The sequence below is a fragment of the Lycorma delicatula genome, chromosome 2, assembly GCF_047948215.1.
Source record: "Lycorma delicatula isolate Av1 chromosome 2, ASM4794821v1, whole genome shotgun sequence".
Lineage (NCBI taxonomy): Eukaryota > Metazoa > Arthropoda > Insecta > Hemiptera > Fulgoridae > Lycorma > Lycorma delicatula.
Genome location: NC_134456.1, coordinates 25,564,429 through 25,783,110, shown reverse-complemented (window position 1 = coordinate 25,783,110; position 218,682 = coordinate 25,564,429). Strand labels below are relative to the sequence as shown.

The 218,682-nt window shown below is 29.2% G+C and overlaps 2 protein-coding genes across 5 annotated transcripts; one reads left to right on the top strand and one right to left on the bottom strand.

Moving 5' to 3' along the window:
• Window positions 1-11,587: 11,587 nt before the first annotated feature.
• On the bottom strand, window positions 11,588-37,532 carry LOC142320576 (E3 ubiquitin-protein ligase MARCHF3-like). 3 transcript variants are annotated; one of them, XM_075358519.1, is made up of 5 exons: window positions 37,481-37,532; window positions 31,955-32,090; window positions 25,043-25,212; window positions 20,973-21,220; window positions 11,588-15,612 (listed from the first exon to the last, which is right to left on the bottom strand). In XM_075358519.1, the coding sequence occupies exons 2-5, from the start codon at window positions 32,088-32,090 to the stop codon at window positions 15,495-15,497; spliced, it is 672 nt and encodes a 223-aa protein (XP_075214634.1). In that variant the 5' UTR covers window positions 37,481-37,532; the 3' UTR covers window positions 11,588-15,494. The 3 variants fall into 3 exon arrangements, with proteins under 3 accessions (XP_075214634.1, XP_075214633.1, XP_075214635.1); XM_075358518.1 differs by lacking the exon at window positions 37,481-37,532 and adding an exon at window positions 36,893-37,350; XM_075358520.1 differs by lacking the exon at window positions 37,481-37,532 and adding an exon at window positions 36,893-37,350 and having other exon boundaries at window positions 25,043-25,209.
• LOC142320575 (uncharacterized) lies at window positions 37,518-204,810 on the top strand. 2 transcript variants are annotated; one of them, XM_075358516.1, is made up of 12 exons: window positions 37,518-37,710; window positions 39,874-40,045; window positions 50,796-50,926; window positions 156,377-156,849; window positions 158,862-159,076; window positions 172,442-172,699; window positions 175,757-176,046; window positions 177,536-178,164; window positions 179,535-179,764; window positions 182,768-183,004; window positions 195,047-195,275; window positions 204,269-204,810. In XM_075358516.1, the coding sequence occupies exons 1-12, from the start codon at window positions 37,652-37,654 to the stop codon at window positions 204,787-204,789; spliced, it is 3,444 nt and encodes a 1,147-aa protein (XP_075214631.1). In that variant the 5' UTR covers window positions 37,518-37,651; the 3' UTR covers window positions 204,790-204,810. The 2 variants fall into 2 exon arrangements, with proteins under 2 accessions (XP_075214631.1, XP_075214632.1); XM_075358517.1 differs by lacking the exons at window positions 37,518-37,710; window positions 39,874-40,045; window positions 50,796-50,926 and adding an exon at window positions 71,100-71,304.
• The last annotated feature ends 13,872 nt before the right edge of the window (window positions 204,811-218,682 follow it).

Below are 218,682 nucleotides of genomic sequence, written 5' to 3'. Positions count from 1 at the left end.
TTCATGCAAAAATGATTTAATTGCCTCCTTTTAGTCCGGTCTGGGTGTTTACAAATTTTGAGTTTATTTGATAAAGTACATTGACTTTGAGATCATGACATGTATCTGCAGAATTCTACCCATCTTATGCCATTCTTGTTTATCCTTTTTTTTTGCTGACAATTTCCCTATGATGTCTCTACATCTTTTTTCTCTTCCTAATAGGCATTAAAGTCTCCAAGTGAAATTTTGGTGTGGTTTTATTTATATTTGTTGCTGTCTAAGTTTCCAAAATTTATCTACTTCTTTTCTGTCTTTCTTTTTATTGCTAGTGGGGGTGTAAACATTTATTATAGTGTATATTTTATTTGCAGTTCTTATAGTTAGCGTGGAAAGTCTGGGAAATTGTGATTTGAATTTTATTAGTTTAAGTTTAACTTTAAATCCCATTCTGAATTTGGACACTGTATCATCACCCTCTTCCTCACTATTCCCTTGTAGATTCTGTATCCCAGTGATTCCATTGGTTATTGATTAGTGTTTCTCATTTCTTGAAATTCAGTTATCAGAATTCCTTGTTGATCAATTTTATCTGTTACAAATTTTTGAGTTTCCCTAGTTGGGTGATGGAATTCACATTGTATGTAACTATTTTGTTTATTTGTTTTGTCCTGAGTCTAAATTTTTATTTTCCATCAGTTTTGGGTATATCCAGATGTTCTGATTCATTGTTATCTTAAGGTGAATGCTCACTGTATTTGATTGCAGTCTTCCCCGGATCTTGCCAGGCAGTGGATTTTTCCTTAAAAGACCTTCCATTTTTTGACTTTCAATGGTAGTTGACCTTGACTGGATTAAATTCCGAGGTACAACTTTAGATGTTATCTGAAGAGGTGATAGTGATGTATGAATTGTTGATAAGGTGAAATTGTGAGCGATTCCCATTTAGTTCACCAGTTAGAAATCTCCAATTTTCTAAAAGATTATCCAAACAGACCAACGTGGAGGCACGAACCGAATCTTTGAATTTTTCTTCACTTAAGATCATAAGTTTTGGAGAAGTTTAAGATTTGGTTCCAGATATTACCCAAGAGATTATTTTTGATAGCCATTCTAGAAAGAGAACTAGAGGCATCCAAACTGAAAAGTAACAGTAGTAACAGTTTCTCTACAATTAGCTACCTGTAAGTGATTTCACAACAATTTTTAATTTGTTGTGATAACACTCAAAAAGTTTTTGGGTGAAATATGAAAAGAAGGTACGATTATTTCTCATTTAAATTGACAGTTTCTATTTATTACTTTTATTTAAGGGATTTTTTAATAACAAGGAGAAAACCACTCTTAATTTTTTAAACCTTAAAGAGTAATTAAAAATGCTTCTCTTTACAATTTCTCAAAGTATCCTTTGAACAGGGGTGGCTTGTAGCTAAAATAAGTGGCGGTGCTGCTCCAGAAAAATTTTTTTCTGGTTCTTTTCAAAGCCATGGTTAAAGTTTTCTGTAAAATAAAAGAACCGAAAAAAAATGAATCAAATATAATAGATAAAAGTAGGATAATAACCTAATTCTACACTTTATCACATCCAAGAATATGGTGCATGGTTTTTAAACACATTGTGCTTAAAAACTGTATTTTCTTTAACTGAATAAATAATAAAATGTCAATACAGATAATATTTTTTAATATTATTAGATAATAACTTAATAAAATCTCTGGTTAAAAACACTGTAGTCCAATGGGGCTTAATTTAAATTCCCATGTACACAGAAACAAATCATAATTAGTTTTTAGTAATTGCCTTCTTTTTCGTCTTTCCAGTTTGGCTATCAGAGTGCCCTTACTTTCTGCCATCTTCTGAAAAAACAACTAAACCACTTTCATATTCCTTTGACTGACTAAACTAGAAAAGGGAACAAACAAGGGACGTTCCATACACACACAGAGTAAAAAAACTACCTTCCACCAACACGCCACGGTTAGAACTACAAGAGTGACAGTGCTATCTCTCCCTCACAGCCTTGCGTGCAGGTTTCTATGTGAGCATGCGCACAACAGCCAAACATAACACCACACCACTGGAACTGTGATGTACACAATTCTATATAAAGACTTTTGTATCTTTTTCATAAACTGAAGGATGGTATCTGACATTAAGCTTAAGGATTATATATTGTGCCAGTATAAAGAAAGAATTAAAGAAAAAAGAACTCATTATATTAAATTTTATCGATAATATCAAGTGGAAATAGAGGGTGCTGTAGTTCCACACTGCCTATATGTGAGCCACTTCTGCCTTTGGGTAATAAATATCTTGAATTTCTACACTCAACTGACTCAATAATGTAAAAAGAAAAATTAAACTTTTTTTGTGTTTCAACTATTTTAAGTTTCTTTGATTCAGAACTCAAAATCCTGACAACTGAATAATAATTAGGGTTAAAATTTTAAGAAATTACCCAAAACTTAAGAGTACTGTGCAAATAAATATAAAACTTTTAGGAGAATAAGTTAAGATACTTGTGAAGAACAATTTATATTTTTTTTTGTATTTAAATGATGTTAATAAATGAGCCCATTCTAGTATCATAATTAAACAAACATTACACATCAGTTAATTGGCATCTTTGATCCTCAGGTTGTCAAGTAATCTAGAGTTTTAATTATAATCTAACTATATTAAATACATATATAAAATTAATATAATATTGTTTTTAATATTTGTGTACTAATATTAAGGTAAGTGTTAATAATGAAAAAAAATTTCTTGAAATTTTTAAATACTCATGAAATGGTGGAAGGCAATTTTCAACACAACTTACCATCAATGTATGATGCGGCCTTCTGCACATTCACCTGTTTGGACCATTCATATTACCCGGCCACTTAAATTCTGAGGTCTACTTGCACTTTCTTCAAGATGAATAAATTGCTGCAGCTGCTTGAAGATGTTCCTCTAGTGCTGAAATGCAAAGTACGAGTATACTTCCAGCACGATGGTGTGCCTCCCACTTCTCTTGTGCTGTTTTGACTCATTTCCCTGAAAAATGGATTGGTCATGAAGGTTCACATTCCTAGCCACCAAGATCCCCTGATCTAACACCTTTAGATTTTTGCATCTGCAAATGGATGAAAAATATTTCATACAAAACATTCTCGTGAGCAATTAATCGTCCACATTATAGATGCGGCTGAACAACTTTAAGAACAGCCTTGAACTAAAAGGGGCAAGAAAAGCCTGCCAATAAATGTGTTAAAAGTGGCGAGCTCATTTTTGAATATTTAAAATATTTAATATAAACTGGTACATATAATGAACTTTGATCTGGTGTATTAAATAAAATTAGAATTTTTCTAACTATTCTGTTTTATTCAACTTATCTTACAATTTTGTTCAGAATTAAATTCTTTACAAGTTTATTACCCATAATAACCTTTACAGGTTTATTACCCATTTAACAGTTACTGTACATCAAACATAAAAAAAATGGTTTTTTGGCCCAATTTATTGGTTTTCACTCAAGATTTCTCAAAAAGTACTGCAGATATGTTTTTTGAACCTAATTTATTCACTTTTTCAGATCAAAAACCATCAAAAATCACTAATTCCATCCCTAAATTAACATCCTAAAAACTTCATTACGACCTCATTTCACCAGGGTAGCTGAAATTTCAGCAAAATCTTACTAGTCGTAACTTGGAAACTAAGCATTTTAGAACATACGTTTAAATGAACTTTTACCATTATTTTCATGAGAATCATAAGTTATGAAAGTCCTAGGAGCACTTCTTGATATACTTGTACATACATTATATATATATAATATATAAAAAAATCAAGACCATTGATGTGGTCACTGAAGAATTTTTGAAGAACTGGTTAAATATCATTATTTCTTTAAACATCTACTCTGATCTTTGCAGCTTTATGTGGCTTCACAAACACAAAGAAAGTTTAATTTTGTATGGGAGCCATTTTTGAAATATAAAACAAATAGTGTAGTAATTTTAAGTAATACCTGATGGTGATTCCTGGATGCTAAACAAAAAAAAAGAAAAGGTATCCAATCTATGCTGTCACTGTAAGATGTATAGAAAATCTAAATGAAGAATGAAGAATTTGGGGAACAAGGTAATGATGAAAGTAGGTTACTTAAAAAAAAAAATAAATAAATAAATAAAAATAAAGGACAAAAAAAGATTTATTCAATTTATTCTATTTCATACAATTTATTACTAATTGATATATAATATAAATTTATACACTATAAATGTATATATCACATAATATATATAGTATTAGGCACAAAAAAGGCAAATCCATTTATTTGCTAAAAGGCATTATCATATGACTTATGAAATTTTAAACTATAAAATACTTCTACTGTTAAATTACATTTGACTTAATAAGTAGTATATGATAGACAAGAAATTATCTTGTAAATGAGGACGTAACTTAAAATGTAAATAATTATTAATATATGTATAATAATTTTTACATACCTATTTAATATATACACTATACTTCAATAATTTTGACAATAAAAAATTAAAAACTAATAACAGTATATGTACAATTAATTACTTTCATAGTACAATAAAGACAAGTAATTTTTACTTTTCAAAAATAACATCTATTATTATTAACAGTTGGACAACATGAAGAGTTAACTTAATAATCAATTTGTAGAATATGCATCAAAGTTGCGTGTAAAATAAGTTTATTGTTAACAAATTAAAAATAAAATGCAGTATATATTTATTAACTATGTTAACCTAAATTGATACTAATATACAAACAAAGGAATTTCAGTGGAGCATATATAGTTTTCAATTAGGGAAATTTTATTTTTTAAGTGGGAAAATTAATTTTATTATTTTAATACGTAATAAGGTTTCATAGCTCTCTCTCTTTTTATAACATGCACATTAAAGAAGAATGAATTTCTTGACTGGTGCTTTTCCTTCTTACAGTTTTTAATAGATTTTATTTTTCAACTACAATATAATAAAACATGTTCAACTTTAGAGATTTTAAAATAGTAAATAAAAAAAAAAAAAAAACAAATTTCACACAAAACGTAAGTATACCTTTAAATATTTTCTAGTAATTATTAAGTAATAGCAACTTGAATGGTGATACTCATGAAGTGATGTTTTTTTTCAAATTAACATGTAAAAGTTTTTTTTTTCTAAGATAATTCAATTTTTTTTTAATTTTGTTAAAAATCAAAAACCTAGCTCAGTTTCATAAAAATAAAGCTGGATATCAAATCATAAACGTTTAATATATTAAAACTTCTTAGTTTTGTATAACTGCAATGAATAGGACCTAACAACATGCATTAACTAAAATTATAAATAATTCAAAACTAGAGCTGTTTCAAATTAAAATATTGCTTTTAGTTGCTTTTAAACAATAAATTTGGATTCAAAATATTCTTAAGTATTAAAAATGTAATAATTTATCATTAATGTTTGTAACTTGAAAATTAAAATAAAATAAATACTCGAAAAGAGTAAAAGAAATTAGACATCATGAAAGTCTTTGAAAAAAAATTTCAATTCAAAAAACATTTATTAGACTTGAATCTAGTACTGACTCGAAAATCAAAAGATTGCAAGCGTGTCACTCATTCATGAGGTCACAATTATCACAATTAAGAGTTCATTTTTAGAATTTCCTAAAAGAATAAAATGCTTTCAAGGAAGTATTTATTATTATTATTATTATTATTATAACAATTATTTGAAAATATTCAGTATTCAAAAAATAAAGAAACATATTCTCTTAGAACATGTTGTAAAATTATTTAGTAAGAATATTTACTTATATACATCTTTTAGGCAATCTCCAGCAGTGGTTATATGGTGAATGTACATGTTGCTTTTAAATAAAATATAGTGTTGATAAAATATTAAAAAATTGTTCTTTTTCATTCAATGTTATTATCAACCTTATATATTTACACCATTAAAAACTTGTTAAAAGTACTTAAGAAAATTTTCAGAAATATTTTTTTGAACTATTTTCTTTTTATGATTTTAAGACAATTATAATTTTTTAAATGCATTTTGACCAGAAAAGTGATTGGAAGATAAAATGACAGGCAAAAAAATGCCACATCATTGTTAGGAATCAAATCCACGACCAACTGATTTAGAAGCCAGCAATTGACTACATGACTACATTAAACGGCAGGCCGGTTTTATCTTCTTTGATTTTATTTTCAATAAATAAAAATGAAGAAATAAAACTGAACTTTGACTAAATTCATTTTATTAAAGTTAATAAAACGGTTAAAAACTAATAGGAACACAAAAAGATTATATTCTAAATGAGAAAGTTCAGGTACATTTATTGAAAATTATAAAATTTCAATGTTATAAAAGAGAGAAAATGGATGTATATAATGATAAAAAAAAAATCAATTCAATTCTGCTATTTCTTAAGTAAACATTTCCTAATGTTAATTTTATCACCTAACAATTCAGGTTAGCAAATTTTATATAAGATCACAACCAAAAATTTGAAAAAATGATATATGAATATTCTGCTTTTCACTACTTGGTATCTGGCCTCCTACTACTAAACACTGACAGACAAATTTTATAATTTCTCTTCAATAAATACAGCACATAAAAAAGTTCCTCTTCACAGAGAACATTTTATAAGTGGCTATGTTTTAATAATAATTCTAATATTTGTTTAGATAAAAAATGTTTTTTTTTTTTTAAACATTTGGATTTTTATTAAACTGCATAATTAAGTAAGCCTAAAAATAATGCATTTAAATTAAACTTGCTATGTTTAATCTAAAAAAAAACCAATAATTACATAAAATGCACTGACTTTCAACCAATTAGAAAGTGGAAACTATAACAATTATTTGTTCTCAATATTTCTGATGTTTACTTGTATGAAATTAAACAATATTTATCATCATCCTTCAAAATATGTTATAGAAAAACCTAAATAATTCTTACCACTTAAGAGGGAGTAAATAGTACACTACATAGTTAAGGTTAATACGTACAAACACAATTGGATGTAACTTACATTACATCTTTACAACTATCAACAACCTAAATCTATTAGATGTCTGTCTTAATAAAAATCTAATTTTTACTTTGAAAAACACTAAGCATAAACATATATTATTTTACTAAAATTAATCTTTTTGAGATTCATAGGTGGTTTATATTAACAGAATTTCAAATATATATATATATATTACACACACATGCACACACTAACACACACACACATACACACAAAACTGGCTAACGAAAGTAGTTAATTAACTAACATTTTACCAAAAAATATGTACCACCCTAATATAATTTTAAGTCTTCTGAAGTTAGATTCTTTAAACAAATATTAGTTTTCTTTACTACATTCAATATTTACTTTCCAGTTAACTATAAGTTCATGAAAAATTAAAAAAAAAAAAAAAATATATATATATATCAAATAAAACCAAGCACAAAATTTTTTAAGAGTATTGAAATTCTTAATTTAATTATTCACCTTTTTTGAATAGTCTTCTTTTACACACAAGAATAAACTATACTATTACTGTATCAGTATTCAGTATAAATATATGAAATTAGTACATTTAATGGCAATATATGACATTAGTTTTCGTAGGTGAAATCGAGGTGATTTTTGCGACTTCTGCCAACTGCAAGGTATGAAGTTTCATTTGTTTTTTATCAAGCAAAAGGAATATTTGCAGCTGAGATCCAACATCTGCTGTGTGTAATTTACGATAATAATGTTTTGAGTGATAGTTCTGTGGGAGAATGATAAGTTCAAAAAGGGCAAACCTGATGAGCACGATGAGGAAGAAAAAACGCAATATTTCAAACACTATATTTGATAAATGCTGATATACAATTACTGAAAATTTTCCTCAAATTTCAAGATCCACTCTATGGAACTGTTACAGACAGATTGGGTTTTTACAAGTACTGTGCACAATGAGTATTGAAACAACTTACAGATACCCACAAAATGAAAAGAATGGGAGTGGCACTAACTTCTCTTCAGCAATATCACGTTAAAGGAAATGAATTTTTTTGAAAGTACTGTTACTGGGGATGATTTCTGTTCATCAATATTGAGATAAAAGAACACTCTACAGTAGATGCACGATACACACACGTGTCTGTGAATATACAAACATACTAACTGAACAAAAGAGTTCTGGTTACTGTGTTTTGAAACTGTAGAGGAATTTGGTTGACAATTTATAAGCCGGGTAGAACAATAAACGTAGATGTTTATTGTGAAATGTTGACAAGCTCAGGAGAATGATAAGAATAAAGGGAGAGGGATGCCACTGAAGGGAATTGATTTTTTGCATGACAATGTATGGCCTTGCACCACCATGAGCACTAAGAGTATAAACAAATTTAAGTGACGAAAGTTAAAGTAACAGATTTTGACTATCCCTCTTACATTACTGATTTGGCATTGTCTAATTTTCATCTGTTCACAAAATTGAAGAACTGGATGGCTACTCAACACTTCAAAATTTATTACTTGATTGGGGGTTAATTTATAAAGAGTCGTCGAATTATTTTCAACCTGAGTTATCTCCAAACAGAAGGGAAATTTAGAATGTTTTCCAAAAACTCTATAAAATTTGAATGTTTTTAGTGAATACTAAAAATTAATATATTTTATTTAAGACTGAAATAAGGTCAACAAATTACTACTCATAACGATATTTTGCAAATGATAAAAAAAAAATATCTACAATGATGATTGCACAATTTAAGTAATTTTGTACGCATATGTTTGGTATTTATTAATATTACAAATAACTGCAGAAGGTAAATCTTTTAAATATGATCCTCTCATTCTAACTCTAAAAATTCTCAATGGCAAACATGTTTAAAATCAGTTTAAATGCATTTTTTTTTTGGCATAAAGTGAAATAACTGCTTCAGAGATTATAGAAGCAAAATTATGACCTATTTATTTAAGTAATTTTTTTAAGGCTGTGGCAAATATATATTCATTGTTAAATACTCAAAGAAAACTCTACACTACTTCCATTAGCTAATAAAAAATTATCCTATAAAACCAAGGTGTACATTTGCTCCTTTTCTAGCAGTAAATCCATACTGTAATTAATCAGTATTTCTCATAAGCATTTCTTATTGCAATAGAAGAGCAATAAATACCCTATGTTAATTGCAATTTTTAAAGATTGATATTAAATTCACTAAACATACTGAGGTAATATACATGTAAACTTTTATGAAGTTATGGTTTTAACGTTTTAGTTGCTATAAAGTTATCATTTGGTTAGTTTTTGGTAACTTTTAAGTACACGAAATCTGCATTAATCTTTAAAGGATGATCATGTTTTTGAGGGAACTGTAAGAGAAATAATACAGTAAACAGCACCAGATTCAAATAAGTAAACTCTGGGACCTGATTCAAAATAACACATGAAGCAGTGCTGTATCATCTATTGGAGTATAAAATTATTTTTTATTATAAGGGGAACATCCTTATTGTATGAACGTTTTTTTATCCTAATTTTCTAATAGGTAGGCTTATATCTGGCTACTGCACCACAACCTTAAAGAACTGAGTATCACCTTATTTAAATTTGCATGTTCAGTAACAAATGATTCTTAATTCATCTAATATAACACGGAGTCTTAAAAATTTTACAACATTTTCCAAAAAATAAATATGAAGACAAGATTGTAAAAAATGACATAAAACAAAAATTAGTAGAAAGTAAAATTTTTATAAATTAAATTTTTTTATCTTATAAAACGGAAAAATATCACTTCGTAGAAAAATTAGATTGTTTTAAAAAAAAAACTTTCTTAAAAACTAAAAAAAATTAACTTTAATTCATAATGTGCTACACGAGGTCTTTTCAAAAAAAAACCGAACATTTTTAATTACGTACCAATGGAGATATTTAGTCACGTGCAGTTGGCAGCATTGTGTTCTGCACAACCCCCTCTGTAACCACATGTTCTTGGATTGTTGATATCTCATTTAGTTTTCGTGATATTCCTACTCGAGTGCAACATATTTAAGTGTTAGTAGCGATTTTTGTAATGTGTGATTTTTTGATGATCGAACTTTTGTCTCAACGTTGTAGCTGTAAACCCATCTTTTGTCTCCTGTTACGATCCTTTGCATAAATGTTTCATTGTCATCGGCTTGTTCAAGGAGTTGCCAGCAATTGTCCACTCAATGTTCTTTCTGCTGTTCAGTCATCATACAAGCAACAAACTTTGCTGCACCTCGATACATGTTCAATTTTTCAGTCAAAATGTCATGACATGATCCAATTGAGATGCTAACCCTTTCTGCAAGTTCTCTGACAGTCAACTGGCAGTTTGCATGCACCAGATTATTGATTTTCTGACGTGTGAATCATCAGTTTAAGTCAAGGACTTCTTGGTTTGAGGGTCATCTTCAATTGATTGACGACCACTTTTAATTTGTGAAAACCATTTGCAGCATTATTTATGACCCAGAGCATTATCTCTGTAAGCTTGTTTCAAAACTTGAAAAGTTTTTTTAAAATTTTCCAGTTTCATGCAAAATTTTACTTTTTATTGTTGCTCCCAAAAAACAGACATTACAAAAATCGCTACTAACACTTAAACACATTGCACTCAAATAATAATATCATGAAAACTAAATGAGATATCAACAATCCAAGAACATGTGGTTACAGAGGAGATTATGTGGAACACAATGCTGCCAACTGTATGTCACTAAATATTTCCGTTGGTGCATAATTAAAAAGGTACGGTTATTTTTTTGAACAGAACTCGTATACGTATACACATATAAAAATAAAGAATTTTTTTCACAGTTCATATTTAAAAAAACAATATCTATAAAACTGTATGTATTCTTTTTATTTTCATAAGTTACATTGCCTACTATATTATTTTCTACAGAAATTACATTAAAAAAAAATAATATATGTATATGTATATACATATATTATTATTTTCTACAGAAATTACATTAAAAAAAAATAATATATGTATATGTATATACACGGACAAAAACTAGCTTTCAGTTGAAAATACAGAATAAAGAATAATTAAAAATTTAACTCTTAAACATATTAATATTATTAGTATGTAATTACATTCACTTATTAATAGCTTAGTAATAATAATATAAGTGAGCAAAAAACTCTATAAAGTTTAACTTTTTATTCATGATAGAGAATAAGTAATTCTACAAAATAAGCTGGTATGAAGTAAAAATTCATGTTTTATGTAATGTAGAATGAAACCTCATTAAACACACAGACAATAGAACAACCTAGATAAAACAACCCGAGTATAAAACAAAGCATGCTACCTTATAATTTTCTTTTGTAATATAATAATAAAACTGTCCAGTGTTACAATAAATTATTTTTGCTACAACAATACTTTTTCAATTTAAAATCAAAATAAAGAAAATGTTCTTGTGACTGTTAACTAAAGAAATAAAGTAGAAATAACATTTACGTTTTTAATAAGTAGAAACACATAAAAAAAAGTTTAACCAAAATATTCAGATTTTACAACTTATTTTAAGTATTAAATTTAAAATAAGTGGTTGAAAAACAAAAAAAAAATAATAATTTTAACAACAACAATCTGAATATATACACTATTACTGTCTTGCTGTAATCAATGGAATCTGAAAATCTTAATCTCTATAGCTACAATAAACAGTTTCTTGAATTTATAAACGACATTTTAATACTCTAACAAATCTTCTTTAACTGTATTTGCCAAATGTTTAATAAGGAATACAGAAGCAGATTCTGATATACTGAACATAATGAAATGTTTCAGTAAGTATTAACAACACAGGCATTAGGATAAATAGATGTAAAAAAGCTATATGGGCTTATTACATGAATAAAGGACAGCTGCCTTTAAGTCCAAAGTCAAGAATGCTGCACAAGAAACTAGAGAATTTCAGTATATCATACAAATTAATCAGTTAATAACAATCGTATTCTTGCATTAAATATATTATTACTGCGATACTTGTAATGCATTTTTAAAACATTTTATTACACATTCTGTTGGATGGGTTGTATAATATATTTACAATATTATTATTTATTTTTATTCATTAATTAGAGTATTCACATCGTGAGATGGTTTTAACACAAATTCAATATAAATTAACTCATAGTGATCAAAATATTTCATCTTGAGCTGCTAAACACCAGATATTCAAATTGAATCATAGGGTATACTTCTCAGAAGATTCATATGACATTTAAAGAATTAAATTACAAAATAAAAATACCACTTAAAAATAAAATGCACCACTATAAAATGTCTGAATGATTATTAGTTAATATACATGGAGGTAAATTATTTTTGATATGTCCATGGATTATTGGCCTGCAATTATCATTTTCAAATAATCAATACATCAATGAAAGAAAGAAACCTGGACGTTATCTCACATTTCAAGACTTACTGTACAGTTCCAGTGCTACCTTATGTAAGCACAACTCTTACATAATAAAAGCCTAAAGGCTAGTAATAGTACGTACATATGAGCATACAAATTATTTAATACTGATTATGAAGGCACAATGAACAGTTTAAAATAAGGTAATAATACTAAACAGTTTACAAAAACAAATAAAAAATTACGGTTTGCATTAACTAGATATTATAAAGTAAAATAAAACATAAAATGAATTAAACTAAAAAGTTAGAAATTACAAAAACTTTATTTATAAAAAAGAAAAAAAGTCATACACTAATAAAATAGGAATGTAACAACCTTCTTTAATTTTCACAGCCGTAATTTTCTACATAATATATACAACAAATCATTATTATTATTTTATAACAACTAAATGCAAATAATTCATAAATATAAATTTTAACTATAGTTAGCTGCACATTTAGGGGTAAAGTTTTAACACTTAGAAGAAAGTACAATTTTAATTTTTGTGATAACATTCTACAAACTGGTCCCAATGCACATACTTCATAATAATTATAAATTCTTTAAACAGATTTTCCTCCTAGGAGAGAGTTGATTTTCCTCAAAAATGAAACAGCTGAACAACTTGATCTAGAAAAAAAACCACTTTCCTATCTGGGAAAAATGACTGAATTCCTGTATTTGTAGCAAAGGTTTTTTGATAATGATCATGACACAATCATAAGGCAATTAATAATCTGTATGCAAGTCATGTCAGAAGCTCAGATTAATAAAATAAAACAGTAAATATATATAAATTATTTTTATTTTGAGATTAATCTCTGTTACAACATGCTGTTAGCCCAATTTCAGTTTGGTATTTAATATTTTCCAGTCTAAACCTAATAATCACAATGCATTGGTAACTAAAGCATTCAAATCTAATTAAAAGTAACTATACCATTAATTGAAGTTTAAGCTCCACGGACATCAAAGAACAAGATGATGTTAGCTAACCATTATCCCGAACGATGGGTTGAGTAACTGAAACCTTACTGAATGCAGTATGCTCAAAAAACCTTAATAATTGTAATCTGTTAATATATTTTACCCTAAAACAGCAAAAATTGAAGTAGACATCTCCAGTCAACAAAATTAGCATCAGTGCTTTCTTATAAAATATAAGAGACTTACTATAAAAAAAACTACAACAATGACATACAATGTGATATATTGGATTAATTTCTTCATAAATAATAATAATTTTTTTTAACCAGACAGCTACATTTCAAACAATTTTTTTTTTATAAAAAAAATTGTCTAGCTTTCTACAGAAATCGATAATATAATTTTCTTGATCAAATCACATTTTTATTGTTTAAATGATCAACCAAACAGAACTCTACAAAATTCTCAATCACTTATAGAAATTTAACTTACTGCAAGTATTTAAATTTCTCTTTCATAATTTACAATCAATTCTAAAAATCTACAAATAATTCTCAAGAGAATTTTTAGAGTAAATTTATATAAAAATAATTCTCAATTTTGTTTTTTAAAGAAGTTTAACTAACTTATTTAATATAAAATCTACCGTGCTTTACATATGATGTCACTAAAATTTACTGAACTTCTATGGAAAGTGTAATAAAATTGTTGATTTTTCTATTCATTACACTACAAATGTACATTTCGATTTCTACCTTGTTTCTAGCAGGTTCAATTAACTTAATCTCTTCAGCCCTTAATTCATAAAACTGGTTTATAAACCACAGAAAACTTACTTACACCATAGAGTTGATAACTTTTTAACTTCATGCTATAATGCATAACTCTAAATGCTTATAGACAGTAAACCAATTTTTACGTATCTGGAGTTGAACTAATCATGACCTAATCATTTAATTCTATATTAATGGCTATTTTGTATTGAAAATTACCACCTTGCCTAGATTTAGATATGTATTTGCAATGGGAAGGAAATTAAAAATATTATTTAGAATTAACTATCATTTATTATTAATTATTTTATAGAATTTGTAATAAAATACTTTTTAATAAAATAAAACCGAAAAGATGTTTTGGGTTAAGGACTAAAAATAAATCTTTGGTTTAATTTTTTGATTTAAGAAATATTTTTTAAATGTAATTATGTAATTACATTAATAATAACAACTTGTTCTATACTCATACCCAAAACTGTACAAACAGAAAATTGTTTCAGGAAATAACAAAGAAACTATTAAAAGAAGTATATATGTTTATTTAGAATCTAAATGCCGGTAATTAGCTTTATAAATCTGTTTTACGTCCTACTCATCATCATAAAAATAGAAATTGGACACTTTCAGTATATAAAATTAAATTTGATAGTAAAACTAATTAGTTCACAAATTTATACAATATCATCAGTTTTAAACTTAATACCCTTAACCTAAACCCTTTTTTTATTTTTCAGTCTTGAGTATTTTTAACAGAAAAAGGATCAATGTAATGGCTGTGAAGAAATATTTTTGAATAAAGATCCTACCACAAAAATTCTTATTTATAAATCACTAAACAGTAAATTTTTAAGCTCAAATGTACTAAACAAAATACTATAATAAATATTTTGATTAAAATATTTCTGAATCCAAGTTTAATAAATAATTGATCATTTAAAGTATTTGTAAACAGAATTACCTAAAATTCCTTATTTGCTTCTAACTACAATCAACGATAGATTAAAACTTAATAAAATGATGTACATGAAATAATTAAAAGAAGGCCTTTAAAAGTAAGCCATAATTAATATTTTTAAGTTATTAATTAACATACAAAGCACAACACCTCAGAATAATTATTATATATCATAATGTGTTGAAATAATGAAAAACAGATTAATAAATAAATCACTGTGAATAACAGCACAACTAAAGAAATAATGGTAACATAATCACAAAATGGGTGATGAACATTAAAGTATTGGAACTACTTTATTTTAACAATGAAATAAAACACACTGTTAATATACATGTTCATAGAATTGAGATTTTAAAAATTTGTAATAACTGCATTAAAATTATTTCAAAGATGTTACAGTTTCTGAAATAATTTTTTTCTGTTTCACTTTCTTCGGCTTTATAAGACGAACTAATTGATTGCTATTTTTCCATCTTCTAATATTCCTTGTATAAAATCTAAAAAAAAAAATTGATAATAATTAAAAAAATAAATTAAAAAATTTGTAGCATATACTACCCAAATGGATGCATTTCCAGTTATACAAACGAGTAAAAAAAAGAAGACTATCAAGCTGATAATTGGTGACTAGCTGGCTTCTACTTCAGCTAGTCTTCTGTGCAATTTCCAGCAGTAGTCACTTTCCCACATTACTTTATTTATCTCAACTTTCTCACTAGAAAGTAGATTCTCCTCAACTAAAATTTGGGTTTATCGGAAAATGACTACTTTAAATTTAGATTTAGTTAATCAATTTGAAACAAATTAATAGTTTATTATTAAACAATGGATACAAAACAAAAACTTCTATAAAAATACTTTTACAAAATTCTTGTTTAATATTATGTTAATCTGTTACGTATTTTTATCTTGAACATACTTCTTTGAGATAGCAAACATGAATAAGTGACTGTATTTTATTTCAAGCAGACAAAATTCGGTTAGGATAATAACAGAAATCAACCAATTATATAATTATGAAATATGCCGAATATGAACAATTAAATACATTATTATTTTTAGTTCATCCAACAAGGAAAAAATCTGCTTTCAGAAAAAATTTCATATTTTTTATCACCAATTTCAACTAACAGTTTCAATGCTTACGTGATATTGCTGCAAAATGTAAATAAAAATAAAAGAAAACAATAGAAAAAATTTTAAGTTTATTATGCATCCAATATATAGTACTAATGTAACAATATGTATGAGTATAATAGTACTAGCAAAATAAAAAACTGAGATAAGTATATAAAAAAAAAATCCAATTACAACTATTATTTTACTAATACACAGTGAGCAAGACAAAAACCAAATCCATTACATAACTACTGTAGAATCAGTAGGTTATGTTGGAATGAAATTTTAAGAATGATACAGATAAATTAAATAAGAAAAACAAAATGTAATTTAAATATTGCATTTATTTACATTATTGTTATAATGATGTTAAAAATTACCACTCTGGACATCAATGCACTTTTGTGCTTGACTGATCATATTGAGAGTCACTGATGCAAAACTTTGTTGTCAATTGCGTTGATTTCTCGTTGAATGTTCACCTTCAGTTCATCAACATTGTGGGGAATAGATGCATAAACTCTCTTCCTTAACTAGCCACAAAGGAAAAAATCACAAGTAGACAACTCTATCTGTCCACCAACAATGTTTTCATGAAGCCAGTTTCAATAATCAAGTCACTTCGGTTTGTCTGTCTCCTTCAGCTGTTGCACAGTTGTAATGTGGTATGGCTTCAATTCATGAAGAATTTTATGACAAGATGTGTATTTAACACCAGATTGTTGGGATAACTTGCATAGTGATTTTTTTGGACTGGCAGTAATTTCCCTTACAATAGCAGCAATGGTCTGTGGAGTCCTAACAGACATTACCAATTTTGTTTTGCATTTGAAACCAAAACACCTGTTGTAAGCCACTTTTCAACTAAATCATGTATGCTACTCTTCGCTGGGATACAGGCATTCAGAAATTTTTCTACGAATACTTGATGTGATTCTTCAAACGATCAAGAACAAATCTAAGTCTCAACTGTAGCTATCCTTTCTTAGACTGAATAATGCATTTTACACAAACACAACTACACTCACAATACTGCAACTAAATGTGTACTGCACTGACACATAACCATCTGACAAATGGCAGCAACAATAAGTAGTAACATATACATCCACTAGTCACACTAGTTGTGTGAGTCTCATACATAGTGTTGATGGGTTCATTATGGGTTCGGTTTTATTTTGCTGACCCTGTATAATTTATGTAATTATCATAATTCAACAGCAGCTTGGCTGGATGGTAATAGTGGTAGGAATTATTAAGCATAATTTGATTAGATAAGTTCAGTTTAGTTAATAACTTGGACAATCAATGAGTTATAAAAAATACACTATAAGTGTAAATCTGAGTCTGAGTTAGGTCAGGTAAACTTTTTAACACTTGAAAATCTGATTTATCCATTTTAACTGGAATATTCTAGGAAATACTTTTTGTAAATATTAACAGACAAGCAATAGCATATGGATGGAACATAAATAACTTAAGAGAGGTTTAACACATCAGTTCTCTCAGATCACTGATGTTTATTTTCTACTGGACAACTGAGATTCAAAGGCATTTTAATGTTACATTTTTAAAGGGTTGTAAATTCCTTACAACCCTTTTTCCACTCTGCTGTTATTGAAATTATGAACAATACATATACTATTAATGCTGTCAAAATATACAGTTTAGGAGAAGAAAATTTTCTCTTTTAAATGGGAGCCACAGAAATAATGTACTTTTTAAATAACCAATATAATGAAATTGAACCTTTGAATGATTTTTTGATATATTTTAATAAAATCATAAGCTGTGTCTGAACCTTTTTAATACTAATCTTTTATAAAATGGATTACTACTTTATATGGTTGGGATACAAAAGTTCCAAGAAAAGATTTCAATATCCAAAAATTACAAAAAATATTTTTTCCCGAAACAACATTAGTTTCAAAATAAATAATTCCAGTCATAAAGTAGTACCCCAATATGTTTATAAAAATTCTCAAAAAATGTAAATTGTAATTGACGTTTTTTCAAATATCTAAGTATGTCATCTTTATCAACAAAAACTTGAAAATTAGAAACTATGTTGAATATTCTGTCTTCAATAATTTGATAACAAGACTCCCTAGATTTTTTGGCTAAGTTGCTTTACCACAGCTTCCGTATTCCCTATGTCTTTTTGTATCTCAAATAAAAATGCATATATTCTCAAAAAATTTATCACTTACAAAAATCACATAAATTAAATAATATACAATTATTGTAAATAATATAATCTTAGAAAAATAATTATGTTGAAAAATTAATAATTTTGGAAATTTTACATTGGACTTTTGATCCCATATCTTTTATATATTAAATTGCAAGTAAGTTTTCTATTCTCTCCATTTTAGTGGCCAACTTAAACTCTTTAAAAATTGAAAATCCTGTTTGTAATTGTTTAGAATTATTTCAAAATTTATGAAGCCTTTTACTGACAAAGTAAGCTTACCATTCTTAGTGGTCATTAACCTTACATTTTGATAAACATCATAGTAATAATTACACTGATCAACAATGATTTTGTTAAATGAGAGTGATTCTTATAGTATTTTTCAAGCTAATTTCAAATATGAAATCAGAATTCTTCTATCAGGCTTAGCTTTTTTGTAACTACCATTTTTATTTTCAGGTAGCATCATGCATGATTGCCATAAGCAAAGAATTTTGTGAACGTAAATATGTTCACAAATATTCCCTCTGCCAAGCGGCCAGTGCCACATAGCCAAGAGCTTCCAATTCCAATACCACCAGATACATGGAACTTAGATGAATATGAAAATGCCAAATTTTGTGCTGATATATCAGACGATGAAGAAAGAAATCAAATATAAAAAAAAAAAATTGATATACTGAACCCCATTTAATTAATCAGTCAGAATTAATTGATCTAGTTCATGATCTAAATTTAACAAAGAATCAAGCAGAAATACTGGCATCAAGACTCAAAGGAAGGCATATTTTACAACCAAACACTAAAATAAGTGCTTTCTGTGACAGACGGTCAGAATTTTGATATCTCTTCTCTCAGTATGAAAACTTAGTATACTATAATGATGTGGACTCTTTACTGGAAGCTTTGGGACATATTCACCATCCTGATGAATGGACTTTTTATTGACTCATTAAAGCTTAGTTGAAAGCTGTTCTACTTCACATTGGAAATAAATACCCCTAGCATACGCTGTACACATGAAGGAGTCTTATGAAACTTGTATTAAGCAAGATTCAGTATGAGAAATATTTATAACATATTTGTGGAGATCTGAAAGTAATAGCGCTTTTACTTGACTGAAACTTGGATACACTAATTTCTGTTGCTTTTTGTGCGAGTGGAGCAGCAGGGATAAGAAAAACTGTTACATAAAAGAGCAGTGGCCAAAGAGATAGGTACTGACTATAGGAGAGAAGAATGTTGTTGGTCAGGCATTAGTAAAACCAGAAAATGTTTATCTTCTGCCACTACACATTAAGCTAAGTTATTCAAAAATTTTGTTAAAGCAATGGATCATAATGGTGAATGATTTAAGTTTCTAAAAAACTAATTACTTAATACAAGTGAGGCTAAAATAAAGGAAGGTATATTTGTTGGAACACAAATAAGAAAACTAATGAGTGATCTGGCTCCAAGTCATTCAAATATTCATTTGAATGACTTGGAGGTGCATGGAAATCATTTCAAAATGTGGTAAACAACTTCCTTGGAAACCATAAGGGCAGTACTACAGAGAACTTGTGAGTGAACGCCATCAAAACTACAAAGAACTTGGGTGTAACATGTCACTCAAAATCCATTTCTTACATTCACATTTGGATTTTTCCCTAACAATTTCGGTGCTATCAGTGATGAACATGGAGATCACTTTCACCAGGAGATATCTACAATAGAAACACAGTACAAGGGAAAATGAATTCATAAATGTTAGCTGATTACTGTTGGAATCTAAAGAGGTATCTACCTACAGAAAATTACAACAAAAAATCCAAAAGAAATAGATTTTAGGCGAGTACAAAATTGATGTAATGTATTGTCATATTAAATTCACCATAAATTTTTTTGTTTCAAAAGAAATTTAAATTACAAAAAACTGAGCTCAATAGAAAAAATGTATTAAAATATATGAAATCAGCATAAAAAATACTTTAAGAATCAGCCATTCACTCTCATTTAACTAACAAAAAATTTAATTTTGCTGATCAGTGTTATCACTTATGTACATCATTATTTTTGTTCTTCAGTAAAACCTCATTTTAGCTACTAGAACCATAAATAAAAATGGAACATGACATGGTCATATACATAGAGCACTTATTGATGAAAGATAAGGATGTTGGTGAAGATCTCATAACATTTGTTGAAGTTAAATACTTAACTTACTTATATCAGAAATAAATTATTTTAAAGCCTATAGAGAATAGCATCTACTGTGAAAAATTATGCTAAGTAACAATAAAATGAGCATATGTGACAGTGAACCTCCTATCAGGAAAACAGATAAGAGATTTTTATGCCAAGTTTTCTGTAACTCCTAGGTTTTCTTCAAAGAAATTGCAAACTCACATAAATACTGCAGAAAAGAACAAGCATGGTATAAAACTTAAGTAATTTGTAAGAAATAATTCTTCATAGAGATAAACTTTTTCTTAATAAATAAATAATTATTATAATATTTATTAAATAACTTATTGTTTACTTATTACTAAAAAAAATACTTACCTAATAATAGAATAACTCCATGAAAGGTAAGTGATTAGAATAAGAAAGCTCAGCATCGCAAGACCAGGCCCCTCCCATAGACCTTTTTGCATGTACGCGATAGAGCCAATATAAGATAAATACACCGAAATTAAAAAAAGTGGTGTAAGAACCAAGAGACAAACTGCATCAATCATGAATGCATCTAAAACTGTTCCATTTATATTTAGACCAAATGGTCCAACAAATACCATTCGTGTCTGAAACCACTGAATGAAAAAAAATATATATATTATCAATAATATCTACAATTCATACACAAAAAACATAAGAATAATTAGTTATGCAAACCAGTTATGAAATGTAACATTGTAATGGAATAACACAAAATATATTAAAACACAATTAAAAATAAAAAAGAATATATGTTCACATATCATAAGTACTTACTTGATCTGGATTACAATCAGAATGTGATTTATAAAGTTAAACATTAGACTGCAGCCTCACTATTTCAAGAGGCCATAAAAAATTATGTATAAAAATACCAGATCAATAAATTAAAACCAATTAGAAAACTTTTTAAAGTTTTTAATACAGAACAACTAAAACTGACACAATATTTTATAATTAACTAGGATTATCAAAATTAATCTGAGTGTTATTTTCTGCCCTTCATAGTATTGTCAATCTGACATTTGTAGCTGCTGTGTTTCAAAGTACCTCCATTCTCAAAACTACTTTCACCACTCTTATTTTTAGTTTTGAGAATGGAGGTACGCTGAAATGTGTCAACTACAAATGCTACGAAAGTCATAAAAAAACACACTCAAATTAATTAATTTGAACAACTAATTTAAATTAATTTATCAATGTATTCTGATCAGGTCTAAATTTAAGGAGACTGAAAAACACTATACTTAGGTCATCCATCAGGTCTTGAGATCCAGTTTGACATAGATTCCACTTGAGGGGGGCAAGTTTTTTAGCTATTTATTTTTATCTGATCATGTCAATAATCTTAAGATAACTATTAATAGTTTTAAGATAACTATTATCTCACGGGTGTATAGCAGATTTACATCAACCAATTTCCTTCCTTATTATTTCATATGTGTGCATCTTCACTTGGAATTCTTTGAGTTACCTCATATTTTTTTTTTTAGGATTACACATGTAGTGCATAATTTATGGTGTACAGTATATGTATGTTTCATAGAATAAATTTTTCCATATTGTAAAAACAAAAAGTCAAGGAATGTGTTATTATTTTTATTAAATAGAAATATTTTGAAAATAATTGTGATAATAGTTGAAAGAAAATTTTCAAGGACCGTAGAGAGGTCTAAAAATATAAATAAGGGTGCTGTAAATCAGAACATACATTGTTTTGTTTGCTAGGTGCAATAACTGTTATGATTGCAAAAGGTCAGTCTCAAGAATAATGAGTTCCCATTTAGTCAATTAAGGAAAGTACGAAGTGAACAGGTTTGCCACTGCCTTCTTAAACAAACTGAATTTCTTGTTGCACATCAGCATTCAAGATCACCAAAATATTGTTGACATTTAGCATTCATTACAAATAACACCTTCACTATGTTACTACAGTAACTGGTTACATAATGAGCATTATTACTCTTAGAGAAAGTAACCCTGATAATACAAGTATATATTATATATCTGATTCCCGCAGTGATCTCTGATTCATCAATGCATCATTATGTGTACTTCCTTCGCAAGTGCCAGGTTGAGTGAAATGCATTTCCCAGAAAATTAATTAATTTGTTTTTGACAGTTTCTCTGATTATAAGTATTATAAAATATTGCTGCATCATATATTTATAAATACTTACGATTACAATGCTTATACAGCTACAAAACATTTTTTGGGGCTATGTACATTTTGGAAAAAAGTAAAGTACAAAAATTATTTTTTGTTCCATAATATTTTGTATACTGAGATCTGAATTTAAGAGAGCATTAAAAGATTTGAATGGCAGAAAGCCTCCTGGAATAAACGGAATACCTGTAGAATTACTGAGCAGTGCAGGTAAGGAAGCGATTGATAGATTACACAAAACTGGTGTGTAATATTTATGAAAAAGGGGAAATTCCATCAGACTTCAAAAAGAGTGTTACAGTCATGATACAAAGAAAGCAGAGCAGATAAATGTGAAGAATACAGAACAATTAGCTTAACTAGCCATGCATAAAAATTCTTAAATTCTGTACAGAAGAATTGAGAAGAGAGTGGAAGAAGTGTTAGGAGAAGACCAATTTGGTTTCAGGAAAGATATAGGGACAAGGGAAACAATTGCAGCAGCTCAGATTAATAGCAGAAGGAAGATTAAAGAAAAACAAACCAATATACTTGGCATTTATAGACATATAAGGCATTTGATAATGTAGACTGGAATAAAATGTTCAGCATTTTAAAAAAATTAGGGTTCAAATACAGAGATAGAAAAACAATTGCTAACATTTACAGAAACCAAACAGCAACAGTAATAATTGAAGAACGTAGGAAAGAAGCCATAATAAGAAAGGGAGTCTGACAAGGATGTTTCCTATCCCCGTTACTTTTTAATCTTTACGCAGAACTAGCAGTTAATGATGTTAAAAAATAATTTAGATCTAGAGTAACAGTACAAGGTAAAAAGATAAAGAAGCTAGGATTTGCTGATGATATAGTAATTCTAGCTGAGAGTAAAAAGAATTTAGAAGGAACAATGAACGGCATGGATGAAGTCCTACGCAAGAACTACCGCATGAAAATAAACACGAAAAAAACGAAAGTAATGAAATGTAGTAGAAATAATGAAGATGGACCACTGAATGTAAAAATAGGAAGAGAAAACATTATGGAGATAGAAGAATTTTGTTACTTGGGAAGCAGAATTACTAAAGCTGGACGAAGCAGGAGCGAAATAAAATGCCAAATAACACATGCGAAATGAGTCTTCAGTCAGAAATATAATTTGTTTACATCAAAAATTAATTTAAACGTCTGGAAAACATTTTTGAAAGTATATGTTTGGAGCGTAGCTTTATATGGAAGTGAAACTTGGACGATCAGAGTACCTGAGAAGAAAAGATTAGAAGCTTTTGAAATGTGGTGCTATAGGAGAATGTTAAAAATCAGATTGATGGATGAAGTGACAAATGGAGACGTGTTGTGGCAAATCAATGAAGAAAGAAGCATTTGGAAAAATATAGTTAAAAGAAGAGACAGACTTAAAGGTCACATATTAAGGCATCCTGGAATAGTCACTTTAATATTGGAGGGACAGGTGGAAGGAAAAAGTTGTGCAGGCTGGCAACGTTTGAAATATGTAACACAAATTATTAGGGATGTAGGATGTAGGGGGTATACCGAAATGAAACAACTACCACTAGATAGGGAATCTTGGAGAGCTGCATCAAATCAGTCAAATGACTGAAGACAAAAAAAAAAAAAAAATTTATATAAAATTTACTTACGTAGTTGTTGGGAATACTTGATTTATTATTTATGAAAATTTAAAAGTAGTCCAGTAAATAAATTAAATTTAATTTGATTCTATGATATTCTGGAAGTCTCTAGATATGTAGTGGTGCTATCTTAACTTGGGATCTATGTGCAACTAATGAAGTGGACAAGTTAAGAGTTTTATAATACAATGGTTCAGAAATGGTGTTCATAATGTCCCCTAAAATGTAAAAAAAAAATGACAAAGATATTTTTTTATTTTTATATGCTGCAATCAATGAAAATAAAAAAAATTTCATTTAATTTAAAATATAATCAACACAGGCTGTCATTTGTAAATTTTATAAGTAATCAGCAATCACTGATTACATTGATATTAATAGCTACAGTAAAAAAGGTTTTTCATAACACTTTCACTTTAATAAAACAGTGTTCATAAACACATGATACATAAAGAAGAAGAAAAAGGTTAAATATCACAAACATAATTCTGTGAAATAAAAATGGACAGAAAATGTTAAAAAGTAAAAAGTATTAGTTATAAATATTGTAGTGAGATTTATTTCAGTATCTTCCAGCATCTCCATGACAGCCTACCCCAATAATATAACTCATAACTAACCTCCATGACGGAACGACTATGCCGCCTTGTGCTGAATCGGAATTTGCATATTTCACAAGTATCGCTACTAGAAGTTGAAAGCCACTTTTCTAAGCAAGATATATGGACGTACTTCATTGTTCCTGTGCAGTCACATGGTGATGCTAACTCTTCTTCATTATTATTTCCTACTTAGCATAAAAAATTTATTAATTTAAAAAAAAATTATAATGAATAAAATTATTCATAAAGATATGGTCACAATAAACTAAATTTATAGCTATAAAAGAAGAAGAAACATTATAATTTAAAAGAACTGTAAAACAAAAATCTCAACAAAAAAAAATACATAAATAACTATGTGGTGATCACCTCAATACCAAAGATGGATTATAAATCATGTGTATATAGCACATTATTGTACAGGCTGGAATGGCAATGGCATGTTTTACGCTGCTAGTTCAGTGAAGTTAATTCCAGCCAAGATAAATTAATGACTGCTACTTACACCATCATGCAGCCTAGTTTCACAAAACAAGTATTTAAAAAAACATGTTAACAAAAATTATGGAAGGTGGCAAGAAAAATAATGTTCTGAACATCAAATTTTACATGTATTTTATTAATAGTACTTAAGAAAATGTCCATTCTACTGAAGAATAAGTTTACGAGTCAGAATACTTCCTACTAATATCAGACTTTATCTAATTAAGTTAAACTTGATAAGGCAACTATTAATTTTTTAACTGTTTCACATTTATAAAAAACAAAAAAAAAAAATAATTTGTTGTATTGGTTCTTGTAACATGTAAGAATTATCTATATAGCTTAAATAGATTTCAATATCTTCCTCTAGACATTATCTCAGTGAGTGAGGAACCTTCTTGACTGTCTCTGAAATGCAGATAACCATATCATAGGTGCTACCGCAACAGGTGGGTTTTATAAAGAGACTAGACTAAGGAATGATCCTGCTGAAAGGAGTCTTCAGATCTTTCTAAAATTGTTTAAGGGCATCGCTGATTAACAGTTGATACAGTGATACAGTATGATTACAGAAACTCAAATCTTTGCATGTGCTATATTTTAAGTACTGTATGACTTAAAGTAAAGAAAATCTACATGTTTAGTTTTTAAGGAAATGCTTTCTTTCTTCTTCTTAAATATGATATTATCCTCTTTGATAAAATTGCACAAGTAGATCAATGGGTAGGGACTATAAAGATGAGTGATCCAAAATAAATGATCTATGACATCCTAGACTTGGTAAGCGGAATTTCAGAATTAAGTGTAGTAGATTATATAATTTAAAAAGGAAAATGAATAAAAGGTTAATTTTAAATGGTGTATTAATCTGTGAGGGAAGAGAGAAAAATGAGCATGATTTTTGCTCAGAGAATTATACAATTAATATAGAAATAGACAATGAAACGCAAGAGAAGGAAGTGAATACATCAATTATGCTATTATAAAGAACATGGAGAATTATTCAGTTAGGATAGGTTCAATATCCAAGCCAATTAACAATACTGCAGATTTATATGCTTATCTCTTCAACAGACAATGTTGAAGTGTAACAAAAATATATATTACAAAATAGATGAATTAATCAAATACATATCTGGAGACGAAAACTTAATAATTACAAGAGGCTTGGATGGATATAATATTGTGTAAAATGGAAGGTAAAATGGTTAGTATGTTTAAGCTTGTTACAAAAATGAAAAAGAATTTATGTTTTTAAAATTTTGTGTAAGATATTAATCAGTAAATGTTTTAAAAATAATAAAAGAATATTCAAGTAATTGAGATTAGGAGGTACAAGATGGTATCAGATAGATTACATAATCAATGGGCAGTGATTTTAAAATCAGATTTTAAAATCTGGAAGTGAATATTAATACTGAGAGTAAACGAGATGTAATAAAGGAAGAATAAATTTTAAGAAATTGATGAAAAGAGATGGAAATAAAAAAATAAAACAAAAACTGTTACTCATACATTAGAAAACAAATGGACAAATTTAAAAAAAGGATATTATTAAAGCAAGAAAAGACAAATTAGGTAAAAAGAACACAGATGATTGAACTAACAAAAGATTTATTTTACTGATGAATGAACATAGAAAATATTGAAGTACAAAGACAACAAGCAAAAAAATATATACCTTTTGAAAAATAAAATAAATAAACTGTATAAAGGAAAAACTAATAATGTTTAGAAAAGAAATGTTATGAAAGCCATTTTACAATAAATATATAAACAAAAACAATCATTTTTCACTGAGAAAACTATTTCAGTGTTGGTAGATACAGTGTACAGAAAAAGTAAGTGAGCATTTTAGATAAATGAAACCTAAAAATATTAGTATCAATGGTACAAGTGAAACACAGACACATACAAAAATAAGTATTAGAAAGTATGGAAAATTGGATAAATAACTAGAATATCTACAGAGAGAAACTTAACTAGTGGTGATAGTGTAATGGAAGAAGAAGAAGACAAAGAAACTGATAATTAATCTTTACTAAGATCAGTATTTAATTAAAAGCAACTTAAATAAGAAAAAGGTAATATAGTATATGGCATACAGTCAAAACTGATATGCTTCTTAGGTGACGTAGGACTTTTATTGAGAGTTGTACAAGTTAGTGCATAAAATTTACGAAACTGTATCAATGACCACATTTTCCAATAAAATATAATTGCAATCCTTTCCTCATAAAAAATAATATAAGAACAGATAACAAGGACTACTGCAACATCAGTCTAACATCTCATGGATCTAAAATGGACTGTTATGTAAAAAAAAAGGATATTTTTAATTTGTGTAAAATCAAACTGCTGTAATTTGGCAAAAGATTTTCTAATAATGAAACTAAAGTATTCAAGAATCTAAAATTAAAAATTTGTTTAAACAAGAAATACTTAATACCTGGGTTTATTGATAAGAGTGAACCTGATTTGAAAACAGAAATTAAAAAAGATAATAAGAAAGGGTGAATTATTTAATAAAATTTTTTAGCAATTTGTCTGATAAAAAAAATTCAACTTTTGTAAGAAAAATCTTTTGCTAAAGTGCCCTAATAAAGATTTGAAATTTTATGGCCAAAACACCCCCATCCCTTATACCAAAATTTAATATATTCTTTCTCCCTGAAGGTAGTACCTGTTTATCAAGTTTGAAGAAAATTCGTGAACAAGTCTATTCTTTTTTTCCTGTGCGCAAAACGAAGTGTCATCATTAGAGCCTGAACATATTTATATAATGAAAAATTAAATTTAAAAGATTAACCTAAATATGTGGATTAGGTATAACCTAATCTGAACAGGTCAATAGTTATAAGACCAAATACAGACCAACATATTATATACAAACACAAAAACGTTAGTCTGAAAAAAATTGATTTTGGCTTAAGAGCACTGGAACAAAAATCTTTTCTTGCAGATTATTTAATATTTATTTAAATCTTTTTTTATAATGTCCCTTTAAGGCACAAAACTTTAAAAAGACCGATTTGTTAGATTTTTTATTGATCTATATACTTCCTCATTATAGCTATAAGTATTAAAGCAGCATATATCAATCGCATAGCCAGGAAAGTAAATATTTATAAAAATATTTCTTCAACTGCCACTTCTACTTTTGATCACTGACTGAGAATAGTAGAGTTTTGTTTCAGATTTAGGTCTGGAATATAAAATAAATAACATTCCTGTCAAATCATAATGTTTAACTGAACAAGAACACTGTTGTCATATTTACATGTCATGCTAGAGAAAAATAGTTCAATAAAAAATTGTCATTTTTACTACATGAGTATAATAAGATTAGACTAAATTACAGACTATCAGAAGTATTATAAGAAATAAAATGCTTATTCATCATATAAAATTGCTTTACAAGCTATATTCACATGTTATTTTTCATTAGATAAACTGATTATTAATAATAACATACTAATATATTATTTCATAACAGTAACAGAGCACATTATGTAAATTAGAATAATTTTAAAACAGTACTGTTAAAAATGTTCAACATTAACAAAAGTGAATAAAATTATATGCAATACAGCGTTTTTATTTAGAACAACAACTGTATAATAAATAATTGAATTAGAAATGATGGAAGAATATAGAAAGACATCATGTACAAATCTTAGTAGTTTATTTATCACAAGTTATAAACAGCACTGTCAGATTTATATAAAAAGTTTACTGGACCAAACTGCTAGTTTGCTACTTGGCTTTGCTATCTTGAAATTTCTATAAGTACTGAACTAACTTAAATAATTTACAGGAATCCCTTGATTTATCCTGTTAATTCATCCCTGAAAATTTTCATGTAAATTAAAACTGTGAAATCAAAACTGTTTTGTCAAAAAATATATACAGTACAGTATATGTATTACTGTACGGTATAGTATCTGCATGTGAACACATTTAGTAGGCTAAATTCATAATTCTTTTCACAGGTAGAAGAAACAGAATTTTTAGATAATTTGGCTAAAATGCTTTAATTAATAGAATATAGATTGAATCCAGTACAGTAAATATGATTACAAACAGTACAGTATTGTAGAAACAAAATAAAAAATATAAGAATAATAAAGTACAAAAGAAAAATTATAATACAGTACAGTAGGTATTATTAAAAAATAAGTTTCCTTAAAATAAATATATAGACGCCTAAATATAATAAGCATATTAAAAAAAAAACTTGTGTCTCAGTTCAGTTTTGGTTTCTTAAAATAACTGTGCAGTTTACTCTGCATAACTGATATTTGAAACTGATCTAGCACCATCTTGTATCACCTAACAGTCCATTTACAACTTTTGTAATTCATTCTCGCTCGATCAGGATCATTTTCAGTTACATATTCACAAAAATTTTTTGAAGTATCCTAATTCCTCCTGTAATCCTTTTACTGTCAATTGTGGCTGAAAAATGGAGGAGCTCAAAGGTTCACCACTGTCAATTTTTAATGAACCTGATTTAAATGTGTCACTGCTACTCAAACTGTCATCTAGCTGCTCATTTGGCAACTCGGCTAATCTTACAAAGTTTTCATTTTTCTAAAAGTTGTTTATCTCCTTCCACAAGTTCATTTATATCTTCAGCATCAACTTCAAGCCCTACTCTGCTGGCCAGCTGAACAACTTCATTTTTAATAATACTGGTAATTCCTTGCCCACTATCATCGAATGCAGTTTGATTTTGATCATCATCTTGATACAGCTTGTACCATACTTCACAAAGCATACTTTCTTTGATTTCTTTCCAAGCTTTGCCAACATTGCATACAGCATGAAGAAGGATGTTATATTTTTTCCAGAATGTTCACAAATCACAAATCTCATTGCTTGAACTGGAATCTTTGTTACAGGCTAAAACAATTCTTAAAAAAGTCTGAAAAAATGTACCTCGTTATCCATGCTTTTTGGTTGGATGTCATTGAATAACACAGGAAGAGATTGTTTGTTAATTCCTTTACAAAGCATGGGGAGTTTCTGAGTGATGTACAAGCAATGGTTTTAATTTACAGTTCCCCTTTGTGTTTCCTCCAAGTAAAAGTGTGACTCAACCTTTAAATTCTTTAAAAACAGTCATATGGCATTCTTATTTTGAGATAAAGGTACGTTTAGGCTCTTTCACGAATAATAATAATAATAGCTGTCACGGGAATATGACGTTGAGTACAATCTTCTATGAAAATGTTTAACAGTTTTTCAGGTTCAACCATTTAAGGAGATCGTAAATAAGACATCTGTGAAGCCTGAAGAGGAACAGCATTTTTTCCAGCAATCATATCCTTATTTTTAATTATTGAACATACTGTTGATTCAACAAGGACAATATGATTCACGATATCAATTTTAAGTAAACCATTATCATATGTTTTTATCACCTCCAACTTTGTCTCAAGAGTGATAGTTTTTCTTTTCTTTTCCATATGTTTAAAGACAGACATAGTTAAAAACATGAAAAATATAAAAGAAAAAGATAATATGTACATAATTCACAATAAAATCCTAAATTATCTCACACAATAAATTACAAATATTGTTTGTACTGTAGCCTTTGTATCACGCCTTGAACACAAACCGATCAAAATTATATACTGCACAGTAATATAACGTACGACAGAATAACACAACACAACATATTCTCTAAAAGCTAATGGTTGACTACTGTGATCATTAAAATGTTTATAAACCAAACACTTCAGTATTACCAACCTAATACACTTCAGTATAATATTATTGAAAGCAAAAATCTGTTTCAATGTTTACTGAAAAACTTTTTTAAGAATTCTTTCATGAATATTATTTTATACCTTATATGCAGTAATTCTAACCGTGTTAATTTGAAACCAGACACATGCTAAGTCAAGGGTCAGTGCTATAAAATCAACCGTGCAAATTCAAAATCACGTAAATCAAATGCATTAAACCAAGGGATTACTATACTCTGTTTAAATACTATTTGATTATTCATTATTTTATATTTAGATTGACTTTGCTTGAATTATTTCAATATTTTTATATAAACTGATTTCTTTTATTTGAAAATTAAATAGATTTTCCATACAGCTAATTATAAGTTGTAAATGTTGATGTCACAAAGAAAAACCATTCTTAAATATATTTCTTGCACATGTCCATGTTAAGCTGAAAAATTGAATATCAATGAAAAAAGAAAATGTAGTTCCTGAGCAACTATTTCACATAACTTATACTGTAGGATAAATTATTTCTCAGTCAAATGTAACCAATGTGTAAAAATCTGATATTAAAAACTTGTAGGAAAGTTAAGAAACAAATGTTCTCACACTAATTAACTGGTTAACAGGATTGTACGTTACATTACTGTGCAACATGCAGTTCTACACAAAATACTTTTTATATTATACTATACTTTTTATTTACCTTCATGGCAAATTCTGCAAACAGGGGTGGTAGAAGGAGTACTTGTATAGCAAATTTCATGAGGTTTGGTAGGCGTTGTAGGCATGGCAGCTGATTTAACTATGACCACATTCTGCAAATCACCTTCTTCTTCCATCTGATGAAATAAGATAATTTAAGCTTTAATAAATATTATTACACTGCTTATGACATACCGAATAATGTCAAAATCTAAAAATAAATAATCCAGTCAAAACCTCGGAAGAGGTCTATTCTAATTCAAAATTATGCAGTTCAGTTATATTCAGAGTTTGATAAGCAGTAAGCATTTACCTGGGTAGAAAATGGTTTTCTTAATACTTAAAATGTTATAACAACTTTTTTATTTATCAGTATTAATATTGCTGATGATATAATATGTACTGTCATAAAATGGGCAAATCAAATGACCAGATCTGGTTTCAATTAACTTACAAATGCTTATTAACAAAATATATGAATAAAATTTAATGAAAAAAACAATTACAAGAGGGGGTAAAATTTTATACAATAATATGACTGAAAATTCAAGGAAACAATTTGGTAGCAAAAAAATAGTTAAAGACAGTGGTTAGTGAAAGTGTGTGTAATTATAAGACAAGGATTTATTAGAGATCTCAACAATTTTAATAAAACATTATATTATGAATAACAAAAATTATATAATTTTCAGAATTTATTCTTAAAATGATAGAAAATATGAAGTATTGGTTAAAAGTAAAGATTTATTAAATCATCAACAGTATGTGGAAAAAATAATTAATTTTTGTTATAAAATCTGTGAAAAATAAATTATAAACAGATTGAGAAAGGCTTTGGTAAAATCTAAAGCACAGCAATCACCAGGCGTGGGATGTATTTTTAATTGTATCTTTGTGTTGTAAGGAATCTTACAAAGCCTGAATCATGAAAAATAGAATAAATAAGTGAATGTATTCTTACATACATTGTTCGATCATTATTTTCTTCATTTTAGTATTGATCTGTTCCAATCGTGAAACAACCCTTTGATAAAAATATATAAATAAAAATAAAAGATTAAGTTGAGTGACATAAAATATAATTACCAAATTAAATACACTGACACTATAAAAAGATATATAAAAATGAAATATATTCACAGTGATATATTCTTTTCATAAAGAACATCTTAATACAAAAATCAGTCTTACAGATCTTACTCTTTAAAATCAAATATTTACCTACATTATTAATTGGTTAATAATAAATCATAAATTATTGAGTTTTCTTACTGAATCTGAGTGATGTATATACTGCAGAATTTCTCAATAAAAGGGTTACATTAAAATATTGCTTTATACAAAACTGTCCCATCATTTTTACAGATGACACAATTAAAGTAGCTAAGGTTCAAGAGAGAGTAATCAGAATAGCTTTCTCCAAGAGCAATGTTGAAACAGTAAACTATTTCAGTTTCACTTTCCTGGTATGGGACACTTATTGGCCAGTTTCTACAGTGACTTAACCTCATGTTGGAATGCCTAAGTTTTTTTTAGTTATGGTGCATCTAAAATACATACATCTGTACAAATGCCTTGCTGATTAACAGATTCATTGTAACTGACAAAGTAATATAGTTTTACTTTATAGCAGTGATTCTCAATCTTTTTAGCCCCACAGCCAAGTAAAAAAAAATATATATAATGAATATTCCTTCACCCCCCCCCCCCCTCCGCACGACCAAACTCAATGAAACCTAGTTGAAACTATTCAGCTGCGTCGATAGTGATGAGTATGAATGTGTATGTGTGAAGTGTACAAACATGAGCAATTAACAGGTTCCAAATTGATGTGTATGTGCTCCTTCTAATTTGGTCTGGATCCATAATATTCGCCGTGAGGTGGTCATGTTTAAATATGCATATGATATGTTTGAACAGGTCATGCTCTCAGCTAGAGGCGTAAGGGAGGCGTAAGGGATTGCAGAATGTCACTTTATTTTAGAATGTGAAGCGTGCATCTGGTTCATTTATTTAAGTTTTTAAACTCATAGTTTTATTGAAAATAATAATAACCGAGATTTCAGTTTTTCAATGTGCAAATGTGTAACTTTTTTCCAGTTAGATTCTTATGTAAAATGGTTAAATTTGTGAAAAAACAGTGTGGAATCTACATCCAGTCAATCAATTGGTAAAAGGGCAAGATTGTACAATGGCAATTATTTAAATTATGGTTTTACCTCATTGGATGAAAAGCCACAGTGTGCTGTTCACTTTTAAGTCATCCCCAATGAAAGCATGAAGTATCAAAATTAATTTGACACTTGGAAACTAAACATTTGGATCATAAAAGCAAACACTTGGAAATTTTCGAAAGAAAATGACATATTTTGAGAAATCAACAAGCATCTATTTGTAAATCAAGAAATACTGATAGAATTACACTTGAAGCATCTTATCTCATAGTATTATGAGGAGCTAAGAATTCCAAACCCTATAAAATAGCAGAAAACATATTGCATGCTGCAATAGATAATTAATAGTCTGTGTTTTAATGGGTGTGGAAGAAGCAAAAAAAAATACTGCTTTTAAAGGCACAGTATCAAGGCAAATCGCAAATGTAAGACATGGTTGCTGATGTTCATGATCAGCTAATTCAGCAAGTGAGTACACGTGAATTTTTTAGCATTCAATTTGATGAATCAACAGATATGGCAAACATTTTGTTTACCATACATTTTGTGAGATATGAAGCTGATAGGGACAGATCAATCAAAGAAAATATGTTGTTTTGCAAATCAATACCTGGACATGTAACAGGTCAATGTCTTTTTGATGTTTTTTTTATAAAGCTAATAAAAACTATAACACAAAGTGGACAAAATGTAATGCAGTTTGTAGTGATGGTGCAAAGGCAATAACAGGAAAGGGCAGTGGATTTCTGAAAAAAATTGAAAGATCGTCTTATACCAAAGGCAGAATGGATACACTGACTGCTTCCTTCACAGACATATTCCTACCACAAAAAATATGCCGGAAAATCTCCAAAAAATTCTTTGTAAAGCTGTAAAAATGGTTAATTTTATTAAAAGTCGACCACTACAGAATATGCTGTTTGCTAAATTATGCGATGAAATGGATGAAAATAAAAAATCTCTTCTTTTCTATACAGAAGTCAGATGATTGTCGTAGAGGAAAGTGTTAACCAACTGGAATTACAGGATAAATTAACACTTTTCCAGGATAAACAAACACCATTCTCAATGTTTTTACAGAATAATGAATATATGTTGCTGCTGGTGTACTTAGTTGATATATCTTCTCGTTTAAACAACTTGAATGTGAACTTACAAGGCCATGATAAAAACATTTTATTAATGACAGGTAAAGTTCATGCTTTCATTAAGAAGTTTGATATCTGGATTATTCACCTTCAAAGCAAAAATTTTTATATGTTTCTACTCACTTCCAATTATACTGAGAAAAATTTGGATAAAGAAGACACTATATTCACCACAGTTTGCAGAGGGTGAAGATGCAATGCATTTGCATGGGCTAAACATTCAGTTGGAGTATTTCCTGGAAGATACAATGATTTCTTGAAGTGATGGGTACTGAATCCATTTAGTGAAAACATTATTGCAGCTGCTAAGTTACCAGTTAAGATTAACAACTAGCTCACTCAAATGTCTGCTGATAAAACATTAAAACTACAATTCACATATGAACATTTGTATACGTTTTGGCTTGCTTGTCAAAGTGAATATGGAAATAGTCATAGAAGTAAGGAAATATTAATCCCTTTTGCCACATCTTACATATGTGAAAAGAGGTTTTCATCTATGGTTGTGCTAAAAACTAAATATACGATTCATCTTTTATCAACTGAAAACAATTTGCTTTTGTGTAAAATATTTCTAACATAGACCATGTATGGAGAGGTTTATAAGTGGAAAAACAAACACAACCATCTCGTTAATTAATTTCCTTTACATGCATACTTATAAGTGTAAGTAAAATATTTATAATAAATGATCTTTTTTTCTCATAAAATGCTTCTACTATTGTTAATATATAAAGTTGTAGGCTAATTTCATGACCCTGCTTTCATATCACAAAAAAATCCTGTTTTCAAATCACAGGGGTCACGACCCCAGGTTGAGAAATGCTGCTCCAGATGACTATAGTGTAGAGGAACTTGCTTATTCACTTCATTAGCCTCATTTGCCAGGGCAAGTGAAGTAAACTAACAGTCTGTATAAAATATGTTGACTAAGAATTTTAATAAACAAGATGAGAGTACAATTTTTTCTACTAAAACTATTGGTGGTTTGTTAATATGTAATACTTTAATAATAAATAATTTATTAGGGATTTTTTTTAGTGATACATATAAAGTTTTTCATCTTAAATATCCATAATCAGATATTATTTATAAAAATAATAACTATTACAACAAAATTTACTTGTAATGGAGTAATGAACAACTTAAGTCATGTTTGTATTTTAATTAATTAAAAAGTAGGTCTACATATACTTTTCTGTCATGTTGCTATTCTCAGCTGCTGATAATACATTACTTCATGTAATCTAGTTAGTAAATTACATGACCAAGTAGAATCTTCCAGGATAAATGGTACAAACTTTATTTAGTCAAGAGCCTATTAGCTGTAACCTTTGTTCAGGAAGTAGTGTTAATTTAACACACCAGGACCAGAACGCACCAATGGTGTTCTCAAGAGTGAATTGAGGACTAAAAAATTACAGTAAAACTCAATAAGAATGGTTATAATAATTGTAGTGAACTGCATCAAACTACTAGAGAATAACTAGTCAACCGAATAAAAATCGAACTCTAATTTGCAAAATAAAGACAAGTTACATTGCATAGCTATTATTCTTAAATGATTTGAAATAAAAAATAGAAAAAAAAAGTGGTAAACTAATACTGATATATCACCTTTATTATTATAATTTAAGAAGTCACAGGTTCAGCAACACCACACAATCACTCGTTTTCTCATCGAAATTTAAATTCGGTTTCTATATCAAACGATATGCTATAAATCTCTTATCCGACATACGGCCAATCGCTTCAGCGAATTTCTCATGTTCATAAACTTACTATTAAAAGTTGTACTGATGGTATTCGCATTTATATTTCTTAAACGTTAACACAAATAGGCCAGATCGTCTTATTGTAAACGTAATGAAATATCAACAGTAACAAAGAATAAACGCAGTGAATATGTTCAGATTCTTTAGTCAAACAAAAAAGTTTGCATGATAAAGCACAACACCAAAGAAAAAGAGATATCAATTTATATAAACACCTGTTCTAAGTTCTGCTTCTGCAAGTTACTTCATTAATTTGCACAGCTGATTAGATCCGTACCTTAACCTACAAAAGCTTATAGCTTTAGTTGATTTATTATTAACCTAGTTCTTTGGTAACACTTGAATGAGAAATTTTATTGTTGTCGAGCAAAATGAAAATTATTTTATTGTAAACTAATTACAGCATTGATCTAGTTCTCTTGATACCTACATTTAATCAATGAAATGCTTGACTACAGTAGTCCATCAGAAACGAACATTTTACACGTCAGTTTTCGAGGGATGGTTACTACTGTTTTGAGTGGGATTAGAGTTTGCAGCTAAAAGATGATCAGTAGTGTTTTCATTAGGTACTTTTTCCGAGATTGTAATAACGGTTAATATGAATTCGAAATTGTGTTATGTGTATTGGACATTGCTGTTTATTTCAGTTATTTCAAGGTAAGTTGTGGAGTAGGAGGCGATTTTGAAGGTTAGATTATTAAAGTGCAATGAGGAGTTTTATACATTGTGAATTATTTTTCCAAAAATTTTAAAATACTCTATGAGATTGTAACGAATTGTTTGATATGCACATTTAATATTATGAATATGTACACGGATTAGTGTTTTTATTTCCCAGTGTGTCAAAAATGTAACATTTTATTTTGTTCTAATTTAATTCAGGGTACTGTGTTACACTGCGTATTGCTTATTAAGTAGACAAATAATAGTTATTATCAGCATTTACAGAATTAAGAGGGAGTTATTTTCACAATTAAATTTGCATTAACAGAAAATCATTTCCAAAATAATAGAGCTATTTTGTTTAGTGGCCAGCTGTGAAAATTTGTTTTATTCTATAATACTTGTAGCCGATTATACACTAACATACCAAATTAATGCCCTTAAAAACTTGCTTAATTCACTAGGTACTATTTTTATGAAAAGTTTCCCAACAAACAATCAGTGGATGAGCGTTTTGTTCAGGGGAACTTAGAAACCTAGCCATCTGTTTGTTTTGTAGTATTAATTTGCCAGCTACGAACTTTAAAAACATTTTATTTAGCTATTGGAGGTAAATTACTGATGTTTCAAATTTCCTTCTAGTAAGTGCTGTATACATTATACTCATTTTATAGTTTCTTGGAAGATTAGATTCACTGTATAATTTGATTTGAAATTTTTGTACTAGTTTATGAATCACTTAGTTAAGTATTAACAGGCAGTAAGGCTACCTGTTATATAGACATTATTCAGTACTGTTCGATTAATTAACTATTCTAATTCTAGTTTGTATTTTATTCTTTAATCGTAATCATTTATATTGATTTTTTTTAGTATTTAATATTGTAATGTGAATAGTTGGTGATGTTTATGTATATCACAGTTGACTGTGGAGCTGTCAGAAGTTTTATATTGCATCTAGAGTCTCATTGAAAACATCATGAACTCAGCCAGATATGACTTATGTGGTGTCTTGCTATACCTCAGTGCTTCACTTTTTTGCATTCCCCACAATCTTTCAATGGTTTGTGTTTGTACACTTTGTCTGAATCCACAAAACTGTATCTGTGATTAACTTTGAAGTATTGAAAACAGCTTCTAGAGACTTGGTGCAGTACAAATGCCTGAATCACTGTAATTGGTAGTTCCCTCCTCGATGTTTATTTTTAATAGCATTTATAATAGTAGTTGGGCACCAACAGAAGAAAGGAGGGCCTTGTTTCACAGCACAGTCCGCTAAATAACCATTGTTGGGAATTACATATTGTATGTTAATTTTGTTTTTACTAATCATGCTTTTGTTTACTTCTACTATTAGTCTTTCACTACCAATTTTAACTGAATTTGTTTGGCTAACATTTCAACACATAATTCTCTGATATAAATTTTTCATTCTACTATACGTCTGTGGGACATACCTAAATTAAGTAGAATAGTGAACACTGTTACAATGTTGCTGTATTAAAGTAGAAAAATGTGATAAAGGTGGCTTGTTAATGATGAAGTACCCATTCATACTTCTTCTTTTTATGAGTCTGGATTTTTAAAGTAATAATGCCGTTATTAAATTTATTTGTTCATTTAATATTATATATCTTTTTTATTGTTAAGAGGTACACAGTATTCTTTACAGTGAGAATTATACAGTTACAATTCTTATTTAAGTTGTAGATTTTGCCAGTATACTGAAGTAGAATCTTACTACTTATTACTGATTGGTGGGAAAAAAGAAAAAAAAAAAAATATATATGTATAATTGTTCAAAATGGACTATGCAATCAGTGTGGTAGATGCAGTATTTGTACGATGGTGATCTACTCTTTATATGTTTGTGTGATTTGTAGTCTTGATGGTCTGAATTAGGTAACCTATTATAATATCAAAATGTTTACTATTGTACTACCTGTATGTACACACCATAATGACTGAGTATTTTTGTTAACTAACCTTGAAAAGTTGGAAAATTTTTATTAGTTCTGGTATAAAAATCAAAATCTGTTTTTTAATTATATTTTTGGTTTCATAATCTAAATTTATACATCAGGATTTAAGGATAAAATATTGCATTTAACATTTTGATGTGCCTATAAACGTTTGTTATTTTTGATTATTTTGCAGTGGTATTTTGTTCCTAATTGTTGCTGCAGAAAATGGTGTGACATTAGGTACAAAGAGCCAGATTGATACCAAAAATACTGATGAAAAAGAAGTTTTTAAGGATAATAGACTAGAAGATAAGCCTGTGCAGCCAAATATTTTAGAAGATGTTAATCTTGATACTTTACAACAGGTTAGTATTAGTATGTAAGCACTATTATAAGATAGTAAATATGATATATTTATTGTTTCAATAACTAAAGTCCTATGTTCAGTTAAGCTATCCTTTCTTTTTTATTATAAGAAATGAATATTGTAGCGTATGAAAAAATGCCAAACCTTAGCAGGAAAAAATGCATAGCAGAATATATATGCATTCTCAGATATATTTTATTTTATTATTTATCTACTTTGTTTAAAAGTTAATTTATGTAGGGAAGACATTCATCTAATACAAATTTGACTAAATTGGTGATTTTTAAATTTTGGTGTAAGTTACAATCGAATGTTGAATAAAAATACACCTTTCAGATAGAATATTGATCTTTCCATGCAGGTGTAAAATGAAAGTACCAAAAACTGAAAAGCGTCTGAAAAAATGTTTTTTTAAAAAGTTGTTGAATAAAGAAATTAATGTTTATGTACTGTTGCAGATAATATTTTAACTCTGTTTAAATGATTTTTTTTTTCCATAAAGTATACATTATCAGTTACTGAATAATGTCATTCTGTTTTAATTTTTATTATTTACTTATAGAATGTACTTAAGCAGGTTTTTTCTTGTTGATAAATTAGTTTGCAGAATTGTTTATCAATTATTAGGAAAATTAAGATAAATTATAAAATCTAGTATTATTGTAATTTAGTGTTTAATTTAAAAATGTAATATGGTGTTTGTTAGTTTATTATTAATCTATTAGTTCATTAGAACAAAAACCACAATAACCTAAGCTAAAATTTGAATTGCTATGTATTAAAGTCTTATGACTGAGTGAAGTGAGATTCAATTACAACAATCCTTTTAGTATTTTGTATGTTTGTGACATAGTTATGTTCAAATGAGTTTTTCCATGTTTTATGAAATTTTGCAATAAGGTCTATTTCTCACAGATGAACGGCAGATGTCTAACAATTTTTCATAAAATTTTCCATTGCAAAATAGCGGCTGGGGGCAGCGGTAAGGTGTGTTAGAGGTATTCATTACAAAACAATGTTTGCTGACAGAATAAACAAATGGTCTCATTTCTACTTCTGAGACGACCTCAGCTTCTGTGAATCCTTCTTTGGGCAGTGTTGATAGTATGGACAATGTTCAGTGCTTCCACAGGAGTTAAAGAGATGTATTTTCTAGCATTGATTAGAATGATGTAATGTTGGAAACGTTAGCATACTAGCTCAATCATCCAAAATTCTTTACAATTGATTACTCTGTTTTGTATTTTATTTTAACTTTCTTATCATCAATTTAGTTTCATTTACAGTTTGATTTGTTAAATTGAGTATTAAATGAGTAAGATTTATTGTTTTCAGAAGTACTGAAAACCTGCTCTTTAAAACTGTATATTATTATAAATATTAATGAAAAATTGAACTGAATTTAAATTTAATGGGTATGCTAGGTTTTTAGCTATCATGAACTATGAAATAATTATTACCTCTAAAACTTAAAAGTGTGATTTGTCATCTTTTTATATTTATTTCTTAGAACACAAACTAGAGTACAATTTTTTTTTGTCTTCAGTCATTTGATTGGTTTGATGCAGCTCTTCAAGATTCCCTATCTAGTGTTAGTCGTTTCATTTGGGTATACCCCCTACATCCTACATCCCTAACAATTTGTTTTATGTATTCCAAATGTTGCCTCCCGGCACAATATTTTCCTTCTACCTGTCCCTCCAATATTAAAGTGACTATTCCAGGATGCCTTAATATGTGGCCTATAAGGCTGTCTCTCTTTTAACTATATTTTTCCAAATGCTTCTTTCTTCATTGATTTGCCACAACACGTCTCCATTTCTCACTTCATCCACCAATCTGATTTTTAACATTCTCCTATAGCACCACATTTCAAAAGCTTCTAATCTTTTCTTCTCAGGTACTCTCGTCCAAGTTTCACTTCCATATAAAGCTACGCTCCAAACATATACTTTCAAAAATGTTTTCCTGACGTTTAAATTAATTTTTGATGTAAACAAATTATATTTCTTACTGAAGGCTCGTTTAGCTTGTGCTATTCGGCATTTTATATCGCTCCTGCTTCGTCCATCTTTAGTAATTCTACTTCCCAAATAACAAAATTCTTCTATCTCCATAATGTTTTCTCTTCCTATTTTTACATTCAGTGGTCCATCTTCATTATTTCTACTGCATTTTATTACTTTCATTTTGTTCGTGTTTATTTTCATGCGGTAGTTCTTACATAGGACTTTATCCATGCCGTTAATTGTTCCTTCTAAATCCTTTTTACTCTCAGCTAGAATTACTATATCATCAGTAAATCCTAGCATCTTTATCTTTTCACCTTGTACTGTTACTCCAGATCTAAATTGTTTTTTAGCATCATTAATTGTAAGTCTTCCTCTATGAATCATGAGACCTTGCCGTTGGTGAGGGGGCTTGAGTGCTCAGGGATACAGAGTAGCTGGACCGAAGGTGCAACCATATCGGAGAGGTATCTGTTGAGAGCCAGACTAAGGAATGATTCCTGAAAGAGGGCAGCAGCTCTTTCAGTAGTTGTTAGGGGCGTGAGTCAGGACGACTTAAACGGCCGTATCAACATCACTCAGTCCTCTGAGTACTGCGCAGCTGAAAGCAATGGAAAACTACAGCTGCTTTTTTTTCCAAGAAAATGTGGCTCTCTGCATTTTCACATAGCAATAATGGAGGCGCCTTCCTTGGTAAAATATTCCAGAGGTAAAATAGTCCCCCGTTCGGATCTCCGGGTGGGGACTACTAAGGAAGGGGTCACCAGAAAATTAAAAAATAACATTCTACGAGTCGGAGCGTGGAATGTTAGAAGCTTGAAAAAGGTTGGTAGGCTAGAAAATTTAAAAAGGGAAATGGGTAGGACAAATGTGGATATAGTAGGAATTAGTGAGGTTCGATGGGAAGAGGAAGGCGACTTTTGGTCAGGTGATTTTAGAGTAATTAACTCAGCGTCAAATAATGGGCAGGCAGGAGTAGGTTTCGTGATGAACAAGAAGATAGGGAGGAGAGTGGAGTATTTCAAAACGCATAGCGATAGAATCATTGTAATAAGGATAAAATCAAAACCTAAACCGACAACGATTGTTAACGTCTATATGCCTACAAGCGCCCATGATGATGATGAGGTAGAGTGTGTATACGAAGAGATTGATGAAGCAATTAAACACGTAAAAGGAGATGAAAATTTAATAATAGTTGGAGATTGGAATGCAAGCATTGGAAAAGGCAAGGAAGGAAATATAGTGGGTGAATACGGGCTGGGCAAAAGGAATGAAAGAGGGGACCGACTTATAGAATTTTGCACAAAGTATAATTTAGTAATTGCCAATACCCAATTTAAAAATCATAATAGAAGAATATACACTTGGAAAAAGCCAGGCGATACTGCAAGGTATCAGATAGATTATATCATGGTTAAGCAATGATTTAGAAATCAACTCGTTGACTGCAAAACTTACCCTGGAGCAGACATTGATAGCGACCATAATTTGGTGATAATGAAATGTAGATTGGGGTTTAAAAACCTGAAGAAAAGGTGTCAGATGAATCGGTGGAATTTAGAGAAGCTTGAGGAAGAGGAGGTAAAGAAGATTTTTGAGGAGGACATCGCAAGAGGTCTGAGTAAAAAAGATAAGGTAGAAAATGTAGAAGAAGAATGGGAGAATGTTAAAAAGGAAATTCTTAAATCAGCAGAAGCAAACTTAGGCGGAATAAAGAGAACCGGTAGAAAACCTTGGGTTTCAGACGATATATTGCAGCTGATGGATGAACGTAGAAAATATAAGAATGCTAATGATGAAGAAAGTAAAAGGAACTATCGGCAATTAAGAAATGCTATAAATAGGAAGTGCAAACTGGCGAAAGAAGAGTGGATTAAAGAAAAGTGTTCAGAAGTGGAAAGAGAAATGAAGATTGGTAAAATTGACGGAGCATACAGGAAAGTTAAGGAAAATTTTGGGGTACATAAATTAAAATCTAATAATGTGTTAAACAAAGATGGTACACCAATATATAATACGAAAGGTAAAGTCGATAGATGGGTGGAATATATTGAAGAGTTATACGGAGGAAATGAATTAGAAAATGGTGTTATAGAGGGAGGAAGAAGAGGAAGTTGAGGAGGATGAAATGGGAGAAACAATACTGAGATCTGAATTTAAGAGAGCATTAAAAGATTTAAATGGCAGAAAGGCTCCTGGAATAGACGGAATACCTGTAGAATTACTGCACAGTGCAGGTGAGGAAGCGATTGATAGATTATACAAACTGGTGTGTAATATTTATGAAAATGGGGAATTTCCATCAGACTTCAAAAAAAGTGTTATAGTTATGATACCAAAGAAAGCAGGGGCAGATAAATGTGAAGAATACAGAACAATTAGTTTAACTAGTCATGCATCAAAAATCTTAACTAGAATTTTATACAGAAGAATTGAGAGGAGAGTGGAAGAAGTGTTAGGAGAAGACCAATTTGGTTTCAGGAAAAGTATAGGGACAAGGGAAGCAATTTTAGGCCTCAGATTAATAGTAGAAGGAAGATTAAAGAAAAACAAACCAACATACTTGGCGTTTATAGACCTAGAAAAGGCATTCGATAACGTAGACTGGAATAAAATGATCAGCATTTTAAAAAAATTAGGGTTCAAATACAGAGATAGAAGAACAATTGCTAACATGTACAGGAACCAAACAGCAACAATAACAATTGAAGAACATAAGAAAGAAGCCCTTATAAGAAAGGGAGTCCGATAAGGATGTTCCCTATCTCCGTTACTTTTTAATCTTTACATGGAACTAGCAGTTAATGATGTTAAAGAACAATTTAGATTCGGAGTAACAGTACAAGGTGAAAAGATAAAGATGCTACGATTTGCTGATATAGTAATTCTAGCCAAGAGTAAAAAGGATTTAGAAGAAACAATGAACGGCATAGATGAAGTCCTACGCAAGAACTATCGCATGAAAATAAACAAGAACAAATCAAAAGTAATGAAATGTAGTAGAAATAACAAAGATGGACCGCTGAATTTGAAAATAGGAGGAGAAAAGATTATGGAGGTAGAAGAATTTTGTTATTTGGGAAGTAAAATTACTAAAGATGGACGAAGTAGGAGCGATATAAAATGCCGAATAGCACAAGCTAAACGAGCCTTCAGTAAGAAATATAATTTGTTCACATCAAAAATTAATTTAAATGTCAGGAAAAGACTTTTGGAAGTGTATGTTTGGAGTGTCGCTTTATATGGAAGTGAAACTTGGACAATCGGAGTATCTGAGAAGAAAAGATTAGAAGCTTTTGAAATGTGGTGCTATAGGAGAATGTTAAAAATCAGATGGGTGGATAAAGTGACAAATGAAGAGGTATTGCGCCAAATAGATGAAGAAAGAAGCATTTGGAAAAATATAGTTAAAAGAAGAGACAGACTTATAGGCCACATACTAAGGCATCCTGGAATAGTCGCTTTAATATTGGAAGGACAGGTAGAAGGGAAAAATTGTGTAGGCAGGCCACGTTTGGAGTATGTAAAACAAATTGTTGGGGATGTAGGATGTAGAGGGTATACTGAAATGAAACGACTAGCACTAGATAGGGAGTCTTGGAGAGCTGCATCAAACCAGTCAAATGACTGAAGACAAAAAAAAAAAAAATAATTGTAAGTTTTATGTAAAGATTAAAAAGTTAACGGGGATAGGGAACATCGTTGTCAGATTCCCTTTCTTATGTTCTTCAATTATTACTGTTGCTGTTTGGTTCCTGTAAATGTTAGCAATCTTTCTTCTATCTCTGTATTTGAACCCTAATTTTTTTTAAATTCTGAACATTTTATTCCAGTCTATGTTATCGAATGCCTTTTCTAAGTTTATAAATGCCAAGTATGTTGGTTTGTTTTTCTTTAATCCTCTTTCTACTATTAATCTGAGCCCTAAAATTGCTTCCCTTGTCCTTATATGTTTTCTGAAACGAAATTGGACTTCTCCTAACACTTCTTCCACTCTCCTCTCAATTGTTCTGTATTCTTCACATTTATCTGCTCCTGCTTTCTTTGTATCATGACTGTAACACTCTTTTTGAAGTCTGACAGGACTTCCCCTTTTTCATAAATATTACACACCAGTTTTGTGTAATCTATAAATTGCATCCTCACCTGCACTGCTCAGTAATTCTACAGGTATTCCGTCTATTCCAGGAGCCTTGCTACCATCAAATCTTTTAATGCTCTTAAATTCAGATCTCAGTATTGTTTTTCTCCTTTCATCCTTTTCAACTTCCTCTTCATCCTCTGTAACTCCATTTTCTAATTCGTTTCCTCCAAAACTCTTCAATATATTCCACCCACCTATTGGCATTACCTTTCATATTATAAAACGGTGTACCATTTTTGTTTAACACATTAGATTTTAATTTATGCAACCCAAAATTTTCTTTAACTTTCCTGTATGCTCTGTCTATTTTACCAATGTTCGTTTCTCTTTCCACTTCTGAACACTTTTCTTTAATCTACTCTTTCGCTAGTTTGCACTTCTTGTTTATAATATTTCTTAATTGTCGATAGTTCCTGTTACTTTCTTCATCATTAGCATTCTTATATTTTCTACGTTCATCCATCAGATGCAATATATCGTCTGAAATCCAAGGTTTTCTGCCAGTTCTCTTTGTTCCGCCTAAGTTCGCTTCTGCTGATTTAAGAATTTCCTTTTTAACATTCTTCCATTCATCTTCTACATTTTCTACCTTATCGTTTTTACTCATACCTCTTGCGATGTCCTCCTCAAAAATCTTCTTTACTTCCTCTTCCTCAAGCTTCTCTAAATTCCACCGATTCATCTGACACCTTTTCTTCAAGTTTTTAAACCCCAATCTACATATCATTATCACTAAATTATGGTTGCTATCAATGTCTACTCCAGGGTAAGTTTTGCAGTCGACGAATTGATTTCTAAATTTTTGCTTAACCATGATATAATCTATCTGGTACCTTGCAGTATCATCTGGCTTTTTCCATGTTTATATTATTCTATTATGATTTTTAAACCGGGTGTTGGCAATTACTAAATTATACTTCATGCAAAACTCTGTAAGTCGGTCCCGTCTTTCATTCCTTTTGCCTAGTCCGTATTCACCCACTGTATTTCCTTCCTTGCCTTTTCCAATGTTTGCATTCCAATCTCCAACTATTATTAAATTTTCATCCCCTTTTATATGTTTAATTGCTTTGTCAGTTTGTATACACACTCTACCCCATCATCATCATGGGTACTTGTAGGCATATAGACGTTAACAATCATTGTCGGTTTAGGTTTCGATTTTATCCTTATTACAATGATTTTATCGCTATGAAATACTCTACTCTCTTCCTATCTTCTTGTCCATTATTTGAAGCTGAGTTAATTATTTTAAAATCACCTAACCAAATGTCGTTATCCTCTTCCCACCGAACCACGCTATTTCCTACTACGTCTACATTTATCCTATCCATTTCCCTCTTTAAATTTTCTAACTCACTAACCTTTTTTAGATTTTTAACATTCCATGCTCCGACTCGTAGAATGTTATTTTTTTATTTTCTGGTGACCCCTTCCTTAGTAGCCTATAAGCGTCATTGCATATTTTATTTTCATGCATGGAATGATAATATAGAATTCAGTTTACATCATTTTAAAACGATTATTCACAAAAAAGACTAGGAGACATTGTCTGTCTGACTACAAGAAAGACTAGAAAAAAATTGTGTGTGTTATCTTGTTAATAGCAATAACAAGATAATAATAGAAGAGTCATCCAATTCACTTTCTGCAAGTATTATTACTTTTAATGTTTACAATAGAACTATCCTACACACTTAATGAATGAGTAGAATAGTCACCTTTACTACTGTTTACCAATAACTCACTGAACAACTTCCTGCATTTACTCACTGACCACAAAGGATACTCATGAGATACTCTTCACTCATTACCGTTTACTGATATCGCCATCAACGTGCAACCATGTTGAACTGGAGCTTATGAAACTACTCTGTTATTGCTTATCATGACTTTGGTGAACACAGCCTCACAAAACTATTCGTGGAACTATCTGCTGGTTCCTGGCAGTATTTATATCCCCTGGCCTACAGATCCAGTACCTGCCTCATCCCTTTAACTTTTGAAGCTTAATAATTTTCATCATTCATGTGCTTACGTTTGTAAATTTTTATTCCAGTCCAGTAACCTTCTGGTCGAACAACAGCTTTTGCAGGTGTCATTATCTGCATTACAAAAAAACAGATTAAAAAGAAAAGAATCCCTTTTAGTTCCTCTTGGATTCTTCTTTTCATTATTATTTTTTTCTTTCTTCTTAATTGGAAGAAATCTGTTACCCGGTGTGTTATACTGCTCCTGTTATGTTATATGTATATATATTTTTTTTTTTAAATCAATTCTTTTAAAAATCATACTCCTCTGTACTATATACAAATATATTTATTTTATTATATCAACCAAAGTACATAATAGATAAAGTAGGATGACTTACCTTATTCCACTATATATGCAGGAGTTGTTATTTTCATTAATGAAAATAATCTATATATAACTTCAGTATACAAGAAACCCACATCTAACAAAATTACTATACATAGATCTTCAAATCACCTGTGGTCTCACAAATTTAGTACTTACACAAACATGGTAAATAGAGCAACTAATTATACAAAGTATAATGAAAATAAAAGTAAATTAAACAAAGAAATATGTATTATAAAACAAATTGCCTTATATAATGGTTGTGATAATTCTTTAGTAGATAATATATATAATAAACAAATGCCAAAAATTAAAAAGAATACTCATTTAATAACATTAAATAGTACTCAAAAAGTTGACAATGTATATTTAAAATATGTATATACCGATAAAATAGTTGAGCATATTACAAAGGTTTATGATAATAAGAAATTTAAACCCGCATACCAGACAATAACCACATAATAAAACACCTAATAAGTAATAAACATAATGATTCATCTGATTTATGTAATTTGAGTGGTATTTATAAAATTGAATGTAATAATTGTGACCATATTTATATAGGAAAGACCACTAGATCATTTAAGTCTAGATTCTTGGATTTCAGAAATTATAAAAAAGTTAAACTGGGTTTCTCTAATGTATCTGATCATCTGATTAAGAATAAACATACAATATCTGATATTAGGACAAATTTAAAAATACTGGAAGTTAAAAAATGTAATATAAATACAAATAGTAAGGGATTTGACATTTTAGAACGATACTTTATATATAATATATATATATATATATAAACATAAAACTAATTTAATGTGATTAACCTTCTAACAGTTATGAGGATGACAGTATTTTGAAAGCTGCAGTAGATGGCACCACCATCTATTTTGATAGTGATGTATAATTTAATATATTTCAATCAGTATAATAAAGTAAGTTCAGTTAATTGGACAACATGATAATTGTTTTACTTAAAATTATTTTGATTTGATTTTAATTTTATTTTATGCTTTGACGTCATATTTTTACATAAGTAAAAATTTTTGCATAATTTTTAATGTTAATTTTAATTAATTTTTCTTATTTTTAAATTTTGCTTTATTTTTAATTTAACTGAATAAAAGTCTAAAATAAAAAGATTAAAGGTTTTAAATTTTGAATAAAATAAATAGATGCATGATATGTCCACAAAGTGTATTCCACTTTCTTTATTCTGTACTTTGGTTGATCTAATAAAATAAATAAATATATATGTATAATCACAGTATTGTATAAAGAGAAGTCTTTTTCGTTTGTTCCTTTTACTTTTCCTTTACCTGTTTAGCCTCCAGTAACTACCGTTTAGATAATTCTTCAGAGGATGAATGAGGATGATATGTATGAGTGTAAATGAAGTGTAGTCTTGTACATTCTCAGTTCGACCATTCCTGAGATGTGTGGTTAATTGAAACACAACCACCAAAGAACACCGGTATCCACGATCTAGTATTCAAATCCATGTAAAAATAACTGGCTTTACTAGGACTTGAACACTGTAACTCTCGACTTCCAAATCAGCTGATTTGGGAAGACGAGTTAACCACTAGACCAACCCGGTGGGTTGTTTGTTTGTTCCTGATAACCGCAAAACCTACTGAAACCATCTTTACAAAATTTTAACTGAAGGTGTGTGTGTGTGTGTGTGTGTGTGTGTGTGTGTGTGTGTGTGTGTGTGTGTGTGTGTGTGTGTGTGTGTGCACACATGTGCATGTGCGCATGCACGCTTATGTGTGTTTTGTAGTAAACTTATTTATAGCACTTGGTTAAATCCTGTCTCTTGACTCCAGTTTTTCCAAGCACAGAAGTTTGAATAATTTTTTTAAGTTAAACAGATCTCATAAGTTGTGATAAATTTGTAATGTAATAAATGAAGAAATCTTATACTTACATATAGATACTTGTTTCAAAGCATTTCTGTAATGAAAAAAATAGCATTGTTCTTAAACAGATTACAATTCAAATTTAGTGTTATTAATGACACAAGTAAAAATTTTCTGTATTGCAGAAAGAGGATTGTTTTGCTAACACATATATTTTCTACTAAACTAGTGAATACTTGGGAAATTTAGCCTTGAAGTCAAGATATTATTGATTAGATTTTTCATGGGTCTTGTAATTGTTAATTTTATATTTTTTTCTTACTGCTCAGTTTTGATAACTAAATAATTTTATCCTTTTTTTTCTTTTAGGAGGATATGAAAGTAGAAGAAATTCATTCAAGTTTTGAAGATGTTTCTGTTGATAATGTTATATCTGACAAACACCAGAGACAGAATTCTGATTCTTCTACTGGATTTAATCATGCCAGTGTTGGAGAAGAGTAAGTTTAATAATATTTATCTTTTAAACTTATTTATTCTGTTAATGATATTTTTCACATCTTTGATGTTGCCTTTCCTTCTCAATCTGCATGTTAATGCACTTGTTGGTTAACCTTTTTTTATTGGTTTACGAGGCTTTAGAAAATTGGCTTATTATGTTGTTATTTTATTATTATATCCTTTCCTTAATTGTGATATTGGTTGCGTTTAGTAGTTCTGGTTGTTATAGGACATTTATTATAAAAATGGAGTACATTGCGTTCCTATAATAGGAATAATAGGTTAAAAAAGAGCTTTTCATTTGTTTTATAAATCTTCTTCAGATTTCTTAACTTTTGAAAGTATGGTCTATGTAATTCTAGTTTTAAGCTGTTTATGTTTAGAGTGATTGATTATATTAATTAAAAAACAATCTTATTGATTAGGTTGTGGACAGAGAAGAGGGCTGCTGAATCTCAAAAGGTTGGACTTTATGAAAAGTGTTATTGTGTGTCTTAGATTATTGAAAATAATAGCAGTAAAGCCTATTGTATAAAAGTACAAAAGGCTCTCTCTAGAAAACTATTTTTGTCAATTTCTTTCATGAAAATATTAAGTGGAAGCATTTGTAGGATGATAGTCCTTTCCTGTAAAGGAAGGTGTGTGGGTGATTATTACTCCATTTTGTGTGTTTCTATTTATTTTTTAAGTTTCATTTTTAGTTTTTTATGGTTCATACATTTTTTGCTGTTACAGGTTTTAAAGTTTTTCTCTTAGCATGCGTAATTTATATAATATAGTTGAATCAATCATATACGCTGAAACATTTCTTAATGTACAATGTTGTTTTGTAAACATTTCTGTTGTGGAAGCATTTGAATGTACTGTACAACTTGACTGGGGAGCTAATACTGGAATGTCTGAAATGATGATTAAAAAAAAAAATATATATATATATATATATATATATACTCCAGAAAAAAGTTTTCAAACAACTCAAAAATTGTCAAAATCAGCTCTGTAGAAATGTAAGAATTAGCATCTTTTATAAAAAGCATAGTCATTTATAAATAAAATTATTTCAGAAATACAATTTTTAAGCTTATCACCCTCCATTTCTAAATATTTAACTTTTCTATATTTAACATTATTACCTGTTAATCTTTTTTTTTATACTTTTTATTTGGGGTAAGGACACAATTAGTAGTTTTTTAGAGTATATAAATTTTTGTAACTTTTGCTCTGTCTTGAAATATTATTATTTTATTTTATTTTTAACTGAGATATTATCAGTCTCAGAGTATTAACACATTTGTGGATTAGGTAGCTTAGATAATGGGTATGGTACTGATGAATGAGAGTCTAGATAATCTGGGCGTGTCATATATCCTATTGAAATTACAGTAAATATTAGATAACTTTACATTTTATACAGAAATGTATTATAAAATTGTTTTTAATATATATATTTATATATTAATAATAAATTAAAACTATACTTATAATATGATCAATTTTGACTGGTGGTATAAATATGCAAATCTAAATTTCTGATTTAAAAAATTAATAAATTTAATTCATTAAACTTTGTCTGTTTCATAATATTGTACCATCTTGACATTAAAATATTAGACCAAAGTTATATAGCAAATGGGGTTCGTACTTTTTATAAAAAATTAATAATGTATGTAAAATGTTCTGATACTGTATTGATCCAGATAATGTATGGATTTTATTGTAATCTGGGTATAAAATAATAGAATTTATCTCATTTTGTTTTTCCAGAACTTCATAGTTTATTTATGCTAATAACTACTGCATATAAAACAATACCATATCATTGCCACAATACATGTATTTATAATCTCAGTATTATGTAAAGAGATTTTTTTTTCATTTGTTCCTGATAAATGCAAAACCTACTGAAACAAGTTTTACAAAATTTTTACTGAAGGTTTCTTATGACCCTGGAATGTTTACCATAGTTCGAACCTTACCAATTTCACTACTGTATTTATCATCAAAAAAAAAAAAATACTCTATTATTTCTTTTATTAAATTTAATGTCATTGTCTATGTCGATAGATACATCTGTAACAGATTGTCATTGTTTATTGATCATTGCCTATATCAGTATAAATTTCTTTAGACGGTTATTATGTGATTTACTAAATTTATGTTATTGCCTAAAAAGATCAGTTTGTATTATTATCATAATATATCTTAAAAGAAATTAGTTTAATAATACATATATACATATTTAACAAAGTTTTGATGGTTTGAGGAATATTGAATTTTGATATCATACTGACTAGCAACAGCAGAAATTGAATTTATTCCTTGAGTCCCTATAATCCCTACAGATCTACCATTTCAATTTAAATCCCCTGTTGGGTTTTTTTTTGCTGTTATTAAGCAGTCGCAAGGCCAAACTTTCAATCACATTAGAGTGGATCTCTGTTCAGAGTATTTTTTACACAGCCAATTATATGTAGGATTATCTAGAACTGAAAAGCCCAACAACTAAATAATCTTGATAGCACTGGTTGGCAAAACAAGAAATATGATTTGCCCAGAAGTTTTATATTTCTTTTATTTGTTAATATTCTATTTTACTGAAAAGTTGTTATTTGTTCAAATTAATCTATTTTATTGATAAGTTGTGATTACCAATAACTCTGAAAACAACAGGCCACGCTTAATTACTAGAAAACTGTTTCCAGTTTTTGAAGTTCTATTCTGTGCTATTCTGTGCATCAAGCAGTTCTGAACTGGATGGCAGAGTTGGGGATTAATGTTCAATGTGTTAGAGAGGTGGAACTAGCTTCGTTAGCTCTAAAATATTGTAATCCAGTAATTCAAGTGTTTGAAATAAATTAAAAATCTGTTATTGCAACCAAATTTGTTATTATTTATTTGCATAAGTTTCAGTTATACTAGATAAACAAAAATAAGTTCAGATCAGAAAAACTGGGTGGTTGCTCAAACAGAACACTTTCTGGGCTATAGATTGCGTATGCCAATATTTCGTTAGGGTCTGTTAATTGTAGGAATTTCAAAAGTCAGTTTATTATAACAATTGGTAAATTGAAGTAATTTAAATGACTAGTTTATGTGAAAAAATGTTTAAACAATTCACATTCTCTGCAAACACAACTTTTTCTATTTTTCAATACGCAATATAATATATTAGATTATTTAATATCATAACAAAAGCTACATCACACAGTTGTATATATTTTAAATATTTAAAACAAAGTAAAACATAACCATTTATATCAAAATAAGGGGTTTTAATTTATTAAAAACCAAGTGCAATCACAGTAGTGTTTAAAAACCCAAAACAGATTCTGAGCTGGTGGGGATCGAGAGTGTAACATGGCAGTCGAGCTCACAAATAAACCGCCATGGCCAGCAGTGCTGGCCGTCTGATCTCATAGGACATTATCAACTGTTCAATCGATGATCTGACACAGAAATAGCACTGCTGGCCACACCTATTCCTTAAAAGTTACTTCCGAGGAGAAAGGGTTAATGTATCTATTTAAATACTAAATTTTAATAATTACTGGCCAATATTTTTGTATTAGTCTCTCAGTAAGAGAATCTTTTATACCTAAGTATAAAAATAATAATTAAACCTAAGTATACCTAAGTATACCATTGCTTATGTATAATTATACCTAAGGATAATTAAACCAGTCTGGTAGTAATAATGAGTGATTATGCTGTCATAACAAGTTGTAAGCATTAATAATTCAGAAATTGGTCTTGTAGGGTGTCATGCTCACCAATACTTTGCCATTAGTTGAACCTCAATAGCTAAAACATGCTAGTGATGTGCATATTCAGATCTGTTTGAAAGAAACCATACTTTTATCTTTAAGTCGACAAATCCATCTATTTGTATGAGCACTAGATAGTGAATTCACTAATGTCACTACTGTCATAGTGTTCTGTGTCAGGTGAATATAAAAATTACATTTTTTGATATTCTTCCTGTAACAAATTGCAATTTATAAGTTGTCATCGGGTGAATATAAAATGACCTATATTTGACATTTTTTGTTTAACAAATTACAATTTATAATTTGTCACATTCACCTATGTCAAATTCAGCTGATTAATGCCTACTGCAAAAGCACCAGTAAAAAAGAAAAAAAACAACTACAAACACTATTAATAATTCATATGAATTTTACTCATATATTTCAGTAATATTTATAAATAAGCAACATATATTAAAAATACATAAACAATTAAGACAAACATAAATTTTTATTGCATTTTTTTTTTTATAAATTGTTGTGCAGATAGCATAGCATTGAGCCATATCGTTTTGATTCTAGACATTGACATTGTTTCTCAAATTGTTTGGTAGGTTTCCAAAATACTATTCTGGAGCAATACCAACATTTTAAATGTAGCTCTTGTAAAATATATAGAACATTGTTTGTGTTAATGACATTACTTGTAAACATCTATGTTTTATAGTGTCAACAATTTTTTTACTTATTTAAAAAAATTTACTTGTTAAAAAAGTTTCAACTTCAATTTATTGGTTTATTTTCTGTAGTCATTATGCATTCATATATATGGTTCATCATAATAGTCAGTCCTTAGTTTATTGTATTGTTTCTTTATATTATTAGTTTTAATTAAAAACTGATTATTCATTTTGCTTTCTTATATTGTTTTATTTTGAAATGTTTTATTAGACAGTGTGAAGTAAAAATAACAGTAATAATAAGTAAAAAATTTGCATTGGTAATAAATATTATTTTGTATGTTAGGTATAGTGAGATAAAGTTACCATCAAGCCTACTAAAATGCAGGTACCATTCATTTCTATAAATAATACCATCATTCTTGTTACTAAAGAGATTGATTATGTAAAGAAAACAGCTGTCACTGATGCCCAGATATTCTACATGTGACTTAGCTGTTAGAAAAAATGGGAGAAACAGCATAAAACGATAAAATTAGCATACTCTTTGATGTGAAACAATACATTAATGTTTATCCTTATTTTTGATTGTAGGGCAATTAAATCGAATTTTTCAATTTTGAAGGCTTACAGAAGTTTATTCAGAATATTTACAGTATTAGTGAGTGTCTGTTGTAGCAAAATCATTTGTTGTGCATTTTGGTTTCATAAAAAAACAACTATAGTTCCCTATAATTTTTAATTTCAGTATAGTAATGGTTCTCCCAAAAGACTTAGAATTTATTCTTGGCAGAATTTCTAAAAATCAATTGTTCTATTTACATAAAACATCAGCAGGTTTCCATATGCTCTGATGCTGTTGTTGAACAGGTTGGGAGAGCTTTGTAAGTTCTTATAAATCAATGTGGTGCCCTTCTTGTGAAACAAACATTACATAAATGACTGTTTATTATATGTTAGAAAAACATTTGAACTTGAAACCATACAGATATATACTATGGAAGAAATTATTCAAGTTGATAAGGTAGCTTGTGAATTGTGCTTTGTGAAATTGAGTAGAAATTTTAAATTACATTAAGAGAAATTAAACATTCCATGAAAATCTCTAGATTTAGTGATGAGTTGACATTTCATGTCAACATTGTAGTGAACTTCTATAAAAGCTGAATGTGGGGCAGCGGAAATCTCTATTTTAATTATCTTTTTAATTTAATTAATCTCTTGGTTGGAGGCCAGTTATACTTTTTGTACTGAAACATGTTTGTAATAGCCAAAAGATGATTCTCTTTTATGCTCTTAGCCAAGCTGAAGTATACAACCTGTTCTTTTTCATTGAGAATATTATAAATGGTATATTGCTGGAAATGTTACATAAATTTCTTACTTCTCATTTGTACATGGATAGCCAATATGCATATTTACACTTCCAAGTAAACAGTGTACTACACTATCATATAGCATGTTGTGTGATTTCATTGATAACTTTTTCTTTCCAGTCTAGCGCTGTAGTTTTAGAAGGGAAAGTATTCTCCAATTTGGGTATGTATGGTTTTCACCGGATCTTTATGTTTTGACAGTTAAGGATGGAAATTTTGTGGATGTTCATATGTACGTGTGTGTGTTTGGTCTTACACTCCTTATATATCCAGAACTACTGGACTGATTTTGACCAAACTAGGTCATATTTCTTCTTTATATGGGGCATTGATGCCATTAAATTTTCAGCTTAAAAGGCCTAGGGGTGAGGCTGTAGAGCATGGTCACCTCAGTATCTCAAGATTTTGTCCAATTAAGGTGTGTTTCTTAGGCACATTTATTAATTTAAAAAATTTTTTTGTAAAATTGCACCCCCACCACAAAACTGTGTCAATAGTACCCCCTCTCACCACAAGTAGCGCTAGTGTAGCACTGATGTACAGCTTTTGTAGTCATCTGCTATGTTGTGCCGTCACAGGTGAGCAGTAGAATTGCCCGTGCAGATGAAATACGATATGCGCGCGCACTTATAAAAATATTATATTTAAATAAAATGGTAAATATTTTAAATTTAGCTTTGTGTGTATGTGTGTGAAGCCGTGCATCAAACAAAAGCTGTGTGACTGGAAAGACCTACAACTTTGTCAGCTTTTTTCTTATGAAGATTGATTTGATATTACTAACACATTCATGAAATTTGTTAATGTTTAATTATTTACTTATTTATTTTAATTTTTTTTTTTCATTTTATTTAATTCTTTTATAATAAATATATAAATGGGAGATTGAAAAAACCTCAATGATTTAAATTCTACTGCAATCATAAGAAGTAAGGATAACCAAGGCTACATTTACTTTTTTTATCAGTATAATGAAGTTATAATATCAGTATAAGATAATTCCTAAGTTTATTTAAGATTGTGTGTCTGTGTGTAGAGAGAATTAAGTGTGCACTATGACAATATAATTTGTTTTCTAATACTTATCAAAAGTCTTCAGCAAAGTTAGCTATTATTTTGAATAATTATGATTTTGCTTTTAGAAATTTAATAATGTTTCCTAAAAGATAAAAAAAAATTACTTCCATGAATCTATCACAATGAACTGTTTATTTTGTAAGTCCAAGTACTGTAACAAACGTTTTAATGAAATATTTTTTTATAATAAGTATCGTAATTAATTATTTAATATAATGTTGGCCTTATATTTATTTTTTTAATATCCACATTCATTCACATATCAACATATTACACATTTACACTTATATAAATAATTCAAATTACAATTAAAAAAAAAATAATGTAAAATTAATTTTGTTATTTTTATTTCTATTTTCTGTTATGAAACTAGAAAAAACAAACTGCTAAATACTGCAAACTAAAGTAATATTTTTTTTTTATAATTGCTGATATAAATTTTTTTTATTAATATGACTAAGTATTTAACTATGTATCATAAAATTAGAAATAAGTATTTTTTAAAAAAAGGGAAAAAAAATTCATAAATTTGGTTATTATAAAAAATTATTTTATTATAAAGATACAAATAGAGCTCAAAGATGAATTCCATAATTTGACCACATAGCCAGTTAGTTACTTTGATAACTCAAGTGCTTTCTTTTGATTTCTTCTCTCTTTTCAAATCTCTTTCTTTTAAGTGGAATTTTCAGCATAGGAAAGAGCCAAAAATCATAGGGAGCTGTGCCTGGTGAGTAAGGAGTCATGCCAAAGTTTGATACTGTGTTTTGCCAAGAGTATCTTGATAAGTTGTGATATATGGGTTGAAGAGGTATCATGATGATTTTTTCAATCACAATTTTCATGTTCACAATTTTTTAATCAAAGGATGTGGTCTCATGTGTCGAACAGCATCTTTTAGTAAACAATGAACAGTAATGTAGTATTTTTTATTGATAGTTTGTCCTGAAAGAGCATACTTGTGATGAAGCACACCTTGATAATCAAAAAGATTGTTTTTTGCTGTCGTAAAAATGCATCATGATAATATTTCATCCCATGCATCACAACTTATTCAGAGGTTCTTAGCAAAACAAAATTTGAGCAATGGAAACATTGATGGGATAAATGCATTACTTCAGAAGGGGAAAAAATTAACTTTGAAGGATCTTTTTGGGATAAGTCATTTAGTAAATAGGTTAAGTATTTTTGTTTTTATGAGCCAAGGTAGCATACTGTTTTATCACATCTCATGCATATAGATATGAGGTGTGTGTGTGTGTATGTATGTATGCGCAAGATGCATGCATGCATGCACAAGATGCATGCATCTTGCGCATCTCAGATGCATCAGGCATCATGTCCACAGACATTTCATGCCTGTGGAGTATTGACTACCCAGAGCCTTTTTCTTATTAATATTACTATGCGTACAATAGCAGATATGTAAGACTGTGTTATGTAGTCTATCTTAAGATTATTATTTTAAGGTTATCAATAAAAAAAATTCTAATTTTTAAAAGTAATCATTTTTTATATTTAATTCTTGAAAAAATGTTGATAATCAGAAAACCACTGATCCAAAAAAAAAACAGTTTAGACAAGGATAATAAGAGAAAGTTAGTGATTAGGCAATTAATACACCTTCAGAATTTGTTTTGAGTATTTTACAAAGTGTAAATATGAGGTAGTTCTTTGATGAAAAATTTCAGCTATGAAATAATATGTTTTAGAAAAAATGAATGGAACATAAAATAAGGTTATTCTAAATTTTTTACCATTATTATGAAGCAGGTTGTTTAGCATCAAATTGGTCAGAAAAGAAATGATTATTGTATCTTAAATAAGTAGCATATTCATTTATATGATATTCAACAAATATACACATTGCTTATAATAAACTTCTTGCAAATAAAAGTAAAATGTTTATGCAATGTTTAGTATTACATTGTGTTATTAACTTCATGTTTTAAGATGAGCCAAATTTGTCTAGAATGTATTGGTTTACTGTAAAATGTACATTTACTTAAAATATTTCTTTCTTGTTATAAAAATAAAAGAATCTTATAATTTTTTTTCTTTGTTAGTGGTTTACAATCAATTTAATATGCTGGTGTGTGATGCCTATGCTGTTGCTTTCAAGAACAATTAACCTTTTTCTCCATGTGTTGTGTAACTTTTATAAAGTTATTAGTTATGTTTTATCCGATATTAGTTAAAAATGAATGTTGCCATTATTAAGTATTCTGTATATACAAGGGTAAATCAATTATTATCCGCAATGTAGTTATAAATTTTATTGCAATACAAATAGGAAACTTAACATGTACATCATTTTTCAAGATAGTCCACTTGAATTTCAATGCACTTGGTCCATCGTTGCACAAGCTTCCTGATGCCCTTATAAAAGAAGGTTTTTGGTTGAGCTGCGAGCCAGGAATGCACCGTTTCTTTCACTGTTTCGTCCGAGGTAAATCGACGGCCCCTTAATGCCTCTTTGAGTGGACCAAACAAGTGGTAATCAGAAGGGGCAAGATCAGGACTATATGGAGGATGAGCCAGTACTTCAAAGTTGAGTTTCTGGAGTGTTTCAGCAGTGTGGGCAGTAGTACGTGAACGGGCATTGTTGTGCAACACAACACCTTTCGACAGCAGTCCTCAGCGTTTGCTTTGAATTGCAGGCTTCAGCTTGGCAGTAAACATCCCACTGTAACGCACACTGTTTATTGTCGTGCCCCTTTCCTCATAATGCTCCAGTACTGGGCCTTGTGAGTCCCAAAAAACCGTAAGCTTCAGTTTTCCTGCGGATGGTTGGGTCTTGAACTTTTTTTTGCAGGGTGAACTTGGGTGTTTCCATTCCATACTGTGTCATTTACTCTCCAGCTCGTAATGATGGATCCATGTTTCATCACCAGTGATGATTCTTTCTATGATGTCCTGTTCGTTACTGTAGTGATCCAAATGTTTTTGGCAGATGTCCAAGCGCGTTTGTTTATGCAACTGTGTGAGTTGTTTTGGGACCCATCTTGCACAGATTTTATGAAACCCAAGTCTATTATAGATGATTTCGTAGGCAGAACTGTGACTAATTTGCAGACAATGTGTCACTTCATCAATAGTTACTAGTCTGTTTAAGAAAACCATGTCACGTGCACGCTCAATGTTTTCCTCATTTGTGGCGGTAAACGATCGTCCAGCTCCGTTGTGCATAACACTTTTGCGACCATTTTTGAATTTTTCAATCCATCATTCCCGTACTGTACCGAAAGTCTTCAATGAATTTCAGCCTCTGATACACCTTCCGACTACAAAAAACGGATCACTGAACAGTGCTCTTCTTTGGTGGAAACAGAAAGCGGAGCAACCATGGTTAACGGCAGGGCAGCGATAATGGAACTAACCTAGCAGCATCAAACCTGCACAGACATAACAATTAAACCACACACGCGTCATCTATGCAACACAACAGTACTACAAAAATATAACTAAATTGTGGATAATAATTGACTTACCCTCACGTAAGTCAATAATACTTAATTTATTTAATTCTTGGGTTTTATTTATTAATTTTGTTTATAATTTATATTTGTATAGATTGGAGTAGTTATAAAAACTGCAATAATGTGCTAAAAATTTATGAGAATATTACTACAATAAAATTTTTTTGGAGTTATTTGTTTAAATAATTTCAGTATTAATCTTTACTCACTAATATTATTTCATCTCATGAATAATTTTTATATTTTTAACCTTACAAAATATACTATGTTGCGATAGATTCATACATCTTTATGTTATGAAATATTATGTTCCGTAAAACAAAATCTCATTTGTTTAAAACAGTAGTTTTACTCAGGAAAATAATTGTTACTCAGATTTGAAGTTTTTTAGTAGCACGTTTCAATGTGTGCAATCATGTCATTATCTAAAACTACATAGCATGCATTTTTTATTTTATTTCATTAAAGTTTTCCAAAAGCATGCATTCTAATCCAGATTATTTTTCAAACCCTTACATCTGAGTGGTTAGCAATTTTCTCATTAATACTTGATAAACTGTTGTTGTAGTATATTTATTGGTTATCTATTTAGGATTCAGTAAAAAAATAAACGAGTATAATATATGAAGAAGAAAATAAAGGGTTGGGGAGAAGTATCTTCATGTTTTAATTCTACACTAAACAAGATTTTATTATATTTCAAATGAAATTTATTAAAAAAAATATGCTCCTTTGACTCCATCCTCTTCCATTTTTGAGTTAAAAATCACAATCCCATCAATGTAAGAACTTTTGTGTTTTCTGGACAAAAACTGTGAAACTGTTTTTCACAGGATTCTTTTGAAACCAGATTTATACCATTAATAGAGTTCAGTAGAAATTGAAAGAAATGGTAATATGGTGGTGCAAGGTCAAGACCATACGGTGGCTGCATCAAAACTTCCCAGCCAAGCTCTCTCACTTTTCAACAGGTCACCAAAGATGTGTGGGGTTTAGGGTTTAGCACTACCATGATGGAAGGTGACACTTTCCTATTGATCAATTCTAGTTGCTTTTTTTTGGTAGCTTGGCCATTTGACCGGTTGTTTCCAGTTGTTGAATCAATAATTTGACCAGGTGACAGCAGCTCATAGTGAAGAAGCTCATTCTGATCCCATCACGATCACAGCATCACTTTTCTTGGTATCAGTCCTGGCTTTGCCACATTTGCGGAGATTCAATGTAGTTTCAATCATTATCTGTTCTGTATATTATTGTCTTACAGATCCATTTTTATTTCCTGTAACAAGCTGTTTCAAAAATTGTTTTATTTTTTCCCACTTAAGCAATGATTTGCAGATAGAAATTTGATCCATTAAATTTGTCATTGTTAAATCATGTAGCGCCCATACGTAGAGGTTTTTTTATCCAGGGCCTTCTTCATATGGTTTAAAATTGTTTTGTGGTTGATGTTTAGTTTACTACTGATCTCATAACTGCTAATGTGTTGGTTTTACTCAATTTTTTCCACGATTTCATCCACTTCTGTATTCATTGGCCAACTAGAGCGAGATGAATCATTGAAATCAAAATTTCCAAATTGAAAACACTTGAACTAGCTTTGTGCCACACTTACTGACACTGAATCATGTCTGTAAATGTAAAAAAAAAAAATTTAACAGCCTGAATTACATTCTTCTCTTTTTTGTAATAAAATTTCAAAATGCATCGAATTTCTTCTTTAGTTTTACCCATTTTCAAGACACAATATTTTTTAAATAAATAAACCAATATCATTATAACCTTTATAAAAATATTCAGTGACATGTTACTTTTTAAAAGCATGCAAGTATTGCTAGATTTGATTAACATTACCACAGAGCTTTGTAATCCTAAGCATCTTCCAGGAGAATATATAGAGATTATTTCTACAAATCCAGTAATTTGTATTTCTTATGTCAATTAAAGTGTTCAATTCTTCATGTATTATTAACAATATCATTATTATTATTTTTAATATTCGATAGCATTAAATAATTATTATATCATTTAATATAATAAATAAGGAAGTTAGATAAGAATGATAAATTGTTGCTGTTAAAACATGAGCTAAAACATAAGTGTTTGCATTTTATTTAATTATAGTACTTATTCTTTTAATAGACAAATACTGCACTTTTTTTCTTATTTTTTTGTATCTCTTTTTCCTTCTGAGTTCAAAGTAATATTTTATATCTACAGATCAATATGTAACTCGAATATTGAAATTAGATCTGTGAGAAGAATGCATGAATGACTAACATTAAGGATTTGTATTTGACATGGGGATTTGATGTAATATATAAAAAAAAAACTGAAAATATAGTCAGTTTTCCCAGTTTAAACCTTTTAAAGATAGCTTAAAGGAAATCCCATATAGGAATAGTTTTGATATACTTTTGCAGTTAACATAAGTACCAAATTTTATTTTTCTGTTTAACTTTTTAAAGATATTTATGGAAATCAGTGAAGCTATGGTTTTCAGTGTATAAATATAGTTCAAAATAGTATATATATATATATATATATATATATATGTGTGTGTGTGTGTGTGTGTGTGTGTGTGTGTGTGTGTGTGTGTGTGTGAATATATAAATATTTGTATATATGAATTAAATTTAAATTATTGGCCAATTTTTAACGAATCAACGTTAAAATATTTTTAGGATAAAAAGATTTATCATATTTTCTGTTTAGGTAAGTGTAAATGTACATACAGTTTTATGCGTAGCACATATAAAAGTAAGAACATAGGGTGGATATCAAGTAGCTCGTCAATATTCCAGGTATAAGGGACGTAAATACTATCGGGGCACGACATATCTTTATTATAAAATTCAAGCTTTCGGTAGTATTGTTCTTTTAGCGCTTTTGGTTACAGTACTTGGCAGTCGCCTTTTTCTGTTGCCCGCTTATTAAAGCCGGTCTCAATGTGTAAAACTGATGTATTTTCCCCCGCTCATAAAGCTGTTTCAGAGTAGGATGTACAAAAATGTTTAAATTATATTTTCCATTTTCTTATTATGATTCTAACTTTACGAGTAACTGCCGTTCTTTAATTTTTGTTTTAAAAAGTTTTATTTGGTTAAAAAATCTTTACGGCATTGTAACGGAGGATAGAAATATACATTTTTAAAGACCATAATACTATAGTGACTGAAACGACCCGAAATTTTATTATTACAGCGAATTAATAATCGAAATCCGTTTTTTAACGTTATGTAATATTTGTTATAAGAACCGGTGACTTTTTATTAAATTAGGTTTAAATAAAATAACATCGCGTAATGTGTGTTTTTGCTAAGGGTTATTATTAACGTTTCGTATTATTTGCTTCGCTTTTGTTTTTGCATTTTGTCGGCTTTGATTTCTTTGAACTGTTTTCAAATGTAATTTATCTTCTTTTGATGAGTCTATACAACCCGTCTTCGGTTTAATCAAAAGAACGATTCCATCGGTGAATCTTAACAATATTTTTCTTATTTGATTATTATTACACTCTAATAGTTATATTTTAATTGCTGTATTGAATTTTCCTTGATGCGATATAAAAACTTCGTAATTAGAGAAGATCCTTGTTTCAGGTATATGTTGTATTGTAGTTTGCATATCTTTAATTACTTTTATATTTTTTATCGTTAATATTGAAGGTTTATGTACCCTAAACTTATCCAGGTTCTCACGTATAGTAAGAGATTTAATATACGTACATTAAATGGAGTTTCACCGTGCTGTCGCCTAAAAATAACTACCCGTCTTAGTTATTTAAAGCAATAGCAATAGTACATTGAAGTATTATTGCAACCGGTTAAATGCAATTCTAAAGATGTAGAAGTATGTGTGTATGTACGTATATAGGTCCCTCGTGCACGTTAAAATATTCAATCTACTTGGTCTTCACACGTTTTACGAGGTTAATCTCCATTAACCTCAACATTATTCGTATCGGTTTTAACATATTACCTATACGCTTAAGTTTACGGGTAACTTATTTGTAACTTAGACTGAGGTCTCGTTATTCGTACGTATTGAATATTATGCAATTTCGCTTCAGGGAGGATATTACTCGTATTTTGGAAAATGTTATACTTAATGAAGGTGTCGTTAGCTTACAGAATAGAAATCATTCGACCTCTTAATTGCGGATAACATTTTGTGGATCCGGAAACCGGTGTTCATACGCAAAGAGTAGAACGGTTATGGGGCTACGGTAACTGGAGACATATAAGTCTCTACGGTTCTGCACTTACACAATAATATATTAACCGTATGTACTTATGTGCGGAGGGTAGGGTGAAAACATTGATGAAGAAGAAATGTGTTAGTATCCTTCACAGACAGTGAATGCTGACGCTTAACAGTAATGATTTATAATTGTAATAAACATACTGTTTCGATTGTTATTATACGGCTGATAATAAATAAGGTATACGAATTTAAGATAATAATTGACGTAAGTTGCAAATAAGAAATGCAATTAAATTTTTTATCGGATAAGTATTGTACACGATTTATAAAATATATATAAAGTGAACGAAAATAATATATTTTTAAAGAATTTTAAAGTAGTTATTTTGATAGCAGAAATCGTTTCGAGAAAAAAGAAGACTAAAATCAGTACTCTCGTTTTGAGCAAAATGAACGATCATTCATTCGAACATTTATCGTAATGCGTTTGATCCTGCGTTTAGTAAGGATATTAAAAACGATCGTATAATTAGTATTTTACAAATAAATCTCTATTATATATTCAAAGCTAAAATTTGGAAACACTGTTACCATTAACAACCCCTACATTTCTGGTTGAATTAATAGAAGTTGAAAAGAGTTGCCTGTACTAGAGAATCTGTAAAATTGAAATGCGGTAGGTTCATTTACATAAAGAAATGAACCACCGCTACGAACGATTCTAATTTTCATTCAATCCTTCAGAGGTGAATACGATCAAGGAAAAGCCTTGATTCATGTCAGGGAAACCTGACATGAATCTTCACGTTTTATCTCTTAACATCTTATTAACCAAATCTCGGGTTCTGGTTTGAACTCGTTAATTTCATTTGAATTACTCCTAAAAGGTTGAAAATGGATTAAATGGATGTGGTTCCGTTATTTAGCGATCCAGTTTTGAATTCGGTTCTAAAATTAAATACAGTATCGGTAAAATTAAATTTATATTTCGTATAAAATTAGCGGATAACGTAACATAAGGTTAACTTCGACCTAAATTCTACATTTCTAAAGAGTATACGAACGGTAAAAGTAAAACGAGGAGGGAATGGAGAGAATGGAGTAATGAGCAAAGGAGCGAAAATGTCACGAGAGTTCTCTGAAAAGTATCAAGGGGTTTCACCTTTTAACCAACCTTTTTAGGGAAAGAGATGATATTACCTGATATCATTAGGTTATTTGTGAGTGCTGACTGGTAAACGGTTTTCTTCACAAATGCAGCACAACTTTTATCGGATAAATCAGTTACATGATTAGCACGGTACGTTCACACTTTTAGCTGAATTACATAACTTGATTATTTTCTTAATGCAAGTGATGTTGCTTGACGTGACCCATATCAGTTAATTAAATCATTCAATTAATTTAGTTAATTGATTAGGAACGATATTGGTAATAAATCCATTAAAATTAGTTAGATTTCCGTGTTATTTATTTTCCTGTTAGGATTATTAAAAGATTATAATAATTTTTTTTAATGAATTTTACATTTTCCCTTTGAAAATCATGTTAAACTAGTTCAGGTTTCCTGAACTTTGTAATTATTCATGCCGACAGTACGGATATTTCCAAATAATTACAAAATATTCCGTGTGTACATTAGAGGAGAGGGAAAATTGTCACATGCGATATGAATGTGAAGCGTAAAGTGGTATAAAGATAACATGAATTTTGCTGTCTAATGACGTCTTAATTCTATTTGAAATTATTTTTTAGTTAATGATTTTATTCCTGAAATTTTTTGTATGATCCTATTCACGCGCGCACGCTTGTCTTAATATATGTTTCTAGTTATTAAACGGTTTAATGCAGTGAATGGTGCAGTTTTATTGTTTAAAGTTTTTTTAATCTAAAATTTATTCTTTAAATATTTTATACCTTTATACAATCAATTGTTCATAAAAATTTTGTGATTATAAGAAAATACAATAAGTGGTCATTTACATTAACACGCGCGCGCGCGCACACACACACACACACACACATATGTATATATATATTTATAGGCGTTTCACGAACTTCTCCTGGGACTTTCATAACCTATTCTACCTGTGAAAATAATGGAAAAAGTTCATATAAACATGACTTAAAATGTTTGGTTTGCGACTTACGGCTAGTGAATTCCAGCTACCCCGGTGAATTGAGGTCCTACTGACATTTTTTGGACGTTAATTAAGGGGCTGATTTAGAGATTTCTTATGGTTTTTGACCTGAAAAGTTGAATAAAGTAGGTTCCAGAACCGCCTGCAGTAGTTTTTTCAGAAATCTGGGGTATAATCCAATAAATTGAGGTAAAAAACCCTTTTCTAGGAATACGCCGATAGGGTATTCAATTTGAATGTTTGTAATGGTAATGCTACAGCTGCTGCAATAGAATGTGAAATACGTTTTCCGAATCGCAGAATTCCCGATCCCAAAACAATTAGCACGACTTTTCGCAATCTTCTGGAAGCAGGCTCATTACCTATTATTCGTACCAGCTGCAAACGATCTGTCCAACACGACGCTGTTATTGGTGAAGTTATTATCGATGCAATTCAACGCAGTCCAGGCGTTAGTAGATGACGTCTACTTTCTAAGTGGATCGGAGTTTCGCGTTCGATGGTTTAGAGGACTCAAAACAAGTTTTATTCTTATCATTAACAGCCATTTCAACATCTACACGCAGGAGATGGTCCGCTTCGCTTAGAGTTCTGCAACTGGTAGAATACGTACCGACAACTCTACAAGTATATTTTGTTTGTCGACGAAGCAAATTTCAGTCGAGATGGTGTCAACAATTTTTCACAATGAACATTCATGGGCAGAAGTAAATCCTCATGAGTCGGTGGAAGGCAGTTTCCAACACCGACTTAGCTCAATAAAAATAAATGCGTCAATAAATGTATGGTTCGGCCTTCTTCACAATCCGCTGTTTGGACCGTTCACATTACTTGGCCGCTTAGATGCTGAGGTTTACTAACACTTTCTTCAGGAAGAGTTGCCGCAACTGCTTGTAGAAATTTCTTTAGCGCCGAGATGCAAAGTATACGTGCAGCATGATGGTACGCCTCTCCACTTTTCTAGTGTCGTTTATACTCATTTAAATCATCATTTCCCTGAGAAATGGATCGTTCGTGTAGGTCCACGTTCATGGCCACCAAGATTGCCTGATCTAACACCTTTCGATTTTTGCGACTAGGGACGGATTAGAAATATTGTATACAAAAGAATACATTCTCGTGAGGAATTAATTATCCGTAATGTGGATTCGACTGAGCAGTTTAAGGCAGCCGCGTTCCGGGAAAGTCCTACAACTCAGCCTTGAAGAACTGAAAAGAGCGACAAATGAACGAAGAGTGACTAAAAAGAGCGAGAAATGTGTTGAAAATAACGGGCTCATTATTGAAAATTGATTAAAAACTGGTACGTATGGCACGATGGATATCTCTATTTTTACGACAGATATCTCTAAAGTAAAGACCGCTGGGAAACTTTTCTCCTTAAGGTTAAGGTCCTGTGTCTTTCATGGCCACGCTAGTATTGTATTGCATTGTTGTCTGTAAGTTGTCCTGTTATATTATCTTTGATTACATGTGAGTTATTACGTTATAAAATGAATAGGAAAATCGATGTTGCCGCCGACTGTGAAATCCGTTGACACATACGTTTCTAAACCATCAAAAAGTTAAACCGACTGAAATTCATAGGCAGTTGGTGCTGTATACGGTGTTAATGTAATGAATGAAAGAAACGTCCGAAAATGGTGTGAAAGGCTTTGAAATAACAGCATTATTGTGTATGATGAACGTTCGGGGAGGCCCTCGATAATTACCGAGGACTTGTTGAAACGCGTCGATGATGAAATCAGAAAAGATCGTCGCTCAACGTTTCCGACCTGATGTTTTTTCCCTGATGTTTCAAGTGCTGTTATTGGTCGCATTGTTAATGACTATTTAGGCTTCAGAAAGGTTTGTGCACGTCGGGTGCCGCACGTCTTAACGTAACGTCACAGAAAAATCCGAACGGGATCTGCTTTGGAATTTTTGATGCGCTACATAGAAAAAGGTGATGGGTTCCTTAATTCAGTTGTTACCGGCGATGAAACATGGATTTCGTATTACACGACAGAGAAAAAACGGCAGTCAAGCGAATGGCGCCATCCTCAATCACCAACCAGACCGACAAAGGTCAAGCCACAGCCATTTGGACGGAGACTGATGGCCACAGTCTTTTGGGATCGATTTGGCATACTGCTGATCGATTTCGTGCCACGTGGAACGACTATAAATGCAGAAGCTCACTGAAAAATTCTACGTAAGTTACGGCGCGCCATTCAAAATCCGCGACGTGGGCGGCCGACCGACGGCGTCGTCCTGCTGCACGATAATGCACGTCCACATGTTGCGGGTCCGACACGTGATTTACCGAGAACATTTGGATGGGAAATTTACGGTCGCCCACCACGTAGTCCGGACTTACCTGCTTCCGATTACCGTTTGTTAGGGAAATTGAAAGAATTTTTGAGTGGTAAGCGATTCACGGGTGACGATGAACTTAAAATGCAAGGTCATGTGTCACATGACCTTGCGGTATATCAGTGGCTAAATGGACTGGCGGCAGAAGAATCCGACGAGGGTGTATTAAAGCTGGTGTATCGCTACGATAATTGTCTTATGTGTGTGTCAATTATATAGAGAAGTAATATAAGGTGTGTAGTTTAAGAGAAATAAAAAAAATTTATAACGTTTTCAGAATAGTTTTTTTTTACAATGAAAACTGTGAAACGGTCTTTACTGTAGAGATAACCTCTCGTATTTATATTAACTTTTTCCGTTACTTTTACGAGTAGAATATGTTATGAAAGTTCCTGGATAACTTCGTAATAGATCTATAAATTAGTTTGTGTGCGTATGGAAAAAAAATAGAATGAACTGTTTCAACTTAGAATACTTAGGAGCTCAGTACTACCATTTTCGATCCGTACTGGTTACGTTATTAAAGTAACAATTTTTTTAAATTTATTCATATATTATCTCGAAGCTACTAGGTAAATAATTAACTGATTACTAATAATATGGTAAATGTTTTGCTCCCTAATAAAGGCAATTCATAAAAAAAATCTGTTAATTATTATTAAACTTGTTTTGTTGTAAACGTAAACTCTCTATGCAGGAAAGCTTTGCAATATAACTTGATTTTCTGGACAACATTGTTTCTATAAATAGTTTTTTTTAAGATTGGCTTTCACCCGCTCTATTGTGTTCGTTATTTTGGTAAATTAAATTCAGCCGTGTGTTAACCGGTATTCCTTCCTTTAAGAAGCAGTTTTTTTTCTATATTAATGTAATTATATAAAAAAAGCCAATCGTGCAGGATTTTACTGACTGCTGAATGGTTTTTTACGATTGCTAGTTTGTGTGTAGTTTCTGATCGGCTTATTCGCTTTGTGCGCGTGTGTCTATCGTTAGTACACGTGGTGTTAGTCGGTGTTGACATGTGTCACATGACCTTGCGACGTCATAATCTCTCATCCCCTCTATATTTCATGTTATCACCTTCAGCGGTCTTATACGGTCGGTTTATGTTCTCGCTACTAGCGCTCACTTGCCGGTTAGCGCTCGTCCATCCAGTGAGCTGGTATCAGTTTTTCGTCTGTGTGAAATGTGATTTGATTTATATAACGACTTAAAACGATATTACAGTAGTATCACGATGAAATTACTTGTTTTTGTTGTGATTTGTTTAATGATCGAACTGGTCGCAGATTCACCTGGAGTTGGCGTCACTATTGGGTGAGTTGAAAAAATGTTTTATCATTCTTTTAATTAGTGTAGCCAACGCTATGTTAGGGATTAAGTTTTTTATAGAAAAAAAAAAATCGTACTAATATATATTATCAGAATTTAGTATATCTAATAAAATTTTATGAAGTTAAACATTTGTCGAGGTACGTTCATAAATTTGTCGTTTTCTTTTTTTCATAATAGTTGACGTATTTTCACCTTAAGTATTTGATGTCTAATATTTTAATAATAACATAGTATTATAAATATCTGTGTCATGCTACTTCTTTTTGTCTTCTTAACTTTTTTATGGGTGATTTAAGTTGCATCTCCTAAATGATGCATTACTGAATAGTTTTATGCTATGTTTCGGATATATATGCTGATTTTAAGAAAGTTTTATATTTTAAGAGACATCGTGGTTGTCTCATATTTCACGATATTATGATACTCGTCTTTATCTTAAAATCAAATTTATAATGTTAAATACGATGTAATAATATTTTACTTCTTGTAGTAGTGTGCTTCGATTATCGTGTTTATGTACTTTTTTTTAAATTACGGCTCACCCAATGTTTACCAACTTTATACATACTTGTATTTTTATTCCTGAGAATAAAAATAGCTAGGCAACATTCCTCCTAATGCTTTTCAGTTCCTTAAAAATGGATAGGAGATTATTTTTTTGACAGTTTTATCTGATGCGTTTTATCACATATTAATTAAAACTTTCACAGTTTGTAACAAATCTTCGGTAAAGGTTTTTTTGAACTTTTTATTACGAGGTTTTTCCAAGACTAAAATAAATAAGCTAAAATTTTATATAATCGATGGATGAAGCCGTTACTTGATAAAAATCCATGTTAACAAAATAAAATAAGTAAATATATTGTTTTATTTAAAAAATAAAAAATAAATAAATAAAACAGCTGACTGAGTATTCAGCAGTTACAAAATACTACAGTATTATGTTAGTAACTCCTCAGGAAGGTTCTGTGTCCAGAGTCAGCTGTTGTGGTTTTTTAAAATAATTTTGTGGAGATTAAATAAAATATTTGTTTATTTTCTTCTGTTAAATTTTTTTATCGAAATTTTACTCTGTAATAATTGAGGCGATCGTCTATGAAAAGAAAATATATAAGATCCGACTACAATATCAGGCGGCGGAATATTACCAAAGAACGCACATTAAAATGTATTTATTCTCACAGAAAAATTTTAGTATTTTTAAATTATTGTTATATAATGTTTATGTATTAATGGATACGGATGATTTTTTGCTTTTACATCAGAGTTAATCGTATACAATTGCTTAAATAAGTTATCTGGCTAATTGAACAGTTTCATTTACGCGATTGGCCGGTGGCCGGCCAGAAGCTGATCGTGGAGATAGTGTTTTTTATTTATGAATTTTCTATGTATGTATAGAAAATTGGTAGTGAAGGTTTCATCGGGGAAGTGGTCGAAAGTCTGTTTATGAAGCGGAAAGGTAACGTCGGTTATATGCTTCTATAGTGGATATTTTGTGGATTTACAGACAAATCTCGAATCCTTAAAAGAATATAATTCCCTGTATGTCTCTCCAATTCAGTAAAAATACCTTTAAAACTAACATAAGGAGGGGGTCTGTCACTTATTTCGATTCATGGCGACCATATTGTTCCAGCGTACTTTAACAGCTGGGTTCTGACGTTTCAGTCAACTGTAGGCGTAACTCTGTGGATGTAGAAGTGGTGGTGTACGTTAGCAAAATATATTCTACTGCAGATATAGTTGCGTCAGATAAATATGGTAGCGTCTCTGCCTTTTCATCCGGAGGTCCCGATCAGGCATGGCATTTTCACACGCTGCTTGTCATTCGTCTCATCCTCTGAAGCAATACCTAACAGTGGTTTCGGAGGTTAAAATATATATATATATATATATATATATATATATACATACAGTTGCGGGTTATTAGTTTAGCGGAACAAAATGTCCCGATACTCTAAGGGTACATCGGTCGGGGTGTAGCTTGATCTGAATCCAAATGGTGCGAGTTACCATTTAGACTCTTAATTAGCAGAGAAGCATCTCATGCCGACAACGTATCTTAAACTACCCTTTTATTATAATAGTCGGTACTGTTAATGATTTCTGGTTTCCGTCAATGTGGGGATAATGGTAGTAATAGACTTAATTATACCTGCGCTGTAATTTATTTTTAAGATAAAAAATCATCGCAAAAATTTTGAAGATGTAAGCTTAAGTAATCAAATTATCGAAAAATGTCCTGTTTTACTTTATACCTTTATTTCAGTATAATTTGTCTAATGTTAATTTTAAACATAAGATCACTGAAAATAAAATGTTTGTAATACACTTCTAAAAAAACGAATGAGTGTAAGAATTTTTTTATAAACGGATGGCGAGTTTCGATTCGATTAATATATTTTTTTAATCAAATTATGTTGTTTGAACCAATTACGTTAAATTTATTTTTCTTTTACGTGTAAATATAATGATTTGTTTTAATTTTTAAAAAGAGTTTAAATCGCGTGAAAATACAAAATCTTAGTAGGTTTCCTTTTGAAAAATTTTGCAAGTCTAACAAACTACTACTACGCTGCTTACAAACTGCAAGTACAAGTAGCGTGTATTTTTCCTGAATTGTCGAATAATTCTTTTTCGAGGAGTAGAGAAAGATAGAAAGTGAGAGTGTGGGTAGTCCTTTTTGTGATTTAATTTTCACAATTGTAACGATCACCTGTAATACGAAGCCTGGGCAGTACTGGTACATCATATAATTAAGAATTATAGATTTGGTTAGTTATTTTTAAAATTATGCTTAACTGGATAATAAATTATGGCATTACCTGGAAATATATATATGAAAAAATGATTATACCTCTTGGAAGTGTTGAATTTATTGTCATTCAGAACAATTTATAAGCGTTAGGTTTAAATTATTGCAAAATCAACTATTTTGTTTATTTTCAGCTAATATATAATTTGAAAGGTGTTTTTGAACTCGTCTCTGTTTCTACCCGTTTCGTAAATTGTTTACTTTCTTCTTTTTGTTTTTGTGCCTCTACGCTCCTTTGTGGGCTATGGTCTCCTTAAAAATCGCCCACCAAGTTCCTCTTTCATTCACCAGCACTTTCCACTTCCTCACACATCAAAACCTTATATTTCATAACATCATCCATCCACCTCTTCTTTGGCCGACATTTCTTTAATGCAGTTTTTCTCTCCATATTATGTTGCCTATCCTAGTCACATTTTTTCAATGTGCTCCGGCCAATTTATTTTTTCCGTTTATAAATCGGAGAGTTTCCCTTCTCTCTATAAGGGCTTTCAGTTTCCACTTTCTCGCAGTTGTCTCCTTTAATTGGCTCAAAAGTCCGTAAAATGTTTTTTTCAAGCCTTTTTAGAACGTTTTTTTGCCTTCTGTTAAAGTTCATGTTTTTCAACTAAAAGTGACAACAGGATGCACCAAATTACATATAAATCTTCAATTTTGTTTACCTCTTAATTAATTTATTTTTAAACAACAAACATGTTGGCAAAATAGACTCGATTTGTTAATCGGATAAGTTGACCGATGTAGTTAGTTGCTCAGTAAATGTGCCCAGGTATTTAAAATCCCTAACTTCATCAAAGTTTTTTCATCAAAATAATTTGCGAGGCGCCCGATTCACATCATCAGTAGTCAGAATCATGTATTTTAATTTCATTCACTAGTTTCCTGTTCCGTTTTTCTATTCATATTCTTTATAGATGACAGGTTCTTTACAGTATTTTCAGCAAAACCGCAAATTTCTAGAGACAAAAATATGTTTCCTTTAAGATTTTTTTTTTGGAAACGATTCTGCAAAATTAAATAAAGCTAATGATAGACCATCCCCGTAATTTATACCCAATTGGTGCATATAAAGCCTCATAAATTTGGCCGTACATATCAGTTTTTCTTTGGTGTTATTACACATTGTCTTTTTCACAAAAAAAAATTCTTACGGTTCTATATTTGTTACTGATAAGTAAAAATATGCTATTTTCAGAATTTCAGCGGATTGTAATGCTAAGTAAACATTTTTCAACTAGATTAACGTTGAAAAAGAACATTATAGGACAAAGGTAATATAGAGATTTCGAAAAGTTGCAAGTTACGTCGAGTTTTTGCGTTTTTCACTAAGATATTTTGGAGCCTTAAAAAAAATAAAACCATCTTCAAAAAACAAAAAAAACGCACGAAAAATTCAAAATTAATACTTTTTCCATTTTTCTTGAGATTTTGACTTTAAGAAATCTTCGCTAAATTAAAATAAATTACTCAAAATTATCATAACGCCCGAATTCAGATAGCGAAATTTATTAAAAAAAAATAGAGTGAATAAGCTTCTTTTTAATTTAAGGTAGGTTCGGAAGTCGGTTGTATTTTATACTAAAAAAATTATATTATTCTTCTAATTGTTATGAGCCTGCAGCTCAAAGTCGCACTTGATAAAAGGCCTCGCATTGAAGGCGAAACGTTATGTTCTTGTTTTATATTTTGTTTTAAGTAATAATATCATAATCTTTAAAAAGGTTGTTTTTATCTGAAAGATTGTTTTATAGAATATTTGATCTAAATATTTTATCTGCGTGCTTAATTTATTTCTATTATTTGCGTAGTGACTGAACTGATTTAGGATCTGAATAGTTTGTGTTCCTTTAATATTATATATATATATATATATATATATATATATATATATATATATATATATACACACACATTATAGTTAAGATTTTTATGTAAAATTTGGATAGATGTACAAAAAATGCGCTTGGCTAAGCGCATTTTTGCACATTTTTTTTCCAAAGAAAAAATGTTTTTCCCAAGAATCACTAGTCGAGAGAAGCGACGTTATGATAAAAGAAAAGATGAAGAATTTAAAGAAACTTCTACCAAAAGTGAGCAATTTCAGCTGTTTAAAATGCAGGAATATATATTTTTTTCTTTTTATATTTGAATAGTCTCTTGATTTTTCGTGCGATAATACGAACCTTGATATATCGGATAAATACACCATTATACTACAACAGTCCAATACTAACCAATGTTAACGGCAAAGGAATTACAAAAAAAAAAAATTGCTCGAATCTCTACATAGTCGATTAATTTTTCGTTTAAAACAAATCCTCCGCTTAATTTGTCTGGAAAGATGTTACAACGGAGCTACTGGCTGTACTTTGAATAAATTAAAGGAATCGGAAGTCATCGGGATCAATCGATTTGGTGAAGTATGATTTGATTATATATAAAAAAAAATGTAAGAGGTCGCATTGAGAACCTTATTCTTTTTTATTTTGAAATCATTTTAAAAATGTAAATTTGGAGCAAAAGATTAATAATAGGAAGATTCTAATTCCTCTAAAAGAAGTAGTAGTAACGTGTAAAATGAACTTTAACCACTACACATTGTACACGTATTTGTGTACGACTGAAAAAGAACCCGGCTGATTGCGTTCCTCATGGGAATTTTACCCGACCAATTCCGTTCCTCGTGGACGGAATTGACCGAGCCCGATTTACCGTTGCATATTTGTCTATCGCTCCCTCCCCATGGCTGATTTAATAATTATAAAATCGTTCATAATTTCATCGTAAACTGTATTTTTTATTTGCGTAAGCGTTTCGCACCTTCATAATTATTTTTTTTTTTTACAAGAATTATGTATGTATGTGAATTCGGGTAGGTATATGTACAGTTTTAATTTCGTTTATTTTGCAAATTATATTTTAAGCCTCTTTTTTACACAAGTGCTCAAAAAGGAGTGTAGTGTATATAGGGTATGTGAATGTATGTTTACTTGTTCCACCGTAGCAGTTCAGCGGTTGAACTGATTTAAATGTATGACCCCGTGTTGCAATCCTTACGCGTATATATATATATATATATATATATATATATATATATATATATATATATATATGTTTAAATAAATTCTAAAGATTTGAAAACAAAATTATACTACGAGTATATACAAATATTATTTGCAAAATTGTGTCTTCCACACGCTCTAATTAACCTATATTAAAAAGAAGTGTCGTCAGAATTTTTTTTTTTTTGGCAGTCGTGTTTTTTTTAATATTATCAGTTTTAGAAAAGTGAATCGACTTAAACGGTAAACCTATGTGTAACAAATATTTTATGTGACGTGTAAGAATATTTAATATATTTTAAATTCTGCTCTAAAGTTATTCTTAAATTTTCTAGCGAATCGATGGGTATGAAAAGAAAAATACGTAGTGGATTAAAGATTATAATTGAAGGCTTCTTTTAGTCTTATGTTATTTCGATTGTTATCGCTGTAATGTACTTCTGCCAAAAATAAATATCAGTTAGCGAGCCCAATGAATTACAGGGAATATTCAACCCTGCAGACGTTGTCTCGACTCTTAACGTGTTTTCTTCCATTCTTACAATAACTAATATTAAACATTATAAATATTTTCTTAGTTTATTTTCTTTTATTATTATCACTAACCGTTTTATATTCTTTTTTTAAATAATTTTTACGTTATATGTTATTTTTATATATATAAACGTTTTATATTTTTTTATTATTTATTTTCCTTATTGGTTTAATCAATTAACAATAAAAGTTAATAAAAACTTAAGTATAATGATTGTTACAAACGGTATTTGTATCATTTAGTATACTATATATTATACAATTAAAATACGGCTTAGCTTTGATATGAGAAAATTTAATTTTCAAGGAATCATTTTATCTATTGTTTTTATTATTAATAAAAAGGAAGTATCATTAAATATTTTCGTTTCCGTTTTATTATTACTATTTAAAAAAATAAAAGGCTGTTTGTTCATTATTAAAATATGCATTATTCAAAATAAATTGTTTTCAATAATTTAAAGAGAATACTTCTCACAATTTTTTATTTATAAAATGAAATTAAAAATATTTAAAGGTATTATCGGCTCGGTAATGTCGTCATACCTCATAGTCAATGTAGCCTGATTTTTATTTAGTTTTTACGTGTTTAAAGTGCATAATTATTTTATAGTCGCATTCCGATATTATAATTACTGTTATTATAGATTGTTATCTCTTATCGTACGAACTAAATGTGTCACTATTGATGTAAATCATCATCGGGTAGAATATGACGTAATTTTATTATCAAACAGTTAACGGAATATTTAGCTTCAATCGGGCATCACTTGTGTACTACTAGAGCTACCTCGTAATAGCGATAAACAGAATCGTAAAACAAATTAAAAGACTAAATACTTTCAAAATATAATTCACATTCTTATGAAAATCTATAATGAAATTATCCCTGAATCCGAATATTTCGCTGCTTTTAATTTTATTATTTATTTGTATGTTATTAATTAAATTATCGCGACGTATGGGATAAGATTAGAATTGAACTGACAGACTCGTGCTAGTTTTAACCTTCGTAAACAGCTTTTTTTCTTTAGGTATTACTTCAGAGGATGAGATGAATGACAATTTTTGTAGCGTGTGAAAATGTAATGCCTGACCGGGATTGGAACCCGGGATCTGCGGATAAAAGGCTGAGACGCTACCACTCGCGCCACGGAGGCCGGCAAACAGCCCTTCGTAAGGGCCACAGAGGCCCTGCGTAAACAGCTAGAAGGAAGAAAGTGCGTTAATTAATTTCACTTATTACGTCGATTGCAGAATTTTAATCTGTTATTATTGCTGTATAATCCTTTGCAGGATATTATTATTTAACTGTCAATACTATACTGAAAGAGCTTTTCCTATTAAGCCTTAAAAGGGATAAACCCCAAACTGCAAGAGGCTTTTTACGTTTTATTATTCGTATGAGGAGGTCTGTAAATAAAGTAATGAGACCGGTTCAGAAAAAAAATTTATTTACATTCCATTTATACATGACTCTACACCTTCGAAATAGTTCCCCTGGGAAACCACACAACGTTTCAAACGGTTTTCTCACTCTTCATAGCAGTGTTGGAACTCAGAAACCGGAGTATCCTTCAGATGGTCGGTTACATTTTTTTAAAATGTTTTCTGCGGTTGCATAATTGTGTCCTTCGAGGTGTTTTTTTAAAGTCGGGAACAGGAAAAGGTCGCAGGGACTCAAGTCAGGTGAATAAGGTGGTTCAGGAACTACAGGGATGTTTTTCTTTGCCAAAAACTCATTAATTGACGGTGTGACAAGGTGCATTGTCACGATGCAGCATCCAGTTGTCTTTGATGGCTGGTCTCACACGGGCAACTCTTTCAAGAATTTCTCCGTAAACATATTGATTTACATCTGTCCTGTAGACAAAAACTCCAAAAGTCTCTGATTCGCTCAACATTGTCGTCACTTTTTGATGTTAACGGTCTTCCAGAGCGTGGAACGTCCGCATTTGATTGCCGACCATCTGAAAATGCTTTAAACCACCTAAAAGCTTGTGCTCGTGACAAGGCGTCGTCTCATAAAATATTTTAAAAATTCCGAAGACAAATCTTCCTAAGATACTCCTAAAGCGGACCAGATCAGTCATTTGATTTATGCTGTCTTAAGTGTTCAAGATCTTGGAAATGTAGCTCTATTCAGAACATTTTCATTTTCTTATTTTATTTTTGTAGTCTAAATTCAGTATGTTTTAAAAATTAGAAATTTTAAAACAAGATTACGATTTTTTTCTCCTCTGTATGATCTTCAAAGAGCAGAGGTGAAGATTTTCAAGAATGTTCAAAAAATGTTATTGATTTGAAATCAAGATTCAAACGTATTAATAAATTTCAATTTTTTTTTCCCGCGAATAGATCGTCAAGGACCACGCAGATGTCATTCATGTAGTTTCTTTCTATTTCTACTAGAAGTTCTTCATTCTTTCGGACTGTTTACCTATTTTTTCTTCAGTGCATTCTCCTCTGTTGAGTTTTTTCTTTTCACCTACTGGAAACTTTAATTCAAAATTTTTTTTTCCGTATTCTTTTCTTTCTAGACTGTCTTTTTCTGTTATATTAAACATTTGAACTCTTTTATCAACTGTTTAACATAGTCACCTTATCCTTTAATTCTAAGGTTTATTGAAAATCTGTTTGTAGCCTTGATTGGTTCATTCGGTCCATGTATCCGTAAAATGTTAGTCGTCGTTTTCATATTGTTACTTCCAGGTCGTGAATTTTATCGCGTATCCTCTTTTATTTGATCGTAGTCTATGACACTTCGTTTTTCTTGGACTATAAATCCTTCTTAAAATTCTTCTTTCTATCTTGAATAGAATTTCTATTTTATTTGTACTGTAGATTATGCCGTACTAGATGACTGATCCTACAACTATGCTATAACGCCTTAAATTTGCATTTAAGGTTCTGAATATTATACATAAAATATTTAAAATAATAAAATTTTCAAATCATATCTACATGGTTATTTGTAAAACTTATTTGAGGTCTTATTAACAGACTTTATAAAATAACCAAAATTTGGGGTAGTTACGACTAATCCCGGTTTTTTTTACATTTCTTCTAAAAGAAAAACGTAAAATTGGTATTTTTTTTATCAGTTTTATTCTGCATCTATAAATATTTAAGTAGCTCTGATGCAAACATATATATGTAAAAAAATTCTGTAAACACAAAAGTTTTAAGAAAGGACTTTTATTTAATATTTACCGAACCATAAAATGAAAAATTCTCAAAAACAATTTTTTTCGGCCTTTTTTGTGTAAATACCTCTTACTTTGTAGAAAAATACTGAACAGAATTCAAAGCTTTCTTCTCCTTTTATGTATTTTTGGCTTTTGTTACATATCTTATGTAATAAATTAAATTTATCTAATTATATGAAAAAGTTTATTTCTGTTCTTTTCCAATTTAGTAGATGATCACGTTGAAATTTTTAAGTCGATTAAAAACAGTTTTAAATTTCATCTAGAATTGTAAAAGGATATATTAAAAAAAAAATCGGCTTGTAATTAGTATGTTAGGTATTTGTTTTGTTAGTTATTTTTTCGAAGAAGTGTCGATATATAAAATATGTAAATTGTTTAGGTTTATTTTTTATACTTTGCTTTCAATACTGATGAGAAAACAGCAATCTTTCAAACATATGTGGCAAATCGGTCAAAAGACGTATTATTGTTATGTTTATATTCTTTTTTTTTTACGAGAAATTTTAGGTCAGTTGTAGTTTACACCTAGATTCATTTTAAATAAATTCTGCAAACCCTCAAAGCAAAGTAATCAGCAAACAAACAAAGAGACGATGTAAATGTTGAGGTAGTAACATATATCTTCTTTTTTCTTTTTTTTTAATTTTAAAAATAGTAGTAACGTCTTTCACCAAATAGGTTTAGAAAGATTATGTTTTGTTGTTAAATTAACTTTGAATGATTGATTTTTATAATTAGAATTTTTCTTTTAATTTGACGTGAATTTGCGATTGATTTACAATTAAATTTATGAAATTTAATTTTTAAAGCAGGCTATTTATTTTTAGATTAATTTATTTTACTCTTATATATTAAAAAAAAAACTTTCTCTGTTGATTTTTGCACGGAATAGAAACTAATATTGTAAAAAAGACAAGTGGATTTCCATCAGAGTATTGTCTCGATCTTCTTGACGTCTTTTAGTGGTAAATATCTGTACTGCTTTAATGTCAAAAACGCACTCATAGTTTCAGTTTATGTAATTACGATATTTTTATTGACATAGAAGCTTTAGTGGATTTCGTGTTCTTTTATCAGTTTTTGGTATTGTTTGTAATTTAACATTTGAGATTAGACAAATGCAACGAGATATGCCTCAGCCTGTGTAAAACTCAGTGACAAGGCTGTCGAAAGTTTACTGATACAAGTTATGCTACGTTGGTCTAAGTTCTAATTACAATCCCACCGGGTTTGTCTAGTGGTGAACTCCTCGTCTTCGCAAATTAGCTGATTTCGAAGTCGAGAGTTCCAACGTTCAAATCCTAGTAAAGGCAGTTACTTTTTATACGAATTTGAGTACTAGATCGTGGATACCGGTTTTCTTTGGTAGTTGGGTTTCAATTAACATCTCAGAAATGGTCGACCTGAGACTGTACAAGACTACACTTCACTTACACTCATACATATCATGCTCTGAAGTAATACCTTACTGTGATTCTCGGAGGCTAAACAGGGAAAAACAAAAAAAAAATTCTAATTACAACAACTTTTAGAAGGAACGTTTACTAGATCGCTCGCTATTCCAGTTTTTTTTTTCTTACATGTTTCATTTTGTAAATTTTTTTATACCTTGTGTTTATTTTTATCTATACAGTTTTATATTTTGCACTGATTTTTCCTTTTGATCTACTTATCAAGTTCTATGCATTATTTCTGTACGTTGTATACTAGGAAGATCTGGCCGATTGGAAACATCTAATGAATGATTGGATAAAATACTGTTGCGGATATTTTAATCAATTCCAGGGTTCGATGAAATTGTTCCTTTAGGAACCGTTTATTTGTTCTCGCGTGTGCGCTTTAATTTCTGAAGAAATAATTTTGCTACGCCATATACTCGTATTTTGCTCTGATCATCACAAAATCGTAGTTGTGTTCGTTGTTGTTTGTTCCTATCCTGTATAAAACTCTTGTTTTCTTGAGGAAGATCGAAAAGGAACTGCGTTACGGTTCTTCCAAAGGTGGAGCTTCCGAACTTACCATCCATCCATACGTTTTTCTTTTAGGCTCATTTCCTCATGTTTGGTTCTGTCTGTGTCGGTTTGACTGCTAGAATCTTAATGTTGAGGATGTCGCGAGCTATGCGATGAGGGGAGTCTGTTTGATCTATTGTTGTGGAAGGAGATCGATGTAGTCCCTTCCACAGAAGATTGGAAAACAAAAACTTCTTATTCAATAGATAGAGTACAGAATAAGGCAAAGGTTGAAGTGCATATTTGGTAAAATAGCTCTTAAAATTCTTAGTAAAGTTAGTGCAATATTATAACACATCCTAATTTTTTAGTTAAATGCAAATGAATTTCGAACTGAGTATCAGTAATTTCAATTACGTGCGTTTTATTAGATTTTTAGAATCAAACTTAAATTGATACAATATAAATTTTTTGGCACCATCTTTTCTTTTCGTCAGCTTTTATAAATTGTCCTTACATACATTTGTGTTTATTAAGTAGCGTATTTTTCTCAATAATAATTATTAAACTTTCGTATTTGTGTAGAACAATCTATTGATTGTTGGAACACAACCAGAAAAAATTCAACGCTATAGTAAACGTTATAACGTTATACGTTATAACGTTATACGTTATAACGTTACGTTATAACGTTATTACGTTATAACGTAATCACCTTTTTGTCATCAACACTACTGAGTTTTACACGGACACAGATGATTTAACTTTTTTATCATCATTGGCTAATGATTATATCTATGACATTGAAATAACGGGGAAGTAATTTTTATTACGGTAATGCTAGTTTTTTAATAGACTGGATTAAAAAAGGGATTCTCAATTTCACGCTTATGAAGGTTTATTTATGTACATTCAAATCCTGTGTTATACTATATACCCCGATTTCGATTGTCACTCGCTCATCATCCCGAAGTTTTTACTTACTGCATACGGTACAAAACAAACGCATAATAGCCGATTTTAAAGCCTCTTTGTTGAAAACCATAGTTCCTTCGGTTGCTAGCTAATCTAAAAATATTCTACAACACGCTTTTGTTTCTTTTGTCAGCTACATCATTTTATTGTAACCTGTGACAGTTACCGTTCCGTGAAAAAGTTAACTGGCGCGAACCATGTTACATTAACTTACCGGATAATCTCTTTTATTAAACTGAAGTGGTGTCCGTAGATAGACGTTTGTGTGTCATTTTTAAAACGATATCTTTCTATCTAACCTATTCGTTCTGAAAGTGGGCGATAACGCCCCCTTCTGACCACCGGGGGGCCTTCAGGAGGGGGCGGTAGAAGGTCCACAGAAAATTGGGCGCGTTCAGGCGGTCTAGGAAGGCGATGGTTGATTAGAAAAAAACAGGCAAATTTATGTTTTCCAGATATTTCAAACTAAAATTAAATACCTACTACAATACAAAAAATTAAAGGGAAAATTAAAGGGAAATTAAATAAAACCTACATTTTATGATAAAAAATGATTGATTTATTCAAAATTCATTAACTTTGCGACCAAGAGCCTTAGAGAGACGAAAAAAAATTAATGCTTGATTACTCTACTTTTTGACAGTATAGATTTCAAAAATCATCAAATTGAAAAAAATGTCAGCGGGAAGAAAGGTTTTAAAAATTTGAAAGTTTTTCTTCCTGTTTGGTCGAGCGCATTTGGGGAAACGAAATTTTTTCAGTAAACTGGATTAAAATCGTTTAAAAGCTTAAGACTTTAATTTTTTTTTTGCATGTACGATTTTTCTGAACCGAAATATTCCACTTTAAAAATAAAAGGTCACTTTTACCTTTTTAATGCTGCATATTTCCCGATCTAAGTAACGTATTGATACAAATAAATCTGAAAAGTAGATGGTTGTGATTTAGCTTTAATGACAAATTGTGAGATCTTTAATATAACCTTGCAGTTTTTGGCTTTTGTTCATTTTCTGTCTAGGTATTGAGAAATTTAGATTGAGACTACAACATATATCACCCGTTATCAGCTTAACCCAAGATCAATTGAATTTGCTATCACTATTGTTATATAAGTATATAGATACAATTGTAATTTTTTTGAAAGCAATTTTAATAAAAATACTTTCAAATATGATTAAATAGGCGTTTTAATTGCTCTCATTTAAAATGTCAGTTTCAACTCAGAAATAAATGTGCCACGTTTAAAAACAATAATTGCAATTTCTATTGTTAAGAGCGTATCTTAAAAACAGCAATTGCAATTATTATTTTTAACAGATGGAAAGTATAAAAATTTTGGGGGCGCTAGAAAATTTTTAATTTTTAGTATTATTTATTTATTTATCGGTGGGCGAAAAACTTTGAGAATCAATGATAATCTATCTATACGCCGTTTCACGAAGCGGTACAGCAGAAATAAATATGAATTCAGCACGAGTGAGTTATATTTCAGTAGTTTAGGCTGATTCATTATAACCCACCGGGTTGGTCTAGTGGTTAACGCGTCTTCCCAAATCAGCTGATTTAAAAGTCGAGAGTTACAGCGTTCAAGTCCTAGTAAAGCCAGTTATTTTTACATGGATTTGAATACTGGATCGTGGGTGGGTACCGGTGTTCTTTGGTGGTTGGGTTTCAATTAACCACACATCTCAGGAATGGTTGAACTGAGAATGTACAAGACTACATTTACACTCATACATCCTCATTCATCCTCTGAAGAATTATCAAAACGGTAGTTACCGGAGGCTAAACAGGAAAAAGAAAGGCTGAATCATTCTGTCATTCCCACGTACAAGTTCAGTTATTGTTTTATGCGTATAATATTGTAATGCAAGCTATCACTTGTCTTACACCGTGGCATACCGATTATAAGCGATTAAAAATTTTGTTTACTCTTTATTATTGATGTTTAATATTTGTAATGCTTCACATCATTATTCATTCGTTCAGTGAAAGAAAGTATTTCAGTCTGTGCGTTACCGTGTTACTCCATACGATACGATTTTTTCAGTTCATTTGTATAATAGTTTTATTCGTCGTACCATTCAATACACGTGACCCCAACCCACCGGTTTGGTTTAGCGGTGAACGCGTCTTCCCAAATCAGCTGATTTGGAAGTCGAGAGTTCCAGCGTTCAAGTCCTAGTAAAGACAGTTACTTTTATGCGGATTTGAGTACTAAATCGTAGATGCCGGTGTTCTTTGGTGGTTGAGTTTCAATTAACCGCACATCTCAGGAATGGTCGATCTAAGATTGTACAAGACTATACTTCATTTATACTCATACATATCCTCATTCATCCTCTGAATTAATACCTGAACGGTAATTCTTGGAGGCTAAACAGGAAAAAGAAAGAGCATATGCGACCCCCTCCGGATAGGGGGAGCGCATTGCTTTCTCCAAACACTAGAGCCTCGAAAGGCGTATTCCTGTTAGGCCGGAAGGCGCTAGCACCGAAAGAACTTCAGGGAACGGACTGAAGGGGAATCACGCCGGGAGAACGAAGCTCATATGCGCATAGTTTCCCACGATCAGCCCCGGTCAATAATTTCTCACCGGTCTAAAGGCCCTTACACATTTTCCGATCTCCAATATAGGAAAGGAGATCGCTATCCACAGTCTACAATTTCTTTCTTCCGATCTCGTCATTAGTCAATACTACTCAGATTCCCGACCTGATTACACCCTCGTAATAGCACCGATTTTTGTCAAAAAATTGGGGTTACTTATACAACACTGTTCATCCTCCAAAAACCCCCACCAGAAAGGAAATCTTGAGTTAAAAATTGGCGGAATGAAAGAAAGAAATTTACCCGTTCTATATTGTTGAAGCGATTGAACAGGGATGATTTCCGAATTTTTTTATGAGTGAATGAACAGTGGTGATTTATGGAATTTCTGAGAATAGTAAAGCCGTTCATAGAAAATGTGCCATTTTTTATTATCTAGGTTTTTAATAATTAAAAATTATTTTTTTGCAGTTACAGTGCTCTTTGAGTTTGAAAATTTCCAGCAATATATATGTTGTAGCATCATGTTAGCGCGTTGTTTGTGTTATAACAAATACTTTCATTTGAAGAAACCAAACTACTAATCGGAACCGGCGCCGGACTGCGCTACACACTATCCGATGTAGGAAGGAAAGTGGAGGGGATCTGTCCTAAGTCGACTACTCTGATCGGGAAGACCGTCCGACCTTCATAAATCGTATTCCATTTTTTTTGTTAGGACGATTAACGTACCCACCGAGTTGGTGTAGTGGTTAACGCGTCTTCACAAATTAGCTGATTTGGAAGTCGAGAGTTACAGCGTTCAAGTCCTAGTAAAGCCAGATATTTTTACATGGGTTTGAATACTAGATCGTGGATAACCGGTGTTCTTTGGTGGTTGGGTTTCAATTAACCACACATTTCAGGAATGGTCGAACTGAGAATGTACAAGACTACAGTACTTCATTTACACTCATACATATCATCCTCATTCATCCTCTGAAGAATTATCTAAACGGTAGTTACCGGAGGCTAAACAGGAAAAAGAAAGAGAAAGGACGATTAACGTACACATTACATAATTTTCCATTTTGATCCTACATTTAGGACGTCGGATCGGATTGGGTTGGAGGTGCCTTAAAGGATCGGAATGAAAATAACAGTTCAGTCCATAAGTAAAACAAAATATCTATAACCGCCACTAAATAAATAATGACCCGCCCGATAAACTAAAGACACAGCAGCAAGGGACATTTGTCCAGGTTTTGCGATTAGCAGGGAGATAAACTCTACTGCTGTCCTTGCGTTCCGTTCCGCTCCAGTTTTATTCAGTGTTACTTTCATTAATTTTAATTTACTTTGTGTTTTTCTGCCGATCGAATTTTAACAATGAATGATTCTGTCGTGATACATAAATCGGGAAAACCTTAAGTAGCTCCGAAAAAAAATCAGTAACGTGCATATAACGTTTAAACAAAATAACCGTGAAACTGCAGTCAGAAATATCGCTCGGAAAGTAAGTAATGTAACAGGCGTTAGCGAAAGAACAATTTTTATTATAATAAAATAGAAAAAAATTGGTGGTGAACATGTCTGCCGTAAAAAGACTTGAAAGAGTGTGAAAACGACTGGAAGATTGGACGAGTTTTGTAAAACAGCTATCAGAAAAAAGAATACATTCGTTATTTCAATAACGATGTTCCTAAAATGAATAAAATATTAAATACCGTGAATATCGATTCTGAAATGCTGAATTTTTCTAGAAGTACATTGTATCGTGTTTTAAAATCAATGAGTTTTCGTTTCACATCCAAAAAAATAAGTGATTCTTTATTGATTGAACGCGAAGATATTATTTGATGGCGTAGGGCACATTTAAGAGAAATTAAACGGTTTCGTGAAGAGATTAAGACAGTTTATTATTTAGATGAAAGTTGGGTTAATGCCGGACTTGTATGGGAATAGATGTGTGTGAATAAACAAGTAAAGAGCGAAAAAAGACGATTTTGTGAAAGATTTATCGACTGGGGGTAAAAACTCCGGCTGGAAAAGGTAAACGATTAATAGTAATGCACGTAGGAAATAAAATTGGGTTTTTGAACGGTGATTTATGGATATTTGATTTAAGATCTTCCCAACAATATCACGATGAAATGAATGGTCAGAATTTTATGCAATGATTTAAACAATTGTTGCCGAAGGATCCGTTAAAAGTGCTCCGTATCATTGCCTGAGTACTGAAAAAATCCCAAACGCTTCGAACCCAAAATCGGAAATTGCCGAATGGTTAAAATCAAAGAAAATCGCGTAAGTCGAGGACATTTTATAAGTAGAACTTATAAGTAAAATCAGTTAAACAAAAATATATTCATAATAAAGTAGAACAAATAGCAAAATTAAAACATTGTTCCTTGTTCTTGTTCCTTAAGATTGCAATTTTAACCCGATAGAATTGATATGAGCGCAAGTCAGAGGCGGCTTCATTGGGAGTAATAACACAACATTTAATTTATATGTAAAAACTGTTGATAGGAGTTAGAGGTTGAAAATGCTTGGAAAAACTGTATTCAATATGTAATTAAGAAGAAGAAAAAGCACGTGAAGCGAACAGTTTGTGTGAAAATGTAATTGAAGATATTGTGATACGTTTGGGAAATTATGATAATAGTTAAACAAACAATAGTTTATTTATATTATATTTAAGAAATATATTGCGGTAACAAATATTTTTTTCTGTTTTACGTGATTAAATTTTAATATAGCAGTGACGTACTTTCTTAAATGTTTTATTTTTAACATAAGTATATCATTTTATTACAATTTTTCAGTTTTGTATTACAAGATATTTTTATTTCATTTTTATGTTAAAAATAAAGATATGTTTTTTCTCGGATGAATTGAGAGCATAATTAAATTAGAACTTCACACGGTTACGTTTTGGTTGGCTGTACGCTCTCGTGAAAAAGAAAATAGAATCAGATAGACTTAGTTCGTGCTTGGTAGTAGTCTGCATTTTTTTAATGAATTATATTTCTTATTTTTACCAAACTGAATGGCTATCCCACTTTGTTTTTCTTACGATCAGTACTGTTTCATAAAATTGGAATTTTTTTTTGGTGGGTCTAGTTTGTTTTAAGTAAAAGATTGTAAAATCTCGCTTAAAAAAAACATATAAAGGATACGTGCTAAATGCAAGTTATTTATGTTGATTTGATTTTGTGACGAATAAGGATAAAAACCAGGTACTATAAATTCAAGATGGAGAAAACCAATGTTTTTCCCAGTCTCTTACCTTGAGATCTGTTAGATAATGAAGTACATATATTATATAAATAATTGTTTATTTAATTTATTTTTTTTATGTAAACAGGTTTGGGAATTTATTTTTATTAACACCGAGATAACGTTTACCCTTAACTGTTGTTAATCCTAAATTTTTTTTCTTAAAAAAAATAAATTATATCCATACTAATATCTATAAAGAGGAAGATGGTTTTTGTTTGTTCGAGATAAAAAACTACCCGATCAACCGTAACCAAATTTTTACCCATGTTTCTTAGCATAACTGGAAGAGTTTTAGATATGCGATGGGGAGTTCTTCTGTAAATAATCGTCCAATTTTCAAACTTCAAACGGGGTATTTGTTAGGTTGAAGGCTAACTTTTGCGTGCATCTCGTACACTACGATCTAACAGATTCCGTTTATTTGGAATTGTGGAGATATATATATATATATATATAAAGGTTGTCTGTTTGTTTGTTATTGCATCACGCGAGAACCAACCCACCGATTATTTTCAAATCTGCGGGATACATTCGTTTATTTCCAGGAAAGATTTTAAGCCATCGACCGAGGCCCTAAGCTCCCTTGAAGGTTAAGATATTAAAAATATTCTTTATATATTCATCCCCAAGGAGGATGAAGTAGTGAATTAAAGATATTCATTAAGGAAAAAGTAGATTAATCCTTTTACTTCATCATTATATTTGTGCCACCATAGCAACAGAAATAAGTTACGAATTTTTCGTCGTCAAAGGAGTGTGTATTTTAGTTACCATAGTTACTATTATTCTACCTTTTGTAATTTAGTTTCTTGTTCAGGTTTCTATAAAGTTTGAATACTATAATTATTATTTATCAGTATTATTCTCACAACCATGAGGATAACGTACAGTGCGAGGGACCAGGGGTTGGTGTCCTTTGGATAGTTGGGAGTGGTGACCGAAGCAAGCTCTGCGAGTGTCCAGGGCGCCGTTCCCTTTGGGAAACTGGGAATGGCGAATGAAGGATCTCTGCGACCATGGGGCAGGCCCATTGGCCCCGAGTTGGCTCCGGGATTCGCCTGGGTTGACCCGATCCCTGAGGGTCCAGGTTCTGGCTAGACGGGCCGATTAATATTACATAGTACAGCATCATTTATTATTTTTAAAAAAATACTTTTTGTTTTATATGTATTTAAATGTAAGAAGCATTTTTATTTTATTTTTTGTACCTATGCAGGGGTTCTTAACTTAATGTTCCTTATTAAATTTAATTATTATTTTTATGCATATTTAGAACAATTTTATTTCCGTTTTATAGGCGAAATAAATTTTACTATATCTAAAACTAAAACGTTAGTTAATAGTTAATTTTACGGTCATATTTTGTTTTAATTGCTTTTATTGTAGTTTTTTTGCATATGTATTTTTTTTTTTAATAAAGATAATCGACTAGTGAATGGTGAGAGCTGTTGTATTAATATGGTGAATAGAAAGTAAAGTGGTCAATATAACGTTTAATGAAAGTAACTGTTGTAACGTTTTTCATCTTAGTACTACATAGGCTCTATATATATATATATATATATATATATATATATCCTTTTATAATTGTAGTTAACTAAATATGTAACTATTATCCTATAAATTTATCGTTATTCCGTGAGTTGTTTGTTTATCTATAAGGAATGAGTTTGAAACTGTAATTAGATTTACTGTAAAAATGTAAAATTTCCTTTTTATGTGCATAAAAAAAACTTGCGTTTACTCAATATATCATTTTTATTTATTTTTTTTTCAAATAATGCAGTCCTTGTCAGTTGATAATAATGATTTTATATGTAGGTGTACTACTTGTATAATAAAAGAATACTTTTTCTTTTGATTAATGCTATTACTTTTTTTTTATTACTGTATTTGTATATTCACTTCTGTAATTTAAAATGAGCTATTGCAGGGTTTTAGTATGCAGTGCGAGTGTAATTCTTGTAAGTCATGAGTTATTAAGAACGGAAGGTGCTTGAACCCTGTTTTCTAAAGTACATCGATTTATGAATCTATTCACAGTTCTTTGAGAAAAAAGAGTGTGTAAAATTGTTCCGAGTGACTCGATAATGAGAGTACAAAAAGTTTTAAGATCGTTTGGGATCGATGGGAAGACGTATAGATAGTCTAGACTCTCTTTAGTTGAGCGAGGGACTCTATAATTACTGCCTGTTATGCACTCAGCTTGCTTAATTGTAATTTGCATGTGTTAATTACCATTTACATATACATATATGTATGAAACAACTGGTACTTGCGATCGCACCAGGAAATGTCACGTGGATTACAACGGCAAAAGTATCGATATACCGTCGTAACTTCTGCATCGAACAGTTTTCTTCCTTCTGACAGCTTAAAACGAGGTCTTTTATTTGCTTGCGTACGTGACATATCGCTATGAATCACCGTTTTAAAAACAGGACTAGATTGTCGAGGAGAAAGTCAGGACTGTTTTGGTGTAACATCATTCATACATAACTTTTCTTGACGACATAGTTTATTGTTCCTATGATTAGCCATCACCATCCTCATAGCGAAGCCGAAGCAGAATATTTCGGCTTGTAATTTTCTTCTTTGATCATCTATCCAATTCACCTGTGTTGTTCATGCGAGAGGGCGTAAGATATTTTTTAATTATAATTGATTAAACAGAGTATTTTTGAAACGGGTAAAATATTATTAACTGGTATCAGGAAATAATTCGTATTGTAAAGTAGCCTAGTTTTTGGCTTCATATTAAATGTATAATGGAATTACAAGTTTACGTCTAAGTTGCATTAAATTTGTAAATGTTGTTATTTGAACCTCGAAAATAAGAAAAAGGAAAATAAATATTTTAACCCGAGAATTTTTTAAGTATGAGGTTTTTTTTAACGAATCAGTTATTCTGTAGGGAATTTACCTTATTTTATTGAAGTATCTAATTCATTTCTAAGTAGAGGCATATTGTACATCATTAATTTTTCATTTTTGTTCTGAAAGGGGTACGTTAATTTGTAATTCATATTCATCTTTCCTCTGCCTAAATATAGATTTAGGGAAAGAGTTAGGATTGTAGAATCCTACCTTTGTTTTAGATCTAGATATTTCATACGTTCGGGCTACATTTTTACTATAAGTTAATTCCGTAAATATATAAAAGTGCGTATAATATTTTTGTGTTAACGGAATATAATGCGCGAAAAGTGAAAAAAAAATATTCAGTGTCTTGTATTAATATAGCCAGCCAATGAAAAGTTTTTTTTTTGAAAATTAATTAAATAATTCTAACCCTATGTGAAACCTTATGTCGTCATACTAAAGTTTGGTTCTGGCCGTTGAAGTAGTGCGCTCTCTCATTCATCTATCTCTCTTAATGAAATGGTGGAAGGGTATTGGCTCTTGGCATAGCAAGACATCTACGCCAATCCGTTGTTGTTAGGTAGGACTACCACGCTCTCTGCAACCGTATTCGTTGATTAGTTACTGTGTGGAGAACGTCTGTTGTGTTTATTTTAAGTATCTGAGTTGTACAGCGTTTTTCATCAACAATATAAAACAGTATTCCAATTACTGTTACCGCCAGAAATTACACTAAACTGTACATACAACTGTACGTTTTCTACATAGTATTTTTATATACTGTAGAAGGTATATAATACTTTTTAAGAATCGTTAGTTAACTGTTAGTTTAGCGATTTTTGTCGTGCAATAACTTCAAAAAGAGGTAAGACTGTTATTCAATGTTCGTGACAGGGCAGTTTTCGTTCGGGGCGTAACAGTTCACAGCCAAGCGCGGGAAAAGCAGTGTGAATTAATCACAAAGTTAGAGAACGTATTGCTGCTGCTTTTAAAATTAGTAAGAATACCGTTTCCAATATTACTAAACAGAAGTGTAACCGTGCAGAAAGGTTCGACCAAATTATCAGCACCGGGCAAACAACGACCAAGAGATTCTCTAGTAGCTGCTTTAGATACGTTTACAGCTGATATCTTTCGCCGACACATTTACGAATATCACGGGAAGAAAGAATTTCCAAACAACTAAGTTAGTCTCTCTTCGGGAGGCCGAGTTATTTTATGAAAAATACTCGTCTTTAAATTTACATAATATCGGCTTAGAGTACCAAAACATTAATAGCGGGGATATTTTACTTGAAAGAGGAGATTTGTTACTCATCGTAATATTTTCTGAAGCAAATGAAGACTTTTATTTTAATAAAATTTTTGGTTAGACGAAACTTGGGTTAATGCTAACCACTCAGACCCAAAAGCATGGATTGATGAACCTGTTGAAGGTACTATACCTGTGCCTATCGGTCGAGATGGAACATTAATTAATTGTCTGTCATGCCGGAATAGTTAACGGATTTGTGAATGAAGCGCGATTAATGTTCAAATCAAAGAAAACGAACGACTACCGCGAGGAGAAGAATGAAAAGTTTACAAAATGGTTCAAACGAACGCTTTAGAAAAAAGGTAAACAGACTAGCGTCGTAATAGTAGATAATGCTTCATATCACTCTGGCCCTGAAGTCGACGAAATGAACAGTCGACGAAATTCAACCACTTTCTGAATAACGCAACAGTATTTATTTACAATAATTATTTTTATTGTACGATAGTTATTTTCCCTAATTTAAATAATATATTGTAGTGATTATTGTAATGTTAATATAAAATAAATTAAATACATTGTAGCCTACAATAAATAATTAATAAAAATCAAAAAATATAACAGGCTTACAATAAAAAAAATAATACAAATAAATTAAATTAAAAATGATATTTCGGGAAACGGCTGACACTTAACTTTCGGAGGAAAGAATCGCTAGATCAACGGCAATGTGTGAGTGAGTGCGGCAATGCGAGAGAGATAAGTTCAGATACTTTGGCGACATTCGACATCTCGCTTTCCTTTCGAGAGCCGCGTATGGCTATGATATATTAGTCGCCAGAACGAAACTCTCAGTTACATCAGTATAGTCTGTAAAAAAGTTATTCGGCTCAAATATTTTATCACGTAACTGAACTTTTTAACGGTTTGAAAATTGCCATTTATATGTTATAAAAAAGAAACGTTTTGAAACGATATCTATAACTTAAGCGCTGGTGTGGTTAACTGTCAATAACTGAATAAAATGGGTTTTTATCGAATATTAGTTGTAAACTCCCGTAAAAAAGTCACGGTATGCTATTCCGTATTCTCAATCAACTTGTCATTGTTTATACTGTGTTCAGCGTAAGAGCTATTCTGGCTGTTTGTAGCAGTAAAATTTTACTTCAGCGTGTACGATTATGTTAGTGCAATAATGTATCGGGTCAAATCCTAGTGAAGGTCACTTTTATACGGATTTGAATACTAGATCGTGGATGCCGGTGTTCTTTGGTGGTTGGGTTTCAATTAACCACATATGTCAGGAACGGTCCAACTGAGACTGTACAATACTACACTTCATTTACATTCATACACGTATCATCCTCTGAAGTAATACATTTCTGGAGGCTAAACAAGTAAAATTAATATTTACATAATTATTCATCTTCTATCGTGTTTTTGTCAACAGTAATATAATTGTAAATACAGTTGCCGTATAATTAATTTTATTCAGTCGCGTCAAGTGATACAACAAACATAAATCGGATCATAAATCAAACATAGAACATCAAAATTTGTACGCGTAACTTTGAAGACAGTCAAGTCAAGCTGCGCGTTTATTTACAATAGGATTGGTCTTAAAGTGAGAACGAGTTGAGATTATTGCGAAATATATGATTTAAAAGCGAACATTTTCATTTTAATTTGTCAATGTTGTTACTCATTCTGTTTTGACACAAAGTAAAACCGTACTGTTGAGTAAAATAAATCTGGCATATATTAATCTACCCATCGGGTTGGTCTAGTGGTTAACGCGTCTTCCCAAATCAGCTGATTTGGAAAGTCGAGAGTTACAACGTTCAAGTCCTAGTAAAGCCAGTTATTTTTACACGGATTTGAATATCAGATCGTGGATACCGGTGTTCTTTGGTGGTTGGGTTTCAATTAACCACACATCTCAGGAATGGTCGAACTGAGAATGTACAAGACTACACATTTACACTCATAACATATCATCCTCATTCATCCTCTGAATAATTATCTAAACGGTAGTTACCGGAGGCTAAACAGGAAAAAGAGAGGGGCATATATTAATCTATGCTAAATGTTACTTATTATTTTTATATTACGTAGTACTAAAAAAAAGTACGCATTTAATGTTCGTGTCATTAACTTTTTTCTGGTGTTTTTAACTTATTAATAAATTCACTTTACCATCGATTAAAAAAAGAAGAAACAATGTTAAACGGTTATTAAAATAAAATCGATTATAGAACACGCTCAAACATTGCAAAAAATGTAATTATTTTTTAACAACTATGGTCGTTTCGACCGTAAGTAATAATCATCGGTTGATAATGAAACATTATTTGAAAGAACTAAATGCTTAATTTAAGTAGATTAAAATGATAATTAACTTCATTAACAGTAATAAAGAAAACTTTCCTGCGTTAATTAAACAAAAAATAGTTAACTTCTGTTATCAAGAAGTTCGTTAGAACTTCGCCGTTAATAGTCCGCAGAACTAGAAGGCACGGCGAAGTCAACAACTATGTTTACAGTTGTAAACAAGACCTAACCTAAATGTGAAATGAAAATGGGGGAAAAATTAAACAATAAGCGTGAAAACATTATATTTCAGTTAATTTAGATTTGTAATAAAAAATACCTCGAATTTTGTTAGACAACGTTTCTTTCTTCCATTTGATGAACCGCGGGACTCGAATATGTCATGAGGGTTTACGAATCGCGCCGTTAAGTAGCAGTACTTAACGGCGCCTTTGAATTTATGAATGATCTCCTACAAAAACTTGATAATGTACTTGAAATTACAAAATTTAAAAGTAAATATAGTACTGTTTGTTTTAAACGGTCTTATGTAAATGAAAGTACTGAATATGAAACGATTTTTTAAATTCTCATCACCTCATTAAAAAATAAATAAAAGTATTAGTTTACAAGAGATTATAGCTGCTAATAAAACACAAAAAACCCGAACAGTAGGAAAGTATTGCAAATGCGGCAACAAATATTTGTTACATAAAGCAAAAATAAATTTACTTGGTAAAATTTTTATTCTAAAATTACAACTAATTGATTAGAAATAAAAAAAAGTCTATTTAATAATAATATAAAAAGTGAGTCCACGGATACGGTAAAAATCGAGGGTTACACTTACAAAGTAATAAGTGCAATATTACATACGGATCTTTGATTAGTGAAGATCATTATACCAATTTTATTAAAAAAAAGGAAAAATATGGTATGAAGTGAATAATATGACTATCAACAATAAAAAAATGGCCGAGAAATTTAAAAAAATGTATATTTGTTCTAGAAAACAGTAAATTTTAATAATAAAGCCATAAGATAACAATCGGTAATTCATAAAAAAAATAAAAATAAAAGAATAATTAACAAAACGCAAAGCTATACAAAAAAATTACAATGAAATTATAAACGTTTATAATTTCATCGGTAAGTCTCGCAGATATCATTTCTTCGGCTCAAAAACGAAAATTTCTGTAATATAAATAAAACTGTTTTAAACAAAGTGATACTGATATCAAAAAAGGTTATATACTACATTTCTATTATCAAAATCTGTTATTAATTTAGTATTTTGTTTAAAAAAAAATAATGTTAAATATATTTAATAGACAATTTATATATAATAATAGGTAATAAACGTTTAAGCGTTTCGTTTAATAAGAAAAAATAAAATTTTGTTACAAAACTCTTACTTAGATTTCGTTGTTTAATAAATGAAAACGGGCCGGTAAGAGTTTTGTAACAAATGTCTCTATTTTTTGCGTATTATATGGAACGCTTAAACATAGTTTATCTATTATTGTATGTCTCTTGCATATATTTAACATGCATTTGTTTTAAACAAAATTCTAAATTAACAGATTGTCTGTGCTTTACAAGATTATTTGGAAGAATAAAAGAGAAATTTTTCGTTTCTAAAATTATTTTCTTACTTGAAACACTTTTTAAAACTTTTTGTATGAATCTGGAACATATGATAACGTATTGATAACGCGATACATTGTTATGATTGTTTACTGATAAATTTGTAATTCTCTCGGGTAATTCAACATTCATTATCTTTATCTGGATCGAAGTTTGTTTTGTTACACATATACGATATTTCTTAATTAGCTCAGTATTTATGGTAAATAAAAAATAAATTTAATTGCAAATAGAATAGGATATGTTATGGTTTTCTTTTGATTGTGTTTTGAATCCTAATTTTCTGTTTTTCTGTTCTATCAGCTATTATTATTACTATTACACTGCACCGACCTCCGTGATGGAGTGATAGCGTTTTTGTTTTACGTCGCAAGTTTCTATGTTTAAATCCCAATCAGGCTTGGCATTTTTTTTTTTTTTTTAGACGCTGCGACATTCATTTATCATAAAAATATAAATTTTACTATGGCTGTAATTACTGGACATAGATCTTTAGAAAGAAATCATTGTATTATTGTTATAAGTAGTCGGTTTTTTGTATGAACTCGTAGATGTTATCCATTTAACAAAAAGTGTGTTATAGCGTGAGTAAGTTAATAAAGTAATACTCTACTATAATTGTTATTCCATTTTAGTGCACTCGTTCAGCTCTAATTAATTATGAACACTTAAAAGTGAGTATTTACGCGGTATTTTGTTATCAATTAGGACGATATAAGAAATAAATAAATAATATAGAACGGAATAGATAATATAAATAAAAATTGAAAGAAAATCCAACGTTAAATAACATTTTTATGTAGGTTATTGTTCAATTCAATGTTACGATGGAAGTTAGTTGAATGACCTATAGGATATCCTGCTGTGATACTACATAAATTAGCAGTCAAATGTACGGGTTAGATTCATTTTAAAAATCAAAAAGTATTGCAGCTTGATGTCTGTGTGTCTGTCGAAGCGATTATATTTTTAATTTAATTATCTTTTTATACAATTTTTTCATTGTGGTAAGTTCTATTTGATTTTCGATTATGTAAAATTCTGAGGAGACACCCTCGGTTGGATCATAACCTACTTTGCCGAAGCCATTCTATTATCTATAACTTTTGTCGTTTTTATTGTTTGGAAAATTTTTTTTGAAAACTACGTCGGTTAGTTATAGATGCTCTTGTCTCGTAACCTGATAAAACTGCTTAATTTCGTTACTACGAGACAGGAAGAACAGAAATGGAATCGGTTAAAATAGTGATGGGAGTTACTCTAAAAAAATAATACTTTCAAAGGTAAAATCGAAAACAAAATCCATTACGTTTTGACTATTGCAATTAGATCCAGCGATACTTTCTAATTTAAATACTCCAATCTATAATACTTAAGAATAGTTTCATAAAAATCAGTTAATTTATTTACCGGTGCGAAACATGCTTTCTGTGCGTTTTAGTTTCACAATTTGCAGTCGGCAACTGCAGTTCAACGTAATTTTCGTGAGTACGGTAGGAACCTCCTCGTAAACATACAATTTACTCTTGAGAACAATCGCTTTCAATTATCTGCAATGAATGTCTATAGTTTCAACATCTAATTTACGAAATCAAACAAAATTTGAATGTTTTCGGACTAATGAACATCATATTTAATCGCATGCATTCTCCCATATTCTAACGCAGTCGATCTCCACCGATCATTCACCAATGGATAATCTAAAATAATATTGGAGGCATACCATTCCTTTTAATCCTCGAGAAACCTATGTGTTTCATCAATAAAACATAATAATCACCAGCGATATATTTTAGAGTAGATCCTAATTGATTTAAGTTAAAAGTTTTTCCTCGTTTTAGGAAACACGGGTGAAAATGAGTGGTTTATTATTATTAATCCAGCAATACTCTTTAATTATTTAAGCTTTTGAAATAAACGTTTCTCAAGCTTCGTGTTAGATAAAGATTTAATTAAAATGTGAAGTATGCTTAGCGCATGATATCATCGACTAAATATTTTAATTATTTTTTATAGTTATGTCTCATAACATAACTATTAATGCCTTGGATTATTTGCTATTAATGCTTCATATTAATTAATTCTCTTCGTTGATTAATTTATATTAAAGCTGAAAATATTTGGAAGCAACTTTTCTAAGTGAATCAAAAAATCTGTATAAAAGAATCACATTCAGTAATATATAAAAGTAGTAAGTAGCAGCAGCAGCAGCAGCAGTAGTAGTAGTAGTAGTAGTAGTTTTTATAAATTACATTTCGTATAATACTATTTAAATAATAGTTAATTAAATATTTAAATCAACATCAATCAAAATGATAATAATGAAAGATCTTAGCGTTCAGGGTTGTTCCTATGGATTATTGGAAGAACGCTTATTGACTACTATCAGCTTTTCTTTGGTATTTGTTATAAGTATATCGTGATTGAAAGTAAAAATATTAATCAGCAATTGTGTTAGTATGTGTCACATCCTAGAACCTAAACCTTTTAGGACTATTTTAGACTATTAAGAAAATGTATTACGATCGGGGAATAAACAGGAAAGGACGGATTCCTCTAAAAGATATGTAGTGGAATGGGTGGATAACCAAATAATAGAGAACTTTCTTATCGTTATAGTGTTTCAGTTAATATAAACATAAGACGAAACTTTGTAATGCAATTACCCAGTAGTTTAGAGAAAAGTAAGTATGATGGTTAATTATTTGAACTTATCACTCAAAGTAGAACTTTTAAGTCATTTGCATATTGAAGATGAGAGATCAAAAATGAATTATATTACACTTATTGTACCTTGTGAGCATCTTAAAACCGAAATGCTTCAGACTAAACACAGTTCTAACATGTTCCTACCATATTATGAATGAAATGAAAACGTGAATTAAATTAAATTCTGTATTTATATTAGCAAAGGTTTACATGTTTACCATATTTCTACAAAAGAAGTGAACGCCCTGCTCAGCGATGCACTTTTGTGCTCGAATCACCTGACGCAAAACGTCATAAATTGTATCCTTCAAATAGCCCCAAAGGAAAATTCGGAACTAGGCAAAACTGGAGAACGCGGAGGCCATCGCCCTTACTGAAATCTGTAAAAGCCACATGAATGCGTGTTAATGAATCGTTTGATGTCCTTCATACGATTCCATATATTCAACGAAGCCACACTCGCACGCACACTTTTGCACGATCTTTTAACCGAGTGTCGAATTCTGCGAATATTGTACGATACATTCTGTATTGACAATCCGGTCAAAAAAATATCGGCTCTACTGTAAGATTATCATAAGCAGTATGCCATATACAGATTTTCTCATCCTGAAATGGCCATTCGAACGTCTGGTGACGATTTTCAGTCATCCGATACCTTGTATTGTGCGAATTAGCTCCAGATAAATGTAACAATGCATCGTACCTGTCCTACGACAATGTTTTAATGAAGCCAGTAGCAATAATTAGAAGTTTCGGTTTGTCTGTTCTCCTAAGCTGATGCACAGTTGTTTAGTGATACCGTTTTAAATTTAAATCGTGAAAAATATTACGGCAATATGCATATTTTACGCGCTTCCGCGGTTTCGGTCAGTTAGTTTGAGGGAATCATGTTAGGTTGGATGCGAAGATGACCGTTTGAGGCCTACGTGAAGGCGAAATTTGATAAGTATTTTACAGAGGCAAATGTATGCCGAGGCATTTACGTAGATGGCATCCCGACCGAGGCCTGGCTGATGACTGTGAGATGTAATCAGGGGGTCTAAAGACTACCTCCGGTAAAGCCCCGCAGGGCTGGGAACGAAGGGAGTGATGTGGCGAACGTCACAAGGTGGGTGTCTTTCTCCTACGGGGTTGGGATGTCTAAACTTACGTATAGACTTTATCGGATCTGCAGAAATGTTTTAAATATCGGATATAGCCTTTAGTTCTAATCGAAGTACACCTATCTCCCTTCGTGTTTTGAAACCGACCATTTTGTACGCCTTTTTTTTTTTACCAAATCGCGTATGCTCTCTTTGCGGGGGTAATGACGTTCGGAAATTTTTCAGCGTTTATTTGACGAATTCCTTGAAAGTATCCAGAACGCCTCCGTTTTATCAACCGTTTCCACGATCGAATAAAGCGTTTTAGAAAAACGAAACTGTACGGCATTGAACCATTAACAGTTTACAACTGACAACAGACGAGAATAGTAGTACATACTTAAAGAACAGTGGCGCTAGTATTAGCGGCGACTGGTGAAAGTGTTTCTTTCTTTTCTCTGTTTAGCCTCCGGTAATTACCGTTCAGATAATACTTCATAGGATGAATGAGGATGATATGTATAAGTGTAAATGAAGCGTAGTCTTGTAGTCTCAGTTCGACCATTCCTGAGGTGTGCAGTTAATTTAAACCGAACACCAAAGAACACCGGTATCCACGATCTAGTATTCAAATCCGTGTAAAAATAAATGACTTTACTAGGACTTGAACGCTGGAACTCTCGACTTCCAAATCAGCTGATTTGGGAAGACGCGTTCACCACTAAACCAACCCGGTGGGTTGGTGAAAGTGTTTCACTTGATAACACAATCGCTAAGTTTGAATATCATACCAGTTACCGTACGCATCGTCGACTTGTAACAACGATGAAATCCGGATACCGGATTCACCAACAAAACGTGTACACGTTACCGTGTAAAAGTTTTTTAATTGTCGAAGGTACATTGACTACCAAGAATGGTGATTGAAAGGCGGAGGAATCGACATTAGATGAACAACGCGGTTCAGTTTCTATTTGAGGAGATACGATACGAAATACGGAACTGTCGCATTCAAAACTTGGGGATTACAACAATAAGAAAAATCCTCTCATTGCGTAAAAGTGAGGAAAATATTTTGGAAAACTTCGGTTGGAAGTTTAATGTGTCGGGTGTCGGATAAATTTTACCTTAGATGAGTTCGAGTTTGCTCGATCTGATTTAAGTTACTTACCCGGTATAATAATAATATATTATTTATAATAATTGTAATTATATCCATGTAAATTACTCGTTTCATTAATAACGCAGACTTTCGTAATGCAGCAGTTCATCTGTATGTTTTTAACTGTGCTTATTAATCAATTAATCAACACTGTGTGTAAGAGTAAAAATACGTATTACTCTTATTTCAAGTATTTTTTAAACTTGGAAGGGAGTAGCGGCTGGGATTGGGTTAACCGCAGTTGTCCAGTTGGTCGGTGGCAGTTATCTCACACGCCTCTCTCTCCCAAATGATGTTCTTTATTCTTGTATAGCAGAAAGAATTTCCCTTTGGCGAACGCAGAAAGTCTTGCGACAAATTTATTAAAACTCAGCATATTGCAATGCAATGGTAGTTTCCAACGAGTATCGTGTGACAAGGCCTTGATTAGCCTTTGCGGTAGATCTGACAACGGCGTTCTTGAAAGAGTGTTAGTAGTGGCTTTCTGATATGAAATTGTCCGATGTCGATAGAACAATTGATATGGTCGGGATGCTCAAAAAAATAAACGTTCGACTTAGAAGTTTAATTTTTTAAATTTTTTTGTCTATATCTTTATTGAAATATTCCTAAAAGCAATAATCCACGATTATTAAAAAGTTATAACTGTAGTTTCTCGTTAGAACAACTGCTATTGATGTTGCATGGAGATAATTGGGCTTCAGAAATAATCATGAATTTGTGAACATAGTATGTATGCCATAGTAACATAGTATGTCGTGCAAATTAATTACTATTTAAAATTTTCTGGAAAACGTTTTGTTACATTAAATTACATGATATAAAGCATGTTTTAAATAAAATATATCTCAAAAACATATCTAAAAATAAGGAATACTGTTAATTCGTCTTTAAAAAGTTCATCTATTGCAATCTGTTTTAATCTATCAAACCCTTAATTTGGCGCCAACTTCAAAAATTAATAAATTCAAATAAAAACATAATATTTTTACTTTTTTAAATTTTATGAAATCGGTTGTGGTATTTTAAAAGCTTATTTTTAACTAAAAAAAATCGACCTCCCTATGAAAAAAATTAAGTTACTCAAAAGAATAAAAAGGTAAAATGTCTTCAGATAGTTTATGTAACCTTTTAAATTTTCATTAAAATATTCTCCTGATCTTAGGAAGAACCTACTATTGTATCATCAGATGAACTTCCTCTACAAAATAAAAATTAATAAATAAAAGTAATTGTCAGGATTGTTGTGCTTTGTCTTTAATAATTCTTGTACATACGTACAGGTTGAATTGAAAACCTGGTAAACTGTTTAAAAATATTGATTTTTTTTTTTTTAGTTGTATATGATTAACGTTAAAACACTTAACTACTAGGTTTATTCCATTGCTTTAATTGCATTTTTATATGCTTATGTTATAAAGCGGTGTTCAGCTAATAAATTTTTTAATCTTATCAGAGTCTTTATCTTCTTGAATATTACTTTCAGTAATAATTTACAATTTAAAAAAAAAATTAATTCCATGTATATTTAATACCATTTAATAAAAATCTTTTAATACCGTGAAATTTTTTCAAGTAAATTACAAGAGTAACGTTTAGTAAGAAAATATCAGCTTCAATTAGTTAAGTAAGTCATATTGTGATTAAAATGTTGATTTGATGGTTTTATGTCGCTTATCGATTTACTTTTTTTTTACTTTTTTTTTAGTACTGTAATAAATCTTTAACAGAGATACAAATATTATAAATTTATTGTAATGCTTAGCTTTATAAACTGTGCTTTCTTAGAGCAATTAATACCAATATATTTTTTGAACGTAAGATTGGTTTTGTTGTAAAAGTTTTCTTTTTTTTTTGTAACCCGTTTAACAGAATAGAAAGGTAGGTAGAATGAGAATCCTGTGCAGGAGGTAAAATTTCACCTTTTCCTCTTCAACACAAAACTTTTTCAGTTGTAAGCCTTGAATAAATTTTAAAAGCTTATAATTATCCTTTCAGGATGTTTATATACTTTTTTCTTAAACGGTGGAAAGGTTTATTTTAATTGTGTAAATATAATAATACTAATGTATTAATATTTTAATGCGTCTCGTAAGATTTATAAGATTCTAAATATACGCATAACAAAAATATCGTGGTTGTGTGTAACTGTAAACGATGAAAATTTAATATTCTTGATCGATGGAAATGTGATAAGCCTATTTAGTGTACAGTCTGTTCTTATTTACACATGTGCTGATGAAATTTTAACAACTTTGAATTCACAAAGAAAATTCTCAAGTAAATAATTTTGATAATATTATTTGTCAAAATTTTGGGATTGTAAATTTATAAGTATGCAGTAGTTCTACCTAAGTAGTATTGGCATTTTTAATAATAAATCAGCATATCGACCAAAGGATGCTGTTTTTATGAATTTTGATGTTCTCAACAAAATTTTAATTCTTTTACATACAAAATTTGTTTAATTGTTTAAAAATTAAATTGCTGCTAGAATGTATTTTTCATTACGTGTAAAATGACCCAAATCGTTGACACTCCACCATTCCTAATTATAGTTCGAATAATAAAAAAATCAAGTTTTTGAAAATTACATTAACAATTTTTTTAAAACTACAAGTAATTTTACATAGCAATTTAATATAAATATTTACTCTCATTAGTTACTTTTCAACACATTGTTTCAGATTAAAAAAAAAACAGATTCAAAGCAAGAACAATTTTCGGTATGAGGACTCACCCCATCCACCATCACACTAGTATCATTATGGCTCTACCATTTCTGTTTGATTTCTTTTACTTAAACTAGTTAGACTTCGTTTAATTTATAAAGTTCTGTTATTATAGTTATTCCTGGTACTTTATGTTTTTTTGGAATTTTTCCTTTATTTTGTTCTTTGTCTTATAGAAACTTTACTATTCACAGTTTTCTCTTAGATGCCTTCTTTAACTACCAAAATAGACTTATCTAGCTATAAAGTTTATTAAATTGAACTTCGATAAGTTTAGATCTGGAACAAAATACAAAAGATGTACTCCTACCTGAAGTTGCTAAAGATATGATTTTAACATATCAATCCATGTTACTAATAAAGCATTGTTTAAAAATATTTTTTTGTTGTTAAATTAATAGTAGTAAACAACCTATATTTTCTTTGTGCGTGCACATGTGTATGTAGTATAGTAGTACAAAAAAAGTAAAAGTTTATTTAACACCACATATTCATAAAGTATATATGTATACACAGTAATATGTTGTATACAAATATGTATACAAAGGTAATTTTAGGTCACAATGCCCACTGTGGCCATTTCACCATATGACTTTAGCAAATGATTTTTATTATAATCATAACGATTTGTTAAATTTTATTTTTAGTTAACAAAATTAGTGAATATACGTTAGGTCTTTAATGTTGTTTCGTTGTATATTTGCGAGTTTCTGTAAGCAACATTTAAACTTCTTTTTTGAGATCATTTGTCATTTAATTTATAATTCTTTCTGCACTGTGTTCTGCATTATTCTAAACCTGTATCCGATATTAGCATAAGTTAAACCTTTTTACATGTTTAACCTTTACTTTTTACTCGTTTAACCGTTTTACATGTATGCTAGTCTTTATGTTAAAACATTAATTTGATTCATGTTAAAACATAAAATATTATGTTAAAATATATTATGAAATTAATTTCTGGAATATTCTGTTAATATATTTGGTAATTAACGTATTATTCTGACTTAACTCCTTCAAAGTACTTCTAGGAATTAATGTTGTAGAACATAAGTCTCGTAGCAATTTTATTTAATCTCTCGACTTGTTCTTAAAATAGAAGCCTGTCAAGGTTGATTTTTAGTTAAAAAAGAAAATTTGTCTGATCAAATTTTGGAGAGTAGGGCGATTTAGGAGTAAAAATTGTAATTTATTTTGCCTAAAACTTGCTAATAAGGTAAAGTCACAGTGTAGGAAAAACTATTCGTCAATTGTTGTTTCATGCCTTCGCCTGTTTCTTTTTCTTTGCCTGTCGTAAATAAATCAACATTACAGTTAAATAAGACGCTTTACTGGCTGTTCCGATGAACTAGACAACGTAACCTCGGTTTTGGTGTGTCGCACATTTTTTTGGTCTAGGTGATGATTTCCCTGTCTTTGTAATGGTAGTAATTGAGTTGCTTCGTCATACCCATCACTTATTCAAAACGTTTCTGTTGACATTTCACATATCCTAAAGCGGGGGTAACATTGCTTTTTGTTTTTGTCGGGTAACATATTTTGCCACAACGTGATATACATGTTCAGTTTTCTGATCGACATCAAGTGAAACAAAGTTTTTCAAATTTCCACTTTGGACATTTCACAGGCATCTAAGAGGGAATTTTTGCTGTCAATGCTTGCAGTCATTATTCCCGATGTAGATATGTTCGTCGGAAGTCACATTCACATGCGTGCGTGGGTATGTTTGTGTTGATATTCCTCGTTTTTCCCCCTCGGTCCAGCGGTTCAACCCCTAACGCGTCAGCTGAATTTTCTAAATTTTAACGGAACGCAAGAATGGCGAGAGTTTCAATATTTCTTCCTACAGATCGCAGAGCCTGGACAATGTCCCTTGCTGTTGTATCTTTCTATTATCGGGCGAGTTTCATGGGTTATTTACTGGTGGTTATAAAGTTTAAGTTTTATTTATGGACGGATTTGGTAATTTGCGTTCCTATCCGTATGGACCAGCGTGAAATTTATTTACCGGGTCTGACCGTTGGAGATAAGCTTTTGAGCCTCGTACTCCCGGAGTGATTACCCTTCAGTCCGTCCGCTGAAGTCCTTTCGGTATTAGCACCTTATGGGCTAGCAGGAATACGCCTATCGGGGCCCCTAGGGGTTCGGAGGGAGCAGTGCGCTCCTTTCTCCGGAGGGAGTCGCACGTGCTGACTGAATTAAATTGTGGTCTCTTCGTGGGACGGTGTGGGGGTGTTGTATAGTTTTTTTTTCTAGTTTTGACAAAATTTAATTGTGAAGACTGTCAATTTCGCGGCCGGAATTTTCGCGCGGTTTCCGTTTATAGATTACGCGATTTTCAGGCTCCGAAGCCTGATTTATCATTTTTCGATCCCCGTACCGCCTGTTCACGGTGGTTAGTCTAATACGACATGAGGAGTAGGGTCCTCTCGGCAGATGTCTTGAAGATGGCCGTGTTCGGGCACGGCCGCTTTTCCGAACAGTCTGCCCGCCTGCGCCACCCCCACCTCGGATACGGTTTGTAGTCCCGCATCGTGGCGATGAGTGGCGTTTCTGACGAACCACGGTGCTCTAAATATCGTTCGCAATGCTATGTTTTGGACGTCTTCTAATTTCTTTTGAAGCGTGGAGTTCAACAAAGCTCCCGATTTCGGGTAAGCGTATGTTAGAATCGGCAGAACGGATAGCCGAAAAATGAGCAGTTCGGTCGTCAGTGGATATGGGCTGGCACTGTTCAGTACTGGGTATAGTGAGGCCCTGACGGCTTTTGCCCTTTGGGTCGCATATTTAACATGTTCTCCTAAGGTAAGCCGTTTATCCAGGACTACTCTCAGGTACTTGTCTGTTTTCCGCAAGGGGATTTTCTCTCCTGAGATTTCCAGCTGTCTGGCTGGAGCACGTGTCTTGTATGTGAACATCACGGCCACCGATTTTTCACCGTTGACCTTGATTCTCCACATATTGAGCCATGGGTCTACTAGATCCAATTGCCTTTCGAGTCTCGATCGCGAAGTCTACACTTCTGGATTCATAATATGCCGTGTCGCCTGCGTCTAAAATTTAAGTAATATTTTCTAGTTATTTTTAAATAACAGTAAGTAAACTTATTCATTTTCTAAATTTTATTTTTAAATTATTTTCAAAAAAAAATGTGTCTAGGAGCACGATGAAAAAGGTTGGTCAGATTAATAAATGCGTGTGAATCTTGGTGATGTTAAATATTGAAACATTCGCTTATCAATATTTTTTTTTTAGTGTCGTGACTTTTCTTCACGCATTCCTATTGTAATTGTTTGTTTGTGTGTATATACATTTAACTAAATTGTCCCTTCTTCGCTCTTAACAATTTTATTTTTTCATGTTTATTTAATCTTCCTTTTAAATATAAATATTTCTAAATAATCTGTTAAAAAATTGCAAAAAAAGTGAATGAATGTAATTTCGCAATTTTTATTGCTAATTCTTATTCACGTAATTAAATAAAAACGCTTATTAATATCAAGTAGATAATATTAATGTCTTATTAGAAACTGATGTGTGAACCGTAAGGAGGTATCGTATCCATCAAAAACGGTGTTTTAGTTTTAAGGAATTTATCTGATTGTTTATTCGTCCATTCAGTTAATTATTATTAATTATTATGTTTATAATCATACTGCGTTGTGAAGTTTAGTTTTTAATTGTGTTCCATTAATTTTTCTGTTTATTGTATGTACTGTTTTTTTATATTCTTATAATTATGATTAGTTAACAGTTAAGTTTCATTTTGTCGTTTCCTTTAATGCAGCAATATTGCTAAAATTTTTCCTATTTTCGAATTATTGAAATAAAATACGTAAAATTTAAGTAAATTATATATTTTGTATGTTTAGTGTGAATTAACGGAACTATTTTGTTTAAAATTATGTTGACTTTTTATGAAAATATCAATAACGAAATATGCAGTGTTACTTCTGTCAATGAGATAGCGGTATATTGGCGTATGATAAGTATACAGCTGTTTTTTAACATTTACTAAAACATTATAAGGCGATTGAAGTTATTTTTATACAGTTTGAAGAATGGATCACGTTCTGAACTTATATTTGTGTTTAAGAATTTTAGAAGGTGAACCCAGGGGGTTTATTTACCCCCTGAAGTGAAAGATTACAGTATTAAATACAGCGTGAATTAAGTTTTAAACGTAATCTCTTTTAAGCAAAATTCGTTCTAGTTATCACAAAAGCCACAAACTGGGTTAAAAATGACTGTTTAAAAAGTCAAACGGCAGTTATATTTTTAAACGGATTTCTAAGAAAATTGGAACGATATGTGAATTGTATCATATTGTTAATATTTAATACTATCCGGGCTACAGTAGTAAACACTTTCAAAAATTGAAATAATTTACGACATTTATTCGTTAATGTATAGTATTTTTCATACGATCTCGGACATGCCATTGCGCCTATTTTAACAATAAAGATGGGGTAGCTGAAATGATAGGATGAAATCCCAGACTCTTGCTAGGAATTAAACTCGAGGCTAGGTGATCTGAAAGCTCATCCCTAATGCTACACTAACCGCACTGCTAGTGTTTCATAACACTTAAACAACACTAAGGGGTAAATTACTCCCGTAATAGTTATTTCCATCCCTCCACAAAACGTAAGTTTCTAATTTTTTTTTCTTTTATAAGTCTGAAAACTGTTTCATAAATTTCACGTTTTTTCATCTGTGATCAATGCCCTTTTAGTGTCGGGAATAATACCACTGTCTGAGAGTAATTGATTAGAAACAAGATCAACTGCCGCGCTGTAAATCAGGCCTATTATGAGACAGTATTATCTCTAATTGAAAATAATAGCAAATGAAATACTTAGCCACTTAAGCGTGGTTTAAGAGGAAATGCGAATATGTATAGAGGATGGAAGACGATTGTCGGATATTTTATTTTTACTTTTATAAGTTATTTATTTATTTTTTGTATTATGCAGAAGTGTTCAGCAGTTTTTATTTACAAAATATTAAAAGAACCGTACCAATTTGGTTTTAATTCCGAAAAAATAGTCTCGGGTAAGAAAATCGGGTAATCTGAATATGATTTGACTTGTAGTACAGAAGATGAAGAGGTGAAACGTTTTTCTTGAATTTATCTTAAATTCACGATCAAAGAGGCACACTGCATGTCAACAAGTGAGTTCCTTATCGCATAAGATTCTTTTATTGTACGGATAGTCGACGAGATTGCTAATTAATTGTGAAAAAAAGTTTTCAATCATTTATCCTTAAAACAAAATTACGTTGTGGATTTATATATTTATAATAGGTAGATAGATATATGTATATATATATACTAGCTGCGTGCCTACCACCGCAGCTAGGCCCTCCTGGCGGGTTGCCCTAGCAGACGGCGTTTCGGAATGGGATTATTAGGTGAAAAATTGATTACCTCTTGTATGAAAATGTTTTTTTTTTTTTTTTTTTTTTTGAATGATGAAAATTGATCAAGGAAGAGCGAAAAAATATCAGAAAATCTTCCCAATTAAATTTTCTTTAGATCGGTTTAGGTATCTTTTAAAGATTGCACACTCTCAACATTTTCATCAGGATCCATAATATCCGTATGTAAATTCACTCAATACGAGAGCTGGAAGCTTAAATATAAATTAAATTAATTGATTTATATATTTCATTCAATTTACGAAAAAAATAATCGTAATACGAACTACCTAACCTTCCTTGAAACAATAACAAAAGAGAAGTTGGCTTCAAAATCAATAAATCGCTAAAAAGGATATATAGGATTCAAATTTTTCTAATTTTGACCATTATTGTTTCTTCTAATTTTGACCTTTATTGTTTACCATTTAATTTGACCCACGTGTTTTGTCTATACGTATGTTTAATTGTAACTACAAGACCAAAAAAAAAATTATTTATACGATTCTAAATGGATAATCGATAGTATTTTCGGTATCGATTTGTATCGAAAGTAGTTGTTTTAAGATCTGCTACGATATTGAATGAATGAATTACGGTAGTAAAATTTATTAATTTATTTTATAATTATTATTGCTATTGTTATATTTATTGTTTATAAACATTTTTTAAAAAATTATGATTTTGTGACGGGTAGTATTTAATCTTTCTCTTATTATTTGTTGGTGTTGCTTCTGCTCACTATAAACATTTAAGAAAAAAAAAGATTATTTGACAAGCAGTATGTTCGTTCATGTAAGAATGTTCTCAGCTAAGGGGGACACACACAGACTGACACACATATAAATGCTCTTTAGTAGGGTAGGATATATATATTTTTTTATCCACTGTACGAGAGTAAATGATACGAGTACAAGTTTCATGAATAGGAAATAAATATTTGAAACTAAGAAATGACTGACTACTAATGTCGCATTGTATTCGAAATTACACTCCGGCTAATCTGACTTTACGACTGCGCCTCAGCCGGATTTCAAATGATAGAACTATCTAAATGCTGCTTTTATCTGATATTTCGTGTTTTGATGCAACGCATTAGCAAAGCCTTCTTAGTGGTAAATCTGTTAAAGCATTTTTAATATCTAATTTTTTAAAAACGATGAAATATATTCTAGTAAAACTAATTTTTTCGCAGTGTTAAACTATTCTAAAATCTTTGCCATCATTCACCGAATTCAAACAGCGAATAGTGGATTTCATTCTTACAACTTACGGTAGTGTTTTCCTAAAAATTTAATCTAAGTCATATATTGACATTACCTTCACTATTTGACATCCTCGCCTTTAGTGTAGTTAATTTTGATGTTCTACTGTATGGATCGAATTTAAAAAAAAAATTGCATCCACTTACAGAATTATCTAGAGCATTCTTATTTTCTGAGGCAGTAATCCGGGACGTCATGTAACGGGTATTAGTTTTTTATTGGGCTGTTTTACATCAGCTTTCTCAGAATTAAATTCTGTATAAGTTTTTTACGCATCTATTAGTATTTTAACAAAGTTTTTTTATTACAAATGTAAAAAACTCTGTTTTTGGACAACAATTTTTTTTTGTTTTGCGTCGATTATTATGAAAACTACTGGAGATATTTTTTTTTGAAACCTGTTTTATTAATTTTTTCAGATCAAAATCCATCAAGTTTACCACTTAATTTGGGTTCCTAGAATTTCAGTACGGTTTTATTTCACGCTTTGCTCAGGAATCAAAGCGAAATCTTTCGATAGCAATTTTCTAACGGAGGATTTCGGCCTATGTTTATATGAACTTTCTTTTCCTTATTTTTGCTAGTAGAATGGCTCAGAAAGCGGTAATACTAAATCACTTTGTATTTAACAAAAAGTTATATTTTTAATTCATCTTCGTTACACAATTATTGTTTTTTTACTGTACTGAAAAATTTCGTTGATTTATAATTATTAATTTATCACTAAAACTGAATTTATGAAATATTTGTGTTGATAGATATATATATATACGCTTAATTTTTTGGTAGCCAAACAGAGGATAAAAAACTGTTTGGTTCGTCTTAAAGAGTTTTCCTTGTTCAGATTTCTGTAACAGCGAACATTACTTAACCTTGTGTGGTACGATCACTTGTCAAGAGAGTGTATTTTGTAGAATATATTATATTTCGGAATTTGTAAGCAAATTTCTATAGTATAGCCTATTAATTATTTCTACAGGAATTAAGCGGTTTGTTAATTAGTGATAATAGCGGGTATTTTCATTATAATAATTATTTTTTTGTCTGTAAACGATTATTTATAGATACTTTAATATCGCCAACCTCTAAAAAAACATTGTTGTGGTTACAATTAATATCTTTTAATCATTTTGATTCGATAATTACGTAGTTTAATTTCAACTGTATTCACCATAAAACTGATAATATTCATGCATCATATAACAAACCAGTAGTTATGTGAAATAGGCGTGGTGAAGGCTTACTCGAGTTCCATTTGTTTATTTTATTGGAATAAATATTTTTTTCACTTACTTTATTTCTATTATCATTTCTCACAGAGTAATATAATCTTTCACAACTTGTGGGCATATTTTGCATCCTCTATATAAATTTGTTTTTTTGTGTATACATTACATTGACCTTGTTATGTTAATCGCATTTCCCTATTTACGTCTCGCGTAACAGTTTCACATGTCTCGTTCAAGGAAATGGTATGAAAATAAAGTTCATTCGCACCGTGTGTTATTACTACTATAATGCTTATTTATGTTGTATATTACTTTATAGTTGTTGATTATTATTGTTTTAATGATTATAATCGTTAATATATGTAATTATTTTTCATGGCCTGCAGTAAAATTCTTCATAAAACTCGTTCTGATTTGTACCAATACCTCCTGTCATAAATATGGGTCGATCAATTAAAAACCAGTGCAATTTTTATTCATTTAATCGTTAATGATGTGGAACTTATCATCATTTTGAAATAGGAGTATCGTACGAGTATTTTCATTTTACAGACAGTACTAATATAAAGTCCGGTATGGTCCCGTTTTAAATTGACACTTGTTTTAATATAAGAATTAAATTAACGGTTGCACGTATTTCATTTTTTTATTGGAAGCGTTAAAATTTAAAATGGTTTTTTTAAGGTTAAAATATTTAAATTACATTAATTAATTTATTTATTGTATTTTAACTATGGTAGTTGATAATGGATTATCACAGAATAGTGTCCACCATCAAACGAGAATTTCATAATCCTATTCTCGAATCGGGCTTGTGTTTTGTAACGGTTTGTGAAACATTTCATTATAAACTCAAAAACGAATACTTATGTAGAAATCGTCAACATTAAAAATAAGTATAATTTGTTGTTAAAAATGAAAATATAATTTTTTTTATAAATTCTGTATTTACATTAATTTTCTTTATAATTCAAGCCAGTTAATTTCAATAGAATTAAATGGTATACCCGTTATATATTCCATTAAATTTATTTTCTCTCGTTTCTACTTCGCGATGAGGGAAAACAGATTCTCCATAAAGTTTACCGTACCATTAAACGTTTTTTATATGACATTTGATTGATCTGATGCAGTTTTCCATTGCTTTCTGTTCTTTACTTGTCATTTATATACCGTCTTTACGCCTTACAGCCTTAATTATTCTGATTCTAGTATTGTAATTATACGGTTGCGGTTTTTAACTCGCTACCCTTCCAACTAACGCGAGATGCTTTAAAATTATATGGCCCATCCACGTCGTTCTTTCTTCTCATCGTTCGCCAATGAAATTTTTGCTATTTCAGTTTATTTTAAAACATTTTCGAATTTATCAAAAATTTCAACATTTTTACTTCATTATACGAAGTAAAAGAAGAATTCTGAGTGCGAAAAATGTCAGTTTCCAGATTTCAACGGAAATATTCATTTTGACCATTCCTGAATTCATTTTGACTTGTTTCGGCGTGACGTCTGTACGTACGAATGTATCTCGCATAACTCAAAGATGATTAGCCGTAGGATGTTGAAATTTTGGATTTAGGACTGCTGTAACATCTAGTTGTGCAACTTCCCTTTGATTGCAATCGGCTGAACCAAAACTGTCCAAAAAAAACCGAAATCCAAAACAATTTGGATTTTGGACTTTTTCTTAACTGCATTAATAAGCCCTCATTGAGAGCTTTTCAACGATATACCACATAAGTGGTGCTTATTTTCATTGGTTCCAGAGTTAGAGCCAAATAAAATTTTTATTAATGAAATATTTGGATCTTAGGGGAAGGCACATCGGTCGAATCAGACTTCATCTCCCTTTTTTTTAATTTAAGTATTGATTTATTAATAATTATTAACGTCTCATTGTAAAAAAAAAATACGATGAATAATAATTCAATAACAAATAAATAAAAATTAAAAATATCAGAAGTTTTTAATGAAATAAAATTTTATGTAATTTTCATTAAAAAAAGGGGTAAATGGTATTAGGCGTACAAGGAAGTCATGTGTTGTCCACATCAGATTATTTATAACGATGTTTCTCAAAAACTGTTATGTTGTTTTTGCTTATGTTTTGTCTAATTCTCAAGTATGTTTGATAATATTTCATGAATTTTTTTATCTGTATTAAAGATAACGTTAGTTTTAGTTGTCTTCATTCTAGTTTTTTTTTTTTGAAACCATACTTCATTTTGATACCGATTCTCGTTTTTTTAAATATTTAAATTCTTTCTCTCTTTGTCATTAATTTTTGTTTTATTTTTTAAATTGAATATAACGGTTATTAAAATACTTTTATGATGTATTGGAATAATGGTTGTAACCTAGAATTTTCAACTTTGGTCTAGAGTACAATTTTCGATAAAAAAATTATTTTGTAAATTAGTACATTAGCGTTTTTGATAAATTTCAAATGCTTGTAATATTGATTTGTGGTAAATTGCATGATTTCCTAAAATAAAGATTTTCTTAAAAATTATTTAATATTCTTTTTTAGATGTATTATATCCTACCCTACTAAATCACATTTGTATATGCGTGTGTGTGTGTGTGTGTGTGTGTGTGTGTGTGTGTGTGTGTGTGTGTGTGTGTGTGCGCGCGCAGTACATCCCCCTTAGCTTAGCACAAAACACCAGTAGTCCGAATAATGTCATTCCGTACAACATTAAGTAATAATGTGTTCAGATAACAGGTACCGGAATGTACTAATGACTAGCGGAAAATCCCGATACGTTAGTACATGTCCCGTGATGTTCAGGTGTTAAATTATTATATATTAATTACTTGTACTGTTGTTATTAACTGTACTTGTAATATATATTCATTTCTTTATCTTTAATTTATATGTATATGCGAAATATATATATATATATATATATATTAATATTTTTTTATTTATTTATGTGATCGTTTTTCTTTATAAATTAACGAACTATGACTAAAAAGTAGGCACCAGTATGTACTGATCTTTAGCGGATTCGTTCGTACATGTCTCGTGGTGGTCAAGCGTATACTTGTTTCATTAATAAAAGAAAGGGATTTAGTTAATATTTAGCTGTAAAAAAAAAGTATTTTTTATTTAGCAGGAGAGAGTCGTTTGTGCGCAGCCACCCGGCGCATCACGCGGTACGCTCTGCGCCAATTGCAACATCTGAACTTGCAACTAACACAACCTCACACTAATACACATAAGACTAAACGAACAAGACGGCGTCCCTAAGGCAATTCCCTGTTATCAATATGACTAGCGTTAAATATATTTCTATTAGAAACTATTAAATTCTATATTTACTCACTTCCTTAAGTCTACTTTAAATATAAAAACACCAAAATGTTCAGAAAAATATTCTCTACACACTAATATTTCTTTTCTTAAAATATTTTTGTAAAATACTTAATATTGTCACAAACTTGAGGATGCGAACGCGTCGAGGGTCCAGGGTACAGAACCCCCTGGCTAGACGGTCCGGCGTGCGAAGCGACCCTGACTGTCTAGTGTATGTATGTGTGTGTGTGTATGTTGTCAAAATGTCGTGTGTATTACGTACGTAAGTACGATGTTCACTTAAGCCTGGGGACCCTACGGCTGATTTGAAAAACCGGATCTTTTATTTATATTTTTAATTAAAATTTTTATAATAGTTATAGGCGTAAATTTATATTAACGATCCAGCCAGCTCCATCTTCGGATGAGCTGTAACGGTTAAACTGGGAACGTACTATCATATTTTAAAATTTTCTGTGTAACATTTTTAATCACTTCAGTTTCATTATATTATGTTCTGCATGCAAGAGAAATTAAAAAATTACTCAGAATTTTATTTTCATAATGTCATTTATAAGATGTGATTACTTATACACATCTTATTGTTTGTAGATGCCCATTTAATTAAAATTTTGTCTGTAGGTAGCCAATAATATGTTTTATTTTAGTGTTATCTACGTGCTTTACAAAAAAACTGTAACGAAAGTGCTTTTGCTTCAGTGCTTTTGTTTATTAAAATTTGTGCCTGTATCTCGATTTATTAATCTTTTTTTACCAGGATTGTAATTTGGTTTAATCAAATTTGGCAGGTTGACCGTATTTTAAAAAGACGCAGCGTTTACATGAATGAAATTAGTTATCTGTTATGACTTTGTTTGAAATATTCCTCAATGTATCGTCCTCGTTTTGTGTAGAAAAAACTTTTGGAATGCAATTTTTCAGGGTACAGTTAATTAAAAAAAAATATATAAATATATAATATTGTAGGATAATATTTTAATCGTATCTTATAAAAAACAGTAAAATTTTCACGCTAAGGTGCATTTGACAAACGAAATTGAACTTTCCCAGTAAGTTTTTTTTGTATTTTGGAGAAAATGAGAGGTTCCATCCTCTTTTTGGCATATCATTTTGAAATCCTCTTTTGTAGTTGACTAACCTAACCAAGGATGGGATATTGACGAAAAAATTTTAAGCGATGAAAATTAAAAAACTAAACAGAATTGTAAACAACTTTGATGAACAATTTTTAAAAATTTCAAATGTAAATTTTTTTTTCTATTCTTTGTGTCTGTGGGGACTATATGTGTGTTGGGGGGATGGTAGATTTGTATGTTTATACGCTGTGGATAGTTTTTATTAAACGTTTTCTGCGGGCAGGAATAAAGCAAATAACTACTTAACATTTTCATCGGAATTTTTTTTTGACTTCAAGGTTCTCTTCCCGATAACCTTGAACATGCGGTAGTTTAGCTTGATATGTATATATTTATTTCAAAAAAGGAAATTCAATTCGTTTGACTAGAGCTGCAATGAATTCGTTTCTTAAGCTCAAATGATCGGTCGCAACATTTGTTCGCTAAGTATATATATATATATATATATATATATAAAACCTCCCATCGTGCAAGTGTTTCATACAGTGTGCAACCAAAAATTGTCCTCCAGCGTTCAGCTCATAATGGAGGACTACTAGAAAAGAAGAGCATTACACACACGTGAACCGAATTAGCACATCTGTCCATTGGGACAACCCTGTCGATATTTTTTTATTTTTTATTTTTTTTTTAAGAATCTTTAGCGGAAATAAACTAACGTCTTTTCTATATAACCTGCCAAATCGTTTGAATCAACCGGCAGTATAGGATAAAGTTCATTTATTGTAGTTCAAAGGGAGAGTCGTTGACCCTTTTCTTCACAATTCTTAACAATTGACTTCGTTGTAAACAAAGTACAATTTTTTGGCGTGTTTTCATTATTACGCTTGCTTACCTCATTTAATTCAATTTAACTTTCAGGAACCGTATTACATTCATCTTTCTTATTACTTTATTTATTGTTGGATGATTTTCAGTATTCTCCCTTAATAAATTCTTCTGTCTGTTATTTACAATATTATATGTATATAGCCGTTAATTAATTAAAAATATAAAATTATGACCGTGCAGAAAAGATTTTTAATAAACGATAATTAATCTTTTAAGAGAAATTAAAAAATTATGCACACGCGTGGGTATACAAATCTATTTTTAAGTATTAAAAATATTATCTCTATATAAGATTCCATTGATATTACATTAGAATCTTTTTAATTGTAAAAAGCTTTGGATTTTAATGTTTTATTTGATAAATAAGAAAATATGACGCAGTTAATTTTAATGATTTCATGTTCTACCGGCTACTCAACTATCTTTTTTCACGGTGTTAGTTTTAAAATATGATAAAATAAAAATAACGTTTTACGACAACTGTATAACGTAATCTATATTATTTTGTGTGTATAAAATAATATCTTGAATTACATCAGACATATTTTGGTAAACGTTACGGAAGCCAAACCAGACAGTTTTGTTATGTCGTTTGACCTGATAATCTAATACTACGAGAAATTCGTAACGTTCTTAACCTTGGCCTTCCGTTTTATTTTACTCTGTAGCATTGGGTTATATTTAAAGCGCAGTTTTAGGTGTTCTATAGATTTATTCTTTCATTAGCTTTTCTTCTCCATATCTTTTTTGTACCTTCAAATTGATAAAAGGTTTTTATTGACGTTTTCTGTTATCTTATATGAGACTTTTCGTTTCATATTTAATTTCTACTACATACACTGAGAGAGATCCAGTACTATCATTTTTCTTCTTTTTTTTCCTGTTTAGCCTCTGGTAACTACCGTTAAGATAATTCTTCAGAGGATGATATGTATGAGTGTAAATGAAGTGTAGTCTTGTACATTCTCAGTTCGACCATTTCTGAGATGTGTGGTTAATTGAAACCCAACCACCGAAGAACACCGATATCCACGATCTAGTATTCAAGTCCGCGTAAAAATAACTGGCTTTACTAGGACTTGAACGCTGGAACTCTCGACTTCCCAATCGGCTGATTTGGGAAGACCCGTTCACCACTAGACCAACCCGGTGGGTTAGATTGAAACTATCTGAAAATATTGATCCAGTTAATAAAAAGTGTTAAAGAATCACCAATGTTTGCCATCCAGATCGACGAATCGTGTGATATTTCTAAAAAAAAAATACTGTTTTGTTCTGCTATGTACGGTTCATTGACTATTTTTCTAAAGAAATTAAATAATTATTATTTTGCAAAGATTTAGATTCCCACATGACAAGTTCCGAAATTTTTTATTCATCGAATTCGTATATTCCTTAAACTGGAAAAATTGTAACGGTCTGTGTACCGATGGAACAGCAAATATAACTGGAAAACGTTACGGAGTAACAAAAAGTATTCAAGAAATCGCTTCTCCTGACATATTACTAACACATCGCCGGCGCTTATCAGCGAGATGTATGTCACCTTAATTAAACTATGCTCTTCTGGAAACGACAAAAATGGTTAATTACGTAAAGAAAAGCGATCTTAACTCTCGATTATTTGCATTCTTTGCCAAGAGGTAGGACATCTGTTACTTTATGCAGAAATAAAATGACTTTCGCGAGGAAAAGTGCTTGCCAGACTTAACGAATTAAGGACGGAAGTGGAGATATTTTTGGTAGAAAAACGGTCTCGTTATCAAAATCTTTTTTCAATATGTATTGTATTACCCACGGGGTCGGTCTAGTGGTGAACGTGTCTTCGAAAATCAGCTGATTTTCTAAGTCGAGAGTTCCGACGTTGAAATCCTAGTAAAGGCAGTTACTTTTATAAGGATTTGAATACTAGATCGTGGATACCGGTATTCTTTGGTGGTTGGGTTTCAGTTAACCACACATCTCAGAAATGGTCGATCTGAGACTGTACAAGACTACAGTTTGCTTATACATCATCCTCTAAAGTATTACTTGACTGACGGTGATACTCGGGAGGCTAAACAGGGTAAAAAATTTATTGGATTGCGAAACTGGTATATTTAAGTGATACATTTTCTGACATAAACAACTTAAATTTAAGTTTTCAGGGAAGTATGACAATTGCATTTAATTTATTTTACCTTTTCCCATCACAATGATCCGCGGTTGTTTAGCGCTCCGCGAAAATATGTTGGTATCTGATTGCCTCCCTTCATAGTCTTATGAAAAAAGTTTCAAAAAATTACAGTGTATTAAAGAAATTTAACAGAATGTTTTTTTCGCATTTCTACCGCGTTTTTTATTAGCGAATTTTTTTTTTTTGTTTATGAAACATAGTTTGCTGATTTTAAAAATAATACTTTCAAGCAAATCGGTTGAAAATTGGGCAAAATATGATGAAAACCCCTTGTCATAAATCACAGTTAGTAGCATATGTTAATATAAGTGAAAGTAGATTCAGAAAACTACGTTTTATAAAACTCCCCACCACTCAAAAGGCTATTCAGATTGACAAAAAAACATTTTTACTGTATACTGTTATTTATTACGAATCGATGTGTGTTACATGTTTACCGATATCATTTGTCAGAAAAGATATTTATAGACCTTTTTTTTTGTGTGCCGTATATCATAATTTATTATGTGTTTCAATACATCGATATGTTGCTAGTAAGATAAGCTATTTTTGTAAATAATAAATAAATCCGTAATCCTCAGCAATTATAATACAAAGTCTCACACACACACACACGCGCGCGCGCGCGCACAATCACAAGCACATTTCTGTAACTTATCGCATGGTAAGTGAAGCCCATTTTGAAAACCTCAAGAATAGTCGGTATGTCACCTTCTTTTCTTGGGTAATAAAACCTATTGGTTTTATTTTTTCTCCTGGAACATCCTCTCTTTTTCCTGTTTAGCCTCCGGTAACTACCGTTTAGATAATACTTCAGAGGATGAATGAGGATGATATGCATGAGTGTAAATGAAGTGTAATCTTGTACATTCTCAGTTCGACTATTCCTGAGATGTGTGGTTAATTGAAACCCAACCACCAAAGAACACCGGTATCCATGATCTAGTATTCAAATCCGTGTAAAAATAACTGGCTTTACTAGGACTTGAACGCTGGAACTCTCGGCTTCCAAATCAGCTGATTTGGGAAGACGCGTTCACCACTAGACCAACTCGGTGGGTTCTCCTGGAACATCCTAAAAATAGTTAGTGTTCGTTTATAACATCAAATAAAATAAATAAATATAAATTCCGCTGACAGGGTTAACTCAAATTAAGTTATAGACTAATATTTTAAAAAAAAAAAATGTGTATAATCTATCGTAGATTGTACTTTATCACGATTTTACGTAAAAAAAGGTGAAAACGCTTTCCTCAAATCTAAATCTAAATCTAAAAATAAAAATAAATCTATTTAACCTTTTGTGTTACTTCTAAATTGTTGGGTGTAATTATATAATCAGCAAAAACGAAATAAGAATTGTATTGTTTAGGATCTTTTCCACTACAGAACTGATAAACGAGTTATAAATAATTTTAATTAAAAATAATAAACTGTATATTTAATGTTAATTAAATGAGGTTAGCGAGCGTAGGTTATGTTGATATGTGTACGATTCGTCAGTACACGAAATCAACATAATCTAACCAAATATAATCTTCGCTCGCTAACCTCGTCTAATTAACAGTATTCTGTAGTTTTGTTAATTCAACAATTATTGCTTACCGTCGAGTTGTTTTAATACCTGACTTCTGTAGAAAAATGTTTAAGCCGTGCAGTTCTGTAGAGGAAATGACCTATTGTTTATATCAAGATAATATGGAGTAGATCATTTAATTTTATATATTGATATTTAATTTGTGTTACATTTAATATGTATAACATATAATATAATAATAATTATTATAAAGTGAACGCAACCGCATGTGTAAAAGAATGATTGATCGTGTTCTTATAGTGGAACAAATATTATACCCTGAAAAATATTGAGCTTTTGTTGATTAAAATACGTTTTTTTCTTTCAGCATCAAAGACGGACTCGTTAGCACATTTATTACATTAAATTATTTTTAATTTCTTACTTAGAAAATTATTTGAAAATATAACCCGAACGCGAGGTTTGTTAATATAAAAATTGGTGTTGATTCAAGCCGTTAATCTGTACATTTTCTTTGATTTAAATAAATAATAAAAAGTATTGGATGGAATATTAGGTGATGATTTCACCGGTGGTGTTATTAAGAAACATCGTTTTTATTTAAGATTAATGCTATTTTTTTTAAACATTAACAGAAAAATTGTATTAGGATGTAATACAGTTCTTTTTTATGGATAGATATATTGTAATCTATAATAAAAATAAAAATTATTTCTTGCTTATTTTTAGTTTTAATTAGTGTTATGCACTTACTACACTACTTTAATCTAATCTAGGTTAGTGTGCTACATTACTGTGTACATTAAAGGTGCATTACTATGTTAACTCATCTCTTGTTTTATTATTTAAAGAAAAACGCCCTAGAATGCAATTTTATTGTGACAGCGCTTCACTGTTAATAACTATACAACTTGAGGCGCGAAAAAAATTGTTTCTATTTTCAGTTTTGAAGTGTTTTTCACATTTTTAAAATAATATCAAGCTTTAGTCTGTATTCACTTGAATATCTAAAAATTGGAAGTTAGTTCATAAATAAAGCAACTTATTGGACAGCATATGAAATTACTAGTGTTTCCCAATTGTAATTATCTGGAAATTTGTAATCCTGCTTTAACCGGTGCTGTAAAAGTGTTATCGCCCCGGTAATTTGATGTAGCTAACGCTTATCAGAAATTATATTCATGCAACCGTTGAATATATTATTTTCATCTTGTTGGCGATTTTATACGCAGCAGAAATATACATGGCCTTTGCGGTTTTTGTCGTACTTTTATAGAATATATAAGCCTGATCTACACAGATCAGGCTTTCTTTCATTCATTTCATCGCAATTATTATTATTTAATTATTACTGTTCTTTGCTCGATTCTGTGTGCTTTCTCCAATTAAGTTTATGTAGGTTTACATTTATCTGTTTAAACTTGTATTAACAAAAAAAAATTAGATGCACTTCTTTATGACTTATAATGGTAGTTTTTTTTATGGATTATCCACACTGTTTTGTAAGGATAGATCGAAGTAGAAAGTTTAGGTAAGGTGATCATTTATGCGAGAATAAATTATTACAGTCGTCTTGTAATTTTGTTAGTTGTATAGTAATATTAGTGCGGGTTGGCTTTTTAATTAGACGACCTGATTATTTTCTGTATGGATGGATTTAATCCTAGAAAGAAATTAATGTTGAATCGTTGTATACGTTGTTGTTATTTATAGACAGAGGCGTCTTTATTATTGATAATTCATTTAACTCATTTGAAATTTTTTACATTTTGAGTAGATAGTCAATGGATGAGTTCCACAGTCTCATATGATCACTGTATCAGCTTAGAAATTATAAAGTAGTACTAAAGAAGTGGCTAAAGTAGCGGTATCTGTTTTAAAATGGGCGTATTTGGAGTTTTTCTGTATCAATATCAAAAGGTTTTTTGAGGCAACAATTGAAGGTGCTATAAGTACTCGAAAAAATTCCCAAAAAATCTTGTTTTTTTTTTCTGACAGTTATTGCTATTTTTGCATCAATTATAACATATTTTTCGATTTGCAACCGATGATATTGTGTGGAAAAAAACTTTTTTCTCTCGATATCTTCTGTAAAATGGACAGTTATCAAGTTATCTAGGGAAGTAGGAGACAAAAAGGATATTTTAGCGATTTTTTCATATTTTTTTTTAATAAAAATTTAAGCACACTTTTTTCAACTGGCGCATAACAAACTAATCATTTCAGATGATAATCTGCAGACATTAAAATAAAAATCAGCGATCATAAAGAAAACGTCCAACCCAAAACAGTTGGTGATAATATCAGTATTTATTGGTAGTTCTATTTTAGATGGTTACGATTTTCATAAATAAAGTAGATTTTCTTAAATTGAGTGAGGTTCTCCCAATAAGAGTTCCTCAAGAAATCATACCGGATTCCAAATTGTGTTCAAATTATCCAAATATAAATTATCTATATATTTCTAATTATTTAAATGATTTAATAATGAGTCGGTTCATAAACCGTTGTTTATCTTGAAAAATAATTCCTAAAGGGGAACACGATTCAAACGGATGAATTAAAAATTTTAATTTTTAATTAAAATGTAGCTGTTTGTAATTTACAAAAATGATCTAATGTTTACCAAAACAGCGTATATCTAATTTTAATAAGTAAATTGCAGTAACAACAGTTAATTTTTAAAGGTTCTGTAATAAAATCAGTTTTTCAAATAAAATTTATTTTTCACAATCCCGATAATATACGTACAGTTACAAAGTAGTGTACTGTTGCATCGTATCGTTCGCGGTTTTGTCAAAATCGGTTACATAGTCGCGATTTATTATTATTTTTTTTTAATTTTATCCAATATTTTACTAGTGATATAAATTTTTGCGTGTTCATAGTAAATTTCACGGTTAAAACCCTTAGTAACGTAGGAATTCCCAAATACTTATATAATAATTATTGAATAGCATGCTGCGGCGTATTCTAGCAGTACAACGTCGTTCGCGACTTACGCAACGCAATGTTACGATGACCATATTACTACGATCGTAATGCTACGACTCTCTAGTTGTTAAATTCTTGAATAAGATTCTTTAATATAAATTTACTTGTATTAATAGCGATTCGTAACTACTATCGTTAATAATTATGTATTTACTTATTCATAGGGCAACACAGCTGACGCCCAATAAAAAAAATTGATGTGGGAATCACATGACTTCCTTGTACGCATATTAAATTACATAACACATTTTTTTAAAAACGGAAATGACATAACATTTTATTTCATTAATAACTTCTGATATTTTTTTTTTATTATTGAATTATTATTTATCGAAAAAAATCTTTTTACAGTCGGAGGTTAAAAATTATTAAATCAATATATTTAAATTAAAAAAAAAAAATCAAAAAAAAGGAAATGAAGTCTAATTAGAATTGATGTGCCTTCCCCTTCTAAGATCCAAATATTTCATTAATTAAAATCTCATTTGGCTATAACTCCGGAACCAATGATAATAAGTACCACTTATGATATATCGTTGAAAATCTTTCAATGAGGATTTGTTTTACTGCAGTTAAGAAAATGTCCAAAATGCAAATCTTTTTAGATTTTGGGTTTCTTTGGACACTTTTAGTTCAGTCGATTGCAATAAAAAAAGGGAGGTGCACAACTAGATGTTACAACGGTCCTAAATCCAAAATTTCAACATCCGACGGCTAGTCGTTTTTGAGTTATACGAGATACATACGCCGAAACATACGAGACGTCACGCCGAAACTAGTCAAAATGGATTCAGGGATGGTCAAAATGGATTCTTTCGTGGAAATCTAAAAACCAAAATTTTTCGCGTTCAGAATACTTCCTTTACTTCGTACAAGGAAGTGACTACTGAGATGTATGACAATAATAAATTTTGTAGCGTTGTTCCGTTCCACGTCGAGCCGTCCGGTGCTTCGATCTAGTGGGTGCTAGCGCTCGCCGGAAAGTTAGCTCGTATTAGCATTTTACGTTAGAATCCTGTACAGTGTGGTCGCATTTTTCATCTCGTCCGTATTGACAATCAGTGTTACTCATAGTTACTAGCATTCGGCGCTCGAATCTGATCCAAGGCGGTCACGTCATACTCTTCCGAATGGACTCTATTCTTTGTTCGGATGAACGTTAGCTTTAATTTTATATTTTTTTATTTTTATATGTCGAGTTATACATTATGTTACAATTCATTTCATTAACTGTCAAGACGACAATTCATTAAACCATTATTCAAAAGCAATCTGTCTTCATTCATCACCTGTGAAAATACAGTCCAACCTCGCTCTAAAATCTACCGCAAGGCTGTTGACCAACGGCGTCCCGTCGATGTCGCAACAAGCGTATAAAAATACTGGTATTTTGAATATCCGAATGAAAGGCAGAAACGCTACCAAAAATTCACGGATATTGGCAATAATTATTGTAAATTAAACTCGTTACTTTTGAATTATCTATCTTTACTTGAAAATAAGTAGTTATATTATTACGTTTGTCATTTTAGTCTACTTTTTGAGAAATATTTTCTTTAAAAAGTGATCGGTTGAAAACATTTTTGGAACTACCCGTCTAAAAGGAACCAATCTGAAACATATTCTAAATTAATTACAAATGGATTGTAATAATTTTATTATCGGTGGAAAGGATGTCAAACGAAATGCTATTCCTAAAAGTTAAATATTATACTCTCCAAAGGAAAAACGAAGTCGGACGATCTCACACTTTCTTATACTCTCTTAAAATCATATTTTCTTATTTCGATGCAAGTAAAATTTTAAAATATTGTGAAACTGAACTGATATTTCGATACAAGTAAAATTTTAAAATATTGTGACTGATATATTTCAGATAGCGATTAATTATCATATTATTTAGGTATTCTAACGCTTTTGAAAGTTAATATCTACTAAAGAAAATTTAATTTTTGAGCTCAGAACATGCGCAAGCCTAATCCGTGATAGTAAGAAGATGATTTTAGACTGCGATAGGCTAAGCGGTTGTGAAGTAATCAATTTTGTTACTTTCATCGAGTGATTTCTTTTTACGTAGTAATTTATCTTACCTCTCTTTAATAGTGTTATAAATTGCTGTTAGTTAAATGTTACTTATGATGCAAGTATAGTTATTTACTCTATATTCCATTCCTGGATAAAAAAAGCATCGAACAAAAGTCTGTTACTATTTATTTATATTTTATTATTATTATTACTGCTTATTTCATGGTTCGTTATAGTAGTTAAATTGCAGTTATTGCAGTAAAATAAAAAAAGTGAGCGTTTATTTGAGAATCGGGTAAGTAGGTGGAATACAGCTTTATCGTTAGAAATGGAGAAAGGTCCATCAAGAGAATGTGAATGAATGTTGTGAGGCTGTGTGCATGTGTATGTAGACGTGCTGATTTCAATGTCGACCGTTTGTCTGTGTTCAGGGCAGCTCTGTTACTTGTGTCTGGCTTTCTACTCGTAATATTTAAGTACCTTTCCCGGTGATGAAAGTGATAGTTTTTTCTTCTTTTTTTTATAAGATTGGATTTTAAATGTATAATATATCTACTTTGTTTCTATTAAAAAGTATAAAAGTATTTCTTTATTGATATTTTTTCCTTTTCTAATTATTATTATTACTTTAATTACTACTTTATGTAATCACTTGAATATATGAATGTGCGTTAGTTGCTCCTTAAATATCGCTTTTTTTATGGAGCTATTATTAGAATTATATATTGGATTAAATTTAAATGCTGGTTTCATATTTAGCCAAGGGGGTTAAGCTTTTATTTGTGTATTTTTTACTTCATCGCTCAAGAGTTATGAAAACAGTTTTTACTTTTGAAAATGAAAAAAAAAAGACTTGCGAATCCTTTTTATAAAGATGCCCCCAGCATCTAGAAGTTTTTATTTGAAAATTAAAACTATGCAATTTATTGTCAGCTATTTTTTTCTCTTTAAATCGTACATATAATGCATGTCACTCTCATAATTACCTTTAAAGTCGTTTGATACTTACTTTTTAAAATTCACGGTTTAAACGCCTTCCTTTCTTTTTCCTGTTTAGCATCCGGTAACTACCGTTTAGATAATTCCTCAGAGGATGAATGAGGATGATATGTATGAGTGTAAATGAATTGTAGTCTTGTACATTCTCAGTTCGACCATTCCTGAGATGTGTGGTTAATTGAAACCCAACCACCAAAGAACACCGGTATCCACGATCTAGTATTCAAATCCGTGTAAAAATAACTGACTTTACTAGGACTTGAACGCTGGAACTCTCGACTTCCAAATCAGCTGATTTGGGAAGACGCGTCACCACTAGACCAACCCGGTGGGTCGGTTTAAACGCCTAGCCCTTAAAAGTGTTACAGGGACACTACGAGTAATATACAAACGTATACAATGTTTCGTTTTTCTTTTTGTCGTAGATTTAATATGAATTATCAGATGGTTTCTTTTACCGTAATAAGGTAGAAAGCAAATTTAATGTTAAGTATTAGAATTTAAAAAAAATTAAAAGTATTATAATTAAATATTGTTAATTATTCAGATTATCAGTTAAGTTATTTTTCATGTTTTCTTACTTTTCCTAACACGCTAAGATTTCGTTTATTATTAAATGTAGAATGGTTGCTTTTTCGGAATCTGATCGCCACTTTTTTTCAATTTTATTTCCAAATCGATTGGTATTTGGAGGTATTTTTAGAGAAATTATAAATATGATCTAATCAAGCTTAACCTACACTCGCTTCTCTCGCTAGTCAAGGTTAGGGAACGTAGGTTAATAATCTATTTGTAATTACAAGCATAATGATTATACTGGACCTCTGTCAGGTACCTTTGGAAGCCCATGTTTAAATACAATCGACGAGTAGAAATAAGAAAAAAAAATAGGTTAGCGAGCGTAGGTTAAATTTGGTTAGCTTATATTTATAATTTCTGTGTATACCTCCAAATACCTACTGTTTTGGAAGAAAACACTGAAAAATTGTGGCCGACGGATTCTGAAAAAGAACCTTAGAATGTACAGCAAACAAAATATAAGGTTAAATTTTTTGCGTATTTATTATTTTATTAGTAGACCGGGTAACGGAACTTCACAAAATTTAACCTTCCACTTTTTCTCTTTTTCCCTACTTTCCGTATTTCCCCTTTTACTTTTCCCTATTTCCCTTTTATTTTTCCCTTATTCCCATTTCCCCTTTATCCTTTTTCCCGCGCGTAAATTGGTCCAGTCGTTTTTTAGTCTATATCGGACACACATACGAACATTGCCCCTACACACACACACACACACACACACACACATATATATATATGTGTGTGTGTGTGTGTGTGTGTATATATATATACAAACTTTCTTCTTATATATATATATAGTCTGTTTTTTTTCGTAAATATCTCGACACCGGCGCCTTCTACCGGGTGTAGTTTTTGCAAAAAAAAAATATTTTCATTTAACTAATATATATTCTTAATGTGAGCCAAATCGGACCATAAATACAATTTTTCGAAATATCTCGACCGCAGCACCACCTACCGGGTCCAAACTAATTCAGAAACCTCCGCGGACGTGCGGAGGTGTGGTATAGGAACGCATACGGGACAAACTTACGTTTATATATTTATGTAAGAATATACGATTCAATTTTGTAAGAAAAGTAAAATGAGCATGTTTATATATTTTTTCTTTCTTCCTTGTTCTCTTATTTGTTCAGTTGATCTCTACTAAAAAATAACATATTGTATTTCTGCATACGTGCTTTATAGTTTATATGTAGTATAGCAAAACTTAATTATCAGGATTTAGAATTAAAAAAACACTATTCTTTCTTTCTCTTATTAGCCAGAACCCAGATGTAAATATCTACGAAAATCAGTTAATCTAATGTTGGAGAAACGAATTAAAAGGGGGAGAACTGAAAAAACAAATTATGCCTTATTCGTGTTGTTGAAAAAATAAAGAATATAGCTACATTTAATTCGGTTGTTTTATTCTGTTACTTATATTGTTGCGCTCCTCCGGTCTGTTTGTTTTATGCGAAGTTTAATGGCTATAATTTACGTTTAAAAGTATATCTTACGTTTAAAAGTATAATAATGTGCTTCTTGTAATTATTCATCCAGAGAGGAATATATTTTTTTATATCAACATCAGTGGCGGCTCGTAGTTAAAATTAGCGGCGGTACTGCTCCAGAAATTGTTTTGCTGGGCCTTTTCAAGGCCACGGTTAAAGTTTTCTGTAAAATGAAAACCGAAAAAAATGAATCAAATAGAATAGCTGGAAGGAGGATTCTAATTCTACACTTTATCACATTCAAGAATATGTTACACGGTTTTTAAACATATTGTACTTAAAACCCGTATTCGGTTTAACCGAATAAATAAGAAAATATCAATACAGATAATATTTTTTAGTATTAGATAATAACTTAATAAAATGTCCGCTTAAAAATACTATAGTCCAGTGGTGCTTAATTTAAATTTCTATGTACACAGAAACAAATACATAATTAGTTTACTAATTACATTCTCTTTCGCCCTTCCAGCGTGTTTTTGGACAGATCTGATCAAAGAGCCCTTGCTTTCCGCCATCTTCTGATCGCTTCTGAAAAAACAACTAAACCGCTTTCATATTCCTTCGGCCGACTAAACTTGAAAAGGGAACGAACAAGGAACGTTGCATACACACGCGGAATAATAAAAAAAAACTACCTTCCACTAGCACGCCAGGGTTGGCACTGCGGGAGCGACAGTGGTCTTTCTCCCTCGAAGCTTCCTATTTTTGCATCCGCACAACAACTAAACACCACGCCGCTGGAACTGTGAAGCGAATAGTTTCATACAAATATTTTTGTACCTTTTTCATAAACTGGGGGATGGCTATTGACATTAAGCCTAAGGATTATATATTGTACAAGTATAAAGGAAGAAGGACTCATTATATTAAATGTTATCGATAATATCAAGTTCTGAATAGGAGGTGCTGCAGTTCCACAGTGACTATACGCGGCCGCCATTGCTCAACATACAACTCAAAGACAAGATAGTCAATTAGATAAGTGTAATGTAACATAGGTGAAGAATAAAATAATAGAGAAGTTTTTGTAGAATTATTAACGCAAGTAAATGGAGACGTATTGTCTAACTTCTGGTTGACGCCAAAAATGTCGAGTAATTTGCACATTTACAATTAATGTTTTCTAGTTAATTATTTGTGATTTGTTATTGTTATTCCTTTTTAATTTTGTTTATTTTTGATAAATGGTATTTTTGTAAAATATCTCTTTTTCTTGGCAAAGATTACACGATCTCTTCTTTGGACTTCCCATAACCCTTTTCCGAACTAAACTATAAATATAATACGAATTTTTTAAAAAATTTGATGTGCCTCTTCCATCCTAGCACTAACGTGGATATATTACTTTTATAGTGTTGATTTTATTTTAAATTATATAATTGAAAAAATAAATTAATGAAAGTAGATTTACGGGTTGAAATTACCATTATTTAACCTCCACAAATTTTATTTAAAAAAACAAAATACATAAAAAATGGTGAAGGTAATACTAATAAAAAGATTAAATATATATATATTCTTCTGTTTTAATAATTACATTTTAAATTAATTAATTTTTAATATGAGATATTAATTAATAATTTTTATAAGTTTAAGATCGTATAAAATATCTTACGCAAGTTTTAATTTGTAATTAATTTTATTACTCTTGTTTTATTTTTATTTTATTTATTTATTTTTTTTTTCTATTCCAAGTAGAGAAATACGTAGTAAAAAAGTCTTTAAAGGTTCACATTTAATTTTCTACGTTGGATATATTATTAAGAATAAATTTTTGTTGAATTATTATTTATTCATCTTTTCTTCCTGATCAGAGGTCACTTTTTATATGCAAGTGAAAGGAATTATACGATTCAACTTTCTAGCATTTTTTAAAAACATTTAATTTGTTACTAATAATAAATTTTGAACCTTATAATTTAAATTTATTTCTGAAGATTTAGTTATTTATATACTTTTCTTTGGCGCGTGAAATAATGATACGTTAGTTTAATTTACGATCCGACTTATTTATGATTTAAAAAAAAGAATCTTAATAGTTGTTACATATATTCTTTACTCTTACTCAATCATTTTTTTGAACCTGACGTAAATCCGGTTTTTATTTCTATGTATTTAATTTCTAATTTTGTGATGACCCATCATTCGGATGTGTGGTTAACTAATAGCCGATCAGCTGACGTTACAGCTGTTATATGGTGCTACTGGACTTCTTTCAAATCCTTTACTTTTAATTAGTTGGGAGCTAATGTTGTCGTTGTCTTGGGTTGATGGTTCAGGTAATACTTCAAGAAATGTCTATAACTGGAAAAATGACTGGAAATTTCCTGAACGGTTTGGTCTTCCAAAGAGAAACAACCTTTGGGGAAGAGTATAATTCAAAAATGTAAATAAACGTTTAGGCTGCGCACATATTATTTGCAATTACCACTTTATTGCCAGTTTATTTACAGTCTTAAAATCGGATCCTATTTCGCCCTCCAAAAAAAAAAAAAAACAAAAAACAAAAAAAAAACACCCTATTATACTTCCAATTCATTGTGACGATGTATTTTGACCTTACTTTCTTTTTTCCTATTTAGCCTCCGGGAATTACCGGTCAGGTATTACTTCAGAGGATGAAAGGTATAAGTGTAGTTTTTATTATAAACTAGGAATGACATTATTTATAATCATTCAAACAAGGGATGATATGCTTATAAGAATATTGCGGATTGCATTATAATATTGAGAATCGGACAAGAAAGTAGAAAAAAGAAAAGAAGGATTACGTAGGAATATGTATTAAAATCCGTAGGAATAAGTTATTTATCCGGATATGTATATTATTTTTATCGGTGTGTATGTGTATATATACACACACTAACAGCCTTGTCGAGCCTTCGTCGGCGCTATATGGTTACGTTAATTACCCGCCGCCGTAATTTTTTTTTTTTTTTTATGTTTTTTACTCAAGTAACCGAAGGTAGGTGCAGTCAGTCGTATTGTACATACAATAACAGTGGTGCTGGCTATGTTGGTTGAGTCGTCGTGACGTGCACATCGTCGCACTCTTAAAAAATCGAAATTAAAATAAAACCCAAAGCTGGTTTTTAGATATTTATTTGAAGAGTATTTACAAGTCCAAATCTAGTGAATATCTCATTTAGTATAGTCGGAGATTGGGAAAGTTTGCAATCATTGTTCAACATTTTTTCACCCCTTTCAAGGTCGAAATTTGAAAAATCTAGAAATAGGATTTTAGATATTTACATGAAGATTACACAAATCAAAATGACATCTTCATTTATTCCCCAAAATTAAAAAATAGCCGGGTTTCAAAAAAAAAATCGAAAATCTATCATTTAAAATCGGAATTAAAAGAAATCTAGAAATTTATTTTTTAGATGTTTACGTTAAGATTACATACGCACAGATGAAGTTATAATTTTCATTTGTTACGAGAAATTCTAAAAATATGTTAAGCCATTTTAACTCTACAAATTTGGAATTTCAAAAAATCCTTTTTTTAGTGTGCACTTACACCGTTAGAAGAACGTGAATACGAATTTTCATCAAGATTTTATATACAGTATGTAGAGTGTGTAAGATTTATATACAGTGTGCACGCCTCGTGCGTCCACGCACACACATTACATACTCGTATATATCTTCGAAAATTGTAGTTTTTATCGATAATTTCATTTGTTATGTAAGAAAATAGTAATTTTACAGTATTTATTCATAACACACTACTTCCGAATTCTTTTAAAGTTAACGAACTCGTATAAAAATAAATACTAAACTCTTTTATCGAAAAATTGTTGCCAAAGGAAGGAAAAATTTAAATAATCTTTTTTTAACATTCTTCTTATTAAAAGTTAACAAAATTTTTATTAGAAAGTAAGCTATAAAAAAGTCTGAAATCTAGTTGTGGTGTGAAATAATGTATTTGAAAGAGAATTAATATTTGTAGATAATCAACTGTACGGGGAGGGACTTCGTAACTAGTTTTAAACACAATTTTGCTGCATAATGTAGTAGAACAACTCGATCAGCTGTCAGAGAACAGTTAATCGCTGATAAAACTGATTCCTTATCCAATAGATGGTGTAATTTAATTCAGGGAGTTGGTGAATTTCTTGTTTAAGAATGTGATAAAGTTATTTATCCGATGTTAATTTTAAAGTTATGCAAGTACTTTTTAACGAACGGTTAGTTATTGAATTCATTATGTTCATATGTGTGAACATTTCTTGTCTCGGATATTAATTTTGTTTTCTGGATTCGTATTAAGTATCGTTAGAGGATAACAAAAATGGCCGCGATCGGCGGTCGGGTTCACCTCAAAACGGTTGCCAAAATTAAAATTTTGTATTATTATGCAATAACGGTGTAAGTTCTCACGTTGTTTCAAACGCAGTAATGTAAGGTTTGCTAAAATGCATAAAATATATAAATATCAATTTTGTAAATCGAAGTTTAAGACCCCAAAATGGCGGGAAAACTAACTTTTCAATTATTGAAAAAAATAAAATATGTCATAAAACGCCAAAACACGAGATAAATAACTATATTAACTTAGCTTATGTAGTAACGTAAGTTGATGATAATAACTTTATCAGAAATGAATTAATAATCGAGAGAACAGTAATAATAATTTTTCGGGAAAGTCATACTAGACTTTTCATTGATATCTGGTTTTCGTTGGATTTGTGTTTATGGTAAAGATTTAAAAGACTTTTATGGGAATTTATTGAGAAGATTTCTTGACAAATTAACTGGGTTTGAGTGGTCGCTAAGTCTCTACACGTAAAAAGAAATATTTGTCACTCGACCGTGTATTTTTAATATACATTTGATTTTAATATATATAATTAATTTTCCTATAAAAAGTTGTTACGGATTATAAATCATGCGTCTTTAAAATAATATAGGTAATATCTTTTTATTTTAACGCGGCTATTTGTGTATTGTAAGTTATATTCCGGATCTTTTATTTGAAGCAGTTGTTAATGTTTATCTCTTATTGTTTCATATATTTCCATCTGTTTTCTCCTCAAAGAAAGTTGTCTTAATTAATACGTCACTAATGTTTTTCCTATTCTGCTTTTAGAAAAATGTTCCCATTTCTTAGTCTAGTTTTTAAATGAAAATCTACAGCACTGAAAAATAATTACATGACACTCTAAGTTAAAAAAAGACAATATTTATGAAACTAGCAATAAACTAACAATATTTATGAAACAATTAAATATAAAGTCTTTTTTTTAAAGCATAGTTGCATCATAATTTAACCACAAAGTAAATATTGGAAAAAGTAAATTAATTGTTTGTAAGATATGTTTAAAAAGTAGTAGTCATAATAACTACCGTAATAAAAGTTTATCAGTTCCTGATTATTTACAAATAATTATAAAATTGTGAATATTTTCCTGTTGGTGGTAATAGCTGAAAAAAGTCATCATCATTATTATTATTTATTTTTTAACAGAGATAACTTAAAAACGCTGATTAAAAGCTGCATTGCATTATTACGTATGAGTTTTCTATAAATGTTAGGTCAAGATATTCTTTTCCTACCGATGCGTGTATGCTCTATATATTAAAACATTGTAATAAAAAACTGTATTCTTAATTCATAATATGCCTTAAGGCAGGTCCTTCGCGCTCTATTTTTTCCCTGTTTAGCCTCCGGGAATTACCATTCAGGTATTACTTCAGAGGTTGATATGTATGAGTGTAAATGAAGTGTAGTCTTTTACAGTCTCAGTTCGACCATTCCTGAGATGTTTGGTTAATTGAAACCCAACCACCAAAGAACAGCAATATCTGCAATCTAATATTTAAATCCGTAAAAAAGTTGCCTTTACTAGGACTTGAACGCTGGAACTCTCGACTTCCTAATCAGCTGATTTGGGAAAACATGTTCACCACTAGAGCAACCTGGTGGGTCCCTTTGCACTGTACTTGTCTCCATTATTTTCCATTTTAAGAAAAAAAAAACTGTTAAGAATTCTTGGAAGCTTTTATCTCCATTTTTAATATTTTATCATTTTTACTCTTTTCTATCCTCGTGGGTCTGCACCTTTTCTTTGATCCTTTTAGCACTGTCTTAGGTAACCTGTTGTGGTATGTCCCAGCCAGTTGGCTTACCTATTCTGAATCATTCTGAGTGTGCTTTGATTCACATTTACTTTCTTCTTTACTTCACTTTCCCTATATTTATCTATTAATTTTTCCTCATCATTCTTTACAGCCACATTTGTAATAATGAGTTTTTGGTTGTCTTTTTTTCATAACCGTTAAAAAAGGAGTCCATTGCAAACATATCACATGCAAATATATCAGATGCTCCTTCAAATCTTAACTTGTTTGAGTGAGACTTATTTAGTAAAATATTACTAAATAATCACTATTTATTTCTGTTGACTATTTCCTTAGCTGCTTGTGTTTAATTTTCATTTCGGTGATTTTTCCAATTTTCTAACATACTCCTAATGTATTATTTTACTTATAGTGTTGCAAAAAAAAATGTTTAATCGTAAATTTTGTTGAGTTTCTCTGCGAGTTTACACTGCAGTTATCCCTGTTTGTTAGACTGTGTATTTACATGGCAACCTATGTGTGACATTGATATTCACATTTTGTTTTCCTATTTAAATAATATTTTTTAGTTTTAAGATTTTTGAAGATAAATAGGCTATGTTAAACGGACTTTCCTTCGTAGAAATTACAGAACTGCATTGTACTAAACCGAAATAAGAGCTGTCTACATTTTTCTTTTTCTTATCTAAGATTGACTGAGATTTGAATGAAATCAATAGATTATATATGTAATATATAATATCTATTAATTATGGATTATATCTATAATCAGAATATATATTAATATCTAGTATATTGATGGAAAAGATTGATTATTTTTTTATGTAATGAATTTAATGTATATTTAAAGTAAGGTTATTTATTTATTTATTCAAGTAACTATAACTACTAATCTGCAAAACTGTCAATAATAATGAGGTGAATTTATATTTTGCACATGCCTGATCGGGATTCGAACCCAGAAACTGTGCTGAAATGCAGAAATCTTATTGTTTTTGACAGGGCTTGGCATGGTATATTGCATATGTGTAGAGTGGCTCAAATTTCTTGGGCTAATATTATGTAAATCAAACAGTTTATTTGATGATAGTATAGATACAGTTGTTTATGTTAAAACCAGATTTATGTTATTTTTTTGATACCATTTTGTGGATATGATTTGAACTGCTTTTTCAAAATAAGGCAAGAAAATGTATTTCATCTTGCTCCACTTGGGTTTATAATCACTAGTGAAAGTTTGTTAATTACAGTTTAACTCCTGTGGTGCTAATAGCCTAGACAGTTATAACACAAAATTTATATATATTATAATTATGATAAATACACGAGTATTAATAGCATAGTGGATAAATTTTCCTATTACGGGTTACAGTATTCATTATATAATCATTTCGTGTAGTAAAGAGAAATGGTCTCTTATTGTAAGGCAATATCGTCTGTATTTCGATAGGCTCGGCATAATGTTATGAAACCTTGGTATCTCTGTACACATGAAACCATTTCTCATTTCTCCCAATAATTCTGGCATGGAGTGCTTGTTATTCTTAAGGTTGAATGCCATTTTTGGGAGTGATTTGTGATTCATATCATACCTGCAGCCATAATAATGATTTTGATGCTATTAATCCATTTAATAATTAGTTGACAAAAGTAAACATAATCGATTGGTTTCATTCTTTTGTTTTGCGAATACAAAAATGTTGGTGTAATATTTTAAATGACACAAGTAAAATCTATTTATCGTTATGGAACAAATGCTATTTAATTGATTATTATAAAGCCATTTTCCAATCTGCCGATTATTGATAAGTTTTCATTCGACGGCAAATTTTTATTTGTTCCATTGTTTAATGATTATTCAATTGCTCTATTGTTAATATAACATTTATTTATCTAAAAGCTATTGTTAATTGTCTTTATTTATTTTTACTTTCAAAAAAAATATTTTTTATTCAACTAAATCATATGTTTGTTCTCAGTTGATTTTGAATGTTTTCCCTTTCCTGTACATTACCTATATAAAAAAGCAACAGAATCACTTATATTAGTATTAATATATTATAACAAATATAAAAATTAACTAATTTAGCAATGAAGTAATTATTATACATTTTTTAAATATTATTTTTTTCTTTATATTTCTTTTTAGTTTCCATTTACGGGTTTCTTTATTAAAATTAGAATATATATGACACTATAAAACCAAAAATCCCATCCATTATACTATTCAGATTGTAGCAGACATTTAGGGACAGGTAAAATCCAGAATATATAAAAAAAAAAAACAAACGATAAATATAAAAATTTAAACACGACTGCCTAAAAAACTATTGCTGACAAACATTGCTCTTTAATATAGGATAATTAAAGATTGTTCAGGTGACAATATTGTACCAGCTTAGCCGGTGAACGTTTTGACATTACCTGCGCATCACCGGGGGCTAACAGTCGGCCGTGTTACCAGAAGCTCAGTTTTAGCTTACTGGTTTACAGACGGTCATACAGGTCCTCAAAATTTGGTTTCCAGCACAGAACAGGTATTCAAATAGGCTCATTGATTTTTTGAATAGTAGCCTGAATACGTATTTTAAATTTATAAAAATTTAATTTATATATAGGATATCATTTACGTAGGAAAAAACAGATACGGAATATTTCTAACTTTTAAAGCCAGTTCCAAGTTTTGAAACCTTTAAATAAATTACGCTGTTTAGCAAATGCTTTTGGATTAGACACCAAAAGATTATTCATTTTAATTTTGAAGGCTGATATTATTTATTTTCACTCAAGTAAGTTTGTTTCTTTTATAAATAGCATCGACTGTTATGGCGGTTACCCACACAATACAAAATATAAATAAAAAATTAACCTTTCTGCTGTAAAAGAATTAACTTTTTGAAGATGAATGATAATGAAACAAAATAACAAGTTAGTTTTCCTGTGGTCGTATTAATTTTTAATTAAATAAAACCATTTTGCTACAAGTTATTGAAACCTCTTGGAAATTTTATAAAAGGTCCTTTTGTAAAATTGCAAAAAATTTGTAATTTAGTTAAAAATTTACAGTGGTTTGTTGATTGTCAATGAAAAATACATAACTAAGATTAAAAGAGAACAATTGAGATGTTGCATTAGTTCTGGGGGATGAATACCTTTCATCCCCCCTGCCTTTGACAAACAGCCTGTCTAAACCTCGTGCATTTTGCATTATTGACAAAGCTTACTAGTATGCAACTTAATCTAGTTAACAATATTGAAGAGCACATGTTGCATGTCTAACATTGTAACCTTATCCTTCACTTTGCCTATCTTACTTTGCTTTACATATCAGTTTTAATCCATTTAAAATTCTGCCTACATATTTTAACTTATATATATATATTCTGGTATGTTTTTTTGCACGTGCTGTTATAAATACCATATGCATAAAGCATTATGGTGTAAATATTTTCTAATTTGATATATATTTTTTATAACTTATTTAGTTAAGTAAATGTTACCTTTTTGAGTATAAGTTGTAGAGAAATAGTTTTTTTTTTTTTTAAAGTATTTTTGCCATCCATTCCATTTTTTTTTTTTGTTTTTTCTCCTAAATAAATAAGTAAATCTTGTATTCTGATTGGTTCAAAATAATACATTTATATAGATCATGTCAGGAATGAATAGATATTCTGCACTACTTTATGGATTAAAAAAAGGACCGGCATTGATAAAGGAAAACCACAGTAAAACATTCATTACAAAAACAATCAACGCAGTAAAACATTAAAGCAGCATTACAAAATGTGCATTTAATTATAAAATAAAAAATAGGTTGACCAAAGTCCATATTAATTTTTAAAAATATATAACATGAAATAATATTAAAATAAATATTTGATGATATTACATATATAAAATTCACAATTCAGAAGGCATTAATGAAAGTTATTTGAGCATACATTTATGTTCATGTTGAAAGTTCAGGATCTAAAAATAATCTTAATTGCTGTTATTTAAAAATTCATTGATAGAGTTATATTGCTGCTTCTACTTCTTCTTTTGGTTAGACCTTTTTTGATGTTGCATTTCATTTTTTTTCACCTTATTTTTGTTGTTTTCAGTGCATTTTCATTCTTTCCAAGAGTACTTGTTTTTGCTTTTCTGTAAATTTTCTGAAGCTGTTTTTTGGTTTTTCCTTTTCATTCAGTTAGAAATCCTCATTGTTTTTCAAAACTCTATTGTATTTTTTCCAGTTTAGGGTCTTGGTTTACTTCCCGGTGTCACCCTATTTTTGTTATTCTGTATCTGTAAAAGTTTAATAATTGTTTTGTAAATCTATTGTCACTCATTCCATAATTATGACCAAAAATCCTCATTCTTCTTTTTCGCATTTCTGTTTCTAAATTTTTTATTTCTTGGTAAATTTCTTTGTTAATTTTAGCCCATAACCTTCCTGTGTTCTCTCGGGTTCAAAAAACTTCCTTAAGGTTCTTTCTTCTTTTAAAAGATTTCTTACATTAAACTTCCCTAACACTTGCTTCTGTAAAAATTGTATAAGGCTTCTGTAAAAATTACTGTTTTGTAGTGTCATAGTTTAGCTTTGTAGCTTAAGAGTTTGTTATTATTAACATTCTCAGTCTGTAAGCTGTTTGGAATTTTACAAATCCTACTTTTAATTACTTCTTTTCTGAGTACAGTTACTAACTCCCCAAGATACTTAAATTTACGTACTTTGTGTATTTTGTTTTTGTTTTTTTCAAAGATTATTTCTATATCGCTTCTACAAAACAACACATTTTAAATTTTCTTTTAAATAGATTGGGAGCATGATTTTTTACTGACTATTTTTCTTTAATAATGGCTGTTTCTCATAACACAAAAGCAGTTCACAAAAATAGTTTTGTTATCTGGTTTAATCGAAGTGGACTGTTTTTTTTTTTTTTAAAGATTGAGTGACTATTCTTTTTATTAAAAATTACACATTCATAAATATGAAAAAACAGACAACATAGAATTTTTAATTTACTAAATATCAGTCTTAATGAGTCATATTTGTGGGTGGCAAACGCTAATCTGACGGTCTGTTTTTGTATCTTGAAAACTAGTTGTGATTTTTTTAAGGTAACCCAACAGACAATAAATATATGTAGTCATAATAAATATTTATGATAATGATGACAAGTTTTATTAAAATACTACAAACCAAACAAATTTGGTTTGGTTATGATGCAAACAAAAAATCAGTTGCATCATTCAATGATACAAAGTCATCTAATGAAATATACAGAAATTTTTCTTTATAAACGCTAGAAATGATACTATCATTATCATTAATGGGAATTATATCTATGCAATTAGCAATTGCATATTTTTTTTTACATTTACCCAATAAGTACAGTGCTTTTTTGTTTTATCAATATTTAAAGTTACATGTTTACAATCCATCCAGTAAATAACTTTTTGAAGTACTAGCATAGAATTTTTAAGTCTTTAAATAATTATTTTCAGATGTAGATGCAGTTGTGTCATCTACGAAGAGGAAGTAGCATGTACTTCAGATCTAAATTTAACAATATTTTTTTACACACACGCGCGTGCACATACATATACGTAAAGGGTCTAGAATTGCAATAAAACAGAACGTTTGTGTAATATCAACCAAATTTTTTTTTTAACCTTATAACATTACATTATGTTTGAAAAACAAGACCTCCTCGGCTTTGCTTGACATACCCAAATCTATCAACAAAATTTTGCTTGACTCTTTCACACAAATCATCTTGAATTCCACTATTAATGTGATGATTATTTGCTTTCAAGTCATCAGTGTTAGTGGTTTGTTGCTATAGACTTGTGACTTACCATAACCTAGAGAAAAAAGTATAAGGAAGTCAAATCACATGATCTTGGTAGCCAATTGACATTACCATTTCATGAAATTATAGAATCACCAAACTTATGACACAACAACTGAATTGTTTCAGCAGCTATGTGGCATTTTCCTGTTGAAACCACATCTCTTTCAAATCAGAATTTTCCAAATTTGCGAACAAAAAATCATGAATCATAGCTCGATAACGTTCACCATTTACTATAATAGCACCTCATAAACATAAGCACCACTGTTATTTTTTTTGTTGGATGTAATGGTCGTTGTTGAATCATTTGTGGATTGGTATCGCCCCAAATATGGCTAGTTTGTTTTTTAAAACCAACCAAAAAATGATCTATGAGTCCACTTTGAGCTGTGCTATAGTCCTGTCAGCAAACTGTCTATGCAAAGAATGGTCCTGTGGCTTTAATTCTTGAGTTAGTTGAGTCGTATGTGGATGTGACCAAGATCTTGAACACAAAATTCACCATGTTGTTGAAGAAAGGCACAATTCTTGTGAAAAATGTGAAACTATGAAATAATAGTTTGAATAATAATAGTTTATTAAATAAATAATAAATTTCAATTTTCTTGAACACTTACAGCAGCGATAGTGTTTCATCATCAATCAGACAAAATTCTCTTTAAATTTTTTATCCAAACATTGAATTTTGATTTTGTTTAGCCGATCATGTATATCATAAAAATCATGAAGTGGATAATACTTAGTTGTAACAGATTCTATAGTTTGATAATCGATTTTTATGAATTTATAAACATTTTTGAGGCATGTAGTGTTTCATGATAATTTGTCATAAACGGCGGAAAACAAATGATGCTTGAAAAAAAAATAAATAAATAAAAGTTGCCACCACAATCAATCAATGTTTTGCGCTCACTTTGAAAGACTCCTTATATATATATATATATATATATATATATATATATAAATAATATATATCGATTAATCTGAAGCAGCGAAATAGAAGAAAGGTTTTTTATACCATATTGATCCATTTTTTATTAATAATTCATTTTTGACAGTACTTTTCGTCATCATCAGTCTTTTAATAAATTTTTAAAAATTACATGGTCATAAAATTACAAATTTTATTTTATTTCAGGACAGGGATTTTATTTTATTTAAACTCAGTGATTTCTGTTGCTGGATATTGTTTTTCATAAAAGTTTTTCTCGCTCACCATATAAGCTTATTTATTATCAACTAATTCACTAGTTGTAAACATGTACAATTTTCCAAACAGAATTAAATTATTTAATAATTAAATAAAATTTAAATATAAATATTTTAAATAAAATTAAAATTTTGTATTTAATATATTACAAAAGAAATGAAAACACATAAAATGAAAATATAAAAACTGGTAAATAAGTAAAACTATTTTCTTTATATTCTGTTATTTTGGTATATACTTTTGTATGGATAATATTATCAAATAAAAAGTTGTGATACTCTTAATAACAGAATCGTGTGAATGTACATTTTTTAACCACTGGATATTTTTAGTAGATTGTTGAGGTTATGAAAAATATATAAAGGAAGTAGAAAAAATTTGTCCCACTCTTGAAAAGATTAATCAAAATATCTTTTAGTTTTTTGTTACTTTATTTTCCTTTTAACAGTTTCTTGTCGATGGTTGTTATCAGACACTTGTGCAAATATGTTGTTTTCTTTGTAATAGATGTTTACCAGTTGCTTTTATATGATGTTATATGTAAATTTTTTAAATATAGTAATCTATATTACATTATACTACAATTTTTAATAAGTTTTTGTTTTCTGTGATAAGCTGAAAAATCACAGTAGAAGAAATTATTGCTGAACTAACTTATAGTTGACCATCTTGCATTATATTTTTAAATTCTTTGTATAATTTACTATATTATGCCAGCTGTGCAATTGATATTTTAAGTAATAGGGGCACAGAATATTTTAAACTTGAATCTCACTCCATGAACTGAGTATTGTTCTGTTTTCATAACACAACTTACATTTGGATCTCTTTTGTGCTAGTTTCTTTACATAACCGTTGCTTAAAATACTTGTGGTTATCATTGTTTAAATTCATTTGACGTTACACAGACTACTTTTTCTTTCTTTTTTTAATTTACGTTGGAATTTAATATGCGTTCACATTTAAGTGATTTTTTTTTTCATTTTTTATTGGTTTATTGGTGGTAGTATGTTATTCTTTAAAGTATCAACATTTCCTTTTTATGATTAAGATGCTAATTTAATAAGTGTAATTCTTTTTTTTGAATGGATTTGATCTAAAGGTAGAAAAATTCAAAACCCAAATACTTGGGACTAAATAGGTGGAATTAAAATATTTATATTATACTCATCTATTTTTAATGGGTATCTGTGTCTTTATTGCCCAGGCATTAAAGATCCATATATATTATTATACAATTGTCCCTTGTCATTAGTGTGGGTGGGGGTTCCTCTGCCTTCCTCAGTCCTAATACTACAAATAGAATGATTAAATATTTACAATTTTAATGAAGTTAATGTATGATTTTAACATAGTCCTTTTGTTACATCCTTGTCTACAATCTCTGCAGTTATTTTAACACCGTAATACTGATTGAAATACAGAGGGGGAAATCATTCATCTTAAGATGTATGACCAATTGTTTCTCCTTTCATTCAATTAATTTATATTTCTGTCTTTTTTCCATAAATAACTATATAGGAAACATTTTCAGTAGATGAAAAAAAATAGGAAACCATTTCAGTCTTCACTTTCTCTGGTAAGCCTTGCATTGAATGTTATTCTTAGTATGGCTATGCAATTTTTGGGAGTGACTTGTGATTCATGTTAGATTGCCATGATATTTCACATCATATTCCACCATTGTACATCACCTGGTATGAATGAATAATAAATAAGTAAGTTTATAATCTTATTAAAAAAATTTTACTTTTTTATCTTTATTTTGTATCCTTACAACCTGTTAATTAGATACCCTAATGAAACGGTTGTAAGTAATCTTATGTTGTTTAGGGAGATAATAGTCACTCCAAAAAAAAAGCAAGGTACCATACCATACTCAAGAATATTCACTATGCTAAAGAAAATAAGAAATGAAGTATTTTCTTGTTTCTTTCTTGAGTCAAATATATTGTTGCATATAGGTAGATCGGTGTAGTATTCACGTGTACTAGGCCTTTGATTTAATATAATCTGTAATGTTGCCTTTGTGTAATATTTTGGGAGCAAACCAGCATATATCATATAATCATATATGCTTATGAGTTAATATTGTTATTCAATATGACTGATTTATTTTTTATTTATTTTAAATACCATTGCTTTTTCAGTTTTTTACCATTTTATTAGTTTTAAAATTTTGCATTGACAAAGGCACATTAGTTAAAAATTATTACACTTTACAACTTTAAATACATGTCTGAAAACACTGTTTAATTGTTTTATATTGTAGTAATATCAATGCTGGATATATTTTTATATCTAACATAAAATTATTAGTATTATGCAATATTTGCGCTTATGTTTGAATGATGAATATCATCATTAATACTTTTAGTATTCAGTCATCATATCTGTGTTCAACAATTATTATTTGCACCATGAATAAAAAATTCTCTATTTTCGTTTGGTTTATGTATTATGATGTAATACTATAATTATATATGTACAAAGGAATTTATCCATTGATCAGTTTTTGCAATAATTTTGTAAAATTCATAATCTTTACAATATTAAATATAATTACTAGGATATTTAATTTTTTTTTCAATTTACTAATTATTATACATTATTTAAATGTGTAAAAGTTTTCCTTTTCCTAAGTAGTAGTCTTATGATGAAACACAGTTTTTATTATTTCTGTAAAACTATTCTGAGTGTATGGAAAATCTTGTGGCTTTACATAAAATGATAACTGAATTATTTATATAAACAGTAAATTACACACATAATTTTTCTTTCAAAATTAGGGATTTTGGAACAGGCAGGCCTTTTCTCACTGTAGTGATTAGGCAAAACCCTGGCGCTGCTGTGATTCAGAGACAAAGGAAAGTGTCAGCTGGAGCACAAGTAAATTGAAAATATTATAAACCTTGGGCATTTTATTAATACACTATTTCATAAATTGATTTTGTTTAATTGGCAGGTGAAATGGTAAACCAAATGCATTTTATGATACCACAGCTTTAAAAAAGAATATTTAATGTATTAAAAATTAAAATGAAATAAAATAGAAATTTCCATCCAAAATTTTTATCTGCCTGATTACTGTAACAGTAGTCAGGAAATGGGCACAAGATGAAATCACTTACAAAAATTGTATCATTCCCAAGCATCCCACCTACGTTTATTATAGAAAGTTGGATATGAAATGTTTTCTGATGTTTTCTTCATTTAAGTGAAATATACTTGATATATCAGCATGCCAAACCCATTTAAATGCAGATGATTTTCCACCTTATGGATGACACCTTCAGTTTGTTCACTACAGGAAACTGGATAGGTGTTTATTACTTGCAATAAAAGTAAACTCGGATTAGTGTTGTTTAAGCATTAATTGCTTGTAAGTAACGTTTTCCTAAGAAAGACTATGTTCAATGGTATAAAGCAACACATTAATACATTCATTTCTTCCTCTGTGATACAATCTATATATATTATTTCCACTTAATAGTAATAGTTTGTTACTTTAATATTTTGTTTCCTACATTTAAAATCACATATACTTTAAAAATAGGTAAATGAAATATATTATAATTATATTTAATAAAAAAGATAAGTGCAAACTATATTGTGTTGTCTTAAATCTACAAAATAATTTAGATTAGCTTCCTATCAATATTTTCTCTTATAACTCATTAAAGTTCCATTATCTACATTTTCTTAACTATTTTATTTATTCAGTTTATTTAAGAAAGTTAAAAACCATTTTGTCCAATTTTCAAGAAAGATATTTTGCTTTATAAATTTTATTTTCTGCTAATAATGTTGAATTTCCAAAAGTAGTAAATATTAATAGTAACAAATCTCTTATTATACTTAATGATTAGGGTTTGTCATTTTCAGAATACTGTAAACATAATACTTAATAGAGAATTTTACCTATGTTTATATTTTTTTGAGGTTCCTAAGCTTTATCTTTTATTTCAGTTTTGAAGTCTACAAAATGCTCATCTTGAAAATGTGTTAATAAAACCCATAAAATTAGTATAAAAAAGAAATTCAGGAATTCTCAATTAACTAATCTTATAACAAACAGTTCACTGATAAAGTTTGATAGTCATACTCAATATGTAATCATTTGAGGTAAAATAATCACAATATAATTTGAAGATAGAAATAATTAATAATATTTTAGATGATAAATTAAAATTAATTTATTATTAATTTTGAGTCAAAGAGAATAAATAAAATGTTTCACTGATTTTAAGCTAACACATAGAAAATACTTTTTTATTGATATTTTACCTGAATGACACTTTTTAAATAGCATTAACACATTGGCTCATTTATATTATGCTAGCACAGGTAATATAGCAGTTCATGTGTTAGAATTAATATCATGTTTGATTTTTTGCATTGAAATTGTAAATGAATGAATGAAAATGTTATTGTACCTGTTATTAATATTTTCTTATTTGTTTGATGTTTGTGATATAGGGTCTTTAGTTTGTAATTCAATATTTGTTGAAGAATTTGTGAAATTATTTAGAATTATATTGTTGAAGACAAATTTCTTTAGTTTTGTGACATTTTGTTCTTGTATCTGTAACTTGGATATTTTAGACAGTGATAATTATAAAACTAGAGTTTTATCAGTTTTTGATCATCTTGTTGATTTAATTGTAGAGTCTTCTTATTCCCTTTCAGACCTCAGAAGAAGCCATGAAAAAAATGTGCTTGCACACACATGTACATTGAAACATTACTGATTCAAAACCCAAAGAAATACTAAAAGGATTTAAATTATGAGATTTTATTTGTACGTCTTAAGTTTTCTGATAATTTGTTTCTATCTGTGAAGACTGAATTACTTATACATTTTAAAAATATTTAACTTAATAAATATAATCAAACTGCAGTTTAATAAAATTATTTTTATTAATTAACTTCAGATCATTCTCCTTAAGTGATGGCTACTAATTACACCATAATTGGCTGGTGAATTCCCTGCTCAGATTTAAATTTTGTCCAGTTTTAAGCCATATTTAGCTAAATTATAGTTCAGAAATCTTACTTTAAATCTAAAAATTATTTTTCTGGAAAAGTAATGTATTATTTATTAATTATAGCAATAAAGAATATTTATGTTCCTTTCCTGCTATTGATGGAGAAATATTACAGTAAAATTTTCAGTATGCTTTTAGTTTTTTTCATAACTATTTCTGCTTTCCTTTTGGTGTGGTATTGTATAAAAAAAAAGTCACTGCTTTGTAGAAATGAAAAGAAAAACAGTAGGCATCTAATCTTATTAGTTGTAAAAAGGTTAGTTACTTTAATATTTTGTTTTCTACATGTAAAATCAATTATAAAAAGATAAAGTACAAATTATTTATATAATATTGTCTTAATATAAATTAATATTAAAAAAAAAAACATGTGTACCACATGTTACATGTGTTTACATGTGGTGTAAAAATTGTCCTGGGGGAAAACTAAATAGTAAAAAATTCCAAACAAAAATGAAGTTATAGCTTAATTATACATTTCTAATCAACAAATAATTAAACAGTGGTAGCAAATGAGTGCAACACTTGCTACTAGAACATTGAATTGTATTGAAAATTACTAAATACAGTTAACAGGTGCTGTACAGAGCACTTGTAGGTGACTGAAGAATGGATTACAAACTATATCATAAGTAACTTCTATATGATAAGAAAAAAAATTATAACTCATGTCTTTGCATGTACACTAAAAAAAAAGGTACTATCATTCCAAGGAGCTTAAAGTAAAAACTTTTTCTTATTATAAAAACAGAGTAAACACAGCTATTACTAACCAAAAATTATTACTCAATACTTTGTACTGTACTTTATAGAAGATTATGTATTACTTATAGTTTTGTATATTACTGATAGAAAATAACAATTATTTTTATTTTCTTCTCCCTGAGATAGAATATCTGTTGCAGAGTGTTTCTAGTCTTCCAGCACTATCAAAAATAATCTCTTGAATTATTCTTGATATTCTTCTTTTGAGCCTAGAAGGGTAATTGCAAGCCAATTTGTATTTTCAATGTTTTTAATATTGAGTTTGAATTTCTTAGCTGCTTTCAACATCTTTAATTTTTTCTTTCATCAGGTTACATTTCTTTCTCTTCCTTTTGCTGTACCTCTCTAACAATGCCTTTTACATGTGATGCACTTGTAATTATATTCCATTATTTTCCCTAGTTGCGTATAAGGAGTTTTAACTTGGTTTGTTGGTCACGTATTAAGGCATAATTTTAATTAATTTGATATAGAGGAATATGTAGGAAGCAAAGATTGTTTTCTGTATAAAAGACATTTGAAGACCTGCGATATAGTAAATCTGAGGTAAAAAAATTTGCAAATTTTGTAGAGGATAAAGATTACACAGACAAAAACAGAATGGAGAATAGTAAATAGCATCAGATGATTTATAATTGTAAAATATATATATATATATATTTATATATATATATATATATATATATATATATATACGATTAGTCGCCTTCAATGTTGGAGATTTAATAAATATATAGCAATTTATTTTATATACCATTCATTTTACATATTAAAATAACAACTCGATTATGAGCAGTAGTTACTGAATTTATTATTTTCCTTACTTTTTCCTGTTTAGCCTCTGGAAATTACCGTCAGGTATTACTTCACAGGCTGAATGAGGATGATATGTATGAGTGTAAGTGAAATGTAGTGTTGTACAGCCTCAGTCTCAGGTCGACCATTTCTGAGATGTGTGGTTAATTGAAATCCAACCACCAAAGTACATTAGTATCTATGATCTAGTATTCAAATCCGTATAAAAGTAACTACCTTTACTAGGACTTGAACGCCGGAACTCTCAACTTCCAAACCAGCTGATTTGTGAAGACACATTCACCACTAGACCAACCTGATGGGTTTGAATTTATTATCTAGATAATCAAAACATTACTGTTTTGATTATGCTAATGTTACTATTACTGCTCGCCAATTTTGTCTAATTAACCATAAATGTACAAATTATGTTTGTTATTCTCCAGAATTAGAGATAATTAATCAAATTCACCAGTAATTATGCATAATCACCAGATAATTCAAATTTACTATAATATATATATGTATATATATATATATATATATGCGAGTATAATTTAACTTCTTAATAGGCTACTTATTAGATTTATTAAAGGAAATGTAGGGACACTTCTTAAAAAGGTGATCATATGTTGTAAATGTTATCATTTTGTCATGAAATAAAGAAATAAATATCATTATTGAGAGACTACTATTAATAGTATTAATACTATTAATAGTAGTCACTGTCACCTTTTTTGAAACTAAATGGTTTTTTTTTAATTACGTACCTGCAGTGATTTGTTATGAGTGGGTCAATCCATTTGAATTGTCACAAAAAAACATAAGCTGGTTGCTTGACCAATTCAAAAAAAATTGAAACTTACCCACTTGTTTCCTACATGTCTCAAGACCTTAAAACTATTTTTTTTTTTTTAATTTTTTATTTAAGCAGTTTACCTGTGGCAGACATTTTTTTACAGTGCGCAAACTTATTTTTGTGATTGTAAGGGTTTATGGAAAAAATCATAACCAAAAAACAACTATTGGTCCTAGAAGTATGAAACAAAAAGCAATTTATTCATATTTTCTCAAGGTAAAAAATTGTTCCAGTGGTTTATTTACTTTTCTCTATTCTAACTATAAAAAAATTACCAATAAAGTTGAACATGAAAAACGGCTAAATTTCACTATTGGTAATTTTTTTCAAGAGGCACGGATGAGATACAGTTTTAATTATTATTTTTTGTATGTAGGTGTATGTTAGTTGTTTTACCATAAATAATATTAATGGTGATATATTTCAGATTTTGGCTTTAAATAACTCTGATGGGCTGGTGATAAAAATTTTAAATTTGCACAACTTAAAACTTAATTTGGCAAATAAAAACGTCCCTTGTGTATTGTAGTAATTAAAAATTTATAACCTTTCAAAAATTATGAAAAACCTGTTTAAAGTGCTCCAAGGGGGTTTCTTGAATACTTTGGACTTTACATTTTTTATATTTAGCCCCTATGTTGTTGAAGTTGACATTTTTAATATTTTTAAAATAGTTTTTTTTTTTAAATTATTAATTATAGGTTATAATTTAATGATAATTTAACTATTACCAGTAACCTAATACAATTTTGATTCAAAAATGCTTGTAAAACTTACCCAAATTGGAGATTTCAATGAGTAGTCCACATATTTTTTTTTCAAGAATTCCTTTTTTATTTTTATATGGTTTATTTTTGTAAATACTGTCATAAAAAAATAAATTGTAGCAAACTTTTAATTATTCTTCAATGAAATAGCCTGTTTTTTTAGCAATGAAAGTTTATTATTTAGTGTGATTAATCAATAGCTGTGATATCTTTTCTGATAATTCTCTTGAAATTGTGTGAGAACAACCTGTCATTGTAGTTTGTTCAAGTGACGTCAACTTTCTCAGGACTTTGCAGATCGGTACCCACACATTGTCTTGTTGAGACTTTTGAAAGTGATGTACATGGTCCAGCTGGGTGGGAAAAATGAACCTGCACGTCATTTTCGAGGCTAATATCTACCACTTCTATCCACCACTGATCATCATACACGCAAGCAATGGAGTCTTTTTCCTTGAGTGAAAGTGGTACAATTCTTGACACAGGATGTTCTTCATAGTACTTGGAATCTGAAGTAAAGTAATGCATAAAGTAGAGGCATTTTTTTCCCATGGGATGATCCAAAGAAGTGCCATTTGGCTTCAAGGTTGAAGTCTTTTTTGTGACTACACAAATTAGCAAAATTATTTTATTTTTTTACTGACTTGAAGCACCACCAGTAAAATAGATGAGTTTTTTAATGTTCTGCTGTAGTTTTTTAATGGTCTGTTAAAAGTTTTTGAAAGCAATAAAATGTTGATATATCATGTTTCAAGTAATTATTTAAAATATGGAGACTTTTGTTCTCAGATTACATCATTCTCCTAGAAATAGAACACAAAAGGGGTAAATTGCGGCTTGGCTGTTTACCCATTGGAGGCTTTGTATCTTATCTTGAACAAGAAATGAAACTTTTTCTGTCAACCCCAAACATTTTTCTTCACCTAAGTCTGATTCTTTCTTGAAAAAACTGAGCTTGAGATTTTGACGTGAAATGGTGAGTTTTCAATTTTTCCACCAGCGATTCAAAAAACTCATCTTTGGTCTGAAGAACAGTAATCATCTCCGGTCTATCAGCTGTTACCCATTGTTTGTACACTATTGTATGTGGCAACACATCATACTCTTCGAAAAAGTTGAGCATGTCAAACATTGGTTGCTTACCTGGACATTTAGTGCACACATTCATCATACAGCTGTAGTTATCCTTATCACAAACAAAGATGTCTGTTAATTCTTTATAATCAACATTAAGTTTGGGACCATCAGTCATGAGTTTTTTGTTCTGGTGGTGGGGCAGACATAAACTGGATGAGTCCCAGAACACAAGATACACCATTTTGGATGGAGTTCGCAGAACTTTGATCTTCCAATCCTTTCCTCAGGGTTTTCACTTTTGAAGGAGACGTACAATTCATTTAAGTTTATCAGAACAAGGCGCTACTGCTTATGCACTTGACACCAACACACTTACTAACACAATCCTTTTTACCAGGGCACAGCCTGCTATTATTGTCATCTTCTTAAAATAACACATCTTTTTTCATTTTGTTGTTACTAATTCCTGTTTTATGTCTTTTACCTAACTCCGGTAGAATGCCTTGCTGCTCATTAACTAATTTTTTAGTAAGTCTAACCAAACGCTCAGACACATTGAACTCTGATACTGTTGTAGATCTGGTCCAAGATTGGGGAAGTAAACTGACTTATTCTTCATTCAATAACACATTTGTTTCTTTTAGTTTTAAAATAAGATCATCATATTCACATGAAGAAGATTGAGCTGAATTTTCAGAAACTTTTGAGTCAAAATACAATTCAAGATTCTTTTTTTAATTTTTCAGATACCTTATCTATTTTAAATTTTAATGCTGATGGCCTTTGATCCGTGGTTAATTTTTTCAATTTTGATAGAGCTGTTACACCCAAACTGCTACAAGCAACATCCAGTTGTTCAATATTGAGATGTGGGGCAATGTATTGCTCTTGGTCTTCAGATTCAAATAGTTATTTGTTCTGCTGAGAAAAAATACTTATGAAACAGTTAATACAAAGAGACTTTCAGAAACTAAATTTAAATTTGGAAAAATGTGTTTTTTAAGAGCTTGCTCTAATGATATTTGTCTAAGTTTTTCTTAACTGGTTTTTATGAGTTTTCAAAGGGTCACAACAGAACTGTCCATAAAGGTGACTGAATTTTAACAAAACCCTTTTTTTATGGTATTTACAAACATTAGTGATATCTGAATTAACGTATAAAAAATAAGTTGTTTGTTTTCATCACTAAATTCATAAATTTAATGAGTTCTTTTGCCACTATACACTGTTTTATGTGAAAACTTGAAAATAATGTAAAAATTTAACTGATTTTAAAATTTGCAATTATAATTTTATTAAGTAAAACTTATTTATTTAATAAACACCTTCAAACACAGAATGAAATTTGAGACACTTGGTAAAGATGTGAACAAGTCACTGACTAATGTCAGACTGACCAGTCTGTAACTACAAAGCTAAATGATGCAACAATCATAAATGAGCATGTTGCAACATGAATTTCCTGACGACTGGAAATGACTTACATAACATGAACACTGCAGTTGAATGGTTCAAACAAGTCTATTTCAACTATAGTAATAAGGATAAAAATGTTAAAGTGCCAAGAAGACAAGAAACTTCCTTGGAGCAATTATTTAGTAAGTCAAAATACTATAGCTTTTAACAGGTTTTTCATGATTTTTGAGAGGTTATAAATTTTATTAATACAGTACACAAGATTTATTTTTTATTTGACATAAACATCTACAAAAGCACTGTAAGTTGTGCAAATTTGAGATTTTTATCACCAGCCCCATCAGTTATTTGTAGCTAAAGTTTGATTTTTTTTTAAATTAGTTTTCAAAAATTCATAAAATTTTAGGAATAAATATATCACCATTAATATTATTTATGGTAGAACTACTTACATATACCTACGTATAAAAAAAATAATTAAAACTGTGTATATCATCCCTGCCTCTTGAAAAAAATTACCAAAAGTGAAATTTCACCATTTTTCATGTTCAACTTTATTGGTAATTTTCTCATAGCTAGAAGAGAGATAGGTAAATAAACCACTGGACCAATCTTTTACCTTGAGAAAATGTGAATAAATTTCTTTTTGTTTCATCTTTCCAGGACCAATAGTTTTTTAGTTATGATTTTTTTCCGTGAATCCTTACAATCATAAAAATAGTTGTGCGCACTGTAACATAAATGGCCGCCACAGGTAAACTGCTTAAATAAAAAATTAGAAAAAAATAGTTTTAAGGTCCTGAGTGAGACATGTAGGAAACAAGTGGGTAATTTTCAATTTTTTTTAATTGATCAAGCAGCTACCCTTGGATCACTTCAAATGAAATGATCCAAGTATGATCATCATCACTAACTAATTGTTGAATGTAACATTTCACATTTTCTATTAGTACTCATTTAGGTATTATATAAATTATGTTTTTATTTCAAAAAATGTTTTGAAATAATGTAGTATGAATCCAAGACATCATTTTCCTTTCTAATTTCTATTGTCCAGGTGTAAAGAAAACTAATGAGCTTTACAAAAATAAATTTCTTAAACATGGTTTCTGCTGATATATTTTAAAAACAATCAATATAAACAACCAAATTTTTTGATATTTCCCATAATTATTTTAATATACATAATTTAGAAAGTTTTTACATATATAGTAACCATAAAAATTTAATTAATGAACAAAAATTTTTTAAAGGAGATAAATTATTTAAATATGTTCTAAATACAAATATAATGGGATAATAATTATAAACAACTAGAATATCATATTTGATAAAATGGTTTCATTTAATTCTATTTTATTCCACCAGAATTCTCTATATCGTCTTCAGTATACTGTTGACATTCAGTCATGACTGTGTACTCATTTTAATTTTTGACGTATTATAATATTTTTAATCTCCTGATGATGGTTTGAAAAAACCGAAATATCTTGAGAACATATATCTTTTTTGCTGGTAAGGTGGTTATAGAATTTTTAATTATTTTTTATTTCTAAAAAACTGGTAATGGAAAGTCTTAAGAAAAAAAAATTGATTCGTATCATTTTGCTTCTTGTAGTTAATCTACTATATATATGAGATACCATATTGTACTGCCTAGGCCAGATGTTAAAAAATCTTTTTTCTTCTGAATAATTCTTGTAAATCCTTTGTCCTGCAATGGTGATAGAGAACTATCAGGATCAGTTGCAAACATGTTTGGGTGGGCTTATACCATACTAACCATAAAATGTATTTAAGGAAATTAGTTTTTTAAAAATGTAGCATTCACTAAAAGAAATATGGAAATGGTTTTTGGTTTAGAAACTATTTATGCATTAGTTTCATAAATGTTATAAAGTATTAATACTTTAAAGTTTTAAAGTATAATACTGTAAGTATTATAAAGTATTGATTGTATAAATAAATATTTAAAAAGTATATATTAATATAAAAAGTATTTGTGTTATTATGTTTCATGACTTATAATTATTATTTATTGTTTTGTGCAGATTGTCTGAAACTGGTCATGCAGTAGTATTCACACTGGTGGACTCAGCTAGTCAGGAGCTGCAACAACAAGCAGCAGCGTCTTCACTTCTTCCTGTTATAGAAAACGAAACATCAGATGGACTAACCGGTCCTGTTACTGTACCTCTTCCATCTCAGAGTGATGCCAGCAATGAAAGCGAAGTATATATTGTACGTGCTGAACCAAAGCAGTTGGATGTACCGACACAGTTGCCTCCTGAACAAATTAAAGAAGAGGTTCCAGCCAAAATAGAAAGTGAAACTATAAAACAACAAGATGTAACAATACAAGATGAAGTAACAACACAAACAACATCAACTTTATTAACACCATCTCAGGAACAAGCAAATGATTCTTCTGTAGTAACGCAAGAATCACAGCCAGATCATGAAGATATTCCATCGTTCAGTGAATGGGCCCAAAAGCAGTTAGCAGAAGCAGAAAAAAAGAAAGGTAACTGATTTTTCTTTTTCTATTAGTACTGAATTTTTATTTTAACTCTTTCTGCATGTTTTCCATGTTAGCTTAAAAAATATATTAACAGCTAGATTAATTTTTCCCTTTGCAATACATTATGTACTTAATGAGTGCACTTCACGTTTTAAATATCAAAAGATTACAGGGATTTTTAAAATATTTTCTTAGGGTCATCAACATGGATGTTGTTATTCATTTTTTGAAGGATGAGGGTTTTGAGATTGGTAACATCAGCTCTTTAGCCATAATAGATTACATCATTATAATCTATGTCATAATAGAGATATAATTTTGAAACATTTAATTTTATGATTTTCACTAAACTGAAGTAGTTTATTATAAAAAAAATGTTTTGACAAATTCTGTTTGCATTTCAATGTTATTTGTAGGATATAACCTACATTAGTGTTTAATATCTTTCTAACATTTTTTTTTATAGCTTGGTTAACCGTTAGTATAAAATGAAAATAAAACTTACTAAAATCTTGCTTGTGTTTACTTAGGGGCAGTTGAAGGGGTGTAGTTCAATCAGTTTTAATCATACTTAAAATTTTTTAATGAGTCAGAACATTTTCAATATAAAGATACACATTTTGTCAACAAATATAAATGATTTCAAAAAGATGTAGTAGAATTTTTTAGATTCATTTTTCTAAAAATAACTTTTTTAACTTGCCGAAAAAAAATTTGAATGCTCAAAAAATGTAACAAAACAAATGCATTATCTGATCAAGTATAATAGTCTGTACCTAAACTGAATTGCTTGTGTTTTTTTTTTTTTAATAGATTCTGATAGAAATTTTAACCAAATTTTCACCTGATTATTAAATTAAAGAATAAATAAATTACATTTTGTTTTTCCTGTTTCAATTATCAGATACTAGGTTTTTTATCAATACATTCTTTAGACCATTTTAGTGGCTTCACATAGAAGTATATATTGCTAAGAAGGCAGGTTAAATGATGTAATGATTTACCCTTGAATATAATACAATTGTATTTTTATCTGTTGAAATTTTATATACTACAAAACTTGGTTTCTGTCCTTCAGGTTGTATTTATTACTTGATTTTTTCTTGGTGCTTTTGTTAATAAAAACAACTGTTATTGTTGTTGTGGTTTGTTTTATAAAATATTTACACATGTTTTTCTTAACTTGCTTTTTTGTTTTTTTTTCTTGATGTTGAATAATTATGAAAAACTATTGAAAAGAGTTGTAATTTTTCCAAAATCTTAATGTAAACAAAAATAATGTGGTAAATGTTTTATTATATGATTGAGTTGCTTTCTTTTGAGCAGTTTAGCTGTATTCTATGTTAATAAATGAAATCTGGACTAAACTCCATTTTTAATTTAGGTTTTTGAATTAATGAAAATCATTGTAATGAAGTTTCAAAATCAATAGGTATCAGCTTAATATTTATTCATCTGTAAATACTAACATAACATGTAGAAAACACTAGATCTTGGAGATTTAAAAGGTTGTGACATGCTTATTCTTTCCTTTTTATTTTTTCTTTCTTTTTGTAAGATTTTTATCACACCTTACAAAATAAAATTGTTCCTCTATGAGATGTACCTTTGAGTATACCTCTTAGTTAGTTGCTGTGAACTTAATTTATCAAAAAGTCTTGCCAACTGTAACATTTTTTAATTTTAATGCAAATAATTTTTCTGGTTTGTAATTTAAATATCTTTCTAAATTATTTTCAGCCGAATAGAAATATAAAATGAATTGAATTTTGTATTAAAATGTGTTGAAATATTGCTGACTATAAAAAGGAGATAAACTTCCATTTGTAGTGCAGTTTGCAAATTTATTCCCAGTAAGTTTAATCTTATTTTATATTAATCTTGACAGTCATTGGGAGGGCTAGGTTTGACCATTTTGAATGAAATAATCTGATCAGCTGTTTCTGGCAAATCAGATTCCATATTGTGAAAAATGTATGACAATAATTTTGTAAACAGTGTAATTCTATTTTCAGGAGAAAATAAAACTGGTCATGCGAAGAGAGGTTTAAAGTTACGTTCCAAAAATTATGCTTCCCCTGACTGTGGAGCCAAAGTTGTGAACACCAATCCAGAAGCTGGAAGTGCTTGGGCTGTTCTTTCACCATCCCGTGATGAATATCTTCTTAATTCTTGCAATAATAAGATATGGTTCATAGTTGAGCTGTGTGAAGCTATTCAGCCTAAAAAGGTACTGTACAGATCGTATAATTATTTTAAAATATTAAAATGTAATTGTTTTCAATAAAAAATGTATTATTTTTTATTGTTACTATTAAAAGTATAAGTGAAATAAAATAATTATAACGGAGCTGGTGAGTTAAATAAATGTATGTTCTATATTGCACTTTCAGGAAGGTTTTTTTTTTTTGTGTGAAGTACGTTTGTTATGTTTGTATTGTCAATATAATTTCTGAATGAATTTGTGTTTCCTGTTTATTATATTTCTATATTATTGGCAAATTTAATTTTAATAGGATAATAGGAAATTACTATACAAATATTTTGGCCAGGAGTACATTAGTGACTGCCCAATGCATAAAAGCTTAACTGTAAAAATAAAGTTTTGAAAAAACTGGATTAAACTGTTTACTGGCATAACTTGTCTTTAATAAAACGTAGTTATTTTTCACATGATTGAGCTTCCTTTTAAGTAATACTGAAATTTATTTACATTTCTCAAACTTTTTCATGTAGATGTTTCAATTTTAATTACATTTCATCTTATAGCACCTTCAGTTTCAGTTAATGTGGAACATTTTATTTTCATGACATCATCATGGGTAGGTTTGTGGAACAGAAAGACTTGATGGAAGATCAGTTTAGCTGGTTTACTGATTTGAAGCCTAATTGAATGTTTAAAATGTGGAGAAAGTAAAGATCCAGGAAATCTTCCGAGATTGATTTGGATGATGCCAGAGCCCTGTCATGCAGCCGAGCATTTAGTAAAAATTATTGTAGTTTTGTTTGTGTATTGCAATATATTACTTGTGGTAGTTTAGTTGTGTAGTATTTACTATGCTAACGTGGCTCCTCATAGTAAGTGTATACCTCTAAAACCAAAAGCATGTTGCAGAGAACTGCTCTGCATTGATATTTGTTATTTAATCTGATAACACTGGACAACAAAATTTTGTTTTTTTTTTGTTTGTTACAAAAACTGTAATAGTTGAATCTTATAGTATTTTTTGATGCTGATTTTAAATATGCAAGTTGTTTCTATCAGGTATTTATAATTACCATTTTTTTGGTATAGAAAGAAGCTTTTTTATGGTAGTATAAGAATTACACATGCAGTTTCTATATGTCTAAAATCTGCTGTTGTTTTGAATTTTTTGTGTAGTTTGCTGAACATGCATCAGTCTTGAAATTCTAACATTAGTTAGCCAGCATCCTTGGGTTTCATTTTTATAGTATTTTGGACTGCATTTTTTTAGTTTTCTTATTTATGGTTCAACAGGTATAATTTCCTTTATCTTAGAATCACTTTTATTAGGGAACTTGTTTTTTAGAAAGTGAAATCCAGTCCTTTCACAGTTCATTGCTTTAACAAAAATTTTCATTAAACCTGGCTAATTGTATAGTGACAGAAGGTGAACTTTGTCAGGTTTTACTAGTGCTGGACTCACAACATTCTTCTCTCTTACAATCAATGTCTCTCTCTTTAGCCATTCTTTTTTAACATAATAATTCTGCTGTTCCACTCGTACAAGAAGTAACAAAATTTAGTGTTTATTTTCTCATACTGAATCTTATCCAACACAAGTTTCATATTTTCATACAACTCCTTCATATAAGCTGCATGAGCCAAAGAAATTGAAATATTATTTCTAACATAAAGAAGAACTACTTTCAAACTACGCTTTGAGGAGTTCATAAAGACGCTATTCATCAGGATGGTACATATGTCCTAAAGCTACTAATAAAAATTCTACATTATTACAGTAAACCAAGTCCTCATACTGGATGAAATGTTCAAATTCACATTGCCTGTCACTGAAAGCACTTATCAAGTGCTCATTAACATTGTGTTATATAACAGATTCTATCCTTTCAGTCGTGATGCAAGAATTTGTGCTTGATTATTGGATAAATTTAGTTCATGAACAAATCATTTAATTCTGACTGATAAATTAAGTGTGGTTCAGTATTATTTTTTTAAAAAAAGGTTTGGGTTTCTCCATTGTTCATCATCTGATAAATCTGCACAGACTTCAACATCTTCATCTGATTCCCATGTATTTGGTGGTACTGGATTTGGAAACTGTGGACTGTCTTATAGTGGAGGGATATCAGGATATTTAACAGTATGTCTAGACTTAGGTTATCCCTGATATTTTCATTATACAAAAATAATAGTCTGTAAAGTGAACCTTCAGTTCTCTCCAAACCATGCAATTTGCAAATGTCATGTGACAAGATCCATCAACCACCCAGTCAACAGTATTACATATGAATTGCAGAAAATATGAGGAGTCCAGGACCTGTTCTGATATAATTTTTATAAGTAGACTTATATTTCTCCTCTGATAGTTTAATGTTACCTCACCACAAATGTAACAGAAACATTCTGGATGGTTAATGCAATTGTGTGGCATTTTTATTAAAATATACTGCGATACACTAACAAAGCTTTAAATACTTTATACATACATTAATGAAGTATATAGACTGATTTTACAGGGAAAAATAATGTCACTAATTGGTATGAAAAGTAACTACACCACTAAATGAGCTACACACATGACAACTTACACTTGACTGATATATGGGGTGGGCGAGAAGTTGCTTTATGCTAGTTATGAAATTATTAGGAGTGGTGGAGCTTACCTTCTATGGATCTAAAACATCTGTGTGGGTTCAGCCATGTTCAAAGCACAGCTGTATATGCCTCCATGCCCGGTTTTTCATCCGCAACAGCATATCAGGCGTGATTATTTTAAATGCTGACTGAACAGCATCTTGGAACTGCTCGTTATTGATACATGTGCATTTTCGGATCTCTTCTCATACAAAATCCTGGAGTGCGTTGTCAGGTGTGGTGAGATCAGGGCTTCTTGCTGACCAAGACAATGGAGCCGATAACTTCCTATTTTATCAGACTCGTATCTGATCCAGCAATTCAGAAAATTTTCATTGAGGCATTTGCCGACATTCAAAGCAAAATGTGCTGGTGCACTGTCTTGCTGAAATGTAATGATGTCAGTGATTGCTTTTGCCATTAATTCAATTCTGGAAGCAACCACTTGTTGATAATTCTCAGGTAACTGTATTAATCAATACAGTTACCTGAGAACTGCACCAGTGAAGAAATAATGACCAAGCAGATGTTCAGATGTCATCCCAGCCCAAATCATAACATGAGGCAGATGACGTTTGATTTCCTCAAAAAAAAGAGAATTGTCTTTTGGCCAGAAAACAAAACATTTCGTTCATGCGAGCTTTGATAAATCATCTGAGAACATGATATTGTATTACGAACATCATGTTCATGAATGTTTGCTGTAAGAAAGCATTCAAGCAATAACTGATATACGTAAACACATTGATCAAGGTCATTGTCACTCAACTCTTTAACCATGGCTGGAAGAAAACATTTCAAGTTCTTCTGCATATGTTCTCACATTGTTGATCTTGGAATGCCTATTCTGCAGAGCAGTTGCGCATTGATTTCATCAGGGATTGTTGAATCGATGCCTCCACAGCAGCTCCTGTCTCAGCTCAAGTGCTCGGCCTCCCACCACAAGATGCATCAAGAACACTTTCCATTGCAAAAGCCTTCATCTTCCATGTCAGTAATGTTTGCCGTGATGGTGATGATTTCCCAAAATGCACAAAAACGTATTCACAATGTTCTCCAACGTTTTACCAGTTTGTGGGTGTTCATGGATTCACACACAAGCTAACAAACACTCTTCAACAGTGAATGCATTCACATTTGCCATCATTCCACACCCGACTACGACTAAGGTCAACTTACCATGAATGAACACGGCAAACAATCTGTACCATGACTTATGCTCCCCCCCCCGCCACCTTTCCAACAGCAATGAGCGATATCAGCAGTGAGAATTGGCAGTAGTAGAGCCCCATTAAGCTGAATTTATTATATTGAAAGGGACTTCTCACCACCCTGTAGTAGAGACTTTTGTTAACCAGCATGATACATTGTTTATTTTTATAGATACATCCACCACTGAGTCACCAAAACAATATACGTTGCCCAAGGGTGACATAATTACATTTAGAAAAATGTAACAAGATTCATGTCATATGTGCATCATTTGTAATTGTTGTAATTATGGAGTAAATAATAATAATAATAATACTTATTTTTCGTGGCGATTTATCAGCTCAAATAAATTATAATTTATTTAGCAACTTAACTGCTGCAATAAATAAAATAACTAATTTATATATTGAGTGTGCATTGTTCATGCACATGTACTTGCTGAAAAACAGGAATAACAATTACAAAAAATCTGAAGCCAATTGGGAAATTCTAAATTCACATTCAAATTTAGGATCCAAAAATACATAAAATTCAGTAAATGTATTGACCATGTAACAAAATCATTGTTGACCAGTGTTATAAAAGTATATTTTTTTATGTATAGATAGGTATTGTGATATTGCTGTCACAGTATGTTATATTTTTGTATAGTATTATTATTATATTATTGTTTTTTGTAGCATTAATATTAGTTTCTGTTGTGCTTGTAAATATTTACTTAAACTGCTTTTAATGTTAAAAGCTGTTCTGAATTTCATAACATTTAATGTTAGTATTATATCAGTAACTTTAATGATAGCTTTATATCAGTTACTTTTATTTTTATGTGGGACTGGAAATTTAGTTGATAGTCTGTTATTACACATCTTGAATCAGTCAGTATCAGTGGTTCTAATTATGATTATGGGAAACTCCATTAAGATCACCGATCCATTATTTGATACTCAGTCTGATTATATAATACCCCAAACCATTAATTACATAAAATACCAAATTCAGAAGATATCATTGATTTTATTAATTCTCAGCCTTATGTAATTTTAAATAATCTCAATTTTCACTATTTTTTTAGGAAACACTGCCTAACTGAAAAATATTTGTATTTGATTGTGGTAATAATTTTTTTTAAATATCATCCACCCTTTCAAATATATATATATATTTTTTACTAATATATGAGTAAAGTGAATAGATATTAAAAGATAAAAATAATATCTTATAAGAATAGATTAATATTTATCTATAGAAAAGATATTAAAAATCTTTTCTTAAGTCCTACTGGACAACCAATGCAGTCTGGATACCATGAGAGAGTGCACTCACAGTATATGTTTCATAATATTGTCTGGAATGTTATTTTATAATTGTGCATTTCCATTCTAATGAGTTATAGTTTTTATTTGATTTTGTTTTTATTGTTATAATTTTTATTTGGTTTTTTATATCTAGAATAATTGAAAGTAGGTTTCAGATTGTTTTTTTGTCTTATTAGATTATTTTTTGTGAGAATTCTAATTTCTTTTACTCTGTATGAGTTGCTGATATCATAAAATTTATTATTGATTTTAATTTTATGATGTTTAAAAAAAATTTAATGCTGGTGACTTATAAAAACATTAAAAAAAAATGTTATCATATATTTTGTTTGAAAATATTTCTACATTTGTTTGTTATTTTTTTTTTCAATATGTAGTTTATGACTTTTTTATTAAATAAAATAGTATTCCCAAAAACACTTAAAAAATGTATGTATTAATAATTATTTATTATATTTTAAATCATACATATAGATTTGTTAAAATACATATACAATATTTACAATAAATTTTACGTTAGTTTTTGTTAAGCAACCAGGATATTAAATTTATATATTTGTGTTAAATGTAATGATTTAATGCTATGTTTTATATATGTTAAATTGTAGCATAAAGCATGTTTTTGTCACTTGATTAGTATTGCACTTGTTAAGTTACAATATATGTTATTCTGTTTAAAGTAACATTACCATAAAATATTTTGGTCAATTGAATTATTTTAAAATTACATAACTGTTTGATGTTGTTTATCTGTAATATATGTGTCTGTAAAATAGTAAGCTTTTTTTGGTAACTTAACATTTTTCCTTATTTTTTTTAAAATGATGCAATCATATTATTTATTTTATTATTATTTTTTTTAGTTTCTCTGATTTTGGGACTTAAAAATAAACATTTTCACTGTAAATATAAAATAACTATAATTCTCTTTGTAAACACAAAGATACTGGATGATTGATCTGGATTTTATGAGGAAAGGTCTTTAAACTTGAATTGGTAGTAAGTGCCTGAACTGCAGGTTATTCCATTTTTCTTTGAGTAAAAACAGGGAAAAGTCATTTCAAAAGTTTCACAGTCACAGTCAGTTGCCAACTTGAAAACTTCTAGTCAAAAAACAGTGGTGTACCCTGTTGACAACTAGAAGATACCATCATGATGTCAGTCGTGGAACCAAGTTAACAATCTGATACAATGCCTTTGTTACTTATCCAAGAAGAAGGAGTAAAGAAGGATAAGGAAAGAAGAGAAAAGAAGGAAGAGATAATACACTCATATCTGATCAGAATAGATTGGAGCATTTTACTGTCTTGCCCAGTACCCAGCTGGATATAACTTCAAAAATATTTTCCATTTAAAAATTCAGAGGAGTACTTGTTTTTAAATTTTCATATTTTCAAAGAAGAAGAAAAATTATCAAAAATCCTTACAGGACAAATTAGTCCATTCTCTGAGTTTAAATTTATATGTTATACATGTTTTATTTACATTTTTGTAAATTTTAAGAATTTTACCTTGTTACAAAAAAAAAAGTAATATTACATAATTTATGATTCCCTTGTAACTAAACTGGGCATTTAATTAAATATTTGATCATTATTTAACATTAAATCATTTTTGCTATGTGTAAAAAAATGCATATAATTTCCTTTAATTCGTTTCATTATAATTTTTCAGATCTTAATTAATATTATTAATTATTACTCTTCATTTTTAACTGTTGATCATTTTTAATACTGCTAGTAGAATTCAATGAAATAATACTTAATTATGAGATGTACTTACATTTACATTCTTAATGAATGTATTAACTGTTTTTAATGTACTACATTAACATGCATTAATGTACATTAAAGTCAATATAATTAGTTTTTTTATAAATTGTTAGTTAAAGCTTCATATCAGTTTTATTGAATAACAACTGCAATTAAATCTTTTGATCTGATTTGTGTTTATCATCTTGTATTATTGCATATTGTGATAATTAAATATGATTGTATTGGATAATTGTTAATATTTGTATTTCAAAGTGAATTACAGACTGTTCTCAACTTGGGATAGATTGCACTATACTAACAGAAGATTATATTCTACCTAATCTATTATCTAGCTCGAGTGTTTTATTAAATCCTAATAGATAATTCTTATTCATAACTTCTCATAATGTGCATTATCACAGAATGTTTTTTTTTTTTTTTTTTTTTTTTAACATTAATATGACTAAGAAAAAACTGATGGTTTTGTATTAAACAATCAAAAGTTATTTATAAATTCTTTATATTATTTCTTATTGTTCAGAATATATATTACAATATGGTACTGCAATCATTGTTTTTTGTATTGAAGAATTTTTGACATGATTAAAAACAGATGTTCTTATTTTGTTAATCTCATACGTATAGGATCAAATTAACAACTTTCTTGTACATTTTCAGGGAAGATATGTTCATAGAATTTTACATAAAATTATGCTTTAATTCATTTTCTGTCATTCATCTTTTTAAAGAAAATTACACACTTGTACATATTGTTACTAATTTATTTCAATTGAATTTTGCTGCAAAAAACTTTACAAACAAAAAGTAGGTAAACAATTTTTAAATTTTTGGTAGTAATTATTCATTCAAGAAATTTTTAACAGGTTTTAAGCACCTGTTTCCCCTTCTTTCAGTTTGAAAAAATAAAATGTTGCATAGAATGAAAATAAACAATCGTCATTTACTATTCTATTAATGCTATAACTGTTAAAATAATTATGTCGATAGGTATTACAGTGATCTTGATGGTTATCACTCACCTTCGTGTGTGGGATGTTGACAGTTTGAGGTTCAGCCAAACCAGCTATAAGTTATTTTCATTATTGATGCTTTTATATGTGCTTCTGGTCATGATTCTGTTGTTGGGTTCTAATTAATATATCGTAGACTGATATTCAGAGATTTAAAAAACTAAAGGTTTATTTATTATCTTGAGACTTATATGTTATTATACCAGAGAAATATAAAATAGGTAACATATTAGAGTTAGTTAAATCAATATATTTACTATATAATATATATATATATATTTTTTAATAGAAATAACTTACTCAGTGTATCCGTTTAATGTACATTCATTTTAAAAATGGATCCATTACACAAAGATAACAATAGTAGTGAGAGCTGAGCTAGGATGGACACTATTTTTGTTAAAAAAAAATTAAATATGATAAAAAATGTGTAGTAAATTATAGCATATAATAAAAATTGGTTACTTCAGGGATAAAAATATTTTCTACATTTTATCATGTTGATGATTAAATGAATAAAACAAAAAAACACATTATTTTACTTTAACCAAATCATTATACCCAGCCATTCAATATTGCCTTTGTAGTAATTTAATTTAAAATAATCTCCCCTTTTAGTAGCTTCTAGATAAAATTATATGAACTATATGTAAATTTTTACTTCCCCATTGGTTACATAGCAATAGGTGTATCTTAATTCAGGTAGTCCTTTCTGATGACTTCTTTTGTTGGCTGTAGTTTCCTGAATAAAGCTATCACTTCAATGGTTTCTTTTTAGCCAGCTAATACTAAATATGTTATATGATCTGTTGTGAGATTCATCTGCTGAATCAGCGCCATTTTATTCAGTCAGTTCCAAAGAGGGCTTAAAATGAAAACAATTGAACTTTATAACCTTCAATATCTGAGGATTCTACTATCAACCAAATTTATTGTTTTTATTTGCTGTTAAATTGCTTCAACAAACCATTGTGTCATTGTACATTAAATCTAAAGGTTGCTAAATACAAAGGATTAATGTTGATATTAAAAATATATTCATTACACTAAGATATCCAATATTAACCAAATCGATAAACTGGATATACAGTGAGAACCAAATGAAAGTAACAAGTAGCAGTGTTCAAATGCTTACTAAAAAATAATTCAAGTAAGTTCCCAAACAGTAATGTATGTTATAAAATGTAATAAAAATATTTCCATCAGATTTTAATTTAGGTGTGGTGACAAATGTTTGACAAAGATTTTTTAAAGCTTTGTTCACAAAAAATATATGTGTGTATATAAAAGTCCATTACTTCGTACAAGTTCATATTCCATGTACAAGTTTCAAAGTTTCTGTGTAATTTCATCAACCAAAAAATAAATAAAGTGTATGTGTGTGTGAACATACACATACATGTATTCTTTATTCTGTAAAGCATTCTTTAAGCATGTATGCTTTAATTCATTTTCTGTCATTCATCTTTTTAAAGAAAATTACACACTTGTACATATTGTTACTAATTTATTTCAATTGAATTTTGCTGCAAAAAACTTTACAAACAAAAAGTAGGTAAACAATTTTTAAATTTTTGGTAGTAATTATTCATTCAAGAAATTTTTAACAGGTTTTAAGCACCTGTTTCCCCTTCTTTCAGTTTGAAAAAATAAAATGTTGCATAGAATGAAAATAAACAATCGTCATTTACTATTCTATTAATGCTATAACTGTTAAAATAATTATGTCGATAGGTATTACAGTGATCTTGATGGTTATCACTCACCTTCGTGTGTGGGATGTTGACAGTTTGAGGTTCAGCCAAACCAGCTATAAGTTATTTTCATTATTGATGCTTTTATATGTGCTTCTGGTCATGATTCTGTTGTTGGGTTCTAATTAATATATCGTAGACTGATATTCAGAGATTTAAAAAACTAAAGGTTTATTTATTATCTTGAGACTTATATGTTATTATACCAGAGAAATATAAAATAGGTAACATATTAGAGTTAGTTAAATCAATATATTTACTATATAATATATATATATATATTTTTTAATAGAAATAACTTACTCAGTGTATCCGTTTAATGTACATTCATTTTAAAAATGGATCCATTACACAAAGATAACAATAGTAGTGAGAGCTGAGCTAGGATGGACACTATTTTTGTTAAAAAAAAATTAAATATGATAAAAAATGTGTAGTAAATTATAGCATATAATAAAAATTGGTTACTTCAGGGATAAAAATATTTTCTACATTTTATCATGTTGATGATTAAATGAATAAAACAAAAAAACACATTATTTTACTTTAACCAAATCATTATACCCAGCCATTCAATATTGCCTTTGTAGTAATTTAATTTAAAATAATCTCCCCTTTTAGTAGCTTCTAGATAAAATTATATGAACTATATGTAAATTTTTACTTCCCCATTGGTTACATAGCAATAGGTGTATCTTAATTCAGGTAGTCCTTTCTGATGACTTCTTTTGTTGGCTGTAGTTTCCTGAATAAAGCTATCACTTCAATGGTTTCTTTTTAGCCAGCTAATACTAAATATGTTATATGATCTGTTGTGAGATTCATCTGCTGAATCAGCGCCATTTTATTCAGTCAGTTCCAAAGAGGGCTTAAAATGAAAACAATTGAACTTTATAACCTTCAATATCTGAGGATTCTACTATCAACCAAATTTATTGTTTTTATTTGCTGTTAAATTGCTTCAACAAACCATTGTGTCATTGTACATTAAATCTAAAGGTTGCTAAATACAAAGGATTAATGTTGATATTAAAAATATATTCATTACACTAAGATATCCAATATTAACCAAATCGATAAACTGGATATACAGTGAGAACCAAATGAAAGTAACAAGTAGCAGTGTTCAAATGCTTACTAAAAAATAATTCAAGTAAGTTCCCAAACAGTAATGTATGTTATAAAATGTAATAAAAATATTTCCATCAGATTTTAATTTAGGTGTGGTGACAAATGTTTGACAAAGATTTTTTAAAGCTTTGTTCACAAAAAATATATGTGTGTATATAAAAGTCCATTACTTCGTACAAGTTCATATTCCATGTACAAGTTTCAAAGTTTCTGTGTAATTTCATCAACCAAAAAATAAATAAAGTGTATGTGTGTGTGAACATACACATACATGTATTCAATTCCCTAGGTTTATTTATAGGTCTAAGTGTGTTAATTAAGCTCCTCCAATTTCTTTTGCTTTTCCGTATTCTCTGCTTTACTACGTATCTCATCTTCTCTATATTCCTGTTCGTTTCATCATCCAATCTCTGTGTGGACCTTCTTTCTATTATTTACACTACAATCATAAATTCTTCCCCATTTTTAGTTTTAATCATACAGAATTAGTCAGGCCTATTGAATGTACCTTTGGAAAATGTAATCTTTTGAATAAGAATGATAGTTTAGAAAATGTCACCCAGAATCCATTTTCAATGACATTCTATTTATTACCTGTCAAGTGTGTGGCATAAGATGTCATATTGAATAAACTAATTTGAGTTTCATTATTTACCTTATTTACCAAATTCACTGCCTTTTAACTATATTTTTACTAGAATTACAAAGTATATGATAAAGATGCTAAACAGTTTAATAAAAGTATCTATGATGAGTATTGTAAAACATATTAAATGATAGAATCATAATGGTTGTTATTTATAGTTGTTTATTAGTGTAAGTTTTAATAGCTTAATTGATTAGCTGTAGATATATTTACTTTTATCAGTTATCTACTTTTATCACTTTGCTGAAATGAAGCTCCACTGAAAGTCTCAGAAGGTAAATTAAGGGATGATTTTGTGGTTTTTTTATGATTTTGACCTGAAAATTTTTAAAAATCGGTCCCAAAACTATATCAGAATTATTTTCTGTGAAATAGGGTTATTCTATAAACAAAAAAATTGCGTTGAAAAACAGTTTTTTAGCTTTGGTATAAAATAACTTCGTTAAATTACAATAAACTAATAAAACTTATTAATTAAACTGATAGAGAATTTAATTCTGAAAAAATTGTTGTAAATAAATTCAATAAATAATAGTGCAAGAAAATAATGTATTCTTTAATGGAGAACATGTACAAAAATGGAAAATACTGAATAACAGTTTTAGACTAAAATGAACAGCCTTCTAATATTATATAATATAAACTTAACTTTCATGAAATTTCTACTGTGTGTACCAAAACAAATTCTCTTGGCTATCTGTAAACAAAATTTTTTCTCACTATGATAATGAAGGATAGAATTATTATTGATGATGAAACGTGGGCTTATCTGTTCGAGCCAGAGAGTAAATCGCGGAGTATGGAATGGAAAGATCCACAATCGCTTACCAAGAAAAGTTAAAAAGTCCACTGTCAGCAGGAAAATTGATATTATCAAGGCTAAAAATAAACTGTATTCATTACAGTGAAATTCTTTTTTAGAAGTTGACACCTGCCAAGGGAAATTGTCTAAAGGCATTATTTTATTGCATAACAATGCCATCTTCTTATTGTTATTCATACAATTGAAATTTTAAAAATGTTGTGGTGGACATGTGATGTGTTACTCTACCAAAAACATTTTTTTCTGACTGCATAAAGAAGCATGTACAATGATGAAATAAGTAAATTATAAAGCTAAAGTACTACATTGAAAAAAAGATTTTTTTATTATTTTGATGTTGAAGATAGGATTTTTTTATTTTTATTGAAATAAAGTTTATAGTTGCATCGTGGATAATTATTGACCATCCTCATATGTATATATATTTTAGTAGATTGTAATCAAAAATAAAATTATCTGAATAATTAATCTAATTTAAAAAGTTTTACTTTTTTATTTTATTGGTAAAGAAATTGGGAGGTGGTAATTGATTAATTCTGTATTTATATGCAAGTAATTTAATTCCATTTATTATTTGTTTGCTAGTTAGTTTTAGTTTTAAGCTTCATATTTTTATTGATTAACTATCTGTTTTTTCTTTTCTGTATATTACTTATTTTGGATAATTTTACTTAAGGAGGAATTTTAACAGTATTATACTGATTAATCACATTAATGTTGATGTTCTTTAAGATAACATATTAGTTTTTGTTGTAAAAGTTTTTAAGCAGTTTTGTTGAGCTTATTTATTCTTCTGTGCATGAAAAAGGAAATTAGTAAATTAATAAAATATTTGCTTATTTGTTCTTTTGATATTATCTTTCTTTGTGTTCTCTCTTCTGTTTCATTTGTAAAATAGTAGCTTATTTAGTTTTAATTTATTTTTTGCTAACAATGTATAACTTTTTATTAATTTAAAAATAATTTTTATTTATATTATAGGAATATTTCCATATCATTATGGAAACTGTCATGAAATAAAGTAAACTTTCTGATTAAATATTATTTTCCAGTCATGTATAATTTATGTTGTTGGTTATTGGTTACAGATTGAACTTGCTAACTTTGAATTGTTTTCTTCTATACTCCGTGAATTCTCAGTGTCTGTTAGTGACAGACATCCGACACGGGATTGGACTTTGTTAGGTCAGTTTGAAGGAAAGGAAGTAAGAACTGTGCAGAGTTTCAATTTAGATCCTCCTAGTGCATTCGTCAAGTATATTAAGGTTGAATTTCATTCACATTATGGTTCTGAACACTACTGCCCAATTTCTTTGTTTAGGGTGTATGGAACTAGTGAGTTTGAGGTTGGTGGTCATAATAAGATAATCATTATTAAACATTTTATTTATTTATTAAGTTTGACTTTATTAAAAAATCACAGTTTACCTATTTATTAATAGAATATATAATTTATACTATTACTAATAAGAATACAGTTGAAGATAACTTCTTATCTTATTTCTAAAGATATTGGGACCTCACATCACCAGTTGCAATTTTTTATTTTTTTTTACATAAAAAATAAATATTTTTAATTCTGCGAGCTGCATAATTAAAAATACAAAGAATTAAAAATAATTAAATATAAAATATTTTTATAATAAAAGCATAAAATCTATTTCCTTTTATATTGGAAAATAATATAGAATATTTAATTTTTTTTCTACAAGATTTATATATGTAAATATAAAAAAATGAAAATGGCAACTGATGATATAGATCCCATAAAAGTTTTTTTAAAATATAAAGCGATATTATCTTCTGTTGAATTCTGTACTCTGATAATAATATAGTAAATATTATTACCAGATAATATAGTAAATTTTATTATTATTAGATTTGCATTATCAATAGATTTAATGTTAGTAACGGTATGATATTCAAATTATTAATGATAAACAATTGAAACTTGACTAGAAAAAATGGTATTAAAATACACCACCATTTCAACTTCATTCCTTTTTTTATGATATGATTAATTCATCTATGAAAATTGTCATCTTAATCTGTTATTTTATCATATTGTATTGTACTGTAATATATTTATCTCTTTGTACCATAATTCTTATTTCAGTATGTCTTTTACAATTAGTTAATTAAAATTCTCTTTATGTTTGAATTTCCTATGCCAGATAGAAATGTTTGCTTGGTAAAAAAATAATTATGATTGAATCTTAAAAAATTGAGAACAGATAAAAATGATGCCTTTTCAGGAATTAATAAAACCTCTAATTTACTAAGTTACTTATGAAATATTAAAATAAATTGAATTACAAAATTCTTGTGAAATCATTCTGTAAACAATTCTTTATATTGTATATTTACCAGTATTATAAATTAATTATTTTGCGTAAAAGACAGGTTCAATTTGTTTTAATCTGGTGGATGGTTTGCTTTTATGAATTTACAGCAATAAATACAGCAAGTAATTGTATTATAGTAATAAAATTTCATTTAATCTATGCTAGTTATAATTAGGCATAAATACAGTTGTCCTTCTCAAATTATCTGCTCTGAAGCATTTTCTTTAGTTTAACATAATTAAATTCATCTTGCCTCTATTATCACCACATACGTGATTAGTGGAAACTGAATTGCTGCATGGTATGACTACATCAGCAAGATTGTGTTTCTATATATAAAATCTGTTTTTGCAGAATTGATTTTATTTGTTCACATGCTTGCAATAAACCTTAATTCTGCTGGCATTTTTATCAGATTTTTGTAGTAAAATTTTTCTTACCATGTGTGTTGTTTGATAACTTACTATTGAAGATTTAACCTATCATTAAATTTTTGTTAAAATAACAGCTAGAAACAGTAATTTACAATAATTCATTTTTTTTTTTTTTAATCAAAGCAGTCTGTTATAAAACACTTATCTCACTGGCTTTGGGTATTCAGGATATTTTGCATAGTGGAGATATAAATTTTTAGTCTTCTGGCTATCTATTGTGCTTTATTAAGTAGTATGGGATTCTGTTCTACCAATACAAATATTTAACTGTATATACAGTGTTTTATTGAAGATGAATCTTATAAATTAATATTTTTCTTGTGACAATAAACAAAAAAATTTATAGGAGTAGAATTTTAGTATAGCTACATTTGAGAAACTACATAAATTTGTTATGTTTGTTGATAGTGTAATAAATGTCTGTAATAAAATACTAATGTATTTAGACATTTAGATTCTTTCGCTCAGTTTAGTTTGCTTTTTCTTTCATTTATTTAACAGAGATAATTAAAATTGTATTTTATAGTCTTTTTTTATTGTTAGTTTATGTACATTGTTTATAATTTCTTTGCACACACACACACACACACATACATATTATATATATATATATATATTAATAAATTATATATTGAATCCGGTCAAGTACAGAATTAAAGAAACATTCTTACTTTTTTTTACTTTATTTCCTTTACATGCTTTCAGGCATAAGTCCATATTCAGTAATGTTTTCTGATTTATCTTCATTTACATTTACACATATAACTACTACTCAGCACCTTTACACTTTGGTTACTTTTTATATATTTGGTTATTGAGTAAAATATAAGAAATTTTAAACATTTATAGAACATCAAACACTTTTAAAAAAATTTAAAACATTACTAAAATTTACAAAAAATTACATTAAATTTTTTAATTAATTTACCAAAATTCATTTAAAATTTCTTTCAGTGTGTTGTTTTATATAATGTTAATAAAGTACTTAGTATTACATGTACTGAGAAGTATTTTTATAACATTATATAAAACATGTATGAAATTATATATAAAATATATATTAACATTATATAAAACAACATATTGATAGAAATTTTAAATAAATTTTGGTAAATTAGTAAAAAAATTTCGTCAATTTTAGTAGATGTTTTAAATTTTTCAAAAAGTGTTTGACTGAACAAATTTATGTTCTGTAAATGTTTAAAATTTCTTATATTTTACTCAGTAACCAAATTTATAAAAAGTAACCAAAGTGTAAAAGTGTTGAATAGTAGTTATATGTGTAAATGTAAATGAACATAAATCAGAAAATATTACTGTGGATGGGCTTATACCTGAAAGCACTATAATGTAAAGGAAATAAAGTTAAAAAAAAAAATGTAAGAATGTTTCTTTAATTCTGTACTTGGTGGATTCAATATATTTATAGAGTTAAAATTTAACGTACAGAGGAATTACGGACTACAAAAAGATTAATTTAATTAAATTGAGATATATATGTATATATATATATATCAACTGTATTTTTATTGAAGATGACTTTCTATTTGTTACTTATTTTCACTATTGAGCAAGATGAAATTTGTCTAATTAAAAAATTAATTTCTGAAATCTTATTTTTCAGGTATTAGATACTGTTGATGAAGCTCATACTGCAACAGTTAGTGTAGATGAAGATGAAGATGATGAGTTTGATGAAGGTGAAAATCTTGAAAAACCAAGGAATTTGTTCACTAGTGCTAGAGATGCAGTACTTAGCATTGTAAAGAGAGCTGCAGAAGTATTGGTGAAAAGAGAAGATGAGTTAGAAGATGGCTCTGGGCAACTTAACACTACAGAGCTACTGTCTCCATTGTGTTCTACACCAGCTTATATTATTGTTTGTGATAATTGTTCTGATGACCATTTCAATAGGTAATACGCCTATCATACCTAAATCTTTCCATAATTTTTTTCTACTTCTATTAAAAAAATTTTGGTATTGTAATTGTAAATTTATTAAAAAGGAAAAAAATATTGTATAAAATACCTAAAATTTTTATTATACACACAGTGCTACCTGCGAATCAAGTACCTTGTGGTTAAAGGTACTTCTTTATTTAAAAATTTTCATTCTATTTTTAATTTCTACTGAGTTTTTCTATTTATTTTTTTAAAGATAATATGTATGTGCTTCAAAAGTTTAAAAATGTATATATTATGATTTAAATGTTAACTTATAAAACTTGTACTATTAACTTTGTAAAACACATTTGACAAAGATTTTGGTAGTACTTCCAATAGACCATTCATATGAAAAAATGAAGATGTATGTTACTTTTTTCTTGTAAAAAATTTTATTTTATCCTAGAAACAAAAGATTATGTGTAAAATAAAAGTGCTGTGGGATGGATTAGGTTATCATAGTGTGCTTTCAACTAGTGTGTAATAACAGGTTATTAAAGAAAAATATATTAAATAAATCTTGCATAAATTTATTATTGATAAGTAGTAAACTCATTAAGTGTAGTTAAATATACACTTGCTGATGAAATTAACTTATCAAATGTAATTGGTGTAATTTACTGATATTGATTTATTATCCAAACCCTTCTAATTTCTCATTTTTGAAAATTCACTTCTTTGCTTACTGTGTGCATTTTTTATGCTTAAATTTATATGCATACAAACCCATCTCTACTGATTTAGAGAATGATTACAGTTGTTTAACTATCTCCATAAAAATAAAGGCTGAATATAATTCTTACAAAAAATTGAATTTTTTGTTTAGATATAGGAAGTCAGTTAACAAAATATACGTTTTCTTAATAAAACGATTTTAATGTTGAGAAAGTATTTTAAATAAAACAAAAATTATGCTACCTTTTTCAAATTCAAATAACTTTCTTCAATCAAACAAATCAAGAGTATCGATATCAAATTGAACATGTCATAAGCATGGTATCTTTTGGGTTGAAATACCCCTTGCCTAAAAATTATCCAACAGATCATAAGAAATGAATGAAAATATTGAATTTGTTTGATCACATTACTTAATAATTCTTACAAATTTACAATATTCATCCTAAAATCCATAATGATCTTACTGATAAATGTGTTTGTTGGTTGTTGATTCTTGTATTAGCTTTGTATTTTCTAATCTTCACTTAAAAAAAAATGTTCTAAGTAACACACAACTACCTTCTAAGTTGGGGAAAAGATGGTATAATTTTAAGTTTTGTACAAGACTATATTATTACATTATTGACATTTGTCATTTTCTCGTATTGTCACTCTTGAGATAGCTCTCAAGAGATTAAGCTCTTGAGATAAAAAAAATTAGTATGTTATATGAAAATATTGAATAAATTTGAAATATATTTTTAAAAGAAAATTATTTTATTTTTTCAAAATTTGTCTACAGGGTACATGAAATCCTGAGTTGTCAAGGAAAGCAGTTAGAAATACTGATGGAATCCAAGTTCATTAGAAATGCAGTATCTAATAGCGATGTCTGCGCTTCTTTAGGCTTAGATCTTAGAACAAGCAGTAGCGGAGCACCTTATCCTTTAAGACCTCGAAGCTCTTATATCACGCAGAATGAACCGAGTCGTTATTTAGGAGCAATATTTTCAGTCGAGACAATTTCAGCTTTATGCAATGTACTTGCCATTACTCAAAGAAGAGTTGTACTTAATATTACGTATGAGTCTTCGGTGGATTCGAATGAAACAGTTAGTGTTGGTCAGACTGATATACCAGTAATACTGGCTGATCCTCCATCTACTTGCTCTCTTGATTCTACAATACCATCATCTGTTCCATATGAGGCACCATCTCTTAACCCTGATTCAGAAGCTGGTGAAATGTTTGCATCTAATTCTCAAATTAAACCTACAAAAACACTAACCACTGAAGAACAGTTATCCATTCCTATTGTTGCACAATCAAGTTCACAAACTAATGTCACTGATCTGAATCAGCTGAATAGCACTGTTGAAAATATTACATCTAATGCCGCCACTTCACAAACTGCTAAAAGTGTTAATGAAGGTATGCAGAAAACTTGTTTAGTGTAATCAGCTTTTATTTTAACAAACTCAACTTTATGTTAGTAAGAATATAAATAAAATAGTAACATTCTGGGGAAGTAATTTTTCTGCTTCCTCATAAATCAAATTAAATTATTATTTAAACTTTTATTAATTTTACTTTTGATACAACTCGCCTAGGGACATATTATAGATTTTGTATTATTTTTACAAACCATTTCATTCATAATAGATAATAGAAACTTTGTTAAAGGCTAAAATAACAGTTGTTATCGAAGCATGGCATTTATGAGTAATTATATCTTTGAAAAATCAAACAAAACAAAATATCATCTTACGATTTATTTTTCACCTACTAAACATTGGCTACTACATTATCAAATTTTTTTTAATCTTAATTGGTATGAAATAATATATGAAAAATCATTTCAGTTCAGCTTTAACATTTTTATAATCTAAGATTCCTTTTATTAAAAAAATAAAAATAAATAAAGGAGTAGATAAAAAAAAATGTCATAAAGGCTTATATTCTTTCTCCTTGAAGTGATTACTCAGTCTATATGAAATGTCCACAGAAATGTAATTTTCCCTTTTTCCAATCAGCTCTTTATCTCTCAAAAGTGCTCCTTCAACTCAAATACCATGAAGTTAGTTTTAAATCAATAGCAATCAGTAAATGTGATAATTAGGTGGAACCCATATTATAATATTCGGTCAGTGCACTCAGATTAGATATAAGGTTTGATGTTTTATATATATATATATATATATTAATTTCTGTTTTGCTTAATGTATTAAAAATAAAAATTATTACAGTTAACAATAAGATCTAAATAAAATTGTCCATAATTGCCTGAAATTAAGTCTTCATAAAAAAAAATTTTAATTTTCCTAAAGGAGAACATGTTATTTTTAAAGTCAAATCAGTTTGGAATACTTTAATACATTTTTGATTAAATACTGCATCAAACTGTATATCTATAATAAAACTCACATTTAGAAAATAAAAAAGTATTTGATGTAGTACCATCTGTACTGCTCAATAAAGTTAACTGTGTGCAAGTTGTGTTGCACTTGAATGCAAGTAAACAAGCATGTGTATGTGTTATTCATGATTTGTTTCTTAAATTCCTCTTAAAAACTTTTCTAGCTAAGAAGTTCAGTCGTTATTGTTTATCCAGAAATCAAAACTATACCAAGAGAGATCTAAAGAAACGTGTATATATACACAATCATTAACTGTTGATCACAGCATTACTAAAACAGTAACAATGTTCCAAATAGATAGTTTTGTAGTTCCAAATGGCAGTAAATTTTTTATGGTTTTTATACTTTGAAATTATAATAATGTATTGGTTGAATTCTATTTAGAAGTAACATCAGGAGAAAGTACGACTGCATCATCAGCAGAAGATGTTGGACTGGAACAGTTGTCTGAGGATACTGCCACAGGAGGTGATGCTATAAGTTTTGACTCTCTCTTCTCAGAATTGGATGAAGCAGATACTGATCCAAGTTCTTCTTCTCAGCCGGCTACTCTTAGTCCACCTCAGCTTTTACAGCGAGAATCAGTCTTAGTGCGTCTTGCTAAAAGAATAAAGGTATTGATTATTAGATTTACTTCATTAGATATACATTGTCTTTATAAATGAATATTATAGGTGGCAAAAAGAATTTTTCATTAGAAAGGATGTGCCTTTTATGAGGTCTGCTTAAAAAATAACCAAAATTATTTTCTCTGGTGCTTAATAGAGATATTTTGAGATGTCCAATTAGCATTATCTAGTGCAGAAATTAAAGAACAATCTCCTACCACCTGGGTGTATCTATAGTGATTAGTTTTTGTGTAGCTTTCATTCAAAGTAGATGTTGTTTAATGTCTTGGGCAATTTTTATGGTGAGTGACATACATGAACAGAGAGTTGCAGTGAGATTTTGTGTTAAGCTTGGCAGAAATTTTACCAAAACACTAAATGATTCAATAGACATATAGAGGTAACCTGAGCCGCACACATTGCTGTGAATGACATATTTTAAAAGTGGTCAAGAATCTACCAGTGACAATGCTTGTCCAGGAAGGCCATCGATGTCAGCAGACTTGTCTACTTGTGTAGTTGAACAATTTAGGAAGTTAAATCGACATTTAAACATTTGCAAGATAGCAGAAGAGATTTGGATTTTATTGATTTCATATTACAAAATACTATTAAAAGATTAGGAATGTATCTTGTTCCCACCAAGTTTTTTCCAGAACTCTGACACAAAAGCTGAAAGATGATTGTGTAGCATCTGTAAGGAACTTTTGAATTATGCAAATTATGATGAAACCTTATTGATAATAACCAGAGACATGCGTTTATGGGTATGATATGAAGATAAAATTTCCCATTGGGTTAGAAAATTACTGAAACCAAACAAAGACAGGTAAAAGTTGTTAAAAAAAAGATGTTGATATTCTTTCTTGGTATCAAAGATGTTATTCACTATGAGTTTCTATCTGGAGGGCAGATAGTCAACTGCCACTACTGTCTAGAAGTCATTGGACATCTCTGCGAGAATGTGAGAAAGAAGGGTTCTTCTGAGCTGTGGTGTGAGAATTCATGGTTCATTCACTATGCATTGCTGCTAATTTGTGACTTACACAAATTTGCTTAGCTTCATATCCACTGTACTCACTCAATCTAGCGTCTGGTTTTTTATTTCAAAAATTAAAATTGCTGTTAAAAGGATAGAGATTTGACTATAAAAGAAAATTCACAAAAAACTGAAAGCTATTTTGAAAAATGCCTTCCAGCTGCTGCTTCTCAAAGTAGAATAGATGGTGGGAAAAGTATGTACTTTGTGAAATAGAGTACTTTGAATTGAGATTAATTGTATAATGCTGTAATTATTCATTTAAAGCTTTTTTTTAGAAAAACTTTGATTATTTTTTAAATAGACCACATATTAATTGACATATCTTCACTGACATCCCCCACATCATGTATCTGGGTAGCTAAGATAGATTTAGTATTAGTAGTTACAGATATTACAATTTCTAAATCCTTTGTAATCAAAATAGAACTCCTTCAAAATCAATACATCCATGTAATATACATTCTGTTCTGTTTTACTAATAATTGAATGTTATGACTGACGTATTATGATGTATTTTCATAATACCCTTTTAGAATTTGTTATTTGTTCCAAAAGGAACTGAAGAAAACATTATCTGCTGATTTTCAACTTCTATTTCTTTGTGAAAAAACACTTGTAAAAAGAAAAATATTTTAATGGTTAACATTTTTTAAAGGTTTAATCAGTGTGAGAAGAGTTACAGTTCCTCACCTCATTTGTGCAGAAAACATAGTACCTTTGATAGAGTTAAAAGCGTATTAAATTTAAATGCAAAGCTGTAATTATTTGAGGTATTTTTTTTTTTAGAACCTCAAGTTAGTATGATAAGAATAAGTTATGAAGAAACTGTATTGTTTGAGCTGGATGTGGTAAGTCAGCATAGTAGATAAATTAAAGAATAAAGAGATAAAACATGATTTGGCTTAACAGTGAAAACAAACGTGTGTAAAAAAGCCATCGTTTGAACCTCAATGACCAAAATTGGAATACAGATCTAATAAAAATTAGTTACTTTTAACCTTGAATGTTGAATGATCAAGGTTTGAACCTTGATCATGTTGAAAAGAAAATGAGATGGTTTCAACATAATTTGTAACTATTAACACACCACCCTGGCTATGATTTCCTGGTTATAAATTAATAATAATTTTAGTAAGTGGTGTAGCATGATTATTATCCTTTTAAAATTATTTTCTCTTAATAAGACCATTCATAAGCTTTCCTGTTGCTTGACATGTTTTTCACTAAGAATAACATAAGAGCATAACCCTAGAGATATGTTTAAAAACTATTTTATAAATGATAATGAAATAATGACGTTGTGAACTGTGTAAGGGACATGAGCATCGGTTTGAGGTCTCCCAAAATGTAGTTCAATAATATATCATTGATCATTCTCAAGTTGTTAGAATATATTATTCATAATCATTTATTATCATATATTAACACTTTACAAGATTATGTTAAGTTTCTCTAAACATGTCTCTACTTAAACTTAAAATTTAATATTTATGCTTGGTTTGACAGGAACAGGCATATTAGCAATAAAAATAGTTACAACAAACTGATTCAGTAAGTTTACTTGATGTGCTTTGTTATTTTTCTTGTACTGGAAGTTTTTGTCACCACTTCCACACAATGGAGTATTGATGCATTATTTACATTGTTTAAATTCTTCTTAATTTTTTATGCAGAATGTGTAGAAAGAAAAAATACCTATTTTTCTTTGGATGTGTGAGTTACATTATTTGACGTATAATTAATAAATGACCTTCAGCTTCTTTGCCAATGTAATTATTAAAACAGTAATAAATTTTTAATTAAATTAAAAAAGTAATGATTAAAAGAACAGTATAATATAATAATAAATTAAGCAGTAATAAATTCCTGTAGATATTGATGACATTTTACTTTAGCTTTTAATATTAATTAAAATCAGGTAATACTAATTTTAATAAATATATTAATTTCAAATTATGATTTTTAAGGCTTTGGAAAGAAATATGTCACTTAGTGGTCAGTACTTAGAAGAGTTATCTCGTCGTTACAAAAGGCAAGTGGAAGAGATGCAGAGGTCATTGACTGACGTCATTGAGGAGAGGAAGAAGGGAGAAGAAAAGGAAGAGCGTCGCAGCCAACAAATTTTACAGCTTACCGAGCAGGTTACAACATTAACGCTAGCAGTACAAGTTTTGACTGAGGAGCGGGACAGTTGGATGGTTAAGGTGCATACTGGATTGCTACCACTCTTTAAACGTATATTTACATTTTAGTTAGTTTGTTAATAATCAATACAAATTTTCAGTTATTATTTAATTACTCCAACAGATTAATAATTTTAATGTGTAATATGAGGCTGATTTAAATTTACAATCTATTTTTTCTCCTTTTTTTTTAATTTTATATTGCCATCGTTAGTTTCTAATTTTTATGGTGTATAAAACTTTTATGAATTAAGTTAAATAATATTATTAAAGTTATTAATGGTTATTAATAAATAAGTATTTACCTATTAGTAGAATTAAGTAATAACCAAAGGAACCATTCCAGTATTTGCATGGTAAATAGCTGCATTGTATCTTTCAAGCTACAGTATAAAATTGGATAATATTAATAAATATGAATTCTTACCATTACGATTTATCAGAGAATAAATGTGCCTCTTTAGTCATTTAATCATTTGGCATTGACTGTAGTCAAGCCCACCATTCCTGTGAGAGTCTTAACTTTTTGTTATTCCTACAGTGGTCTTCTATGTTTATTGTATTCACTCTTAAATTTATATGGAGATAAATAATCAATATCTTGTTCCTGATGTTTTACCACTTTTGCAGATAAATTATTTTGCAGTAATTCCTTTACAGTGCACTTGAAGATTTCTCTTGTTTAAAGCACAAATGCCTGCTGATAAATTTGGTCCTAAAATATATAATTTATTTGTTCAGTAATAAGAACTGTAATATGGTTTTGTTCACAATAAGCCAAAAAAGTATCATTTTTCTCTAAAGCCAAATTGTTTTAAAAATGATTTTTTTTTATAAATCTTATTTAATTTCATTTGCCTTATTACGCAGTAGTTAAAAATGAAATTGATATTTATCATAAAGTAAATTTTAATGAATTGTTATAAATCAACAAAAATATTAATGTTACATTGTTTATTAATTTTTTTTTTTTTGCTTTAAGTTTTTTATCTAAAATATATAAAATTATCACATTGGAGCTAGAATGTGGACTATTTTTGTTTCAAAGCTTATCATAACATTTGGGTTTTAATATATAAAACAGAAAGCCAAATGGTAAAGATGAGTATCTTCCTTTTTTTCCATTTTCATTTACTCTTGACTATGTAATTTTTTCATCTGTTAAAAACAGATAAAATTCCAAAGGATGTATTTATAGATTAGAATTGATTAGACACTAATTTGATTTATTTGATGGTAAGAACACAAATTATATTTATATTTCATGAAAAAGTGAGTACAGAATATTAAATCATTGATTTAAATTAACTGATTAATATATGGATTTGTCTCAATTTGTGCCATTAGTTTCAAGATGTGTTCATTGTTTGCAAGATGTTTTTTATTACTTAATATAGTATTATTTGATGTTAATCTATTTCTAAAGAAAAAGTTGGATTTTTTTTTAGAAATTCACCATTGTTAATAAATTTGTAAGGAATATTATTAGAATCTCTAGGAAAAAATCTGTTAATACAATAGAATACTTTAGAACCACAATATTTTGTCACTAGTGTTACTCAAGAGATGTCAACTAACTTTAATATAACTAAAAATTCTGTGAATAAAGAAAATGCTTGTTATTTATGCATATAAATTGCTTTTGGCATAGCTATTTTTATCGTACTGTGATTATTTTTTTATTTGTTTTTGCATCTTTTGCATGCATATGTGTAAAAGAAAGATACAAATGTTTGATACTATATTGACATAACTGTTGACATAAAAGTACTTAGCAACATTAAGAGAATTAGATTTAAATTTTAAGAGGAGTAGATGGTTAACTTTATCTTACAGGCACTTAGCCACTTAGTTTGGTCATTTTTTGCAATAGAAGTGCTGAAAACGGATTCTGGGTAACAGCTGATCCAGTTTTGATACCTTTTTGAGGAAGAAGAGACTAAGAATAATTATTTCAGTTAAAAAGAGAAGTTACCTCTGATTAAGATAGTTATATATTTTGTCCAGGACCAGTAACAAAAAAATTATTCTTATACTGTCTAAACTACCTTGTCACGTTTGCAAGCCAGTCGATCAAAGTACCAGAACCACATCTTTTTATTTAAATGGAGTAGAACTTACAGTGAATTTAATATTGGGCAATCCTTGTTTATCTTATTTATGATGATCATGTACTTGAAATGATTCAAGTTTACTGGACAGAATAAATACAGTTCAAAATGTTTTAGCAGACTCCATTGTATTAGATACAAAATGACTATTGAGTTAGATTTTACACAAACCTGTTAAAAGGTAACAGTTTAAGTGTGACTGAATCATTCATCCTTGAGCTTTGTCTATTTATATGCATTGCATATTTTTATAAGACAAAATATAGCATTGTTTTATCAAAACTATATTATTGTTTTATTTTTTTTTTAATATCAGTATTACTAAAAACATCAGTATTACTTTAGATATCAGTATTTATAAAAAAAAAGACCTGTAATATATAGGTTGATGAATTATCAGATGATAAATTATTAAGGTTGTACTGTAATTTACAAATGATAAAATACTTCTTTTTTGTCTTATTTATGAGGTTTATTAAGTCCATGTAAAATTTTTTTCTGCCTTCAGTTTATTCTGCTTAAAAGGCTAATATAAGTTATTAAATTATTTTACATTGTCATTGAAATATCAGTTCGGTATTATATTTTGTTTTGTTGAAATGTAAGGTACTTAGTTCATTTGCCACTACATTCATTACTTCATCCGCTTAGGTTTGACAGCAATCGAGGAATAGTTTTAAGACTGTTTAATTAATTGAAGGCTTTTTATTAAGCTGAGTTATGTATTTTTTTTATTAAGGGTTATGAGATTTTTGTAATAATATTGTTTTGTAAGTATCACACTTTAAAGGCTGACATATTTTTTTTATTGTTATGAATGCTTTACTCTTCATTTTATTATTTTGGTTAGTTTGTTTCTTCTTAAAGATTTTTGTTAATTTATTTATTACCTATTATATATTGGTTATTATTCGTAACTAGTATTGTTTGCTGTGCCATGTTTATGTTTTGCTTTGTTTGGTAGATTTTTTTTTTTTATCCATCTATTAGTAAATCCATATGTATTTAATTTTTACTCATTTTTTGTGTTATTTTCTTTTTTGACATTAAGTACTTGCTTAATGACAACAAAAAGGTAAACAGCTAAAAAGTGAGTTAAATTTATGTAAAAGTATTATTTATAAAATTTATTTTATAAGTTATATTATACATAGTGTGAAATAATTTCTTTACATTATCAGTTTTATGTGGGTAAGAAAACATTATAAGTAGCTACAGTATTACGCAAAGGTTTTGTGATGCTTATTTGCCTAAATTTTTCCCTAGGTATGTTCCAATTAGAATTAAAAATTTATTTTATTAGGAATTAAATATACTTTGCCTGTGATATGTATTTATTTGAAATAAATATTTTTTTTATTTGATTGTTGTATTTAATTTGTTAAAAATATCCTAATTTATTTCATATTAAAAAAAAAGCCTGTTAAACTTGTTAAATAAAACATCTTTGTTCATTTTATTTGATGATATTTTTGGATTTCTTGTTAAAAATTGGATTTCTTGTTGAAATTTATAAGTATGCTTCAAGTAAAAATAATAGTAAAAGCTATGTTTGTGAAGTAAGTACTGTTGTATGTTGAATTTTATTAATTCTAATTAAATTTTATTTCTTGAGTTATATTACTTTCATAATTACAGTTATACACCATATATATAAAGATTTGCTTTTAAACTAACACCTCATTGTAACAAATATTTTAAAAAGTACTAAGCATTTTTATCTTTGTAGTTTCCAACTTAGAAGCTAGCAACCAAATGAAGATAATTAAGAACACACTATTCAACATTAAAAAAAAAATCAAGTTTGTAAAATTAAATGTAATTTAATTTTATTTAATTAGTTATTAAATTAAATTAATTATTAAATGTAAATGTTTTTATAACATCTCAGCCTTTAATCCGTATGGTCCAAGGTTCAAGTCCTAGTCAGATTTCAGTGTAATTTATTTTTATGTACTACAAAATTTCCATTCCATATACCCAACCACAAGCTTCAAGATTATGTGCAAAATTAATTATCAGTAAAAAAAGGTACAGCTTCATAAAGCTGTCTGTTTACATTCACAGGCATTCAAAGGTTTTAGTCTAATCCTGAAATAAGCATGTTCATAAGGAATGCTTTTTCATTCATCTCTACTACCCTTAATCTGATGACTTGAATGAACTTTCTTATACATGAATTGTTTATGTTGTAGAGATTTGCCGCTTACTTAAACTGATACACTATAGTTTTTATACCTTACTAATCGGTTAGTGAACCCAAATTTGGGATAGAAATGGTAGACCAGGAATTTAGGTAAATAAAATAAGTTTTTTTTTCTTAAGTCAAATATGTATTTTATATAATAATAATAAATCTTAGATGTTAAGGTATAACATGAGATGCTACTCATTGTGGATTTACTGCTGAGGCACACAATAGAGTGCCAATGCTGTTGAAAATCTTTAAGCCCTTCAGCAGATAAAATCATAGTGTAGCATATTAAATGGTGTATACTTCGTCTGTATTAGATAGATATGGCAAAGATAAAATAGGTTTAAGAGAGTATGGAATGTATAGTAGTTATTTAAATTTAATTATTGAATAATGCAAGATTAAAGAATTTATTTATGTTACTTTGTTATATTTAACAAAATAGTATAAATTATTTCTACCTAAAGATAAAAATTTTTTTACTTTTCCTTATTTTCAATTTTTTTTTTTTTAATGGTCTCATGGAAGCCAGTTAGAAGAAATTCATTCTGGAATAAACAAATCATAGTTCAGACGTATTAATGGTTATAATAAAATACATTTCAATGAAGATGTTTTATTTAAAACACCTTTAATGGATTTTCTTCAGAGATTTTTAATTTTTTTTTATTTGCATTTTGTTGTTTACATGTTAAATAGTTATTCTTAGTGGTTTTTTTAATTTTTGTAACAAGTTTGTCAACAGATTTTATTAAAATTGTTATTTACTTATTTACTGATTGCAGTTTTATAACATTGATTAAATGTTTTTTTTTCACATGCTTATTCATTGATTTAGATGTAATTTATTGCAGAAAAAAATTCATATCATAAATGATCATATTTTTTATCACCAACACCTATCACCTGTTATTTCATTACTTTATTTCATTTTACTTTATATATTATTTTAGATGAAACTATGATTAAAACGCTTCAATTTGGTTGAGTTTGTTATTTTTAAGGAAAACTGAAGTTATTAGATGGTGGTTTAAGAATTAAATTACATTTTACAATTATGTGTGATAATTATGGCTTAAATTTATATTTTATGACTACATGTTTGAATGAAATATATAATTGGAAACAAGGTGTTTATTAATCAAGATGTTTTATGATTTAATTTATCAATAAAACATTGAATTTAGAAGTAATGTAATTAACTTTTCCACAAAATATTTTTGTCAGTATATTCAAGTATGCACGTGGAATAAAATACTAATAGCATGGATATTTTTTATTGTAGTACCATTTTCAGTCAAATTAAATCAATGAATATTGTTTACCAGGTATTTGGTTTTACTTTGATAATTTTTTTTGTATAACCTTTGGCAGGAATACAAAACAAAATGTTACACTTCATTTTATTATTGTTATTTAATTGTGTAATATTTTTAAAAATTGGAAACTTCCTGAGACAAGTGAATGAAACTCTGATAAAAGAATCTTTTCTATTACTTTAGTTAATGTACTGTTAATTTAATAGCATAAACATTGTTAAAAATTCCGTATGAAAAGTAAACTTATAGAAGTTTGTCTGGCTGGAAGATATATTATTTTACGTAAGTTAATGTTTGCTTTCTGATCTTTTTCATTATTATGGAATAGTTTTCAAATATGCATACTTAATCTAATTAAACCAAAAATTAGTGGAGAGTTTATTATTTTTTTAAGCATACATGATTAATTAAAAGAGCTAAAAAAAAATACAATTTAAAAATATATTTATCTAGATATTCTGGAACTCAAATTAACAATATCAGTATTTATCACTGTATTGCATTTGCTTTTATAGCTTTAAAACAGAACTCTGTTTATAAATAAAGCCTATATTTGGAAATTTACGGTTAGGTATTTTGTTAATTTACACCACTTTTCCCATTTATATTTGAGATCTGATCATAATTGTGTTTATCTTGTTACTGTAACAGTAAGCACAATCCGTTAAACATCTGTTTTATGAAGTATGTTATGTAAATTCAAAAGCCTACATATAACACCGTCTAGGAAAATTTGTTAACTGAACCCCTGATGTTAGAGGTCTTAAAATTGATTGCAAAATTGACAGATTGTGGTGGCAATGTTGATATTTTTTAATAATTTTTCAAGCTTCATTTGTTTTCTGTAGTTTATAACTATTCACCATGAAACGCTACACCTCAGCAGTGTTTACAGATCATAAAAATATATTATCAAAATGTGGAATTGGTTAAAATTACATGCACTGTATGACATCTATGATGTGCATAATTGGGCATACAAAAGCACAATTCATCGTTTGGTTAAAAAATGTGAAAAGAATTTTTGCTACTGGACGTCGATACACCAATTCACAAAAGAATTGCAAGGAATAAAGAGATGCTGTTGTAAATGTAAGTGTTTTGTGAAAATTGAAATTTATCCATTTCACACTGTTCACAAGAAATTGGGCCTTTATTCACAAAACATGGCGAATTTTGCATCAATATCTTGGTGTACACCTATGTAAGATTCAATTAACTTTAGAATTAAAGTCATGGGACCATTCTTTGCAAAGACAAATTGCTGATTTAATTCTAGAGCAGCTCACATTGATCCAGATTTTCCCCAAAAAAAAACAAAAAAAAAAAACACCTTTTCAGTTGAGGCTCATTTTGGCTTGATAACTTTGTAAATAAGAAAAATTGCTGTATTTGGTATGATTCCAATCCACAGATGATTCAACAGCAGCCATTACATCTGAAAAAAAAATCACTGTTTGGTGTTGAGTATGGGCTGGTGGGTGGTATCAGTGGGCCATTTTTTTTCTTGAAAATGAGCAAGGAGATGTTACAGTAAATTGTGAACATAATCGAGCTGTTTTATGATTTTTTGATGGAAAATTTGAAAAATATTGATTTGCTTGAAATTGGTTTCAACAGGATGATGTTACAAGTCACAGCTGCTGAAACAATTAAGTTATTGGGTCAAAAGTTTGGAGATTCGTTATTTTCACAAAGTGGTAATCAATTGGTCACTAAGATCATGTGATTTGACTCCCTTATAGACTTTTTTCTGTGGGGTTATGTTAAATAACAAGTCTGTTAAATAACAAACCACTAATAATTGATGACTTGAAAGCAAATATTTGACCCATTATTAATAGAATTCAAGCTGATTTGTGCGAGTCACAACATTTTGTTGATAAGACATGGCTATGCCAAGCAAAGCCATGGAGGTCATGTGAATGATACTACTTCTGAACATAACAAACAATTGAAAATAACCCTTGACCAGGAAGAAACATAAACTAATGTAAAATTGGTTGAATTACACATATGTTTTGTTTTATTGCAATTTTACTTTTTGCACTGAAAATGAAAGATTCTTTATAAGACAATTTAAAATGTTTTGTTATCTAATAAATATTCTAATGAAGTAAAAGTGAGAAATGGTTATCCTTATTTTATTCAGTAGCATTTTAATAAAGCAAAATTCCATATCTTTACTCTTATTAATGAAGACAGTATGTCATTGAACACTCATGCCCATTACATAAGAGCAAATGCCTATTATATATGAGCATTATAAGAGCATGCAACAATAAGAGCTCTTACTTTATTATTTTTCTTTTCTATATATCAAAAGCGCTTTCGAGGAATTCCTTATCATCAGTTGATTAAAATTATTAATTAATTACACTTTAAAACACTAATATAATATTATTACATATATATAACATAATATATGTAGTCAAATAATTAAAAATCTTTATCTTTAAAAAACATTAAATTTTTTTTGTAAACATGTTTGTGGCCAGGCACTAAATACAGACAGTGCTGTATATGTGCTATATATATATATATATATATATATATATATATATATATATTTTAAATCAAATTTGTGATTTTTTTTGTTATGCATGCACTTCCTCACACACATGCATGCATATGTACAGATGTGTCTATATACTCGTATAATTTATATATCTTGCTTACTTTGTGTTTATCTTTTAATGTATGGGCTTTCAAGCATATTTTTTTTTTTATTTACTAACTCCTAAGTAATATGGGTGTATCCCTTTCTGTAATTTCTTCATTACTTAAAGTTGGGCTATGAGCTATTATTATGACTACTATTAACATATATATATATATTTTTTTTTTCAATTGAAAGTTAATTTCATAGTTCATTGTTACGCTGATTACACCGTACAACAAAGTAAATTCTTAAATTTGTTGTCATACACTAAATTCAGCATATGTAATTCAGTTTTTTCCTGCTCATTATTAGGAGTTTAGAGAAGTAAATAGAAGCATGTTATTTATTCACCAGTTTAAAAAATGTTTTTTAGTTTAGAGTTAAGTTGAAGTTTTTAATGAAGTTAATCCTTGTTTACTATTATAACAAGAGAATTTGAGAAATGGTGTTGACTGATAAGGAATTAAAGAAGGATTTTACAGATCTGTAGAAATTGATGTTATGCATTACCAAAAATGTATAATATAAAAGCAGGTTATTTTATTTCAAGTAATGATGTATATGTTGGGCAGTCTGTAAAAATACTTTACTGTTAAATAATATACAAGGTCTGTTCAGAAAATAACCAAACATTTTTAATTACGCACCAACAAAGATATTTAATGACATGCGGTTAGCAGCATTGTGTTTCGCATAACCTCCTCTGTAACCACGTTGTCTTGGTTTGTTGATATCTTGTTTAGTGTTTATGTTATTGTTATTTGAGTGCAACGTGTTTGTATTGGTAGTGATATTTGTAATGTGTGATTTTTGGGAGCAACAACACAACATAAAATTTTGCATGAAACAGGGAAAACTTTCACAGAAACATTTCAACCTTTGAAACAAGCTTGCAGAGATGTTGCTCTGGGTCAACGCATTGTTACAAATGGTGTTTACAATTTAAAAGTTGTCATCAATCAGTTGAAAATGACATTTGACCAGAAAGGCCTCCGACTTCACCCACATTCAGAAAATCAACAAAATAGAATTTTAAAATGACATTAAAGATTAGGTGTTTGAAATGAACTGCTTTAAGATTCAAAACTGTTATTTTATATCTTTTTAAAATGTTTAACATTATCATACAAGATCAGATGAGAAATGAGGTCAGGAAACAGACTATAGCACAATAACTTAAGTAATTGAAATAAAGTGGAACTATGTAGAAGCTTAACAGAAGATTAAGTTAACTAAATATGTATAACTGCTACTAACCTGAAAAGGAAGTAAAAATTGATCTAAAGGTTGGAAAGATATACTATTCTACAATTGTTCACAATGGTGAAGGTAATTGAGAATTTGTATGGCAGATATAAGTATTTTATTCACTCCTTTGCTTCCTGTGAAATGATGGAAGATAACAAAAATACTCACTTATTACACTTAAATTAGTTTTAATAAATATCCTTCTAACATTAATTTTATGACTAAGTCAAGCATCTATTTAACCTTATGAAAAGGTACAATTTTTTAGGCCAAATTTTCAAACTCAGTTATTATAAAAATGTAACGGGAAGTAATTAAATTTTAGTATGTAGTTAAAAATGTTATGTACAATGATGTAAGGGAAATTCTAGATGAAATTTAGGACAATAAACCTAACACTCTTCATGATGCTTGTGGTCTATAACATAGTGCCTCTTAATATTAGAAAAGTTTCAAATTCATTGATGGAACAAGCAAAATACAAAATGATGTTTTGCGCTTTAAAAAAGTGACTTGATTTATCCTGAGAAACAAAATTCTAGAAAACCTGTACTCAGTTACTGAATGAAAACTTTGATGTCTCCTTTAGTTTTGAAATAGCCCAGACAAGATGATTGATCAAAACATCTGACCCTTAAGTTTGAAGTTTACCTGTGTACAGATTAAATCGCATAAAACATTTTTGTTCTAGGCCAAGTAGAGATTAATAAATAATTTGGCATGTGGCTATGGTTCCCACATCAGATCATTGTACATATTGACCTACACTCGTACAATAGGCTGTTCAGTAGCAGATTTGAAAAATGACACAAACTTTCAGATTCACTTCAAAAGAATGTATTATAACCTAGTTATAGATGTATTAAAAGAGAAAAAATTATGATCATAGTATACTTTGCAATTATAGTAGGTCAGAGGAATTTTAAACTCCTTGGTAAAGTTTTTAATGTTTGTAATAATATTTATATATAGCATTCTCTCATTATAACCTAAATGCCATTATTAAAACAATATGTATGATTTAGTTCAGTGTAAAATAGATTAATGGTTTGTTTAAGACGAATAAACATGTTTTTGTTAGTGTATAGTTTTGGTAGTGAATACTTGATTTTATTTACTTTTTTTTTACGTTAGAACAGTACACCATATTAAATCAGCCTCATATATTTGTTGCTACCTAACACTTAGTATATAGATTTTTAATAGCAATTTAGACTTTCAATGTTCTACTATCAATTTAAATGAAATGAAAATTGTAATTTATTAATTTAATAGCAGGTAATAACTGTTTAGACAATTGTGTAATTGCTGATGTATATTGTAATCATTTTTATGCTTCTGAAATTTATATATATATATATATATATATATATAGAGAGAGAGAGAGAGAGAGAGAATGAGTGTGTTTTATAATTTATAGAATTAGACTACCATTATATTTTGTTTAAAGCAATACATCATTATGCTGGATGTATAACATTTATCTGTATTTATTAATGTTTGATTCCAAATTGAACTCTAATTAGATATAATGTGCTTCTTTTTCTTTTGGATGAGGCAATGCATTAATTATAAAATTTATATGTTTATATATTTAGTATGATTTAATATTATTTTTTAAAAGATATTTCAGTTGAGCCTAACATTCACAAAAACTTAAATTGGACTTCAGGTGCCTTAACTGTTTGTTTATTCACAGTTTAATTATAGTGCAAAAAAAAATATTTTTAAAAGTAAGCTACTTTCATATAAGAAGACTTTCACTTTATAGCTTGATAGTAGGTAATAAATACATATTAACTTTGTTTTACTTTATATGGAGGTAAAAGCAGAAAAATTGTTTTTTATGCTCCGGTTTTGTAATTTATACTGCATTTATTTCTCATAAAATTATTTTAATAGTGAAAGTCTTCTTAATGTTAAGAAGTACATTAAATATTGTTTGTTATCATCACTTACATACATTTTTATAATTTTTATTTAATATTAATTAGAGCTTTTTCATGTAGCGTTAACAAAATATTTGAGAATGTGAATAATGACATGGATGCTTTAACTGTCATTATTATTAAAAAATAATTAAAATGAATTATATGTAATTGTTTTTTTTTTTTTATTATTGAGTAGAATTATCTACCTTTCTTAGCTTCATCGTAATTAAATCATATATTGATGAGTTTCAGATATATTCCATTTTCAAAACTCGTAATTTTCAAAACTAAAGTAATTATTTTAATTGCACTCAATATAAAATTTATGATGATCTTAGCAGAAAAAAGGATATATATTTTAATAATAATATTAATGTGCAATTGTCTTTATTGACAGTTTTATGAATTTCAAGTTTATATTTATTTGTCTTGTGTTTTGGGTCTTAGTCCCATTAGAATTATGGGTATTTATTATTTTGCATATGTTATTTATGTTTCAGTTGAAGTTATGTATATATTTTTATATAATTGTATAAAATCTGTTTTTATTATATATAATTTAAGAAGTCATAATTGATTAATTATTTTTCTGTTTCAGCATTGGATAGTTATAATAGTGGAAGTTGCATTATGTGCATTAGTAGTATTTGTCTGTCAATGGTTACCAGAAGTTGAAGTAACAAGAAATAAAATTAGCATGGCTTGGCCAAAAGCAGGATCACGATCTTATAAAGTTGAAAGGCGGAAGTCTGTTGATGATGCACTGGGTAATGCTGTACCACGTACAAGAAAAAGAAGACCTAGTGAAGAAGCGCTTAGAATATCAGGTACTATTGAATTAAATTTAATAATATTATTGAATGTTCAATGGCTGTAAATATCTGATAGTTTATAACTTTTCCTTTTTTTTATTAGTAATTAATTTTATTCTAGAGGTTAATTAATAATTAAAAACTGTGTTTTTATTGATTAGTATAGTTATTGGTGTGTATAGAGGTGTATGCAGATTTTATGATTAATTTTCATTTTTAAATTCTTATCAGTTGACCTTCTGCATGTGCCTTATTTACTCAAATTGTTTATAGCTCTTTAAATTTATATTACTAAATTTGTTGGTTATTGTTGCTTTGAGAAAACTCACTTATTTGTTTTTTTGCTAAATATTTTCTGAAAAAAAAAAATTGTGAATAATCAGTTCACTGAGAAATGATGTAACGGTAAAACCTTAATATTAATTAAAAAAATTTTATCATTTAAAATTTATATTTCAGCCTAAAATGTGGTTTATGATCATAGTAAATTTTATTTTGATTACTAATTTAATGACTGGTGTTTCCCAATAATTAAAATAATTTATTAATTTTATTGACATTTTAACATTTTTAATGATTATATTACTATTCATGGTAGCTATTTATTTTTTATTTTTTTTAATGAACTGTCTTGTTTAAGATATAGTTTACTTAGAAGACTATGGATTTTTTGTTATAATGTAATGCTTTGCTGAGACTTTTTTATTTTACTGCTTTATTATATGCTAAATAAAAATTCATGGAGCATTTCATTAAATTTTTATATTTTATTAGTAATTGCTGAGCATGGTTCTGAGACTATGCCCATGTTCAAAATACCTTGATAAAATTAAACGATTTTTTCAAATATATTTCTGACAAAAGGTATACATCAATCATTAAGTAGAAAGGTTGTATGTAAGTACCATATTTTTCCATTAAATGAAAAACTCATACTTTACATTTGCTCCCCATGCTGCTTAGGCTTTATTATTTGATGTTAGTAATATTGGAAGGATCAAACTAGCCATTGGGCTGTTGACTATCAATATTTGTTGGCTTCAGGTTTTATGGTTGAAATTAGGACAGTATTTCCCAACCTTTCGATGTCATGAACCCTCTCATGAACTCTCAGAAATGGTCGACCTGAGACTGTACAAGATTCAAGATATGTATTCATTTACTTTCATACATATCATCCTCATTTATCCTGTGAAGTAATACCTTACAGAGGTTCCGGAGGCTAAACAGAAAAAAAAGAGGTGTGAGCAACATACAAGATATGTTTAATAAAGTTAAAATATTAGGTGTGAACAACATGATGAGATTAAGTTTAATGAAAATAAAATGTCCCATGAACTCTCTTTCAATCTCTTGTACTCCCCAGGGTTCATGAACCACAGGTTGAGAAACATTGGCTTTGGACATGATCTTAAGCTCCCTTCACTAACTTAGTCATCATCTCAGTAGACAGCTAAGGTTGGGCATCAAGCTCCTGCTGGGTTGTTTGGCTTAGGAGAGGTGCCTTTTGCCAATTAAGTATAGGAATTGGTATGAAGGAGGCTAAGGAAATTAAAACTCCTCCAGAGGATACTCTCAGGCCACTCTGTGTAATAATAGTAATAGATTGAAAAGTTTTATAAAAATAAATTGTGGAAAATTCAGTTATATTTATCCATTTAGAGATCGGTAATATTCATGTGAAAATCTTGATCATCCATTTAATGGATACTCATATCCATTAAATGTGTGGTTGATTATTACTTTTGAAATTGCATAATAATTTTCTGTGGAAAAGTGACATTGTTTACTATATGAAGGTATTGTGATATGAAAATTAATAGACAGATTTCTGTGTGTATGTATAGATATATAACTTAAGATGCACATTGATGTTGTTGAGTGTGATGTGATTACGTGTCTTATTGACCCCTTTCTCAGTTATTATGTCCATAATGAAATGCACAGTGGAGTATATTATTAAATTAATTTTTATGTTGAAAAAGGAGGTAGTATTAATTTTGAAGTCAGAACTTATAGAAAATTAACTATGATTTGAGATTTACTCCTAAAATCATTTCCAGTAATATTGTATAATCATTTTGTATATTACTTTATTACTGTATAGAATTTACTAATTCAAATATACTTAATAGTATAATATTATAATTTTCCTTAATATTTTTCTTATCTTTACATATTGACAAAATTAAACAATTAATTTCAGTTTGAGTTACTCTAAACCAGTCTTGGTCTTTCTAATTTAATTTTCATAATCCTATATTATATGTATATATCCTTAAATCAAATTTATTTTATTTTAATTAAAATTAAATTTGCATTTTCTTGCGCTATTGCTGTGCTTCCTTAAAGTAAGATGTAATCTATGCCTAATTACCTAAAGTCCATGTATAAAAAGAGATTCAATCATTTTATGTATCTTTCCACTGGTACATAAGTAGGTAATTATAATTTTTGAATGGAATTATAGTGAACAGGATCATTATATAAAAGTTATCATTTATTTTGAAAGATAAGACGTTTTGCCGTACAATATTTAACATGATTAAAAATATTATATATACATAATGAATACATAATTCTCATATAATGTCACGTATTTGATTTCATTAATTAAATATATTATTTATACATTTATTTATTTATATTATTTATGTTTTCAATATATTTATGTATCAGAATTTGTAAAAATTATAGTGTATTTTTTTTAAGTTTAATTCAGTCAAACTATGAGTTGTTTAGTAATGGGAACAGTATGATATTCATTACTACTGAATGTCATATTACTAATCCTTATACCAGATATGCTCTCCCTTCAACCAGCTGTATGCAAGCCAAACCAGATTTGTTTTGTGTTTAATATATTATTTTATTTGTATTTAAATATGTTATTTTCTATTTTGTTTATGCAAGGATCATACGCCACTAGATGATGCATTAATCATAGTGGTAATAATTATAAATTTTATTCCTTCAATATTTAGTGTTTTTGCATTGTATATAGTTAGTTTGTGCCTTTACTGTTTTTTGCATTCTGATTGTTTGAGTTTTTTGATAATTTAAAACTGTAGTGTAACTGCTTTGTTTAAATATTTCCTTTATATCCTAGCCTCACTTGGTATTCATATGATTAATTTTGCATGGATCACTATGCACTTCTCTAAAGTCAATGAAAATTAAAACATTAAATTTTTAAAAATAAAAATTTATTTTTTGTAGTTATATATTTTTAATTTATAAGTTAGTTTCTTATGTATGCATTAATTTAAGAAAGTTACTAGTTTTCAAAATCACTTGTTACATTAGTAGTAGAGTAAAATTAGTTTTGTTATAAATGATTTTTTAATGTACTTTTTGTATTTCCATAAAAAATTATAATTTTATCAAAAATAAAAATTGAATTTTTATTTTGATAAAAATTCTTATTTTAAAAAAACCAGTTAGGCTTTCATAAAAACTGCTTTAGCATCAAAATAATTAAATCATTTAGTATCATAAAAATCTTTTGTATCAAAAGAGATTGATATCTCATTTAATGTTTTATATTTCTTGCACTGCTTTAATAATTAAATTATAGTAAATATAAATTGGTTACAGCAGTATTCATTGCCTATTATTATTCCATATGTTATTGTAACTTAAAATAACATCATAACTGGTGGAGAAGGTTTGGATAACAATGTTAAAACCGATTTCATAAAACCTGACGGTTCTACAAAACCTAAAGTTTCTCAGAGAAAAATACCAAGAAATTGAAAAGAATGAAGGATAAATGCAAACAGCTGAATTCAAAATAAACCAATTCTCACTGTAATTAAACTACTTCTTAAATCATCATTAACTTTCTTTTTTTCTGCTAACTTTTGGTATTTATTTATGGCAAATTACTATAGCAATTGATGCTTCTTTAAAAACAAAACAACATAAATACCCTTCTTTATGTATTGGACTTTAATCTCATAAAAATCCCAGACTACACAACAACCTTAATTATATATATTTTACAGCTGATCTCTTCTTTATGCAACCTCAACTTATTTGACTCATGTGCTTATATTGATGAAATCATTTTGGTAATAGTTTGTTTCTCATTCTCTTAACATGAATTATCCAATTTTCTTGCAAGATTTTGATTTACGTTGTAAACATTTGAGATAATTTTAAATTTTCATATGTTCTTCCTATGAATCTGCTGATATCCAGAAACATATCTATGGAAACAACATATTTATGTTTTTTGGATACACTTTTTGTTTTGCTTTATAATCCACAACATTTTTTAACCATTCAGAAAAGCTGAAATTGATGTTAATCTGTAAAGGTTAATTAATTTATCTGAATTTACTTAGGCTCTACTAATAATACTACTATGATAGTTAAAACTTTTCTCTTTTAGAGTCAACATAATTTCTCAGAGAGATGTTTCATTTTTTGAAAATGATGAAATTTTACACCCTAAATATTAAATGGAACTAACTTGTTATTTTTTCTACTGTAGAGTTTTTTTTTTATATTATCACACATGCACAATGAGAATGTGTTTGAATATGTACTCTGTGATAATATTAAGACCCTTAAATGTGGAAAAATAAAAATTGGTTGTTAGAATGTTCTTGCATATAATTTTCTGGTTTAGAAATTAAAAATTATAATTTGTTGCTTGATAATAGTATTTGTTATATATATTACTCATTAACTTAATGATTTTATTTTATTTATTGTTGTTCAATTTTGTTTTTAGATTTTTAAATATTTGAAAATGTTAAAATATAGATACTTATTTATTTTTTGTTCTAAGTTTTATAATTAATTATTTTCACCACATATTAAAAAAAAATTTTAAATCTAAAAAATGTATGCCCACAATTTAATTTTTATGACAAGCATGCATGCATTTAAAATCAGTATATTACACTGATTGGTATGTATAATACAGAAGTAATGTTGATTTTAATATATGGTGTTTCCAGCCCTTTGTTGATACCTTTTCATACATTGTTCATAGAAAAAAAAGTCAGGCCATTAGTTACTGATTAATATTCAGCTGGTATTTTTCTTGTTGACAACTTGTTTTACAGATCAGATTGTAAACAGAAGGTGGTGTATGTGGTAGCAGTATGGGTTGTAAATAATTTGCATTCCTGAATTATTTATTTTTTAATATAAATAGTATTTTAGTGTCAAAATGTTATTACAGATGTTTGTCATTAATTATGTATGTTATATGTCTGTCTACATGTATATTTATGAGTATTTTAATGCTATTAGTGCATATTAATAGTTAATACTATTAACATGTTTCATATTATAGTGTATGTAATATCTGAAGGTGGGTCCATAGTATGCCTATGGCATTTCCTACACTGCTCTTATCACTCAGCAACTTCGCTTTACATAAGCAACCAAAGTAGTTTATTCCAAAAGTCACATCAGATAATTTTAAATGACTTGCACCAATCTAATTATGATGTTACTATTATAGTAATGAAATATGTTCTGGTAATCTGTGATTACAAATAAAATTATTTATGTCTATATATATTTTTTTAAATATTTTATTCAAGATGTATATGAAGTAATTTATTTATTTCTTGAAAGTTTATTTTTTTTTCAAGTTTTACTATAAATAAACAGTAACAATGACTTAATACAAAATTATATGAAATGAGTTGTTTATTTATTACAGGCTATAATGTTATGATTTTCTTTGACGTGGCGTAGTTATTTATGAAAATTATTTTTAAATAGCATGTACACATCGCTGTTGTGGCAACCAGTAGCACATGTTCTGTATGCTGGGTTGTAGGAGTGTGGTAGAGGAGACAAGTAGAGGCAGCTTGTAGGGAGGATCCACCTTAAGATTTTACATATACTCTACTATGTTATTTGGTTTAATCTTCATTCCCTGCAGTAAGGTGGTAATAATAAATATTCTGAGTATGGTTTCTCTACTTTAGTGTCTGTTTATATTTCTTTACTTTTGTTGTTTTCTTTTATAATTCTAGATTGTAGTAGGAAGATATGTTCTGTTAATACAGACCTTCAATTCACTGAAAATAAATTCAGGTGAAATCATTCAGAAATTGGAATGATAACTGCAAACTTGATTTTCATTGATTAGTGTTTTTTGATACTTACCAATGAATTAACGTTTTTGCATAAATTTCTATGTTTGAGGATTAGCAATAAAAAGTAACAAAATCATTTCAGTATGACGAATTGTTCAACTCTTAGTTTGTTGTTAGAAAACTGCTATAAAATAAGCTTTAAGCTATAATTATTTGCTACAATATTGTTAATGTACAAGTAGATGACATATACAATACATCATTGCCAAAAAAAAGTGAGCATAAAAATTACCTCTCTGCTATGCATATCCATGTCTAAATACATGCATGCTGAAGTCATAAAAATTTAATTATGGGCCTATTCTTATGTTCACTTTTAATATATTTTATTTTATCATAGTTTCTATTTTCAAAGTGTGGGCAGAAATGTATAGTTTTGCAACTTTTGATTCATCCATCTTGGCTAGGATTTGCTGTGGGAAATCCCGCACTCCTTTGTAAAATATGTAAAAAAAATATTTATGTTTATAAAAGAAACAATCTATTTTCATGAAAATATTTTTATTGCAATTTTTAAAAAATTATTCTTAATGTAGATTATTTTTAAAAAAAATTAAACGTAACTATAATTATTAGTTTCCACATGGCTTACAAAATTAGTAAAGCTCCAAAATTAAAATAAAAAATACAACACATTCGAAAAATAGAATGTGTAAAAATAAAAAAAATGATTTTCAGTTTAGGACAAAAAAAATTATATGAACTATGTTTCGCAAAGAACCAAAGTGTTTTCTACAAGTTAAATTATTAAGAAGCTCAAAAACTTGATATAAATGACAGTATTTAAAAAGAAAAAACTGTCTACTTAAAATCAATTACTGCAATTCTACTTTTTGGCAAATAATAAAATTACCATTAGATAAATAAAAAAACTATAAACATTATATTACATGAAATAAAAAGTTGAACTTTTTTAACCATTCTTCAAATAATATTTATAGGACTATACTTAGGTAAATACTGGCTTGACTTGAAAATTAGTAATTGAAACAAACTCCCAAACTAAAATTATTTTATAAAAATATATCAGATATTGTAAATTTTTCTTATCAGTAATCCTAATTTTTGTTAAGTAAAATTACCAAGAAAAATACCCAGAACTACTGACAAGAATCTAATAATTATAAAAAAGTATGTATATTTATTATCGTTAGCCATTGTTTTAAAACACCTATAAATACAAAATCAAAATATTAAAAAAAAAAAAAAAAAATCAAAAATTAAAAACAAAAACAAATTTTTTATTAACAAATACAATAGAAAACTATTAGTATAACTTAGCTGTGGACAAAACAAGTGAAAAAAGAAAAAACATTATGTAAAAATAATAGTGTATATTATTTAAACCTTCTCCTGAACAGGTCACCATACCCTGTTCCATTTTCTTTGTGTAAAGTAGGATGAGATAAAATGTATCTCAAGAAAGATAAAAAGCAAGAAAGTTCAAAGATTATAGAATTACGTTAAAATATAAACAAGAAAAAAGATATCACTTTCTTTTTAGAAGACAAACCATAATGGTTTTCTGCTAACATTTGGCAATGCGTTTTTCATATCATCAGTATTAAAGTTGTACTCCAATAAAATAATTCTTGTTTGTTACAAACAATTTTTAAGACTTTAATTTTTAATAAATTTATCTTGCTATCAATTTCCATTCAGTGTTGGATTTCTATTTTTTTATTTTTTGTCTTCTGTATTTATAATTAACCTAATGGTTCTTTATTCAAATTTTACCATTGAACTCAGCCATGTATTAAATAAAATCCCTGACCAAGTTGCACTGGATTTGCCCTGAAAACCATCATATAGAAAGCTGCATCTTAAGTTTCATAAGATGAAAAAGATTGTGCATAACACATCCAAGAAGTTTACCTATTTTTTCTGTATATATTGAAAGTAATTTGATTATTTTTTAAAATTAATTTTAAACCAAAAAAATAATACCTAGTGGTTAATCTCAGTTATATAGGTCCAATCTTTTTTTATTATTATTATTTAATTTAGTTTCTTAAGATTTTCATTGTGGTAAAAAGTGTCTAAAACAGTAGAAACATCATTATGTATCTAGCTGGTTAGCTGGTGTACTATTGGTGTAGGCTCCTTTATCAGCTGGTCATAGGTTCAGATCCCATCAAAGGCCTAGCATTATTTTACTTGTTATTTCATCCACCTCACCTTCTTCATTAAAATATGTTTATGGCATGTTTTGGGTTATCTAAAAAAAAAAAGAAAAGAAAAATACTGAAATTCACTTATAGCTTTCATTGGCAAAAAAATAAGTTTGGAATCCAAAGGGAGGTTGTCCATTATTTTTCCATCTGTTTATTTATAAAAATGATTGAATTGGTAGCATTTTATTTCCATACATAAACATGTTTAATATATACTTATCTTCTTTATATAAATCAGCTGATGCATTTTTTAACTACCAGATGAATTTCTTATCCGTAAAATGCACATCTATCATTTACAGTAGTGCACATTCATTTTAAGTGAAATTTAGCATGATTAGACTTAGTTGCCATCTATGGTGAAGTGGTACTGTTTCTGCCTTTTATATGAAAGGTTCTAGGCTCAAATCCCGATCAGGCTTGGCATTTTTCAAATGCTATAAAACATTTCTTTTCATAAAACAAGAAATTTGAGTAATTGGGTGAATGCCTATTAGTTACTGGAAAAAGAATAAGTAAATGAGTGATTTTGTTTAATTAGTTTAATGTTTGATGATGATTGATTAAATGTGTAATTAATTATTTTAAAGTATTACCCATTTTAATAGAGTAAGATTAAATCTTTTTTAAGTTACTGCTTTTTTTACTTATTCTTATAGTGTAGTAAAAATTATTTATTTATTTTTTTTTTTTTTTGCTTTCTTAGGGTCAACACATCAAGAACTATTAATCCAAGATCCTAGTAGAAAGAATTCACGAGCAGAAAACAGGAGGAGAAGACGAAAGAAAAAAGAACAATATTCAGCTGCTGCTGCTACATCTACTCCTGCCACTTCTTTAGATAGTGGTGAAACTGTGAAACTTGTTAATAGTTTAAAGTTACAAAGTAATAGGAAGTCTGATGAAAATATAAATCAAGGAAGAAAAGAAGAATCTGCATCGGCTGCCCCACCTCCTCCACCACTACCCCCTCCAAATTTTTCAATTATGAATAGCAAACCTATCAGTTGTAGTGGTCCTTCAAATTCTGTAAATATGAATGGTAATTCTAGAATACTTACGTTACCAACCCCTCCTAATTATGTACGAACAGCGCTGTCATTTAGAAAACAAAGAACTTCCTCAAATAATTCATCGAGTGAACTAACAGATGTTAAGGATAAATCCAGTGTTACAACTGTTAAAAAAAGTATTCCGTTCAAAAAAATTGTAAAGAAATTTTTTTGATTAAAGTAATTTGGAAATGACTATATTTTAATTATTTAGTTGAATTCCTAAGTTTTTATTTGTAAACTGTGTTTGTAATTTTGTTATGGCGTTCTAGAATATTTTGTTTGTTTCATATGTAGTCAATACTTTTTTACATTTATATGTAGTATAATTGGTGTATTTTTATAATTATATTGTATTTATTTATTTTATAATTTCTTGTATTGTGTTTTCAATGATCTATAAATATTTACCATTATTATATTTTACTATTTAAAATATTATGAACAATACTCTTGATTAACATGAATATACAATGAGAAGATGTGCATATATATATATATATATATATATGAAAAACAGTTTTCAGTTTTAAAATGATGATAAAAATAATAACAATTATTAATTTCCCATTTTTTGTATGTCTTATGGAATTTTATTTTAATATTTGATGTAAAGGTTATTTTGTGTGAAGTCTCAAAGTACCAATATTTTTTTCTATTAACAATTGAAAAAAATGGGTATTGTTTTATAACTGGGCTTCTCTATAATGCAGGACTTATGTAATTAAAGATTATTGTAACTTTTTAATTTATTAGAAATTATGGGTTGCCTGCTACAAGAGATTTAATGACACCAGAAAGGAATCATTATTTGAGAAAAGTTTCAGATGAAAAGTATTTTCACGATTAATATCAACTAGTAATTCTATTCATATATTTAAGTAGAATAGTATTCAGACAGTATTATACTTTATCTTAATTGCTTTCTACAAAATGTGATGAAAGGTTGTTCATTTCAATGTTAAGATGATGCTGAATTTACACCATATAATGTTTCATAGAATTCAGAATTTGAAAGACACATACATGTATACGAAACATAAATTATAAATAATATACAAAACAATATTATTTATAATTTATGTTTAATATATAAAAAATAAATAAATATATAATTAAATATATATATAAAACAAAAGGTATGATGATGAGTGTTGCTGTTATCGAGAATTATTTATGACAGACTAACCTTTATCATATTATTTTTATATATATGTGTATTTTGGAGCCATTTAAACCGAAATATCCAAAATAAAGCAAAATATATGAAAACAGACTTAATGATTGTTATCCATGATGATCTCACAACTGTAAGTGTGGGGTTCTCTAATCAATAAGTTAATTAAAAATAATCTTAATAGTAGTTTAATGATACAATCTGTTTTACACTCATTTACTCTTAACAGAAAGAAATTAATCCTCATTAGCTTTTTTCCAGTATTGAAAAAAAATTTTAACAGTTTGATCCTGCAAGTTTTTATTGTTATTAAATTTCAAATAACCTGGACATAATAGAAAATGATGTACTCTGAGTCAATACTCTGGAAAAATTCAAACGTTTGAGGAAACAGAAGAAAAGAAAAGTGTGACTAATACTTTTTAAACAACTGTGTATGTGGATGGGTAGGTGTAGGTGTAGGTGTGAACCTTTTGTATAAATGTAATCAATAGGATTATATGTTATGCAGGCACCAATATTTTATCTTTTCTGTGATATATATAAATAGCTTGATAGAAATATACTTACCTTAGTAACATGTTGGTTGTAGATGGCCAAAACTTAGTTGCTTAAACAGTTTATCAGAAAGAATTGTTATTTGTGTTAATACAGCACCATATCAATTCAGTGACATACTAGTGTATAAGGTGTCTTGATACTTCTTATTTCACAATTTTTTATGTTATACATATCATTGCAATTGTTTTGGTCTACATTAATTTGTCCAAAACTATAATATTGTACTGATTATTACCAATGAACTTTTGGAATCCTCACCTTTGAATGTTTGATACATACACCCTGAATCAATGTAGATGGTCGACCCCTTTTGTATACTTGTTTCACAGTGTATCCTATGACCTGGATCTTCTTGGCTTCTAAGCTTGGAAATTCTCATGAATTTTACAAGAGATTACCCCAAACTATCTTGTGGCAAAGCTCATCTAGCATTATTGTTTACTTATCAAACAGTTTTTCATCAACCTCAGCAGTTTTATTTTACTCCAATATTTTTATCGTTATACATTATTATCTTAATCTCCAGTATGTAATATTTTATTTTTCTAGTAAATATACTCACACCTCACAATGTAATTGTTTTAATTGATTCTATTAAAATCATTTCAAGTTCATACATATACTATTTGATGGATATCATTTTGTATGTGATGCATAAATGAAAGCTACAACCATAAGGAAAGAATCAGAATAACCAAATCAATTCTAATCAAACAAATTAACATTTGTATGGAAAGTTCATCCAAAATTACAGCACCAAACTATACTGTCATTATAATAAAGTATTATTTCATGCCTGTTTCTGCAAGTGCATCTTTTCAGCAGTACATTCTCAAACTAGAACAGCAGAGCCAAACTACAACTGACTGCATAATACATTAACATTAAATAATAGTCATATTAGGTAATTATAAAAACAAATTAATTGAAATAGCAGTAAAGTGTGAGTGGCATCCCTATAGCACTAAAAATATTACAACTGGTATTATTATTTTTTTAATTCTGATAATAATTAAGAACAAACACTTCATAAATGTTCCCATATTGATTTGCATTTATTTACTTATTTTTATAGTAATATATTTATTTTTCTTTACACATAAAAGTAAGCCCTATGTAAAAGTTGTTGCTTATCAAAGTGTGTGTGTGTGTATTTATATATATATATATATATATATATATATATATATATATACACTGTGTTTATTACAATACAGTGTTTGTAGTTTTAGCTTCATTTTAGCATAATTGCTGAAATATTTGCAGTAAATAATTTTTTAAATGTGCAAAAAAAGGTTATTTGTACCTATTAATTTCAGCTTGAATTAGTAAAGTATTAATTAAATGTTTAGTAAATTAATAGTTGGAGCTTAAGTTGAAAGTGTTTAGCTGTAGGAAATTATCTGTTGCTTAGTTGTAATTAGTAACTCTTGGCTGCTGGCTTAATCATAATATGTTCAGATGAAAACTAAATCTTAAAATGTCCGAATTGCTAAACACCTCCAAAAATTATTCTTAAAGCAATGCCATTAACGGTCATGGGTGAAACTGTATCCCTTACAACTTTATAATTATGTAACACCTTTTATTTTCTCAGAGAGAAACATCCTGGAAATTTGAAATGTGTGAAATAAAATAAAATGCAGTTCCTTTTTATAAACTTAGAAAAATAATAAACTATCATCTTATATACCAATACTTGTATAACTATGTTGTGTCCAAATAGACTTCACAAGTTATGTAATACAACTCATTTGTTTCCCTCCATATAAAATTTCTACTATGTTTGGCCATCATCAACTTGGAAAGAGAAGTAATTTAAGGCAGGTAATGTTTATTATTATTAAAGAAATGCATATTTTTTTCTCTAAGCTTGTTGCATTAATATATGCTTACTTGAAAAATTAATTTATGTTAAGTTTTTTGGGAAGGGTGTTTCTCTTTTTGAACAAGTAGGACAAGCAGGAAATTCACCATACTAGTAATTAAAATGCTAGAACAGTGACTTGATTAAAATTTTAGTATGTAATAAACACTAAGGACATTAATATAATATTGTTTAAAATAATGTAATTGTTAAAGTATAATTTGAGTTGAATTTTTAAAGAGATATACCAAATTTAAAATTCAGAAGAAACTGAATGCAAATGCATAAATACACATTTGTATGTGTGTTTGTGTGTGATGAAGATTTACAGTAAGAACAAAGTTTCTTAAAGAAAATGAAATTTTGTGATGATTTTTTTTAAACATCATCAGTTAAATTAAATTAGAAATATTTTTCCTAATTATTAATATGATTATTGTGAACTTAATCACTTACTTTAAACATCTATGAAATTAACGTATAAAAAAAAAAATCTGTTGCATGTAAATGTGTTTTCATGTAGTTCACCAAACTCTATGGTTCACGTTGAGGGAATGCTTGAGAGAATATATTGAAATAATCTTCTCCATTGGTCGTTCAATTCCACCTAAAATTCTTTAACACCTGAAAGACACTGCATCACTTTTTGACATAAGTTTAAAAAGCTAACAGATTCCATACTTGTAAATAATATTTATATTGGTAAGAAAGATATTTAGAGCTGAAAATAATGCTATTTAACATTTATTTGGTAATGTATTTCACAATTTTATTTTTGTCATCATGTTGTATTATCAGTAATATTATACTACACAGATGAGTTGTAGTATCTTAACTTTATAAACATGTACATAAAACTGTTTTTCTTGCTTAGAATAAATTATTATTATATAGACCAGTGATTTTGATTATGTACATAAGTATTAACATTTTAATAAATGAATAATAATAGTACTAATGTTCTCTGACCTGTTAGAGTTTCTAATATTTATATTAGTAACATAACTATAATATAAATATTAGAAACATTAACGGGTCAGTGAACTTATGTTAAATAAACTGCAGTACAAGGAGTAGTTGAAATGTTAACCAGAATGATACTTAGGACTGACAGTGATTGTGCACTATTTATTGTAGTAGATATTATAATTTAAGATAAAATTATTATTTAGTGGACCTTGGTTGTTTCATTTTTAGTTATATTGCACTACATGAATAATGAAGTCAGTAAGTTTTTAAAGTTAATCCGTTATTAAGCTCTTATTAAACTGTTTCAGGATAAATTAATCCTGAAACAGTTAATTTAGTGAACTGAATTGTGTTCAAATAAATAACTAAATAAAAGCAATAGCTCATGTTAAACTCAGAAATTATGGTTAGGAATTTCTTTGTTACAAAATACTAAAAAATTAATTTCTTTAAAAGATATAGCTCATCAAAATATTACATTACCATCATCAGTTTTTCCAAAATATCTTAATGTTGCTATAAGATGGTAGATAAGATGATGTGTAGTCATTTAGCAGAAGAGAAATCTAATAACACAGTATTCTACTATAAATTCAAATCAGTGTTAAATTCATTGTGTATAAATTCAAATCGCTACAAATAAAATAGTGGTGAAGGTTATGAATTAGATATACGTAGCATATAACAATGTGTTAGATTTGTCTCATTATTTATCAGAAACAATTTTCTGATACAAGCAGTGATTGGAAGCAGCCTAATTACAGGGGAACGTACCATCTTTAATTGAGATGTAAATGTTTGTACATTATCTTCCCTATCAAGATTTGTTCAGCAACTAAGAATTTGTGTGCATTGTAATATTTATAAATTCAATTGTACTTGTGCAAAAAAGTTAATTTTCAGTTAGTTTTCTTTTTTACAGTTTACTTATGAACAGAAAATGTTATAAGTAGGGTCCATTATACATTATATAATATGTAGTTTAGATATAGTTTTGTTTATATTAGCTTTTTGTTTTAGAATTAGAATAATTTTGTCACAGCAACAGCAGTGCTTTTGTGTAAATAAAAGAATCATATTTTTTTATGCATTTTATAATTGTATTAAGACAGCCATTTTCATTCATGAATTATTACATACTGGAATAGAATGTTTAAAAGTAAAATCATATATTTTGTAAAGCAATGATTCTTTTTTAACTGTGTGATTTATTATTTAATAATTTTAGGAAAAACGGTTTTGATCAGTATTGCAGGTACTGAATAAAAATGTAGCTGAAAATTATCAGGAGATAACATTCAGCTGATAATGGTAACATATAACTTATATAACACTTTTAATATCCTAAATATTGCAAAAACAGTCTTTGATTGTGTGTAAGCATTTTTATGTATATATATTTTCTTTCATATTTTTTTTGGGGCAAAAAGTGTTTTTACACAGGTCAAGTGCTTCATCCAGGTCAGAAAGTAACAAAAGCTCCTTTTCAGATATTAAAGTGTTAATAAAAGAAGGTAAAAATAAGATTCGAACTAAAATAATAAAAGAAATGTAAATAACCATTAAGATAAAATATTTAACACAAACAAGAAAATAAAATTTATTTTTGATTATCATTAAATCTTGTTGAGTATATTGATTCCTCTTGAAGTAGCTATACCTGGTCTAGTACATTCTTGTCATTTCCTAGGATGTGCCGTACACCCCTCGGCAATTTAAATTTACCGAGGGACATATGTACATACTCTTAATTTTCCCATGTTATTTTATAAGTATGCTTATTTCAGTGTAGCAACTATTGTGAAATCTAAAACTTAATTACAATATCTGTAATGACATGAAAGTAGTTGGCCTGAGGCAGAAAAATACCAATTATTGATCTGTTATTGGTTATATGACCTGTGGAATTATTTAAATTTCAAATAAAAATAAACAAGTAAATTATGTATTTAAAATATTAATATATATATATATATTACTTTTTACTTACTGCAGATCCGTTGCTTCTGCTATAGAGTATTTTCAGTAAAATTTCAATATTTTTAGTAATCCTATATTAATATAAAAATTAATAATAAAGTATATAAAACTTTTCTGTTAACTAAAGAGTTTGAGTAACATATGAAAAACTATTTATTACACTATATCTTTTATTACACTATTTTTTAGACACTGTTGTTTGTTGTTTATTTATTAAAAAATCTTGTCAAAATAACCATAATTTAGTATCTTTTTTATGAACAGACATAATTCTTCTAGATGTATTTAAATTGTTACTGATCCATAATTTTTGTTTGTTTTTTTTGTCCAAAGTAATTAATTATACATTTGTTAGAATTAAGATTTTAAGTCATGTGTTAATGTTAATAATTTTGATGAAGTCTAAGTAATTTCATTTTTTTCAATATAAGTAGTAATAAAAGTGTGTGTATCATTGACAGGCACATATGTTTATTTATTTTAGAGGTACTATTATGCATGTTTTATTTTTCATTATGTTCTAATATTCTTGATATTTGCATAATATTTATAACGCATTACATTTCCATAACGTAAATAATCATAGATGCAAGATGTACTTGTACTGTAGTAGGTGGTAGGAGGTTTTTTGACTATCAAGCTGTAATTTAGTTTTATTTCTTAATTGTTTGCTTTGCATATTGTGTATGTTTAGATAGTTAAAATTATATAATATTACGATTTTAGAAAATGGTTTTATTTTTAATTTAATATAATGATTGTATGTTTATACAGTGACAACAATATTTATCTACTGCAGTGATTGTTATCACTGGAAGGTATATTTTATATCTTTTAATAACAAAGTACCTCATTTTGTAATATTGTAACAAAGTATTGCTAGATAAGTCTCTTAGTTTCCTTTTTTTTGTTTTTTTTTCAGTTTGTTTTTCTTTCCACTGGATGAAAAGAAAACCCAAAGTCCTACCTACCATCCATCCTCTTGCTGATTATCTGGTTCAATATTATTTCTATTCTTTGCTTCCTGCATAATTTTATGGTCATTTCTTAAAATGTACAAAGTTTAATAAACTAAAATTTTATTTGTAGTTATAGCTTAGAATTATTAATTTAATTAATGTTGAGTCATAAAATATTTTATTGTTTAGTGTTTTCTCTTAATTTTAAACAATTTGTTTAAACTGTATTTGGATTGTTATCAGTTAGTATGTTGAATTTTATTGCAGTTAGAAGTCAGTCAGTTTTGGCAGGTTCTTTCTCCTTATATGTTTATCTTAAACCAAAGGTTCCACATTTTCTGTGTAGTTGTAATTATTGTCTTTGCATTGGCTAAAACTTACACCTTATATTTGTATGGTTATTCAAATAATCTCATAAGAACTTCTAGTCATAATTATATTAATTTTAAGATAAACTTTAATTTATCACTGTATTAATATTAGAATATTAATTAATTATTATTTTAAGTTTTATTTATTTTTGATTTATTTACTTATTAGTAATTATTTAGATAATTTATTAATATTTACAACTATATTTAATGAATAAAGATTGTCATGTAACTTTTTACTGTACTGTTGGTACATTGATTGCATAGAAACATTTTGAATTAGACATACTATTTCTTTTTTTAATTTAAATATTTTATTTATTTTGTTTGTGATCTTAATTTTAGAATTAAGTATATTTTAGAATTTATTTATTTATTTTAATTGTTAAATATAGTTTTATGTTAATTTGATTAATCTTGCCAAATTTGTTTTAATTCAAAAACAAATATATATTTTTTTAATTTTTATTATTTTCTTAAATTTTTATATGCGTTCATATATATTTTTATATATTAGACATAAAACTGATGTACTGATTCCAATGGTAATCATAAAGTATAAAATAACATATATTTCATAGAAAACAAACTGATCAGATCCATTAAAATGTAGTCTTACGTTGTTGTTCACTGTTAGCTGATTTCATTTACTCAAGATACCCTGGTTGCAGAGATTTTTAATTTCAATGCAGATTTTTCACTACAATTTCACTGATAGTAAACTACAATTGTAAAAGTCTCAGTATCATTGAAACCCTAAAAACTCATATGAAATAATTTTGAATGATATTGTAGAGCAGTAAATTCCTACAATTTAAATTTATATTATATGCTCACCCAAATTATTTATCATTAGCAACTCTTTTAACTGTTTAGTCATACTACAGTTTTTTATTTTAAAATATTTATTATGCTACATTGTGTGTAAAATAAGTGTATTCTTTATTATCATTTAAAAAGACTAACCATACTATGAACGGATCTGCAGTATCAGTCTGTAATTAGTGTAGCATGATATTTACTTATTGTTTAAACATATCAAACTAATTAATCGTGACATTTTATTTAATTAAAAATTTTTTTTTGAGATGTACATGTATATTTTCCAATTAAAAATCAGTTGCTAAAGAATAATATTTTTTACCGTGAAATTCATTAAATTAACACTGTTGAAATATTGCATTATTAGATGTGTGTGCATTTTTTTTTATTCAGTTATCTGCATTGTGGTGTTCTGAAAAACATTAATTTGATCAGTGAAGTATATTTGTATATGAGTTACAATATTTAAGATAACAATATTTTATTGTTAATTTTGTTAGCGAGATGAAAATTTGTTCATTAGTAAGTTTATTCATAATAAATTGAATAAATGTTGAATTCTTAAAATAAGTCAACATTTATTAAAATAAAATTCATGTATAATATTAAGATTTCTACTTTGTACATGCTGTCTCTAGCTGTGGTTAATCTAATTAATGAAAATTAAACAAAAATCTCATAATGTGTTATCCCAATTAGAAAAGATGTAAATCATAAGTTCAATAAGCAAGTATTAAATATAAAATAAGTAAATAATGAAATTAATTTTATAGTTGAAAATAAATTGATTCACTGTAATGGTTTTTAATTTATTGTGTGTACCATTTTCTCTAAATGGCTGTTGTAAATGTCATTTAGCGGCACTGTTCTTTCAGATTTACTGTTTTCCTATGAGCCCTGTTCATAGGCTATTTGTTTCCAATACAATATCTAAGTTATGGAAATATTTTTTTCATTGCAATTAGTGTTATTTAACTTTGGTTACTACCAACAGGAATCAGTACATTAAAATAGATCATTATCATATTATACTTATTTTACACTCTCAGTTTTTAGGATGTTACTCCCTAAAACATTCCAATTGTTGAGGAGCAGATCAATATTATTTATAGTGATGTTTATTTCTCAAGACAATGTTTCTTAAATTAGTAGTGTCTGTAACATCATAGAATTAAGTGATAAATGAACGCAAGACTTATTAAATTTATTACCTTGCTTCAAGGGGTTTCTGTCTAATTACCCAATGTTGGATACAAAAGTCGCATTTGACAACTTTACTGAAATTTATAATTGTCTGTATTTAATAGTTATTCATATAGGATGATTACTAGTGACAATCACTCAAAGGAAAACATTCCATTTGTTAATTCATATCCTTATTAAATTAAGGATGCGATGTTTCTTGATTATCTTACTTTTTGTTTGCTAGAATAATTAATAATTATACTAATTCATATATTTACTTTCTTTTGGAATATATATGAACTTGTGAAAATGTTTGACTTTATGTGATAATTTTAATAATATAACGTGTCTCTTTAAACAGTTTTTAATATTATCAGCATTTTAAAATCCTTGATTTTGGCTTATGTAACAAATTGTACATCAAATTACAAATTGCTATTTTATGTGGTGCAATTTATTATATTTTATATACTGATGGAGTGATGGCACCATTACTTATTTATTTATTTATTTTTATATTATATATACAATATGTTGTAATTATATTGAAATATATATACTTCATTATAAATATGTTATCTAGTGTGTTCATCATCAACAAAAATCACCTATGGTAATATCAAAATAATCAGTCGTCTATTAACTTAACATATTTATATAAAAAAGCTTTTGTAATCCGTGGAGTCATTAGTTAAAAAACTGTTGTTGGAAACTGTAGGTAATAATAAGGTAGTAATGGATTAAACCACTTTTCATGTAAAAACTGATAGCTGTCATTATAATTGAATTGAGTGTTGGTTACAATTATAGTAAAGATGGCTATTAAAATGTGTTCTAATTTAAATAATTCATAAAATTTAATAAGTGGACATTTATGTTCATATTTTTAAATGTAATATTTTACTAGATATTAATGTGTACCTAATGTTATTATCTATTTCTAATCTTTTTTTTCTTTCTGTAGCGGAGGAAAAAGCTCTGCCAGCCGCCGTCAGGCCTGTACTGACGGCAGTGCGGGGCTCTCACCCGCTAAAAAACCTCCCCTTCTACCATGCAGGGGCCAGATCTAAGCCATTTGCTATGTACAGCCCCTGCATGTTCACCCAGGCACTCCACTATCCGAATCTGTGTGACCGGAAGGCATACCCAGGGGACGATCGACGAGCGACGACTCCAAGGAGCTCCCGCCGCCCACCCGCAGAAGCTGGCGGCCTCCTTTGATCACCCATCATTGAACTCCAAGCCTCCATAGATTCGCATCAACTCAGTTTGCCGTCGCCTCTCTTCATTGGTCTTCTCTCGTATCATTGATGCGATCGTAGTCGGGACACATTCCCACTTGTTGCCATTGCTGAGCATTACCTCGATTATATTGTTGGCCCCCTCCACACCCTGACCCTCAAGCACTACGCGGAAGTTGCGCCATCTAGGGCAAAAAAAATACTACATGCTCTGCTGTATCCAGTCCGCCGCAATCGTGACAGCGACTTTTATGGCATCTGCCCATCCTATACAGGTAGTCTCGAAAACATCCATGTCCAGACAGGAACTGGGTGAATTCATAGCCTGTATTACCATGCTTTCGCTCCACCTAGTTCCTGACGTCTTCTCGTATGAGCCCATAGGTCCACCTTCCTTTGTCTGACTCTCGCCATCTGTCACGCCAAGCCATGTAGAGACCGTCAATTGCCTCCTTTCTGTCCCCTCCATTCACTATTGCAGCTCTCATTTGCGCTTGTAAGTCTATGGGCGGTACTCCAGCTATAACCGAAGCCGCCTCAGCGCTGATCGTTCGATACCCTGCGATGACACGTATGTTCAGCCTACGTTGTTGCATAACCAAACGCCTCACGTTCCTTGCCCTCTACAACGGTCCCAGCCATACAGGAACTCCATATAACACCACAGAAGAGTACACACTGGCCAACAGTTTCCTCTTACCCGATTTCTAATCTTATTAAATTATTTCCTTTACTTGTTATTGAATGCCCGTATATAATGATGATAAGCAGTATTTACATTTTTTTGCTTGATGATTTATTTCACCATAGAAGTTTTGAAGTTTGTATGTAGGAATATGAAAATGGAATTTTGTAGCGTAAAAAATGCCAAGCCTAACTGGGATCCTTGCATAAAAGGCCAAGATGCTACTAGTAAATGCCATGGAGTTTTACCAATATATTTAATATTTATTTACAATAATTCTGTAAATGCCACTACTGTTCAATACATCTTATTTTAATTTCACTGTAGTTTAATTAATTTATTAATATAGTTATAGGTAATAAAATTCCTAAGTTTATGTTTTTTCAGATGATGGAATAAATGAAGTTTTTCATTATACCTAGACATACAATTACAAATATCAGGAATAGAAAATAATCTAGAAATATTGAAATAATGAACTTGAATTTAAAATATATATATTTATTTATTTACAAACATAAATATATATTTATAAATGAACAAGTAAATTTTGAACATGATTAATTATTAAAATTGGCATAGCTATTTTAATGGCAGCTTTACAGTAATTAATATTTAATCCAGTTAATCATAACTATCAGATACAACATGTAGGGATAGTAATGCAATACCATTATTATATGTAATAGTGTAATATAATTATGAAGTTATAATTCTGATTCGTTATCAGTGTAATAACTGATTATTCAAAAATCTTTTTATATAAATTGGTAGGTGTATATTAAGCTTTTTAATATAAATTGAACACTTGTATTAGGTGTCCATAGGTGATTTGTAATCATTTTATAAATATATTCTGAAAAGAGAAATTTTTCTTAGTGTTAAATGTTTTTTAAATTTTCGAGTTCACTTTATGTATACTGTGTAATGTATATGTAAAAGATATGCCAACCTTAGAATCTATTCGTTACATAAATGATTTCATAGGAAAGTTCAACCAATAAACTAAAAACATATGCAATATATAACAAATTGATTTTCTTGATAAGATCTGTATTCTTTGAAGTTCTGTATTCATTCATTAGATACTTCTTTCTTTTAAATAACAAAATATGCTAGACAATGTTTTATTTCTGATTATTTACAAACATCATTTGTACTTCATGTCCTTGTGATATTAAATTTAAAATATTACTTAAAAATTAAGAGAATGTCATTATCTTAATGTCATTAAGAGAGGTGTCATTTTATAATTTACATGGTCAGCTTGCTGATGCGACTTTGAGTTTGCGTCACTGGCAAGCGGGTTGGTGGGAAGGGGGCACAGCACAGATCTGGCCAAAACTGGCACTCTTTTTCATTTCCATTCAGTATAGCTCATGACTTAGATGTGATAGTGCGGTGATTCCTGTGTTTGTGTTTAGAGTTTGTTGAGGTAGATCGATTTAAGTAATAATAAGTGTATTTTATACAATATTTATGTGTAAAGAATTATAAAAATTTATTGTCAGCCTCAGCCCACGTAAAAGCCAGCCAGAAATATAAATTATGCAATAATACCGTTGGAAAGGGGAGGTTATGGACCACGCACAGGTACCCCAATTTTTGGTGCTGAGTGAGCGAGACTCTTTCAGGAGTGTTAACAAAACTGGCATGGCGCACTCAGTGAATGATACCGACAGCATGAGCACCTCTACCGCTGCTGTACCGGAATATAATGAGTGAAGATAACACCCACACATCTGTTGAAGACGTCCCCGGGCTGATGGATATCGACATCAGTCGGATTGATGTGATGCAGGACCATTGGCATGCAGCAGACAAATGCTTCAAAATGGTATTTGAAAACAATCTGTTTGGTCTGTCTTGCAGCATTTGTGATCGACTTTGGTTTGACAAAGATTTAAAGCAGGCGAAAGCTCCCAACATTCCTCTTCAGATTAAATTTCCCGGCAAAATGTAGCACCATTTTGTTTATGTAGTACCTGTAGCTGGTCAATAGATGCCAATAAAATCCCGACGCTGTCATGCTCAAGCAGATTTCGATATCCCCTGAAGCCGGCAGTTTTGTTAAAACAATACGATGGTGGCTTTCCCATTTAACTACACAGATAAGTTTGTTGGTCTGTAGCTCAGAGAAACTTCATCCAAGGTTTGTAACGTTTCACATTAAACCAACAGCTGTGCATCCTAATGCAGCCCCACCTGATGTTTTAATTGGCTTGTTCATACCAAATGGGAGTGACTTATT

What these genes read in the sequence shown, in the direction of transcription:
- LOC142320576 (XM_075358519.1), bottom strand. Translation starts at nt 32,090, where the DNA reads ATGGAAGAAGAAGGTGATTTGCAGAATGTGGTCATAGTTAAATCAGCT. An exon ending in ATAGTCGTTCCGTCATGGAG is followed by an intron (nt 21,221 to 25,042) that starts GTTAGTTATGAG and finishes TTTTTCATTCAG; the next exon opens with TGGTTTCAGACACGAATGGT. An exon ending in TGGAGTTATTCTATTATTAG is followed by an intron (nt 15,613 to 20,972) that starts GTAAGTATTTTT and finishes TTTTTTTTTTAG; the next exon opens with ATTTTATACAAGGAATATTA.
- LOC142320575 (XM_075358516.1), top strand. Translation starts at nt 37,652, where the DNA reads ATGAATTCGAAATTGTGTTATGTGTATTGGACATTGCTGTTTATTTCA. An exon ending in TTTATTTCAGTTATTTCAAG is followed by an intron (nt 37,711 to 39,873) that starts GTAAGTTGTGGA and finishes ATTATTTTGCAG; the next exon opens with TGGTATTTTGTTCCTAATTG. An exon ending in TGCTAAAAGTGTTAATGAAG is followed by an intron (nt 178,165 to 179,534) that starts GTATGCAGAAAA and finishes AATTCTATTTAG; the next exon opens with AAGTAACATCAGGAGAAAGT.